This window comes from Mastigoproctus giganteus, chromosome 9 (assembly GCF_048544385.1).
Source record: "Mastigoproctus giganteus isolate SK-2022 chromosome 9, ASM4854438v1, whole genome shotgun sequence".
In the NCBI taxonomy this organism is placed as follows: Eukaryota; Metazoa; Arthropoda; class Arachnida; order Uropygi; family Thelyphonidae; genus Mastigoproctus; species Mastigoproctus giganteus.
Window position 1 is genome coordinate 194,835,209 of NC_143583.1, and position 250,580 is coordinate 195,085,788.

Sequence of the window (250,580 nt, forward strand, 5' to 3'; positions counted from 1 at the left end):
ATGCTCATGTGTGGGCTCACGACAACCCACACGGTATGCGCCCCCATGCGGCACAACATCGCTTCGCAATAAATGTGTGGGCAGGTATGGTCAGTGACCGCTTAGTCGGCCCATACCTGTTACCATCCCGCATGAACTCCGCTAAATATCGGATCTTTCTTGAACAAGTTCTACCAGGGTTACTTTACGATGTTCCAGAAAATGTGAGACGCAACATTTGGTTTCAACATGACGGGTCGTCTGCCCATTATGGAAGGTGTGTTCGTGACCATTTGAACAGGCGTTTTGGGCGTCGATGGATTGGTCGTGGTGGATCCGTTGCCTGGCCCCCACGCTCACTTGATTTATCGAGCCTTGATTTCTTTCTGTGGGGGACCCTCAAATCTATCGTGTATGAATCGCCTGTGGAGACGGAAATGGATCTCGTGGCGAGACTCGTCTACGCTGCTGCTACTGTCAAAGAAACTCCAGGTGTATTCGACCGTGTCCGCCAATCCATGCTGCGTCGGTGTCACGCATGCATCGCGTCTCATGGTGGAACCTTCGAGCATCTGTTGTAACATCATGAAAGGCATCCATCTCGTACTCCATTGTTAATATTATGTCAAATAAATGTTTGCCACTAATTACTGTCTTGTGTCATTTCTGCTTCTTGTGCCTCTGCTACTACTTTCCCGTGACGTTTCCGGTAATGGGTTCCTATGCGATTAACATTCCTTTAGATGTTACCTACCTCCCCTAAACGTTTGTACCAATATTTTTGAGACACCCTATAGATATAGATATATATTTTTTTTTTTTTTTTTTTTTTGTATTGCGTGTGTAAGAAATGTTGATGCTTCCTAGGTAGCAATACACTGAGTGGACACAAATCATGGGATACCTACCTAGTAACGGGTAGGCCTACTTTTCGCCCGGATAATGGAAGTCACACTGGAGGCATTGAGTCCACTAGAAAGCGTTCCACATGTATTTACATCCATGCTTGCTGCACTGCTGTCCATAATTCCGTCGCGTTCCTGGGTGGCGGATCCAAAGCTCAAACGGACCTTTCCGCAGCATCCTAAAGATGCTCCACAGGGTTTATTTCCGGTGAACGGGGAGGCCATTCCATTGTGGTAAAATCTGCGGAATGCTCTTCCAACCGTGGTGACTAGAACATGGTTGGAATGCTCTTCCAACCATGTTCTAGTCACCACGGCTCTGTGGGGAGGCGCATTGTCCTGCTGGAAGAGTCTTTTGCTCTGTGGGTGCACGATGACCATGAAGGGAAGCAATGGGCTGCAAGGATGGACATGTAACCTGGACCGTTCAGAGATGCATCTAGACGTACCAGAGGTTCCAAGGCGTGCCAATTGAACACGCCCAAGACCAGTGGTGTGCAAACTGTGGACCGCGAAGCCCCACAGGGGTCGCGGCAATTTTTAAATAAAATTATTTTTGTGTACATCAACTGGTGTTCAAAAAAAGTGCATCACCTAGGAATTTCACATTTCTAACCCTTTTTCGAGTTAGCATATTACATTAATGACTAGCATCACAAATAGAAATATAAACAAACGATATTTATTAATAGTTAAGGCAATGCTAAGTAATATTTAACAAGTTCTCTCAAAATATTCAAAAATGAGCATTTGCAACCTTTGTACAACAGTTTTGGTAAACACGACAATTATGGCTGAAATATTTTCAATAAAAAAACTAATATTTAGTTGAACTGCCCTGGCCCTAATGACAGCAGCACACCGTCGAGGCATTAACAAGATCAATTTCTGAAGATAATCAACTGATAGTTCGAGGTTCCAAACATGAATTATGAAGTTCATGAAGGGTGTTAAGTTTCTTTCTGGCAACTGCAGATTCCACACGATGCCAACAGTTCTCTATAGGATTCAGGTCCGGTCTGTTTCCTGGACAGCTAAGAGGGCCGTTCTGCCAACCATTATTTCACCTGTAACAAATGTAAACACGTTACTGTCGAACCTCTAATGCAGAAATGAAGCTAAAGTAACTACAGAAGTGCCTACTTTTCACTCCCCTGATGACAAGGTGCAGAGTCGTCCTGAAAGATGCAGTTAATTTGGTGCAAGGAGCATGTCAGGTTGAAATGGTCTCTAATGGTTGGCAGCCATTTGCCTTAAAATATAGCCAGGTATCCATTGGCATTTACGGAACCTTTTATAAACTGCAGGTGACTTTCTAAACTACTCCGCAATACCAAATGCACCCCCATATCATTTGGCTGGTAGGGAATTTCACTGTAGACACCATACAGTCTGAATGGTATTCTTCACCACGTCAACGGCGAATCGTTTGTCTTCCCTCAGAGCCATGCAGGTTGAATTTCTTTTCATCCGAGAAAATAACTAACTTCCACTGCTCGGGGGTCCATTTGACATGCTCCTTGCACCAAATTAATCGGGCCTTTTTTCATTTTTTTGTGTGAGGAGGCGCTTGTTCTTAGGACGACGGGCTACAAGTCCATTTTTAAGAGGCGTCCTCTGACTGTTACTGTACTTGCTACCACTCCTGTATGTTCTTCCCATTCTCTTTGCAGCTAAGACGAAGGAGCTTTACGGTTTTTAAGGCATAAGCACTTCAAAACGCGGTCCTGTTTTGGCGTAGAGACGCGTTTGTGTCCGGTTCCTTTTTTCCTATCAGCAGAACCAGTATTCTTGAGTTTGGAAAGAAATCTACTCGCTGTCGACCGATTACAAGATACTATAAGTGTCTTGTAGAGTGTCTACAATGTGACGGGAGGAACATCCTTCCTCACGTAAAGCAACAATAGCACTCTTTCTTCGTGGCGTCAACTGCACGTAACTCGCCATCGTGACACAAGCAAGGAATGACTGCAACTCTTGCAGAGCGTGCTTATATAGCTGAAAGTAACAGCTGATGCAATATTATGTCATCACCTGCGCGTGCCAATCTTATTTGATGCAATCTGTAAGAAATATTGCCATATACTTACGTTATTCGGACGACAATTACAATTTTAAGGGGTGATGCACCATCTTTGAACACTAGCGTAAAAGCTGAAAAACCCGTTGTTAAAATTGCTTTTTACAATTCTGTAGATGTAGAGACCTTACTACTCGAAGTCTGAGATACGAATGAATTATACAACCACTTTATTTTGTGAGGGTGACGTTCTTTATTATTGTCCCCGTCGTAAATATGCCTTAATTTGTTCTCTGGCTATGGACACACACAGAAAGAAGCTGACTAGTGCGACTTCTCAGTATGTATTAATACTTCTCAGTACACTTGTTGAACGGTAATCCCTTTAGTTCTTAATTCACGATTCCTACAGCACAAATTCTCAAATTGCCTATATTGCCTGTAGGTTCGAATATGCGGCGGTATACTTTATAAAGCAAGTTTGTTGAACACACGCTTCATAATTCGGTGCTTTCAGGTCAAGTGTTTTTCATTCTTCTGCTGCTTTTCTATCTTTTATATTGCTCGTTTCATGTTATTATCGTTGTTTTTAAGAAGAAAAAAAAAATATTTTACCATGAAGAATTGGGTATCCAGGGATTGTCCAGTGGTAATGTGTTTCGATATCTTTTTGATTTCAAACATGAAGTTTTATCGTTTTTGTCGGATGACAATCAGAATCTTGCTCAATTGTTTATAAATCAAAAATGGCTTGGAAAACTTAGTGCCCTGTTGATATACTGTATTTGAAAAACTTGATGATTTAAATTTAAGTCTTCAAGGACAGGGAACAAATATATTAATACTCGATGATAAAATAGGAGCCTTCCAAAAGAAGCTTAATCTTTGGAAAACATTCATTGAGCGTAATAATACTGAAATGTTCCCATTTTTTTCTGATTTTGTTAATAATATTAACATTTTACAATTTAAGGATATCATTGCCACCTATCTAATAATGCTAATTAAGAATTTTTCCAAACGATTTATTGTATCTCCAGAAAAAAAAAAAGTTGTATTGGATTCGTGATCCCTTTGCTTTTGAAATTCTTCATGTCCTGAAATTACCATTCAGCACAAAAGGAAGATCTCGTCAGCGTCAGGTCGATGAGATCTTCCTTTTGTGCTGAATCAGTCGCTGATCAAGCATTAATCAAGCAAAAACTTTGGCTTTCTCTTCGAGACGAGTATTCACAATTATCGAAATTGGCGATACAAACATTGCTACCTTTCGGGTCTACATATTTATGTGAGGTTTGCTTCTCAGAATTAACAGCTATAAAAACAGAATAGCGTTTCAGACTTGACTAGAAGATTACATGAGATTAGCAATTTCAAATATGGATCAAATATTATCGGTAATCCAAGCTCATTCTTCTCATTAATTGTTTTGTTTTATAATCATTCATTTTTTTTTTTTTATTATTATTTTGTAATCTTAATTGAAGAATAAGAATTTGATTTGTTATTTTTACTGTATTCAATTAAAATATTAAACAATTATTTTGATGTGTAAATTAAAATGGAAACAATTTTTTTATTCCTTTCTCAGTAGTTGAATAAAATTTTCTACTAACATAATTTATAAAATGATATTTTTCCTCTCTAAAAATCTGGTCATCCTACTTCGGGTTTTACATTGAGGGGTCACATCAATTTTTTATTTGATGAAGGGGGTCGCGAGAGAAATAAGTTTTCGCGCCACTGCCCCAGCCCATTATCGACCGTACTAACCGCCTGAATAGTTCCTTGTTGACACGACGAGTGACAACTTCGTACGATTTCCACCAGATACGCACCCTCCCGTCCACTCGAAATAACTGGAAACGGGACTCATCGAACCAAGAGATCCGTCTCCAATCATCCAAGGTCCAGTGCAGATGTTCTTTCGCCTAGTTGAGGCATAGAGTCCTCCGTTGTGATGTTAACAATGGGACTCTGGTGGGTCGGTGGCTCCCATAACCTATTCGGCGGCGATTTGTGTCACTGTCTCTCTCCGGTTGGCTGAAACAATGCGAGACAGAAGTTGACGGCCACGTTCATCCATCACCTTTCTCCGCCGACAGCTCTGTCCACAATGAGATGTTATTCCGGTTATGGCGTATTCCCGATACACTCTTGATACTGTCGAACGGGGATAGTGCAATTTCTGTACCACCGCCGCGAGACAGTGACCCATGCGTCGGGCACCCACTATCATCCTTCTTTCAAAGTCGGTTAACTCACGGTTAACGTTTATCCATACTGACATCGAATTACCGTCTACGTGAATGCAGTGTACCTGTATACCTGCCAAGCGGTTGGTTCGCCCACTAGCGAGAGGGGTGACAGCGTCGCGTTGCCAGGAACCAGGTATCCCACGAATTCTGTCCTTTCAGTGTACCTTTTATTTCCAATAACCCTTTTTAAGTATCGCGATGCTCCATGGCATCTTTCGAGACTCCCCAGTTGAGAATATCAATTAATTTCAGTAATGGTTTTAAAATATTAGGTTTTTGAGAAATTTAAAGTTTTATATAGTTAAACGTAGGCGTGTTGAAAAAAATTCAGTAATCAAGATGTTTTCATTGTGTCAGAGTTGTTATGCATGCGTTTCAATTAATGCTGTGGGATTATTTGTTGAGAAAGTGTAATTCGATCCTGCTCCTACCATGTGTAAATATATCCTGCATTTCTGAAAATTCACTTCACCAAGTTTTATCTTGCAAATTTACTTTGGGTAAGGTTACCAGGGGGGCATCCAATCTTTTTTTGGCTCTGGGCCAAAATAGATGAAATGCTGAAAGTCACGACAAGCCGGTTGCGGGCTACAAGACCAGTTCCTTACCATTAATTATGAATTTTTCGAAATAAAATTTAATTATTGTTGTCTATTCTTATCTTTTTAAATGTAATTAAATATAATTTTTTTTTTACATTTAATAATTAAGTATGAAAACCCACTAATTATTATTATTATTATTATTATTATTATTATTATTAGCCATAAGGTGCAAGGAAGCCTTGCACCTTATGGCTAATAAAAAAATTAAAAAAAATTCTGAGGTACCCAGAGAAAGAGAGAGAGAGAAGTAGAAGGGAATCACCAAGAAAGAGTAGAATGATGATATCCAGCTCAGGACCCTGGGTGTGCCAAGCCCATACTCGCCAGATGTGAGCCCCTGTGGCTAATTATTACATAATACTAATAACATTCGTATTATATGATCATATTACTAAATTCTGTGCAAGTTACAAAAAACATGAGAAAGCAATATAGAAAAGTCGAATATTATTAAAAACGGACATTTTCAAAATTCGAACTGTATTTTGTGACACAACTGTTAAACTTCGGGGTCTCATAACACTTGAAGGCATACGTGGCCGCGGGCCACAATGTAAAGGAGTGGGCTGCACGCGGCCCGCGCGCCTACTAGGTGTAAGACTGATGACACGACAAAGCGTTGACTTCACTTTCCAAATTGCATTAATGAATCAACAGAGGTCTTAAAGGATTCACAGCAATCATTGCCCTTTTACTTTTCATATTATGCGAACTCAGTGATGAACACAGATGATTACTTTTATGAGATAGATATTTCTCAATTTTTGTTAAAAGTACATAAATATTCTCGAATCTTCTTTCTTCTCTAACGTACTTCATTTAGATGGCCTCATGGTCAGAGCTCATCTAATTGTCGACTTTCAGGAAGTCGACAATTAGATGACGATAATTGATCTCTATATGATGGGACATGCGACTGACAAATAGTTTTATTGACTTATATTTTCAGTTTCATATATAATCATATGGGCTGTTTTGAACGATCGTATGAAAGACTTCAACTTATCAAAGAATGAACGACTTCTAGACACAAGACTATAGGTGTGTAACTTGTTTGGCGAGAGCGCAAAATTAGCTTTTAAACTTGTCAGAAAAGTTTATTTCCCCTGCTATACATTAATATAAATTCATTTTCCGTACATTAATATAAATACGACTGCTTCCAAGTAAACTTGGAAGCAGTCGTATTTATATTAATGTATGGAAATGTCTGTCTCTCACTTCAGTGCTAATTGAGCGTGCTGTGCACATGAATGTTATAATGACACATATGTATGTACTATATTGCCAAAATTATTTGGTCACTCATGGGATTTGAGGAAAACGAACCGTGCCCACTATTCACGTGTCAGGTCGAAGCATTGAGCTCAGTGACTTTCAACGAGAAATCATTAAAGGATGCCGTAATAACAATCAATGTGTTCGTTCACTGCAGTAAAATTGACACACCATCTACGGTGGTTGACGTAAATTAAGTGGAATCCCGACTGCAGTGTCATAGTGACGCTGCAGACAGGAAACGTTCGGGTAGACCGCAAAAATTACCGAAAGAAGACCCCGGGGCCCTCGGGAGGGATAGTGGTACGCAGATCCCGTCAGTCCTCATCAAACAGTATCAACCAGAAGTTCGAGGCCACAGGAATTCATATTTCAAGAACGATAGGTAGAACTGTACAACGTCGGATTTCACGGAAGAGCTGCAGCACACAATGTACGTCGTCAATTTTCTCTGGTTCAAAACCCGCCATAATTGTTCCCCGGAGTATTGCAGAGCTGTGTTATGGAAGGATGAATCATGGTAAACAGTTTTCCGATTTGACGGCAGTGTTTAGGTTTGGTGGATTCTTGGAAAACATTATTTACAAAACTATCCTCCCGGCTGTGAAGTTTGGCAGCAATGCAGTTGCTGTCTGAGGTTGTTTCTTGTAGTTTGGACTCGGACCATTAGTCGTTGTTCCTGGAATAATGAATGTCATGTGCATGGACAGTTCAGACAATTTCACTCTTCGTACATTGTGGCAGAAGTACGGGGAGGTTCTTTTCTGTTCTAGCATTACAGTGCACAATGTCGTACTGTAGTAACTTGGTTTGAAAATATGGTCCTCATGGGTTGCACATGGAAAAGACCTATATTCGAATCTCGTCAAAGACGCAATAAATTTTTATCGGTCTTTTTTTACAACATAAGTCGGTCTCAAGCAAAGGTAGCATGGTTTTTGATCTCGGAAACTGGTTTATCGTTCAGCAAACAGAAAATTGACTACTGAGCACACACGATTTACAGACATAATATACACAGTGCTGCCACTTTATTAGGTACACCTACCTATTAGCGTGTTGAGCCTCCTTTAGGATTCAAAACAGCCTGAACTCGTCTAGGCATGGATTGAACAAGATGCTGAAAACGTTGTGCAGGTATGGAGTACAGTACCATGCAGACATGAGTGTGTCACGCAGTTCCTTGAGATTCGACGGAGGTGTAGCGAACAGCCTTTTCCAACTCATCCAAAGATGTTCAATAGGATTGAGATCCGCGGACTGAGTGGGCCACTGCAGCAAATAAAATAATTGTCATGTTCCTGGAATCATTCCATAGTGATTCAGGCTTTGTGCACCGGCGCATTATCCTTCTGGAAGTAACCATCTGGCTGAGAATAAACTGTCAACATGAACGGATGCACTTGGTTAGCAACGATGTTTAGGTACGATGTGGCATTCAGACGTGAATCTATGGGTATCAATGGACCCAACTTGTGTCAAGAAAACATTCCCCACACCATAACGCTGCCCCACCACCTTGCACAGTAGTCGTCAGACATGACGGGTCCATGGATTTGTGTTGTTTTCGCCAAATTCTGAGCCGTCCATCAACATGATGCACCAGGAATTTCGACTCGTCAGACCAAGCAACTGTTTTCCAATCCTTGATAGTCCAGTGCTGGTGTTGCTGTGCCCACAGGAGGCGTGCTCTCTTGTTCTTCATTGATAACAAAGGTACGCGATGTGGCCGTCGGTCGGCTGTTGTGGCCCATTCGCGACAAGGTGCGACTAATGGTCCGTTGCGATATTTTGTTCTGCGGATCAAGGTTGTATTCTGACGTGATTTGCGACATTGTGGCCCGTCAGTTTGCTTGCACAATTCTAGACATCGTCCTCTGACCTCTCTCATCAACAAGCGATTTTCTTCCAAAGGAGTGCCGTTGAGAGGATGTTTTCTCTCCGTTGCACCATACTCGATACACCCTTGAAACTGTGGTGCGTGAAAGGTTCAGGAGAACTGCCGTTTGTCCAGAGATGCTTTGTCCAGCACGTCTTGCACCTACTACCGTGCCACGTTCGAAGTCCGTTAGATCACTCCTTTTCCCTATTCTTGCTACGGTTTGTACGCTTAACTGATACTAGAAAGGTTGTCCTGCTGCATTTATATTCACAACTGTGGTCATGTGACTTGCAACGTTGTGGGACAAACCATTTGTGTGCACAGCAGGGGTGTACCTAATAAAGTGGCAGCACAGTGTATATGGCGCAATATTGTCTAAGTCACTGATTCATCTAAAGTTCTACAACAACGTATCAGCCTTGAAGGCGGGCCTACAAAAGCTCCATTCGCTTGCCTAGAGCCCCAACCTTAACTCCACTGCGTATCTTTGAATGAACTTCGTCTTCATGTCAGGCCAACACGTCTGCAATGTTAGTCGAACTGACCTCTGTGCTGAAAGAGGAATGGACTAAAATACTGCATTCCAATTATCAAAAATGGCTCAAGACAAAAGTAGTCTGAAAAGTTGTTAAATTGTTGGTGGTTCTTGTTGGGTTTTAGGAGCATGGTGACTAAGGCCATGTTTGCTAGACGAAAAACCCAAGTTTCCGGGAGAAAAAGCCATGCTACCTTCGCCCGAGACCAACTAACTCAGCCACGTTGTGAAAAAGACCCATAAAAATACCCATCATCGATGGGATTCGAACGCAGATCTTTTCCACTTGGTGTGGGGAGGACGGCGATCCTACCAACTGTGCTACCCACGAGGGCTAAGTTATTAAATGAAAGATTATTTGAAACATGTTATGCTTTTGGTAATATAGTGTATGTGCAATGCAGTTGACATATTTGTGTCGATCTGAAAGTCGCTGGAATACGGTTATCCCTGCAATTCGAATTCACAAAATACTACTGCTTCCCATGTTAGTGAGCCAGTTGAATCTAGTGAGCCATTGCTAGAAAGGGTATAGTCTTTCAGGCAAATAAAGTACCCATAATCAGCTTTCTTTAGATTCGTAGTAAACGTACCTATTACCAATTGATACATGGTGGGCTTGAATCAGTGCTTAACAAAGCACTTCAGGAAAGAATTAAAGGAACGATGAACTGCAGTCTTAGTGAACACAGAATAAACGAGGTTATCTGAAGGCTCACAGATCAAAAAACTCAAAAGAGTGACACTTGAAAGGTTCCTAAACGACAAAGAGTTCCCTCTGAAATGTTTGTCAAGGGCATGACAAAACACTTCCTAAATCATAAAAAGGACCAAAATACCTAAGTGCAGCTAGCTGTAACACTTTAAACTCAATGCACTTTAAATTTTTAGGAAAAATTTTAATTCATAGGTTAAAAAAAAATCCTAGTGCAGTCAATTTATAATGCTATAAATATTTTATAGCTTCTGATATGCCTTTCGTTTTTGTTCTCTGGAGCTGTAATATTGCTTGTAAGAAAAGAAAAAAAGTCATAAGTCATGGCTAAAAGTAAAATTTGTTTAACATTCTTCCTATCCCTTACGATTTGTAAGAAATGTCTGCATAATGACAATATTTTATTGATTATTGATAATTACAGGGCGAGTGTGACCACCTCCTGATACTTTATTTAGCCTAGCAGTTCATTCTTCAAAGCTAAGATTTAATTATTGCTATATATATTCAACCCATTAATAGGTAAGTATTATTTTATTTTATTTATATAGCTTCTCTTGTATATTAATACCACTGATAGCACAGTAATAATAAATCGTTTCGGACTTATTACCAGGACAGTATTGAAGACAAGCAGCGTAGGAATGTGCTCTTCATTGAAACTCGTATATTTCAGAAGTCTTTTGGTAAACAAATCTAGTCTCCACGAAAACTCTTTCTGCATGATTCTTTAGCCTATCACGTTTTCTATTTCTTCTGTCTCTTCTTCTTCAGCATACTCAATGCATAATACTGAAAGTCATATTTTCATGAAAGTAATATACTCCCTAAAAATCAAGGTACTCAACATACAGAATCATACGTAGATTCCGGTTCTTCTTCAAAGTCAGAGGTTACATAGCCATCGTCATCTAGTATTTCCGTACTTATTGAAGACCCCGCATACCTAGTCCACCGAGTACCATTCTTTACTGATTCATAGAGGTGAGTATCGGCAGCAGAAAAAGAATGCGTACTGATACTACGGTTTGTGGCTGATTTGTTGTACTTGGATTCGAACGGCTTGCTTCGATTAAGCTGCCAAAACCTGCGAAAGAAGTTGCTAGAAGTGGAAGAAGCTGACTTTTTGGAGTCGATGGAAGACATAGATTTCACTGTAGCCGAGCGAACAGCCGAATCCTCATCTTCGTAGGCTGGAGAAAGACGGGGCACCGTGTCAATCCTCCGGTGTCGACGAGAACTGGAAGAGATTAGTTTAGAGTCATTTGGAAGAATGTGGTGTGCTACCTTTATTTGCTGACGCCATCTGTCGCCTTCTTTGGTACAGAAGCGTAGCATACGAAGGTACTGCCTGGTCCCTCGAGCTTTCTGCTCGTCTTTCGCTCGGAGGAAAGAGAAAGCTGAGTCCATATCGACTTCTAGTAGTATAGGATCTTTGCCTTGGAGGGTGCAAGCCAGGATCACTTCCCTTTCTTCAACTCCGTCCAGTCTGAGCACTCCGGTGAAAGGACGATTCACTCGAGGAAGGTCGCCAGCGACCACCCGGATGGTCACTGGAAGCTGTCTAATTTCAAGTAAATTAGACAACATATAGATGTGATTGGCGGAATTAGATCTCCTCCTGGCCACTGAGAAAAACTTCCCGGTGCTGCTGTATGGTAAAAATAGTACCTCCCCTTGATGGCTGATGCATTTGGCATACCGAGGCTGACTGGGTATTGTGGTTGCACTGACATCTTCATAGGCACCGAGGAATCGAAGCACCTCACCTGGTTCTATCTGAAAAATACAAAGGAACAAAAATTATTTCTTCAAAATAGAATAACTTGCCTTAAAATTTCTTATAATATTATACATGACTCAATAAAGCATCTTCCCTAGATTTTAAATATCTGATAACAAAGGATTCCAGATGGTCCCGTAATAACTGGTCTTAACTTCCTTTTCAAATTTGCATGCGCGTGCGTGAGTTCAAAGAAGTCAACAAACGAACAAAGCTAATTATTCAAGGAAGCAAACACGGAAGACGCAACAGAAAAATAGAAGCTATCTGATAAGCGAAGAAAATTAACTTAAGGTAACATAACAGAGCGTTTAGTTCCCAATTAAAATTACCAATATAATGAATAGTAAAGTTTACAAATTGCGGCCTTCATTACTCCAGCACCTGCTAAGGAAACGATCGAGCAGGTAAGATTAAAAGTGTTAAAATGACCTTCAATCACGCTTCATCAAGACTCCTTCCGACAACTGAAAGGTTATTGAACTTGTATCAGCCTTCCTGATTTAAGGCTTCTGCGTGCTTAGCGAATCACGTAATTGCTTCCTTCGTAAGAAGTTTCCAGCAAGCAGTAAAAACTCCATTTGACGATGTTTCTTGAAATCGCCTCCCCTCCACTATTCACTAAAGTTCGTTATGTATTAAGTCGTTAGACTTTCATTGCATTTTAAGTCAATGACTTAAAATATAACGAAACTTGTGGAAGGGTTACGAATGTCCAGGCAACTGGATACGCGACATTTTATAATAAAAACAGAATTGAATACTGTAATCTCGACAACCTGTTGATTGAAAGCACTTTCTTAGGCGTATGGTTCGCATCCTTCTGCAATTTTCTGTTTTACGTTTAAGTGGTTAGTCCAGGCAATACGTGTTGCAGTGTTTAGTCGCAGTTCAGTGGTTCCATTCTGCAATTTTGCTTAGATCATAAAGAGCGAATAAAAGATAAGTTATTTCTGTTTCGGTGATTCTGGCTGTCGCGTGCTTTAAAAGTACAGCCTCAGGCTGTAATTCTTGGTTATTATATAATTGTTTACAGCCGCGCAGTCTTAAACTAAACTAATTGGACTAAGAAGGTTGTAATTTGCGTGGTCCGTCGATTAAGTGGGTCAGTGTTCTCATTGAACTAAGACGTGATTAGAGTTAAGCCTAGCACACTGCTGAAATGGCGGCCATTTAAGTAACAAATGAGTCACACTTTTACGAAATGTTAGAACTGTTCTCCTTTCGGTCGCAAACGGTTTTGATGGAAGATACAACAGAATTTATACCATTTGAGCAATCGGTTCAAACTTTGTTTGAAACAATCTATCACGAAATGCACGTTGGAGGAAAAGAAATGAAGATTCAGATCTTATTTTTATTTATATCTGTGCTATATTATTCCATTTTGATGGACCCAAACTAAAAATAAAAATAAACGTGCGAAACTCATAGCCCTGATATCATTTTGCGGATTGGTAGCAAGGTGATGTGGCATCCGAATTCAAAGACTTTTTGTTACTTTAATTTTCCATTCCATTTTATTCATTTGTACTGTTCATAATGGTCCGTTTGTTGTTTTTTAATACTTAATACGTATATATACTGAATATGTTGTATGTTGCAATTTTACATTTGGCTTCTGCAATTTTTTTCTTTCTTACTTTAATCATTTCATTTGCACAGTAGTCAGTCGTGAATGTGAATGGGATTCACACAACCAGAAAGGTGAAGAAATCAATTGCTTTTACAATATTCTTTGAATGGGGAAGAAACGTTTGCGAACTGTGCCTCCCTCAGTATTTAAATGTACATTCCTTACAGCCCCTTAAAGTAAGTTTTCAGCCTTGTTGTTGTTGTTGCAGTAGAGCTTTAGGAGCATCAGCGACTAAGGCAATATTGCGCCGTATATATTGTCTGTAAATTGCGTGTGTTCTGTGGTAGATTTTCTGTATGCTGGACGAAAAATCCAAATTTCTGGGAACAAAAAAGAGACCGTGTTGCGCGTTTGTGTTATTTCTGCAAACTACATGTGTTCTATGGCCATGCGTCCCTTTGTCTGAGACCAACTAACTCAGCTACGTTGTGAAAAAGCCCATAAAAATCCCTGGAATCATTCGCGGGATTCGAACCGAGGCCGTTTCTACCCGGCGTTGGGAGGATGGTCTTATATGCATTGTGCTACTCGCGAGGGACCTTGATGACATGCTTTCCGCTCATACTGTATAAACCGATTGCTTGGATAGTCTAGAGTATAGACCAATGTTCTTTTGAGTAATGCTTATCTGGTAATGTTCACCAATCAAGATAAGCGCAAGATAAACTAATGATCAGTGTGTGTGAACACACTGATCATTAGTTTAATACAAGGATGGAGGTCTTATCCTTGACATCGCCGCCAGACAAATGATTTACCAAGAAGAAGGTTCAGTTTAAAGTAACAATAATTTTAAAACTATCTTTGAAAGGCTTTTTTCAATCGGTTCATAAATAATTCATTAGAACGTTTAAATAAGAGGTGACTGCTTCGCACGCACGCAAAAATTTCATGATCAGCAGTGAATTATTAATTCTTGTAACTTTGAAATTTGTAATCTTTTTATTAGTCATGGTTAGTTTCAGTACATGAAAGCACAAATTTTTGTTTGTTTTTTTTTCTGTTTCGTGCTGTTTGTTCAGTGCTTTTGACCGGTATGTAAGATAAATTGAAAGATTTTATTATCACAAGGCGAAGGTCGTGCTAACTACAATTTATGTGAAGAGTAAGTATAAAGCAGGAATTAATGTAGTGGTTTTCAAACTTTTTTTAATAACGGCACCCCTAAGTAATTTATTTTATTTTGTGGCATCCCTACTCAATTTTCTGCCTGTTAGATCTGATTCTCTCTTTCTGTAGATTATTATTATTATTATTATTATTATTATTCATATGGTGCAAAGAAGCTTGAGGCTTATGCTGTACCAGCCAAAAAAAATTTCTCAGGACCCTGGGTGTGCCAAGCCCATACTCACCAGATGTGAGCCCCTGGGGTTAGATATATATGTTATTAAAAAAATATGTTAGATCACAACAAAATTAAAGATACCGTAGACCTTTTTATAATGAAATAAATATATAAATTAAAAAAATAATAATAAGTTTAAGTAACTTAACCCTAAATTACGTGGCACCCCTGTTGAAAACCACTGAGTTAATGAATGAACCGTATTCTTTGAACATAAATATAGCAAGAGCACGAATAGTTTTCGTTATTTTATTTTTATTAGCATTAGTCCTGTTAAAGAAACAGTTGTTCTTAATTTTTTATTACGATCATAAAGCATTTATTTATGATATTTGATATATTCTAAATACATGTATGTAGTATTTAAATAATACAATACTGTATATATTCCTATACTTATAGTCTAAAATTATACTTGTAGTCTAAAATTGATTATACACCACTCAAATCAACTTGGCTACAAAACAACTACAGGTGATAAATATCCTTGCCCTGCGCTTGACGGCAACCATCAAAATGGTGACTGGAACAACCACTACGCCCAACTTTTGGAAAGAATGCTAACGGGAGAATCCTGCCCAGGAACTTTCTTGAATCAGAAACCCGATGCTGAATGAAATCTTCAAGCAATTCGCATTATTTAATTCACAGAAATACAGCACCACCTTAAACCACTGAAGGTTTGGCAAACTGCCGATATGTAAGGAGAATGTATGTTTAAGAATACACTGACACAGTTGCAAGTTCTGAGATGTTGTCTGGTAGTTTTGGCCTTAAGTTATGTGCTGTAAGTGTGAACCGTTTTTGAACTGAATAAAAGATTTGAAGACTGAACAACGTTTTGTAACTTTTGTTATACGCTATGTTATTTAAAGTGCTATGAGTGCTACGGAGACTGTGAGAGAAATATCAGAGGTTTGGGGAGACAAGTGTTTGAATGAAACTGCAATTTTCAAGTGTCACATTTTCAAGAGGTTCAAGAATCAGCGGCTCTAACAACGACTCCCAAAGACTTATAGAGAAATTGCCTCCCTCCCGGAGTGTTTCTACTAGTGGGTTCATCAAGGGCTCACATCTGGTGAGTACGGGCTTGGCACACCCAGGTCCTGAGCTGAAGTGTACTACGTCGCCGAAGTACACTCAGATTTCGGGGACGTAGATTAAAATTAAGGTGGGCCCATTCCGCGAATTAAATGATCAACCTGTGTTGGTCACTGATAGTCTGAACTATCGGTATTTCAAAGCCAGAAATGCCGATGGAACAACCAAGCACAACAAGACAAACACAGTGCTTTACTGCTTTACTCATTTCTAACCAATATTACAGATTTACGCATCACCACAATATACCATAGCAGAGTTGAACTGACATTCAGGAGTTTCACTACAGTTCAAGAACACCATTACATTGATTGTTCTTCGCTATGAATGGTATCTTCACACTTAACGGAGGGGTTGGCTGATGAGCTGGAACCATCTACATTTTAGAAATAAATAAATGCCTCTATATATTTATTATCATTAATTTTTGTTATTACGTTTTTTATATTTTTAATTTAGTTTTTATTAACAAAATGAAGTAATAGTCTTCTTACTCCAAGGACTAGTTAATTAATATAAATTATTTAAATAGTATTAAATGGCTTGATCGAGTAGCTGGAAACCCTTTTATGGATGCTTTATTCTCACTGTTGGAAACATCCCCATGGAAGAAATTATTGCCTGGAACATAATCATCCCTTGCCTTATTTCTCACTTTATTGCTTTATTCATGCTTTATTCTCACTGTTGGAAACGTTCCCATGGAAGAAGTTATTGCCTGGAACACAGTCACCGCTTGCCAAATTTATAACCGGAAGACTAGATGTACTGGACAACCATAGACTCGTCACGTTTCCTCAAGGCCAACGGAACAATCAGCAAATGGCTGCCCATCGCTTGATCTGTTAGGCTGTCTGGGTAACATGTTCCCATCTAACACAAACAGAATTTTCAATGACGTCGACACTGATCTTCGGAGGATATGCAAAGATAAAGGTTATGATTTTCTATACTAAAATAGATTTTCTATAGGACTATGATTTTCAAAGAATCACTTCTGAAATAAAATTTGCCTTATGAACTATGAATCTACTGAATTTGTATCTTTTATACAGTTTAGAGAATATATTTATAAATGTGCGATTATTAAATTTACGTTAAAATTGTACTGTAAATTTTTGATAACATGCCACTGAAGTAAACAGTGTATGTTTACTTATTTGTGCAATATTATGTTATACAGTATATACTTTGTTATATCATCATCATCAGCCATTTTCAATCCACTGCAGGATGAAGGCCACTCCAGCAACTTTCCAGTTCCTTCTGTTTTGTGCAATGGCCATCCATTTACTACCCACAAACTCATGAATTTCATCTATCTATTGTTGTTGTTGTATACAGGTTTTCTCTTAGCTCCTCTTGGGTACCATCTTGTTATTTTCTTAGTCCATCTGTCATCATGTCTTCGAGTTATGTGTCCTGCCCAAGACCATTTTAGTTCTTTAGTTTTGATAAGAATGTCCTTTACTTGAGTTTGCTGCCTAATCCATGTGTTTCTCTTCTTATCTAACAGTCTGATTCCCAATATAATTCGTTCCATTCTTCGCTGTGTAGTTCTCAGCTTCTCTTCCATTCTTTTGGTGAGTGCCCAAGTTTCACTTCCATAAGTCATGGTGGGGAGTATACATTGGTTCATTATTTTACGTTTCAGACAAATTGGAATATTGCTCCTGAGTATGTGACTATATTTCCTGAATGCTATCCATCCAAAATTTATTCTTCTCTTGACTTCCATCCATTTATCATTATTACAGCTAATGACTTGTCCCAGATAAGTATATGACTCCACCTTTTCAATTACCGCTCCTTCAATCTTTATATCCCTTTCTGTGGCATACTTGTTCATCATTACTTTTGTTTTAGCCATATTCATCTTTAATCCAAAATCCTTATTAACTCTGCATAACTGATTAAGATTTTCCTCTAATTCTTTGGGATTGTGGCTTATGACCACAATGGCATCTGCAAATCGTAAATGGTTTAGGTACTCTCCATTCATATAATTCACATTGACTCCTTTCTGCGACCAGTCTAATCTGCTGAAAGCTTCCTCAAGGGCAGCAGTAAACAACTTCGGAGATATTGTGTCTCCTTGTTGAACTCCTTTCTCAATTTTAAATTTATTACTGCCGTTGTCTAGTCTAATAAAGAAGGTAGCATTCTCATATATTTTCTTCAAAATCATAATATATGGGGTATCTATGCCTTGTCTTTCCAGTGCCTAAAGGTGTCTAAATCTGGGACCTAAAGGTGGTTTCATTTTCCGACTATGAACTTTTTTTTAAATGGCTCTCATTACTATTCTTGGATATAGGAAAACATAGGAAATTTCAAGGTCATTAAATTTTTAAGGAACTATAATCAGTCACTGGAAATTATTAGTGGAATAGTTGTGCTACCTGATAGCTTTGAGGTAGAAGTTTTCAGGATACCAAATTGAATGTAAAAATACTCGTGTTGCTGAGTTATTTATTACTGTTATTTTCAAGGTCACAGTCATTCTACCGAGTCAGCCATTTTCATGAGATAAAAGAACTACAGCAGTGCCACCTGCTTGTTCAGTGGGATTAGAAATTTGGCATAAATTGCGTAAAATTATTAAATTGCGACATCACCATTGTATAAGAGCTACCATTTCTATATAGCTGCGTAAGACTTGGCAGATCGGCAGCTTAAATCCCTAGCCCGGATAAATGGTGAGGGTTGACGTCAGGAAGGGCATCCAGTCGAAAAAACTATGCCCAAAACAAAAGGTGATTAATGGAAAGTAGATGTGTCAGGGCTACCGAACAAAGGACGGGTACGGTTAAAGAAGTTAGTTCAGCTAGAAATGAAGAAGGAGTTGAAAAGCGTTAGAATAGGAACATTGAACATTGGGACGATGAATGGAAAGAGCAGAGAGATTGTGGATTTGATGCAAAGAAGAAGAGTGAAGATCCTATGCCTACAAGAGACTAGGTGGAGAGGAAATAAAGCAAAAGAATTTAATAATGCCGACCCCATATGAACGTGGGAAGAAGGCGAGGGCAAAGAAGAAGAAGAGTGAGTTTTCTGTTCATCTAGAAGACTCTCAATTTCGGTGTGCATTTCTTCAACCTCTTCGTCATCATGGCTCGATGTTGGTGCATAAATCATTATAACCTTTAGCTTATACCTCTTAGAAATCTTGAGTACTAGTCTTGATACCCTTGGTGATGTACTTTTGAATTCCAAAATGTTGTTTTTAAAATCTTTTTATGGACTAGAAACCCAACTCCACCTTCACTCCTTTCACTGTTTCCATTGGTGTACAGCAGATTTCCACTTGATAAACTTATAAGTGATTCATTTTTTCTTCTTGTTTCAGCCAAACCGATGATATTCCAATTTACATTGCCCAATCCTTTTTCCAGCTCTAGTATCCTGCCTTCATCGATGAGCGATCTTACGTTGTAACAGGCCAAGTTCAGTTTCCGTGCATGGCACTTTGTTATATAATTAGCTGTAATGCCCTCCTAGCATATGAATGCTCTGTCAGGGCTAATGAAATTTATTTATTTGCTGAACAAAAAATATTAATAATGATAATTAAATCTAAACAGACTTCTTTCTCTTTTTGTACAGATGGCAGGTATAGAGTGTAGAGGCTACTGCATGGGGCAATGGCTCGATCATCTGTGGGTTAATGGTTCTAGAAAAATGATGGTGAATTCACTCACCCTTTCTTCCGTGTTTACAGATTTCAGCCCCACCGAAAATCAGTGGGACTCACATCAGAACGTGATAGACTACACAGTCCACTACTGCCATCACCGAAGGAAGCAGAATTCCAGCTTAATATAATTCAAACTGCAATTCACATGAAGGTGCTACAAAATACTAACGTTCTGTTTCTAATATTTTGACTGCGCAATGTGTACACACATACACAGTACTTCTAAACTAATGTTACCAGACTATAGTTTAAGCTACGTTAAACATAAATTACCGTTTAAGCAAGGAAAAATCTGAAAAAAAAAATTTAACTCCTAATCCATCATTTATACTTCTCGACAACTAGTGAAGTCAATATTAACTATAGTAAGCAACTGATTTAAACAATTTGCAACTGTATCAATGTGCAGGGACGATCTATTTTCGAGATGAAGGGCAAGTCACGTGCAGTTTTAAAGAACTGAAATTGTATAATTACTGTAATTGCTAATTTTAATGACAGTCAATTAACATTGCCAGACTGACTGGTTAAATGTGAATTATAGAAATTATACTAGACTGTGTTACTTTTGCGTGTAGCATAGTGTTTATAATCACCCTCCTCCTATACCGCGTGAAAAAGACCTGGATTCGAATCCCTTTGGTGATACATTTTGGTGGGCTTTTTTCACAAGGTGACTGAATCAGTCGGTCTCAGGAGAAGGTTGTATGGTTTTTTTTTTTCTCTCGGAAACTCAAATTTTTTTTTGTCCAGCAAACTGACTTGAGAATACACACAGTATACCGAAGCTTCGTGTCCTTAGTTGCTCTGGCGCTTAACGCGCACATTGAACTTTAAACTGGATTTCGTTTCATGAGTTTTATCAGTGATAAAATCATTTACCAGTATTTCACGGTGAATTTCAACTCGTTTAGTAAATATAACTGAAGAGTGCCTTCACTCTTCGGTGATGTGCGACTAACATAAAATGACGTGACTTGGACACAGAGGCTACTGCAAGTGCGATCTGTATATTACTAGCATTACGTCATTACTCACGTAATTATATTTATTAATGTTCAAAATTGATTAAATACAATTATGTTTTGTTATTTTTACTGCTTAAATTTTCTACTTTTTAACAGTAAAAATATAAATATATATATATTTTTTTTTTATCAAAAGAGATTTTTTTTGTACAACCACTTAATAGCCTTTCTTCTATCACAGTAATACAAAGTTAAGTGAAATAATAAAGGCTAAAATTCGAAAAGCGAAAACAGGTATAAATAAATAATCATCATTGCATTCTAAAGTAATTAATGTAAAGCCATTTATGGCACGCTGAAGTCAGCACAGGTGACAATATTATTAGCTGCGTTTAATAAAAAAAAAACAAACTAGTTTTCTCAGTACACGCCCAGATTTAATTAAAAAAGGATGTACGGTTAGCTTTAGTTTGATATTTTTGCTGTTGTCTTCAATAAAGGAGGGGGAATCAAAATTTGCAGAAACTGCATCCTCTTCCTTCTATCAAGTATCCCTAAACTTTTTTGCGATCAAAGGATCCTTTTGTAAAATGAATTTTTAGAATGCACTGAACTTTTAAAATTGTGTCAACGAATAATTTTTCCCCTTTTATTTTATTTATTATTGTTATTTTGTGCTTTTCTCTTTAATAAAACTGTAATAACAACAGATAACAGCACTTAATCAATTTGAGTAATTTGATATTTCATAATATTACAACTGAAGCTTATAATTTAGAAAAAAAAACCAGAAAAACTTTAAATAGGCATTAGAATTCATCTACACGCCATCATTTTCATTTGCGAAAAGCAGTTGAACCTTCTTCGGCATAATTTCTTATGCACAGCAATTCGGCATCTGACCACTTATATCCAAGTCATGTGATTTTATGTTGATCCCATGATATCACGTTAGAATGCTCTCTAGTTTATCTAATTTATGGATGAAATTAATATTACAGTAGTCGTAACATCGACTATAATTTCCTTGGTTACTTAAAAAAAACAAAGAAAAAAAAAAAAGGTTAATTTCCCTTCACGGGTTAAAGGTGTATTTATTAACTCTCCAGTACTTTCAGCTTTAAGTTGGAATAACCTGTTTTGTTTGACACTATAACGCAGTGCCTTTACTGAATGCTTCGAATGACCGTCCACTCACTGAAGTCGCCGTGTTAACATGCGCACAGCTTCTTACCCATTCAAATTCAAACTTATCTGATAATTTTATTCACTTTGGATGAAAAACTTTTAATATTCTTTTCTTCGTGTAAATTACACTATCTCTAAAGGGTACAACCACAAAATCTTTACATAAGGTACTCTTTACTGACGAGAGCAGATTCAGCCTCAGCAGCGATTCTGGACGTCAGCTAATCTGGCGAGAGGTTGGTATACGGGATCACCCCGCAGACATCACTGAAAGGGATCGATATGCCGGTCGAGGTGTCCTCGTCTGGGGAGGCGTTATCTTGGATGGACGTTATCTTCCACGAAGCATATGCTTCGTGGAAGGGGAGAAAACGAAAGATTTGGGGAAAGATGGAGGCCCTTTCTTTCTCTATAGTGCAGTAAACAGTCGAAAATGCATCAGCCACGTGGCATGCGTCCGATGCAAAGGCCCTCCTTCAAAGATTTTAGCGAAAATGGATAGAGTACCCAGGAATATCAGACTAACCAAAATATTTCTCTCACACCCCTCAGAGATGGACTGAGTTTGCGAAACAATGGCAGCTCCCTTGAAAGGGCAACTTTTATTGCCTTCTTCCAGGCTCTACTCTGAAAGAGGTATCAGGGTAGAGCCTGGTTAATATATATCTTGAGAAAAACATATGTCCACCGTTCCATTTGAAACTCAACCTATTTGTAGCCACGAGGATTTTATTTTTCAAGTATTCTTACTGTGGACTAGAATTTATTGCTCCCATTTGGTCCCTTCCTGCATTTTCCTTTACATTTTTGCTGAAATAGCGATCACTTCGTCCCGTGCATTCGTTCAAGAAGCTTCTATGTGTGTTGGTTGTCAACAAGAAAGAAGCGCTCTTTATTGGTTTGTGTTTAGGAGTCTTCATTGAAAACGTCATATATTTTAACCGCTAAGAATCAATATTGACACCTGATAAAGACTTAAGTATTTTGAAATTTATAAATAACAATAAATTACAAGATACGTTGCCAAATTTATGAGTAGCATTGAAAGTTATGCTGACAATTCCACCAACTGTGGCAAGTGGGGAAAGGAGTTTTAGCAAATTAAAGCTAATTAAAACATACTTGCAATCATCAATGTTGCAGGCAAGATTAAATTCATTAGTGACTAAATTAGTGATTAAATTCAAAATTGACGTGACTGCAAATTTGGATTTTACCGATGTCATTAATAAATTTTCTAATATAAAATCAAGGAAAGGAATGCATTAAAGGAATTTCGTTTGGCACTCGATAAAAATATGACATTTGGTGTTAATAACAAAAAATAACATTTTTCTTAAATTTTTGTTTTATATTTTTAAACAGCTTTGATGTAATTTGTTGTAATGTAATGTAAAATCTATATTTATTCTGTAAGCATCTACTATTAAGTATTGTCAAGTCCAGTGGCGGATTACCCATTAAAGGAATGAGGTACGTGCCTAGGGGCCCCAGGCTTTGGGGGGGCCCCCAAGCCAAGACATTTTCCTATAGTGTTCTAAAATAGATTAATGTTTTCAGTAACCATCATAAAAATATTGATTAATTTAAGCAAAAAATTCAAAAGTACAAAATTTCATTTATTTGCCACCTAACTTTTATTTATTTTTTATTATTTTTTTTTTTGGTGGGGGCAAATATAATTTGCCTAGGGGCCCCCAACTATCCTTAATCCGCCACTGGTCAAGTCTCAGTCTGTCTCCAAATCCTTCTACTTCCAGATGGGATACCGATTTGAAAGTTGGTATAAATGGTGATTGGCTACAATCCTATGGTCATCCCATTTCTTTCACATGGGCTGCTGAAATTTAATTATACAAACTATTATTATTATATAAATTAAAGGCAAGCGTAACTGCAACCCGCTACTAGTATTGTGATAAATATCCTTATAAAAAATTGACTCTTTTGTAAAATTTTTATTGTTAATATTTTAATATGACAATTAAAATATTATAAATATTCTGGTTGTCTTTTTTCGTGTTTACATTTGTCTTTTTAACTTTTTTCTAGCAAAAATAAAAACATTAACTCAATGAAAACACCTTAATTTTTTTTCAATCTGGAAGGGGGCACAGGAATGCCTCCTCCGGTACCAATATACCTCGGGCCTGCCCTGATTCCTGTAGTGCTGAACAAAGTAGGGAAGTCTCCAACTCACATTTTAAAATTGCGTCCGTCAAATTAGACAATCCGTCTATGGTGCAGTTAAAAGATAACGCGACGCTCAGAGAATGGATGCCACTATAGAGCTAGTTATCCAAGTAAAGCCAAAAATGTAGAGTTAATTTGCTAACTAATCTTCGTAAGAAAAGTTGACGGTAAGATAAACAGAAATATCGCGTAAAATCATGTCAAGCGTAATTGAGTAAGATTTTTTGTTTGATTTGGAGCCAGAGCAACTAAGGCCGCGAAACATCACTATATTGTTTCTGTATACTGCACATCAAGACAGGTAAGTCTGCTGGTATGGATGAGATAAATGGAGAGATGCTGAAGGCTACAGACGAAGAAGGGACAGCGTGAACATACAGACTGTTCCATAAGATCTGCGATGAGCGATAGGTGCCGAAGGACTGGAAAGAAGGTTTGATCATCCCGTTGTTCAAGAAGGAGAACAGAAAAATTTGTTCCTATTATAGAGGCATCAAATGAAATCACATGTGAGTAAGCTGTATGAGAAAGTGTTCGAGCGAAATATAAGAGGAGCTATTGAAAATAGAATAGCCGAGGAACAGTATAGCTTTAGGCCTGGCAGATCGACGGTGGCTTTAATTTTCTGCATCAGGCAACTGATGGAAAAGTGTTATGAACACAATAAAGAATTATGGATGGCATTTTTGGACATAAAGAAAGCGTTTGATACCCTAGAGAGAGAGAGAGAGAGAGAGAGAGAGAGAGAGAGAGAGAGAGAGAGAGAGAGAGAGAGAGAGAGAGAGAGAGAGAGAGAGAGGTTTGAGAAACTTGGGGATAGAGGAATATCTTGTGGAGAGAATTGAGAATATGTGCACCAATACAGTGAACAAAAAAGAACAGTGATGGGGTTGACGAAGAGCTTCGAAATAACACCAGGTTTGAGGCAAGGAGGCGTCTTATCACCACTACTATTCATAGCTGTCATGAATGATGTGCAATGTAGAGTGGTGGAACAACTTGGACAGGACCAAATGAAGGCCATGCTCTTCACAGATGACCTCTGCATATGGGGAAAAAGCAGGGAACAAGTGCAACAGCAAGTTGATATATGGGCTAGTATGGCCAATGAATTTTGGCTGGTTTTCAGTCAGGAGAAGAGTGAAGTAATGGTTCTAAAGAGGAGTGGCGAGCTTAACGGATACATTACAATGGAAGAGAAACAGCTAAAAATGGTTAGCAACTTCATGTATCTAGGAAGCACCGTTACAAAGACTGGAGTGATAGACGAAGAAATAAGTAGGATACAAGCGGGCGGAAATTTCTATAGGCAGAGATCTGATCTGGAACAGTAACATACCATTGAAGTGTAAGAAGGCTGTATATCAGGCCTATTACATATCAAGTCTGACGTATGCATCTGAAACTTGGACTATGAGGAAAAAGGATGAAAGCAAAATTCAGGAGGCAGAAATGAGATTTGTGAGGAGCATAGCCGGAAAGACAAGACGCGAAAAAATCAGGAATGATGTGATGAGGGAGAAAATTCAGGTTTAAAAACTCCAGAATAGGATTGAAAGGTCCCGTTTGAAATGGTTTGGACATGTCAAGAGGTTGAACGAGAGGTGTTTGCCAAGAAGAATGTTTGATTTACAATTAAGGGACCAAGGGGGAGACCAAGAATGAGATGGCAAGACATGATAAAAATCGATGTCATTAAGAGAGGAGGAAACTGGAGTGAAATCAAACGGAGAGAAGTACACGGACAGGGCATGGTGGCGAGGCTTCATACGTCGACCCGTGGAATAGCGGAACAATGACAGATGATGATGATGATACTGCTTATCAGTTTTCTTATTTTGATAAATAAAAATCTGTAAATATTCGGGAGCAAAAACCATCCAAATTTTCCCGAAGCACCCATTAACTTGGCCAAGGTGAAAAAGGTTAATGAAGATCCGCCCGTCTAGACGCCACTCTAACTCAGGCCTTTTCTGCACTATGGGGAAGGATAACGATCGTAGCTGCAGCGCTAGACGTGAGGACTAATCAGTTTTAGAGATCGGGATTTTCAGTAGGAGAAGAAGGTAGAGGTAAAATCCAGCTCTAATGGAAATCAAGAGGTTGCCATCATAATTGTTACTGCATTAGTTCATGAAAACCAGGCAGAATAATCCTCGTGATAGCAACGGAAGTTCATAATATAAGTGGTTATTTAAACCTTTAATTCGAATTAAACATAACATTTGTATGTTATTATAGGTATTATGATTTAAATTTAAAACTAAAATATATTCATAAAGCTGCTATAATGACATAATTCTGCACTTGTCTAGTTCATGCAAAAGCACAACCAAACATGATGTGTGTTAATAATGCATTCACTTAGCTACTGGGAGTAAACGTTTTATAACGTGACCAAGCTGCATGTCTCTGATGATGTATATTTGGACTCCTGCGTATGTATGGAAATCTCATACGTACGCAAGAGTCTCCAAGAGAAGATAAGTCCTCAGGCTCAGTTGTACAACAGAACGTGAAGACTTATATTCTCTTGGAAATGTAATTCTGCACCCGCTACGCGAAATCGCAGAATTACATTACTGCTTGAGTTATGTCAGCATGGTGTACTTGTGTGGAAGAGTAAATAACATTACTTTACAGCAGTTTATTAGTAGGGTACGGAGTAATTAAGATAATTTAAAATTATTTACCTACTTCATCTGATTAAGAAAAAATAGTGTTAGTTGCGCAAACACGAGTCATTTTGCTTCGTAGACAAAAAAACCTTCACCGAAAATAAATTTCCTTACACATCTCCAGTCAGATTGCTGGAGTCGGGCATAAGGTAGAGAGAGAGAGAGAGAGAGAGAGAGAGAGAGAGAGAGAGAGAGAGAGAGAGAGAGAGAGAGAGAGAGATCCTGTGTCCGTCGGATTTGCGTTTATTCCAAGAACAAATAACACAATTGTCAGAGGTTGCTAATTCGGTTTGATAAATGACAATTCTCGGTTCTGGTTCTGTAGCATTAATTAGATTAACTGTGAAATTATGAGCGTCTACCCGCTTGCTTTAGATTTCAGTCACTTTTTTAAATAAAAAAATAGCCTCAAGTTTGTGTTTTCAAGTAAATTTTTTTCTTCTTCTAGCCCACTTCTCTAGAGATCCGTTTACGGATATGCTATCTATTGTTTTCGTTTTCAAATAGCGATTCAAATAATTTCACAGTTGCTTCGTCCCTATAATCATTTATAACTGTATTATTCAAACACACACAAAAAATAAAATAAAATAAATAATTTGTCAAGGGTGTGGGATGACATTTCAATGCAGGCATTTAAAAAAAATTTTAATTTACGCATTTCTGCTACGTTCAAGTTTTGTCTTTGCGAGACTTGGATAGAAACCAATTTTTGATCATGAAAATTTTGGCATATGTACATATTAGAAATGAAATAGTTACCCACTAGTACACCTAAACTAATAATATCATTTTATACAAATATGGGAGAATGTTATTCACATCATAAACATTCATTTTTAAATAGTATCACTGTTTGGTGATGCTATTTAAAATTTTAAATGGTAATGCTATTTAAAATCGTATCTCTCAACCGCTAATCCAGGAAAAAGTTTTGTCTATTCGCAAGGCTATTATTATTATCATTATTACAATTATTTTACATTCTCGCAGACTGGTGAATTTTGAAAATTCGCCAGTCTGCGATACATTTTGAGTTACATCTTGTAGTGATTCTAAAATTTGAGTTCGTAGTACAAGCCATAGTTTTTTTATTTATTTATTTATTATTTATTTATTTTTTTTTAGATACTCTTCTAAAAAAAAACTATAGTGGCGCTGTTGTTATGAATTAGTATTGGATTCTGTGTGTGTGTTCGTGTGCTGCAGTTAATTAATTTTTGTTCTTTTTATTCAGTGAAAATAATGACAGCAATCGTACCGCAGTAGACAGCAGTAAGTTTTGTTTCCATCTGGCAACAATTTTTGTATTCTTAAAAGGCGTTTTGCCCAGTTTTTAAGTTTCATTAATTTTAATAGGCTTAGTTACTGACAAATCGCGTAGTTATGGCTGACGTTAGGTATCGTTGACGTCTGATATTTGTGACTAGGCTTTATAGTGTATTTAGCCATTAGAATTGTTATAAATTTCAGTTACTGCTTTATATATGTTATTAAAAGCAAATAGTTCTTTTCTAAACCCCGCATAATTTAAGATTCAAAGTCTGTTGTACATCCCAGATACAATATTATTATTTTTTGTTTATTAATCATTATGAGTCACCCTGGAACTACCATAAGGTGGGAGAATGTTAATTACAAGTTACCATATGCACCTTAAGGTTATATTGCGGTATATGTGGGCTATGCCTATAAAATATTTACAACGATCATATTTATATCTAATCGTATTACACAGTAAAACTACAAACAAAGTGAGTAATCATTGGCAAAACAAGAATATGTTTACTCTTCAGTATACTGTCTACTACGAAGACTGATTTGCATAGTAGTCCACGCAGCACTAACATTTTGCAATATCAATACAAAGATTTAGTATACTGTTAGTATATAGCGAAAAAGAGAAATATATAATAAAATAAAACTGATCTCACCATTTCAACTTATATTGTGTAAAAAATCTTTGATTTATAAATAAGTTGATTACGCTACATGCAGCCAGAGTGGGGTTTGCAAACCGTTCCAGTTGACAAATGCAGATCCCGCCTCCCGATTTTTGATAAGTGGGACAGCAAACTTTTCTAATGTTAATTCATTTGATTAAATTAACAGAATTCATTCTGTCAATTCCACATTCTAACGCCATGACTGAGCGAATCTTTAGTTAGGTGATGACCGCGTGGCGAAGTGTAAAAAAAATAATAATAATAAATAAATAGTAATAATAAAATAAAATAGATGGACTTTTAGTACTTTGGAAGGGGAATTAATAGTGAAATAAAATTTTAATTTTACTAGTACACGTGTAGGGAAGAATCAGAATTCAAGGACAGATATGCATATAAACAATAAATATCAAATAGGCATCAAGTGCATTTCAGTATTATAAGAGTTATTTTTGTTGAAATAATTTTTTCTGGCTTTTCTTGAACAGTTATTTTAAGTTTATTGATGAATATATATATATATCTTAAATAAATCGTATTTGTTTATTATAAATATCGCAAAATTAATATATATTTTTTATTCTCTTTGGGTTGGGAATGGATAGAACGGGCTTGTCTCACTTTTTCATTCATTGCCACTTACGATACTCATGTGATATACTTATAATAATACGTTGCATATGACGTCCTTCCTGAAAGTATCCGCTGTTCGACTGTATTTCCGATTTCTATATTGGAAAATATGGCAGCCTTAAACCAGAGCGCTATATAGGTACGCCGAACTGGGAAATCAGTTTGAGCCCATATAACAAGACGGGGTGGGTGGGGGGGGGGGGCAAGCGAAATAATTATATCAAATTGTGAAACCAAATTACATTGTTTCGTGCCTTATGGGTTAAAGTTGGGTTATAGTTATTTATCTCATTATTGTTGCCTTTGATTAAAAGGGTGTAATGATAAACGTTTGCCTGGATTGCTGTTACGGGTGGTGGTTGTGGTTTGTTATTTGGTTTTTAGGAGTATTAGCAACTAAGGCCATATTGCTCCGGGAATATGCGGTGGTCATTCCCTGACCTTTCCGCATCCTCCGTATTTGGTGGTGATGGGTTCGAACCCCGGTCTAATCAAGAAGCATGTACTATGCACTGCTGCCCCTTCCCACCTGGCTACGGAGGCGCCGTGATAGTAGCAGTAGTAATAGAGGCATGTGATGCAAGAAAGCAAGCATTTGAGCTTATGTAGCATCAGCCAAAAAAAAAAAAAAAAAAATTTCACACAACCATTCCTTCTAAAAATTTTTTCAGTTCCTTCATGAATTTATTTAAGCTATTAATTTCCACAACGACAGATGGAAGTTTGTTACAGTAATTAACTACCCGCTGGCTAAAGGCAAATTTCGCACATCCATTATACAACTGTCTTTCCTCAATTTGAATTTATGCCTCCTCATGTTCATTATCTGAGCAAGTGGAAGAATCCATCAGAATTCAGCGTGCTCAACCCATTCAAGACCTTATACATCTCAACCGGATCACCTCGCAGGTACCAACCGGGCTAGCCAGGTGGGTAAAGTGCCTACCTGGCAACGCAAAGGTCGCGGGTTCGAATTCTGCCTCGGGCTTGGATCACAGTAAAATGCAAAAACCTTGGGAGGTGCATTATGGCCACAGAAGCTGATGCGCCAACAACTAACAAAAAAAAAAAAAAAAACCTCGCAGGTGCCTAGTCTCCAGCCCTGCAATTTGCAGAACTTTAGGCTTTCTTGGTAAGAGGACCCCTTCGTTCTCCTCACAAATCTTGTTGCCCTTCTGTGTACATGCCCAAGCAACTCTACATCCTCCCTAAAATGAGGCCTCCAGACCTGTACGCAGTACTCAAGGCGTGGCCTGGTCATTGCCTTATACAAAGGGATAATTATTACCTCCTTTTCCCTGCTAAAGCAAAATTCCTGTATTATTTATAAACAAGTTGATTACACTACATGCAGCCAGAATGGGGTTTGCAAACCATGACCTGCTCTGGCAGCCTGTCTGCATTGCTGAGAAAACTTCATATCTGACTGCACAATCACTCCCAGGTCTTTTTCATTTTCTACCCCCCCCCACTAAGTAGAACCACACAGTTGGTACGTTCCTCTGAGGTTACTTCTACCCATATGCAGTACTTTGCATTTGTCAATGTTAAACTTCAGTTGCTACTTCTTAGCCCAAATTTTCTAGATCCTTTTGCAGTAGCACACTGCCATTACTGTCATTACAACCCTGCCAACCTTTATATTATCTGCAAGTTTCGATACTAAGATTGATATACCTTCATCAGTATCACTGATAAATATACAAAACATGGGCCCAACACCGAACCCTGTGGGACTCCACTAATAACATTAGTCCACGAAGAGCAGCATCCATTGATTTCATTTCCACTTGTGTCTTCTCCTACTCAACCACCCTTTTATCCATTGTAGCAACTTACCCTTAATACCCTACTGCTCCAATTTGTACAGTAATCTTCCATGCGTACAATAATCTTCCAACAATGTCGAAAACTTTCCTGAAATCCAAGTATATGATAAAAAAAATTTTTTTTTGCATCCAGTTCCTTTGTAACCACATCATAGTATCCAATCAAATTTGTCAGACAAGTCTTTCCCTTAACAAATCCATGCTGTTTCTGTGTCTGAATTATGGGGATACATTTTCACATCTCCAGTCAATGGGGACTTCCCCTTAGTCCAAGGATGCTCTCATAATTATGGCTAAAGGTTTGCTTACTTCCTTTGACATAACTGGATAGATCCCATCCACCCCAGGTGCCTTTCTTATGTTTAATTTCAACAATTTCTCCTCCAATTTGCTCTCAGTTATTACAAAATCATTAAGCACCCTTTTACACGGTGCTTAATGTGTGTATGCAACAAGTCCAACAACTTTGGGTGACGTTGTTGATAGTGGCCCTGCTCTCATACATTTCACAAAAAGGCCTGGGTTCGATTCCGCAGCCCGCCAAAGTTGAGAATTTCACACTATAGCACAGATAATCAGTCTCAGGCAGGGTCTGTGCGCATTCCCTCACTCTCAGAACTCGGGTTTTTCATCCAACAAATAGGCACATTTATAATACGCTGAACCGACATTAAAATAGGACCACCTACCGAAACGGCTTGCACAGTGATGTTAAAAGGTGCTTTAACATATCTGAAGATGCTATACAAAAAGTATGTAACGTGCTGATATTTGTATATCATCACATAATTGCACCACATTGGAGGGCGATAGACACATACTTCTGACTGCCGTTCGACCTCATCCCACAGTTATTCAATGGGTTCAAGTCAGGGAGTAACTAGAGGAGGGTGAACTCTTCATGCTAGACGTGTAAACCATTCACACATCTAGCATGGCAGTATATTGCCATATCATTTTATAAGATAAATCGGTATAAAATATCTACAGGGTGACTCCAAATTATTGTCTGGGTTTCCATGGTCTATAATTTTCAAACCGGAAACAACAAAATAAAACTGCTTACGGAATATGAAAGTGTAACTCAAAAAGTTTTATTTGGCAACGCTGTACTCGCCGCATTGATGTCTGGGAGATATTGACGGCATTACTTCAAAATGGCGACTGTTCGAGAGAAGGCAATGTGCGTACTTTGGTTTTTCGAAACAAAGTCCGTTATCACCCCGCAACGTCGTTACAGAACTCAGTATGGAAAAGATCCACCTTCAGATAATGCTATCCCACGTTGGTTAAAGCAATTTCAAGAGACTGGTAGTGTTCTGCACCGAAAAGGAGCGGGAAAACCGAGCACTTCGCAGGAAGATGTTGATCGAATCCACGAAGCGTTTTTTCGAAGCCCACAAAAATCAACTAGACGAGCTTCTTTGCAGTAGGTATACCACAAACGACTGTTCATAACCACCTTCACCTCCATGCCTACAAACTGCAGATTGTGCAGGCTTTAAAGCCGAATGATAAACCCCTCCGTTTCCAATTTTTGCCCAAGACATTTTGTCAAACGCTGAAGCCGATGAAAATTACCTTCGGAGATGGCGATTTAGTGATGAAGCAACGTTTTACGTATTATGGAGGGTAAATCGTCATAACTGCAGAATATGGGGATCAGAAAATCCTCACGCCATTCGAGAATTCGAAAGAGATAGTCCAAAGGTCAATGTCTGGTGTGCTTTGTCATGTTCGGAAGTTTTGGGGCCCTTTTTCTTTGCGGAAAAAGCAGTGACGGCGGTGACCTATCTGGACACGCTACAGCTGTATCTGTTACTCCATTTGGAAAATCATCAGCCAAATGTGGTGTTCCAGGAAGATGGTGCACCGCCACATTGGGCTCTTATTGTCCGTGAATTTCTTGACACGCATTTTCCTGGGCACTGGGATGGGCGTGGTGGACCGATTCCGTGGCCTCCGCGCTCAACCGATCTTACGCCGCTTTATTTCTTCGTGTGGTGGGGATACGTGAGGGACATTGTGTACAAGATCCCTCAATGAACTGAAGCTCAGAATTATTGCTGCGATTATACCACAAATGCTGGAGAACACGTGAGGGAAATTGAATATCGCTTGGACATCTTATGTGCGACGAAAGGCGCGCATGCTGAAGTTGTTTAGCATTTTGCAGTATTGATTCTATAGTTAATAAAACTTTTTGAGTTACACTTTCATATTCCGCAAGCAGTTTTATTTTGCTGTTTCCGGTTTGAAAATTATAGGCCACGAAAACACCGATAATAATTTAGAATCACCCTGTAACTTTGCCGGTAGAACAAGTTACTGAAGTAATTGGTCCTAGTAGTTATACTCCCACATCAGTTGGAAAAGGCCTGAGTTAGATCCATCCCGTTAATTTTTTTTTTTTTTTTGGTAGTTGTTGGCGCATCAGCTTCTGTGGCCATAATGCACCTGCCAAGGTTTTTGCAGTACTTTGATCCAAGCCCGAGGCGGGATTCGAACCCGCGACCTTTGGGGTTGCATCCCGTTAATGACACGAGGGATATTTTTTGGCTTTTAAAGGAGTGTGCGTGAGTTATTGGGGCCCAGACGAGGGTTGCATTTTTCCCCGGACTCGGGTTTTTCGATCGGCAAACTTACCGAAGAATACACGCGATTACAGACACAATATACTGACAACTCGTAGGCTTAATTGCCATCTAACCTAACGCATACATAGCCTAACATAAAAATATACCAAGCCATAGGGTCGTTCACCCTAAGGCTGGGCTCGCGAGCGGCATGCGGCTCTTTAACTTTTAGCCCACATGAAGCACAATTTGAAATGGAGTTAGAGGGTTTACAAATCAAGGATATGTGGAGTGCAAGACTAATGCCTTAAAACTGAAATTGAGGATTTGGAAAGGCAAAAGGCTACTGCCCTTGCAGTTCTACACAAATGGACGGCAATATATGAGTTGAAAAAGCAAGACTAAATTGTGTTCAATGCGTGGAGTAGTTTACCGGACATTTGAAAATATGTTCGTTTGGACCTCTTTCAGTTTTTGGTTCGACGAATTTCTGCGGGAAAATATTTTCGAACATAACTATTTTTAAAGTAAATCAAGAAACCGTCCGAACATTGCGAGCCTCTCAGCATGTTTAAAGATGAAAATTACGGCATACTCGCCTGATGTTGAGAGACTCGCTCAAGAATTTCAGCAGCAAAAGTCACATTAATTCATACCTAATTGGATGTTTGTGACGTTTTTTTTTTCAGTATTAATAAATAATATTTCAAAAAATATATTTTTTTAATAAAACACCTTCCTACTCTATTTCATTTAATAAACCCCACCACTCCTCCTCCCAGCTTGAGCTGAAGTACGGCTCTTCGGATTCTCTTTTTTTAATTTGATCAAAAATGGCTCTTCACTCAAAGGTTGCCGCCGACCCCCTACCCTAAGGCATCTTTTACAATGAATTTAAAATCTTAATACTCGTATGTCCTATTTTCCTCCCGTACCATTCTTTGATTTCTCCAGTCAAATCTCATGACAGTGTTGCTCCTCCCGCCATGGGGAGGGGATCTCTATTATTTGGCGCATTATTTAAACTCTCAACTACACAAAGTGGCCGCTTTATTAGGTTCATCAACCCTTTATATGAAATAGCGCTCCTTCAGTCACAGCACTATGCGTTTGTAACACGCGATATGTAACAGGCGGGCAGATGCATAGGATGGTAATAGGATTTCATAATCCTATTACCAACATTACAATGTTGATATGAATTTTGAATGAAAGAATATTATTAAACAGTGTAGTACTATAAAATAAAAAAAAATTGTCATGCATTTTTTGTATTTTACTTGCACTTATTGTGTGGAATATTTTCTATTTGTTATATTTTACTTATTATGGAACGTTGTGTAGAGCATGAAAATTTTCTGTCGCATAGAAGCAGCGTAAACTGACTAACTTATTAGAGTCCGAAGAGCTCACCGTACCCTCGGGGGTTCACGACGACTTTTAATTGTCTGACGACACGCTCCGCAATTTGCTTTATTGCGAAAATGTTTATACTGAGGGTCAATACAACTGACTGTGACAGTTGTCACCGGGTTCCGTATAGACGAAAAAACTTTGTTCAGTGAACTTTTCCGAAGCCAGTTAAATCGAGAGTTTACTGTATTAACCTATTTTGGTGATAGCAGGTAAAAGCACTTATAGATGTTTCAAAGATATTATTATCCCATTAGAAGATGAACAGATACCCATGGTGCATTACGTGCCGGAATAAGGACCTGAAATATGAGATATGCTATGGGAATCTAAATTAACAATTTAAAATAAATCATTTCTTTTAGGCTACCTTCGGCTTGCTTAGTTCATTACAGAAAAAGGGTGGAAGCTCCACTCATTTATATCAGCTTTTAATTTTCATAGTTGTAGTTTCTTAAAGTAGCTCTTAAAAAATTATAGTTAAAAAAAAGCTGCTTACCACTATCTTGGCGTACATGGGCTTCCTCTCCTTGCCGTGTTCGGCCCTGTAACCGGTCACTTTGTCACGTGTAAGGAAATAGGGTACCTGGGCCAAAGCCACCTCTCCAACTGTCGTGAAGTAGCCGGCTGTACGACCATCATCCGTGATGATTGCCATCCACCCTACACAGAGGAGAAAGGAAGAATGAAATTTAAGACCAACAGCTTAAAAAAGCAGTGTTAAGTCCCAAACCTACCATACAGAGTAGAATTTATAAACATAAGTAATGAACAATATGAAATGAACAATAATTTAATAATATGTATACTGAAATTGAAAATATCGATTTAAAAGAATAATAAAGAATAAGAAAAGAAAGTGTAGAGAGACAAGCATCAGTGGCCGCAGAATATATAAGCACTTGTTGCCACGACATAATGTAAAGTATCATGTAAGTTAAATTAAGAATAGGTTAGCAGAGTGAATAAAACAAGTACAGTATGATAATTTAATAATAGTAGTTTAGAATTTTTAATTATTTGGGAGCATTTCCTTAGACCCTTACTCACATAATGAGTTCTTTTTTTGGAACCCATATTGCTGAAAATATTTTCTTATATTTGTTTTTGCTGTTTATTTTAAAATTACAATGAAAATAGTTATATATCCTTGTTAGACTTAAAGAGTGCCCCGTTCCTTTGGAATAATGAATGAACTGGCATTGTGATAAAGCATTGAACATCACATTTCTAATGTTGCCGAGGGCAGAAACATAAACAGCATGTTTCCGTTTTAACAGAATAATACTTGATACCCAGGGGCGCACACAAAAATTTATTTTCGGAGAGGAGGGGATGCATAATTGATAATATTTTCTTATATTTGTTTTTGCTGTTTATTTTAAAATTACAATGAAAATAGTTATATATCCTTGTTAGACTTAAAGAGTGCCCCGTTCCTTTGGAATAATGAATGAACTGGCATTGTGATAAAGCATTGAACATCACATTTCTAATGTTGCCGAGGGCAGAAACATAAACAGCATGTTTCCGTTTTAACAGAATAATACTTGATACCCAGGGGCGCACACAAAAATTTATTTTCGGAGAGGAGGGGATGCATAATTGATAATATTTTATCAGATTTCTGGAGGGAAATAATTTAATTCAGTATCCCATCTTTTAACATTAGGGAGAGATTGGGATCACTCTTTCGATACAGTTTGTACATGTGATTAACCTTCGCACCCTCATTTCTAACAAGTACACTCACGTAGCTTCTATTTAATCTCCTTGTTTTGTTTTAATTAAATAATTTTTAGCTAATTAAAGGATATTACATTGAATTACTACTAAGTAAGTTGCAGTGGATTGAAAATAGCTGATGATGAAGTTTAGTAAAGACACTTTGCCACGTAAAGTATGTAATTAGTTTATTGGAACTAGAGGACAGTTATTAGTCGACCAAAACAGTCCCAACAACCAAATAAACTGGCTACGGTTCGGATTTCTGTAATAAAATTCATCTTCTGGCCTGAATTTTTTTGTTTAGGATAAGTTTATAACTCTACCATGAAACACCAAACTGCGCTGCAGGGGATACCAAATATCTTTGATGACTTCCCCTGATGTGTTTTATCTGTACAAGTTTGAGCATACGTTTGGAGGTATTAGAGCTAATCGAATCTTTAAGTTTAAAGGATTTTGGAAAACCTGATTATCTCTGCATCCTTGCAGGAAATTTAATCTAGATTTATAGTTACTAATACTAATATATTCTAATAATACTAATATACAGGGTGTCTCAAAAATATTGGTACAAACGTTTAGGTAAGTAACATCTAAAGGAATGTGAATCGCATAGGAACCCATAACCGGAAACGTCACGGGAAAGTAGTAGCAGAGGCACAAGAAGCAGAAATGACACAAGACAGTAATTAGTGGCAAACATTTATTTGACATAATATTAACAATGGAGTACGAGATGGATGCATTTCATGATGTTAGAACAGATGCTCGAAGGTTCCACCATGAGACGCGATGCATGCGTGACACCGACGCAGCATGGATTGGCGGATACAGTCGAACACACCTGGAGTTTCTTTGACAGTAGCAGTAGCGCAGACAAATCTCGCCACGAGATCCATTTCCGTCTCCACAGGCGATTCATACACGATAGATTTGAGGGGGCTCCCCACAGAAAGAAATCAAGGCTCGATAAATCAGATGAGCGTGGGGGCCAGGCAACGGGTCCACCACGGCCAATCCATCGACGCCCAAAACGCCTATTCAAATGGTCACTAACACACCTTCCAAAAAGGCATTCGCCCCGTCATGTTGAAACCAAATGTTGCGTCTCACATTTGCAGGAACATCGTCAAGTAACCCTGGTAGAACTTGTTCAAGAAAGATCCGATATTTAGCGGAGTTCATGCGGGATGGTAACAGGTATGAGCCGACTAAGCAGTCACCGACCATACCTGCCCACACATTTATTGCGAAGCAATGTTGTGCCGCATGAGGGCGCACACCGTGTGGGTTGTCGTGAGCCCACACATGAGCATTATGCTGATTGAATAAGCCTTCCCGAGTGAAATAAGCCTCATCCGTGAACAAAACATAGGCTGGAAAATTCAAGTCTTGAACACTTTCTTGGAGAAACCACTGCGCAAAAGCCACACGTGCAGGATAATCTTGGGGGAGTAGTAACTGAACCCTTTGCAGATGAAAGGGGTGTAAGAAATCGTCGTGCCAGACACTCCTAAGGCAGAGGCAACGGCACGTGTGCTGGTAGTAGGATTATTCTGGACGGCATTCAACACACTTTCTTCCATGGCGGGAGTTCGCTTTGAACGTGGTCTTCCCGCACTACTCCTGTTACCTCTAAATGACCCGTAATTGCACAAATTTTGATGCACACGTGCAAACAAACGGTGGTCCGGTACATGTCTGTCTGGGAAGCGTTCTTCATAAATTCGTTGAGCGGCTTGTCCATTGCCCTCTGCTAATCCATACACTAGGTGCAAGTCTGCCAGCTCACAGTTCGTATATCGATGCATGCTCTTCGTGCGGCGACTACTGCTTTAATAAGTAAACCAGAAATTTTCCCACTCGCGAACTGATGAACAGCGCCGTCTACCGACTTGCGGTGACGTTTCCGGTTATGGGTTCCTATGCGATTCACATTCCTTTAGATGTTACCTACCTCTCCTAAACGTTTGTACCAATATTTTTGAGACACCCTGTATTTATACTACTATATTCTAATTTCTCATTAAACGGAGAGTGTTGTTTTCGTATCCACCCCTAATTTAACTTGAGAAGGATATTTACGTGGATTTACTACTAAGCAGGTTCATTAAAGACATTTTACCATGTGAAATATTTCATTAGTTTATTGGAACGAGAGGACAGCTATTAAAATGTACCCAGACAGTCGCAAAAACCATTTAAATTGGCCACGTTTCATATTTCTGTGTTGAATTCCGTCATAGGATCTGGATAGTAAAGTCATAAACTTATGACTTTACTATGGAAGACAAAGAGAGAAAAAAAAAAAAAAAAACAGGCCCGAAGACGAATTTCACAGAAATCCGAAACGTAGTAGCCAATTTATTTGGTTGTTGAGACTGTTTAGGTCTATTGCAATACTTGTCATCTCGTTCCAATAAATTTATTAAAAACCTCACGTGCTAGTGTCTTTACTAAACCTAATTCATTTTCAGCTTTTTTTACTGAATGGAAAATGACCTTAGTTGGTTTGCTAAATCGGAGTTAGCAAACCAATTAAAGGAATGTGAATCGCATAGGAACCCATAACCGGAAAAGTCACGGGAAAGTAGTAGCATTTGTAAATTTGTTTAGAAATTTCAAGGTCAACCCCAGATTTTAACTCAGACGATCGCGTGGCGTCTTATGGACACCACGCGAACATATGTATTTTTGTCAGTTGTTTGCGTTTAGCCAGCGAAATCAAAGCATAAGCAAGATTAGACGTCTCAGAAAGTACGTGGAATGTTTTATAGAAGTGAGACAATTTTGCTCACCTGGCGTCTGTTAAACGCCAAACAAAAATTTGATGTCTCATAATGATGTCAAAATTAAAACAGGAAATACATTATAATATAACCAGTTCAGAGAATATTGGCGTGTAAAGGTACACGGGAGGAGTTAATTTTATTTCCAGATAAAAAAATTTAAAAGTGGATCTGTCAAAAGCCATGCTGGTAGATAAAGGTTAAAAAAGTAAACAAGAACAGTTACGTAGAAGGGAAATATTATAGCTAGGAGGAGTAAATGTATGGTGATAAAAAAGGGGGGTATTTTAATGTATCCTGTTTTTCACTTCCTCCCTCAGACATAGCGAATCACTCTTTCCTAATCGCGCATGTTTTAAAAGCCTGTAGAACCAGTTGATATGGAAAATATCCTTCCATAATCTTCATGATCTTGTTAGAAAATTCAGAGCACGTCATTGTATAGCGGAAAAGAGATAGATGCATGATCCGATAGCTTTAACTTTACTTGATTTGAATCATGTTGCAAGCGCAGAGAGGAGAGGGGAGGAACGTTGTCTAACTAAGTTTATCATCGCACTGCAGACCCCTAGCCCACCCGAAAGCTCCACGCCTAGGAAATTGTCGCGCGTCTACCAGACTGTGCATTTTTCTCATATTTATTGCACTCATTTCTACTGGGATTGTCGGAGTGTGAAAGGATTATGAAAATGCCTTCATGCAGTTGAACTTCCTTGGCAGAAGTAAAGTTTATGGAATGAATTTATAATTTGTTTTTCTCCTTATTGTATAGACGTACTGTTTATATTAGAAACATACTACATAAATGAGAGCTTACGTATGCTCAATTTTTCCTATGTTCTATTAATATTTTAGAAATAAAGTCATTGTTTATTTCTAAAATATTAGAAACATATAATTTTAAACATTTTATTTAAAATATAAAATCAGGTAAAAACGAAATTGAATTCTTAAATGAAAATAAAACAAAGAAAGATCCCAAAAGCTTCCATATACAGTAATATCGTTTATCTAAAGTAACTTGATTAGAAAAAAAAATTAAGAGACATTAATGGTTGACACATTCGGTAATTCATTCATATTTAATATTTATATAATATTTATTTACTTAAAATATTTATTATATGTTATGTTATCAGAGTGGTTCACAACCTGTGGAACCTTTGGGGGTGTCCGTGAACAATTTTCACTACAGTACGGTTAGTGGATTATTCGCGCATGATCTTTTCTTTTCGTTTTCTCTACTCGACGAAATTCATAGCTTTAATTATAGCGAAAAATGGGAAAACGAGTTATTTATTAATTTGATGGGTAGACAGAATCTTAAAACAAGGATCTTATAAAATAGGTAGAATCTTTAAAAGGTCTTGAAGTATATTTAAAAAAAAAAAAGAGTCCTCAAATTGCGAGAATGACTGGAGGTGTTCCAAATTCATTGTAGCGTTGCTGTCGGGAAGGAAGTGGGAACTCTGGAATTGGAAGTACATATAAAACTTACCCAGAGATTAATATTTTAGAAATAAAGTCCTTGTTTATTTCTAAAATATTAGAAACATATAATTTAAACATTTATTTAAAATATAAAATCAGGTAAAAACGAAATTGAATTATATTTAAAATCCTTGAAGTTTTATTTTTTTAATCCAAAATTTTTTGCGGGAAAAAAAAAAAACAAACAAACCCCGAATGCAAACAGACGGACACGGTGAAAACAATAAGTGCTTTACGCAATTGAGAACGTGCCTGACTGTTAAACGGTTTTTATTTTATGAAAAGCAATCCCTTATGACAAATCATTCGAATAATATAACTGAATTATATCATTCTATTGGTATAATCGAATTATATGATTCGGTTATATTATTCGATCATATCGTGATATCGAATTAGTAGTAGTAATATCTATTCATCATTCTGTTATTTCGATTATTGAAATCTCTCCAATACTATTCATTCTACGTATTATGCCCAACATTAGCATTATCTCTCTATATATTAAAAAAGTTTCCCCACCTAGTGATATTCATTCCAGCCAATGGGAGAAGAGGGCGGGACAATTACGTCCATATTCGAGATAATGGGAGTAAAGGGCGGGGATATTACGTCACTACAAATGCGCAGGCAAATAACTACATAGGCCTTTTTCTGATTAGATTTCGATCAGTGAGTTATAATGTTCGTATATTAGTATAATGTTATTATTATACAAATAATAACATTATACTAATATACGTATTTGTATAATAATGTTATTATTATACAAATAATAACATTATACAATACAAAACTATACAAATATTTACAAAGACTAAACAATTTACAATCATACTCTACTATATCAGGACGATGAGTTCCTTCGTCAGCTGACATTAATATACAAAAAACATTATGATGGGCATGGTCATGTATTATACAGCGAACCACGTGCACTAGGTTGCTGAATGTTAAATGGAAGGAACACAAATGGGTTACTGGGCAGAATCAGACACTTACTGTTGACAATGTAGAGCACATAGGTGGGATGCATGCCAACGTTTGTCACATTGAAAGACAACTGCCTCCATACCGTTTGTATATTTGTCAATAGTTTAGTATTTTGTAAATATTTGTATAGTTCGTAAATATTTCAGTTAAATGTTTTAGTCCTGCTCCTTCGGATGTAACACTTAAAGAAAATGAAAAAGACCTGGGGGTAATTGTGCAGTCAGATATGAAGTTTTCTGAGCAATGCAGACAGGCTGCCAGGGCAGGTCATGGGGTTTTGTCAATGATATATAGGAATTTTGCTAGCAGGGAAAAGGAGGTGATTGTCCCTCTGTATAAGGCAGTGGTCAGCCACGTCTTGAGTACTGCGTACAGGTCTGGAGGCCTAATTTTAGGAAGGATGTAGATTTGCTTGAGCGTATACAGAGAAGGCCAACAACATTGGTGAGGGGAATAAAGGGATCCTTTTACCAAGAGAGGCTTAAGTTCTGCAAATTGCAGTGGCTGGAGACTAGGCACCTGTGCGGTGATCTGATTGAGGTATATAAGGCCTTGAATGGGTTCAGTACGCTGAATTCTAATGGGATCCTTCCACTTGTTCAAATTACGAACTTAAGGGGGCATAAATTCAAATTAAGAAAAGACAGATGTAGAATAGATGTGCGGAAATTTGCCTTTAGCCAGCGGGTGGTTAATTGCTGGAACAAACTTCCATCTGTCGTTGTGGAAGTTGATAGGTTAAATTAATTTAAGGAGGAACTGGACAGGCATTTTGAGGGAATGGTGTGATTTTTTTTTTTTTTTGGCTGATGCTGCATAAGCTCATACACTTGCTTTCTTGCATCACATGCCACTACTACTACAATACTGTATTCCTCATACATTATGGAACCCCAAAGCAAATGGCCTTTTCCTAAGTGACCTATCTAAACCCAGGTAAATAATTACATAGTGATATTTATTCAACATTGAGAATGCCGCATGATGGGGTTCCAGTGGGAGAAGAGGGATGCTGGTCATGTGGTACAAGTGGGCAGGGCAATTGTGTGAATACAAATGCACAGGTAAATAACTGCATAGGTCATTTCCTGATTAGATATCGATCAATGTGTTTCGACAGGTGCGTCTTTTACGTAGAAAATATTTGACTTACCCTGTCATACCTCTACATTTTACGTAGAAAAGCGTGCGGGGGGGTTGGCGAGCAAAGTGAGCAGGGGACAGACCCCCCAGTTATTATTATTATTAACATCTTTTTATTTCCACATTAGTGGGTTGCCCACTGATGTGGAAATGAAATGGGCTGCCCTTGGGCTGGAGTAGCTCTTCTCTGCACTTCTTCCTTTTCTCCTAGTCCTATGCGGGATGAAACACTTTTTTTTTTCCTTCTCTCTCTTGTGTCCTGCTCTGAACTGAGGTTCCCCAGGCCAGGGCAGCTCTTCTCTCTTCGAGAACTAAATAAATAAAATGTTTGTTTTTTTTCCTCCTCCTCTGCCCTATGCTCTGGTTCTAGGGCTGTCCTTGGAGCTGGAGTAGCTCTTCTCTTCACTCCTTCCTTTTCCTCTCCTAATCCCGTGCGGGATGAAAAACTTTTTTTTTCTTGCGTTCTACTCTGAACTCGCACTCTCCAGGCTAGGGCAGCCCCTCTTTCTTCAACCCCCCCCCTCTCATTCATTCTACCCTGGATTGGGACCTCCCTGGGCCAGGGAAGTCCTCCCCTCCTCTCTTACCCCTTCCCCTCTTTGTCTTTAGATAATTTTTCTATTTCCTCCCTGGGAAACTCGTTCCTCAGGGAGGAGCTGGAGAGGCCTGCCTTCCTGCGGCTAGGGACGAGTGCCTGAAAGCAGCCGTCCAGGTGATTGCTGCTCTCTGGTAGCCAAAATTCCAATACACAACACAATATGACAGGACATAGGTCATTTCTTGCAGAACTTATGCATACTGACAGTTTTTATTTTCTTTCCTGGCCTTTTCCTGTGCGGGTGGAAATTTTTTTTTCTACACTACACACACTGGCCTTAGTTTGATAGAGTATTTTGAGTGTATTTTGCAAATTTTTTCAGTCCTTGTGAATCCTAAACATAATTACTGTGGATAGATTATGTGGAAAAATAAACTGTTGACGATAAAAAAATATATATTTTGTATAGCTTTTCAAGTGGAAAATACCCATTTTAATTCGAAAGAAGAACACTATAATCAGAATAAAATTGAATTGTCTAGTTCCCAATATTCACAAATTACAGTTTTTTGAGAATATAACAATCATTGCAGATAAACTAGATAAGACTTCAAGCAAACAAACAGATTTAATTTTTCAGCTTTTCAAGAACAGGTGGAGCTTTGTCAAGCAAAACTTTAAGAATACAGATAATTTTATTTTTAGGTCTCAACAACAACACAAGGAATTTTTATTCTTAAGGGAAAAAAAAAGGTTTTCATCCCTCAAGGTTTTTCATCACACAAACAAAAAGGTGCCCCGTCTGCAACACAGACACGGGGCGACAGGTGGGCTGCGGCTCTCCTCACAGCATAAAGACTCCAAAATAAAACTTACCAGAATACGACCCTCCACATAGACCTTCCCAGAATACGACCCTGCAGACAGCCCTTCCCAATTAAGACCCAGATAATTAGGATTAAAATTATTCACAAAAATTCATTATGACGTCACAACCGATACATTCAAAGACAACATCTAACCCTTCAATAGTGGAAGTACCCATTAGCTGCGAGGAATCGTCGAAGTCTGCTGGACATCAACACGCCCTGAATACTGAAAAGCATTCGGTTCAAAAGATATCGCAATACTACTTAGTAAACTGAACGGCTAACTTTAAACAACATAAAACTATAGTTTTTTTATGTGTTCTCTATTTTTAAAATTATAATCTTAGTAATTAATTGATAAGGAGGTAACTACATTTACTTTTCACTTATATTAATCAGAGAAAATGAAAAAAAGAAAAAAAAACATTTAATTTACGAAAAAAATTCTAAGGCACTCTAAATGTAATGCACTTCGTACATAACTTGTTATCGCTTAGGATGTCGCTCGCAGTTAATAAGAGCATTTAAAACTGTTTTTAAACCTATTTTTTTTACTATGTGCTTGTATTAAGTAAAATTTCAAATAATTTAATTGGAATTTTCAAACAAAGAAACAAAAGAAATCGATTTTCACATTTTTTTATATCAGGTATAAATTACTTCAGTTATTGTTATCGATTATGATTATTAAAAAAACACGATGCACGCTTTCTCCCCTCCCCCCATGATCACTTAAAGAAAAAAACTGTGAAATAAAATAATAAATTTTCTGTTTATACTCTGTGAATTAAAGGAGTTCACAAAATTGAATACATATAAGAAAAGCACCGTATTTAGAAGTTACGTCGGAGCCAGCTGTGTGTGTTCCTATCACGCTGATGAAACTGTCCAGGAAAGTTGTTTTATCAAAATTGTTTGCAGATATCGAAATATCAGCAAAGCCGACGCGAGGTCCAGTGAAACTTTTTTTAGTGGGCCCCTACCTATCTTTACTTTTTTTCGTTTACCAATTGACCTTCCATTATATATGAAGCATATAGTATTAGTTATATATTACTGTAAAAGCCTGAAATACGGTAAATCGTAGGATTTACTAGTTTTACTTGTTAAAAGTCCGAAAAATCCATCATTTAATTTATTAGCCGGTCCGAATATTGTCAGTATGTTAGCGATTGCGGGGATATATATATATATATATATATAATTTCCTGCTTTCCCTTTAAACACCTTTTAAACACCAGAAACACTTTTCAAGCAAGAAAGCAGGAAATTATCATTGATCCCTTTTTTGCACCATCCGATCATCTGTTTTCCGATTTTTAAAACAAGGACATGGGGAAGATATATCCGCTGTCCCGCACAGAGTAACATAATCGCTATATATTCACTGTATTCCGAATCAAGAGAATAAAGTATCCAGTCATTACTGTTTATGCTTTGTTTCTACAATAGAATTTGTGAAGAAAACTACTTATTTTGAAGTATTGGTTTTTTTGACAAATCATATCCGCCATCCTTTTGCTAAAACGAACTTGCAAATGTAAATATTTACCATATCAGTTTTTTAAAAGTCAGAAATAAGTGAAAAGTGTTGATATTTCGCGCTTTTACCGTAGGTAAATCGTAGGAATCATCGGATTTTGGAATTTTACAGTAGCATATATATTACCTCTGTTAACTGCGTATAACTTCACTTTGTATTCGAAATGACCAGAGATAACCAACGAATTTTGAGGTAACTTTTTTTTCAACTGAGATTCGCTTCCCCCATGTCAGGAAGACTGTTAGGGGAAGGTAGAAGTGTGGCTCACGATAAATAATTAACACCTGGCGTGTAAAATTTTCAAAGAATGGAGTTGCCACGGATCTCTCACGCCTTAATCTTTGTCCAAGGTTATCCATTACATGAATTGCATTAGTGTTGACCATTCTCGTACAGCACGTGTCTATTATTTTAGAATCCCACCTCTTTTCTCGTGCTTATCAGAACATCATGCAGCGGAATGTGATGTAGTTAGGAAAGGGACTGTGATTTTGAAATATTTCCTTTACTCGAGAATGAAATTAGTGAAGAAATTGGAGAATGGAAATTTTTACATGATTCACTGCGTCTCACTTCCTAAATACTGTTGAAGGACTCACGAGTCACCAGTTACATACCGATGTTGCATCTGTTTCCTACAGGAGTAATTTACTTGAAGGCCAAAGTCATTTGAACCACTCGAGGCCCACAAAAATGAAAAATCGGCGCATCGTGGCCTCCGCTTATATCATCATAGGTGTTGCACAGTTGTAAGGATCAGAATCATTTAGGCTGTTCTGAATCTGGACATTCATCAACGTATACAGCTTGATCGATACAAATTGGTTTTGCTCATACTGTTAAAATTTTGGTGAACTGACATGTTGGTGATATGTGGCCAGAACCTTCTAATGGTATCCTCGTAATTTATTCTTCCATATTGTGCCACTTGCTAAAATCGGTTATCACACAACAGAAACAAATATTTGGATATTAACTTAAGAAACTAGTAGAATACATAGTATAACAGTTCGTGTTTGGGGATTTGAAAATATAACTCTGTAGTAATCTGCGTATTAGAATCTACACTACGCCACAAAAAATACGTCACTCGTATTAATTGATTCTAGCGTGTTGTTGTCTTAGCAATGAAGTATTGAAACCCCCTTGCCATATAGTTGTCCAGGGAGTGTAAATAGTAGCTTTTCTTTTTTTTTCACTTTTTACGTATGACGCTATATTTATTAGAGAGTGGAGGCAATTATACGCCATTTCTACATAAGTAGCTAGTATCAGTTATATGACTGGCCACTTTTGCTGAATTTTAATAACAGTAAAACTGCTACGAAGATTGTTTTTCTCTTATGGGAAATGAGTTAGTGATTGCAATCATTTGGAAATTTTGTTTCAGTTATACAAGTTTTAGTTTGTCGTAAACAGTAAAGGAAAAAGAGAAAGGCAGAAGGACTTATCTAGCCATTTTCATATGATATCATTTACAATGACCTATAAAATAAGGCAACTCTCAAATTAAAGATACTGTAATACTAATAACTCCATGAGCGAGGAAAGCAACGGTAACTATATTAGTCATACTAATGACTTTAGTATAATTACCAGAGTCATACTAATGTGATACTGCCATCATATTTAAATGAGCGATTAAATGCTATGTAAATATAAATAATAACTACATATTCTATTATATAAATGAACTTTATCATAAATTAGTGTTTTCCACTGTAGCTGACAAGGCCGGCCAGGAGCTTTAGAAATTAAAGATTTTGTGCAAAACATGGGGATGTTTTAATTAAGAATAAAAATAATATAAAATAAAATTGACGTTAATGAAAACAGATAAGCGCATATGCATGTAATGAGTTTATATATAAATTTTTTATTTATATTCCAGAATGGCTACATAAGACACGATAATGATACTCGTTATCGTGTAAACTCCTCTTATCTTATCTAGCTTCCCTACAGAACATCACCGTATTTTGCGGTATCACGTGAATTCGAACACGCGGCATAGTAAACGTGTAGTTTTACTCAGACCACTCGGCTACGATCGTCTCCACCGAATGCTAAGATAAGATAATTATCAGTTCAGTTTTTCTTTTTGCCGTATGGAGTATACAGTTTTGAACAAGTCGGATTCAGTGACATCTGCGGCACTTGTAAGAAGGCATAGCAGTCGAAGTAGTTAGGGCAAGGTTTCGAATCACATTAAGGTCTGTAACAGGTGCCATGGGAGATCAGAGATCTTAGAGTTAACAATTGTCATCCAAACGCAAAAAAGGTGTACAGGAAAGTGAAGATGAGTATTGAAGAAGAATGGAGATTCAATTCAGTAGGTTTTGGAAGAAATTTTATACAAGTCTTTTTCAAGGTTTTGCCATAGATAGGTAATTGAGAGCAATTGTCCAGAAAACGGTCAAAGAGTCATAGGCCATGTCTAATTAAGTGAAGCTTTGATTCTGCCTGAAAGTAGGGGCGAGTGTGCCATTTGCAGATATCCTAGAAATTTGGGGGGGGGGTATAGCCATCCTGACGGTAATTGTAATTCTAAAATTGAAATCATCATGCATTTTGTGAGTATCTTAAATTTTGTGAGTTAATAGATAACATTTTATGTAAATAAGGCGTAAATAAAAATAGTTCTTAAAATGAAAAGATCTTCATTCCTCCCCTGCCCTTAATCTGATTCAGACACAATTATTAGCATTAGCATTAGTAGAGGCATTGGATGCAAGAAAGCAAGCTTATGCAGCATCAGCGAAAAAAAAATAATAATAATAAATAAATAAAAAAATAATTAATTAAATAAATAAAAAAAAAAAATAAATAAAAAATAACCACTTCCACTTCACCCCTCTGTTCGTTCGAAATACCTGTCTAGCTGAGCCTTAAACTTATTTAGGCTATCAACTTCCACGACAAGGCATGGAAGTCTATTCCACCAACCAACCACCCGCTGGCTAAAGGCAAATTTCCTCACGTCTATCCTACATCTGTCTTTTCTCAATTTGAATTTATGCCCTCTCAGGTGATTATTCTGAGCAAGAGGAAGAATCCCATCAGCATTGAGCATGCTCAAACCATTCAAGGCTTTATACACCTCTATCAGATCACCTCGCCGGTGCCTAGTCTCCAGACACTGTAATTTGCAAAACTTAAGCCTTTCTTCGTAAGAGCACAATTGAGAGCAATTGTCCAGAAAACGGTCAAAGAGTCATAGGCCATGTCTAATTAAGTGAAGCTTTGATTCTGCCTGAAAGTAGGGGCGATTATTCACTAATCTTGTTGCCCTTCTCTGTACTCGTTCCAGCATCTCTACATCCTTCTTGAAATGAGGCCTCCAGACCTGTATACAGTACTCTAGGTGTGGCCTGACCATTGCCTTATACAAGGGAATAATCACCTCCTTATCCCTGCTAGAAAAATTCCTATATATCATCGACAATACACCATGAGCTACTCTTGCAGCCCGTCTGCACTGCTCAGAAAACTTCATATCTGCCTGCACAACCATCCCCAGGTCCCTTTCATTCTCTACCACTGTCAGTGTAGTACCACAGAGTTGATACGTTGCTCTGTGGTTGCTGTTTCCCATATGTTGTACTTTACATTTGTCAATGTTAAACTTCCTGATATCCTGATAGGACCATATCTAGACATACAATATATGAAATCCTACTTTCTCTGGCTTAAGATCTAGATGCAAGGAGATTTCTTCCCTTTTTTAATTTATCTCTTAATTTCTAAATTAATTACTTGCTTTGTATTTTTTTAATTGTACCTTCTGGCACTTTTATTAACTTTTTTTTTTTGGCTACTGTTGTTCGAGCAGTGATGCGAAAATATTGATGAGTATTTCTTCTACATGGTTCCAGTGCAACTAAGGAAAACGCAATAATAGATTTAATAATAATACTGCAGAAAAAAAAAATTCAGTTTAATTCTCTGGTAGTTTTTAAACAGTCGGACTTTGAGAATGCCAAGACGACCATTTGATCTCAAGGTCAAAAGTGCCCTCAAATAGTTTTTAAACTAGATTTTTTTCCCTCAATGATTAGTACATTTTCAAGAAAAAGGCTAAAAAGCATTTGTCAAATAAAAAATACATTAAAATTGTATAAAATTTTTTGTGTCCTGTTTTGTTTTCGTGTTTCTTAATTTTTTATATTATAGCTAGTATCCTCAAAAACTGGAAGTGACCGGACCTCTCTGGACCTGTAAGAGGATCTTTTTTGAATAATTCAATTTGGATATGGTATAAGTCATTCTGTGGACACTTCAAGGAGGATGCAGGTATGTTCAAGTTCTTTATCATACTTTAATAATCGTGAAATATTTGGGAATTTTAATCTGTACTTTAATTTCGACTTGTTAATTTAAAACCCTATTTTCAGCTTTACTATAAAAGTTTTGTTTAACTTAAAAATCCCAATTTCAATTTCACTAAAAAAGAATTTTTTATACCACTTTGAAAACAAATCCCTGGTATACTGTTTAGCAGGGTCAGGTTTAATAGAACTACCTTTAATGGAAGTTGGTTTCCCACATGACCCCGTTGCTTGTTGGAGATTTGCATCTGGATGATATATTACGGACGTGTTCAACAGACAACTCTCATCTGCAGAACAGAGCAGAGCATTGTATGCACTGACATACTTCACAGTACTCCAGGATTGATGTTATTGACTTAGTTTTAAACGTTTATGTTGAAAACAAGTTCTAGCATAAAGGTTACCAACAGAAGGCCGCCGTAAATCAATATTTATTGACTGCATGAATGTGTCAGTAGTGTAGATTTATTCCCCATTTTGTTCGTCATAATTCATATCCTTTAATACTTGCCTCCCTGCCACATTTATGTGCTGCTATCTGTTTGCGCCATAATTTTCTTCCGGTGTTTAATGAATAGTGTAATTTTTTACTAGAAGAAAAATCTGTGGGAAAAACGAATTTTTTTTTTTTTTAAATTCGAAATGCAATGCGAAAGAACTGATATGCACAAATGCGGGAAGTTGAAATAAAAAGAATTTATCACCATAAATGCAAATATTCCCCAGTTCGCTAATTTCATTGAGTGTGTTGCTATGGAGAAAAATTCACAAATTGCTAATCGTCTCCCTAAAATTTACCCCCTTAGGGTAGTAATGTGCATTTTTGTTTCTTTGTTATAGCTTCTTTTGTGTACGAGTTTACTGACAAAAGCCTGTTTGTTCTTTGACCTTACCCTTCAGTGACTCACACACAGGTGTTTGAAAACTTTCAAATGAGATTATAATAAGATAAAAAAAAAAAAAAAAACATAAAAATTGGGATACGTCGACAGGTGGTTTGAGATGTGTCTACGTAGAAATGACATGTGTACTCCGCCTCCACAGAAATCACTACCTACATTTAAACCTGATGTCATTATGGCCCACTGACCACTTTTTGCTACTCATAGCAAGCACGTCAGCGGTCATTACACCAGGAGAGAAGGTGTTTTCTGGGGGATCATTGAACTTGTCTTCACTAACAACTGATACTGTGTCTGCTCCTTCTCTACTTAAGATTTAGTAGTAACACGACTGTCATTAGGATGGCTTAAGGCAGTCATTTGTGGGAGATATCGCAGTAGATGGCCTTATCTGACAGAACAGTCAAAATATTTTACATATATTTTCAACGATGCACATCAAGGAGTTTGTGGAAAACTCTAACTCAGAAGAAACTGTCTTTCATGGATCAGTTGTTGAAATGGAAAATGGCAGGTAGCGCTGTGCACTACCCGAAATTGAACGCCAGATTTTAGAATTTAAAGCAGAAAATATGTAATAAAAAATAAAAATAACACTTCACAAAACATTTAAAAAAATGTGTAATCGCCGAAATAATCTTAAACAATTTCATTGCACACGGTATTATGAATCGCATATACTGTCACTCCATTGAATGATGTTACTTTTTTTTCTTTTCTTTTTTGTAATTTCTTAAGCGCACTCGCGATTGGCGTAGTGATATGACCGACTAGTCTTCCTCGTGAAAAAAAAAAAAAAAAGGCTGGGTTCGAATCTCATCGAGAAGAGAAGAATGTTATGCTTTTTATTTTTATTATTTTTTTTTGTTCTCCTCCCTCCACTGTGTGGTTGAGTTAGTAGGCCAAGAGCAACAAGTGCATATTTTTTTTCCGTCAGAAAATCGGCCATTTCATCCGCAGAAAACGGATGAATCGACTATAGAATGTATGCAGTTTACTAACACATATGTTGACACCTCGTACTATTTCAGCGTTTATTCAAACAACTCGGCCCAGCCGTTACATTTAAGCTGAGATTGGTGAATAAAGCCAGTTTTTGCTAACTATAAATTAATGTCATGTGGCGACCATTATTCCTGAAGGATAATTTTCTTCAAAAATGCCGTTTTTTTCCCCTTTATTTTTCTTTTTACCTGTCTTAATAACTAAGAAATGAATTATCCGTCAAAAATTCGGAGAAAGAAATGCGCACTTTCATTATTTAGTTTCATCTGGGCTCGGAATGGATGCCGGAGCACCGTTCGGTTCATCATCGTTTATCATTATATTGCCTATGCGTATGATGAACTGAACGGTTCATCATGCGCATATATTATCTGCACATATCCTGACCAGGGTTTCGTTTCGATAGACTCCTTAAAAAAAACAAAAAAAAAAACCGTATTTTCTTGCGTGTAAGCCGACCGGGCTAGCCGAGTGGGTAAAGTACCTGCCCGGCAACCCAAAGGTCGCGGGTTCGATTCCCGCCTCGGGCTTGGATCAAAGTACTGCAAAAACCTTGGGAGGTGCAATATGGCCACAGAAGCCGATGCGCCAACAACTACCAAATCAAAAAAAAAAAAAAAAAAAAATCTTGCGTGTACTTAATCTTTGTTGGCCTCATGGATTCTTATAAATACAAAAACTAGTTATTGTCATGAGGTCACGAAATAAGCCTACACAGCAGCGATATTACATTTGTTTACTGCAGTAGAAATTTTGTACAATATATAGAATACTACGAGGGGTTTCTGAAAAGTAAGGTAACACATTTTTTTTCTTAATAATGGTGAAAGGGAATGAGATGAAACGGGTGGTCAGACAGACAGACCCGTTAATAACATTCAAAATGACCGCCAGTGCAGTGTTGCAGTATGTCGCCTCACAGCAAATTCCAGTTGCAAAATGGCGGCAACCGTGGGAGTGTGGTCCTAAACAAGTGTTCGTGAAGTTATTCTCTTTTTGCAAGCAAAAGGGTCTTCAAGTGACATTCACCGTGAACCGATTGCTGTGTATGGCGATATATATACAGGGTGTCTCAAAAATACACGGCATAACTTCAGGAATGAGTTCCTCATATGTATACAATAAAAATATTTTATATCAACATAGTTCCGGAAATGCTTGGTTCCCGACTTATTAACCGGAATGTCTTATCTCCCGCAGGTAATTTCCTTCATCACAAGGTACTGACAGAATCTGGTGGTTTTCCGGTCCGACCATGTACTCAAATCAGGAGCAAGCGGATATGCACTTTATGTACGGTTTGGCGGCCGGCAATGCTCTGGAGGCTCGTCGTTTGTACCACGAAAGGTTCCCAGAACGAAGATGTCCAGACAGGAAAACGTTTGAATTTATCCATAGCCGCCTTTGTGAACACGGGACCTTTACACCTCGTGCTGCCGACAGAGGACAACCAAGATCTACGATTCCTGGAGTACAGGAGGAGATTTTGGATGTTGTGCATGTCACTCCTGGAATCAGCACACGCAGAATAGCAATGCAACTGGATGTTCAACGTTCGACTATTTGGAGAGTGTTGCGAGAACACCAACTGTATCCTTACCATCTGCAACGGGTACAGGCCTTGTCACCAGCAGATTACCCTGCGCGGGTAATGTTCTGCCAGTGGTTTTTGCAGCAGTGTGGTACAACTCACTTTCCTGCCTTAGCAATATTCACTGATGAAGCACAGTTCACACGAAACGGAATCCAAAACTTTCACAATCAGCATGTATGGGCTGAGGGAAACCCACATGCAATTCTTCCATCACATCACCAACAGCGGTTCAGCCTCAACATCCATGAAACGTCGATGTGAGGCCTGTATTCAGGCAGAAGGCGGACATGTTGAACAATTACTATAAGGTGATGTGAACAGTTAAGTGTCATAGACAGACCTTCAAAACTCGGAAACCAAGCATTTCCAGAACTATGTTGATATAAACTATTTTTATTGTCTACATATGAGGAACTCATTCCTGAAGTTATGCCGTGTATTTTTGAGACACCCTGTATATATAGAAATAGATACATATTTTCATCAAATCAGCTGCCGTAGCCGAGTGGTCAGGCTTGCTGGTGCATAAGTACACGTGCCTTGAGTGACCGGGGTTCAAGCCCGTGACTGCTAAATACGGTGCTATTTCTTGTATTCCGTCTATCTTGTGAATAGACTCCTCTGACCGTTTGATCGTCCCGGATTTTAAATAGAAAATTTATTTAAATTTAAATTCGTGGTAAGGGTCACAATACCAGTTTGCCCCGATGGTATATGGCCCTCAACAAGTATTTGCACCCTAGATCTCTTATTTCGTAGGACTAGACACGACACTAAGCCAACGTATGTTGTTATTTGGTTTTTAGGAGCATTAGCAACTAAGGCCATATTGCTCCAGGGATATGCGGTGGTTATTCCCTGACTTTTCGGCATCCTCCGTATTTGGTGGTCACTGGCTCGAACCCCGGTCTAATCAAGAAGCGTGTGCTACTCACTGCTGCTCCTGCCCACCTGGCTACGAAAGCGCCACCAACGTATGAAGAGACTGATTTTCTGTGCACTCGGAAATTTTGAGTTGACCCTTAGAGTTTACTTTAAATCAGTTCTTTATATTGAAAGCAATTGATTTGAATAATATGAAATCTGAAAAGCGGTGTTTTTCTCGATCGACCGTCTTGTTGAACGATTGTTGAAATCTCTAGTTAACTACAACCCGGAAGTATTAATGGAAACAATGATAATCGTTTCTGCACAAATGACGGCGAAGCTTTCTACTCATAGCTAGATGAAGACGGTTAGGGAAGTTAGTGCATTGTGCATTTTCCTGTCATCTGCGCTCTCTCAGGCATTCCAATCTTCCTCCCTCAATTTCACTTTCAAATTTAAGCTGTTGTATTCTAGTCTTTTGTTGGTTTTCGAGTCATGCTAGACTGATGGCTTCCAGTATGCAGCGTGGCTCTCTGCTGGATACTATTGAACATTTAAATGCTCTTGCCTAAGCTTCTCAAATTGTTGCTGTCGGAATGTGTGAACTCGATGCAAGACAACTTTTTTGCTTTTCACGGTCGGTCATGCACTGTTGGGTGACAGGCTTTTTCTTTTCTATACAAAATTGCTTTCAATCCCGCAGCGCATGTAATTACACTGGGACCGATTCAGAGCTCTTTTTCGGTTGGTGGTTTGAATATATTACCAGATTCAAGAATATAACATCTTTATTTTCTCTAGAAAGATAAAAGTATTTCAAAAAGAAAAAATTTAAAAAAAAAGACTACTGCACTTTTCACTTCACTGCGCCGATCTCATTCCACATAAAGTTGTATGATGTTTGGTTCAACTCTGGCAAGTTTTATTTCCATTCTGTGTTTCAGAAATTCTTGTGATTTCGAACTTATTCTTTACTTGAATTTTTATCATTATTATAATTTTTTTTTTGGTTTATAGTGTCTAGGTTTTTCCCTATCCCCCAATCGCTTATTACAATATTTTCAGCCTCTGCTGCCATTTATTAGTCTCCATGCCTTACTGATTTCTTTGGGAGTTTGTTTCACGTTTATTCTAAAAAAGGCATATTGAAATTGAATTTTTATAGAGCATATTAATTGAAGATTAGTGGAACCTTGCAGTTGTATTTTTCACAAACGATTATTATATAATTTCATGTTATCGGAGTCTAAATCTGAATCGAGATGGCTACTGCGGACTGATTGTCCAGGTTAGGTTTTGAGGGGTACCTTAATACTTTGAGAAATCGGATTTGAATCCGATTTCTCACGTTTTAGTGTAATGAAATATTTACAATAAATGAGTTGCAGAGAACAGTTTTCTATACTTCGAAAATTATTCAATATCTTTGTTCAGTTGTGCAGACATACTGAACAAGTTTCAAACTGCAGATTTTTTTCCCCCTATGTCTCACTGGTCGATGGTCACTTCAGAATGTTTCATATTCTGTATGGAGGCAGCTTAGACTAGGACACACAGACTCATTCAAGAAGAGCATGGTTGTAGCCCAGTGGTTAGCGAATTATTATAGATTTATGCAGCGCCTTGCAAATATACTTTGAGGGCCCGGATGCAAAAGGGGTTTAAAGAGCCTCATTTATTTATGTTGAGGCTTTGATGGCTCCCTCGATTGGGGACCCTAGATCAGGGGTCCTGGTGCGGCGCATTCAATGCACCCCCATTTGCACTGCCCTGGATTTATGTTTCAGCCCACATGATATCCCTTGAGGTTGTCACAGACATTCTTTCAGATATGCCAGACAAGCCGTACTTGCTACCTGGGAATCTAAAACGCCGATGGAACTTGAATGTCACCTGATATTAGTATTAGTATTAGTAACGGCCGTATGGTGCAAGAAAGCCTATGGCTTATGCTGCACCAGCCAAAAAAAAAAAAAAAAATCCGAACAAAACAATGATAAAAACAAAAATTAAATAAATAAATAATAATAATTAATAAATAAATAAAAATAATAAAATGAAATTAAAAATTAAATAAAAAGGAAATTAATCCTATCATCCTATGCGCTTCCCTTACCCGAAAGTACTATCCAGATGACCTTTGAATTTCCCCAAACTGTCGGCCTCTACCACCCATGAAGGCAACTTATTCCAGTAATTTATAACTCGCTGGCTAAAATAAAACTTCCTGCAGTCCAATCTAAACATTTCCCCGCGTAACTTGAATTTATGTCCCCTAGTTCTAGCATCATTTATAATCTTGAAAATTTTGTCCTCATTCATTTTACTGATGCCTCTCAGAGCCTTAAACACCTCAATCAAATCTCCTCTAAGGTGTCTAGTTTCCAAACTCTGCAACCCACATATTCGAAGTCTTTCTTCATAAGGACGCCCTTTTGCCGATCTCACCAGGCCAGTTACCCTTCTTTGCACCCTTTCAAGAAGCTCGATGTCTTTCTTTAGGTGCGGTCTCCATACTTGAACACAGTATTCCAAGTGTGGTCTAACATAGGCCTTATATAATGGGATTATCACGTCCCTATCTCTACTTGCAAAAGTTCGATAGATCATCGATAGGACACCATGGGCCTTCCTTGCAACCTGTTTACAATGCTCAGAGAATTTCATGTCTGACCGTATCGTAACACCCAAGTCCCTTTCCTCCAGTACTGGGTTTAGTTGAACTCCACCAAGTGAATAAGTTATTTTGGGATTACTGTTTCCCAGGTGTAATACCTTACACTTTGTTGGATTAAAGCACAGCTGCCATTTTTCTGACCATTCTTGAAGTCTATCGAGGTCTCTCTGAAGAAGCTCAGCTTGACAGTGATCATTAACTACTCTACCAATTTTAACATCATCTGCAAATTTAGACATCACGCCCTCTATCCCTTCAACAATGTCGTTTATGAAAATTAAAAACAACAGTGGTCCTAATACTGATCCTTGGGGAACCCCACTTCTTACATCAACCCAATCTGAGGAATAGCCATTTATCACAACCCTCTGCCTCCTGCCCTGAAGCCATCCTTCTATCCATCTAAGGATTTTTCCAGTGATTCCAACCTGTTCCAGCTTATAAAGCAACCGCTCATGTGGGACTGAGTCAAAAGCTTTGCTGAAATCTAAATAAACAATGTCGAAATTATTCCCTAAATCCAGCTCGTGAGTGACCCTTTCGAAATAGCGAACCAGATTTGTTAAACATGATTTTCCCTTTACAAAACCATGCTGAGTATCCTTGAGAATTTCAATTCGATCCAAATGATCCTGAATTCCACCCTTGATCAATGCCTCCATGATTTTCCCTACTACTGAAGTCAGACTGACAGGTCGATAATTTCCCACTTCACTTTTAGAGCCACCCTTATGTATGGGAGATACATTTGCACTTTTTCCAATCCAAGGGAATCTCCCCAGAGTCTAGTGATGCTCGCATAACCAGCCTCAGTGGTTCAATGCACTCGCTTGCCGCCTCTCTCAAGATTATAGGGTATATTCCATCAACTCCAGGAGCCTTACTAGTCTGTAGGCTTGAAAGTTCTTTCATTAAATAATCTTGCGAAATTTCAATATCATTAATTACATATTTTTTAACTTCGCTCCCACAATTTCCCATTGCCACAAAAGGCTTTTCATTTGTAAATATCGATGCAAAATAACTGTTGAGTTCATCTGCAACGGCAGCTGGTGTATTTATTACTATCCCCTTTCCCTTACGTAAAGGTCCGATCTGGTTTGTCCTGCTCTTCTTGGCATTTATATATGTGAAGAATTCTTTATCCCCCCTCTTTGCTCTGTTTGCTAGTGATTTCTCATAAACTGCCTTTGCCTGTCGAACCTTTTCTGTGGCTCTATTACACATCACCTTGTAGCTGTTATAGGCTTCAGTACTTTTTATTGCTCTGTAACGTTTCCATGCCACCTTTTTCTGCTCAAGTAATGTGGCAACTTCACTATTCATCCAACTTGGAACCCTTCTCGTGGAGTATTTTTTTAATGGTATATACGCATTCAAGGCATCTGTGATTAATGTTTTAAAAGCGTACCACAGTTCAATTGTATTCATTCTCTGCGCGATATCTACCCAGTTAATAGAGGCCATGTAGTACCTTAAGGCATCGTAATTTCCTTTTCTGAAATTAAAACCCATTCCTTTGCCTTTTACTTCTGCTACCTCTCTCGTCATCATCCACCGTAGAACTCCGTGATCACTTCCTGCTACTAGTTCCTCTACTGTCAGCCCTGTTATGTCATCTGATTCATGTGTGATGATGAGGTCTAGGATATTCTTTTCTCTAGTACTTTCCCTGACATGTTGATACAAATAACAGTCATCTAGTTGATTTAAAAATTTTGTTCCCCATGTCGAGTTTCCTTCCCATTTACTCCAATCAATTAGAGGCAAATTGAAATCACCCATAATAAGGCATTGACGCTTACTTGCCCATTCCATTTGCATGTAGAGGCTTTTGTCTCTACATGCAAATGGAATATTCGGGTGACATTCAAGTCAAGTGGACCCAATTTCACCGAAGTCCGGAAGGTTTGTGACAGCCTAATCCTCTGCTTGCACCTTCACGATGGTGGGACTGTTAGTAATCCTGGATATATCCTCCATGCACAAGCACACTGTAGGTGACCACCCAGATGCAAAACAACGTAAGCAGGGGTCGAGGTGCGGCGCCCACACCACATGGAGGAATGCCGCCCCTCTGTGTTACCCGGCAATACTAGGTGGTAGATGACCCTCGTCAACCGGTGCAATACCACCACTTTGCTTATCGGAAGCTTGCAGTGGTAGAACCCATGTTAGTCTCCAGAGCTAAGTTCTGCTCACCCCTTCCCCATCTCTTCCATCATGCAGTATGACTGATGATTTTTGAGGTTTTGATGAACATCATGGCGAGATCCAATCTTCCTTACATTTCGAGGGACCAGCTCTAAAACGGTGTTCGCAGGCCGGCTGCTAGTTAGTACACTGGACCGAACCTATTGGTAACTCTTTAGGAATCTTTCGGATCAGCTAGTGTATAATCTTGCTACCTCTACTCTGCCAGATAGTGACTGGAGAAAGTCCGAGTAGTGTGTATGCGGGGAGGCATTGTCGAGGCCACGTTATGTCAAGGATCTGGGTATATTCTTACCATGTGTACGCCATATCCAAAAATTTCATTACTTCATACAGCATGTCCCCCCACTTTTTCTTACTATTGAATACACCATGAATTGTCAAACTAATAGAGTAAGCTTATCTGCGAAAAGATCTAAACCTCCCAAACACTTCTAGTTCATTTCAGAAATGTGTACTCAATTCTAATCTCAACGACGTCCATTTCCACTTGCAGTCTGCCAAACCCCATGTACTTTTTCTGACAGAATCTCAGTTATCGGTTGATTCAACTACTGCACATCTCAGTTGCCCAAATTATTCGCTGTATGAGTCCTTTCGCCTCAAAGATGGTACTTGTGCATATGTCCGATCCGATATTCCCTGTCAGAGACTTGGTAATTTGGAATCTCCTTTTTTCGATCTTCTCTGGCTTAAAATCTCTCTACTTCATTGTTTCAAATTCATCTGTTGTCTCTACCTTTCTCCTAACTCCACTAATCACTTGGAGCTCTTTCACTTCCTCTCTTTGCAACTTGACTTTCTCCAGTCCAACTTTCCTAACAGTGAGGTAATTTTCCTTGGTGATTTTAATGTTCACAACTCCAGCTGGCTTCCGTTTTCTAGTCACACCGACCCAGCTGGTCGAGATGCTGAGGCTTTTGCAATTACTAATGACCTTGCACAGATTGTTCATTTGCCTACAAGGATACCGGAGAGTCCTAACCATACAGCCAACACTCTTGATCTTTTTTAGTACACGGTCGAAGTGAGTGCTCCTTTAGGCACCTCAGATCACAACTTCGTGATTGTCTCGTCTCCAATGGAGCCTTTATCTCATGGCTATTCCTAACCTCGTATTGTTTGGCATTACAAGAATGCAAAACGGGATAACCTGCGAGATTTCCTTTCTTCTTTTCAGTGGTCGGATTACTGTTTCAAAACTTCTGGTGTCAACGTTTGTTCAGATCATGTCAGTGAAATTATTCTTGTAGGAAATTTTTTTTTTTTTCTCTCTCCTCTGGAGTGGGCCCCCAGAGGAATCTGGCCCATCTTTTGCCAACATCAGGTGGGTCAGAGTCTCGAATTGAGACAGTGCGAGCTCCATTGAGACTGGCCCACCTTCCCGTGGTGTGGACGAGTACCCAGAATCATCTGTCCAGGTGACTGATGATTCTGGGTAGCCAAGCGGTCAGACACAACAACAGAACACACACATAATACACACAAACATACACTACTTATTTCTGGCCCTTCTACAGTGGTACTGTTCTTCACAGAGATACGAGGCGGAGATGAACTGACGTTCTAGGTGCCGCCCATTACAAAAACACATGTCCACATGTCCACATATTCTTGTAGGAATGGAATCCTTATCCCACACTCTACTTTAAAATCTCGTCCTTTATCTAAACCTTGGTTTTCCAATAAATGTGCTAAGGCTGTTCAAAAGAAGAACGTTGCATATCGTAATTGGTTTGTTTCCAATTCTTCAGTTTCATTTTCTGCCTATACCAAAGCTCTCAACAATTTTAAAGCAGTTATTAATCAGTCCAAACTAGATTTTGAACAGGCTAAAAGTAGAAAAATTGCTTCTTGCCCTAATGGTAGCCGAGCATTCTGGTCTCTAGCCAAAGCTATTGGCCGCAACATTTGCCCATCTCTGCTCCCACCTCTGTCCAAACCAGATGGTTCTGTTGTCACTTCATCCAAGGATAAAGCTGACCAGCTACCATCCCATTTTTTTTTTCAACTCATGTATTAATGATCTTGGCAAAACACTTCCCACCATTCCCAACACACTCCATTCAATGCCTCCTGTGGTCTTCCTTCAAAAGGATATCAGAAGGATTTATGACGAATCTTGATGCTAAGAAAGCTCCAGGTTCTGATGGTCTCAAAACCTGCGCTCCTGAACCTACTCCTATTCTTTTCCGCCTTTTTTCACTTTCTTATTCCAATGGTGTTTTTCCTTCTGCTTGGAAATTTGTTCATATCCAGCCAGTTCCTAAAAAGGGCGACAAATCCCTCTCATTCAATTATCGCCCCATTGCAATTACTTCTACTCTTTCTAAAGAAATGGAGAAATCAATAAAACGCCAACTCTTAAACTACCTAGAAACCTTCCGTCTGATCAACGATCGCCAGTATGGATTCCGTCAGTGTCGATCCACTGGTGATATTCTGGCTGATGTTACTCATTTATGGACAAATTCATTGGAAAAGTTCGGTGAAACACAAGCAGTTGCTCTTGACATTTCAAAGGCTTTCGATCGTGTTTGGCAAAAAGGTTTTCTAAACAAGCTTCCATCTTATGGTTTGCCAACTTTTTTTTTTGTAATTGGTTATCCAGGTTTCTCTCTGATCGCTCACTGAAGGTGATGGTAGATGGTTCTCTGTCTTCTAACTTCTCCACTAATGCTGGTGTCCACCAAGGTTCAGTTCTTTCCCCCAGCCTTTTCCTCTTGTCAATGGAAGAAATCAATTTGTTGTCCATAGGATTTGAAGTCAATAGGATTTCCAGTCAATAGAAGACGGTCATTAACATAGTTAATAACCTTCTTCCATTGACTGGAAATCCTATCCATAGTTTTGTCCACTTTCCATTTTGAGAAACCTTGTCCTGCTCAATTAGCTTCAACTTGTCGAATATCCGCTACCAATTCCTTAAATGCCGATCTCCAGTGGGGCAAAGACAACTTAGTTGATTTTAATTCTTCTAAAACTCAATCTTGTCTTATGTCTCGCAAAAAGGATTTTTATGCTCCTATGCTTATCTTTCGTGACACTCCGATTTCTAGGCAAAATGATATACTGTATCTCTTTTGGGGATTACCCTGACTTCTAATCTCTCTTGGCACAAGAACATTACAAATATTGCTTCCTCTGCATCTAAAAAACTTGGTTTTCTCTTTCGCGCTCAGCGTTACTTTTCTTTCAAACGGCTGTTCACTCTGTACAAATCGCAAATCCTCCCTACCATGGAATATTGTTCCCACATCTGGGGCGGTGTCCCCAAAACCTCTCTCGGGCTTCTAGATTTTATTCAGAAGACGGCAGTTAGGTTAATTAATGACTCTTCTCTAACAGAGTCTCTCAACTCTCTGTCTCATAGACGTACTGTTTCTGCTGCATGCCTTTTCTACAGATACTTCCATGGGAACTGGTCTTCTGAATTAGCTTCTATAATTTCCACTCTCTCTTTCAAAACAGTCCGAACACATGCCGCCACCAGCCAACATTCATTTACTGTCCAACTTCAAACTCACAGAACCAACTTTTCATCTTCCTCGTTTATTCATTCAACTGCCGTTTTCTGGAACAACCTTCCTTCATACGTATTTCTTGAAAATGACAGTCTACAGAAGTTCAAGTCTAATGTCAACAAATATTTTCTTTTGTCTTCTCAACCTCCAACCCAAGCACCGTACTAAGTACTATAGGTTCTAATACCTCTCGTGTTTGGGGTTTTCATAATAATAATAAAAAAAAAAAAAAATGATATCCCGAAAGATGGTAATATTCTTGTAGTTTCTATCTTGTACCCATCTGTGATCCAACGTGACCATCTCAAGGCGTAAAGAAAGTTTTCATTTTATTTACTAAATACATTTTATGAATTACTCTTTTAATATGGAAAACTTTCCCATGCCTTCGATATTATAGGATGATAGTTTGGCAATCTTACTGTATGATGTGAAGCTTGATTTACGGTCGCTATCAGTAATGTTAGCTACATTGTGAGTGGTTGTCAGTCAAAATCAATAGAAACATCATACAGCGTGATTAACAAGTTGTGGATCTATCACGCAAACCTCACGGGAAAGTACTCTGTATCGTTAAAAAATGTCATTTAATTAACTCTTGCTCAAAGAAGATTAATAATTTCATTGCTATGACATTGTAATTTTTTTAATTTCATTATTATAATTGCTTTTAAAAATACACGATGGGCTTATTAATAGGAGCCATGGTCCATTATAAATCATTAAAAACGGTTAACGACTATATATCGATCCCTTGGATTTTACAACTTTTTAATATTAATTAAGGCTTAAAATAGAAGTTATTGATGATGATCAAATTTTTTAAGTTAAGTTATTGATGATCAAATTTTTTGTTCTTTTATTATTTATGTACGTTATGAAAATTATCATGTGTCCATCATCCCGTAAATTGCAGTGACTTCTTAGGTGGGTTTATTGTTAATAAATGCAACAGCGTTAAGGCAGTTTAAGTTATGAAGCGTTCGAGTATTGTCTTTAATTGCGTTTATATTCTAAAGAAACTCATTACGTTTCTCTTGAAATATTTCAGTAAATGCATTTTGTTTATGACTGGTAGCAAGTGAGAAATCCACTCAGCCACGGAATGCCATCTTGACGAGGCCATATGATGCCGAGAATCTGTTTTTAATGAACAAATGAAGGCCATTCTGTTAACTTTTCACAACGGAAACTTCATGTGGCCTAGAAATATCCGGGAAGAGGGGATGGAATTGATGTTGAATATTCTTTACGGTATTAATATTAACTCTGAACCCAGTGCATAAATTAGTTGATGTGAAATTTTCGCATGAGAAGAGAAATCACTTTATGTACCCTTACTAATGAACATCGTAATTATATATATATCAATTAAATATAGTAAAAAGGAATAGCCATCCCGGTTTCCCACATTCGGATAGCTAGTTCTAAGGACGTCTATAATTGAAGTTCAGTAAGAGTGTTGCAGTCAAGGTTAACCACAGAAGTACAAAGTACCATTGACTTTTTGCTTTTTTTTAAAATTTGTTTTCGGGGAAAAAAAAAAAAAAAAAAACTGGTTTGCAGAACCTGTTAAAAACATGACATTCAATGTTGCATTGCAATTCTTGATATGGGCAGCAAACTGGACCTTTTTTCATTTTTTTGTAACGCAGGCCTTTCGACAAATTGATTAAAAGCCTACATTCCTTCCCCCACATCGCTTCTTGCGTGTCTAAAAATCTGCTAAAACTGTCGGGTTTTAGCAGAGTTTATTATTACTAGGGATGGGCATAATCGAACGATTAGTAACCTGTAAAAAAAAAAAAAATAAATAATTAATTAAAAAAATTGATGCCAACCCTCTTGTGGGCATAATATGTGAATCAGCGAAGTGCAAAATACGTTATCTTTCCTTTTTATACCATGGACTGAGCCCCGCAACGTTTCATGAACTTTAAGGTGAGTTCATATATGTATTCCCCTTGCGATATCATTAAAACTTTAATTGTGAAGTTTAAGTGATCTTGTGATTAAAGCTCAGAGCAATTTCCATTTCAGAAATGCATCTAATAAAATTACATTGGCTGTTGCTGGCTTCTCAGTGCTGTCGTTATAATAAATAAATAAATGCTCTTTATTGTACAACAAGAAAACTGATAAGGGCCTGTACACTACTGTTGTACAGGCCCTTAACAGCCAGTAGGCCAGGGGTTAACAGTGTCGTATGTAGTGTGAGCTTTTAGACACTTTATTAATACAGGCTGTTTCACTTCGTTAATTATTTGTCAATATTTAACCAATTAGGTAATTTACTTATGACCTTTTGGGCTTCAATTCACGAGCTAATAATGCCATTAGTGTGATCATGGGTTATGTCATCGTTGCAGTTATTATATTCCAAGGCCATTTTTTGGTCAGCGACCCGAATGTGCCTTCGAGCGTGCACGAAAACCCCTAAATGTATCCACGTGAGCTCCTAGGAAAACGAGGTTAAATTGGAATTTAATTTTTGAATTATTTGTTTGGATGCAACTGCAGGAAAAACCAATTAGAAGCAACGAACCAAGGGAGGAAAGGGGTAGAAGAACCGGAAATTTTAGAGGCACCCTGCAGCCAGAGTGAATGTGAACAAACTTCCTAGTTAATTGCACATATCTGAAAGTCCGTACTCTCTTCCAACAGAGGTGTGCATATGTAATATACGTCACTGTAGTATGTTCCTACAGGGTGGCAAGGAACAAAAGAATACGCTTCGTTTTTGTACTGATAATTACTGACCATGATAATTTAGAACTATCAATTAAGAATGATAACCAAGTTTAAAAAAAAGTTTTTTTAGTAGTATTTATCCACACCCTAATGAGAATGTTCTGAAATTATCAGAGCTATTAGCTGCGTAACCCACCGAAGTTTGTGTAATTTGGCTTAATACATGAGCAGTTTTAAGCATAGTAGTTGCCTAGGTTTTTTTTTTTTTCTTTTTTTTTTTATAAGTCTCTTTTCGTTTATTTATTTTTTAAAGGCATCTTCTCAAAATGAGTGACTACCGAGGTGGGCTATGAACAAGTTAGTTAACGTATGCGTTGCGTTACATTTCAGGCGTAATCATTCATGATTTATAATCAAGGTCATGAAAATTTGTTACAAAGATTCCTAAAATATTCTAAGTAAGCACTGAATTTTGAAGTGGATCAGAGTTCCTGTTCCAAATTTATAGTAAATTACCGTAGGGGTATCTATATAACTATTTAATATCGGTGTAAATACACCATAGTTTACCCGTAATTTTAACTACCTCAGTAGTGTAACAAGATGAGATAAAATCGTTTGATTTTATCTCATCTGGTGGCTACCTTCACAACGAGATACCAGGCATTGCACTAGTTCGACTAAATAACTCTTCCCTAGTAGAGGAGACTACTGTTATTTATTCTTTGCGGGCACCACCACCCACCGTTTCGGAGCTTGTTGGCTCACCCATCGGTGAGCGAGCAGGTACCCTGATAATGCAAACATGCCATCGCGGTTGTGAAGTCAATTCCACAATAAGAGAGATGCCAAATGGTGAAGATAATGATAATATTTTTAAGACTAAATGCACAAGGCATAATGTGTTATGGGTTGAAATTAACAATTAACTAATTAACTGCCTTGTGCATTTAGTCTTCAAAATATTACTGTAGGAAAACCATGGAGGGAATGATATAAAATCAGAATTGAACTTAGAATCATCCCAGGGACCAACAGAATTATGCGTTTAATTTTTGGTAGCAAGTCGCATTTTTCTTGTCGATTAATGCCAAAACGTACTTTTCATTTATGCCGATTTTTGTTGGGGGGTAAGGGAACGAGGGCTGTGAAATCATAATTAACTGGACCTGAAATTTTCCCAAGGACCAACACAATTTGAAAATTTGGCCTTGATTCGACATTTCGTTCTATAGATATGCGAAATATGCTTTCACTTATACTGTAGAAATAAATTTCTGTGGTCGGATGGGGGGGGGGTGAGGGCAGGGAGGTAATGACTGATCTTAAAAGCTTTCCAGAGACTAACGAAACACGCTGAAAATGTGATATCGATTAAACTTTTTTCGTTAAGTAATGTATAAACATCCGATAACATATTTCTATTACAAGTTAGATGATGTGTTCATTTTTGGCTCATTCTGTTTTTTTTTTGTTTTTTTTTCCTTAAAATTAATTGAATTTTTTATTCTTTTTCTGTGATTAACTGAAGTGAAAAGCAAATATAGTTATCCTATTATCAATTAATTATTAAGATAATAACTTTATAGAACACTTGAAACTCTAGTTTTACATACACGAAACCTAGCCAGTTTAATTACAACTGAACGATATTGACCCCTTCTCCCGCCTACACTTTTAAGTGGCTTTTCTCCCTCTATATACTGTACACTGAGTGGACAGAAACCATGGGATACCTATCTAGGAAAGGCACATTTCGCCCGGATAAGGGCAGTCGCACTGCTAGGCATTGAGTCCACTAGTTCATGAAAGCGTTCCACAGGCATTTTCATCCATGCTTGCTGCACCGCTGCCCATAATTCCGTCGTATTCCTGGGTGGAGGATCCAAAGCTCGAACGGACCTGGCGCCTCCCTAGCCAGGTGGGCAGGAGCAGCAGTGCGTAGCACACGCTTCTTGATTAGACCCGGGTTCAAGCCTGTGACCACCAAATACGGAGGATGCGGAAAGGTCAGGGAATGACCACCGCATATCCCCGGAGCAATATGGCCTTAGTTGTTAATGCTCCTTAAAACCAAATAACAACAACGAACGGACCTTTCCACAGCATCCTAAAGATGCTCCACAGGGTTCATGTCCGTTGAACGGGCAGGCCCATTCCATGGTGGTAAAATCTGCAGGATGCTCTTCGAACAACTTTCTCCAGGGAGTCACATCTGGTGAGTATGGTCTTGGCACACCCAGGGTCCTGAGCTGGATATCATCATTCTTCTCTTTCTTGGCGATTCCCTTCTACTTCTGACTCTCTCTCTCTCTCTCTCTCTCTCTCTCTCTCTCTCTCTCTCTCAGAGATTTTATTTTTGGCTTGTGCAGCATAAGCCTCAGGCTTTCTTGCACCATATGGCTAATAAAAATAATAAAATAGTCACTACGCTCTGAGGGGAGTTGCATTGTCCTGCTGGAAGAGTCCATTGCCCTGTGGGTGCACTATGACCACGAAGGAATGCAGATGGTCTGCAAGGATAGACGACACGTAACCTGGACCGTTCAGAGATGCGTCTAGACGTACCAAAGGTCCCAACCCGTGCCAGTTGAGCACGCCCCAGACCATTACCGACCGTCCACCTGCCTGAACAGTTCCTTGTTGATATGACGGTTGCATAGCTTCGTGCGGTTTCCGCCAGATGCACACCCTCCCGTCCGCTCGAAATAACTGGAAACGGGACTCGTCGGACCAGGAGAATCATCCAGTGTCTATAGTCGGTGCTCTTTCGCCCAGTTGAGGCATAGAGTCCCGTGTTGTGGTGTTAGCAATGGGACGCTGGTAGCTCGGCGGCTCCCATAACCTATTGCGGCTAATGATCGCCTGATGGTCTTGGTGGAGCCCTTTCTGGCACCTGTCTCGTTGAAGCCGGCCGCGATTTATGCCACTGTCGCTCTCCGGTTGGTTGAAACAATGCGAGACAGACATCGACGGCCACGTTCATCCATCACCTTTCTCCACCCACAGCGCTGTCCACGATGAGATGTTATTCCTGAAATGACGTATTCCCGATACTCTTGATACTATCGAACGGGGATAGTGCAATTTCTGTACCACCTTCGCGATAGAGTGACCAATGCGTCGGGCACCCACTATCATCCCTCTTTCAAAGTCAGTTAATTCACAACTTTTATCATACTGACATCGAATTACCGTCTACGTGAATGCAGTGTACCTATATACCTGCCAAGCAGTGAGTTCGTCCACTAGCGAGAGGGTGACAGCATCGCGTTGCCCAGGAACCAGATATCCCATGAATTCTGTCCTTTCAGTGTATATACGTATGTATCTCTTCATGAGTGACATCACGAGTCTTACCTAACTATACACGCGAAGCGCGGACGGACCGTCAAATGCTAACAGTACTGCATCAATCTATGAACTTCCTTTTTCATAGATTAAAAAGGAATCTATGGAAAAAAGAAATAATAATTTTCAGATTTATATTGAAATGGCTCGAAAAATATTTTTAACAACCCAAATATAAAATTTCTGGAAAATTCGTCCGCTGGTAGCCGACTTGTTACATACGGACGGACCTGGTGAAGACGCTTATGCACATATGAAAGTGCTTATGCTAACGCACCTAAAAATGCTGTGCTTGAAAATAACAGTAGAAATAATACCGTTACCTCATTTCTTGTTAATTGCCGCTAAGATGCCCTATTGGTAAATTCCTAAACAATAATTTTATATAGATAATCCCGACCAGTCCATGCCCCAAAAATGCCGGAAGTCATAGAAGACAAACAGCAAAATCAATAATAATAAAGTAATGAAACACAGTAAACCCTCGCTAATCCGGATTAATTTGGGGGGGGGGGGGGTCCTCCGGATTAAGCGATAATCCGAATTAGTGAAGCAAAATATAGCTCTAAAACACGAAAAACTTAGAACACAAATAAACTGAAAATTTAATGATATAAGTAGTGCTGATGAAAATAAATAAAAAAAAATCACTGTAGAGCCTTTATTTAAAAACTATAAAAAGACAATACTGTACATTTATCCATCGATAGATGGATAAATGTATTCTCTTTTTATAACATTTATCAGGTGGCGTCGCACGCCAACGCCACTTGATCGTTGCTGTAAATACCACTTAAATACTGCTTCTTCCAGCAACACTTCTTTTGGCTATGTTAACGACTGCCTATTTGACACACTGCTTCTATCACTCCCCACATCGAATTTTAAAGCAAATACCTTTATAGTCTCTTGGCCAATACCAAATTTTTCAGCAATTTTTTTTTCCAGGAACACCATTTTCAAGTTGTTCTATCACTCTGAGCTTGTTAATGGTAGTTAAAGTAAACGTGTTTTCTTTTTATTCCACTTTTCAATTCTTGAACCTAATTATATAAAATGTTAACTTATGTACCTATATATGTATAAAGAAATACCCAAATGAAGCGATATAAGCAATAACAACCGTCCGACTCAGTCAGCAACGATACAGCACAACATGCAAGACAGTGTAATGTATGATCCGTCTCTCTCTCTCTTTCTCTCTCTCTGCGCAGTCTGTCGCTCATCTGACTTCCTAAATCCCTTGTGTCTTTCAAAGTCTTTCAAATTCAACTGTGAACAGAATTTTTCATATTTTTATCTGGATTATCCGACATGCGGATTAGCGAGGGGTTTCTGTATTTATAAAACAATATGAACCGAAGAAGGAAATAAATTTGGATAAAAAAAAAGTGCATTGTTTTTTGGGATTACTGAAATAAAAACAAGACAGTTAAACGTACGCAGCGCGTCAAGTTTCAGTCGCGTTAGATTTTTATTTCTCTAAGTAATTGAATTTTTAGTTTTTGTGACTGATATAAGTGAAAAGTAAATAACTGATTATCTTTTTGCCAGTTAATGTTACTAATTTACCCCTAAATTACCCCTACCTGTGACTGCCACTGTATAAAAGTAATTCTGTCTGTTGTTGTGGAAGTGTGTAGTTTGAATAAATTCAAGGAAGAACAACTAGACAAACTGTTTGAGGGGATGGACGGGTGGTGTGAGAATTTTTTTTTTTGCCGATTGTGTATAAATCTTCTTGTATCATTTTCCGCTAATACTAATTGTTTTTACTTTTATATATTATTAGTTAATATGTCCAACTTAATATATTAATATTCATTCCATGTTTTGTAATATTGTACATTATTTATGATGAACAGCGCGTGAATTGCAACACGTATATCAGGCTCTGATTTATCTGGTTTAATAAATTGTGCATCAAGCAACAGAGTTAGGTCCCCAGGCGGTAGTTATTGTCGGGGACTCTATTGGCAGGAAATATATTGTGCAAGAAGAATAGATGGAATAGGAGTAAGGGCATGTCTGCCAGTAGCAAAAGTAGATGACATTGTAGAGCAGATATCTTTCAAGTACACAAAAGTGATATTGTTGTACACATTGGCTCTAATGATATTAAGAGTAGGAGACCTTAAGGCTTACTTAATAAATAGAGGGAAATGTTGGGAAAAAGTCGCGAGTTAGGATTGAAATTGAAAGTGTCTACAATTCTGCCCAGATACAATAGGAGGGGATACGTGTCGAGAACCTTGTCAATCACTTCAGCCCTGGAAAAAATGTGCAAGGCTTATGGGATAGAATTTTCTTAGCGTGGTCTGTGTTTGTTAACAGAAGAGACTGCTTCTACAGGAATGGGATACACCTAAATATAAAGGGTGAAAGGATATTTGTTGATGCTATCGAGGCAGTGATAGGTGGGACCGAAAAGATAGCTTGTGGGATACGCAGACTAATAGATTAACCACAGTCTCAGGCAGAGGTGAAAGTGATTCTCGCACTGCTTCTATTGGAACATGCAGCAGCCTGGAAAGCAAGGTGTCTGGAATTTTAAGCTCTGCTGTGGGTTATCATGGAACAAGTAAATATGTAGGCTGTATTAGCGTAACTAAGAGTAAGAACGTGTGCATGTACACTAAGGCAAGGTGATTTGTAAATAAATTTGATTAATTTGAAGTACCGATTACGTCATCAAATGCAGACATTGTAGGGATAGCGGAGACATGGTGTCACTCAAACAGAAAGCAATGCTGAATTTGTGAATGGGAAGTACAATGTATACAGGAAAGACAGATGGGTTATGCTTCTAGTTAAGAAGCATATTAAAACTAAGGCAGTGCATCCAGTTGTGACATGGGTTACTTGCTTCTATGATTACTTCCCTGACTAGGCTTTTCATACCTACTAAGAAATACTGTTCAAGGCTTAGACCTAAATGGATGTCAGATGAACTGATGAGACTTGTCACAGAGAAGAAAAACTCATGGTATGCATATAATTTGTCAGTTAATACAGAAGCCTGTGGTATATATAAGTCTGTAATAAAGTCACAAAGGAGGTTAGGCAAGCTAATGCAAATTATGAGAAGTCTCTGGCAAAGATTGCAAAGAACATCAAAGACTTCTCTGCTTATAATAATAGTAGACGGAAGGGGTTGAATCGCATTGGGCACTTGATGTGAATGTGTTAACCGTTGATGATCCTGTTCAGGTTGCTGACAAAATGAATAGGTATTTTGTATCTATATTCACACATGAAGAATTCTTTAAGGAAGAGGATGCCGGAAGTTTATTAAACTTTAACTGGGAATCAAATGATTTTGTGATGACTAAAAGGAAAGTGGAAGAGAAATTGTTGAAGCTAAACTTAAAAAAAGGCACCTGGTGGTTGGAATCTATCCAGTTATGTTAAGGGAGGCAGCAAAGGAGGTAAGCACACTATTAGCTATAATTATGAGAGCATCCTTGGATTCGGGGGAAGTCCCCACGGACGGTAAATATACGAGCGTATCCCCATTTCACAAAGGGAGATCAAAAGGTGATATGAGTAATTACAGACCCGTTAATTTTAGGTCTTTTTCCAGGGAAATTAATGGCGTCATGGTTAAAGAAGTAATGCAGCCATCTAGACAGGAATGCAATTATAATGCAGTCACAGTATGGATTTGTTAAGGGATGTTGTCTGTACCATCTGATTGGATACTATGATGCAGTAACAAAGGAACTGGATGCAAAAATAATTTTTAATCACATACTTGGATTTCAGGAAGGCTTTTAATAATGTTGCGCATAAAAGACTGCTGTACAAACTGGAACAAGGTGGCCTTAAGGGCAAGTTACTGCTGTGGATAAAGATAGAGCATGGTTATCAATGGGCCCTGGTCTTCATAGAATAATGCTATTAATGGATTTCACAGGGTTCAGTGTGGACCCATTGTTTCAATTTTTATTGATGATATTGATGAAAATATACCAGCTCAATGTCTTAAGTTTGTAGATGATACAAAGGTTGGCAGGATGGTTAATGAAAGCAATCTGGATGAGCTATTGATGACTGTCATTAATTACTGCAATTCACCCTAAGTGGGTAGCAGTAATTCCAGATTAATATACAAACTGTGTGATACCAGGTCTTTTTTCATTGTCCATTCAGGGTAATGGACAATGAAAACGACCTGGGGAGTAATTGTGCAGTCAGATATGGAATTCTCTGATAGTGCAGTGCAGACAGGTTGCTACGATAGCCCATGAAGTTTTGTCAGCGATAATGGAGGTGATTATGTCTTTGTACAAGGCCATGTTTAGGCAGTATCTTGAGTATTATATACAGGTCCGGAGGCCTAACTTTAGGAAGGATGTAGAGCTGCTGGAACGGGTTCAGGGATTGGTGAAGGGAACAAAAGGTGCTCTTACCAAGAAAGGCTTCAGTTCTGCAAATTGGAGAACTGAAGCCTAGGCATCTGCAGGAAGATCTGATTGAGGTGTTTATGGCCTTGAATTGGCTGAATCTAAACATCGATGATATTCTTCCTCTTGCGGAGACTACACATGATGGAGCATAAATTCAAATTGAGGAAAGATGGTTGCAGGATAGATGTGAGTAAGTTTGCCTTCAGCCAACGTGTTTTTTTTTTTTTTTTGCTGATGCTTTATAACTTACTTTCTTGCAAATATTTACCGCTATTAATCATTATATTAAAATTAAGCAATTGTACACTGGTGTGCAAAACTTAAAGACCAACATTATTTCTAAAAGTTACAACCACAAAATCTTTACTTAAGGTACTCTTTACTAATGAGAGTAGATTCATCAGTTATTCAGTCTCAGCAGTGATTCTGGACGGCAAGAGGTTGGCACACGGTATCACCCCACAAACATCACTGAAAGGAATCGATATGGCGGTCGAGGTGTTCTCGTCTGGGGAGGCGTTATCTTGGATGGACGTACAGATACTGGAAAGCGGTACTGTAACCGGTGAATGCTACTGTATTGAGGTAATCCTTCCCCATGTGCGTCTGTTCCGAGTTGCTATTGACCCCAAGTTCGTGTTTATGGATGATAACGCCACTCCCCCATCGCACTGCAGCTGTTGTTATGCTTTTGGAAAGTGAGGACATTGTTCGTATGGATTGGCCTGCCCATTTACCGATCTAAATCCCATCGAACAAATATGGGACGCTCTGGGGAGACGCCTAGCAGCACGTCCACACCCACCAGAAAATGTTCACCAGCTGAAGATGGCGCTGACAGAGGAATGGACGATGCTACCCCAAGAACTTATCAACAACATTGGTCTAAGTATGAACAGGCGGTGCAAAGCCTGCATCGACATTAGGGGTGGCCATATTGCCTACTGAAGACCACCTCTTCCCTTTGTTCCATCTTTGGCAGTGATGCATATGTATCATAGCAGCTAGTGCTATGTTGCCGTTTTTGAATAAAGTCCCCCTGTACTGTTTTGTTTCCGTTGTTGTTTCCTTCATTTTTGTACCTCACGAGGTTCCTTTGGTATGCTTTTCCCATATTCAGGCCACTCCTAAGAGAAGCTACAGGTGAAAACCTGACTGCTTCTTAAATTTTGCACACCAGTGTAGTATAAATAAATAAATAAATAAATTTTCTGTTTATACTCCCTGACGACCAAACGGTCAGAGGAGTTTACAAGATAGACAGAATACAAGAAACAGCGCTGTCAAAGCTTTCGTAATGAGTTTACTTATTTTGTTCCTGGATTTTAATTATAATTGAAATATAATACATATTTAACGTTTCTGTTGCTATTAATATAAATAAGCAAATATTGTAGTAATAATTCATGATTTATGTATTTATTAAACTGATGACAAAAAAGAAACGAACAAAATATTGACTTATGCTAAACTGAGAAGATTTTGTTTCTGCACCTCTAGTATATTGACCGTTCGTCCCACCAGTCAACTACTGATTATGCGAATGTTGGCCCGGCCCATAGTCGATGTCCCAGTTCATTCTGTGATGTTGGTGTTCAGTGGGGTTAAAAATAGAACTTCGGACAGGTCGATGAAACTCCTGAACACATACATCTGTGTAATCAATCACTACAGCCTGGTCAGTATGACGTGGTGCATTATCATGCTGAAACAGAAAATTAACCTCTCCATACTGCTGCTACAGTTTAAGAAAACGGAATTTTCAGAATATAAGTATAGTGTATGGCATTAAAAAAATAAAGTACATGCGATATTTTTATAAGCTATTCCCCTTCAAAATAGCCCTTCCCGATGATATGCAAATACCCCAACATTCCAGGCGCCTCCGTAGCCAGGTGGGAAGGAGCAGCAGTGCGTAGCACACGCTTCTTGATTAGACCGGGGTTCGAGCCCGTCACCACCAAATACGGAGGATGCGGAAAGGTCAGGGAATGACCACCGCATATTCACGGAGCAATATGGCCTTAGTTGCTAATGCTCCTAAAAACCAAATAACAAACAACAACAAACAACCCAACATTCCTCCCACTTTTGGAAACATCGCTAGAATTGTTTAACAGTTTTGAGTTTGGAAAAAAGGAAAATTCACATGGAGCAATGTCAGATAAATGTAGAGGGTGTGGTACTACAAGAATATATATATATATATATATTTATTATTATTATTATTTTTTTTTTTTGGGTGGGAACAAAAATTTGTCAATGGTGTGGATGAGCATTGTTGTGACGGAGAAACCATTCACCATATTTAAACATAGCGTTTTTTTTTTTCCTTACTGAAATCATAATTATATAATGTGTGTGATTATTCTGAACAAATTTATAATGAACGATACCCGGAACTTCGAGAAAAGCAGAAAAACATTGTTTTTCCATTTTACATAACCCGTCGTACTTTTTTCTCGCCAGGGCAAGTTTGATAATCTTCACTGGAATTTCCTTTACGGATCATAGCCATAGGCCCGTATTCCATCACCAATAATACTGCACTTTATGAAATTAGGGTACGGTTCTACCCTTCCAGCTACTCGCAAAATTATCGACGGCGAACCTTTTGGTCATCATTCAATAATTTTGGGAAAAAAATTTGCTGACACTCGATGCATGTCAAGGTTTTTGGTCAAAATCTCTTGTCATGATGCAGAGTCTGCGTGTGTAGCACAGTGGTATCGTCACTGTCCTCCCCACACTGGGTGGAAAAGGCCTGGGTTCGAATCCCATCGATGACATGAGGAACTTTAATGGGCCTTTTTCACTCCGTGACTGAGTTAGTCACTCTCAGGCATAGATAGCAAGGTTCCCTCCCCCCCCCCCAGAAACTGGGGGGTTTTCGTCCAGCAAAACAGGCAAATCGACCATAGAACACACGCAATTTACAGATATAATACACAATGCATAGCAGATGAATTTAAATATTCCGGTGGCCTAATATAATACAGTAGTTTGGTTGTTTTTTTTTTGTCATGATCCAGAGGAGAATTCCGGTTCCTAAGCAATTTCTCAGTTAGTTAATCGCCTATCAGAGGTATATTTTTCACCAATTCAGTAATCGTGTCATCACGGCTTGAAGGTTGACTTTGCAATTGGTCATTTATGATAGACCTTTTTTGGAAACGTTTCAAGCATGGATTCACTAAATGCAGTTTTAACATTTGAAGGATTTCTGCTACGGTTTTTTTCTTCTTCGCACAGAACGTGATGCTTGCCTGTACCACTTTCTATTGTTCCCTTACAATTGCGACAGCGGCTTAAATAACATTTGAACTTCAACACGAGATGTTCGTTATTAGTTAGGTGGGACAGAACGGCTCGTACCAGTAATAAATTTACTGGTAAAGTTACCTATCCCCTACCCTTATTCATCTTTTTGTCCGCTACATCCACCCCATCTTTTGTAATAAATAGCCTTAGAACATTTTGATCAGAACTCGTACGTGAAGGAAGACACCAGTGTGACGCTAGTGGTAAAAATAGTTCCGTAACAATAGTAGTTGCGCTTATCTTTGGATTTGTATAGGTTTTTAGGTTGCATTGTAATTCCGACCAGTTGCTTCGTAGATTGTGATGTTATGCAGTTTCCATTCGTCTCATCCCTCAATGATTCCAGTATTATTTATTTACTAGCTAATTTATTATAGGATCTGAATAACCAGCTCCCACTTTTCCAGATCCAAAACGGAGTAATTTTGCACTGGGAGCAGTTATTTAGATGTTCTCCCTCGTCCTTCGTAAATTAATTGTATACTGTATTTATAAATTTACATCATTAAATCCCTTAACTCTTGCGCCCATTTTAGCTTCAGACGCTACATTGCCGTTTCGGCAGTGCTCTTCTCACCTTTTACAACCGGAAGAAGGGCAAAAAATAAAATAAAATAAATAATAAATAAATAAAATAATAATAATAATTAAAGAGTAATGAAATTTAACGACACTGTTTACAATAGTATATTAAATACATGTTTTTATTGATTTAAATCATTTATAACGAAGATATATTAGCCTAGCATGACAACGGAATTAGTTGTTAATAAGCTTTGTGCGTGAGATTACTCTGTGGGGAACTTTCGATGCTAATTTTCTCACAAAATTTACCTGTGTGTGTGTATGTATGTGTGTGTGTGGTAATTTATCGATGTTAATTTATATATAAGCACATGGTAATTAGTGCTAATGGTTAATGCAATAAATTTACACTATAGACGCAATTTACGTACAAGGCGAAATAGGGTCATTTGACAAAGCAGGACCTATAGTAAGTCAGAGGTTCTAGAAACCTAGAGAGATACCGTCATATTTACAGCCTTTTTTTTTTCTCTCTTCTTCTGGGGTGGGCTTGTTTTTTTGAAGGCAGGGAGGTCCCATTCACCTTTTTCCATCCTTTGTCTCAAGTGAATCTGTTTTTAGTGTGCTAAACTCTTTTATCGAAGAGAAGTTTTTGAGTTATAATAAAGATAAATATCGTCGAATGTGATGTCCGACCAATCTTGAAAGATGTTGATTTTCCACATGCATGCTTGTCGGAATTATCTGGTTCCTGGTATTGCTGTGATTAACACACCCGCAGCTATATAACGCATTTTTAAAGAAACGTGAATGTACTCGCAGAAAGTTCCTGGAACTTGTTCTGAATGGAATGCTAGCGTGATAGTAAACTCTAGTATACAGCAATTATTGTTGCTCAGCTTTTACTTACCAACTCTGAGAGAGAGAGAGAGAGAGAGAGAGAGAGAGAGAGAGAATTCAGATATAGCTACGAGGGTGGTTCAAAATGGATTTGTGTTTACCCAGAAGTAGTTGTGATAGAAGGTTGAAACCAACACCATGTATTACACTTTTTAAACATAGTCACCAGACAAAATGGCACATTTTTTCCCACCTCTCAATACACTTCCGAGGCTAGTTTCGTAGTCAGGTGGGCAGGAGCAGCAGTGTGTAGCACACGCTTCTTGATTAGACCGGGGTTCGAGCCCGTGAGTCACCAAATACGGAGGATGCGGAAAGGTCAGGGAATGACCACCGCATAGCCCCGGAACAATATGGCCTTAGTTGCTAATGCCCCTAAAAACCAAATAACAAACAAACAAACAGTTCTCTTACTGTCCCTCAAACTACGATTCGACAACAGAAATCACCTATCATCAATATCAAAGTGTTTTCCACGAAGAAAGGACTTAAGCAAGAAAGAGGAAGAAATCCGAGAATGCAAGGTGCTGCAATATTTTAGTTTTTCCTGGCACATCGACATTTAATGCATTGAGGCTCTTCCACATTTAAATTGTTTATACCAATGTGCAACAACACTAAAATGGGCAGTCTTCTCCGTAACCAGCGACCATTTCTTCATTGTTTTTGGGTGTTTTTCCTTACAGAAAGAGGAACCGAATCACTGATCTGTATTCCACTTTATCCATTGTGAACTTCACTTAATTCAGCGCAGCAAATAAAAAAAAAAAACATGAATAATCAAATCGAAACCAAAATTTGTGTGGTTACTGTAGAGATTTCATCTATCACAACTACTCTGGGTGAGTACATATTTTATTTGAACCCTTTGAACCCCCTCGTATTTGTAAACTGGCACTATCAGTCAATTTGAAGGATTTCGTTAAAACACGATAGTTGGTAAATTATAATATACAAAATAAATTAACGACATAAAACTGTTTGAAAAATTTAATTACCAACCAATTTAGTTTAATAATAAGAATTTTATTATCAAATATTTTTGACAATGAAATTGTTATATATGTATTCTTTACTTTTATTGATATTCATGAATAAAAGAGTAAATGAGTGGATGGTTGAAGACTACTGTTTGAATCACTTCAAGGATGAGAAAGGACAATTGCAGTTTTCTTCTCACTTGATGGGCATTTTTCTGCTAGCACAGAGATCGGATAATAACTGAAATTTCTCTTTGACTTTCATCTAAAATTGGTGAATAACTCCGCGCCAGTGTGTGTGTTCCTTCTTATTAACCAACCAAGATCTGAAACTACATGAGACGCTATCCAAAAAGTTAACTCAATTGATACGAGTATTTCTGTCTCTTCACAAGGAAGACAGACAACAAGGCAACCTCTTGTTCGGTTCATTCACAGACAGAATACATGACTGCGATGAATATTTACTGAGTGCTTGAACTAGGCTTGGAGACTATTGCCACACCTTTGAGTTTCTCTGAATGTCTTTACCGCTTTTGTTTTTCTTATCGCATGCCGTGCCTACCAGTTTTTCTTTCCTTATCAGCTCAACGACGTACCTACCTTAAAGTCAGAGACCCTGCACTTATCAGTACACGCTTGAATCTGTTTTATTTCTCTTTGTGTAAATATCATCAGGAGTTATTACTTTCAGTAGCTTTTCACTTCATGGGCAGGTTTGAAATTATAAAACAGGGCCATTTGTATATACACATTAACTCAGTCTACCGTTTAAAAATAGCAGAGATCTACTGGGATACGCAAATCACAAAAAATGTTTTACCTTTTTAGCTTTTTTTTTTAATTCCGCCAGACGGCACTTTTCGAAAAATGCCTTTTGCATACTTCACAGAGTGCGTTAAGGTTATCCAACGTCCCTGCAACAAGTTGTACACGCAGATGGGGTGGTGTGAATAAACGTGATCACGCGATTCGAGTGACATTGACCTAAATGACGAGAGTAAACTGGATCACGCCCTTTCATTAGATCTTCCTTTCTCCCATTGTAGGTCTCCAACCCTTATTATTGGCCACTTCTTTGGAATGTAGGCAGTGTGGTCATTGCCAGGTAACCAGGCAGGGCGTTTCCCTTGAAATGTTCTGCTACCCTAATGAGACACCCTGACGAGCATGGGTCCATATTAAGTAGCAAAAGGGTTTCGTGCACCACCTTCGCACAGCTCCAGAAATTAAGTAGAATATGTATATGCCCTCAAAAAAGTGATGCATGACTGATATGTCTTGTTGGACATCGGGGAAAAGGAAACTCCTCGACGCTGGACGACTGGAATAACAAGAAGTGTATATGTTGCTGAGAGGAATTCTGTAACTCAGCAGTCATAATTAGTAATTTTTAAGTAAAGCTTAGCTGTCCTAACTAGCCCTCGTGTGTAGCACAGTTGGCATAATGACCGCGTGGAAAAGAACTGAGGTCGAATACCATCAGTGACGCGAAGTATTTTTATGAGCCTCAGAAGACTCGGTCTCAGGCGAGGCGTGGTTTTTCGACCACAGAACACATGCATTTTACAGATGTAATATGTACGGCGAAAAATGGTCTAAGTCGCTGATGTGCCTAAAACAACAACCTCTAATTATTGTTAAGTAAGACGAAAATGTTTGCTTACAAAATTCGGATATGACTATAGAGCACGGAAAAACTTCACGTAGCCATGAAGACCTTTGCATCTATTACTATCAAATAAAATGTAAAATGCGCAGTGTTGTGTCCTGATTCATTTCATTCACTGAAATTCGGACCATGAAAAAAAAAGAAAAAAAAAAAAAAGAATAAATGGCACTGTTTTATCATTAACAGTCGTACCGACGATTCCACTGATTGTTTTCATATATATATATGGCATGTAGATCATATCTATCAGAGGAATTCCTCTTATATCCCAAAAAATGGTGGTCATGATATTCCCTCGGTTTGGTTGAGTCCTGCATGATAAAACTATAGCTTTTTTATATATAATCTATATAAAAAAGTATTCATAAATTCTTATACATAAATTTCAGTTCATCCTATATGCTAACTGAATTTTAGCTGTTGTAAGTAGTATAAGAATTTTTTAGAATTTATGGATTCTGGAGGGTGACAAGTTGCCGTTTCAGTACAGTGAGATACCAATGCGCCTGCCTCAGTGTAAAGAACCGTGGGGTGAGGTGAGTTGGGAAAAGCCCTATAAGGGCTTTATACAAAGACAAAAGACCGGGTAACACGTGGAACGTTTTGAAAATATGGCGAATACGTAGAACGTATGGAACCCGCGCTCCTACCCGACCATCGCTAAGCATCTGTAGCTGAGAGGGGATAGTAAAATGAAATGCACTTTTAGAGAATAAACAATTTTTAATTAATAAATGGCTTTTTTGTATACAGTTCAGTGAGTTAAGTAAAAATTAATGTAATAATATATGAGGTTAAACTAAGAGCATAGAAAGAATGTAAATAAATAAATAATCAAAAACAGGTACTTACAGTATTATCTTATTGAAGATAAGATAATATGCCACTGCCATTCAGTTTAGATGAACAAAGTTTAAAATAATTTAGTAAAAAAATTTGCCGACCTTGCACTAAACTGTCTGGCTAATCAAAATACTCTTGTGCTTCCATAAATCAAGGTCATGTTGTGGCTTCTTGATAAGATAATATGTACCCTGTTTTATGATTATTAATAGTCTTTCTATTTTTCTTATGCTGTTAGCTGTAGTTCATTTAACATTATATTTTTTCATTAATTTTTGCCTAAATCACTGCGCCGTATGCAAAAAAGCCATTTGTTAACTTTTTTTTTTTGTATAAAAGTAGAGTTAAGAGAAGTAAGTAAAAAGTGTGAAAGAAGAAAGAAAAGAAGGGTAGAGGGAAAAATACATATATAAAGAAATGTCATTATTATTATACACACACACACACACACACACACACACACACACACACAGGGTGTCTCAAAAATACACGGCATAACTTCAGGAATGAGTTCCTCATATGTAGACAATAGAAATATTTTATATCAACATAGTTCCGGAAATGCTTGGTTTCCGAGTTTTGAAGGTCTATCCATGACACTTAACTGTTCACATCGCCTTATAGTAAATGTTCAAAATGTCCACCTTCTGCCTGAATACAGGCCTCACATCGACGTCTCATGGACTCGCGAAGACGATGCCAAATTCCTGGCATGTTTCGTATTATCTCACAACCTTCCACAATTCGATTGTGGAGAGTTTCCACATCATCTACCGGAGTCGAATACACCAATGACTTTAAATAGCCCCACAAGAAGAAATCTAGCGTGTTTAAACCAGTGAGCGTGGAGGCCAGGCAGTTGGTCCACCTCTATCTATCCATCGACCAGGAAACCTTCGATTCAGGTAATTGCGGGCTAGGTGGCTGAAATGTGCGTGAGCGCCGTCGTGCATGCAGTGTGCTTGTTGACGAATGATCAGTGGCGTGTCGTCCAAGAAATCAGGCATGTTGTTTTCCAGAAAGTTTCTGTATGCCTGCCCTGAGAGTTTGTTTTGAAGTACATGGGGCTCAAATAACTTATCACCAAAACCACCCGCCCAGATGTTGAGGCTGAACCGCTGTTGGTTATGTGATGGAAGAATTGCATGTGGGTTTTCCTCAGCCCATACATGCTGATTGTGAAAGTTTTGGATTCCGTCTCGTGTGAACAGTGCTTCATCTATGAATATCACTAAGGCAGGAAAGTGTACCACGCTGCTGCAAGAACCACTGGCAGAACATTACTCGCGCAGGGTAATCTGCTGGTGACAAGGCTTGTACCCGTTGCAGATGGTAAGAATACAGTTGGTGTTCTCGCAACACTCTCCAAATAGTCAACCGTTGAACAGCCAGTTGCATTGCTATTCTGCGTGTGCTGATTCCAGGAGTGGCATGCACAACATCCAAAATCTCCTCCTCTACTTCAGGAGTCGTAGATCTTCGTCGTCCTCTGTCGGCAGCACGAGGTGTAAAGGTCCCGTGTTCACAAAGGCGGCTATGGATACCTTCAAACGTTTTCCTGTCTGGACATCTTCGTTCTGGGAACCTTTCGTGGTATAAACGACGAGCCTCCAGAGCATTGCCGTCCGCCAAACTGTACATAAAGTGCATATCCACTTGCTCCTGATTTGAGTACATGGTCGGACCGGAAAACCACCAGATTCTGTCAGTATCTTGTGTTGAAGGAAATCACCTGCTGGAGATAAGACATTCTGGTTAATAACTCGGGAACCAAGCATTTCGGAACTATGTTGATATAAAATATTTTTAATGTCTACATATGAGGAACTCATTTCTGAAGTTATGCCGTGTATTTTTGAGACACCCTGTATATATCCTGAAATTCGAAATCCCCTCGATGACGAGAGGAATTTTTAACGGTCTTTTTCATAACGTGGCTGAGTTAGTTGGTCTCAGGCGAGGGTAGCATGGTTTTTCTCCCGAAAACTCGAGTAATTTGTCCAGCAAACAGAAAATCGACCTTAGAACACACAATATACACGGAGCAACATGGTCTTAGTAGCCGAGCCGACCGAGCTAGCCGGGTGGGTAAAGTGCCTGCCTGGCAACCCACAGGTCGCGGGTTCGAATTCCGCCTCGGGCTTGGATCAGAGTAGAAAATGCAAAAACTTTGGAAGATGCATTATGGCCACAGAAGCCGATGCGCCAACACCTTAAAAAAAAAAAAAAAAAAAACTTAGTCGCCGATGCTTCTCAACAACAACAAAATTAACAGAACACGTAGAAAATGTGGTGTAATCCGTGCAGCTTGTGATGAAGAGGGGCAAAATTTGGTGTGGTGGTGTACCATAGAATAACGATGAATTGAGAAGACAGCGAGGAACTTCGGATGGATATAAGGGAAATTTATAGGGGTTGTATAAAAATTACCAAAAAGGTCACATTAACAGAAGTCGATACAAGATGCTCGAAAATATGATCACATAATATCAGTACAGCTTATCATCCTCTCCAACTGCAAAACAGGCCTGACATGGGCGAACCATGCCCGATAAGAGGGGTGTCTATAAGATTCTGTGGCAAAACATCCCATTCTTCCACCGGCACAGACCGTCGATGGAAGAATGCGGTGTTCTCACTGAGAAAGGTCATCAGAGAAAGGGCCACCGTAAGTGGCCCTTTCTCTGATGTTGGAGGGATGGTACCTTATTGCTCGTTGACTCCAGATGACATAAGGTCTAGAATCTGTTTGTAGGCTAAAACGGGGCTCATCAGAGAACAACACTGCACCTCATTTGCCAGGTCTCCAGTCACATGTTCAGGTCTCCAAGTCACACATGTTCAGGTACCCAAGTTTCGACGAGCTCTGCGGTGGTTTGGGGTTAATGGGATACAAACTACTGGGTTCCTTGCTTAGAGCCCTCTTGAATTGAGCCTTTTTAACACAGTCCGGTTGGAAATGTTTTCACCTGTGGCCCCAGCAACCTGAAGAGACAGTTGATGACAGGTCATCGTAGAGTTCCGTTTTGTTGTTAGAGCCAGATAGCGGTCTGTTCTGGTTGGCGTAGCCATCGGGCCACCTTGGCCAGTTCGTCTTGTAATGGTTCCTGTCTTTTGACACTGCTTCCATAGCGCCGAGACGACACTGAGTGACACATTAAGCCAACAAGCCACGTGCGACTGCTCGGCTTCAAGTAGTTCAACGGCCCGTCATCTCAAAAAATCAATTAAACGACGATGACTTTGATTTGCCATCCTGAGTTGGAAACGTGATTATCTCACTGAGCAAACCAAAAAGCGGGAATGAAGTGACGTGGTCGCAACCAGTGTTCTTAAAGATTTGAATAATTTGCATAATGCGCGGCTCTGTGAGGGGATAGATCGATTTCTATCGGATACTCGGAATTTGCATACCAGGATGCCTGTTCTATGAAATATTCACTTTCTGCGACACTGTTCACAATAAAATATTTATGAAAAACATTTTGCTCTATCAATTGTGTCGAGCAATGTGTGTGTGTGTGTGTGTATATATATATATATACAAATTTGTATATAAAAAAATAAAGGCAAATGGGCCTGTAGTACTGGATCCCATAATTAAAGAGTAACGATATAGCGCTTATCCAGTGACAAAATTTTAATAACTAAATTGGAGCTTTCAGGGTAAACGAACCCCTTCTTCAGTAAAAGACGTATACAAAATACTAACAAAATATAGACGTTAGAGATAGAATTAAAATGAAATAAATACCAAGTACCTGAAAGCTCTATACTTAGTTATTAAAATTTTGATACGCTGTATTGTTACTCTTTATCTTTTGGATTATGATAATTACTTCAAAGGAATAATAGATTAATCGGATTTACGAATCCAAATTGAATGGTCGAGTCGGTGTCTGGCGAAGGATGCATGCGAGGATCTGCCGATGTATTTATTGGAACACTTTGAATGAGGCGACAGAACCGTTGTGTATTGATAGCCTTCCATTTCTGCACCACTTACAACCGTCGTCTGTTATAGTGATAATACAAGGCATGTGTAGCTTTATGTAGCAGTTCGAAATGGCTTATTCTGAAGAAAAGGTAATAGGTCTGTGCGTTAAGTTTTTTTCTTTAAACTTGGGAATATGGAGCACACCTAATGTTGTAAACAGCGTTCTCCGATGAAGTACGGCAGAAAAAACGTATATAAAAATATATACCGTATTTCCCCATGTATAAGACGCACCTTTTTTCGAAAAATTTGGGGTCTAAAAACTGGGTGCGTCTTATACAGTGGTTGTAGATTTTTTTACTTTCATTTCCCGCTTTTTCGCGCTTGTTGTCGTTGCGCTCATTGTTTCGCACTTGTTACCGGTATATTAGGTTATGTTTTGCCACGTTCTGCCCAGAAATGGCTCAGAAAAGATTTTCGTACAGTGCTGAATTCAAGTAATGAGGAATTGTATGAATTTTATGATGAATAAAACTTGAGTTTAATAACTTTATGTAATACATTTTTTTTTTCAAATTTCGGGCCCCAAAATTAAGTTGCGTCTTATACATGGGAGTGTCTTGTACATGGGGAAATACGGTAGTAGATGCGATCAGATACCAAGCTAATGCTGACATTTTTCAATCGAGATGACACTTCATAATCTGTGCATTCCTGAAAATGAGTCAGACATTCTATTGAGGATATCGCGGGAGGAATCTAGCATGCTTATGTGATTCTGTTAGAAATTCTGTTGGAAAATGGCAGACAGCTTCTTGGTCATGATCGTGCACATCCAACTATACGATGCTCATTGTTGTAGTTGAATAATTAGCGAAACTCAGTATCCTGTGGTATCGCACCTCCGTACTTCCTATTTGGCCCTTTGGGGTTTCTTCCGTTTTCCTAAGCTGAGGGGTCCTCGCGGGCAGCAGACTGGTTACAGTCATCGTCGTCCTATACGGGGTGGAAAACGTCTGAGTTCGAATACCGTCAGTAACACGAGGAATTATGGATTTGCGTCACAACGTAGCTCAGTTGATCTCGGGGTGCGCCTTTCGTGGTTTTTTTTCACGGAAACTGGTGTTTTTCGTCCAGAAAACAGCAACTCGACCACAGAACACACACACACACACACACACACACACACACACACACACACACACACACACACACACACACACACACACACACACACACACACACACACACACACACACAATTTTACAGAAATATTATATACAGCGCAATATGTTCTAGGTCGCTAATGCGCCTAAAACCTCACAACTGCTAGATGAAGGTAATCCGCTTGCAGTCTCTATTAGCATCCAAAAAAAAACTGATGCCATCACCTTGCCAGCAGGAGGAACTGACTTGGCTTTCTTTGGAGTGGAGAACAACTGTTTCCATTGTTTTGACTGCTCCAGGTCATGCACACTGTCAACAGCTTTTGGAGTAATGGATGTTGATCCACAGAGTGGGTCATCTTCTGGGCCCTCCTTTCCTCATTTAAATTTTGCTGCCCACTTCTTAACCGTGGAATAGCATGGGACATTCTCCCTCAGCGTTGTAACCATATCCTCATGAATTTTTTTCGGCGTTAATCCCTTCTTTTTTTCCACAGATATTTGATTACTGCACGGTGACTAATTTTGTTCATCTTTCCTCACTCACACAATTTTGTTGACTTCAGGACCCTTAATAAAAAGGGTATTATTGAAACTGTCATGAAACTTTGTGAGTTACTATTTGAAGTGTTATACATTAAATAGAGACATTTTAACACTGTACCACTACTCTTTGATAGGCCATTAACTTTACAATCTCTCCCCTCGTAAAAGCAATCACAATCATATTTCCAAAAGTTATTTCCACAACTTGGGTTTTCCAGGTTAGTCATCCAACTAAGGAAAGGCTTACTATGCAACAAAGCTGGCGACAAACTCCGCTGATGAATTCTGGAAATAATTGTCAGTTTTAGTAACATAAATTACCTTAAAGTCGAGTTAGACCATTGAACAATCCCCGGCATTGTGGCAGTGATGGTTGTTTGCGACCCCAACTATGTATATACTCTCTTTGGGTTGCAATAAAGAATCTCTCTCTCACGTATCTTGAATTACTTAGGTAGAGGTTTGAACTCCACATTCACTGTTCCATATACCAGAAAAATTTATCTTTTTTTTTTTTTTTTTTTTTTCCTGTTATTTTTATTAGCATGATAAGACTTTCTTCTTTTTCCCCATTTTTCGTTCGATTACTTCTTTCTCTGCGGAATCTCAAAGCACTCCCGAATATGATTCAACACTAACTACACACCATTCAGTAAATATTTGCACGCCGCCTTGAGGGGAATGGCTGTTTACTTAGGAAGATGTAATAATTCTTTGAGCTGTTTTGAGATTTAGCAGTGGTAGGAGTTTCGACTACATCCTGATTTGTATGTGAGCGACAGATAGGGACTCCATTATTATTAGTAACGCTTGATTTCAAGGAAATACCTCTGCAGTCACTGAAAACTAGTCCACTCTTCGGGTTTTAGGCATGCTTGTTCTGGCTTCGAGTTTTGCTGTCATTTTTTTCCGGGTTGTAGAATGGTAGAGAAAAAAAATGAATTTTTTTTTTTCTCTACCATGGATCTCTATTTGGGTACTCCATGAGGGAATGTGGGTCTGGAGTCATGACCCGTAAAAAAATAATAATATAAAATTAAAGAATACTGTACTTGATCTTTCTTAAAATTAAGCCATACATATTTGTTATTGCAATTAGTTATGTAATAAATGAATCTCAAACTCCTATAAAAAAAATTGGCAAAAAAAGTTAGGTTTCTGTTATCCGAGGCAGTCTTGGTCCCATTCGCGTCGGATGATTGAGGTCCCACTGTATTTACACTACCCAAACTTTCATCGGTTGGAGCCACTGAAATAGATACAGTATATCAGTAAACTGACAGAAATTTTGCTTATAACTAACCAGTTGAGGCAGGGTTTTCCTAATTCTGCATCTTCTCTTCAGGAGACAAGAAAATTCGACAAAATGATGTTATTAATGATGGCCCCAAGATAAAATTATAAAAAAATAGTAATTTTAAGGACAAGGGGGAAATCCAGAGGAGTGAATAAATCGAGGTTTTCTTATTTTTAAACAAGGACGTGTGGGGAACATTTTCCTGTTTCTTTAAAATTTGTTGGCTCCATTTTACACGGTTCAATAAATCGCAGAATCAAAAACTCTTGGCTAACAAGGTATCGTGCATATAAATAAATTTTCTGTTTATGCTACCGGATGACTACATGTGGTTTTTAGAACTATTTGATATTTTATATCCTCAACTGGGGCCACCGTCACTAGTACCATCATACCAAAAATTTTTCTCACTTTAGTTCTGCTGTTGTATGACTATATCTAGCCTCTGTGGAATACAGGTGAACCTCCAAGATCCGGCAGTCCATTATCCAGCATTACCGGTTTTCAGGCTGATTTTAGGAAAATGAGTGAATCTAGAAAATTCGAGAATCGTCAGATTTTCGAGTAGGCCAAGTGGCGTGTCGGAACTTCTGATTAGTACTTCCAGTTGGCAGTGTTCGGTCCTGGTGGTGGAGGGGATACAGGTGGAGTAACGCACCTGTTCCCCCGATTGAAGTTGGTTCCAAATTCAAACAAAAAGGAGAGGCTTCTCAGTCCCGGCAGGGGGAAGACTAGGTAGCGCCAACATTAACCAACACATAGCCAACTAGAGGCCGGTTCTAGAGCCGGCCTGTATTTGGCTAGTAGCATCTCCATTTGTTTTACCAGTATATTTAAATATGCTGTCAAAATTACAATCAAAGGTGAAGAAGCCCACCAAAATTATAATTTAAAGTCCAGACAAAGGTCCCAAGAGACCAAAACTTATTAGTCAATACAAAAATAACTCATTTCTGGTGAATTTAAGATTTGTTGAAGATTCCTCGTTTCTTATATGTGTTTGCGACTGAGATTTGTAATTGTTTCGAAGCCCATTTTTGTGACTGCTTTTCCACTGTCTAATTTTTAAATGAAACTTTTAGAATTCGACTGAATATATTAATGGTCCTTTTTTTTTTAAATCTTTCTCCGAAATCTGTAAGTGACCGCCATTTTTTATTAAATCAAGTAGACGTATAGCTATGTTTTTACTTGCTAGTGAGGCATTTCATATACTGTATTTCGTAACCCCGTGTTTTCAATATTTTCACAAACAGATGTTTATCATTCAGTTCATTCAAATAATCGTTGGACATCATCATCATCTTCTCTATTCTGCTTTTATTACATTCCCAGTAATCAATGGATTCAACATTTCCAGTAGGGTCACATTCTCACAAAATGAACATAAGAAATCATGAACTGAATTTTTTGAGGAATATAATGCTATCCACCTTTGCACGGCGTCTTTTCTTTGTGTGATTCCATTGGTGGCTCGTGACTCTGATGTACGCGGGTGCTGCTTCTTAAAGTTACATTAAATTGCCTTGGTTATAAGACATAGATAGTAATAATAAGCAAGTTAAAAATACTACAAAGCATTAACTGGACACTTACCATTAACAGACTTGGGTAATCTTGAAATTTTATTTAAAAATAAAATCTATTTTTTGTTTTTTATTTGTTGAAAATAGATGAATAACTTTTTCATTCAAGTTTGGTGCACTCTTCAAATCGGCACTGTTCGGCCCGCAGTTCCTTTGCCTCGTTTTGTCAACTCTAAAAAATGCGTATTGGCAACCTGCCAACTAGGCATTGACTGAACCACTGGGACCAAAATGTGGAATTGTGTAGCGAACAGTTCCCCCTACGGTTGAACTTCAAAGTTGAAAACGATTTCGTGTTTTTATTTGTTTATTATTGAAATGATTTTTGGAAATAGAGAATGAGTATACTATATGCGGGACCTGCTAATAAAAATATTCATTGCGTTGCATTGTTCTTCACAAAATTTCATATAACTCCGTTGGCTGTAAATTTAGATTTAAAAAGCTGGGAGTGCTGCAGTTCCGCAGTGCCGACCGGGCTAGCCGAGTGGGTAAAGTACCTGCCCGGCAACCCAAAGGTCGCGGGTTCGATTTCCGCCTCGGGCTTGGATCAAAGTACTGCAAAAACCTTGGGAGGTGCAATATGGCCACAGAAGCTGATGCGCCAACAACTACCAAATCAAAAGTTCCGCAGTGCCTGCCAACGAGCCGCCCCTGTGTGATTCCGATTAATCCCTCAGTCACTGATGATCGAATTTGTGTTTTTGAAACGGGTGATCATAAGCAACTGCGTTAAAAAGATCTTTTGTTCCCTCCTTTTATGGATTGTAGTTCTAAGAGCATCGTTTGGATAGTTCATTGAGTGAAAATAAGGCACATTTATTCTCACTGAATAAAGATGCAAATTGAAGACTCTCTCTCTCTCGGCCGTAATAGCGTTTAGAAGTAGCAATTGTTGAAATACTTGTTTTTGTATATTCTGACATAAAATACATGTATACGAGTTTTTCTGTTTCGCACTCATTTCTAATATCCGAGTATATATTTCTCATTGACGATACTCAATCAGCGGGAAATATATCTCGATTTTAGATCACACTAATCTAAAATGAGCGCAGAATACACAAACATTCGCAGACTTACTATATTAGCATTGGTTGATTTAATCAAAAGCTGAAATTCTTTTAAATTTTTTGCAGTAACTTTGGCATTATAGAAATATAGAAATTATAATATAGAAAAATAAATTTTGTATTTTATTGCATTTTACAGCCCTGATATATCCCTTATAGCTGTTTTAAGTACTTTCCCCTCCGTGGTTTCTGATGTGATTAAAATCCATAAAAATAAACCAATATAAAATCTACTGACGTTCTATATATCTACAGAGAATATCACACAATTACGACGCTGCTAAACACTTGCTACTTGTGGAATCCTGATTATGAGTAGCTACACATGTCTGTGATCTGAAATGATCAGAGATCCAGCAAGGCCCCATGTTCATCCCGCCTGTGTACTGCAGATTGAAAACGGATGAATGTTGCATCCATATCAAGAGTGGTAAAATGGATAAAGTATTACTAGGACCTATTCATATAGCGGGGGAGGGAGAATTTTCGTGTTTGCATTAGCTGCTTTCAAGTCCTGGCACGGTCCTAACTGAATCATTGCGTAATCAGTTGAAATCGATTTTTGCGGACCTTATGTAGATCATGAACTTAATATTTGTCTTCTTTGTCGAATGCTACACTCACTGTCAAGATTTTCTGCATTTAAACAACTTTTCCTTTCTGAGTTCATTATATTCTGGCAGGACAGTATGATAGGGAACTATTTAGAAGAGAAAGTAGGGAATTAATCAATTCTCTCCCATTCTCATTATACTTCTTTCTTTGTCACAGATAAGCTTCTGATATAAACAGCGTATTACAAAGTTGTTTAACATCCCCAAGGAATTGAGTTTGGCACGACATGAAATTTGGTGGGACAGAGAGTCTATTCACAGCTGGATAAGAAGGAAAATAGCGCGTAGGATATTGAGGCCAAGGACCATACACAAACATTACTGCATATGAGTAGTAATATAGCGAGATAAAAGATTAAAATCTGGCATTTTTGACCATCGTACCAGGAGCTACTTCGGATAATTATTATTCATTTCGTGGAGTTTTCAGAACGGAGGTACTGGGAGACAAACATTAATTTGCACTGGCAGAGTAAAAGGATTTTAACGAAATTTTATATGGGATCAGCATAGCTGTGTTTGAGCTAATTTAAAACTGTAGAAGTTTAATCTTTTTATGTAATCATACAACTCATTGTTGCTTTTCTCAGCGAACTTATTTTTTACCTAAATTTCATTGAATCGCAGCAGAATGGAAAGCTCTTCAACTGTATATGTATACTCGCCAAGTATTTTATTTTGAAAAAGTTACATCCAGTTATCATCTCCAGTAAGTTTTTTATTTTCAGGGAATCAGTTTACGTAAGTAATCAAATTCTGATGACTATTTGTAGACAGCAAGGGTAAGTATACAAATAATAAATAAATCTTATTATTTGTGTACTTACCCTTTTATATAAATAGTACATTATTGACAGAAGGCAAAGGTATGAGTACTGTAGTGAAAATTTTAATGTTAATTGTAAATTTGGAATGTTTTCAAAAAAAAAATAAAAAAACCCATATTCATTTATTTAAACTTTCACCTAAATGTGTACAATTATCATGATAATGTGATGGAATGTTGAATTGAATGTTTTTTGAGCTATTTTTTCGCTGGATATTGATGAAATTGTATGTGTGTTTTACAGAATTAAGCTTATACGATATCAGAGAGAGAGAGAGAGAGAGAGAGAGAGAATATCTGTAAAATATTGGAGGGGGAATGGATAGGTGAAATGGGAAGGTTTTTCTTTTGTTAGTTGATACCGTATTTGCTTTCTTGCATCATTTGCTGCTACTAATTAAGTATTAAGTATTTAAGTGTAGTTGCTGTGGACCCCAGGGTTTCTCCCATTAGCCGCTTTTATACTTCTTGTGGTGAGGCCTGCGCCATAACCGGTAACGTGCGTGTAAATTTGCGCTCTGTTCTGCTGCTATGTTGTGTGACTGCCGCCTGGCATTTTACCAAAAGTCCCATCCTAGTATCAGGATCAGCAAACAGAGGAAGCTCCTCAAGGACATTCCTGTTTTCTTTGAGGAAAAAGTCCAAATATCATGGACCAATTTTCACCCCATTAATAGGGAAAGATTCATCATTAACAAATATATGTACTATGTACAATCAATAGCAAGTCCAAGTTGGTTTCAACAGTTCACCAAACAATACAGGTCCAGAAAGATAATCCACTGGAGTAGCATTTACAAGGATCAAAAAGAAGAATCTTCAAAGGTAGTAGAAATACAGTAGTTCTACACTGAGCGATCACTGAATTATGACCACCTACCTAATACTTTGTAGGTCCTCCTTTTGCCCTCAGTACAGCAGCTATCCGACTTGGCATTGAATCAACAAGATGTTGGAAGCGTTCGGGAGGTATGGCCAACCAAGCTGTGTGTAATGCGAGCAATGCAGGTATAGAGGTGATCGTATATCCCAGACGCTTCATATGCCTTTCCATAGTGTCTCACAAGTGCTCTGTGGGATTGATATGGGGGGGGGAGGCCAATCGATATGATGGAAGTCAGAATTGTGTTCCTCAAACGATTCCTGTACAACAAGTGCCCGATGGCTCGGCTCATTGTCATCTTTGAAGACACCATCGCCATTAGAGAAAAAGTGTAACATAGCGGGGTGTACACAGTCAGCAAGCAGTTGACGATAGCGGAGACCACTGATACGTTGTTCCACATGCACCACGGGTCCAAGTTCCTGCCAGAAACATGTTCCACACCATACAACCGCCACCATCGGCCTGCACTTTTATTACCATGCATGATGGACAAGAGCCTCATGTTGTCGACGACAAATCTGTACACGACCATCCACGGTGTGGAGTAAATAACGTGACGCATCCGACCAGTCTTCTAACGTCCAACTTGCATGCTCTTTGCACCAGGCGAGTATTTTATGCCGATCAACCTTTGTTAGGAGAGAATGCCGTAGGGGTCGTCTGCTGGTATAGCCCATACGTGCGAGCGTGCGACGCATGGTCATGCCAGATATTGTTCCGGGTTGGCCCATGTTGTATTGGGTAGTCAACTCTTCAACAGTGCTGTGCCTGTACGATTCGTCGGACCCTGCGCTCACCTCTAATATCAACCTTTCGCTGACTGCAGTTTTGCCGTCGGGTCATTGTTTGACCATTTTGACGCCAGTCCTGGTACACTTTAACTACGGCGGCTCTCGAAAACCCCACAAGTTCGGCAGTTCGGGAAATCAAGGCACCAGCTCGTCGAGCACCCACAATCTGGCCTTTATCAAAGTCCGATAAATCCTTCCCTTTACCCATCATGCTCGGAATTTTACTACCTACTGAACCACTGACACCTTGTCAATGCTACGCAGATCGACTATTTCCGCACAGTCGTACCTCACGTGGTCAACAGGTCGCATTCAGTTTTCATAGGGGTGGTCATAATTCAGTGATCACTCAATTTTATTTGTAACAATCATATTGTTACCATCTAATACAGGTAATCACTGTGGGAACTCTTAGAAGTCACTTTTCTATACATCACACCTGAAGTACAAAGAGTCACAAGAACAAGTCTATCTTCAGTTACCTGATCGAAGTTCATCTCTCCTTTTGAAGACACGTATAGCAAATGTATTGAGAGCATTAAATACAGTCTGAGATCGAATAAGTAAAGGTTTATTTTCACTAGTGAAGTGTCCTGCAATAAGTTGAAGTTCTTGTCTATAGTCCAAATAGTAATGACAATCAAATAAGATATGATCCACGTTTTCTTCAGCCCCACACAGACAAAGTGCAGTAGGAGACAGTCCTAGTTTAAACAGTTTACTATTAATGCTGCCCCGAGAGCAGGAATGTGCAGTGCAACCCTGGAGAAAACCTTAAAAATTCTTTCTTCTTAAACTCTCTAACTAATGGTAAAAATTCTCTCTTTACGCTACCAAGATCTGAGGTATTTCAATCTCTTTGCCACTTTTCAATGTAGATGGAATGCAGTCTTTTCCTTTCAGAAGCCAAAGAAGCACTCAAATCAAGCTGCACATCTTCCAAGGAAACTGTGTGCTTTCTTCAGATGATAATTCATGTATCTGTATTGGATCTCATAATGTACTGGTAGTTTCCCAACAGAACCTGTAAAGCCACAGTAGATGTAGTCCTACATGCCCTAGACATCATCAGGAGGGCAGCACGCTGAGCCTGTAAAAACTGTTTAATCACAGCAGAATTAGTAGCCCTATAGCCCCATGCACCGGCACCATAGGTAATAATAGACAAAAAGACACAATTGTAATATAGTCTGAGAGAGTGACCTCTCAAACCCCACTCCTTTCTGGTTTCTAGTCGTAATCTTACTAGAATTGATTTACATCTTTCATTTATGTACCTTACACGGGGCAGAAAACTTAAGGTATCATCAAGATAGATGCATAAATACTTAGTTGTGGAATTATATTTAATAGACTGCCCTCGATACCTGGAGGACCTCCCATCTAGCTTACCCTTCAGCAACATCTGAGGTGTTTTACACGTTGAGACCTGCAGTTTGTGTATTTCAGACCAAGTGGAAAGTTCCTGTAGTACATGATTGGCTGTAACCTCCAAAGATGTCCTTGAGTTTCCCTTCACAAGAATGGTAAGGTCATCAGCATATGCAATCATTGTGATTGCTTTAAATATGCTGTTAAGCCAAAAGTCCAATACAAGATTCCAACACAAGGGTCTTAATATTTACCCCTGTGGACATCCTCGTGAAACATTCCTGGAGACTTGTACAGATCCATCTTCACGTTTTTGGAACGATGTGAGAAATAGCTTCACAAAAGATTATATATATTGCTCTTGACACTTCGGCCTCCCGGAACCTCTCCAGGACATTTTGCCACCAAAGGGTGTCAAAGGCCCCTTTGAAGTCAACAAAGAGGCCAAGCAAATATTTAATTGTAGTGTTGCTAGAAGAGAGGCAGTTGCATCATCCATACCTTTGCCCATGTAAATCCATATTGCACCAGAGACGGAAGTCTTTTATTAGTGTAAGCAATCAAAACACGTCCAGCAATAACCTTCTCAAATGCCTTGCCCAAAACAGGGAGCAAGGCAATAGGCCTGTAAGAGGACGGATCAGATTCGGGCTTCTCTGGATTTTTTTGGAAGATCTTCAAATTAGCAATTTTCCATGCCCTAGGAAAAACGCCCTGGAAAAGAGAAGGGTTAAACAAAGCAAGGATAACAGTAGGAACAATCTTCCCAATCCGTTTAATCACATCAACCTCCAAACCGTCATTACCCCGGCATTTTCCAGAGCGCATTAATTTGATAAATGCGCTCTGGAAACCCCCCCCGTCTCCTCTATTGAGACGGGGGGGGGGGGTTCATCAGGAGAACCAGTATAGGCAGACTTTTATTTTGATTTCTGCTTGCGTGGGATGAACACAATTTTCATTATCCTGATGGATAATGACATCAAGGATCCTATTAATAGTGGATGCCCAAGACAAAGTATCATGATCATCTGCCGCTCTGACCGAAACAAATACCTCTTAAAGTGGAATCGTATTGTTCAACAGCTTATAAATAAGTCACAAGGGATCAATATTTCCCTGAATGCTCACCAAGTTTTCCCAAGAGGCTTTCTTCTGTTTAGAAATATCCTGATTATATTTCCTTCTTGCCTGTTTATACATATTCTGTAACACAGTTATCTCTAGGGAAGAACGAGATCTGTCTCTTTTCGCTTTTTGATATTCTTGCCTTGCTTGTCTGGTCAACGATTTCAACTGAGATAGAACAGGGGACCACCAAAGTACATGATAAGGTTTTTTTTTCTATAATGCATTGACATTTTACAAGCTGTTAGGATTTTTGTTTGTACAAAATCTACCTGATCATCGACGGGTAGAGATTTCATAGAGTTCAGCTGCTCCTGTGTAAAAGACTCCCTGCGGTAGCCATCAAAGATCTACTATTTTGCATTTTTCCTATAAAATCTATGGACACCTATAGAATCCAAGCTTGATCGCATGATATCACCTCCAAGATGAAATGTTATAACATTGGGGTCACTAGTCGACCAGCTTGTATGCAAATTCCAATTGCTGACTCTAGAAGCAACACTTGCAGTTGCCAGAGTCACATCAATATACGAATGACCTAATGGCGTCACACAAGTTGAAGGATGACCTGGTGTGTTCAAGACAATCGATGAGACAGAATAATATCTTCCAGCAATTCACCTTTTTCATTTGTATGAGCACTATTCCAGAGTGTAGATTCAGCATTAGCATCCATCATTATGATGGATACTAATGATTTAATACTAAAATGTTTCATTTCTTTACTTTTGTATTTCAGTAACCGCATTCTTAAGCCCATTAGGTTAAAGTAGGCGAGTAGCAGGCTAAGTTGAACCTGTGGAAATAGAGTTAACTCCTTAAACCTTGCAACTTCGGAAACTGATTCTTGCCGATTTTGGAATTTTTCCGATTTTTGGTAGTCATATCAAAAAAACATAAAAATTAAGGAAGTAAAAAAAATAAAAATAAAATAACGCATTTCCATATGCAATGAATTATCATAGTACTATTAAGAGAGCTGCATCCGTAGCCGAGTGGTCAGAAGCGGGAGTGCAATAGCACACGCCCTTTGAGTAGACCTGGGTGTAAGCCCCTGACTGCAAAATACGGTCGATCTGCCAACCCGCACTAGACCAGCGTGGGAGATTATGGTCCATTTCCCTCAGCATGAATTGTTGAGGAGACTTCCATCCTGCAGTGGGTTCATAATGGCTGCAGTTTACATTTTTTACTATTAAAGTATTTTTTTTAATATGCACTATCCAGAAAACTAACAGTATATGTGCTACAATACTATAAAATTTATTTATTTACGGAATTTATTTAGATACGGAAGGAAAAACGAAAAGTTTTACACAGTCGATTCACCTAAACCCCATTGTCGACCATGTGTGACAGTGCACTCTTTCCTCAATAGATAATGACCTAGGTATGCGTTTTGGAAGGCATGTTTATATTCTGCGGACTATTTAATTTGTTTTTAGATGGCATATGGACAAATACAAATGGACGAAAGTTTCCATTTCAACGTTCTTTATAAACGGTAATCTGAAAAGTCACAAAAACATTCATTAAATATTAAATGTATTTAGCGAATCGTTACTGAGTCTAATGCTTCGCATTACGAATCCTGAAACTGAGTAATCTATCGCTTATTATGAATACGTCGCCAGTCTTGTACATAAACATGACCTGAAATCGTTATCGTTGGAGCGAGATAAAACTATGACCGAGGTGAAATTACTGGAATAAGTTTCCTTCATGGGTAGTTGAAGCTGACAATTTGGAGAAATTCAAAGGTTAGCTGGATAGTTATCTATATGAAGAGAGAAAGCTGTGAAATCAAGAATTCTTGACTTCACAACTTTCAGTGTGGGGAAAGGGTATACAAAACATGTGCGCAAAGGAAATTTGTTTATTTTAAATTTATTTTTTTATAAATTTGTTTATAATTTTTAGTAGTAATTTTCCCTTGCACTGTATGGTTAATACTAATCTCAATCTGAGAACTCAGTTTCCGATTTTCGAGTGTTTTGCCGGATTCGCCCTTTTACCCAAACATAGTCAGATAATGGATTGCCGGATTTGTAAAATTTAACTGTATATAACGCTAGAAGGAACATTCATATTCGCTTATTTTTATTTTTTGCTATGTTTAAAATAAATGTTATTTCCAAGTGATTAATTGGAAATGGCGGGCCAAGAATTCCTGATTTCGACAGCTTTCAATGTGGGAAAGTGTATACAAAACTTGTGCGCAAAGAAAATTTGTGAATTGGGCCATCTGTGAGAAACAAAGAGAGAAACGACTGTTATTGACATTTCCAAAAAAAAAAAAGACTATGTCCAACGGCGTTGGACATAGTCTTTTTTTGAATTAGTGTTGTAAAGGATACAGAAATCCTCTTCAGGCAATAATTTTGTCCGGTAACAAGGAAACTAAGGGGGTGAAGCATTTTATTGTTTGCGTCCAGGCTTTTAAAAGTCTTGGCACACTCAAAACTTTTCGCTTAGTTTCGTTATTACACAAAATATTACGATAAAAATATGATATTATGAGCCCACTTGAAATTTGAGTGGCTGTCCACACAAATTTCAAGCTTGCTTTCAAGTTGTGTTGGAAGCAAGTAACTTGGAGACTGTAGTGTTTATTATTTCTTTTGGCTTTCTCTCAGTGTTCGCGTTCTTAGCTAGCTGGAATTTTGAGTATTACTGTAATCTTATTTAGAAGTTCTATCAGCGAAGGCGTTGTGATCAATCATTTATTCCACGTTTCTACCATTAGAGGCATGGAGCGTCTGGTTTTAATATGCTAATATACTAAGCTCTGTTTCCGTCCCGCCCTGCGGCTGGCAGCACTGGACGAAAGCTTTTCGATCTGTTGATGTAGACTCAATTTGAAATCGGATACTACACCCTTATCTTGACTTTCGGTAGCTTTTGATGCTATCCACATCCTGTCACTAGTTTACCTGTTAATTGATTACTTCGGTATTTATGGTAGCGTACTCTGGTTTCTCAGTACTTGTTTGGTGCGTACAGCGGCTCCTTCTCGTAAGGGAAAGAACCATTGTTGTACACACCAAACAAAGCTGTCTCTTATTTATCACTTCTGCTGGCATTCCCACTTGTATTACTTGAAAGATGCTCGAAAGAACCCCTCCTTAGGGGTTCTTTCGATCATCTTATTTACACCCGCATTAGCTCTCTTCATTATAAAGAGGCACGGCATCATCATATCCTCTGTTGGTGATTTTAAGGGACTGGAATGAAGACGTGGAGAAATTGGGTATTGCCAATTTTAAAATGCAATCAGTCAAAAGCTTGCGATGTGAAAGGGTAGCTTACTTGCTTTAGGTTTCCGAATTAGTCTTGTCAAATTTACCCGGATTGTTTTCTCCTGGAAACAGATATTAAAGTGCCTCAGTCTTAATACCCGTTTTTATAATTCAAGTGTTGAGAAGCGGACCCCAGGGTTTCCCCCATTAGCCGACCCGTTTTTATAATGTGCAATCTGATTGATTTGGAAATATAATTTGATTCTAAGCTCCTGTTCCACCAGCACATTGACATGTGCTGATAACATTTCGCCGGTTTAAATGGATCGCCAAGAACCAACTTCTTCATGTCCGATATCCAGGGCTTATGCGGGATTACATCTGCACAAGATTGTTCGTAGTCATTCCGTTGTGGTGTGAAAATTGGGCGTCTACCGACCAATTATAGTCAGAAGGGTATTTGCAGCATATTACTGGTTTTGAAGTGGGTGACATCAAATTTCATATTCTCACTGAGTTAAGAAATAACTACAGCCACTGACGAAACATTGCTTCTAAGGAGTCTTCCCACCGTAATTGCCGAGAGGAGACTTGTCTTCACAGTTAAAATGTTTTCATGTATTATCTCAAGGGCCAAGGATCTGTGCTCTTGAGATGAAATCAGTATGTGCTCTTGGCTAATCCCACAGTCGGTATGAGTTCACCGCCGAAGTTAATCGCATACAGTAGACACATTATTAGATGGATTCTTGCCTGAGCACAGAGATTTCCAAGGTTTGGCGCACCCCTCTCCTGGGGCGTACTTGGGTTTTTTTTTTTTTTTTTGGGGGGGGGGGGGTGCATGTATTTTTGAAACAGTTTTTTTTAACAAAATTAGGCTGTACAAGTCAGCTAAGGAGGATGACTTGTGCAGCCTAATAGAAAGACTGTAGTTAAGCAAATACCCCATACAACATACAACACTGGTAACCAAAGAAGCATTTCGAAAAGAACGCACAACTCGTACCTTGGCACAGATGAGCTATTGTAACGACCAAACAGGTTCCACTCCTGTCAGTTAAAAACAAGGAGATACGGTTACAGTGGGCTAAGAAACATCGTGCACACACCGGAATTTGTCCCATTTGCTCCAAGCTGTACAGTGGAGTAAATTGGTTCGGGTAACAAGTGGTTGAGTTAGTCGGACTCAGACGACGGTTGCTTGTTTTTTTTTTCCTACCCGAAACTCAGGTTTTTAGTCAAGCAACAGGCAAATCGACCAGAGAACACACACAATTTACACTCATAATATATTGTGCAATATGGTCTAAGTTAATAATGTTCTAAAATCCTATAACAATAACCGGGTTCCTCCTGATCGGAAGACCAGAATATGACGAAAACAGCATAGGTCTATGGACCCATCCTGCCAGGCTCAGCAATGCAGGCCTATGGTGGCAGGGGTGTAATGTTGCAAATTGGGCACCATGATACCAATAGGGCAGCATATAGATGCCACAGGTTATATGGAAATTGTTTCCCACTCGGCACATCCCGAGGACAGTTATTCTCTATGCGACACCCTGGGTGTTCTCCTCCCCCGTGCAGATATTTTGTGATTAAATAGATGTCTAATCTTCAGTCTAAGTTTAAAATTGTTGCACCATGAAGATCTTCAATAGTGGAAACCCATGGTAAGATTCTTTTGATTTTCTACTGGGTTACTATATAGATCTCAGCCTTAATTATCTATTTCCATTGTTGCCAGACCGCACTGGTCACCATATGAGTAGTATTGGGAGAGTATATGAACGAAATGGTTCTCAGTACACGCATTTGACTTGACCATTGTCTGAGTGAGTGGAAAAAAAAATTATATTTTCTGGCATTGGTTTGTTTTTCCTCTCAATAGATGGTGTTAGTTGTAATTTCAGAATTTCTTTTTTACCTTTTGGGTTGGAGGCATGAACTGGGGTTGTTATGTCTGGTGAGCAGTGATAAATCCTCGCGACTGTGCGGGTTCCCCCTTTAGATTTGGGTTAGATGTCATATTTGAATGTATCGGTTGTGATGTCATAGTGAATTTTTTGAATATTTTTAACGTTAATTTTGTGGCAATGCATTCTGGGTTTTAATTGGGAAGGTTATTTTGGGGGTAGTTATGTTTGGGGAGCGTTGTCTTCTGGGTAGTTTATTTTGGAGTGGTTATGGGGAGGGCCGCCGCCTGCCTGACCGCCCACCGCATAGCAGACGCGGCACCTTGTTTGTGTGCGGGATGGAAACCTTGCGGAATGAGAAACTTTTTTTTTTTTTTTTTTTTTTTTTTCCTGAAAGAAAAACATCTTGTTGTTTCCATATGTTGTTGAGACCTGAAAATAAAATCAGTTTGGATTTGGTTCTTGTTAAGAGAACAGGCAGCGATTTCATTTTCTTCTGCCTTCACCGGCGCCTCCTTAGCCAGGTGGGAAGGAGCAGCAGTGCGTAGCAAACGCTTCTTGATTAGACCGGGGTTCGAGCCCGTCACCACCAAATACGGAGAATGCGGAAAGGTCAGGGAATGACCACCGCATATTCCCGGAGCAATATGGCCTTAGTTGCTAATGCTCCTAAAAACCTAACACACACATCTGCCTTCACCCCCCCACCCCATCTCCGCATACTCGTACTCCGAATGAGTACGAGTATGCGGAGGGTTATCTCATTCCAAAAAAATATTGTGTGCTCAATCGAGACAGTATTTGCTTATCCAACTCAGTATTGTAGCAATTTTCTGACGATAATGAGGTAATTTGTCTTTATATACAGTAGCAATAAAATGTTTAATGCATTAGTGTAATATGCAACCTAATTGCATATTTGTAAATTCGGAAACTGTTTCATGAACTGTAAATATTCATTTATAATTAGCAGAGAAAATTGCAGTAATAATTAAAAAACAAAACAAAAAACACAGCTTTGAAAGAAAATGTTTGTTTATAATAACGGAAAAGGTGTATAAGAATATAAATTATTAAGAACAAGCGTTCATAATACAGTAATTATAGCCTTGCAAGTTAATTGAATGGGAATGTAATCGAATAAATAACTGATAGCGACAAAACCCTAGAGCATTTTCCCCCCCTCTACCTGATTTGACCATTTTTACCTTAAAAAGGTCTGAAGTTTAAGGGACTAAAACTTTGTAACACTTTTTGTCGACTAGAGGAGATAAACAACTTCGTATTTATACATATATAGGTATAATCTGTATTTAGATTATAATGCCACATATCAAACAGTTTGTTCTTTTGCGCTTGGAATGACTGGACAGACAAAAAAAAAAAAAAACTTGATTTGTTTATGATAGGCCCTCAAATGAGATTTGTAGGATTATCTATTTGATCACTAAGTTGAAAATATGGTGTGTAGACCTTGGTGCAAATCGGTGTGTTTAGTATTAGTCTTAAACAACGAAGATTTATATTTAATTGTATTAACTTTCTATATAAATGGTTTAGAAGGCTAATAAGTAACAGCTAAGAGCTGTCACTTGCATTACTCCTGTGGCAACAGTATGTTTACATTTAAGCACCCATCAGTTTTGTACTTTAATTAAGATTCGTACAGCAAATAGTATTCTGTTATTAAACTATTCAGTCTAACCCTCTTAATCATTCCGAGAAGGCAAACGCTCCCTTGACTAATATTTCTAATATTCTTACCCTCCAAATATTTCTAATATGGTATATTATAAATATGTCGCCATGTTTTGTCTATTTAACAGGGTGGTAGTTAGACACGAGTCAGTACACTAAGTAGAGCAAGAGAGTTTGGTGTGCGACACTTTGCCTCTAGAAATTTTTTTTTTTTTTTTTTAAATAGGGCATTGTCCAGTGGAAGGAGAATCTCTGAACACCTATCTACATACCAACCACTGGGATGGGAAGGTTACACATCGGGCGTAGACAGTATTTCCCTCAGATCTTAAAGGTCGTGTTTTCCATTCCAAGTGGTATTGCTGCTTAGAATGGAAAACTATGCAACTCATTCATCCCATCTTTTTCATAGGAGGTCAGGAGGTTATAACAGGTACTCCCGTATTCTCTTTACTCTCACTGACAAAGTAACCTTGAAATATTCGTTATCCACCCACTCTGGATAATGAACCACATGTTTTTTACTTCTTGAAATAGAGAAACTTCTAGTTCATCTAGCTTGGAAATACGAAGGGGACAAAAAAGTGGGGGCATCTTTGTAATAAAATCGTGAGCAGTGTGCAGGTTAACAAGCTAAACAAAGTCTGAATCTGTATTGTGGCATTTCATTTTAATACCATTACACATAAAAATAAAATAAAATTTAGGAGGATAGAGCTAAGGGAAGAATATCTTTTTATAATTAAGAAACTGGTCAATAACAGTTGACTAGTTAATTAATTATCCTGGCAATCCTGACTTGTATACTTGGAGAATTAAATGAATGGTGATTACTAATGGAAACAGTTACTACGTTTGCCCATTTCTTTCAGTTGGCTGAACGTATTCAAACTGTTTGAGTCTAGTTTTTGTGGGGTTTTGGTTGTATTCCGAACAGTTGGTTTAAGTATTTCAATATATCTTCTCTCTTCTTCAAGAGGAATGTTTCCATTTACAATGGATTTCCTCAGCCTACAAGTTATTTTTTGGTAAGAATTTTTTCCCGCCATAAAGTGCGGTTGAAAGTGTCTTGGTAGGTTAAGTCTCGGGCTGTCATGTACTCCATCCATCCATGTCCTCCTAGGTCTTCCTCTTCTCCTTCCAGGAGGTATCCATTCCAGGATAGCCTTTGGATCCGTTTTAAATGTCCATACCAGTTAAACGCTTTTCTTTGATATATATTTTCAATATATATTTCAATATATATTTTATATGTATATTTTTAATGTGTGTAATCAATATATATTTCAATAAATAAATTATAAAGGAAAAATTTTCTAATATTGTCTATATATGGATATATAATTTACACGTGAGTCGCGAGAAATTTCTTGAAGTTTAGGTGAGCCACGATATTAAAAAAAGTTAAGGCATGCTGGTATAGAGGCAGTCGTATTTGTTGAGCGATATATCAACTTTTAATTTCAGTACTCATACTGTGTTTTCTTTTAAAATTGCACCTGGCTTTTTTATTTATTTTTAGTTTATTTACTTATTTATTTTTTTGCAAAACACTCTTGGTTTAAAACCAGTATTTAGTTTAAGGCTAGTTGTACGCCTCCCCTCCCTACCCCCGTTTCCTCAGTTTCGTACATTTGCAAACCTTCCTAGCCATCTGATTGCAATTCCGAGAACACTTTCTGGCAACATTCCAAAAGCCATGTGGGCCTATCTCCATTTTCCTGGATGTGCATGCGTGTGGAATCTGTAGCACCGTCCAGGGTAAATAACTTAACACCTGTCTAAGTAGCAATTACCGTAAGGATAGGGTTTACCTTGACCGTGGCCTTCATTCGGGTGTAGCGGTTTAGGTCACAAGACCTGGGAGGAGTGCACGTCTCTAGATAGTCACGCACGGACTGTCCAGCATGCAGGTTTAGGGGAACGCGGTGGTGTTGGTGTGTTGTTGGTTTTACGTAACAGCCTTGTTTTTAAATAATAATAATAAAAAAATATGTGCGCAGTATAATCTCTACTGCAGTCCAATCGAAAGTGAAGTTCCCTGTAATGCGTGCGTGCTAGTGTGATAAATGATGGACAGTGGGGTGAAGAGGTGCCGTCATACGGGCCAGTGCTGGCTGGAGCATCACGCAGGTGCGGTATTGGGCTTGGAACGTTAACAAATGAGGTCATAGATTGTGGCTGTAGTTTTGCCTTGCATCGTTCTGAATACTGGCACGCGTCTGTGGAATCCCGCTAATGAATTAAGAGAAACTATCTCGACATGATAGTTGAAACTAAATAATGAGATTTAGTTTCATATTCGAGAAGTGGCTTTATCTGTTGTTAAGTTTGAGGGTCAAGTTTAATTAGCCAAATTTCTTAGCAACTGCTGTTAATGATTGAAACTTATCCCGTGCTCTTGCTTTTCCCAAACTAGTGCAGTTAATTATGTACTAGGCCAATAATGGGTTGGGGAGGAGAGCATAAAGGCTACTCGACCTGTTCCTCAAACTCAGATTGATGGCCTCTAATAGTGTTTCATATTGACCCCCCCCCCACCCAAATAGTGTATCGGCACATAAAAAAAAAAAAAGAATTTTTCAGATTGTATTTTTTTTTTTTTTTTTTTTTTTTTTTTTTTTTTTTGTTCTTACATCCTGTACAAATAAATGTATTAAATACAAGTTTTATATAGGCATGGGTAGGCTTGACTACAACCAGATGATACACGAGTAGGTGTCTTTCTCTGTGACAGTTAATTTTTTTTTTTTAACTGACGTCGAAATTTTTTGTATAATGTCCAGTTTTTAAAGTATGTAGGCTGTGAATTTCATAAAATAGAAGTCTAGTGTAAATAGAATGCTAATTAATGTACACAATGCGTTACATTTCGGGCAGTTATTTTTTCTTAAGTTAATTAATTTTTCTTTTTCTGCGATTCAACAGAAGTGAAAAAGTAAATATAAGGTTAACCTATAGAATCCGATATACAGTTATATCGGTTTGGCCAAGCGGTGACTTGAGCAGTGATTTGTAAACGTAGCATTTCTACCGATGATGGCCATTGGCTACAGAATAGAGTTTATTTGTGTTAGAATGTGTTCACTTGAATCCGTTTGAATAGTCCTATAAACTAACGTAATCTCTTTTTCTTTAGTATACGATACTAGAAAAGAAAATAGTTAGTTTAGTTTATACGACTATTCGGGACGGATTGCATGAAAAACACATGATTAGTGTTTTTTTTTTTATTATTTTTTTTCCCCGCTTGAATCCGATGACTATCATCGGTAGGAGGGGCCACGTTCAAAAATCAATGCTCAAGTCACGGCTTTGCCAAACCGATATAACTGTTAATTACTAAGATTATTATTACTTTATAGAACACTTAATAAAACTAGTTTTAACGTTCGTAACTAAGCTGCTCAATTTTTAATTACAGCTGTATGATATTTATTACTCTTCTCCCGAGAGTGTGTGTATATGTATACGGTATTCAGGGGTGGGCAGGAGGGGAATATGCCCCCTAACTAAAATTTTGAAATTAAAGAAAAAGAACGCAGGAGACGTTCCAAAAAAAAAAAAAAACTCGAAAGCCTGGTCGCCATGCCCCCCTCCCCCTATGATGTAAGCCACTGTAAGTATTAACAGTAGAGATTTTGTTGTTAAATCTTCTCCCTAGCAAATACCCGATACACTTCAGTTTGTGTCTAATCTTAGAATGAAATAGTTGAAGCCTAAGAAAGTCATTGATTCACTTCTGCAAGTTCATGAGGGGGTGAGGATGAGTGTTAAAACCTAAGTACCTTACCCTTCCCATGAAATATAGTTAGGGAAGTACGTTACGTGGTTGTTTTCCGTTAAGGTTATTATTATATGAAAATACTTATATTCTCTGAGATGATATACAAAACTCAGTACAATGGTCAGAAATTAGTGTAGTGCTACGTTTGCGCAGTGTTTGTGTGTAGTGTTGTTTCTGGCCACTTAGCTACCAGGAAGGCTGCTTCCCATGGCCCAACCATATACTAACTGAACTAAATGTATTAATACCGGCACCCATAGGAAGAAACGCAAGTTGTATGGTTGCAGCAGTCTCCTATCTTTCACCACTCACGGTGGTGAAGATAGGAGACTGCTTCCACTGGAATCCCGCATCCACTGGGAATAGTGCAATACCAGTGGATGCCAGCAGTTCCTGTACCCAGGAAGCCTATATCTGGGTATGAGGTGAAAATCCCGTCTCTGATAAACCTTTTTTTTTATGCTAGCCCTTTCGGGGGCTAGCATTAAAAAAAAAAAAAAAAAAAAAGCTGTCCCCAAAGCGCCTAGCATAATTAACAATTTTAGAATAAAAAATATTTAAATGGACAAAATAATATTTAAGTTTCAAAAAGAAAATTAAAAAAATAATAATAATAAAAATTAAATAGATAAAATGTTAAAATGTTGGATATTATTATTAAAGAAAAATAAATAAAATAATAATCATTATTATTATTTTTACATTTTATCTGTTTAATTTCTCTGGACTTGGAGAAGATAATTCAAGCATGTTTTCGACTTTAACTATCTGTTCTACTCATAAGCAGAAATAGGAGTGCTTTCTGTGAACCTTCCGTTGCAACAAATTCTGGGAATATCAAAACCTTTCGCAAAACCCTCTTGATTTCTCGTTATAAAACTAATTTCTCACTGCTTGTCCTTCGTACTCAACCCTTGGAAGTCCCCTGTTTCGTTTCATTCAAGTATTGAATAACCACAACATTGATTTTACACTTAATCCGTCTATGTACATGTATAAGAATTTGCTCCTTGCTCTGTTTTATTAATCTAAATTTTGTATATATTTTAATTCTAGTTTGTATTGATTTGTACTGTTTTGTACTGATTCTGTAATTCTCTGTGTTCTCACCATTATCTAGGGCCTGTGTGCCCTGTGGGTGAAAAGTCTGTATATAAATAAATAAATGACTTTGTGCCATATTCACTTATGATGTTCATAAAAATCCGAATTACTCAATGGTCTGTAGCTGCTCCATGCTTTTTTTTTTGACCTTAGCCTCGTCTGGCTTCCATTTTTGCATCTTGGTTATGTTTAGTATGAATATGTTTTGTAGCTTTGACGATAAATCCTTTGAATACTTACAATAGCATATTTTTTGTATCCGATAGCACAGAGTAGTCTCTCCAGTTAATCGAGCCCACGATATATCTCATTCCACGAAATATCTCATTCCTAATATGAAATTGAGTTTTTACCAGTTTTGCCTTCAGATGCAGGCCGTCTTTGGATTATGTTCGCTTTGCAGTAACTTTAAACGTTGTCTATAGTACTTAAAATTCTTGTAAATTGAAGTCCTTCCAATGTAAACTTTCATGTTATCATATTAAATCAGATATTGGGGTTTGGTTTGAAAATAGCTCATTCTCCGGGAATATATGAAGGTTTTGTGGAAAAAGAGCATTCTTTTCTATAAATGTTTATTTTCATTATTTGAAATGTTCATTCCTAAAACTGCTTTTAAATGACATTGAAGAAGGGATAGAGGAAGTGATAAGAAAATTTACAATGGTGGGTTTCTAGCAATGCTCGTTCAGCACGACATAAATAGGCTTCAGGAATGATACATAAGTGGTTTCACACTATAATTAATAAGCTATCAAATAAGCGATTGGGATTTTTATTTACCAATTTTTACGCCTTGTAAGTAAAAATTCCAAAATAACTTATACACGATAGAAGTGGTTGAATTAAAAACGGTAAAGGAAGAAAGAAATTTCTGGGTTACGATTCAAGTATATTCTGTATGCATAGAAGATAAATGGCATGGGCCCATGGTATCCAATCGAAAATGGGTATTTTGAACAGTTGCTTGAAGAGATAGGACAGTCATTATTCCACTATATAAGGCAGTTGGGCGAAAGTAAAGAAAGCCTGCACGAGAAGCATGTAAAAGTTCGATGAAATTTACCGGTAAAAGTACTTTGCCGTAACGGCATTTGTATTGTTGCTCGCTCGGTAAACAGACGGTGGGTGTTATCGGTCTGGAGTAGAAGTTGAATCCCGTGGAAGATTGAAACCCTCCCGAAGTGGAGGGGTAACCTGATCTTTTTTCTTTAGAATCACTGGTGGACTAGTGGATAAATTGTTTATTAAGAAACAAAAAAAGGGCAAACGAAGCCCACACGAGGAACACGGCAAACTTCGAAAAAGTTTACCGGTGAAACTACGTTACGAACATTTTTTACGACGCCAGAACTTCCAATATGACTCTGGTAATGATTCAATTAGTGATTCTAAAGAAAAAAGGTCAGGTTACCCCCTCCACTTCGGGAGGGTTTCAAGCACCCGTGAGATTCAACTTCTGCTCCAGACCGATAACACCCACTGTCTGTTTACCGAGCGAGCTACAATACAAATGCCGTTACGGCAAAGTAGTACTTTTACCGGTAAATTTAATCAAACTTTTGCATGCTTCTCGTGCAGGCTTTCTTTACCTTAGCTGGCAGTTGCGAGATTGCACTTGGAATACTGTGACGAAGTATGGAGGCCACACCATAAAAAAAAAAAAGGCACTGAGAGGTCAGAGACTGGCAGTGCATCTGGTAAGATCGGAAAAAAGACACCAACACAGGAGTGATTTCGAATATGTCGATTACAGAGCTTGGTAATAGGTATCATTGAGGTTTATAAGACTGAGAGGATGCAGTAAAATGAACGAAGAGGAAATTTTCACCGCATTAAGTGAGACTAATGCTATAAACGAGAAGGGGGGGGGTTACATAAATTTAAAACTAAGAGGAAGAATTATATAAATGGATTGCGAGTTTTTCTATAGTCAGAGAGTTGTTAATCATTGGGACAAGTTGCGTCCGTGGATAGTTGGGGTAGACGGCTTGGGGAAATTTCAAGACTTGTGGGGAAAACTCATATGGTAGTGTTTTTTTTTTTTTTTTTTTTTCTTCTCTTTGTGCAGAAAAAGCCTCTGGCTCCTTCCATTGTATGACTACTACTAAATGGGGGTTGAAATGTATATATTATCTCCCCCCTATGATTATTTCTAAAAAAAATAATGATTGTCCCTACTAATAACACATGCCTCTTCCCTCAATTACACTTGGTACTATACTAATAACGTTAGACTAGATTATACTGCGCTCACTGAAAGAGAATCTCATTAATGAAATGAGTAAAACATCAAAAGAAAATAAGAAACATGCTTTGCATTCCAGTGCATGTTGCGGAACTCCCTTATAGATCGATGGAGTAGATTCGTAAATGATAGCCTCCTTCCCTCGCGGATTTTCCTTCATTAAGAGATTAGAACTGCGGCTCTGCCCAACGTGTGCAAGGACAGAAATAAGGAAGTATTAATGACAAGTTCGCCTCTCTTCTGTCCCCTCCTCCTGCTTATCATTCTTATAGTTAAGGACTTTTGTAATTCTTGCTCGAGGGTCCACCGGTAACAGGATGAGAAAACGCTAGTTCCCAAGGTGTGATAAGATATCGTTGACAAAGGGGAAACATTTTTACACGTCACGAAAGAATTCGTCTTAACCAACATCTCCAGGCTTCTCTCAGTTTCTCCTTGAATGGTAAACCAACTGGAACTCCCTCCTTCTGCCCCTTGCTGGTGCTGTCATTAGGTCCAGTGAGGGGGCAGACTGTTCAGTGTTGGGCCGTTTTCAGCGTTGGATAAATTAAGACACCGTTTTTTAATTTATTATTATTATTCAGGCTGTCAGAAGATAGCGGTATGTATTGTAACGGCAGGAAGAGTAAATAACTTGGAAAACAAGTAAAAATAGTTGGTGGGATTTCACAAGGCTTTTCTTGAGAAGATGGAGAAACCATCTACTAATAACTACTGGTTCAGAGAGATGACAAAGATTGCTGTGTGTAGAATCCTTTGCACTGGATCCAGTTTAGTGAATTTGTGAAAGAGGCTTTGTGCAGAAAAAGCCTCTGGAAAATGAACTTCCAGATTATGAATTGTATTGAATGTACTATGCGCTGTGGATAGAACAAGTTTTAAAAGTGGAAACATGTTAAAGGAAAGCTCTTCTGAAAATTTCCGTTTTTAATCTTTACAACACCCTATAATTCTTATAGCTTTAATAAATTATTAGTACTGTATTTTCTCATCAGAATAAATAAGTTCCTACAAAACGAAATATTCAGTCCTTTAACTTGACTCTTTTCATGTATAAATAACTAACTTTTTTAAGCAATAATTTTCACAAATATTTTATTTTTAAATCAACTAGTTTATAAACATCTACTAACGACAAATTAGTATTTATTATATAAATTGTAATTATATTTAGGAAGAATGTTTTATTTTTCCTAAAATTCTTAACAAACCATTTCCCCCCCTTTATTTGCCATAATATTCAATTAAATTATAGTTATTTTAATTTTAAGGTTTTATTATTAGCATTTCAGGCATTTTTTGTGGGAATTTGTTTTTTTAAATTCTTGATCGCTCTAAGAAGTTTTATAGAAAAAGTTCTTTAACTCGGAATAAGCCTTTTTCTTGAAACAAACTTGACTGTTATTGACCACTTAAGCACAAGAAATAACGTTTTTTTCTTAAATCATATATTCGGAGATGCCTTTGATTTTTTTTTTCCCTCTCTCTCTCCCGGATTTTGTTTTGAATTCGTGCTTTACTGTAATAAATTACTTCCTGCGTAATGGTGGTGCATTGCTGTACAGTCTGCATTAAGATCACTATGTACTTTTCAGTTCAATTATTTCTGCTCTTTCTATTAAAAGGTTACATAGTGACATTTTATTACATTGGACAGCAAACTGCGAAGAAAACGTTAAGCGTATATAGCACCTTAATGTAGAAGGTGCCGAAACCAAACCTGTAAGCGTACACGACAACGTGCAATCGCCCTTATTGATGCGACGTGTGTTCTTGGCATGCTTTGATTATGTAACCCAGCCATTCCTTGTCGGTTTAGTGCTGTGCTGCAAATTGGTTTCTCTGTAGTCTCAATATGGAAGCGCCTTTGCTGTGAGGAATTGACAATCTCGAAAATTTTCGAGATTACTTTTCGAGAACGCGAAAATAAACCCGAAAATATTACTCTTGACGAATTCTATGAACGGCTTTTGTCTGATGAAGAAGATGAACAAATTCTTGGAGTTTAAAATGAGCGACAACGTATATTTTTTTTGGAAATATATAAGTATAAATTGTAAATATACTGTATTAATCCATGTATTTCTAAGCACACGCCTTTAATTCAGGCTTAGGATTTTATATCCGATATATAAGCGGACCTTAACATTTTGTACGATTTTTTTTAGTTTTTCAGAGGTCGACTTGTATGGAGTATACGGTACTTGTGGGCACGCTTTTTTTTGGAAAAGTGACCATAGTGCCCTTTTGTGGCTATTTTTTACGTTTTTCTACATAAAAATACATATTTTCTAGAATGTTTTGTAGCATTTTTGACTTGTCACTGAGGCAATTTAAATTAAACGTTTAGCTATATTACGACTATAGTTGTCTTTAGACGAGATGAGGCCCTAACACAAACGTGAAAATACTCTAAAATATGCAATTACAGATTTTTATTCTCAAAAGGAAATGGCAAGGTATCCTTTTCGGATAGCGAAGCCCTAAGTATTGGCTTATTCTTACAGCCGGCACTGCTGCTGACTCTTTAGCATTATTGAAATGTGCGAGACCGAATCTTTCAGTTACGGACACTTGAAATATGTTTTTCAATTCCTGAATGAAAAATAACAATACATATTTGAAATTGCTGCATATCAATTTATAGTTACTTAAATATTCAAAATATGTGCTTCTTGTCTGACATGATGTGCATTTCGTGGCTTGAATAAAAATTAAAAATAAAATTTAACTGTTTATTCTTCAGGATGGCCACATAGAGTCAGAGGAGTTGATGTATTCATTAACGGTTTCGCAGATATTTATTTCTTTAAATAGTCCCATTCAGATGTCATTTGAGAGCAGTTGTTCCAGAACAGAAGTGGTGGGCACGCTTTTCAGGCCCCCCACTTCTTTCCAGTATCCGTTTTCACATCATTTGTCCTGCTTCCATTTTATCGGAAGTCGTTAAGCAACCCCATAACTTATCGTATGCACAGCGTTTAAACAAAAAATGTTACGTAGCTTACATAAAATCGTAAATTTTATTATTATTTATTATTTATTTTTTTTCCCCATGCTTCAAAATTTCAGAACTCGATAACTTGGTGAAATAAGGATAAAACAAAACCGTGATTCGTGTCCACACCTTGCTCTGGTAGCCCCTGTACATGGAAGGGAAAAAAATAAAAATAATAAAATAATAATAATTATTATTATTTCCAATTTTCCAAAAAGATGTGAGTTATGGTTACGAAGTATTGATCAGGTGAGAAATCGAGTGATAACTCAAATTTCAGTGTAGTTGTTAGAAGAAACGATTTTATCGGCCTCTTTCGCACTCTCCTTCCATTTCCCTGTCTCAAGGTCTTCCGAATGCTGTCTCCCAGTCATTACGTGTAATTCCGCTCTTCTTGTGCTTCTTCAGGCTCCCCACACCTCTTTGGCCACCCTTTACAGTGACCTTCATGTTTGCCTTCTGGAGCTTTCGGCCTATCCAATAAAAGATGCTCAAGTTTCCATTAACATCTGCGTCCTCTTTGAAGCAGTCTGGCGAGTAATAATAGAGATGGACATACATGCCCCGCAATGGGGTTAAGATGAATGCATTACTTGTTAATGGTACCAAATAACATCACAGGTTGGTTCAGCATAAGACAACACCAACCATTTGCTGAGCTTTGATATCGACAGATAAATTGGGATAACGGGAAGTCTTGTATTCAGGGTAAGGGGCAAAAAAAAAAAAAAAAAGATGTACGGAACTTTAACCACACCTTAAGTCATTACCGATTGTAATCTAGCTTGTTCCGTTGCCGTAATATCAGCCACCTGTGAATTCCGAGAAAACTCTGCGTGTAATCGAATCATCAGTCCCGCTACCCAACATGGCAGTGCTCTTCCAACTCGCACAAGAAACATTTCATGTTAATTTCCTCCTGGACTAGACGTTCCTTGTTCATATTTTTACTTTGTTCCTGGCTGTATATTCTTATCGTATTTAGTATTAGCATTGAAAATGGCTGAACGATGTGTTTACGTAACATCTGCTGTCAAATAAATAAACAAACAAAAATAATGATGCAGTAAAATTAAATTCTTCACCGGTTTTATATTTTATTTATTTATTGTGTATTTTTTAATTAATTTATTCATTTATTGTGTATTTTTTTAATTAATTTAGTTATTTATTGTGTATTTTTTTATCTTGCACCGTTGCTGATTTATAGTATCTGAATATTCTACGCAGTTGTAATGTCCATTCTCGAGAGTAAATGTAATGATTATTGTGTTGGTCCCCTTGCAAAATTAGTAGTCTCCATACAGATTTTTAAACTGAGGAGACATGCCCCGTTTTGTTGGAGAAGACAGGTTTTTTTAGAATTATTGACGTTTCTTCACTAATATGCTAGTAGTTTTAATGGAAAATGATGCAAGAAAGCAAGTTTGTATATCATCAGCAAAAAAAAAAAAAAAAAAAAAAACAGTTCACCCATTCGTACCATCCGAGAATTTGTCTAGTTCTCCCTTGAATTTATTCAACATATCCATTTCCATAACAACAGATGGAAGCCTGTTCAAACAGTCAACCATCCGCTGGCTGAAGGCAAACTTCCGCACGTCTATCCCCACCATCCTTCTTCAACTTGAATGTATGCCCCTCCTCATGTGTGTAGTCTCAGTAAGTGGAATAATACCATTAACATTCAGCTAACTCAATCCATTCAAGGCTTAAACACCTCAGTCAGATCTCCTCCGCAGTGCCTGGTCTCGAGACGCTGAAATTTGCAGAACTGAAGCCTTTCTATATAAGAGCACCAGATTGTTCCCTTCACCAGTCTGGTTGCCCTTCTCTGCACTCGTTTCAGCAGATCAACGTCTTTCCTAAAGTGAGGCCTCCAGACCTGTATACAGTACTCAAGATAAGGCCTAACCTTGGCCCTATACAAAGGGATAATCACTTCCTTATCCATGCTAGCGAAGTTTCTGTATATTGTTGACAAAACACCATGAGCTGCCCGGCAGCGTGCTGTACTGTTCAGAGAATTTCATGTCTGACTACACAGTTACCCCCAGACATTAAGCTAACAGGTCTGTTAGCTTAATGTAGCCTTCTTGATCACCCTTTATGAATTTGGGATATATTCACACTTTTACAGTCCACAGGGATCCCCGAATCCAAGGATGCTCTCATAATTATGGCTAATGGTTTGCTTAACTCCTTTGCTGCGTCCCTTAATATAATTGGATAGATTCCATCCGCTCCAGGTGCCTTTTTTTATGCCCATCCTCAACAGTTTCTCCTCCATTTTCCTTTCAGTTATCACAAAGTAATTTAACTCCTCGTTACAGTTTGATAAACTTCTGGCGTCCCCTTCCCTAAAGATATGTACCTTAAGATAATAAATAAATAAAAACGTAAATGAAAGACAGGTTGTAGGATATGTGCCTGACTACCTGCATTTATGCCGACCGGGCTAGCCGAGTGGGTAAAGTACCTGCCCGGCAACCCAAAGGTCGCGGGTTCGATTCTCGCCTCGGGCTTGGATCAAAGTACTGCAAAAACCTTGGGAGGTGCAATATGGCCACAGAAGCCGATGCGCCAACAACTACCAAATCAAAAAAAAAAAAAAAAACCTGCATTTATGTTGTGCTGTGTTGTGTGGTTGTGGAACGACGTTTTGTGCTGCATGTAGAGAAGAATGTGTAATAGAATTCTCTTTCTTATTTTCATATGTTAAAAACCTATGAAAATTATTGGCAATACAGTCCTACAACCGTAGTATAGATGACGTAGTGCAATAGTTTTTTAAGAGTAAATCAACTTAGTGCGGTGTAGTATAGAGCTATACTATGTTACAACGCAACAAAACGTGTGTGAATTTGCCATTTCTGAAATATGCAAATTAGCTTGTGTATTTGTAATTCCCCAGCAGACTTTGTAGACTTTGACTGTAATAGGTGGTGACACTCACGTTTATCACCATAAAAGTGATATAGAGAAGCCTATCAGAACGAGAACTCAGTGGAGCATGCAAAAAAAAAAAAAAAAAAAGGGAAAAGAATCGTCGTTGTGAGCACGGTTAGTATAATCACTGGCCTCCCCACACCAGGTGAAAAGACCTAAGCTGATATGAGGAACTTTTTTCACAACGTGGCTGAGTCGGTCTCATCGAGGGTTGCATGGTTTCTCCTCCCTAAAACTCCAGTTTTTCGTCCAACAAACATCGACCACAGAGCACACTCAGTTTATAAACATAATATGTGTGGCGTAATGTGGGTTTAATTGCTGATGCGCCTAAAACTTTACAACAATAACAGAAAATAATAAAAATAACTCAATGGGCACAAATATACATGAAAAGTAGTCTACCATTATAACACTACACAATTCAGCCCAGGTGGATGCACCTGGGCGTGTCGTATGTCTAAAGAACTGTTTCACTCAGGTTGTATCGCACCAACAGGGAAGTTCGGTGGTGGTAGTGTGACATTAAGGGCCTGTTTTAACATGGTTTGGACTTTTACTGTTGCCATTGAACCTTGAATGCAGCTGTTGTAATACCTGTTGTAACATCTGAACAATTTTATTATACCACACTGTCGGAGTGCTTTGGAAAAGGACTGTATTTCTATTAGAATGCCAATACTCCCTGTTACAAAGACGTACAATAAGTGGTTTAAGGAGAATAATAAGGCGACCCTTTCATTTCTACCCCAGATTTAAATCCAGTTGGGATGGATGTTTTTGGAATAACAGTTGGAATCTAGAACAAGACTTCCAAGTTCAAGTAGTTTCAGAGTTATGGAGAGCGGAGCAAGGTTGCCGTCTTCACTTACCAAAAACTTATACAATCGGTGATCACTGAATTATGACCACCTATTTAATACCGTGTTGGTCCACAGTTCACACGGATAACAGCCGCTATTCGCCTAGCCATTGACTCCACTAGATGCGTGAAGACATCCGTAGGGATCTGCAGCCATGCTGCCTGTAAGGCTATTCTAGTGTCGGAATAGATGACGGTTGCGTGTCTATACGCCTGACTTCCCGTTCCAAAAACATCCCACAGGTGTTCAGTTGGATCGAGGTCAGGCGAATTTGAAGGCCCATCAAGATGGGTGATATCTTCACTGTGTTCCTCGAACCACTCGTGCACAGTGCGGACCCGATGACACGGCGCATTATCGCCTTGGAAGATCCCGCTTCTGTTCCGGAAAAAAATGCGACATGGCGGAGTGCACATGGTCTCCTAAGAGTTGCCGGTAGACCTCACCAATGAAGCGTTGGTCCATCCGCACCTGGGTTCCTAGTTCTTGTCTGAATAACACTCCATATTAGGCAACTACGGCCAACTACCTGGATAGTAGGTACCATGCACGATGGGTCCATGGACTCGTGTTGCTTACGCCACACACACGAATGCGTCCGTTGGCGCATGTTGCTGCAGGTATTTGGACTCATCCAACCAGCACACTCGTTTCCAGTCTCCCAGTGTCCAACCAGCGTGTTGTTGACACCACAGCATTCGCCGTCGACAATGATCAGCGGCAAGGAGGTGTCTCTTGGATCCTTTAGTATGGAACCCCCCATAAGTCTGATCCGACATATTGGACAATCAGAGGAGCCTCCTTTAACATTTGACAGAGGTAGATAATGCACTCTGGGAAATGTCCAGGTTTTGATAGCCTTGAGGTGGACCTCCTCAAAAGAGCCTGGAAAATTGCTTCTCCTTTTATTCTCAAGCTGTTTAATTCTTGTCTATTTTCAGAAAGCCTGGAAAATTGCAAATCTTAACATGCTCCTTAAACATCCGAAGAAACCTGAGAACGATCCCGCTTCCTACAGGCACATTGCCCTGATTCCAGTTATGGGCAAGACACTGGAAAAAGTTGTCGCTAATCGGCTATTATTTATTCACACCAATAAAGCAATATCGTCTCCGGATCAATTTGGTTTTACTCGTTGCAAGGGGACCGAGGATGCAATTGCCAGACTCCTTACTTTGCAAAAGGAAACTGATACAAAATACCTACTTGGCCTCTTTGTGGACTTCAAAGGGGTCTTTGACACCTTTGGCAGAATGCATTGGAGAGGTTCCAGGAGGTCGGGATTTCCTGACCAATCTTTAAATTACTTAAAAGCTATTTTTCCTAGCGCTCTGTCATAGTTAAGAGTGGTACTAAACAGGTCTCTAGACATGTTACAGAGGCGCATTATAGCCATAGTAGCTTATGCGCCATTAAACGCCCATAACAACAACAACAACAACAACATGTTACAAGGGGTTGCTCACAGGGATCAATTTTTGGCCCCTGTGTTGAAATGTGGTGTTTGATTCATGGCTCGTCAAGAAACTTGAAGGAACGAAGATAGACGATCTTACCGTCCTTGTCCGCTGCAATTCCAGGAAGAATCTGGAAGACATAGCTAATTCTCGTCTTAAAAGAACTTTCAACTTGGTCTGCAATTCACAAACTTCAGGTTCAACAACTAAAACGTCGCAGATGCTTTTAAAAAGAAAATTAGATAGAGAACATCTGTCACTTGTAAAGTATAGAGGACAGACAATTAAATATACCGCCATAACAAAATATTTAGGTATTCAACTTGATGTCTTAAGTTTTCTGCCACATTGCAAGGTATGTGAAAGAAAAGTGTAAGTCTTTCTTATCCCGATTGAGACAGGTAACCAGGCAGGAATGGCGCTTGAGGGGTCATTCACTCTGGTTATACTATAATCGTACTTTTTTACCTATCGTTGCGTATGTAGCTGGAGCGTGGAGACATAGGGTCTGCAGTTATGAAACAGCTCCTGCAGGCCCAGCGTGCTGCCCTCCTGATAATGTCACTGGCGTATAGACCACTTCTACTATGGCTTTGCAGATGTTATTGGGAAAATTACCTCTACACTATGAAATATAATACAGGTATATGATGTATCATCTGTAGAAATCAGTACCTGTTACTTTGGAAAATGTGCAACTTGACCTAGATGCTTCTTTAATATCTGAGAAGAGAAGGCTTCATTCTATTTATGTAGATAAACGGCAAAGACTGGCCAGCTTCGAAACTTGGCGCCGTGACCAGAGAGTTTTTACCATCAGTGAAGGAGTTTAGGAAGAGAGAATCTTTGTGGTTTGCGCCAGGATTTCATGGTACATTTTTACTCAGCGGTCACGGGAATATTAACAGCAAATTATTTAAATTAGGATTGTCTCCTATCCCATTTTGTCTCTGTGGACAGAAAGAGAATATTGACCGCATTATTTTCTATTGTCAATATTATCAAGACTACAGGCATGAACTCCAGCTTCTTACAGATATCTTCACAATGGGAAATAAACCTGTGCTTATCCGATCTCAAGGAGCATTTATAGCACTGAACACGTTTGCATCACGTGCTTTTAAAAGAAGAGGAGGTTAGACTTGCTAATTTGGGATAATTTTATCAGGAGTTGATTATGAGTGGATGTTCATTGTAACCAATCCTGCTGGACATTGATCATATTCTTGTATATAGTGTAAATTTTTGGTGTTCTGAAGACGCAGAACCAGTTTATAGTGTGATTGGGGAAATTTAAAAAAAAATTACCTGTTTCTCCGGGGAAGTGCCTGGAGCAGTATCTACAAGAGATTAGACATAATTATATCTCAAGAAATCTTGCTGATCCTAGCTTCTAGGATGGGATCCTCCATGGGGTTATTTCCCATGACATGAGAAGAGTTAGTCCACTTCACCTCTATTTTCTTTAGTTTTGTTTTATTTCTTCTAACTTCTACACTGGTGTGCAAAATTTAAGGACCAGTCAGGTTTTCACCTGTAGCTCCTCATAGGACTGGCCTGGATATGGGAAAAGCATACCAAAGGAATCTCCTGGGGTACAGAAATGATGAAGGAAACAACACCGACACAACAACGGAAACAAAACGGTACAGAGGGACTTTATTCAAAAATGGCAGCGTAGCACTGGCTGCCATGATACAGATGCATCACTGCCAAAGATGGAACAAAGGGAAGGGGTGGTCCTCAGATATGGTCACCCCTAATGTCGATGCATGCTTTGCACCGTCTGTTCATACTTAGAACAACGTTGTTGATAAGTTCTTGCGGTAACATCATCCATTCCTCTGTCAGCGCCATCTTCAGCTGGTAAACATTTTCTGGTGGGTGTGGACGTGCTGCTAGGCGTCTCCCCAGAGCGTCCCATATGTGTTCGATGGGATTTAGATTGGTTGAATGGGCAGGCTAATCCATACGAACAATGCCCTCACTTTCCAAAGGCATATCAACAGCTGCAGTTCGATGAGGGGTGTGGTGTTATAATCCATAAACACGAACTCGGGGTCAATGGCACCTCGGAACAGATGCACATGTGGAAGCATTACCTCAGTACAGTAGCGTGCACCGGTTATAGTACCGTCTTCCAGTATCTGGAGTTGTGTACGTCCATCTAAGATAACGCCGCCCCAGACGAGGACACTTCGACCTGTTTGCGGAGTGATACTGTGTGCCAACTTCTTGCCAGAATCGCTGCTGAGACTGAATGTACTCTCATCAGTAAAGACTACCTTACCCCATTACGCTGCTGTCCAGTCCTTGTGTTCGATGGACATGTGTGTCTCTCCCACTCCTTAGCCTGGTGGGTTCACCACTGCCAGCTAACATGTCCCATACCCAGAGCGGGATGGGTAGTTTGACCTTCCTACCGGATTCGACACTACATGGAGATGACAACCATCACCGACGGAGACATATGCGGCTTTGCTGCTGACACACCATTTGGCGATCTGAACTGGGTACTCTAACCCGGTTCCTTTTAAAACCCCATCCCAGGGCAGGGGAGGGAGGAGACAGGTCTCCTGCCTCCCCTATACAGAATATATATCTTTATAGACTTCGAAGGAGCATTTGATTCGGTATGGTGGGAAAGTGCCCTTCGATCTCTAGTGCTTGCAGAGTGTAATAGTTACATATTTAACACTATAAGGTCATACTTTCAGGACAGATTTATTACTGTGCGTGCACGTCATCTGTCATATAGTGCCAGTGTCTCGAGAGGCTGTCCTCAAGGTTCGGTTTTGGGACCTCTCTTTTGGAATGCAGTTTTAGATCAGTGGCTTGTTAAGGAGAGTACAGAGGTTGCTAAGATAGCTTATGCTGATGACCTTGTGATTGGAGTTTCTGGGCGCTCCAGACTTATATTGGAAAGAAAAATACAGTCAGTTTTAGATGATTTAATGGAGTGGGCCAATTTGAACAAATTGAAGATCTCTGCAAGTAAGACCTGTTTTATGGTTTTTAAGAAACAATTTGATTACGGCAGGCCTCCAAGAGTTCTTTTAGGTGGTGTTCAAATTCCTTATGTTGCTAAAACTAAGTATTTGGGATTAATCATAGATGACAAACTTTCCTTTTTCCCACATGTTTCACACCTAAATGTAAAAGTAAGACACTTTACAGGCTCCATTGCTAGGATTTCTCGTAAGGAGTGGGGATTGAATAAGAGAGTGTTGTCATTGTATTATAAGACTATTTTTCTCCAGATAGTGGCATATGCGGCTGTTGTTTGGTTTTCTGTGGTAACTAAAATTAGGATTCGATCGAAACTTTTATCGCTTCAGCGCTCTATGTTATTAACTTTATTGAAAGTACCTAGAACAGCGTCTACAAACGCCCTACAGGTAATTGCTGGTACCATGCCATTGGATTTATTTATTGTCTACAGAGGGTTTTTGTACAAATTGAAAAAGGGTACATCAGTAACGTTTTTGGATATTACAATTGATTTGGAGAATAATATTAAAGAAGAAAAACAACGAATATGGAACAAATTAATGGATTTATGGCAGACCAGATGGGAAAGTGGTGATGTTGGAGCTGTGACGAGGAAATATATTCCCCAGGTGAACTATGCATTGGCAAAAACCGTGGCATCTTGGTTTACGCCTTCTATGTACACTTCTTATTTGTTAACAGGACACGGCTCACTTAGGGCCAAATTATATGAGAGAGGGTTGGAGACAGATCCTTTCTGTACATGTGGCGAGCAGGAGACTTGGATGCATGTAATTTTTTTATGTCGGGAGTATGAAGACCAAAGGCGGATTTTGATGGCGCATATTCCTGACTTATCATTTGATACAGTGCATTTGCTTATTGCAAATCGTGACTGTTTTAATTTATTTCAGGAGTTTTCAGCTGCTGTTTTTGCAAGAAGAACTGTTCTCAGAGCCTTTCTTCAGAGGCAAACCTAGTGTCTTAATTGTCTTCATGGAGTTTCACTATTGGTTTCTGCATCTGGCTGGCGGCTGGGGTGCTGGACCTGATTCATGGTGTTGGGTCTGGTGCTCTGGTTGGTTGTCTTTTGTGCTGCAATCATGAATACTCCATTCTGGATTCTGCCGTGCTGGATCAGATTCACTGCGTCGGGTCTGGTGGTCTAAAGCGTTTATTATCCATGGCGTACAGTTGGAGATTGCTGGATAGTACCGTTATTGGTTTTGGAGGTTCCAGTGCATGTGAAACAGCAGCTGAGGAAATATTCAGTTGAACTGTGATTTTTGAAGTTTATAGTTGTGCCATCCAGACTATTGAATATTATTGTTGTTTTATTATATATATATATATATATATATTTTTTTTTTTTTATTATTATTATTATTATTTTTTTCCCTGCTGGCTCCCTGGTATGGGCAACCCGGGGCGCGGGATTGCTGGCACTCACTGGTATTGCACTACCCCCAGTGGGTGCGGGATTTCAAGTGCGAATAGCGCTACAGTAAAATCAGACTCAAGTAATTTAACATACTTTTTAAGGACTGCTTTGTAAAGACTATATATTCCCAAGTTCTCAAGGTAGATTTGGGCTTATGCCTGGGAGCTACCCTGAATAAGAACACACTTGCACACACACATGAGAGTTTAATGTTTGTCAGAGCATATAATTATATGTAAATATATCTTGTATATAAATCATGTATATACTTTTATGTACATAATGTTGAGACTATATTGTGTGTAATTAATAAATGAATGAATGAAAGAAATATACAGAATATATAGGTGGAGATGGACATTAGTCTGGGTGCCACCCTTGACATGTATACATACAATACAGTACAATACTTCCCTGTACTTCGCCTGGTGGGGCTCGTGTCCACTGACATCTTTGGAGATGCCTACTCTATCATTCCCATTCTTCTACCTTTTTCACCCCCAGTCTTCAGTCTCCCCTCCCCCTCTCACTAAACCGACCGAGTACACTTCTAACAATGCCGTGACAAATTCTAATCAACGTCTAAAGTTTACTGATTTCTTGTAAATCTCTTTCGGCCAAATTCTGGTGTTCATTCCCCCCCCCTCTTTTTTTTTAGGCCTTGCCACTGAAATCTCCGAAAATTAGGTGGTGGAGCCTACTAGAGTACTTAAATAATCTACTGGATGTCTGACCTGTCTCCTCATGGCAAAGTGTGGGCAACGGTGAGTCCCAATAGGGACCCAACGGCTATATGGTCAAAGAAACAATAGAACATAATGCTACACAACCGACCACTCCCCTCACACTTTTAAATCTCTGGCCTCCACAGAATTCTGTGTCACTTGCAAAGAATACAACGCGGAGATGGGAGGAACTCCTGGTCCCGACAGACAACTAACACACTTTACACTGTTCGATGCACCACTGTAAACGGTGTCTCCGATGGGCAGGTGTTAAAGGGACACAGCGTACTGGCCGTCAGACAAACGGTCCACCTTTGTGGAGTCGCCTGGCCACGTTTATCCTGATATCCTGCGTCCTGTACAGCTGGTTTGCAATGGATCCCGCTGTATGGTGTCGGTCCCTCTTGGCTTGAAGGAGTATATAGCGGTCATCATTGGGCGTTATTTTTCGTGGACGACACCACTGGTCCTTCGAAGAGCTGAACTTGTCGTTCTGAAAGCCGACCACGCACGTGAGACGATGCTATGGGCGATACCGACCTCTGCAGCCACACTCCTCGCACTTCACCTTCCTCGAGCTTCCCAATTATTCGACCCCGGGTAAAGTCATCCAGTTGTTATCTATTGGCCATTTCGTTGTCTGTAGCACTGTATGAAACCAATGGAACGTCTGTAACAATCGTGCTCACTATTCTGTAATTTGCACATAACTGCTGCTTTTATCTGTTTACGTGAGCCCTCTCATCACGATTCAAATTTTCACATGTGCACCAGCTTTCTACTGAACAGCCACAGTTATGCAAATCGCCACAGGTTGTTTCGTTTGATTTTGTGGTTGTAACCTTTAGAAATCCTGCGTCCTGGTCCTTAAGTTTTGCACACCAGTGTAACTATTGGAGAGTTCCTCTGTTTTATTCTCCTCTCTTCTATTATTTCTTACCTCTCCAGCTCCCAAACTTCTTCAATAGCCGTTTCATTTCATCCTTATTTGGGCTCTACTTGTCTTTTGCCCTTGGTTAGTCCAGCAGGTGATAGTAGATCCTGGACGCCTCCACGTGGCGTGGGTGGGACGTGGTGACCAGGTGTTGCTACTTCCCATCTGCTAAGAGCTGGATACTGGCCGACAACATTACAACACACCATATCAATACACTTACACATCCAACACACTACATACAAATGGCCGGTTTTGGCGTAAGCTTCTACACAAGATGTACAGCGGTGGCTACTGGGAGAAATCCTGGGATCCGCCACACCCATACATGAATATCCCCTGAATATACAGGGTGATTCACTACCACTGCGACAAACTTGCAGGAGGTGTAGGGGCCACAATAACGAATCGGAATCACATAGCATTGCAGGGTCCGAAATGCCTTCGTCATGCGGTAGAGGACGTTGAACGGGAGGTCGCGTGAACAGCGATCCCGCTGGAAGTCAGCATTTGCGAACCGTTTCTGTTGAAGAAACCAAGTAGCAAAAGTCCTCCGGAGTGGATAATCCGCAGGCTCCAATGATTGGACGCGTTGCAGATGGTATGAACTCATTTGGTTTGTTGACAGTATCCTCCATACAGTGGATTGGGAAATACCCAATCGTTGGCCTATCGCTCGAGTACTCGTACTCGGATTGTCTTCTGCAAGACGTAGGACATTCTCCTCATTGTCTGTCGTCCTCGGCGTTCGCTCTGGATTCATGGTACCTCTCGTGAAACAACCAGTCTCACGTGACCTTCTGTGCACACGTGCCAAAATCGTATGATGAGGAGCACGCCTGTGCGGGACACGTTCCTGGTACAAGCGCAGAGCGGCGCGCCCGTTACAGTCCGCAGCTCCATACGCGAGGTGCATGTCGGCCAGTTCAACGTTTGAATACTCGTCCATCCTATTGCCTCGGGAACCGGTTCGCAAATGCTGACTTCCAGCGGGATCGCTGTTCACGCGACCTCCCGTTCAACGTCCTCTACCGTATGACGAAGGCATTTCGGACCCTGCAATGCTATGTGATTCCGATTCGTCTTTGTACCCCCTACACCTCCTGCAAGTTTGTCGCACTGGTAGTGAATCACCCTGTATATGTCCCTGAATACGCCTGAGTGTGTGATGCATCGTCATTTGGAATATTGTCCTTGTATTGATTCGATGTATTGTTTTGCGATGTCAGCTGTCACACAGTGACCTGCAGTTGAGCTCAAACAATGCGTTGCATCCTTCGCTCACCACGAACATCCACCTTCCTAATCCTTTACAGTTCTGTAGGCGGGAGGGGTTTGACTTGTTCGACACAATTCTTTGTACAAATTAATCACAGTGGGCCGTGAGCAACCGAAAATAATAATAATAATTTATTTATCCCTATTTTATGTTACTTTTTTGGGAGGTAACAGCAAAAAGGGAGGGAGAACACATAAGCCAATGGCTTTTTAGGGGGTGTTCCCTTAAAAAAAATGATGAATATACAAATATACAATTGAAAAATATACAGTTCTGAAATTGTACAGGTAATGTTCAACAGAAAAGACAAATATATTGGAGTTTATTGTTCATTTCTTTACAGAAGACTTCGAAAAGCATCACTACTTTATAATATCATTGTGAACATTTTTACAATTAAATGAGGAGAGAAAAGAAAAATGATGAGATACATGCACAGAAATTTACAAACATTTGCTAACTGCTTCCTTTAACCTTTGTACATTATTTCCATGTTGGTGTTTTTAAAATCCCGGAGTTGAGTGGAAGGTAATTTGAATCAGACATCCCTGGTGATGTGTTCAATTAGTAGTTTCTTGAATTGATTTAGTGAAGTGACATTTTTGATTTTTGCAGGAAGTTTGTTCCAGGTTTTAGCACCTCTGTATTTTATACTTTTCCGATCTATGGCTTTTCTGAAAAGCGGAATCTTCAGGTTGGCTTTATTTCTTAGATTGTATGATATTTCTTCTTCTTCTATGGTTATGAAAAATGATTCGAAGAGAGGGGGAAACTCTGGTGTCTTCAATACATTGTAAACAAAGACCGCCTGTGCTTTCTGTAGCAATTTGTAGATGCTGAGGAGTCTCACTTCCTTGTATCTCGAACTAACCGATGCGTTCCAGGGAAGGCCCAAAATTGAACGAACGCATCGATTGAGAATGGAGTAGATTGTCGCAAGGTTTTCTTGGTTGGTGGTACCCCATGAGATCGGCGCCTCCGTAGCCAGGTGGGAAGGAGCAGCAGTGCATAGCACACGCTTCTTGATTAGACCGGGGTTCGAGCCCGTCACCACCAAATACGGAGGATGCGGAAAGGTCAGGTAATGACCACCGCATATCCCGGAGCAATATGGCCTTAGTTGCTAATGCTCCTAAAAACCAAAATAACTAACTAACTAACCCCATGAGATGATTCCATAGGTGAGGTGCGGCTGAATTAAAGAAAGGAATACTAGTCTGAGGAGGAGGAGACACCCAGGCAGAGTATTCCCGCTAGTGACGAAGTTTTCTTTCGTAGGGTTATCATTTGTTTTGCCCAACTTAGCTTGTTATCTAGCCAGATTTCGAGAAACTTGGTTTCATTCACCCTTTAAAGTTGTTTTTCTTTGTATGTTATGTCTAAATCAATATTTGGTGGTTTGTTTTTCGTTCTAAACACCATGTACTTTGATTTTTCTGCATTCAGTATAAGCTGATTCTTTTGAAGCCAACTATGAATCACAGAGAGCAAGGCAGAGATTTTGAGTTGAAGCTGATTAGGGTCTTTATCTGTGATCAGGATGGAGAAATATCATCGGCATACGCTACTAGGTGACAAGATGTAAGAAGAGAGAAATTCATCGATGTAAAGAACAAATAGGATAGGTCCAAAAAGTGAGCCTTGAGGTACTCCCCTGGAGAAATAACAGATGTCGGAGTATGATTGATTTGTTCTTACGACAAACGGCCGATCAGTAAAGTAGTCTTCAAGGAGAAGGTTAATTTTAACTCTCAAGCTAAGATTATTGAGTTTGTTAAGTAGAATATTATGGTTTATGCAATCAAAAGCTTTAGATAAGTCAAGAATCAGTGCTATAGCATAGTGATCCTTTTCAAGACTATCAATGATCCTTGAACAGAAGTCAACAGTTGCAAGATCAGTGGATCTTTTAGAGCGATAAGCATACTGTTGTTGATGGATGAGTTGATTTTCTTCAAGAAAGCCCATGAGTCTGTCATGAAGAATTTTTTCGAATAATTTTGCAAAAACTGAGAGTAGAGCTATTGGGCGAAAGTTGTTGATTGAATTACAACGGTTTCCCTTTGGAACAGGGATGGTTATTGCTTTTTTGAATTGAGAAGGGAATTTACCAGATTGAATATATACTTCAGTGGCGTAAGAATTCAGCTAAGAACCTTTTTCAGCAGAGAAGGAGATATTTCATCAAAGCCAGGTACTCCCTTTTCTTTCAGTTGATTCCCTGCCTGTAAAATCTCTTGATCGGAGAGAGGAGCAAGAAAAAAAAGAGTTTCTGATTGAGTACTTGGCATATTCTCTCATTTCATTGTCTCTGAAGTCGAGTTCGTCTTGAAAGATGTTATTCACGCTTGATATAAAGTGGTTACAGAAGGCAGGAGCTTTTAGCTCGTCATCTGAAATGAGTACCTCGTTTTCAACTACATCTCCAATGTAGCTCCGTGATTCCGTGATCAGAACTGTCCATTTTTCCTTGCTTGTTATGATACCTGTAAGTTGAGAACCATAGTATTTTCTTTTCTCTGAACGAATGCAGTCAGTGACTTTGTTTCTGAAAAGGCGTTCCGTTTCCGATAAGGAAGCACCCGACCCACGAGCTCCCACAATCATACCCTTTTGAAACACCGTGATTTATTTACTACGTTCAATAACTGCTACTTTATCATTTTGACTTGCACAGCCAGATGCAAATTACCACTGCTCTAGCATACAAAGCTTTTTATACTGCAGGCTATGTGACACAGTCCATTACGGATGGGGTGATCATAATTCAGTGATCACTGAGTGTGGCTGTTCCTTAGATTTATTAATGTCAGTAAAGCCCACGATGATCATGTTGAATATCAAAATTTCTTTTTATAACTATTTTTTTTTTTTTTTTTTTTTATGTTTATTTAGAACAATAACTATTTATCGTTCCGGTAGATGTTCGAGGATATTGTAAATCGCTAATTAGGCACGCAACTTGGCCCAGGAGACCCTTATGTTATAACTGCTAATATAATAAAGCCTTCCTTGGTAAACGATATGTTTGGTTAGTTCCACCTCTTTACATACAAGGTAAACGAACCTGTGCGCGCTTTGATTTCCACTCCGAATTTAAGAGCATTTTTGTGTATGTTGCGTCTCTGCAGTTCGCACAATCCGAGAAATAAAGAATTAATTCTCTGACCAGGTGACGATGATATAGGCCAGCTTGTCCCATAGTGCGGTCCACGGCCCGGTTCTGGTAAAAACAATCCTAAAAAATATATACAAATAATCGCATGATCCTCCATTATTGCGCAGAGTTCATGAACGAGGCAAGTCACAACATACAAGTATGAAACTAGTTTTTTCTCATCTCTGGTTTTCTCAAAAGCAAATATAGATGGAATGGAATGTCGAAGCAGATTTGTGGATAAAACGTCTTCTTTTGCTCATAACATAAAATTTACTAATTTAAAATACTGTTTTAAATTAGTTCCCTTAGGTTTTTAAAAGTTATAGTGTACACTTAATAAATAACTTATTGTAATTACGGTAAATAAAGAACGTATTATATTAAATCAAGTAAAGGAAAAAAAAAAACATGCGTAGTATTATTACCAAAATCATTAAATTAAAATTAAACTTTTTTTTCCCTTTTTTTTTTCTTTTTTTTTTTTGCCACTTGGAACGTATTGCTTGTAGTTTCAACTACAAGTAAGAATTTTTGTTTGTAAGGAACTAGTTATTCGTATGCAAGCCGAAGTAATAAGTAGAAGTCATAATTGATTAATGACTGGAAATTAAAAAGAAATACAAATACATTAAAACAAATAAAATTTTTTTACACTCTATATTTCTTTAATTTAATTTTAATTTTCAGTCGTTAATTAATTTTTTTTTTTTTTTTACCTTTTTATTTTTACTTGCCTACAGGTACCAGTAGTTCCATGCAAACAAAGATTCTTGCTGTAGTTTCAGTAATATGTTCACCTGGTAAAAGTGTTTAATTTTCATTTAATCTTAATGAAAATTTATTCGTTTTTTTATTTTGAGAAATACAGCTATACAGTGTTTGAGGAATCCTTATGTTAGGCTGTTGTGCACCACTGAGATCTGTTCTGCTAAGAGTCAGGAGCTTAACGGTTGTGGAATTTATACAAACCAAAAACTGCCCGACCTCCAATATCTTCTATTCTCTGCCAAATAAACTATCTGTAGAATTTTTCTCGTAAACCTTTTAATGCTAAATTCTTTGTTATTAATTTAGTGACAGGCGGGTGGGAAGATTCAGACCCATTTTTATTTTTATCGATATGCAATGGCGATTTATTTAATGCTTGAATATTTTTAAGTTTCAGATGATCCCAGCTGTCACTGCAGTAGAGCTAGGAAGCAAATAGACACTCACGTGAATACAGTAGAGGAAAATAAAGCAGGACAAAAATACTGCTACTGCGTGTTTATTACGCTGAACGAATTGGTGATACATTCTTTACGGTTGAATTAGTGGCGTGTGGTTCGGGCAGACTAACTTTTCTCCGGTCGGTTACTAGAGCAAGAATCCTTCCTTTATTTTGACATCTTGATTAGGGAAAAATACCTGTAATGGGTCTAATAGGAAATGTCTACGCCCCTGTGAGAATAGTCTTTTCATTGGCGTATCATTCTATGGTGTAGGTAGTGCAAATGAATCAGGATCCAGAGCTCATGGGGCCCCAAATGGAAAAGAGAACTTTGTGGGCTAATAAAGAAATGTTGCAACAGAGCCCAAGCTCGTGTTATTACAGCAGTGTGCCTTTTGTTTGTTATTTATTTTTAACGGAACTTTAGCGCCATTTTGTTACCAGATCACACTAGTTCAGAGAAGCGTGTTTTTCTCATGTAGAAAACACACTTCCTTAATTTGGTATTTTTGATAAATAGTCCCTTAACCATTTCAGTAGAATAGATAAATTAATGAGAATTTTTACGTGTTGGAGGACAACAAAAGAAATAAAATATATATATATATATTATTATTATTATTATTATTATTTTAGTGTGAAATCTTACAAATTACATGCTTCTGTTGTACGAAAATGGTTGTTTGTAACAATTTCGTTTTAATTTAGTTTATCTAAATTCGTTTACAAAATATTCCAGCGCAATCGACTTTTAAAGGTTCAGAAATTACCTCTAAAACCATATGTTGACGTATATTTCATTTATCTGTAAGAATACCAGATAAACCTAACCATACAGCCAACACGCTTGATCTTTTTCTCACAAACAACCCTTCTAAGTACACGGTCGAAGTGAGTAGCCCTTTAGGCACTTCAGATCACAAAACTTGGTGATTGTCTCTTCTCCAATGGAGCCTTTATCTCATGGCTATTCCCAACCTCGTGTTGTTTGGCATTACAAAAATGCAAAATGGGATGCCCTGCGAGATTTTTCTTCTTCTTTTCCTTGGTTGGATTACTGTTTCAAAATTTCTGATGTCAACATTTGTTCAGATCGTGTCAGTGAAATTATTCTTGTAGGAATGGAATCCTTTATCCCACACTCCACTTTAAAATCTCGTCCTCTATCTAAACCTTGGTTTTCCAATAAATGTGCTAAGGCTGTTCAATAGAAGAATGTTGCATATTGTAATTGGCTTGTTTGCAATTCTTCAGTTTCATTTTCTGCCTACACCAAAGCTCGTAACAATTGTAAAGCAGTTATTAATCAGTCCAAACTAGATTTTAAACAGGCTAAGAGTAGAAAACTTGCTTCTTGGCCCTAATGATAGCCGAGCATTCTGGTCGCTTGCCAAATCTATTGGCCGCAACTTTTGCCCATCTTTGCTCCCAACTCTGTCAAAAACAGATGGTTCTGTTGTCACTTCATCCAAGGATAAAACTGACCTGCTAGCATCCCATTTTTCTTCCAACTCTTGTATTAATCATCTTGGTAAAACACCTCCCACCATTCCCAAAACGCTCCATTCAGTGCCTCCTGTGGTCTTCCGTCAAAAGGATATCAGAAGGATTTTGACGAATCTTGATGCTAAGAAAGCCCCAGGTCCTGATGGTATTTCTCCACTTGTTCTCAAAACCTGTGCTCCTGAACTTACTCCTGTTCTTTGCCGCATTTATTCACTTTCTTATTCCAAAGGTGTTTTTCCTTCTGCTTGGAAATTTGCTCCTATCCAGCCAGTTCCTAAAAAGGGTGTCAAATCCCTCCCATCCAATTATCGTCCCATTGCAATTACTTCTACTCTTTCTAAAGTAATGGAGAAATCAATTAACCGCCAACTCTTAAACTACCTAGTAACCTTCGATCTGATCAACGATCGCCAGTATGGATTCCGTCAGTGTCGATCCACTGGTGATATTCTGGCTTATGTTACCCATTTATGGACAAATTCAATGGAAAAGTTCGGTGAATGAAAAGTTTGGAAAACACAAGCAGTTGCTCTTGACATCTCAAAGGCTTTCGATCGTGGTCGGCATAAAGGTCTTCTAAACAAGCTTCCATCTTATTGTTTTCCAACTGTTTTTTGTAATTGGTTATCCAGTTTTCTCTCTGATCGCTCACTGAGGGTGATGGTAGATGGCTCTCTGTCTTCTAACTTCTCCACTAGTGCTGGTAACCCCCAAAGTTCAGTTCTTCCTCCACTCTTTTCCTCTTATATATTAATGACCTTCTTCCATTGACTGGAAATGTTCAGTTCTTTCCCCCACTCTTTTCCTCTTATATATTAATGACCTTCTTCCATTGACTGGAAATGTTCAGTTCTTTCCCCCACTCTTTTCCTCTTATATATTAATGACCTTCTTCCATTGACTGGAAATGCTATCCATAGTTTTGCCGATGATAGCATATTGCACTCCACTTTCCATATTGAGAAACCTTGCCCTGCTCAATCAGCTTCAACTTCTCGAATATCCGCTACCAATTCCTTAAATGCCGATCTCCAGGTAATTCTCCAGTGGGGCAAAGACTCCTTCTAAAACTAAGTCTTGTCTTATATCTCGCAAAAAGGATTCTTCTGTTCCTCTGCTTATGTTTGGTGACACTGATTTCTAAGCAAGATGATATTCTCTTTTGGGGATTACCCTGACTTCTAATCTGTCTTGGAATATATGCACATTACAAATATTGTTTCCTCTGCATCGAAAAAAACTTGGTTTTCTCTTTCGCTCTCGTCGTTACTTTTCTTCCAAACGGCTGTTCACTCTGTACAAATCGCAAATCCGCCCTACCATGGAATATTGTTCCTACATCTGGGGCGGTGTCCCCAAAACCTCTCTCAGGCTTCTAGATTCCATTCGAAGAGGGCAGTTAAGTTAATTAATGATTCATCTCTAACAGAGTCTCTCCACTCGCTTTCTCATAGACGCACTGTTTCCGCTGCATGCCTTTTCTACAGATACTTCCATGGGCGCTGTTCTTCTGAATTGGCTTCTATAATTCCCGCTCTCTCTTTCAAAACAGTCCGAATACGGACCGCCAACATCCATTTACTGTCCAACTTCAAACTCACAGAGCCAACTTTTCATCTTCCTTGTTTATTCATTCAGCTGCCGTTTTCTGGAACAACCTTCCTTCATACGTATTTGCTGAAAAGACAGTCTACAGAAGTTCAAGTCTAATGTCAACAAATAGATTCTTTCAGTCTTCTCAACCTCCAACGCAAGCACGGTATTAAGGGCTATAGGTTCTAATACCTCTCGTGTTTGGGGTTTTCATCTTAAAAAAAAAAAAAAATGCCCGGTACAAAACTAACACCTTAAATTTATGTGTTTACATACGTTATATTCTGGACGTATAAGTTCACCTTTTAAGTGCTAAAATATCGTATGAAATTTTAAAGTCGATATTTCGTTCCTTCCACCCTTTCTGTGAACCTGAACAAAAAAAAAATCTTGCCGGAAGCTTTGTGCAGTTTTTTACTTCTGGAAAAAAAAAAAAAAAAACCGGAAGAAGTTAATAGAGTAATATAAAACTGTTAATTTAATACAAACATATTAAAGTTATACATTTTTTTACAATTTGTTTCTATTCTAGCACTAAATTTTCCCGCAACCTTTGAAAATATTTTGTGAGCCACAGATGGGTAGGTAAATTTTATGAACGTTAATGTTTGCAGCATTACTGAATACACATGAATTCAATAAAACGCCATGAAAATTTGTTGAAATGAAATTGGCAGAAAATTTCTATTAACCATCCATTAAAAATTGCTAAGGTTTCTCCTTCCCCCTTCCTCTAGTATAATGCATAAATCTGTGTCATATAGCCTTCTGCCAGTTTAAACTTGCACGAAGAAATAATAATATAAGAGATAGTAGTAATAATAGAGGAATAAAAGGGTTAATTTATTTTAGATCGATGAACTATATGCATCAAAGGGATCTATAAGTCCCTTCAAGAAGAGAGAGACTGACTGATTTCTAGTAGAAGTAACTCATTTTTGATGCGTTCATAGCAACTTTCGCGGCAACGTATTTTGTACGAAACGTGAAACGTTTGTATACAGTACCTCAAGGAAATTAGCTATGTTTACTTAAGAGCCACAATGACGTGGTTAGAATTTTTGGGCCGCTACTCGATGTGTTTGTCTTCCTTAAAAAATACAGATTTTGAATGAACTGAACAAAAAAATCGTTATGAAGGTAATTTTATTTGGAAAATAAAATTATGATTCAATATAACTATTCGGGGAACCATTAATTACACTTGAATAATAAAAAAAACGAGTTAACACTGATATTTCTATGTATGCTACTTTTAATAAGATAGATTTATTCTTATATGTAGGATTGCGGAGGATTTAACGCAAAAGTTAAATAAATAACCATAAGGAGATGTTTAGCCCATTACTGCATTAGTCCGATCCCGGGCATGTTCTTCCCATTCCGACCGAAGATTGATTAAGCTTGGTCTTATGTCCAGACAAATACTGTTATCCACAGTTCAGCCTAAGTTGCCAACATTTTTTTAAAATTGCATACGTAACTTCTGATTGCCTGATTCCTTGGACACCACCGTCTCCAAGGGTGGTGCCCTTGGAGACGGTGGTAAAAAAAAAAAAAGGGAAAAGAAACCAGTATTTTTATCCTAACGGTGGGTTCTAAAGGGACTTGTAGGCCTTTTAGCCCCTTCCTGGGAGCCTACATTAGTAATATTTATCTAAGACTTACATTAGTCAGTTTCTGGCTGAAAATTGATGTCTGTTATTTCTTTTGTATCTAAAAAGAGCGAACGTTTATAGAGGGAAAAAAAGAAAAGAAAAGAAAGAAAGAAAAAAAAAAAAAAAGGAATATTAAGCTATGCGTGAAGTAGACTATATTAATGTTATAGATAATCCTAGATGCCGATTTAGGTTTCTAATCTTTTTATTGCGTGAAGTAGAGTAAATTTGAAGCGACTTAACTGATCAAGTGAACGTGCGTTCTCGCCAAAATAGCCTATATGGTTGTTCAGGGTAGGATCAAATGTATAAATAATAAATAAAACAATTTCTTGTTCGGGCAGGCTAAATCTGCAGATCTAAGGGGCTGAATGTGGTTGAAAACGTGGAGGTTTTCAACCTATAACTACTGTATTGGAAAACTATAATCGCGTTGCTTTCGAGGTTTATGCTGTCCATGTCACACCTATACACACGTGTATGGAACATGGCCATAATGTCAAGCTAATGTATTTTTATTTTATTTATTTATTTATTTTATTTTATTTTTTTTTGTTAGCGCATCGGCTTCTGTGGCCATAATGCACCTCCCAAGGTTTTTACACAACTCTGATCCAAGCCCGAGGCAGGATTCGAACCCGCGACCTTTGGGTTGCCAGGCAGGCACTTTACCACCCGGCTGGCTAAACTAATGTATGCACAAATAATAGCATGCGAAAGTGATCCGAATCGCTTTCCATCAAGCACAGTAATTCTTCATTCAATGTAAACTTAGGTTGTTTAGCCATACATCCGGTTTTTGAAACACGTTGTCAGATACGATGGGAGTTGGCGACGTATCTGATTTCTTCAGAACCCTTGGGCTGCGAGAGATCACCAGAGAGAGGGCTGACATGAGCTCTCCCCCACACCTCTCCCTCTCTGGTTCGAGCTCGTTGTCCCACAATCTGACAATGGTTGCCGGACGTTCTATATGTCGGGGATTATCTCTTGTTTTACTATTTTTTTTTAACTCTGCAAAAAAGTTCAACTAGGAAGCATAATTATTCTTTATTTGAGAAGATCAGTTGCCGAGCATAAAATTCCACGTTATAACAAATTAACAGTGGACGAATTTGATTAGCTCTCGTAATACCAAATAATACGTTTAAAGCAATTAATTTTATATTGAAAATTAATATTTCGTTCCAGGCGCGCACCATTCTTGGGGAGGAGGGGCTACTGACAATCGTATCAGATTCACCTAAAGAAACTAAAATTAGTTTTCTTGTTTTTTTCATTTTAATCGGATGTACTTGGGGAGTGTAGGCTGAAAGAGGTGTGCATCTCTCCGAATGCGCCCCTCTTTTGATCAACACTTTATACATTGTGAAACTGAAATCTGGCTACTCTTAGATATGTGTAAGAGCGCATTCACGAGCAGCGCTTAGATATACTCTGAAGAATGGATAATGTACAAAATGGGCCATTTGTCAGTTTACAGAGAGATAATTTGAATTAAAAATTCTTTAATTCTTGAAGTCAATTTGGTGCCCATGTTACTTTATTAATATTCATTTATATTATACAAGTACGATTTATGATATTTAAGCGAATCATTAAAAATGGTTTTGGCCATTTACTTCTTGGGTCCACATGCCAGTATATCTCTTTTCGATATACTGGCATGTGGACCACTACAGATTCAAACCTTCCTGACAATTTATAGTTTTTTCATTAATGATGAAGTTGTGATTGTGCACTATGGCCATAGATGCCAATGCGCCAAAAATCCAAGTTTACAATTGCTTTGTGTATTAAAAATATACGAGTGTGTCATAATATAACTAAGTTAAGCAGATTTTTAATATGAAAAATTACAAAAGTAACAGCTGATATATTATAATATAGTCATCATTTATTATTTTTGTAATTATACTAACCTTTATTATTTTTTGTATAAATACAATATCTGCATACTGTGCTTCATATTATCTTTTTCTGTAGTAACTAATTTTGAACTTAACTAAGAATGATAATTAAAAAATTAACGTTCACTTAGCATACTGTATATTGCCTAAAATCCAAAGGAAGGACAACCTTTCCCCCATCCCATCGATATGCTTTGCAGATGACACAGTTCGGATAGATTCACGTCTTCGTGTTTTTTTTTTTTTTTTTTTTGGGGGGGGGGCGGTTTCTGTCACATTACAGAAACAAAGATCCCTGCTCAGTGGCGTATCTATGCAAAGACCACCGAAGGGATCATCCTCTCTGTTTTTATTAATGTGAATGGCAATCGCTTACTTATAAAATTATTATTTATAATATGCATTTTAAGTATATATTTTTATAATTTTTATTAAAAAGTTATTGGGACAGACCCGTGGAACCTTCATGGACCCTTACGCTTTGCTAATTCTTGCATCATAGTAGCTACGCCTTTGCCTCTACTGTAATACAATACAATACTTAATATAATACAGTATAATATAGTACTTATTTTATAATTCGTAAGCTGTATCAAATTTCAGCTAATTTAAGAAAGTCTTTTTTTTTTTTCAAAAGGCATTGTTATAACTATATAAAGTAGGGGAAAAACAAACGGCGATTCACCTCATTTATCTTCCCACTCCGTGCTATCGAAGAGAAGGCCTAGTGCAGTGGTCTTCGACCTTATTTTTAATAACGGCACCCCTAAGTAATTTATTTTATTTTGTGGTACCCATACTTAATTTTCTGCCTGTTAGATCAGATCCTCTCTCTCTTTCTCTCCACACACACACACACACACGTACGTACGTGTGTTCAAAGAAAGTGCATCACCCCTTAAAATTGTAATTGTCATCCGAATACGTAAGTATATGGCGATATTCTTGCAGATTGCATCATATAAGATTTACACGCGTAGGTGATGACGTAATATTGCATCAGCTGTTACTTTCAGATATACAAGCACGCTCTGCAAGAATTGCAGCCATTCCTTGCTTGTGTCAGGATGGCGAGTTACGTGCAGTTGACGCCACGAAGAAAGAGTGCTATTGTTGTTTTACGTGAGGAAGGATGTTCTTCCCGCCATATTGCTTACAGAGTGTCTTGTAAACAGTTGACAGTGAGTAGATTTCTTTCCAAACTCAAGAATACTTGTTCTGTTGATAGAAAAAAAGGAACCGGACGCAAACGAGTGTCTACGCCAAAACAGGACCGCGTTTTGAACTTATGCCTTAAAAACCGCAAAGCTTCTTCGTCTGAGCTGAAAAGAGAAAGGAAAGAACGTACAGGAGTGGTAGCAAGTGTAGTAACAGTCAGAAGACGCCTCTTCAAAAATGAACTTGTAGCACGTCGTCCTAAGAAGCCCCTCCTCACACAAAAAATGAAAAAAGGCCCGATTAATTTGGTGTAAGGAGCATGTCAAATGGACTCCCGAGCAGTGGAAGTCAGTAATTTTCTCGGATGAGAAGGAATTCAACCTGCATGGCTCTGATGGGAGACAAACAATTCGCCGTAGACGTGATGAAGAATACCGTCCAGGCTGCATGGTGACTACAGTGAAATTCCCCACTACCCAAATGATATGGGGGGGGGGTGCATTTGGTAGTGGATATGCCAATGGATATCTAGCTATATTGGAAGGCAAATTGCCGTCAACCATTAGAGACCATTTCAACCTGCCAAGTAACTGCATCTTTCAGAACGACTATGCTCCTTGTCATCGGGCGAAAAGTGTAAGTAGGCACTTCTGTAATTACTTCAGCTTCATTTCTGCATTAGAGGTTCGACAGTAATGTGTTTACATTTGTTACAGGTGAAAAAATGGTTGGAAGAACGGTCCATTACAACTCTTAGCTGGCCAGGAAACAACCCGGACCTGAATCCTATAGAGAACTGTTGGCATCGTGTGAAATCTGGAGTTGCCGGAAAGAAACCAAAGACCCTTCGTGAACTTCATAATTCGTGTTTGAAACCACGAACTATCAGTTGATTATCTTCAGAAATTGATCTTGTCAATGCTTCGACGGTGTGCTGCTGTCATCAGGGCCAGAGGCGGTTCAACTAAATATTAGTTTGCACCTGGTGAACTTTTCATTTTGTTTTCCATTTGAAATGATAAACTGAAGCAAATTGAGGGCTTCTGATAACATTTCAGCCATAATTGTCGTGTTTACCAAAATCGTTGTATAAAGTTTGCAAATGCTCATTTTGGAATATTTTGAGAGCATATATATATATAATATTAAAAAAATGTTATATGATAGGTTATTACAATAATGTAGCTATAAACAAAATTACAATTCATAATACAAATTATATATATATATATATATATAATTTTATTCTTTATATAGAGGTACTAAATAAACATCAATTATAGATCACCACAAAATTAAAAAGATACTGTACACCTTTTTATAATGAAATAAATATATAAATTAAAAAAAAAAAAAAAAGTTTAAGTAACTTAAACCCAAATTACGTGGCACTCTTGGAATGTTGTTGCGGCACCCCGGTTGAAAACTACTGGCCTAGTGAATAAGTAATCCTGAGCTGCCTGTTGTTTTTCTCTCTGATGTGGTTGCAATGTGTTATTTTTGATAGTCACCGTGATCATGGGGCATCAACGAACTGACTCTGTCCGAGTAGAAATTTAGCACTTTTTTTTTTCTTTTTTATTTTGCGAAAAAAAATAATAAAATAAAAATAAATCACTTGATCAGTGTTGTACTGTAGAAAGGATTATTAAAGTAATGCAGAAGGATAGTGTGTGTATCTGCCAGCGGTTCCAGTGGTCCACCATAAGGGGGGGGGGGAGGATAAGTAAATAATTATTCGTTTAAAATATATTAATAGAAGACTTTTTTTTTTTTTTTTTTTGTCACTCAAATACGACGTCGGGAATAGCTGATGACGCCATTAGCTATTAACGACAGCTATGATATCTAATGGTACCATTATAAATTCTGTCGCTTATCAAATTAATGAGAAATTTTTTTATAATGTGAATCCCGCAGTCCATTACTAATCAGATTTATGAATACACAATACTGCATTTAGGATGGATACCGTATCATTGTACATTACCTTCGCGGTTTCCGTGAAGAACCCAACTTGAAAAAGACGTCAGTTTTACGCACGATGTGCTAATAAAGTGTCCTTGAACGAAGACCTATTCCCGCTCGTAGGTCCTGATACTTGAGTGGGAACAGAGAGGGACACGTTGGGAGCTTAATATTATGCGACGTTCCTAGTTGTGTGGCTGTACATCTAGTGATGTCCATGGATAAACGATTCTATTGTTAATATCCCGCACAGACTCTAATAACGGATGTAAACCCTGATTAATCATAATTCTCTATAACGATGCTTTCAGAAAATATTGACAGACAAAACTGCCACATTTTAATCACAGTAGTAAATTGCACTTCTTTTCAAATTACGTCAAACAGAATTTCTTTGCCGTTTAAGAATGTACAAATAAAAAGACTGTTTGGTCTTCTGAGGTAAATTGTGATCAAACCTGCTGTTGATATTAATAAAACAAATCGACGTTGTTCTTGATTTTAATTTTACATGCGTGCTTCCTTGACGTTCCAGGATTGAGAAGTTTCATTTTAAGACCCGATTTTCAGGGCTGTTTGCGACCGCTGGATACGCACAATGCAGGAATGAATGAATGAACTGATAGAAGTACGCTGCCACAAAAACTGCAGCCCGTTGTTGTTAAACTTTCTCGTGGGGAAGAGAGATGCCAATCTGATTAAATTTGAGGGTAAACTGGATCCGTACGTTCTAGAGGCGAGAAGAATGGAAAAGTGAAACCTCTTTTAACGGACATTGAAGGCAATGGTCAGCCTCCACCGAGCTAAGCATTTCGTCCATATGGAATTCCGCGTTATTGCCTGAGTATGTTGTTATTTACTGTCACTTAAAATATTTTAACCTAGCCGTGCTTATAGTTCTTATTGTTACGAAGAAATTGTAAACAAGCTCAAATCGATTAATGTATTTATAACGTGGGAGTACCCAGTGTAAGTGAAACTACACGAAACAAGAAATTTTTCTCTCGTTGTATACTTGTTTTGTAGTACTGTAATCCATTCAGTATTGTTAACGGGAATGCGGAAACTCGGGTTTTTTTGTCCAGCAAACAGGCAAATCGAACCACAGAACATGCAATTTACCGACATTATATATGGCGTAAGTCGCTGATGCTCCTAAATCCCTACACCCAACAAACTAGAACAAACATTACAGTACTGTATTGTAGTCTGAACCCTCGGGCTGCGTTTTTCTTATTTAGAATGGCATTTTATGGAGGGTGATGAAAGAGAGCGTATGTAAATCTGATTGTTTCTGATAAATTGAAATTAGTGGGGAAGTTGGAGTTCATAAAAGTTAACGTTTCGGAGCTTAGCGTGTGAGGAATATGGGATGGGGTTAAAAAAAAGCCGTCTGTGTGCCCTGTACGCAAAAAGATATTTTATTTTATGTGAAAACGTCTTTGATGAAAATCAAAACCGTTTAAAATCGAACAGCTAAAACCAAAGTTATGAACGATGTAACGTTTTATGCTTACGCCCGCTACTTACTCTACCGAATCAACGTTAGTGACGGAGTTTAAAAAACTATTTATTAGGGTCACCCAGAATGTTAATTCAATTACCCTTGTTTATTGTGTCTGTAAAGTGTGTGTGTTTTCTGGTTAATTTGCTTGTTTTGCTGGACGAAGAACCTCAGTTTCTGGGGAATAAACCTTGCTATCTACGCCTGAAACCGACTAACTCAGCCACGGAGTGAAAAAAGCCCATTCAAGTTCCTCGTGTCATCGACGGGATTCGAACCCGGGACTTTTCCACCCGGTGTGGGGAGAACGGTGACGATACCACTGTGCTACCGGGAAGACAGTGACTGAGTTTAGCGTGTGACGTCATTTCCGTCTCGCATTTTTGTTACCAATCGGTTTTACTTCAGTTCGAAAAATTTAGCAGGCGCCGCCAAAGCTGTTTTCATAAAAAAAAAAAAAAAAAAAAAACTAACACTTCTTGATTACTCTCTCAGGAACGGGTTTCGGCGCTGCCAATCCTGTAATGGTACTGAATCGTGTTTAATAATCAGGGCCACAATATTATTGCACCAACTGCTTTCCCTAAAATGCTGATAACTTGTAGATAACAGCCATCTAGTCGATTATAAAATGTTGTTTCCCGTGGCGAATTTCCCTCCAAATTACTTCGGTCACTAAGGGGCAGATTGAAATCTCCCATAACAAGGTATGTGCACTTTCTCACCTCTATAAATAAATTATGAGAGAAAATAATTAGTGAATTATTATAAATTTAATTATTATAGAAAATCATGCAGATTTTAAGATTAATTATTTAGACAATGACCGACGCCTTTGGGTAGGACTACATTCGCCAAACCCTGGTTATGCTTCAGGGCTCTAGTAATAGTTACTATTATTATTTTTCTATATATCAAAAACAGTGGCCATTTTAGGGTTGAAAGAAATAGTGCTTCAAGGATTGTAAGATATGTTTTATCTACTAAGGAAGTCCTAAACCTTAGTCATCTTGTTTACTTATCTGTGCTTTCCCTTCATGATAGTAAAAAATTAATCAAAACTTGTATTTAGGGTGAAGATATCAGTTTTCAAAACGCTCTACTAATACACTGCTCGACAAAATTAACATAGCACGTAGAAACTGGTGTAACTCCGGACAGGTATAAGGGACATTATTATTATTATTATTAATATCAATTTATTTCCGAAGAAATGTCCCTTTACAGCTATGCAGCTAGAGGACATGAGTTACATACAGAGATAAATCTTGCATCGACTTCTGTAATGTGACCAAAAAGGGGTTACCTTACAGAAATCGATACAAGATGCTCGAAAATATGGTCCCAGAACAGCAATATGGCGTATACCAGAACGGCGTATAATCTCCCCTCCAATGGCTAAACAGGCCTGACAGCGGTGAACCATGCGCAGTCAGATATGAAGTTTTTTGAGCAGCGCACGCAGGCTGCCAGAGCAGGTCATGGAGTTTTGTCAATGATATATAGGAATTTCGCTAGCAGGGATAAGGACGTGATTGTTCCCTTGTATAAGGCAATGGTCAGGCCACGCCTTGAGTACTGCGTACAGGTCTGGAGGCCTCATTTTAGGAAGGATGTAGAGTTGCTAGAACGAGTACGGAAAGGGCAACAAGATTGGTGAGGGAAACGATGTGGTCTTCTTACCAAGAAAGGCTTAAGTTTTGCAAATTGCAGCGTCTGGAGACTAGGAACCTGCGAGGTGATCTGATTGAGTTGTATAAGGCCTTGAATGGGTTGAACAGGCTCAATGCTGATGGGATTCTTCCTCAGATTACGGACCTGAAGGGGCATAAATTCAAATTGAGGAAAGACAGTTGCAGAATAGATGTGCGGAAAGTGGCCTTTGGCTAGCAGGTAGTTGATTGCCAGAACAAACTTCCATTTGTCGTTGTAGAAGCTAGCTTAAATAAATTCAAGGAAGAACTGGACAAATTTTTAGAGCGATTGGATGTGTGAAATGGGATTTTTTTTTTTTTTTTTTGGCTGATGCTGTATAAGCTTGCTTTCTTGCATCATATGCCTCTACTAATGCTAATGTTCTAAATTTAAAATATACTTGATATAAAGGTGTCTATAAGATTATGTGGTAACAAATCCCACCCTTCCACCAGGACAGAACTTAGCTCAGAAAGTGATCAAGGAGTTGACGTGCAGTACGACGCCCAAGGGCGTCTCACACATGTTTGATCGGATTTAAGTTTAATGATCGTTCTGGCGACTCGTTGGATATCTTCAGTTTCAAGATATTCCTCCTCCACTTTAACTCTATATGAATTAGCGTTGTCATGCATGAAAAGAAAATCCGGGCCAACCGCACCCCTATGTAGTCGCACATAGTAGTCGAGGATATTTTCTCTGTGCCTCTTCACTATTACGGTATCCCTATCAGAAACATGAAGAGGAGTGCGGCCGTTGATCATTATTCCGCCCAACACGAGAACACCTCCTCCACCCTAAGTGTCGCTTTCTCTGATGTTGGAGGAATGGTACCGCATTACTCGTTGTCTCCAGATGAAATAACGTGTAAGATCTGTTTGTAGGCTAAAACGGGACTCAGAGAACAGAAATGCACCCCATTTGTTAGTCCTCAAGTTACATGTTCACGCCACCAGTTTCGACGAGTTCTGCGGTGGTTTGGGGTTAATGGGATTTTAAGGTATGCTTGTTTTTGAGGTGGTCTCCAGGGTTTCCTCTATGTGGCGAGAAAGGTTAGTGAGATACGAACCACTGGCTTCCTTGCGTAGAGTACGCTTGAATTGAACCTTCTTAACAGTCTGGTTGGAAATGTTTTCACCTGTGACCGCAGCAACCTCATGAGACCGTTGATGACAGGACATCGTAGGGTTCTGTCTTACTGTTAGAGCCAGATAGCTGTCTGTTCTGGTTGACGTAGCCCCCAGGCGACCCTGGCCAGTTCTTGTAATGGTTCCGTCTTCTGAAGCTGCTTCCATTGTGCCGAGTTGAGACTGCATGACACATTAAGCCAATGTGCCACCTCCGCATGCGACTGCCCAACTTCAAGTCATTCAACGGCCCGCAATCTCAAAGAATCATCTAAACGACGATGACTTGCCATCTTGAGTACTGGAGATGTGGCTATCTCACTGAGCAAGTAAAAAAATAAATAAATAAATAAACAAACTGGAATGAAGTGATGTGGTCGCAACCCGTGTTTTTATAGGCATGGATAATTTGCATAATGTGTGACTCTGTAAAGTGGTAGATCCACATCTATTGGATACTCGGAATTTGCATTCCAAGATGCCTATTTTATCAAATATTCGCCTTTGGCGATACCGTTCACAATAAAATATTCTTAAAAAATGTTTGTTCTATTAATTTTGTCGAACAGTGTAGTTGCTATTTTGCGTTATCAACCAAACAAGAGTCATTTTAGGGTTGCAAGAAACAATGCGTAAAGGATTGTAAGGTAGTTGTTTTACGTACTTATCTAGCCTTTCTTACCTCATGTACTATTCATCGTAACCCCTTTTGTAACTAAGGAAGGGGTCAGCGTGTCGCTTATTACATAACAATCTACATAGCTTCCTCGCATCAATCGAGAAAAGTCGGGAAATGACAAACATAAAATGCATCTTGTTTAAATCAAAGAAAGTGGGTCTCCATGGGGAGGAAGTTTAAAAGGAGGTAGTTGTAACCGTGACCTTTCTTCGTCCCGCGTAGAACCGCGGGTGAGCACTGGTGCAATGAAAGGGATGTGTTGCTTGCATCACTTTTACGGCGTCTTGTTTGGGTTTATCCTGTTATTGCCGCCGGAAACGAGTGGGTTGTGGATATTTCACGATGTCGGCAGGCGGCTGCTTGTAGCATATTATGATGCGAGAGAAGTAATCACATCTGCCCTTAAACGTATGAAGAATGATTGAACACTTGGGCGGAAACTAAAAGCGCCTTATCAAGTATCGTATTATTATCTTGTTCTTTTATAAAAGAAACCAAGATTTAAATCCGTGTAACTGGTCTTATTTGTTCAAGTTGCGATATGCGTAAGTTACGAAATTATCTCCATTATTACGTTGGGTATTTCAGTGAATGTACACACACTCCTAATTTTAGGGGTCACCAGAAGCTTGGGATAAACTTCATTATCTTATCCTATAATACATCAGAGAAGTGTTACTGGACTTTTTAAACTGTAAATTCTATTACATCATTCTTCTTAAAGACATTATCTATATCAAGAATAATAGGAGAAATCGGGATAGAAGACCCAGTTTCTTCTGTGTGCCGAAAGCATAAATAAAAACTGTAGGCATTTTTATAATTGAATTTTCATAAAATTAAAAGTTAACTTACTTTTTTTGCATTTAGTGAGGCAGTTAAGAGTTGTGATTAAAAGGGGAGGGGGGGACTGGCGACTCCAGCGTTTATGTGTTTTACTAGTAGCTATAAATGAAACTCGAGCAGTTAATTATAGCTGCAAGAATGAAGTTTATTTTTCTTAATGCTACGAGGTGCTACTGAACTACTTTTTCCTGAAGTCAATATCGAGTTTTATCCTTTCATAACCTTCAGTATCGAGTTTGTTGGGGAATACGAAACTTTTATGAAACATAACACAGAATTAAACAGTAATTTTCTGAACATACACACTGCGCATTGTGTATACTTGTGACACATTGTGACACTACTTAACATAAAGGTAGTTTCACAGCTAGTGATTGTGTGACTTTTACAAATTTCTAACAAAAAAATTCTCCCCTCCCCCTTTTATATTTGTCTTATTAGACCTTCAGAGCGATAAAGTGCATTTCCAAAGATATGAAAGTCACTGCCTTTAAATGTTTGATACTCGCATAGCAGAAGATTAGATTGAAATCTCTGACCATAATTTCACCAATTAGTTGAGTCTAAATATGAGAATCAGATAACGATGAAGGCTCGAGAAAGAGAATTTCACAGAACTGGTAGTATCATTTTACGTAAAAAGTGACAAAATATTTTAAAATATATAGATTTCAATTTTTATGATTAATACAAACGCCAAAAGCCGATTGCATCTAGCACTGTGAATGAGTTGAGGATTGAGAAGCCATAATGAATTTAACTTCGGACTTCAGTATCGATAGGTTGTCATTATCAAGAATGCTAGTAGAAGCAAAAAGTTTGCCTCGAAGAATGAACAAAGAAGTGGATATTGTGAATTTAGAGTTAAACGTGACTGGATAATGACAAATTTCCAAATTTGTTTACTAATAGATTTGAAGGGGGGGGGGGGTTAGAGAGAGAAACTTGTTTTCGACTACCCGTGTTTAGAAAAGATATTTAGCATTCTCCGTACATATAAGTGTAAAAGAGTTATGTTTGAACTTTGTTTAGGATTTAATAATAATGCCGTTTTTATTTATGAAAATAAATTAGATTTATAATAAAGCCAGTTTTCTGTCTTTTGTTCAATGTTTAAACCACCTGTTGAGGGCTCGCTTAGTTAAGAAATATTGCTCTTAAACAGCCCAACAACACAAAATTGGGATGAAGAATCGACTTCAGGCTACATTCTGATGCAGCATGACAAAGAGTTCAGCAAAGATCAATTTCGTTACACAAAAAGTGAGATTTGGTAATGTGCTTCATTGAAATTAGGATTGAGGTCATATATTGATTTTTGTCTGTAGATTAACTCTCTAATAGTTCGTTTTTTCATGATTCGTCAAAATGAGGAAAAGAGGGAAGATGAAGTCATTATATATATATATATATATATATATATATATATATATATATATATATATATATATATATATATAGCTTCTGTTTTTGTATATAGCTTCTCTACAAAGCGGAGGAGGTGGGTATATTTTGGGAGGCTCCCCCGCCCTCCGCTGCACATATCATTGTTCATACTACTGTATTTCAATGCATCCGTAGCCGAGTGGTCAGAAGCGGGAGTGCTGTAGCACACGCCCTTTGAATAGACCGGGGTTCAAGCCCTTGACTGCTAAATACGGTCGATCTGCCAACCGGCACTGGACCAGCTTGGCAGATTGTGGTCCATTTTTCTCAGCATGAATTGTTGAGGAGGCGTCCATCCTGCAGTGGGTTGGATAATGGCTGCAATTTACCTTTTTTTTTTTACTTTTTACTTCAATACATAATCTGGTAAAGCAGTGGTTGCAAAGTTAATCGCTGGCTGACCCGAAAGCTTTTTAAGAGTGTTACATTTTATTTCTACCATCGAAAACTTTGCTAGAATGCAAGCTTCTATAACATATATTCAGAATTTGTGCAGTTTTAACTGCATACTTTTATTCATTCTAATAGATGTGAATTTCGTTTATGTCCCTCACTTGATAAAACGATTTGATAAGCTTTAATAGAGTGTTTCTCAAACTGTAGTCTGAGGACTTTGGGATGGATGGTGCGCTGTTTTAGTGGGATTTAAATTGTTGTTAAAGCTTTGTGCTGAATGCTGAGAAAAGAAAGAGGAGGAAAGTGTTCCGTAATCGTTGTTTGCACACATCGATGACTAACCTATGACGTACACAGCAGAGCGTATCTGTTGATCTTCCAACAGAGGATTGCTCACTGTGGAGTAGTGTCCGGTACTTGCAGGCACCAAAAGAAGGGTTAATGTATAGCTGGGAAGTGTCCATGACCCACAAAAATACGATTGCAGACCCTTAATACACGAAGGAAGGTCATATGAAAGGAAGGAAAAATAGTCATGTCTAAGTATAGTCGTCATCGCGTTCACCGAGCAGTAATATGCGATGCTGACAGCTCACAGTTGGTACTTATTTCATTTTTTAGGGCCTCGAGACCTTTGTCTTTAGTTCCGCTCCTTCGTGATGTGTTCTTTTCTGCCAAGCGCAAACTGAAATATGCTTCACTTAGAACTGGCAGGTTTTTCCATTTCATCAACAAAATAATTATATTAAAAGAGAAACTACTAAAAATTCCATATAAACCAAGTTTACTCGTATTTTTAATCCCCTACAGGTATGAGTTAGCTTTGAATATATATATTTTTTTCTCTCCCCATCTTACAAAGAAATAGGGTGTTTCGTCTCCTTTTGCCATAACGTAAGCCGTGGAAAGTGGCTGTCATCCTTTATGTGATCTATTCACAGTATCTTACGACAGAGTGCAACTTGCAGCTCGTCACTACCTTCAGTGTTTGTGAGAAAACGCTGTAAATTCTTTACTTTTATGTTAATTTATATGAATTAAAAAAAATCTATATTGTTGGTTGGCAAACTTCGATATTTTGTTTTATTATACTGTATACACCTATATTATTATAATGGCATAAATGCTTACAGTTTTTGTTTTAGCTTCCAATATACCTTGTAATTTCATAGTTGGCCTATACAGGTTATGTGCGCATGTATCACCAAAAGGGAATTAAATTGTGTGTATTTCTGGTAATTTTCTTGATTTAATTAGATTTTAACTTTCCTTTAATCGGTCGACATGGCGAATACAATGATGTGATTTTGCGATCTCGCGTACTGTGCATCTTCAGCATAGAGACCTGTGCTCAATAATATTTCCATGCGCGCGTAACAGTCCAGGAATGACGTGTCATCAGAGTCATATAGTTGGCGTGGAGCAAGAACATCTGCAAATTTAATAGCTCAGTTGAAGATCTGTCCGGCACGTGTTTGACCTTAGCAAGTTAGCATGGATGCAACAAGTGCAAAAATGTGTGATTATAACAGTTATGAAATTTGTATTTTTTTTAACTATTTACGTTTAATAAGAATTATAGGTAATGCTTTTCAAAACTAGAAAGTTTCAAAGATTAAAACACAAGTTGCAACCATTACATTACTTGCTTATGCCACTGCTTTATCTAGAAGATAAGGGTTAATAAGGCCGGATCCTGTGCTTGATCCTTCAGAAATTACAACAAAAAAAAAAAAAAAAAAAAAAAAAAAATTTTGCTTTTGTTAACTGTGTAAAACCAACACAGGTTGCATTGTGGGGAGCTGTTTTGAGGAGAGTTGTTGGTAATTTAAATCCAGTTTACTCAAATCAGAACACTTTTACGGCACCAATGAATAAATAAAAATGCACTGCCTCGTGTTCTGGAATAGTTAATTCTTTTCTTTGTTTGTAGTAGGTGTCGATGCAAAATAATTACCTTTCTTTGTTTGTGTATGGGGAGGCTGTAACTTTGATAGATTGTGCCATCAAATATAAATACAGCTTTTTATTTTCAATCCGAGGGAGATAAATTTATCAGATGGCGTTATAAAGGTCAGGAGGATGAGGAAAAAGTGTTTTCTATATTTCTCTCTCTCTCTCTCTCTCTCTCTCTCTCTCTCTCTCTCTCTCTCTCTCTCTCTCTCTCTCTCTCTCTCTCTCTCTCTCACACACACACACACACACACACACACACACACACTTGATGTACCAGTGCCCATTATATGAGGACCTTCGGTGCATTCTGATATCAAAAATTCAATTCATCCCGAGACTCCGGGAACAATATCTCCTGGAATCAGAGGACACCTGTGCTGCATTTTTCAAATTCGCCCAAGACCTCTTCGGAAGGCGTAGGACTCTCCCATCACCACAGAGCCTACCTGATTTGCGTAGATTGCACCTGTTCTAGGATCTGTGATACCTCAGGACAAGAGCTTATGACCTTCAGCTCTGCTGCCAATGTCACCTGGTGGTCTGAATAGGATGCTTTTACCCGATTAACTTTAACTCCCTATCTCTCGGCGGGGGAGGAGACAATTCCCTGTTTCTCCCCCTGCCACCCCTTCTTTTCCCTCTGGTGGGGCATGCCCCACTGACTCCTGGGGTTGTTGTCTCTATTGGCCCCAGCCTTCAGTCTCCCCTCCCTCTCTATCTTTACTACTAGCGTCAAACGCATGTCAAAATTTACCGAGCCCAACACCCAAAGCTTTAATGTTTATACAGCCGTTTTGTTCTAACATTTATCAAAGTGGTGCAAAGCTTGCATCGACATTAGGGGTGGCCATATCTCCTACTGAGAACCACCTCTTCCCTTGTTCCATCTTTGGCAAGGATGCATCTGTATCATGGCAGTGCTATGTTGCCATTTTTGAATAAAGTCCCTCTACCGTTGTTCTGTCAGTGTTGGTTCCTTTGGTATTCTTTTCCCATATCCAGGCCACTCCTATGAGAAGTTACATGTGAAAACTTGACTGGTTCTTAAATTTTGCTGTATTCCTTTTGGCCAAACCCAATCCTAGTGTGTTTTTTTTTTTTTTGGTCTTAGCCACTGAAATCTCAGGAAACTAGGTGGCAGGACCTGCCAGAGTAAATATCTGATACTGGTGTATGTGATCTGCCACCCAGGGGCATAGTGTGGAAACCGTTGGCCCCATCAGGGGCCCAACGGCCGAAAGGTCAGATGAACAACGGTACAAAGCACAACACTCCACAGTCTACAACATCTATATACTTTTAAATCTCTGACCTCTACAGTTTTCTGTATCACATGACAATATATGCTACGCGGAGATGGGGGGAACCTGGTGCCGTTAGACCCAAAACACACACACACACACACACACACACACACACACACACACACACACACACACACACACACACTGATAAAACAGACTTAAATAGCAGTTGTTTTTCTTAAATAGAATGCGAGAGGATATTGGACCAACTTATTAGGGAGTAACATGTGTCTAGAAGGCATTATTAATTCCTAGCTTTCTAATTCTAAGCGCGTGCCTTTAATTCGGCCTTATAAATATATATTCGGTGTATAAGTTGACATTAAATAGATTGAAAACATCTGTTTTCAAATTACATTTTTTAGCGTTTCGGAGATTGACTTATAACTTTAAATATACAGTAACCATCAGCTCTTTGATCATAGTGAGAATTATGACATAACAGGCTGCATTGTGCACTGTAGTGTTTTGAGGAGAGCTTTGCCACACCGATATAGCTCAAGAAAAGGAATATAAAAGAAAGAATATATAGTACAAAAAAGTAACAAATAAAAATATAATAAATATATAAAGGTATATTAAAGTTTTCTTGAAATTATACCCCTCCCTCAAAATGCCTAAACGTTTGTTTTTTACATAGTGAGCCCACTTCAGTTGATCTCGTAACTACCATTTTCGCGAAATTCACTTTTAAATAGCAGTATTTTTTAATGTATAGGATGGAAGGAAAAAATGTATTATAATTACTTTAAATGTGAATACTGTATTTGAAAACATCTGTTTTTATGGCTTTATATCATTCAAAATACAAGAATGCAAAATTTTATAATAATAAAAAAAGTAGATTTACAAAATTTAAATTAGTAATATTTAAATAAATATCCTTTCCTAACCACCAGGTTAGACAGAGCAGGTCAGGAATTTGAGCCGTAACAGATAAAGGGTAATTGTGAATTTTAAATAAAATAAATAAAATTTCTGTTTATACTGTGCAAACTAAATAAGGACAGAGGGGTTCATAAAATAGAGAATATAATAATATTGTCGTATTTAGTAGTCATGGTATATGCGTTTGTAACCCAAATCATTCAAACGCATGTACCTTTGTATTTGACCACTCAGCCATGGTTTGTGAATGATTAATGACTATCTCTAGTGGCATATTATTGGCTGCTTCGACAGCAGTTATTAGAAATTGTCGAAATAAACGTTTTCCATTTTCCAGTTCAACTTTTTATGTATAGCTAAAATTAATCAGAAGAGTTCATTGTTTGAAGAATGAAACCTTGCTGGCTGTTGGTTGAACCGTTCATCATTATTTCTGTATATATTATCCATAGTCGTATTGTACAATTACCCCAACGATTTGTGCTATACTGCACTAGTAATAAGTAATACATCTTTAAAATGGGAAATACTGTATAATTTTACTTATTAGTAATATGGGGCAACCCTCAAGACGGCAGTTTTTTGCGCTTGTTGACACCTCATCAGTACAGCATCTGACAACCAAGTTGATGATTTAATTCATAAGATGTCAATATATGAGAGAGAAGAGTAGTAGTGGTTGGCCACTTGTCACTCATTTAGAGAGGTCTGGGTACAAATCCTGTTAGACTGGAGGAGTTTCTAAATACCTCTTCGTGGGGGGATTAAAGCAATTTTTTAATCGTTCATATGATTGTCTCTTTTTTTTTTAGGAGCGTTCAAATTTGCATAAGGTGCCTATTGTCTCCACCATGTCCGTCTGTTCCTTGTTTAAAGACTCGATCTTAGTAGGAGATCGAGTTTTTATATAAGGATTTTCGTGAAATTCATATTTAGCTATTTTAGAAAGATTTGTCGACAATCCCAAATATCATTAAAAAGGAGAAATGGAATTCAGCAGTTATTATTGTTTTATACATATCACATAGATTATCTATGTACAGTATTGTATATTGTTTTGTGGCCGTGCGCTGATTGGAGGAAGCAACGGACAATATGGCGGATGCCGAGAAAAGAAACGTTCTCGGTTCGCGAAAATGAAACTTGTTGCGTTTTGAGGAGTTATTTTTATTATCAGCTCACTAAATACGTAAATTATTACTTTTTTATTATGTTAAACATCAGAAACGCGACATGCTGTATTTCGATTGTTATTAAAATCCAAGAAGAAAAAAGTAAACGACATTACAAAAAAAAGGAGTGAATATAATTTTGAGGTATGTGAAGTGAAAACAGTTATAAATTCCTTGTTAATTAATTAGATTACTAAAATAATTTACGCTATCTTTTTACTGATTAGCAAAAAAGATGATTAGTTATTTACTTTCACTCAATCACAGAAAACGAAAAAAAAAAAAAAAAAAAAAAAGTCAATCAATTTAATAAAAATCAACGCGCCTGAATTTTAACCTACTATTGGTGTATTATCTATTTTGTTTTTCTCTTTATTGCTGTTGTAATAGAGAATAAATGTGGAATTATTCTTTGTTGTTACTCTCATATGTTTACTGTGGGTCTGCTTGGATAATTTTCTAAAAAAAACATTAAAATGAGAACTTGGTTTATTGCCGAAAGCGCCCTCTGGTTAGGTGTGCTTTGTATAGCATAGTACGGTATTTACGAAAACTAGCACAGTCGGCATCACTATGAATCGCAGCCCAAGTCAGAGGTGGATGAGGCTTACCAATTATAATGAAATAGCCTTTCAAAGTACTGAAGTAGTTTTTTGTTGGGGGGATGGATTAAGGAAACCTTGGTGAACTCAACACGTGATTATAACTTTGATTTTTTTTTGTCAGCATAAGGGGACCGCAACTAGCTGAACCTCCCTTTAAGATAAATGTATGACGTCACCGACTAGTGAACCGTTAATATTCTCTACCTACTTTTAAAACGAGGAATGTACCCTTCTGGAGGTACAGAAAAGAGGAAAGGGTCCATCACGCTTTCATTACTCACCCCTCATTCCTGGAACTCTCCATTGTTGCACACTTATCGCGCCTTAAAGGTAATTATTACTGCGACGCCACGATTGTAGAGAGAGAGATCCGCAACGGGACTTAAAATTACCATCCACCTCCTTCTCCGAAAAAATACCCCCCCCCCCGAAAAAGGAAAAAAATAAGAAAAACAGCACTGTAACGGTCAACATCACGAAGCAAATAATACTCGGTGCGAAAAGGACACGCTTTCATTTTGCTTTTCAGTCATGCATTGTGAAACTTAAGGGAAAAAGTTTCGTGATTCCCGTCGTTAGGAAATTTAAGTTTAATGCAATTGAACATGTTGAAAACTTTTGGTTTCTACAGATTATATGAGGGAGTAGTTAAAAAAAAAAGAAAAAAAAAGTGTCATTAAAAGCATAAGGGAAGAGAATATTTTAGTAAATTATGACTTTAATTCTGGCAATACTTGATCTGATTAATTCAACTGAATGGAGCTCGTGAAATAAAAATAAAGTATCTGCATCTAGATAGGGATCTGAAAGTTGTGCGCCAACAACATCCTACTCCCGGCACCATCTGACTTCGTGTCTCCAACTTATTAAAAGCGAGAGCACATGCGTTTCTAACTGAAATAATAAATAAATATCGATCGTTTTTTGTTTGCTGGGAAAAACTATTAAATTATTAAAAAATTGTACAACTTGGACCTACTCAGAACAGAACAAGAAATTCAGTGGAAATTTTCTTTCAAAGTAGTAACGGAATTGAATAATTGTCTCCATGTAAGAAAGTTCCGTTTCTACTCCAGCACTACATCGAGGTCATAGAGGTTTACAGTTAATCATTTCGACAATGAATATAATCGTTAACCGTATTTAGTAGTCATGCGGACTTGAATCACGATCCTCAAACGCGTACACCAATGCACTCTGGTGCTTGTTATCTTTGTTCCGAGCTGCTCGTATTAACTTCAGAAGTCACAACTTGGTGTTTTTCGAATCCCGTCGATGATGCGAAGAATTTAGACATTTAAAGCCTGCTAAATTACGGTGATTATTCTCGGTTAAGGAAGTTGTAGATTTTCCTAGTTTTCATCCGGCATGCAACACAACACATTGATCCTTAAGGCCCGAACTGCTCTTGGCACAAATTTAAAACAATTATAATCTCCTATAGGCGAAACAATTACTGTACGTGTTAAGTTACCGCATATTCAAGAGGTACGGAACACCCCGTTCATGCTGATCCACTTACACTGCTGTCTTCCTGAACTTAATTAACACGCTGGAGAAACTGGGTAGGGAACATCATTTGCACTTAATATTTTTGAGGGTCACGTAATGAAGCTGTTTCTCTTTTCAGTGAAAGGCCGCCCGTGGAGGCTAGTTTGACTAGTTTGTACCAGCATAATTGAAATGCTGCACTTTTCATTCCTGCAATGAACGACCGTTTTGTTATTCGCATGTCCATTTAGCAAGGTTTTCAAGGATGCTGAAGGACTAAGCTTTGTGTAACACTGCAGCAAACGTGCGTAGTATACCAATAACGTAGTAACGAGAATAGGCGATTGAAATACATACTATCCAAAGCATTCAAGCAATTAGCAGCGAGCTTCACTCATATGTGCTCTGCATACATCAATTTATTTTTCATCAGTTAAAATGGTTTAATAATAACGCACATTTAATATTATAGATAATATGAAGACTGGACTTGTATGCACTTAGCAATATTACGTGGTAAAAGCTCAGTGTTTAGGAGCGTTAGCGTGCATAATGCTCCTATTGTCTTTACCTTGTCGTCCGTCTGTCCGTCGGTCACGCATATTACAACTCGCCTTCCAGTGGACGTATTTTCATTAAATAATTTTATACTTGAGCATTTTATAAGATTTGTAAAGGCATTTCAAATTTCATTAAACTCGGTCCAACAGATATCCAACAATAACTATTTCTTTGTCGTCCGTATAACTGGACTCTCGAATGGAGTTGCATGAAATTTAATGTCTAACTCGTTTGGAGCGATTTATTGAGCCTTTCCAAATTTCATTAAAATCAGACCAATAGAAATCTGGCAACTATTATTTTTTTTATGTGAAACCGAGTAAATCTGATCGGTCCCGAAAAATGCGACGCGGAAGTGGCGTCATCTGCAGCTTCCTCCAGAGGCGAATTATTTTAACTTGTATTGTTGCAATCATACAAGTATGATTGAAACAGTACAAGTATTTGTAATCAAACATTGCAGCAGTACAAGTATTTGTAATCAAACATTGCAACAATACAAGTATTTGTAATCAAACCTTGCAACAATACAAGTATTTGATTACAAATACTCTTATTGTTGCAATCATACTTCCTGCAGTTACTACTGCAGGAAGTATGATCGTGACGTCACATCATACTTTCTGCATTTGCCATTTGATTATAGATGTTGCTATTTGAAAGATGATGCCATTTTATTGTAGCCATTCAAATGACCACAATCAAATCGGTAATTAGGCTATTGGCTTGATATTTATTATTGATATGAATTGTGAAACATCAATAATAAATACCAAGGTAGTGTGCACATCGCAGATGGACGCAGATTTCGCCAAGGATTTTATGTTTTCACATAAAACATAAAATCCCGTGTTCGGCACACGCGCTATTTTATTATTATTATATATATATATATTTTCATACCTATCATGTAGGCTACACAGTGGGCGTCGTGTCCCAAAGGGTGTCACCAAATTTTGACATCATATCAGCATTGTTTAAACTCCAATTATCTTTCGAAAACTGCTGTATTACTATTAATGTAATCTCTCTCTCTCTCTCTCTCTGTGTTTTGTTTATATGATTTTTTTTCTATTTCTAAAATAATAGAAGTTTACCTCGATATTGTACGTAGAACACTTCCGTATGATTCTCTCCATAAATTAAAACGAAAAAAAAAAAAAAATAGAAAATCTTACATTAGAGTTAAATTTAGTTTTATTGTGTAAAATCAATTTAACACAATAAAACTAAATTTAACACAAAAATCAATTTTTTCGTTAAATTCTTTTAATTAATTTTCTTATCTTTAATTGCGTTAAATTGATTTTTAATTATTTGTTACTCTAATATAAGATTTTCGATTTTTTCATTTTAATTTCTGGAGAGTATCATACGGAAGTGTTCTACGTACAATATTGTCTAATTATTTTACAAATATTGATATCAACGTAGAACGTATTGAGCATTACAGCTCTGGTTCATACTATCTAATGATTTTTTTTTTTAAACAAAGGAAGTTCTGTACGTTGCATTTATTATTAGCTTAAAAATAAAAAAAATATAAAGGATCTGATGTTGAATAATTTTTGGGACGTGCATAATATGTTGGCCTTTAAAAAGTTTGGAAAGCTCTGTCCCAGGAATGGAAGAAATCCGTACACAGTACACAGATACGAACATCATTGCAACCACTTTGGAAGTTAGAGAACAATCTGTTATATTGCTTAAGGAAGATGTCTAAGACAATTGCAACTTAGTCTTGTCAGGGTTACTCAACTTTTAATTAGCTGTTTAGTTACACCTTGTGTTCGCGCACATACTCGAACGACACGAGGTGTTGTTCGAGTATGTGCGCAAAACTGCTGGTCTGTTGTCCCACTACTGATCTGCTAAGTGGTTGTGTGCAACGTTCAACGGTTAGGTTGCTGACAGCTGGCCGCGAGAGCCCTCAGGGTCGTCAGCGTTGCAGCATGATCTGATTTGTATAAAAGATAGTGTCGTACACTGAATGAGAAGATGAAACTTTGGGGATGTTTGTGTGGGTAGATAGTTGTGGACAAATTGCATTATCTCCACATAGAAATGGTTGTTTCGTAATTATATAGCTTGCAAACATCACAGTGATCCGGGAGAGGGGACTCTAATAACTCCTTTCTTTTTTCGGGATGTGCACGTGCGCGCACAAAGGTTGTTTATAGCTTGGTATACGCTTGTTAGGCGCGTTCGCGCGCGCACACACACACACACACACACACATATGCATATACTTATTGTATTGATGTCCGTCCGTTCTTCCTTCCGTCCGCATGTAACAGAGGGATTCCCAGTGGACGGATTTTCATGAAATTTTACATTTAAGCTTTTTAAAAATATCTGTTGAGCCATCCCAAATTTCATTAAAATTGGGCAGATATAAATCCGGCAGTTATTATTTCTTTTTTCCATACGGAATGTATGGCAAAAAAGAGATTCATAGATTAATTGTAGTTTTAATGCAGTATTGTTAGCTTTATTTAGCCAGTCAGTCCGTGAACGCTTTGCGTTTATTCTTATGCAAGACTCATGAGAACGTGGTGTCACTGGTGAACAGATATGTTTATTATTTATTCAGTTGATTGCAAGTTGCAATCCCCTCTTGTACGGCGTGCAGGCCAGAGGGGCATATTTACAATGCAGAGTATAAATTTACAAAAATATTTACAGTTTAGTAATAAAGGAAATATATACATGTATATTAATATAAAAAATTTATTCTTCATTGCTGGTTGTCTTCGTAGAGGAGCATTCGCAACACTAAAATTTATTAACTTCGTACCCGAATGCTGTGATGACAGCATAACTCTGAGTAACTAAAAGACGATGGGTTCCGGCTAGTAGTGTTGCCACTTAGTTGTTTGTTGGTAGATAGTCTTATTGTAGGCTTTATTGGAGCATAGTTTTTCACAGTTAACCTGAAACCGGTTTAAGCTTTCTATAGTATTTAGTGGGAACATCCTGTTTAAACTTTTCAAGGAGTTTAGATTAGAGCGAAGTGATGCGTATATATAAAGAGAAAAGACACTTAAAAATTGTATGCGGGAGAAGAGGTCAATATCGTACAGTTGTAATTAAACTTACCTGCTAAATTTATAGAACTGTAGAGTTTTATTAAGTGTTCTTAATAAAGTTTTATTAAGAACTTTAATTAAAGTTTTATTACTTATTAAGAAATAGATAAGAGGATAACTATAGTTACTTTTCACTTCAGTTAATCACAGAAAAAGAATTTAAACATTCAATTAATTTTAAGGAAAAATAGAATGAGCCTGAAATGTAACATACTGTGTACATTAACTGACTTGTATATTTTAGATACGACTGGTACGTAGCAACAACCAAAATGCACAATTCAGTCTCTTTTTTAAGGTGAGAAGTTTGTTAGCTGAAGACTGTCTTGTTCAGTTTTTCCTTCTCCTTACAACTTTCATTAGTTTTTCAGTTTAAAAAAAAAGCTGACTAAATCTGTAACTATGTGCTATCAGTATGTTCAGAGTACAGTATTCATCTTTACCCATATTTACTCCTAAATATGTCGGCATTTTTTTTTTTTTTTTTGATAAGGGTTTAAAATTATTCGATAATTTTTCTGATATCGAAAGAATTTCTTTTATTTAAAAACTTGGACCATGCTAACTTACTTGCTGTAAGCTTATATTTATTTCCTCCGTTCTTATAGGTATAATTGATATATTTTTGAACTTGGCGTGCTTTGGGATAAAACCATTCCCTTTACTCAAATCGCAGGTATCGTCTTCCTTGTTATTATTTAACTATTGATCAGAAAGTTGCAACTAGTAATAGTTTTACTCGTGGAACGAAAAATTTTGATTTAGTTTTCTCTAACAAATCTGTCTTCCCTGATAAATAAATATTAAATAAACGAAATATGTTTATTGTATTACAGGGTACACACAAATACTATACGAAGTCCCTTCATTGCACTGGCTAGAAGTTAAAATTTTTTTTGTTTGTTTCTTTTCTGAAAGGGGAAAAAAATCTTCCAATTACCATTTTGATTTATAAATTAGTTTTCATTCGCCAAACATTGCTGACAATATCATTAGTTACAATGATTTTGCCATAGGTGGCGTGTGTTTGGTTGATGGCAAAGCGAATTTTTTCCTGGTGAAAGTTCAACATTGTCCGAGCCCACAAAGATAATGAAAGGAAAGGGCCAATGACGATTCATCTTTTTCAAAAGGATAGGGGAGACTTCAGTAATACTTCAAGAATTGAATTATCGAAGATAACATTCAAGTCCGAGTAGGAAAGAATACGCTAACAGAGCATTAAGGGAAGTTTCCAAGAAATCAAGGAAATATGTTTTTATCTATTGTAAATTTGTTCAGATCAGCGTTCAAGGATTGCACTGGAGGATGGGGGGGGGGGGGTTTGGAAAGAAACGATCGGTTAACGAAAGCCGGAACTGTTTGGGAAAAGCTTCGGACCAGGACGAAGGGCAGGTTTTAGATATTCACTCTCATGTTCCACAGGGCACATTATTCTGCTGGAAGAACCTATTTGCAGGTGGATACACTGCAGCCACGAAGGGACAAGCCTGGGGTAATACACTATGTGTTATTCCCTTTCCAACTTATGAGCTCCTAATACCTTCGAAATGTTACGAGAAATGGGATGGATAATGGTGTCGACCAACCGTCCGCCGATCTGTCCTGGTCACTCCAAGAGGCTCAGCTGCAACTGAGCGCAGAATTTACATTATAACTTGGTAGGTATTGTAAACTGCCAGTTATGGTGATTTAAAAAGTAATGGGAAGTCTCAACATTATCTTTTAAGTCATCATCCTGAAACTTTTGTGTTAGTTACGTAAAATACACTGTTACCAAAAGTATTGGGTTACTAATGAATAATACGCTTTATTCAAAATATTAATAGAGCGTAGGCGTAGCACGGAAATATAAAGGAAGCTATAAAACACAGAAGTATCATTTGTAATCGACTTGACATGCTGAGACAAGCTCAGAAAGGATTGCATTTTTATTTCATTGGGCTGTTGAGATTTGCGGGTTCTGTCGCAACCGTTCCCGTTGTCCGGCCTTGCTGACAGGTACTGTCATTCAAACTGTATGTCACATAGCCGTTCAGCCCCCCCCCCGTTCCTTTTTTTTTTAATGTTTTAGAATGTGGTCTACATCATTGTGCTTTCATTTTTCTATTGCAGGCTTCTCTTTCGATGATAATTCACTAAAGCAGAGGTTCTCAAACTGTGGGTCGCGACCCCGCATGGGGGTTGTGAGCTGAAAGAGGGCTCGCAAATTTTTTTTTTTCTTTTTAAATTTTGCTTCAGGTTTTAAATGTGATCGTTTTTTTATTTATTTCCAATGCAATAGTTTTATTTTATAAAGTTGTAAGGCTCTGTCATTGTTTTCTTTGATATATAAATTAAAATTTAATTATTAAAAGGGCTATATTTATTATTGCCAAACTCTAACCGATATGAAATCATTAGTTTTAGTTATGAGGGATCGCAGATATTCATTTACCATTTTAGAGAGTTGCGATATAGCAAAGTTTAATAAGAATTCCTGCACTAAATTATTACCGTGGCTTATGATAAGATAACGTTTCTATTTCGATTTTTCGGTTAAAAGAAGACCCTCGCTCTCAGCATCTCGGAAAGAGCAGCAGACTTTTAGGTATATAGAGTAATCAATAACACTTAAATTTCTTATGGAATATGCACCCGATTGAAGAAGTCACTGCTGGTGAGAGCAGTATCTTCTTTTAACTGCAAATTGGAAGTCAAATTTTTTATCTTGCTGCTCTCCCCGTAATATTTTAGTTATTTACCCTAATCTAACCATATGCGACTATTTTATTTTATTTTGTTTGATTATGGAAATTTGGAAGCGAGAAGTCTGCGATCGAGAAAAGAACTTATTGCCAAACAGCGAAACTACTTTAAAAAAAAAGAAGAAAAAAAAGAGCTCGATTGATACAATTATATTGCATATATTGATTGACTTCAACACGGAGATTATTAACGAATTCTCCAGTAACATGGGAGCCTGAATTTGATTAATATCGGAAAACATGCTGCTTTGGGTACCAAAAACTTAACGTCTGTAGGTTACTTAACGACCGGTCGTACTTTGTACCTGCATTTACGGTGATGTGTATGCACACAACAACGCGTCTGATGCCAGCAAGAAGACGGTGTTGCCGCACCCTAACTTGATTCATGATCACAGTTTCCTTACCAAATTCATCCAATAATTTCACTGTTCTCTTGACGAGAAATTTCTCTTTCCTTCAAAATGCCCTCCTTATCCTTTGTAGCAAGGAAACCTATGCAAATAAAGTCATTTTTCTTGTTTATTATTCTCTCCTTGAACGGTAGTTAAGTTCTCCACCCGTCATGGGTCATCGGTCGCCCAGTGTGCGAACCGAAACAATGTCTTTGCAAAGCAGGCGTATCCTTTGAAGGATGTGCTTCTAGGTAACGAGGCCATTGGAAGAAATAAAAACAAAGTCCCTTTCGCACACCTCTTTGCCGCAGGTGGATTAGTGTAGGAATGTTAAAAAACTACTACATTGGTTGTGCATGTGTTTTATATCGCCATCTTCACGTGTCAACACCAATTAGCAAAACAATATTGGTGTGTTATCCACGTAGCTTTTTAACTAATCGCCGGTTTCCGTGTAATAAATCTTGCTGTTTCCTTAGTGAGTTCAACCGACAGGATGAAGGCTACATTTGAAACAACAACAACAAAAAAAAGTAATTTGCTTTCAAAAATATCGGCGCATATTCTAAACTATCGTTCTTTTAGAATATGCACCGAAGCAACTAAGGACACGAGGCTACAACGCTACCGTCACCTGACTAACTCGATCATGGCACAAAATTAGAGAAGAAAATAATGTAAATATCTTCTGCCCTCTATGCTGCTCATGCCATCTAGCTGAGTTCAAGTTTTTCTTTCTCACTTTTTTTCTTCTTCTTTTTTCCGGTTTTTTTTTTTTTATATCAAACTGCAATATCCTTTAGTGCGCAATCTTGAATAAATGATGATGATTATGAGTTTGTCTACGCCATATAAGTTTGGGGTGGAAGAAGCACTGATTCTTACTTCCTGAAGAAAGACAAACAATGCCTTATTTGCCAAATTACACAGTAGCATATTATTTAGGAAAAATCCTTTCCCTCCTGACCCCAAAATACCTGTCTTCTTCTAAGCCAACGCGATTTTCGGTACCCGCCTTTACGTGGGCCTCTGCAAGGACGGTATCACTCAGTCATGCAGAAAAATGCTCTTTGCCGAGATCGTTGACCTATTTCATTTAGCAGCTCGAGACCTGGCTGCGTGGGCCTGCCAACTGGATAATAAGCCGTCTGAACGTGTGCGTGTGTTGGCGAGTGGGTGATTGTTAGTGTAATTGTAATAAAGCATTGGAAGCCAGCTTCCTTTGCAGGTCTTTCACCCTTAGAATTAATACAAACCACACGACACTCTCCTTTCCCTAAAGCCTTTCTAGGTTATAGACGCATACATTTAGGGAAACAACTGCATCATGTAGTCACAATGGATCAATTAATTAGTGTTATTTAGATGGAGAATCAGTCACGTAGAAGAAAATCAAACTCCTCACAGAAAACATTAGAATGCCTCCCGTAAAACTGATCGAAACCCCCTCCATAGAGGGGGGGGATTTTGCAAAATCTACTGAAAACTGAGATCGTCTGCCTTAGAGACATGTTCCCAGCGACATTATTGAACATTTCAACAATCTGCAAATTGATCCCAACAAACTATATCGGATGATAAGGAATACAGGAAGAATATCCTGGAAGACTTGCACAGATGCACCGACCTCCAGTGAATCCTCACTGACACGATCAAGTCAGTTCATCTACCAGTTCATCCTTCACATGCCATCTACAGACGCATAGAATTAGGAACTTCTTTATTCGAAGACTTTGTCAGTTTTAAAGTTTATCAGTTTATTAAGTAGTATGTCGAATTGTATAGTGAGAAATTGCAGAACCATTAGTAACTGAATAAAAAAAAAAAAAAAAAAACACTTGGCATAAGTAGGCAATTGATTAACTTGCTTGTTTCATAGCTATCTGTTAGTTTTTCCACCTGGTACCCATTTCATTTATTTATTTTATCTACTTATTACAGATGGATAAATGAATCGTGCTTTGACCGCACAGTTTGCAGTTCAAAAGAAAATAATAAAATAAATAATAAATAAATAAATAATAATAATAAAATAAATAATAAATAAATAAAAAATAATAAAAATAAATGAATAAAATGAAATACTCAAAACTGTAGCAATTTTTAATTTTCTGCATTTATTTTTGTGAAAGTTCCAACATCCGCATATCCTAGGGCACTATTCCGGCAGTTGCCGGAACGATTTCTAGTACAGGTAATGTTTCGAGTCCCAAATTTTCCCACCTCATGATTCTTGTGTAGCCTGAAAGTTGTCAATGATGACGATGAACTATATTCTTTTGCTGCTTTTTTTTCTCTCTTAGGGGCATGTTTTCTTCCTCTGTATAAACACTATCTCAATATGGCCAGCGGTGTGGCCTATATAAATCAAGATGGCATCTCTCTCTTTCTTCCTCACACTCCCTGCTGCTTTCACTTTTCCTCATTCATCGGCTTCTAGTCAAGGTCGATGACTCATAGCAATGATAGGTAAGCAGTTTATTCCCTTGCAGAACCTATAATATAGCCAGCAATTAATCTTTCCCTCTCTTTTCATAGGTAAACTGGTTCTTCTGTTTCCGGTGATCCAACACCTTTTGTGTTGAGATAATTCTGCTGTAGTCTAGTGTAGTCTGTATCATGCCGAACCACATCAGGGAACGGGTTATCCTTTAACCTTTTTATTACTTTATTTTTGATGCTTATGTCCCAGAATTCCAAAAGCAACCTTTCTACTTGCCTTCCGTAAATCCATGCAATCAGTATGCACATGACTCTCATCTGAGTTCCGGAGCTCATCTTTGCCTCTCCGTACAAATTAAGATTTCATCTCTTCCTCATCTTACTTCCCTCTTCGCCTCTGTTTGTCTCCGTAAATGCCGTCCGTGGCATTCCATCGCATTCAGGGTTAGTCTCCCTGTCCAAGGTCGATGACTGATGCGAAGATGACCAGTTCTACCATTCTGGCTAGGCTGGATGTCTGCAAATCTCCACAGACAGTGGGAAGTGTCGTGTCAATGGCCTCCTCGCTTGTACCCGTATGTTACGTGACCAAAGGGGAAGAGGGGAGAATTTCTGCTTTCACTTCCTTACTTTCATCACGCGCTCAGCATGCTGAAAGAATATTCGCATGTAGACATATCGGAGACAACTCAAAAAATGACACATTTTCATCTCTGTGAGGATCACCACGTCCATATTTTTTAACAACCCCCAATTAAAGATCTGACTGTGCAGGTTTTGCACCACACAGATGCTGAACTCGAGTTGACTTTTACCCTTGCCATGTAGCTGTCTTAGTTACAGGAATGAGATGGGCAAGTGCCCATCTCTAAAACCTTCAGCTGCATACAGATATCCTATTTGAAGCGCTGCCTTATTTATGCATCTTAAGCGTCCTCCTTCTTATTATTTTTTATTTACCAGAGTGCATGCACCTTCAAAAGACATTTTTCTTTGCTTTGTAGTATGTATGGCTTCCTTGTATGAATCCTGACTCCTTGAGATCAGTAAGTGCCACTGTAGTCACTGAGCGGTGCTTACGATAAGCTTGTTTACGTAGGGAAAGAGGCTGTTAACCTCTATGACGCATTAAACAGTTTAATTAGCATTTATAATAGGGAAAGAGGTAATTAATTTTTCCTAATATCCAGTTAAATGTGTAGAATACTAGAACTGTAACGTTACTAGATTGATTGTTTTATAAAGTAGGATAAGGCGAACACCTCAGGGTATGCACACTGTTATCAAGACGGCACATTAAAACAGGAGTCGACGATCGTCAAATGGAAATAACATAATGAAACAAGTCGGATTTAATCTTGGAAACAGGTGTTGCAACAATTGAAGCATCTCTCGGTATTAAATCGCCGGGAAGTATAATGCCAACGCTTTTAAATCTTGAAGGTTTTTGTTTCCATTTCTGAAATTTAACACATTGGCTCATATGCTAATTCTTCTAGGTCTCTATGTGAGAAAATAGGTTATATTTTTATTGATACAGAATTCGAAATATTTGATGGTATTGCACATATTTCTTCCTGATTTCCCAAGAAGTCTGGCTTTAATTGTAGGCGGTCAAAAAGCTAATTCTAAATGCTAGTTCATTTCGGATGATTGCAGCCTTATTGCACAATTTTACTTTTTGGGATTACTCTGAAATCATGTAATTTGCATGTACAGTTGATACAGTCTAGACAAATGCAGTAAACATTCCTAATTCATGCTGATTTAGTAATATGTGTAAAGGTAACAGTATATTCCAATTTTTTTAAAAATCTGTTGCATGAATTTATTTATTTGAGGATTTATTTATATGATTTCCACAATCGATTGATTGTGGAAATCAAATAACTAAATCGTCTTTACTGATGAGCGATCTGTCTGCTTTAGGGCCCAAAAAAGCTTGTTTGTTATTTGGTTTTTAGGAGCATTAGCAACTAAGGCCATATTGCTCCGGGGATATGCGGTGGTCATTCCCGGACCTTTCCGCATCCTCCGTATATGGTGGTCACGGGCTCGAACCCAGGTCTAATCAAGAAGCGTGTGCAACCACTGCTGCTCCTGCCCACCTGGCTACGGAGGCGCCGTATATAAAAGCATGCACCTTTGAAGGTGCATGCTTTTATATACCTTTACTTTATTGATTGGTACTACATAATTAGTAGAAGATAATTTACCGTGACCGTATAGCGGTACTCTGTTCCAGTCAATTTTTTTTTTCGTCTGTTAAATCAAGGTCCGTAAAATTTGGATTTATTGTAGAGTACATGGTCATCCATTTATCCAATGGTGTGCACCGCGGCAACTGTAGCAACAGAACACATGAAATCATCGGATACAGAGCGAGATATTTTTAGACGACAGGTGTCAGAAGCATTTTCATTGTGATAATAGTATGTTTAGGAGCTGTGCAGAAATTTTTTTATTGCGATGCATAAAATGGATTTTTAAGAAGGTCAAACACGGTTTTTGCTCCTTAAAAACCGATGTGCTCTGGAGAAACATAATCAAAACACAAAATACTGAGAGCGTTTTTCCCATTGCTGGACATCCGTAACAGTACACATTCTGTAGCACTTTTAAATTTTGTATTCGTATTTTTTTTTTTTTTTTTTTTTTAACTGGAAACTAGGTAGCATTTTAATCAGATAATCCTGTAAATGCTCTCCCCCTCCCCCCAATCAGTTCTTAGCATTTTGACATGTAAAACGTACAGTATTTTTCCAGCCTTCTGGGTTTTGGACTGGACAAACTCAAAAGTGAGAGGAAATTTGCTCACTAATAGTACAATGAAAGCAGTTGGTATTATCATTCACAGACATGTCAATTTTTGATCACCTAACTATATGTACTATAAGTTCTTATTATCCTCTCTGAAGTAGTAAAAATTAATCTTAATTTTTATTTGAAATAATTCAACTGTATACTTTATGCAGTAAGCACATTTTCCATAAATTCTATTCACCGACAATTTACACGTAAAAGTGCTTCTTGACTTTCGTGTTTTTTTTTTTTTTTGTTCAGAAAATAACAAAAATATTTCAAATAAAAAGTTAAGAACTTAAAAAAAACTGTCGAATTAAGTCTATTATTTTTATTTAATTTTTTCTCAGATTTAAACTAGGATGCACGCTCAGGCCTTGAAATCATAACAGAAAGCTACAGTCAGTTAAAATAACATCCAGTAAAAGAGAGGTAACGAAAGAAAATTTGTGTGTAGCAAGATTTGAATGCCATGGGTTACCTGGAAATTGTTTCTGACTTGGTAAATCCCTTTTTCGGTAATTCAATTTATTATAAATTGCTTACGGGACCCCATCAGCTGGTGAGTGCGTTTTACAAAATACATTAACACTCCCGCCTAAAAGTTTCGTTAATTTTTTTGAAATTAGCTATGACGATATAAGGTTTAATCTTAAAAAAAAAAAAAAAAAAAAAAAAAAAAAACAGTACAAATTTTTTTACAGCAAAAAATATTTTAAAAATGATTAATATTAACAACTACATAGATTTTTCATCAAAATATCCTCCACGAGATTTTATCACTGCATTTACACAGACGTGGAATTCTGGCGATTAATTTATAGTGTCTATAACAGTCTAATCTTGACTAACATTATTCCAGGCGATCTACAAGGGTTACTATAAATTTTGTGAAGATGTACAGACTTCATATTTGACAGTTTAGAACTCTAGATGATCCCATAAAAGTTCTATTGGGTTTAAGTCTGGCAATTGTGGTGGCTACACCATAATTTGCAATACCCCATCCTGTTGTGTAGTTGCTAGAAAGTCCTTGCACAGCTTAGAGCTGTGCTTCGGGTTATTTTTTTGTTGCAATATAAAATTTCTTCCAAAAATTCGAAGTCCAGAGGATACAGCATTATGTTCAAGAATGTTTTTATAGCCTTCTGTTCATAAAATTCCTTCAATTCTGACGATGTTACCCACTCCAGAAAAACAGAAGCAAACCCCAGATCATGGTGGAAGCATCATCGTGCTTGACTGTAGACACTAAACAGTGTGGCACCATTTTTTTCCTTCAGTTGATCGTCTCACATAAACTCTACGCTTGGATCCAATAATTTAAATTTTGAATTCATCCATCCACAAAACATTTTTCCACTCCTCAGTTGCCCAATGCTAATGGCTCTTAGCCCAAGCCAACCGTTTCTTTTGGTTTTCTGCTTTTAATAAGGGTTTTCCGATCACTATACGACCATGAATTCCTGCTTGTTTAAGAAGAAGTTTTACAGTGGATGTAGAGCACGGGAGTTTCTCTGTTACTAATAAATTCCTAATGAGCAGCAGTCTGGAAAACAAGGTGCAGAGGATTTCAGAGACTGCTGGGAGGTATTGCGGAACAAGTAAATACATGGGCTGTGTTAGGGTAGCTAAGAATAGGAACAGGTGCATGTACACTTGCGTGTACACCAACTAGGAGTTTGGTAAATAAATTCGATGAATTTGAGGTGTTGGTCAAAACATCAAAGTCAGATATTGTTAGGATATCAGAGACGTGGTGTCACACAAATATAAGGAATGCAGAATGGAATTTGGGGAGTACAATGTATATAGGATGGATAGTTTGTTTGTTTAAATAAATAAATTTTCTGTTTATACTCCGGGACGATCAAATGATCAGAGGAGTTTATTTGGTTTTTAGGAGCATTAGCAACTAAGGCCATATTGCTCCGGGGATATGGGGTGGTCATTCTCTGATCTTTCCGCATCCTCCGTATTTGGTGGTCACAGGCTCGAACCCCGGTCTAATCAAGAAGCGTGTGCTACTCACTGCTGCTCCTGGCTACGGAGGCGCCAGGAAGGATAGGAAGGGTTATGCTATTAGTTAAGAAGCACATAAAATCCAAGGAAGTACAGCCAGTCAACATGGCTGGCCAGTGCAGTGGCGAGTCAGTTTGGTGTGACCTAAGCACTGGGAAAGCAAAATTGAGAGTAGGAGTGCGTTATAGGCCTGATTACTCTGATGAGTACAATAAACAACTGTACAGAGAAATAGAGTGGGCCAATAAATCAGAGTGCCTTATAATGGGGGATTTTAATTTCCCAGATATTCATCAGAATTTGTAGGTTGGTCACTCATACACTGGCAAGGCTTTTGTGGATTAATTGTATGATTATTTTCTACAGCAGGATGTTCGAAAGGTAACTAGAGGAAGTAATACTCTTGATCTGATTATGAGTAGGGATTCTGCATGCATTAAGAATCTGCAGATAAAGGAACCACTAGGTGGCAGTGATCACAGTGCGCTGAAGTGGGATTTACTCAGAAGTAACTACCATCAGGCGTAAACGGAAGGGGGTTTTGCTTTCGTAAACGTGACTACGGTGGTCTGAGACAGTATTTAAATTCTATACGGTGGGACCAACTAATGATGTTACCAACAGCAAATTGAAATTGGGAAGCATTCAAAGAATTAATCTTGGAATCTACCAGGCTTTTCATACCAACTAAGAAATATTGTTCAAGGTTTAGGCCTAAATGGATGTCAGATGAACTAATGAGACATGTGGCAGAGAAGAAAAACGCATGGGATACATATAAATTAACAGGTGACACCGAAGTCTATGATAGATATAAGCTGGTCTGTAACCAAGTCACAAAGGAGGTTAGGCAGGCAAAGGCAGATTACGAGAAATCTTTGACAAAGGATGCAAAGAAAAACAGGAAAGAGTTCTTTACTTATGTAATCTCTAGAAGAAAGGGGATGAATCAGATTCGTCCTCTTGATATCGATGGTTCAACTGTTGATGATCCTGCTCAGGTAGCTAACAAACTAAATGAGTATTTTGAATCTACATTCACACATGAGGAGTTATTCAGGGAGGGGAATGCCAGAGGTGAATTAAACTCTGGCAGTGAGCTAGATGATTTTGTAATAATTAAAAACTGCGAGCAAAGTGGAGGAAAAATTGTTGAAGATAAACATAAGAAAGGCACCTGGGCTAATGGGATCTATCCAGTTATATTAAAGGAGGCAGCAAAAGAAGTAAGCAAACCCTTAGCCATAATTATGAGAGCTTCCTTGGAATCAGGGGAGGTACCCATGGACTGAAGATGTGCAAATGTGATTCCAATTCACAAAGGAGGATGAAAGGGCGACACAAGTAACTACAGACCTGTTAGTTTAACTTCTGTTCCATGGAAAATAATGGTGGCACTGGTTAAAGAAGCACTGCAGGATCATCTAGACAAGACTTCAGTTATAGCTCGGACACAGCATGGGTTTGTTAAGGGGACGTCTTGTTTGACGAATTTAATTGGATATTATGGTGTGGTCACAAAGGAACTGGATGCAAAGAATAATTTTGATATCATATATTTGGATGTTAGAAAGGCTTTTGATACTGTTACACATGGAAAACTGCTGCACAAATTGGAGCAGTGTGGCATTGGAGGCAAACTGCTGCTATGGATAAAGGAACGGTTGAGTGGCAGAAGACAAGAGTGGTAATCAATGGACACTGCTCTTCATGGACTAATGTTATTAGTGAAGTGCCCCAGGGTTCAGTGTTGGGTCCATTGTTTTCTGTATTTATTAATGAAGGTATATCAGGCTTAATGTCCAAGTTGTCAGATGATACGAAGTCGGCAGGGTTGTTAATGATAGTGCAATGCCGCAACAGGATCTAGAAGAGTTGAGCATGTGGGCTGAGAGGTGGCAACTGAAGTTTAACATTGACAAATGTAAAGTGCTGCATATGGGAAGCAGTAACCTCAGAGTAACGTACTATACTGACAGTGGTAGAAACTGAAAAGGACCTGCGGGTAATTGTGCAGACAGATATGAAGTTTTCTGAGCAGTGCAGACGGTCTGGAAGAGTAGCTCATGGTGTCTTCTCATGTGTAAGGGGATAATCACCTCCTTATCCCTACTATAAAAATAATGGATAATCATTGGTCAGGCCACACCTTGAGTACTTTATACAGGTCTTGAGGCCTCATTTGAAGAAGGATTTAGAGTTGCTGGAACGAGTACAGAGAAGGGCAACATGATTATTTAATGGAACAAAGGGTTGCTCTTACGAAGAAAGGCTTAAGTTTCGAAAATTACAGTGTCTGGAGACTAGGCACCTGCGATGTGATCTGATTGAGGTGTATAAAGCGTTGAATGGTTTAAGCATGCTCAATGCTGATGAGATCCTTATTCTTGTCAGAATAAACGCCTGAGAGGGCATAAATTCAGATTGAGGAAAGACAGTTGTAGGAGACATGTGTGGAAGTTTGCCTTTAGCTAGCGGGCGGTTGATTGCTGCAACAAACTTCCATCTGTCGTTGTAGAAGTTGATATCTTAAATAGATTCAAGTCAGAACTAGACAAACATTTGGAGTGAGTGGATTGGTGAAATGAGGAGGGTTTTTTTTGGCTGATGTATAAGTTTGCTTTCTTGCATCATGGGCTAACTCAGCTCGGATTTTAGGTGCAGTCAGTCCAATGCATTTAGAAATCAGTGTCATTGTCTTATCTTGTGCTTCCTTTGTTATGCGCTGATTGTGTTTTGTCCTTTAAACTGCGAGGCTCCTTGAATTGTAATTTGTACTCCTTTAAATACAACACCTAGTTTTTTTCCAATACTTCTCATGGGATAACTTTCCTAATACATAGTTATAATAGCGCTTCTTTTTTCAGTACTCATATCCTTATTTATTGCCACGTTCATCACGAAACATGCAAAACTTACACCACGCACTCTTTTTGAATGATGTGTTCGATTTTATAAGTTACAGCTCTTACTCCTCAATTTATATTATTTCAAAACACTCTAGAATCATCTACAACGTTTTTTTCAGGATCTTCTACAATGTTCTACCACATTCCGGAGTCTTCTACACCTTCCAGAATATTCTTGAACATTCTAGAAATTTCTTAAATGTTATTTAAGTTTTTTGATTTTTGTACAGAATAGAAAATATATTAATCAAAATCGGTAAATAATATTTTAAAAATACGGTTTACCAATATCTTTAAAATAGTGTATAGGTATTAGTTAAATTATAAAAATGCTGAGAGTATTGGATGATCATAGTTCTTACGAATCCCACCGAATTTCTGAGGACAAGTGAAGCAGCACCCATTCATCTGGTATGTCTGGGTTGACAAATGATATTCAGATGAAGGTGAAGTTATTCTCTATAAGTATTTGAGTCCATAGATGATTTCAAGGTTGGATCAGAGACTCGATCTGGATATAGTAAGGGGTGGTGGCCATTGACTGGATTGAGCCATCTCTTGGTTCAATATTCCATGTTCAAATGTTTCTTGATTTTGGCGAAGATGACCATATTGACCATATTTTATGGATATAGACACAAATATATTTGGAAGTATTTGAACAGCGTGTGCCTGCGAAATCCTATCCTGAAGGGTTAGCATGAAGTTGAGGTTCGGCGCATGATAGTCAAAAGAGCAGGGTTTAAGAAAAGTTCAGAAGGTGGTCTAGTCTGGAGCCGGTGGGACTGTAGCAGCGGACAGATTTCTTCTACGCTTGAAGAGAGCTGTACAAAATTGTATGAAGGCATTGGAAACTTCCTTTCTGTCAGTTAGGGAATGAAGTGGATGGAGCTTTGGTCTGCAGGAGGAGCTGCTGTCTGAGGTCAGTATATATCACGCAATTTGCAGGAGGTGCGTCTAGTATTCCCTCTCACCACACAGTCAGATGCCGTCTTCATTGTGGTTGAGGCTATTGTAGATTTCCGGTGAGCAATCCGTTTGTCTGACCCGTCTGATGACACTAGGCCACCAGATCGAGTCGAACTGTCTTGAAATCAGCGAAGATTGCTAGAACCTATTTGAATTGAGATTTTTCTCTTTCTTGCTAAGCTGTAGTAGGGCATCTCTTGGGTGGAGTCGAAGATTTCCCGGTTGGAGGATTTGATTTTGAATCTAACGGAGTCGTTAAGCAGCAGAGTGCGGGTCGATTATCCATATGTTATGTTAAAAGTGACGGCCCAGTGATCGCTCGTGGTGAGGAACTCATTTACTTTCCAGTTTAAGATGTATCTGGCACTAGTAGGAGAGGCAATAGTGATATCGATGTTTTAATTGACCTGTTGAAGCGAAAAATGTGGAAGGCTGGTTAGGCGAGTTGAGGATGACTAGATCATGGGAGACCAAGAAGTCTTCAACGTGATTGCCCCTGGCTTCCGTAGACCGTTCCATGATGATGTTTTCTAGATGGGCAAGGGCATGATCCAGTTCTGCCAGGTGCGGCCGGATGTCCAGCGAATACTGGAAATACGCTGTAAGAGGAAGCCAGTGGTGGCAACGGCGAGGTGAGAAGTGCAGAAAGAGTGAATCCTGGTGACCACGAGGCACGGGTTCCTAAATATGATGGATGTACAGCAGCCGCTGGCAGAAACCTGTATTGAACGTATTCAAACAAAAAAAAAAAAAAAAAAACCTCTATAATATTAGAGGTCATACCCATGTGTATTGCGTGTGTTTTCTGGTCGATTTACTTGTTTGTTTCTGGGGAATAAACCTTGCTATCTACGCCTGACACCGACTAACTCAGCCATAGAGTGAAAAATAGCTTTCTTTAGATGGGGCCCCCAAATTCCATTTTGCCTTGGATCCCATGAAGGTATAACGCACCACTGGGCGCACCAAACAGAAGAGAAAAACTGTTGTCTTAAGGCAGTGGTTTTCAACTTTTTTTTAATAACGGTACCACTACTCAATTTTCTGCCAGTTAGATCCAATTCTCTCTCTCTGCATATATATATATATATATATATAGTTATTACAATAATATAATTATAAAAATTACATTTATACAAATTATATGTATACAGTATATAATAATTTTATTCTTTATATAGAGGTACTCAGTAGACATCAATTATAGATCACCACAAAATCAAAAAGATACTGTACACCTTTTTATAATGAAATAAACATATACATTTTAAAAATAATAATAAGTTTAGTAACTTAAACCCAAATTACGTGGCACCTCTGGAATGTTGTTGCGAGACCCCAGTTGAAAACCACTGTCTTAAGGTATTCCTCGCCGACCGGGCTAGCCAGGTGGGTAAAGTGCCTGCCTGGCAACCCAAAGGTTGCGGGTTCGATTCCCGCCTCGGGCTTGGATCAAAGTACTGCAAAAACCTTGGGAGGTCCATTATGGCCACAGAAGCCTATGCGCCAACAACTACCAAAAAAAAAAAAAAAAAAAGGTATTCCTCATGAGCGAGTTCTTGCTGGAGCATGGAGTTTTTAATAAGGAGAATTCTTTGATTCTAGAACTGTATGACAGTCAGAATATTTTCTGTAACGTTGAATTACTGTATAAAGTATTATGACTAATGCATTAACTGAAAAATTGTATGTTGGTTTTGACGTCTTCATTTGAATATCCCTTTGTGAACTTCCGTTTATTCTCTATACGGCTGAAGCCAAAGGAGTTGACATATTCTTTGGGACTACATACATGAAACATATTGCGTTAAGGATAGATAGATTTTCTGGCAATGCAGTTTATAGATGGACCATGGATTTGTCGTGGCAGCGCACATACTCGAACCCCACACCTTTCTTACTGTAAAGAAGGGTTCGGGTTACAGTGAACTTTCACGAAAACTACAAATTGACACTGTTGCGCATGGAAGACTATTGTACAAATTGGAGCAGAATGGTATTAAGGGTAAGTTGCTACAATGGATAAAAGGATGGTTAAGTAGGAGAAGACAGAGGGTGGTAATCAGTGGGTGCTGCTCTTCGTGGACTAACGTTATTAGGGGAGTCCCACAGGGTTCGGTGTTGGGTCCACTTTTGTTTTGTTTTGTATATTTATCAATGATATTGATGTGAAGGTATATCAGGCTTAATGTCGAAGTTTGCAGATGATACAAAGGTTGGCAGGGTTGTTAATGACAGCAATGGCAGTGTGATACTGCAACAGGATCTAGATAATTTGGGCAGATGGGCTAAGAAGTGGCAACTGAAGTTTAACCTTGACAAATGCAAAGTACTGCATATGGGTAGAAATAACCCCAGAGAAACGTACCAACTGTGTGGTACTACACTTAAGTTGGTAGAAAATGAAAAAGACCGGAGTAATTGTGCAGTCAGATATGAAGTTTTCTGAGCAATGCAGACAGGTTGTCAGGGCAGGTCATAGGGTTTTGTCAATGATATATATGAATTTTGCTAGCAGGGAAAAGGAGGTTATTGTCCCTCTGTATAAGGCAATGGTCAGGCCACGCCTTGAGTACTGCGTACAGGTCTGGAGGCCTCATTTTAGGAAGGATGTAGATTTGCTTGAGCGTATACAGAGAAGGGCAACAAGATTGGTGAGGGGAATGAAGGGATCCTCTTACCAAGAGAAGCTTGAGTTCTGCAAATTGCAGTGCCTGGAGACTAGGCACCTGCGCGGTGATCTGATTGAGGTGTATAAGGGCCTTGAATGGGTTGAGCACGCTGAATTCAGATGGGATCCTTCCACTTGTTCAGATTATGAACCTGAGGGGGCAATAAATTCAAATTAAGTAAGGACAGATGTAGAATAGATGTGCGGAAATTTGCCTTTAGCCAGCGGGTGGTTAATTGCTGGAACAAACTTCCATCTGTCGTTGTGGAAGTTGATAGGTTGAATAAATTTAAGGAGAAACTGGACAGGCGTTTGGAGGGAATGGTGTGATTTTTTTTTTTTTTTTTTTTTTTTTTTTGCTGATGCTGCATAAGCTCATACACTTGCTTTCTTGCATCACATGCCACTACTACTACTACTGGACCATTGTCAGCCGAGCCAGTTTCAAAGTCCGCTTCGCATCAAAAAAGAGTAAAATTCCTTGAATCTACAGATTTCGATCTTGGACCTTTCTGGATAGCAAGTAGTATAGCCATTATCTCAACCCCAGAGGCTGAAATGATTTACAATTCATTTATCCCCAGAAGACTTAAATGTCTTAAAAGAAGAGTCTTAAATGAATTGTACAATTCATCTCTCACTCTCCTTGGATGCGATTGCTTGAGTGGAGAAAGGACGCTGTGGTCCTGATGTAACATACATATCCACCAATACGCTGCAACAAAAAAAAAAAAAAAAAAAAAAAAAAAGAAAACCCAGTGCATCTTTAATCAAAGGACAATCCTCAGTCACATTGGATTGTATCTGAATTTAAAAGAATTGTTATTTTTAGATTTTATGTAATCTGAATAACAATATCGCTGCTAGACATCTGTAACTGTTTCTCTCCTGCATTCTGATCAGTAACAGCGAAAAATTATAATCATACACTCTCTATGTAACAGAAAAGTTCCATTCATATTTGTAATTTGACAACAGAGTTCGAAGCCAGGTCAAATAGTGGAATCGATTATGATGTTTTTATGGTTTTGCACATCGAAAATCATATTTTATTGTACTAACACGCTTTATACTATACAGTTTATTGGACTAATAAATGTATGCAGGAGTGAGTGAGTGACCTTACCATCATTTTGCATGTGAATACAAGAATTATAAGGGGGAGATAAGGTACATCTATTTGCGTTTCGTTGAACTCCACGATTTTTCAGACTGCTTCATCCAGTGTAGTATATGTAAATTGCGATTATCTCCTAACTAGGGAAAGGTGGGGAGGGTAAAAATAAACCTCGACGCATTACGATGATTTTAGACTTTGCAAGAGATAAGAGAAATGAAACCAGTTTCTCTTATCTCTTAAAAACAGATGAGGGACTACGAAATGCGATTGCCGACATTTTCAGCAGGCTGCAGATTGGCATTCCTTTAACCTTCTGTCAATAAAAAAAGTATTTTCCGTATGAAAGAATCCTAATATAAACTTTTTCCTTGATTTTATTACCCCCCCACCTCACAGGTAGAAGTCTCCTCAGAGTAATCCATTCACATAAACCATCTGTCGCCATTGGACACGTGGTCACAATTACGTGCATACGAGCGGTTCAATTGCGTCTTAAGTAGGCGAAACGAAATTCCATCGCGCTTAGTCAGCTGCGCCGTGTGGGTGCTACCAACGAAACCATAATTAACTCGTACGTTACAGAACGAAAATTCCAATTACAGTGCGCAAATTTCCTACCTGATAAAACAATAATAATTTATCCCTTTCATTATCAATAAGAACATGAAACATAATAAAAAATCTTGACTACGTCCGTTACAAAACATTTCAATATGAATTACCAGAGATTAGAACTTTAATGAGGTCATAATTGCACCTTTTATGAACGTAGATTTAAGAAGCTGAAATCACTAAAAGCTGATTAAGTAGAAAATCAACAAACGGATCCACATCATAGATTAAAATTGTTAAAAAATGTTCAAAATGAACATAAAATAAGTTAGCACGTAAATCATTCATCGGCACATGAAGGGAGATATAAACGGTTTATATAAAGGTATATAAACAGCATTTCATTTGTGCTCAAGTGGGGATTTGTGTTAGTGTATCATTCGCCCTTGTCCGCTTTGCATCGCGGTCTATCTTCTGTATTGTCGGTTTTTTAACGAAACATCTAAGGATGTTAAGTAAAACCACACGCGCTAGGTGTGGATGAGTGCTTTTTTTTGATATTTTTTTCATTAATCTCAGGATACTTGCCATGGACTGTGTGAAGCTCTGTATTACCGTTAACAGAGAATTGACATTTTGCATGAATATTATCAGAGAACATCGTGTTGACTCGCTACAAACATGCGAAGGTTAGCCAGTGGGCAAGAATCTAGGCGTTGGCAGTCAAGTCAGTCTATCTTCAATGGACGATGTAGTCTAAACAAAAGTACGGAAAACGAATATGAAGGATATTGTTGAAATAAATATCTGTATTTTGCAATACGCCTCACTCTAAGTTAAAAAATCTTTGTAACAAAAACCATCACTTATTTTGTACTTGTGATTGTAACCCATCATTATCATTTAATAATATTATGCTACTTAGCACCTTATTAATTTTGTAACACACTTCTAATTTTTTATTTCCTGTTGCTTCTTAATTTATAACTCCTAGCATATACTGCTGATCAAGGGTGGAGTTTGTAGCTTCAAATAAATAAATAATGTTAAAGGTGGAGGTAGGCGAAAATTTTGCCGAGCTAAAAGGGGAGGGGGACCTTGTCTTACTAAACTTTGAGAACTGCTGAAGTAGAGCAATGAAAGAACTTTTAGTTTCATTGAACTGTATAAAAGCCGCAGTACTCCATATTTTAACCAGTACTTACAAACAACTGATGGATCACGAGCTTGTACTCCGTTCTTTCGAATCTTCGCGGTGTTGAAAAAAGTTTTTACTGATCCTCGTAATATAACATGAATGAACTGTTCGTTACAGCTGAATGCATAGTTTTATCTAAAGGGGAAAACTAGTTTGATCAATACTCATCGTAATATTTGAAAGGGAAGCGCAAAGTTTTGTTGTGCAGCATGTTTTTTTTTTTTTTTTTTTTACCGAACGAAACCATGACATGTGGAGAAATTTTTACCTCGCAAGTAACCTAATGAAGTATTAAGACAGTGTGACTCGTGCACTTTTTGGATGCACAATGAGTTAGACGAAGGAAATAATTTGACGTTGTTTATTTGGACTTAAGGGAAGCGAGTCGATCCCTTACGACAGATTGCTGTAAAAGCTGGAACATACTGGAATCACAGATGAAGATCCTCAGATGGATTTCGCGATGGCTGTATGGCAGAAGGTAAAGTGTTAAGCCTGATTTTTCTTTTAAAATATTTATGAAGGTGGGGAGGATATTGGGCATGATGTTAAAATGTGCAGATAATGGGTAGGGTGATTAGTGACCATGGTCAAACAATGCTGCTTCAGGACAACTTAAATAGAGATGGTAAAGCAAGTGGCAAATGTGTTTTAATGCCGCAAAATGCAAGTTTTTACGCTTTGGAAACCAAACACCAAATAAATTATAGAATGGGTGAGATTGAGTTAAAAACGGCAGAGGAAGAAAGAGCTTTGGGAGGAGGGGTCACGATACGGCGAGACATTGAATTGGCATTGTAGACAAATGGTGAGGAGAGCCCATAGCATTTTGAATGATTTGTTGAACAGTTGCTTGTACAGATGAGTTTATAATTATGGCTTTGAGGGGGAGAGGTAAAACGAATGATAATTTTTACTGTACTGAATTACGCTATAACCAGCGGGCATAAATTAAATATTAGGGGGGGGGGTCGATCATTCCAGGAAGTGTTCCTTTAGTCAGCGAGTTATTAATCATTGGAATACTTCCACAGATAGTTGCGGTAGACAGTTCGGAATTCAAAGGCCTTTTACATCAGTACCTACGAGGGAAACACTAAGATAATATATATATTTTTAATTACTGTAATTTATTTATTTCTGTGCTAAAGCAGCTGGCTTCCTTGCACTATATGACAACTAGTAATACTGAAAATTTTAAAAAGGGAAGGGAATAAATTATATCCGTTAGTAAAAAGGTGACTTTGTCCTTTTATTTATTTATTCACTCTAATTTTTGCCTAACTCAAGCAAGTTTAATTCATTTTTCCATAACAAAGAATTGTTGGAAGAAAACTCTGATAGAAAAGGAAAGTAAAATAACTGAATCAAAATAAATATTAGGGCATAAAAAAAAATGCAGAGTTAATGAAAGATTTCCAAGGTTTCCAAGACTTGAATATATTTAGAAAATAAGTTATGATGAATTAACTAACGGTGTTAGTCCATTCAGTATTTCAGTTGTGCCGGTTGGTGTTTAAATTATTTTGTTACGGATAGTCAATATGATCCTGTATATTATTAAGCAGGTAGGACCCAGAAAATTATTCCAGCTTAGGGTTTGAAAATGCTAAATCTACCACAGGGCCTCGTTAAGTATTCGGTAAGGAGCTAAAGGACTCTAAAGAAAACAATTCAACTGACAGCAGTTATAAACGAAACTAGTATAACTGAAAATTGAGTCAAACACAATTATCTAGTTATTTTGTCACCCAGCTTAGGAAAAGGTTTTTAAAGAATGGTGGTGGGAGTTAAAGATATTCAGAGGAATGTTGAGAGCTCAAGTTGAAAATTATTTCTTGAAGCTCTTCTGTTGAATTATAGTTGAAGAGTTGTGGAGATGTTTGGCACTAGCCAAACCTTTTCACTACGAACTATTTACAGAAGTTGAACGAACCAAATTGCCATGCGTTCACTCAAGTATTTGAACGAACAGGGGGGTGAAGTGGAAGTGGTTTTTTTTTTTTTTTTTTTTTTGGCTGATGCTGCATAAGCTTGCTTTCTTGCATCAAATGCCTCTACTAATGCTATTCACCACTTGGATGGTAAAATACCTCTGAAAGTATTTCTTTTGACACGAATCGTCGCGGTAGAAAGTGATGATTTTTAAAGTAAACGAAAACTAACAGAAGAAAACGTTCCTTACCAAAAAATCGTCATTATAAGGAAAAATCAATTTCATTATAGTGAGGCGAAAAGTGTTCTTAACGAGGCTCATCAGGCTCGACAGAGAAGGCGTTATCAATAGCCTCCTTTCGACAAATAAAGCTGCAAGCTTCGGGGCGAGAATACCTCTTTCTTTTGGAACGAGCGAAGGATAAGAAGAGCGCTTCATAATTTGCTGATTATGAGGTCGACCACCAACCCGCCTACTTCAAGAAGCATACTATTAACTGCAGTAACAAGTCCACATATGTCTATGTGGACTTACTCCTCCTCTGGTAGTACTCCTCCAGATACCACTGGGATTTGCACCACGCATGAGATTGCCCTACCTGCATATTTCTGAAGTCGATTTGTTCAACGGGGCCTGACGGCTTCTCGCTAATCAGGTCCTATCTGTAGTCTAGAGGGCTGTCTAGTGCTGAAGGCAGTAAATTTTCCTGACCTCAGGAAACCCGGTTTCCTTGATTGACGGCATCGTTCTCGCCCATCGGTGGTTCAAGGACACTCAAACCATCTGGTCAAAAATGGAATCAGGTGGTAACGTGATTTCCTATTACTTTCACCACCTTAGCCTATTATCAGCGTTTCATTTACATTGTTTTGCCTTCCGAAAAATAAATAATAAATAAAATAAAGGTTTTCTCGGGACATAAATAAAACTTTTAACAGAAAGATGTAACTAGAAAGAGAAGCAAAAGCAAGCGAATTAAAAATGAGAATAAACGAATTATAATAGAATAAACAAAAGAAAAAAAAATCATTTCCTAAGAAGAAATGAAATCCTTATTATGTTTTGAAGTGGGTGCGGTATGATGCGAGCACTACTGAACTTGAACATTTCGGTAATAAAATTATCGGCAGAATTTTCATCTTGTGAAAACTGTCTAAATTTTAGATATCTTGTTTTATTTACTTTATCTAAACCTGAAACCAGGTTCGTGGCGTGCATACTTCGAGGATCGTGTTTATTTTTATCTCTGAGAAATTGCTCTTCACGTAGGTGAAGCTGTAGATTTTTAGCGAATAGAATCGGTCATCTCAGTCGCAGTTGATGGAAGTGGGCGAACAAATACCTACTAGTGATGATTGACTACTTGAAAGCTTAAAACAAAGGGGGACTTTTCCGGTTATGTTTTATTTGGCTCTGGAAAGTTATTTGGCCAGTAGGCCGATTCTCCACTTGGATGGATACTGCTCGGTAGCTCTAACTTTCTCCATTTCCTGTTTAAACACTGCGGTTGTTTGGTTTTATTTAAATTGGGACTTCCTTTCCGTTTGCGGGAAAAAAATCAAAAGATATGAGTAAAGGAAAAACAAGAAGGAAAGCGGAAAATGTCGCAACAAAAGAAATTCAATAAGGATACGGTAAGATTGGATAACAACTGGGATTTGAAAACAGATTTAAAGAAGGAGAGGTATGAAGTGTATAAAGGACGGGAAAGGGGCATAAAACAGGAAATCGTTAAATTATTAGTCAGATTATTACAGTAGAAGAAATATGGGATACATAGACTACGAAAATGAATACTAGCAGGATAACACAAAGCCACAAACTGTTTTTACAGTAACGCTGCAAACATAAATCTTTTATTAATAATAGAAGCTTGCCTGTATTATTAATAAAGAACTTTCTAGTCTTACGTCACCGCTAGTATTGAAAAATATAAAAATTGAGGTGAACTGTATTGGGATTTATCTTTTGTGATAGAAGAACCGGAATAAATAAATAAAATAAAATAAACTAGTAATCTACAACTAGTCATCTACACCTGAAGAATTTAATAAAAAAAAAAAAAAAAAAAGAAAAGAAGAAGAAAATAAAATGATGACTAACAAGAAACTAGTCATCTACACCTAATTCGAAGTAGTTACCTCCGAAGTATTTGGGATTCCTCCTGCTAACTTTTAATGATTGCGCGAGAACTACTGTATTCGAGTTATTATGTTAGCTGATTGCCGCTGAAGTTGAAGGGAGTTTTATTCAAGTATGATGGCTTTTATTTCTCTTAGATTCAAATCCCTTCACTTTTTGTAAAACTTGAAAGGAGTAGGCAAAATTGCCGTAAAGAACCGGTTTTTTTAGCGGTTCTTTACGGCTTCTTTACGATTCTTTTGTCTTCTGTTGAATTGGGAGTAATTTCAGAGAATGACACAACTGATGATTAGACACCAACGGATATGTATATGTATCGTAGGTATGAAGTACCAGTAGATTTCTAATTTTTGTTTATTGATAATCAGTTATCGCATCATATTCAAATGCATATACCTGGAGGGGGGGGGAATATATATATATATATATATATAAACAACGAGAGGTGGTTGCTTCCATGTAATAGCAAACCTGTAGATTAAATTCTATAAGCAAATAGCTTTAAAAATAGACAGAAGAATATTTCACTTAAGATCCAGATATGTAGAGAAAGAAGAGTCGCCGTGATGGGAAGAATTCTTTGCCTTTCGTGGCTTGTGAGTAAATTCACAACGACATCTGCTTCTTGTTTTTTTCTTTTTATTATTGTTATATTATTTCTCCCAGATAGGGCGTAGGGTCCACCTCGTGACAGGCACTGGTACCAAGTGCATGTGGTGGTTGTTATATTTGTTGGTCGAGGAACCCTTTGACTAACCTACAGGTGTTCAGGGTTGCGACTTTCTGGAGTTCCTTGTATGTATTCTCTGGGAGACCTGTTGCTGCTAGGCTGTTATATAGATTGTTTGGTACCATACCGGTGGTTGACACGATGATCGGGATGGTTGTTACTTGTTGCATATGCCACATCTCTTTGATCGCTTGTCTGTATACTGTACTTCCTGATCTTTTCCTTGTCGGTTTTCTGGAGGTTGTCAGTGTTGGGCACAGCTATGTCAATCATATAGGTAGCCTCTTCCCTTCTTGTCGACAAGAGTTATGTCCGTTCTCGTGCGGGATCATCTTGTTCGTTATTATGACGCGGTTTCAGTACACCTTGTGAGTTGAGGTCTCTAGGACGTCCTGGGATTCGTACTTGTAATACGCGCTTTCTTTGATCAACTGGTATTTCCTCTCTAGCTTCTGATGTATTATCCTGGCTACCTGGTCATGTCTACGAGTATACGTCTTGGTAATCACCTTGCATTCTGCGGTGATCTGTTGGATCGTTTCTGAGGCCAAGATGGCTTGGATTTTGTTGGGTTTGAGAGGCATCGGCAACTAAGGCCATGTTGCTCCTTGTATAGTGTCTGTAAATTGCGTGTGTTCTGAGGTCGATTTTCTGTTTGCTCGACGAAAGGCCTCTTCCCTGTTTTCGGGAGAGGCCTGGTAGCTGTTGTTGCTGTGTAGTAGAGTTTTAGGAGCATCAGCGACTAAGGTCATATTGATCCTTATATACTGTCTATAAATTGCATGTGTTCTGTGGTCGATTTTGTTTGTTGGATGAAAAACCCAAGTTTCAGGGGAAAAAACTATACTAATCTCTTATGAGACCTATTAACTCAGCCACGTTGTGAAAAAGACCCATTAAAATCGGCGGAACTCGAACTCAGGTCTTTTCCACCCGGTGTAGGGAGGATGGCGATTCTACCAGCTGTGCTACTCACTAGGGCAGACAAGGTGGCATCGCCGACATGGGTCATCTGACACTCCGAGCTCCTTGGCGATGTATTTTCTATAGTTTCTGGTGTTGATTACTTGATCTTGGATGGCGAGCATGAATTCTTCAATCTGGAAGAGCTTTCCACTCATGAGCTATGCATTGGAAGTCATTTTATCTATTTTGTCTTGATGGTCATTGTAGTGTCTACTATGGAGTGTCTTCTTTGCCATCTTTCGAACTTCATTTATTCCGTCTGGGCGGGAGGGGACTCCTCGATTAGGTTGAATTAGATATGCCGCTTGTCTGTCTACCTTATGGTAGACAGACAAGCGACATACCCCTGGAAGTAATCCTTTAGGTTAGCTATCTCTGTCTTCTGTTGCTCGATGAGGTCTATCAAGTCCCTTCCTCCTTTCTGAGATATTGTCAGTTTCTCCACGGCTGATTTCCGGTAGTGTTGGTGGCACTTGGTCATCATTGTCCTTGTCTTTCTCATGATATCCTCCAGCTCGGTCTTAGTCCAATCCATGATCCCGAAGGCGTGCGCTAGCATTGGGACTGCATAAGTGTTTATGGCTTTAACTGTGTTCCCTCTGTTCGGCTTTGCTTTGAGCAGACTTCTGAGTCTCGGATGGCATTTTTCGGTCAGGCAGGCAGGCCTTGATCTCCTTGTGCTATAATTGCTGAGCCTGCATCATCCCCAGGTATTTGTAGGTCTCTTCACATGTCATGGGTTTCGATCTCCTTTACCAGTCTGCAGCTGGTAGTTTCTGCCAACTAATTTCTCTTGATACAGTCGTGGGTTTTACATTTGTCTAGACCAAATTCCATCCTGATATCATTGTTGAATTCTTTGGTGATCTGGTGTAGTTGTGGAGTTGTTTCTCGGTTGTCGTATAGAGTTTAATGCCATCCATGTACATCAGGTGGGAGAGGGTGTATAAGGTTTTTCCTTCCTTCTTTGAGGTTATATCCATACTTTCTGTTGTTGAGCATGGTGGATAGCGGGTTGAGTGCTAGAGAGAACCACACTGGGCTTAAGGCATCTCCCTGAAATATTCTTCTCCAAATCGGGATCGGTCTGGTTGTGATGTACTCGACCTTGATGGTGGTACTCCATTTCACCATGGTTGTTTCTAGGAAGTTTGTCACTGTCGGATTGACTTTCTAGATCTTCAGCGCTCTGTTAGCCAGTTATGAGGCACGGAGCCTTGTGGTAATCGATGTAGTTCGTGTTTAGGTTGTGGCGCTTCTAGGCTTGCTCTATAACTGTGGTATCAATGGTTAATTACTCCTTGCATTCTTTCTGCTCTTCGGCCGTGACGTTCTGGCTCTCCGAGTGGTGTGATTTTTTTTGGTTATGTAAGTGGTCAGGATCTTGTACATAGTTGGGAGACAGGTGATCGGCCTATATTTCGTCGGGTTTCTTGTATCTTTGTCTTTAACCTTCAGATATGTGATTCCTTGAGTAAGAAACCCTGGGATTGTTTCTGGGTGCCTTATCATTCGGATGAAGTGCTCTGCTTGTGTGTGTGTGTGCAAGTAAGCTTATTGTACCAGTAGTTGTGGATGTTATCTATTCCTGAGGCTCGCTAGTTGTGAGCCTTCCTGATCGACTGTTGTACTTCTTCCTCTCGAATCTCCCATTCTCTCATCTCCTCTACGTCCTTATTTTATTTTTTGTTCTAGTTCTATCCAGGTGCTCGGCTGTTGTCTTACTTCACTGCTCCATATGTTGCTCCAGAACTCCTCGATCGTCTTCTGCTCTTGTGGGCCTTTTCTGTCTTTTCCGATGCTCATGTAGAAGGCTCTTTGAGTTTCATCGATTTGGTTGTTTATTTTCCTCTGGGTGGGAACTCTCTTTGTATCGGCGGAGTCAGTGTATCTAAGTATTCTCTTGTTCTCTAATTTTTGGGCTCGTGTTTGCTGTGGACGTTCTCTTTTGGGGATTCTCTTCTTTTTTCCAATCAATTTTTTACTCCTATTACGCCATTGGTATTAGGTCAATTGGTCTACCCTGACTCCTAATTCTTCTTTCTGCTGAAGTTTTCTTTTCCAAGCTGACGGTTCATGGCTGTGTGGATGGCCTCTAGTGTTGCGCCGTTGTTGTCGAGGTAACGTAGCATTATTTGCCGATTGAGGTGGTCTGTGACTCTCCACACGATTCTATTGGGTCTCTGCTTCGGTATAACTTGGGTCTTTTTGGGGTCCGTTCTCTTGAATTCTGTTAGGGCCTTCCACTCGTCTTCTGTTCAGAATATCACGACCTTTTCTCTTTCCATTTTAACTCAGCGCTCTGAGTTGTATATCTTTTTTGCACTTCCTCCTGGTTCTGCGTTGTCCATATTCTTTGTGGTCGCTCACATCCTGCTTGATATTTTCCAAGACTGCAGGAGCTATCAGGTTGTTCTTCGTGACGATGGTTCTTATGTGGTCCGCTATTAGCTGCTCGGTGACCGAATATACGGGAATCGTTCTCAACCACTTGATATGTAGTCTCCGCCTGTACATTGTCATATCGATCTCTAGCTTGGTTATTTCGTATTATTATTATTATTATCATCATCAGTTTATTAACAAGGTTCACCCCCTGTACAGCTAGTGGGCTAGGAGGGTGTACAGAAATTTTGAAATATACATTATACACTTTTTGTACAAACTTTCAGATCTCTACAATATAATTATTATAGTAATGATTATAAAATAGATATATACGTTTACTTAATTGTATTCACTTTGAAATAACATAGATCTTAATAACTTAAGAGTTAAATACACAGGTTGACTTATTTATCAGCAACCAACATAACAGATTTATTTGTTTTCATTATATTATTGCATTTAATTGTTCATATCTTATAAATTTCTGATAAAAACTGCTCAATTTTCACAGCAATCCTGGTGATTTAGTCCAGATTTGGTCTATAATTTGGCTTCTGTAGGTTTTATTGACTTCAAACTTTTCCGGATCAATGGAGAAGGTGTTGAAGGGTTCAATGGGAACATTCCTTTTAGGGAGTCCAAGTTTGATAGCTTCATCCTAAGTGGGTGATGGCTTCTATTTCTTCCTCTTGTTAGTGCAATGATATCTTCTATTGATGGGGCATCAATCTGGCGTGTTAGCAGCTTGGTGAGTGTTGACAGATTTTTTTCTAAGGACAGTGAGCTTCCAGGAGGTCATGCCTAGGTTGACTAGGAGAATGGATTTCGAGATGGTGAACGGGTTCGCTCCCAGACGGTTCAGCCACCGCAGAACCCAATATTCCATTGTCAGAAATTTGTTACATCGAGAGGTAGATGCAGAGGACCAGATTTCTGAGGCATATAGTGGTACAGGTGTGAGACATCTATTAATCTATTGTCCGATCAGTTTGGTGTTGTGACAGCCTGCGAGCTTCCCTGGCGGATAACCCAGAAGGCAGCATAGGTCTTCTTTGCCTTTAGGAAGTGTTCCTTGAAATTATAAGTCTTCATCCCACGCTAGTCCCAGGTCAGTATGAGATGAAACTTTGGGGGACTGTCTCGCCATTAACTATAACTCGAAGGTCATTCTTGACTTTCCTCTTCGTGATTGTCATATGGGCTGACTTGGCATTGTTGAGTTTGAGTCCAGCTCGCTGTAAAAAGTCAGTTAACTGTTGAATTTGCTTGGAGGTTTCATTATTAATTTCTTATATCTGTTTGGGGTCTTTTGAATTGATAAAGAATTTTAGATCATCAGCGAAGGAGCTAAAATTTGGATTTTTTGCGAGGAATGGTTCAAGTAGGATTGCAAAGAGGGCTGTCGACATCACCCCACCTTGAGGTACACCCCTCGTTGCATAGATTATTTTCTGGTGAGTTCCATTGGCTATAATTGTCTCCGCTGTAGTTAGGACTTCAGAATGCTGACAATTTGGTTAGATACTTAGAAATATTCTATTTCTATAAGAGTAGGAATGGAGACAGTACCGAAGGCAGATTTGATATCGAAGAAGATTATGTCCAGTTGGGCTCTGTCATTCAAGGCTTTTTGTCCTCTGAAAGTATCGAGGAGATTAGAGGTCGTGGACTTATGGTGCAGGACTGTGTGGAGGTAGGGTGGTTGGTGAGCAAAACAGTGTTGAATAATCACTGGGTGTATGATTTTTTTCAAATATATTTAATAATGTGCATCCTGTGGAGATTGGACGGAAGTCCTTAGGAGTCTTGGGGTTTTCAATTTTAGAGACTAGTTTCACATAATAAGATTTCCGGTATGGTTCATGTCTTTAGAATCTTCTTGAAGATATTTAAGAGAATATCCATAATGTACACAGAGCAAACCTTAACTATGGTTCGCATGATGAACGTATTCATTTCGATACTCCACTTCATGCGTTGGCTTCCTTACTGGGTGGTCACTGGCGCAGTTGCACAGGAAGCACTTCCTGTTTGTTGAGCTCAATGAGATGGATGGTATTGCCCTCTGGTCATACAGGGACTGGCACCACTTGCTCCACACTGTATTCCTCTGGAAACTGCCTACGACCCTCTGACTAAGGCCTGAACGCCAATGACTTTATCATGCGCCACACTCGATGCACTATGATTATTACTTCTCTTCGACATCATCATCCATCTGTGAAGGTGTGGATCTGTTTAGCTTTGACTTACGTTCAGTGGTAGTGTTAGTTCTAGGTGGCAGCACCAGATGGCACCACTGTTATTAGTATTAGTAGTGGCATATGATGCCAGAAAGCAAGCTTATACAGCATCAGCAAAAAAAAGAAAAAATCTCCCACATCAACTGTCCATCCCATCCAAGATTTTCTCTAGTCCTTGAATTTATTCAAACTGCCTATTACTACAACAACATATGAAAGTTTGCTCCAATAATCTACCACCCGCTGACTAAAGGAAAACCTCCACACATCTATCATGCAACCATCCATCCTCAGTTTGAATTTATGCCCCTCAGCCTCGTGTATAGTCTGAGCAACAGGAAAGAACGCTGTCAGCATTGACTTCCTCAATCACATCACCTCGCAGGTGCCTAGTCTTCAGACGCCGCAATTTGCAAAACTGAAGCCTGTCTTGGTAAGACCACCCATTCGTTACTTGCACCCATCTCGTTTCCTTTTCTGCACCGTTACAGCAGCTCTACATCCTTTCTAAAATGAGGCCTCCAGACCTGTATGCAGTACTCAAGATGCGGCCTAAACATTGCCTTATACAATAGGATAACTTCTTAATCCTTGCTAGCAAAGTTCCTGTATATCGCAAACAGAAACACCATGAGCTGGCCTGGCAGCCTGTCTGCACTGCTCAGAAAACTTCTTATCTGACTGCACAATTACTTCCAGGTCTTTTTCATTTTCTGCTACCGTGAGTGTAGCACCTCTGTTCTGCATATGGGTATTACTGTTACCCATGTGCAGAACCTTGCTTTTGTCAATGTTAAACTTCAACTGCCGTTTCTCAGCCGATCTGCCAATTTTTTTTGGATATTTTGCAGTAGCTGGACGCGGTAAGCAATATTTAGATGTTAATATTCTTTTGGACAACTTTCAGTTGGAAGTTATCGTGGCCTAAGTGACTTTGAACTTTGAGAGTGCAAGTACCATGGAGACTGATATGTTGCTGTGATATTCACAGGAGATCTAGAAAGATATAGAAAGGATCTAAAACTTTGGACTAGTTTGCACGGTACATTACTTGAAATAGGTCCCAGTAATATTACATTTACACAACATTCGAAACTAAAGGTGTAGTTCTTCTTAAAACGCTTGTTCTTCAACTACTGTAAGATTGAAGATTGTGTCATCTGGAGAGATGGAAATAATATTTTACATCTCTTTGTGCTGTTCTACCAGAAGAAACGAACACAGCCTGCGGTTAGGATGAGGGAGAGGAGTAATTTTTTATTTTTATTTTTTTAAATAGCATTAATTCTTAATTCCAAAATAGAAAATATACACATCAGAATCTTAAAACTACATTATTACTGTACTGTACATCGAGGCAGTGCTTGTCACTTCAGTAGTAACCATTGTTAATCATATTTAGCTAAATACAATGTAAAACCACTTTCAAAACGTAGAGAAATATAAAACTCAATTTATAGAATATTCAATAGTCAATGCAATAATTTTACCATCTTACGAGACATGAACTTCAGAGTACCAAACAAAAAGATAAATGCGATCGTTAATATTCCCATGTCAACGATCTCCTTTTTTATTTATTAAACGTAACTTATCACGAAATGCTCTTGCAAATTACAGCTACGAGACGAGGTATACAGTGTTTGCCTGATCCGGTGACCAGTATGATGTCACTTTAGAACAGGTGAGAGCGAAGAGAGATAGAAAATGCCCAGTGATAGTTATTTCCCAGCTGTGAAAATGTCCCCTAGATTAAATTTGTGGTTAATGTTTTCCATACGCAGCGACTTACTGATGTGCACTAAGAGTAGATTTAATTCCACACAACTGAGGTGTTTTGCCGTAATTATAACCAGTCATACTGCTCGACAGGAATATGACGTCATAATGGCGAAAAAAACGAAACTTAGCGATGTTTGCGAAATTTTGTGTAAATTGATAAACATTGCACATGCATCGTTATAATTATTCCTTACCGTAATTAAAGGTATGCATTTAAAGCCTTTTAGCCATTAAATGTTTACAGACTGCTCATTCAGTAGGTATCTAAAATCTGGCACCTCTCAATCAAGGGTGTCAGATTTTGAAGCGTTTACTACATGCATTTCAAATATAAAGCATGAATTTCTGTCCAAATTGTAGTCTCAATGTGTTTAAGCAATTTTAATGAGACTCATCATTAAAATTAATAGACTTAAGATATTTCTTTTAAATCATGTTGGGACGTCGACGTCCATCCTTAATGCATGGTTAGCAAACTAACGTAGACTTTAGACAATAACACAACTGGTGACCGCACTAAAGCTTAGTGGGTATTTCTGTATATTCATACACCTTATTTATGTGTTTTTAGTGTCCAGTCGTTTATTTTATGTGAATAACAACCAATAAATGGAGTGAGTGTGTTGTCCGATCACGCTTTCGAGGTCTCCTCTCTGGCTAGGTCATGGGAAGTCGTCAAACCTTTTAACAGTCGAGAAAGTGATGATTCCATTTTTCTTCCTTCAAACCTTCTGACCCTGTCCTTCATCTTGCTTGACGTGTTTACGACTGTACGGCGTTGTTTGTGTGGGCGAGGAGCATCCTCTATCGATCTTTATGAGCACATTATCTGTCAGATCTGTTAATAGCCCTACTCTAATCAAGGCGACGTTTTTTACTCCCTTTTTCATCGTTCGCTTGCTTCCACTAATTAACTCTTTTTATTTTGTTATTGTAGGCATCAAACATGGCGTTATTCTAGCCAACTTTGTCATCGTAGAAAATGCCTCACGTTTTAATTGCTAACAAGATTATTTTGGCGTATAATTGCCAAAATAATCGTCTTGGTCATATAGTGGCATGTAATTTTTCTCTTCAAAACTGAAGAGAAAAATTATATGTCATTTTTGAGGATGTCAGGAAGCGACTGTGACTTCGAAAGCCGTTTTCAGGAACAATACAATCGACTGCCTCCAGTCACTACTGAACCCTTTCGGATGTGAAGGTTTTTAGGGACACACGTACAAACTGTCACTTGCTAACCAATGCCATTTGTTTCTATATGAAAGGAGATTCAGTTCCTTGACTAAATAGTTTTAAACATCATCGTGTTCGCTTGATTGCACATAAATTATCAAGTTAACTAAATACATTATAGGCTGATTAAAAGACAACAGAAATAAAATAAATAATAACTTACGCAGAGCAAGCCTTATCAAGAGTTTTATCTTATCCACTTGTACAATATAAATTGCCAATTTAACTAAACGCACATAGGCTGTTTAAAAAGCAACAGAAATAAAACAAATAATACCTTACTCAGAGCAGGCTTTATCAAGGGATTTATCGAATCCACTTGGTACAATATATACAGCATATCAATACGAGATCATTAAGCACTCTTTGCTTGTTATTTATCAGTGGTGACGGACATGCGCAAATATTTTGTGTGGTAAGCAGTGAAACTGAAATATTGTACACCATTTATATTAAATTCTTTACATCATCAGTCATCGTTCCACGAGTCGACGCAAGAAGCCTCGTAATTGAGGCTTCTTTTTCTGCTGAAGGTAATACATTTAAGTTGTCGATCTGCCAAACCTATTGCAGTCATATAGGTGTGGTAATTAAATTCTTTATACTGCTTAGAATATCATTGGTTGTTATATATTTTTATATAAAATCAGTTGCAAAATATAATTGCTGAATGTATATTGTCCTTTGCTCCCTTTCTGTGTGCTGTCCTAATTGTGCTTTCAAAGCTGATGCTATGTGGGAGTTTTGAAAATAGACCAAAAGTTACGTGTGAAACGGTTTTAGATTAAAAAAAAAAAAAAAAAGTTTACTTTTGCTACCTTGTGCTGTAATATTGGCCAGATATTTTATAGCTATCTATATATTAATACGGAAGGCTCAATTTTGTGGTATTAATTTGTATCCCTCACTGGTAGCAGGTGGATCGTATTAATTTGTAGCCCTCACTGGTAGCAGGAGGATAGTATTAATTTGTAGCCCTCACTGGTAGCAGGTGGATAGCGTCGCTGCTTTTTCGCATGGCCACCTTTTAAATCGTCTTTGCGAGAATTCTAAACAACTCGCCTATTTATCGAGCCTAACATGATTAAATTTGTTTTTGAAAGTTTTGAAAGGAAGCATTAATCACGTAAATTACGCAAAAAATTAGTCGTAAAAACTTCAGTCAGAATGAGTAATAATGAACTTTTCAACTAGATAGTTAATGTACATTGCGTTACATTTCAGGCCCTTTAGCAAATAGAAATAATTCTTAATTTATAACAAAAAAAAAAAAAAAAAAATCACAAGGACGACTTTCATGCGCAAACCGAGAACATTTCGTTTCTGTGCATTTGTCATATTGCCCATTCATTCCCCTAACTAGCTCATGACAACAAATATAATATCCAGTGCTTCAGCTAAATATATTGTATATTATTATTATTATTATTATTATTATTGGCCATATGGTGCAAGGAAGCCTGAGGCTTGTGTTGCACCAGCCAAAAAAAATTCCCGAGTTACCCTAAGAGAGAGTGAAAGTAGAAAGGAATCACCAAAAAAGAGAAAATTGATGATATCCAGCTCAGGACTCTGGATGTGCCAAGCCCATACTCACCAGTGTGAGCCCCTGGATAGCCTACGTGATATTTATGGAAAATAATACTTTTCGGATTTCTATTAGCCTGATTTTAGTGAAATTTGGGAGGAATCAATAAATATTTCTAGAAAAGCCAAATATAAAATTTCATGAAAGTTTGTTTACTGGGAGTCGAGTTATTATATGCAGACGGAAGGACAAAGAAATAATAATTGCCGGATTTCTATTAGTTCGATTTCAATTAAATTTATGACTCTACAAATGTTTTTAAAAAGCCTAAATATAAAATTTCATGAAAATGCATCAACTGGGGAGTCGAGTAATTATATCAGGACACCGGAAAAAAAATAAAGAAAGAAAAAAAATTGCTGATTATTGGTCCGATTTGCTCGAAAAATCTTTTCAGAACACCCAAATATAAAATTTCATGAAAATACACCCACTGGAAGTAGAGTTGTTACATGCGTATGGACGGACATGGTGATGACAATAAGCGTATTATACATATATGATAATGCCTCTAAAAAGGCAGTTAAACCACAAGTAACCAGCTTAGAATAATTTCTCCCATATGGTTGGGTTTCTCAGTGAATAACATACACCTTGGCTATATTTTGGCATATGGTTTAAAACCATTAATTATATAAATGTTCATTTATATAATTATTATCTGATGTTTCAGTAATGTTCTTTAAGTTAATTCCTTCTCTAGTTAAAAAAAAAAAAACCCTCTAAAATAATCACCAAAAGTAGTTATTTCGACAGAAGGGAAACTGTAAGTTCTGCTCCCCCTTCCCCCGATTGCTGAACAGTCCCATCTTATCTTTAACAAACGTTGAGCCATTGGATTCAGCTGTGGCCGACTTGGCAGCGTGTAGTACAGTTTCGCTACTGTATTTCAAAAGTAATGCTACTTGAAGATCGTATGAGAATACCGTATATCAGCATCGAGTAATATTGTTCGTCTGTTGGAGAGTCGAAACTACAGTACTACTTTTCTTATTATTAAAACTGTTCATTATATAATTCTTCATTGGTGAAATGGCACGAGAAGAAGGGTTCAGAATGAGACCGTATATCACAGTAATGATTTTAAAAAAAAAGTTTCAAAAGATTTCAAGTTTTTCTCCTCCAGAAATAAGTAGTCAAACCACATATTTCCGGAGACCTATAAACTTATAATTCAAATTACGCAACAGATTTGTTTTTTTCTCTCTTCTGGCTGGAGAAATTTGTTCCAGCTGTAATAATGAAAAGTCTGAGAGGTTGACCTAGACGACAGACAGCTTAAAGAACCTTTGCTGAACAGGTCAGGGCTCGTTCACGTTTCAAGAGCATGAACCCTCTAGGGGTGTCAATATTTCCACCACCGCCCTCCCATTTCCCAGTTTAGAGGGCAATGATCCTTTCAGGGACATGATGAAATAGGTTCCCCCTCGCTCCTCCTCAACACCCACTTCATGTCTTGGGGAAAGGCGTTGTAGATGCTGAAGAAAAAGTAGATAAAAATTCTCAGTTATCTCCTTTTATTGCTCTGAATGTTATAGAATTTGCTCATGAAAGTGACAGAGGAATGCAAAGTCCCTTCCCCAATTTTAATGGGCGACATTTAATTTCCTATCAAACTGTTTAAACAGCAACCTTTTTATATTTATTACATTCATCTCTGTAGACAGAAAAACTACGTACTCTGTTCACCTCGGTTTACATTGCTATATCGATTTTGGACAAAGTTAAGACGAAGGAGTGGCGAAAAATTAACTTGTAATGTTAAGAATACTAAACAATACAAACAAAAATACAATGGAAATTATAGGAACATATATATATATTATATATATACAGTATATATAACAATTTAAATAACGTGATTTGTGAAATGTTCAGCATGATTATAATATATTAACATCGATTTGTTGTTGAGTATACTTATTTTTGTGGAGTACAAAATCCGTGCAAAATTCAAAAAAATGATAATAAAATTTGTCCCTCAAATGAATGAATTTTTCCTTCGATAAGTTTCTTTAAAGGCCTGCTCCACTTCTCAAGGCTGTAATAATTATGTAATTATTATTAATTTTAAACATTAAAATAGTTATTTTATCGTTGCGAAACGTAAAAGTACTATTTGGATGTGGAGATGGGCGGACTGACAAACAAATAAATAACAAAAAACCTCTTCAGGATTCTTAACATTTTTTTTTTTTACAGAAGGAAATGTCCAGTGAGAAATTTCATTAACTTGTTCTCCTGTCGTTGTTTTAATCTTAAAGCTTTAGATCATTTGCATAAATTAAAATTGGTATCAGCATCCTGATACCAATCAGTATATCTGTATATAATCAAATAGGTATATTGATTAATTTCCTCGTGTCTCAACTTTGATCATTACCAAGTTTGCAAAAGAAGCCACGAACAGATCTGTCGTTCATTGAATGGATTGTGGCCTACCGACATGTGAACGGTTTGGTAATGTGCGAGTTGTCTTTGGTCTTCAAATGAATAATTGATGAATTTTTCCCTGGATAAGGTGCTTTAAAGGCGGACACCAATTCTAAAGGATCTAATTTTGTCAGTTCTCGGTAAATTAATAATATTTTTGTCTCATTAAATTATTCTCATTAAACTTGTTAAATCTCATTAAACTTGCCAAATACTATTCTGTTGCTAATTGAATTATGAAAATGTTATAAATCATAATTGAGTATTCTCAGTTTATAATGTGATGCCAATCACAAGGCGTCTCTTTTAGTCGAAACCAGCACATACTGCTAAAAAAAATAAAAAATAAATTAATGTTTGCGCTCTGCTGCTGCTGCTGGCTTCTACTAAGTTAATGCTCCCTACCATTCAGATGTGTAGTAACCCAATAATATGTATATGCTTTTATGAAACTCTTGACAGTCATTGCCGTGACCGGTGTGTTTGTATACAAATAAAAATTATTTATTTTATTTACAATATAAATAAAATAAATAGCCTTTTTTGATCAATAAATAACCCCAGCACTGCACTTTTTAACCTCATTATCATGCTACCAGAATAACATTCCTGGAACTCATCGCGCTGATATCTGAAAAGTTCTTAACCTGTACGATTGCTTATTAAGTCTACATACGTAATTAAACTCTTTTGGAACTCTTGGAAGAGATTGTTAGAGCCATATTTAATAGTAGACTGCAGCGTAATTGTTGGATTCAACAACTCTTTTATAACCTTTTATTATGTAAACTCGAGTTGAATTCATTGCTAGTAGAGCAGTGTAATACGTTTGCATAATCCAGCTAATACTGTTGGAGCAGAGTTTATATGACAAAGGGTTCGTGAAAAAGTGGTTGAGTAGACTGGTTAAAGACATCTTGCAGTTTCGATTGCGTATTTCACATTAAAACTTAGATTCAAAGTTAGGAAATGTGTTTCTGTGTCAGTAATGCAGAGGTTACTCTGTGGTATGTATGTTTTTCCAATTGCGCTACTGGCTATTTCGACATATTCGCTATCATTTATAGAAACTAAGCCGTTTCTTTGTTACAGCGGAATCGTGGTATATTTAAATATTTAGAAATACTTCCAAAAGAACACAAGCAACCAACTGACGAAATGCTGTTGTATGCTTCGAGATATATCCTAGCAAAAGGTGGATCCTAACAGAAATGTTTAAATTATAAAGACCGACAATTTTTTAAGACGTCATAGAATTTTAACTAAAAATTCTATTCTATGACAAAATACTTCAAGCACATTACTTGGATTGTTTTTGAACTTTTGTAATTCAGTGAACTTTATTAATTGGTCCTTTCTCTTTTTAAAGCATTTTTCTCATGATTATGATTTTATTAGAATTTTATTGATTCGATTATTGTCTTTAAGGAGTTATTAAGGACTTGAATCTTTAATTTCTCAGGAGGGGATCGACATGATTGTTCATTAACCTACCACATGATATATATATATATATATATATTACAGGGTATAGAAAAACACTACTTATAACTCCATAATTGTTAAATTTTTATAGTTAAAAATAATCACTTTCTTTACCAAAAGTAACTTTGAAATATTTTATGCTGTCATTTGTACTTACATATTTTTTAGTACTTAAATTTTTATTTGTACTTAATTACGTAGTTTATAGTTTGTAATTAGGTATTGTGTGAAATTGCTCATTTTTACTGGGCATGTGCCGATGAGATAAATATTTCATGTTTTCTATATATGTACTATTCAGAATCACGTGTCCTAAAAAAAAAAAAAAAAGTCTTTGTAAGGCTTCTTATTACCAGGGATACCGAATTTTTTCCGTCTCCTGTTTTTCTCCCCACACATTCTCAAAGGTATCGGAAAGAGAGAGAGAGAGAGAGAGACGACACTTTTTATTATTATCATCAGCTCAGAAAGCAGTTTATATCGATTCATAAGTTACACTTACCTGTGTATGAATCAGGGATCACTAAAGGTGGGCCAACAGTCTTCATACCTCCGTCGCGGTCTCGATCCACGCTCCAGGCGTGCACCTTACGACAGGTGTAAGTTTCATAGAGCAGCAGGGGTTGGCGGAGGTCCACTTTCGTTGGCGTCTGCATTCGATGCGTGTTCCCCTCGTAGATGCGGACAATCTGAGGCAGACTGAAACGTCTTACGAACTCTCTCGGAGGAACGGGTTCAGTACTCCAGGACTTGATACCTGACAAGGACGACATCGTTAAGGGTAGGTAAAAGTCACCGGTTCCAAAAAAGTCACTAAACGATTAACAGAAAGTCACTCAATAACGCCTGGAAGTAAAAAATCCACATTTGGGGTGAAGGGGTTCCAGCAAATTTGCTTGATACTTTCAGTCTATCCGCTAAATTTATTCCGGAAGTGGGCTGTAAATAAACTATCTGTGTTAAGAAAAAGGAGTACTAAGATGTTGTAAAGTTCAGCTATACACTATCCGAGCACATGCGATTTTTGTATCCCAAGAGAAACCAGAACTCTGGACAACAATAATCGCACATTAACTTCCTCACATGTTAAGATCGTTTTAAGCGTCAGGCGCGAGACGCCAGCTTCTGTTGTGTGCCGAGACACGCCGGTAACCTTTATCCTGACTTAGGGGTTGACGACTAATAGCAGCTGAATGACGTCATTGAATATAGCCGCGAACAAACGCCGTATAACAGCGGAAAGACAATCAAAGGAAACCTTGAAGACTTTCACTAGCTGCTGGCCTTCTCTACCAGCTTACGTTTACTCACTTGGAGAGACGCCACGGTAAACCAACAGGTAAAGCCGCGTACTGAGCATGCGCAAGTGAACGTGATAGTAACCCTAGAGAAAGAGCGCACATAATATTACGTCTGCGACTTCAGAAGGAGAAACGCGTGCGGTTTCAACACACACACAGTCAAAGGTGGGGCCACGCTACGACCAGATCTGAAAGAAATTCTGGAGTGAGTTGGTTAATGCCTGATGTATGAAATATTATTTTGCCCACAGCCTTAGAGTTTCGACAGTAGTTGGTAACTTTTTTTGTCATGTGATAATTCCAGAAAATATTCACTTCAAGGACGGAAACTGTACTACAATATTGCAAAGTGAAACTTTCTGCAGTGTGCGAATTTAAGTACTGTATACCGTCTAACAGGCTTTCACACTTCCATCCACTCTGGAGTAATAGGAAACAAATGCTTACAGTGGCGACACTCACCGTGGACTGTCTCAAAGGGGCCCATTGTTTAGCCCTTTAATATGATCGACTCCCTAATTGGCCCGTAGGAAATGAAGGGGCTGTAAATGTTGCCATCTCTATTTTTACACACAAAAGGTGATATTTTAAACACACAAGGGAAGATACACTAAATTTCATAAAATTACAAAATATATATATATATATATATATATATATATATAAAACAGTGGTTTTCAACGGGGTGCCGCAACAACATTTCAGGGGTGCCACGTAATTTGGGTTTAAGTTACTTAAACTTATTACTATTTTTTTAATTTATATGTTTATTTCATTATAAAAAGGTGTACAGTATCTTTTTAATGTTGTAGTGATCTATAATTGATGTTTACTTAGTACCTCTATATAAAGAATAAAATTATTATATACTGTATATATATATAATTTGTATTATGAAATGTAATTTTTATAATTATATTATTGTAATAAATATCATATAACATATATATATATATATATATATATATATATATATATATATATATATATATATACACACACACACACACACACACATGTATATATACAGAGAGAGAATCGGATCTAACAGGCAGAAAATTGAGTAGGGGTGCCGATAAATTAAATTAATTACTTAGGGGTGCCGTTATTAAAAAAAAGGTTGAAAACCACTGCACTGAAACATTTAGGAATGCACGTATTGGTGACGTCGCTTCTCACTAGTATTGATCACAGGTGCTGTAGATGCAGTCCTTTTGAGTTTAACTTTACTAGTCTAGCTGGGATCCGCGCATGGAAAACACGAAACCTAGACAGAGAATTATACACTGAAACGTTATTTTTTTGCTAAATAAAGGAATATGTTTACAATTACGTGAAAAGTGTTTAATTGCATACGCTGACACTGGTGTTATCGGGCTAATAGACATGGTGCCATCTCGAAATAAGGAAGGAAGAGAACATTTTAATGAATACAGGAAGGATAGGGAGAGGGGGAAGGTGGGTATCAAAGATGCTTATCAAAAGCTTCGTGAAAACGATTAAATCCTTCCCAGGGTCTGATCAAGCCCAGGTAGACGTTGAGTTTGTGTGATATGAGAGATTACTAGTGATAAAGGAAAGATGTTAGTAGAAGAGTATGATTATAAAACTTTCTTTAGACAACATGAATAGGCAGTAGAGAACGATTGCCCCATTAATAAGTGACTAAGTGGCGCCTCCGTAGCCAGGTGGGCAGGAACAGCAGTTCGTAGCACACGCTTCTTGATTAGACCGGGGTTCGAGCCCGTGACTACCAAATACGGAGGATGCGGAAAGGTCAGGGAATAACCACCGCATATCCCCTGAGCAATATGGTCTTAGTTGCTAATGCTCCTAAAAACCAAATAACAACAAGTGACTAAGTTACTATTATTGAATATAAATCATAGGTCGGCAGTGCACCGAGCGAGATCTTTTTTTATTTTCAAACCAATTGGATAACTGATTTATTTCAGCAAACCTCAGAAAGTGCAAGGGGCACAAATATCCTTCATCTGGTCCTCGTAAGGATCCAAACAACATCAAAAATATGACGATGCAGGAGCCACCCGTGCGGGTAGATAGTGGTTGATATCACTATCTTCTTTTACACCATGTGGAAAAGGCCTGGCTTGTAATCTCATAAAGATGAGTGGAATTTGTATGGGCTTTTTTCACACACCATGGCCAAGTTAGTCGGTCTCAGGTGAGAGCAATCCTCACCCTCGGAAACTTTTTCTCCCCTTTTCCTCCGTTGACCAAAAATAGGCAAACCGAACATAAGTATTTTAATTTTATGCAGTGTACTGAAATTTGTGGATAAATAATTGCATTAGTGGTTATTAGTTTGTGATTATAAAAGGTGAGTTTCTTTCATATGGCTGCTGATACATTTTAGGAAACTTGAAGTTGTTCATTTGGGTAACAACTTGCGATTTTGTGTTGGAGATGTAGTAGAGAGAGTTTCCCTAGGCGGGGCAAGGTCATTTACTAGTTATTCCGCGACGCATTCACTTCCACTCCTTCGCATAAACAAACTGTTGGTCTAGAAACGCGATACTTACGTATGCAGCCGGTACCACGAATTGGTGAAAAGGATACAGAATGAGAAAGAGAAAAGGGCAGCGAACGAATGACCTTCAACTAACCATGCAATCTTTCTCCCTTATAATTGATTAGATAAACAATACGAAGATAAAGTTTGCTGTTATTAAGTGAAATATTATAAGTATTGATAATTTTATAATCTCCTATTACTATTCAATAAGAGGTAGTAAGTAGTTACCGAGAGCAAGAATTAAGCTATAAATAAGATAAATTTAATATGCCGAAACGTGAGGTTTCAATATTCACGCTTTTTTTTTTATTTTTTATTATCAAAAATATGAAACAACTGCAGAAAAGTTACTACCATGGCAGCCATCGTTTACATAAATACAAAAAAAGAAGAAAGTAAATCGAATAGACTGGTATGAAAGATCGAAGCGATAAAATCGTAAACAATCCAACCGAAATTCCAGATGAGCTGATAGATGCTTTTGCCTCGATCTTTACAACTGAAAGCACTTTCAAATCAAACGCAAACAAGTGATGACGAGTGAAATCAGTGATTTAATGCTTCCTGTAGTGTCTATTAGGAAATCCCGCGGGGAGTATGGTGTATACAATTAACCTACCAAAAAAAAAAAAAAAAAAAACAATGCGAGTGCATCACACCGTTAGAAATTAATGTGATCATTAGATTCTGCAATGAACCTCTTTAACTGAAGTGGTGTGTTGATGTCGCCTCACTTCACAAAGAAGGTAATGAGCTAAAGAAGTGGTGAGCATCTGCACATCAGTGAGTTTAACTTCTTTGCATTCCAATACAGGTCTGATTACATAAGGAGTGTTGCTCGACCAGTCTCGTTAATTGCTATAAGAAGATCAAAAAACAGTTGCATGCAAGAATCAATTTTGATACTGTATACCTAGATTTAGTAAACTCACCTAAATTATATAAACCAGAGTAAGGGTTCTTAGGTGTATGAGAGTTTGGCTGAAGAACGGGAGACGGTAGTCGTGAATGGGCATACTTCATACTGGACCAGTGTAAAGAGTGGTGTCCGTCAGGAATCTATGTTAGGGCGTCGTCTTATTTCTGATTTTTCGACACTGGCGAGGATGTACAGAAAAAAAAAAAAAAAAAAAAAACTGCCAAAGTCTGCTAACGATTGGATTGTTGGAAGGATGGAAAATGATCAGGCCCAGGCTGTATTTCTTCAAAATATCAACCTGAACTAGCATCCCTGTGGGACGCCTTGGACACCTCGTTGAGTCCATACCACAGCGAATTGAGGCTGTTCTGAGAACTAAAGGTGGAAATCTACTCGAGTGGCCACTGATTGGGTGGGTTATTACTGTACCTAATGAAGTGGTCACTCAGTGTATTTTCCTAAGCGTGACACTTGTTCGCCATTTCTTTTGTGTACTTTATGTAGCTGAAACGCTAAACATTCTATTTGTGGCAACACACTGAGTGGAGGAATAATTTTAATCGATCAGTATAATTTTAATTGATAAGATGTCAACATCCAAACCTAGGCTCAACATAGATAAAAAACAAAGGTAAAAATAAAGTAAAAAAGATACTGGCTTACCTGTTAGCAGCACCCCTTGACTGAACGAAGGAGACTTTAGCCCAGTGGTTCCCAATCTTTTGTCACTCAAGTCACACTTTAAGTTAAAAGACGAATATTAACGGCACACCGAAATAAATTTTCTGTTTATACTCCGGCGCGACAACCAAGTCAGTAGAGTTTACAATAAATCGTCAATACAATTATTTATCGTATTTAGTAGTCACGGGCTTGAACCCCGGTCCACTCAAGGAACGCGTGCCATGCACTCTCGCTCCTGACCATTGCCATCGAACTAAATGGAATTTTTCCTAATTTCGCGGCACACTGGAGCAGTGGTTTGGGAACCACTGCTCTATGTAGCATTCCTCAAGACAGGAGGATGTTAACAGGTAGACCAGTACCTTTTTTACTTTGTTTTTTACCTTTATTTGTATAAACTTACAAATTATAGATAATTGGATGCTTGTAGTAATGCATAAACTAGATTGATTGTAACTATTTATTTTTCTGTCCTCCATTACAGCCAAGTATGTGTGATGATAGGTTTTGGCAAGGTTCCCGAAATGTTACTTATTTGCATAATACATGTAGTTATTAACGCTATATAAACTAACTTAAAAAAAAAAAAAAAAAAAAAAAAAAAAAACGTGGTGTTAGAGTGGTTACTTAGAGAATAACTTCAAAAAATCTTGGTTTAAGGTATGTTGTGCCGGTGGTTAATTATTCAGAGCAAATGCCATATTGCAATATGTGTATTATGTGTGTGTGTGTGTCCTCGTGCCGATTTTCACATTGCCCGGGATGAAAAACCCGAATAACTCATTAGGTGGAAACTAACTCCGTCCGCATGTGATCGGATAATTGCACTGCAGTTAAAGAGGCCTCTTAAGAATTTCTCCAGTCTCTCGGTTGTTTAAGCACTGGCATTTTGATGTGCTGAAGAGTTCAGTTGTTTGTTGTGAGTTTACTAATTCTATAATTAAGTATTTGTTTATTCTGTAAATCACTGACGATCCTCGAAATGCTTTTTTTTTTTTTTTTTCATTTGAAGTTTTATTAAAATTCAGGAGGAAATAAATAAAATACATTATAGACTGTGTATTATTTTTCAAGGTGCTGTGTATTGTAGCGAAATCAAAAAAATTATTTTGTATAAGATATGATTAGTTATTGGTAAAAAGTAATTAGTTATTTAATTTTCATTTCTGTTAATCGCAGAATGTGGAAAAATTCAATTAATTGAAAAGAAAAAATCGAACATATTATAACTGGTTCAACCGCAGCTTAGTTAGTCGGCCTTAGGCGAGAATTTTATGGATTTACATTCAGGAAACTTGTGTTTTTCATCCAGCAAACAGGCATACCCTCAACCTCATAGCCTTGGATGTCTTAGCACTTAGATACACACCACACACGCGCGCAAGACTCGGACCGTTGATTGCAGTGTTAAAAGTCATCTGCCGAGTCGTACACTGACATCTTAGACAAAGTGGTGTTTAAAAAAAACCTGGTCTGGAGGAAAACGAAATCTAGCAGCTCGCCTGGCTGACCCTGAGTCTAGACGTGAATCAGATCACCATTGGGATGAACTCGAACGATGGGTCAGGGCGCGGGCATATTACATACCTCTTCTCCAGGTCGACTGGTGACTTGTTATACACAATTTGTGCGATATTACGGAGGTAACGAACTATTATTATGTACTATTATTATAATTTAAAATGCACAAATTACAATTTTCAAAAAAAAAAAAAAAAAAATTAGCCCCTGAACTCTATTAAATAAGATTAGATTAGCACTTGGACTCTATTAAATAAAGTTTGAACTCTGAATTGAAAACTGTGCTAACTGTTCGTTTCAGTTGTGCCATAGCCTTTAAACGGGAACGTCTGAAATCGCTGGTATTGTTATTGTGGAAAATAGATGGAAACCGTGATGAATTTTAATACTAACCAACGGAAGTGTTTTTCTCTCGAATTCAACTGACGACTACAATGGAGGAGGACTGCATGCAAATTCCTGATGCCTGCCACCATGAACTGGTTAAAAGTATTTCACGACGAACTGATGCTGCCACTGGGGGTAAAGGTGAGCCTACACTTTATTAATTTGTTCAGTAAAATTCGTGTTTTTCCTTACCTAAATTAGTGTATGTAATTGCGAGAGCTACACTAAGACTAATATAATGTTACTGTATGGAAGGCTTATAAGTTTGCTGTTACTGTATGGAAGACTTATAAGTTTGCTGATTCAGCTTTTTTTTCCCCGCACCACCTAAAAATATTTTGCATCCACACTGCACTAAAAATGTTCAGCCAATCCATAAGCAGTTACCATGCTTTGAAAGCATTTTGAATACTACATCTTGAAGAGTCTTGATTTTTGTGTTCAGTCTTGACTTGATTTTGTCTTCAATTAAACAAAGAACTTTCTCATAGCTATCTTTTTTATGTGTAGGAACGAAAACGTAACTTTGGGCTTAAAGTGAATAAATGTATAACAAATACTTGACTTGGGAGGTGGAGGGGGGATGGGCTTTCTACTGTACAGAAATTGAAACCAAAGTACCTACACAAACGAAAGCTCTGGAAATACCTGAGAATCTAGTGACCAACTGATTTGTGTTACAAGATTCTTTGGTATTTCCAGACCGTTATTTTCCTTTTCTGGAGAGTATTCAATAATCCCGTGGGACCAAGCATTCAAATCAAATATTTTCTAGAATGATAGAATGCTGTAAAGAATGACAGAGTCCATATGCACTCAATTGCATTTTTCCCTTTGCCAGTTCTGAGGCTCGCCGATATATATATATATATATAATTATTATTTATTTATTTTTTTTTTTTTGTGGGACCAAGCTCAAGGGACAACAGAACATCTTTACACAATATACAGTTAGGTTGGGGGGGCAAGAAGTGTAACTAGGAACAAGTGGACAGGCGCAGCAGTGTGTAGCACACGCTTCTTGATTAGACCGAGGTTCGAACCCGTGACCACCAAATACGGAGGATGCGGAAAGGTCAGGGAATGACCACCGCATATACGCGGAGCAGTATGACCTTAGTTGCTAATGCTCCTAATAACAAACAAGTGGACACTGCCATAAAATCAAAAAATAGGCCTTATGAGGTGAATTACAAGGCTAAAGGTTGAAAATGGAAAAAATAAATTAGTTAATGTTAATACACCAATCGAGAACATTTCATTTCTGCGCATCTGCTATATTGCTCATTCATTCCTTCAAGCAGAGAATGGCAAAATCATAATATTGTGGGGGGGGGAAGAATGATTTTTAACTTTATATATTTTTATATTGTTTGTCCCTTTACAAGATATTTACACATGCCTTGATTAATTATTATATTATTGATATCAAACTTCCTTACAACTCTATTTTATATATTTTATATTATATATTCTATCCCTCTTGCTATTTTATTCTTATTTATATTCCTAGCTTATTTCTTTCCCCCTTTACATTGGAGGGCGCCTCCGTAGCCAGGTGGGAAGGAGCAGTAGTGAGTAGCACACGCTTCTTGATTAGACCGGGGTTCGAGCCCGTCACCACCAAATACGGACGATGCGGAAAGGTCAGGGAATGACCACCGCATATCCCGGAGCAGTATGGCCTTAGTTGCTAATGCTCCTAAAAACCAAAACAACAACAACTGTTACCTTGGAACCACAAAGGCTGTTGCTTTAATTTCTTTCCCTTTAGAAACGGGAGGGGGGGGGTTCCTCACTTCCCTTCCAAGGCCCACTTGCTATCTGCTGCATAATATATTATTTCCATTAATTTTATCTTGTTTGTTCATCAGAAAATCCAAGTACTGAGGACTATTTTATTATTTTTCTCTTTATTCTAGCTTCCCTAGCTTGGATAGTTCATACTACTAATTATAGCTCTGAGGTGTCAGTCTATTAAGACGAAACAAGGTATATTAACATTACAAGAATTTATTTACCATTTGTACAACAATTATTTACACATTCTAAATTATTCATATCAACATTTTTTTTCCAACACAGTAATTATTATTATACATGAAATGGTGTCCTCCCTTAATCGCTCTTCTTAAACAATTTTTAATTTTTCACTCTCTCTTACATACTCTATGGAGGAAATTTCTACTGAATTGCAATTCACTCCGTTAATAGCAATTAGACAATTCATAAAATCAATTCTTACTTTTAACACGTTTCTTTAAGTTTCTTATCAATATCTCTAATCACAGATGAGTAACATTCACTCACTCTCTCTATTTCTATTATATCTTATTCCTATCCTTACAATATAGTAGTCATCACGTTACAATACTTCTCAAATTGTCTTGTCCAATTTTCTCCCATGGATTTCTTTACAACACCGTTCTCGTTAGTAAAATTCCCTAAACTGACTTACTTGTTATCTTTTTTCTACCACCTGGGTGAGTTTCCGATCCTTCATGTCTTCCTCCGATTTCTTTCCTGATCTGCTAGGCTTGCGGCTCTTTTCTGCCCCCACGTCGATCTTCCCACACTCAGGACTTTGTCCAGGTCATTCTGCCTTTCGCTATTATCTTTACCCACTAAACTATCATGATCGGACTTTCCGTACGCGTTTCCCGCACTCCCAAAATATCTTTCCGCCACTCTCTCGCGCCTGTCCCCTGGATTCTCCTCCGGATCCTTTCCTTTCAGGTTTCGGGACTCTGACTCTTGGGCTTTCGTCTTCTCTCTGCATCACCTTCTTGTTTCAAACTCTCCCTTATTTTTCGTCCAATCATTTGGTAGTCCTCCATCACTCTCTTCTTTTTCATTCGCTCATTTCTTATTCCTTTGTTTTTAACCAGATTCTGGTAGGCCAAACTGCCTTCTTTGTGATGAGAGCATCCGGGCGCTACATCATCACTAGAATTTTATCTGGGATGCCCCCTACCACTTACCTCTTCTGTCACGCTTCCTTTCAAGTTACCGCCCTTGAAATTATTGAGTGCCTTCCGTGTCGGCCTGTTTGTACTTGTTTACCGCTCGAACATGGTGTGCTATCTGATCTGGAGTCTTCCTTTTCTGATGGAGTCCGAAACCGTTCTAGGGTGTGGGCCTTCTTTTGTCCCCTGCTGCTGTAAGTTGGCCACAGCCCTTTTTCTGTAAACAAGAGCCGCATCAAAAGTGACCTACCCATTGTATTACAGTTCGGTCAGCGCCCGTCTTGCTGCGCCGCTAATCCGGTCCCTTTTGAACGTACACAGCGCAAGCAAATCTGCTGAGTGCTTGTCTGTTTTTAAACATTAGATATTTTTTTAAAAAAATGATAAATTTTAAAATCCTAATATATATGTAAGAATAGTTCTTACAATATTCAGTGCTTCAGTTACAATGCACGGTATATGGATAGCCTGTGTATGAAAAGATGGCGCCTCCGTAGCCAGGTGGGTAGGAGCAGCAGTGCGTAGCACACGCTTCTTGATTAGACCGGGGTTCGAGCCCGTCACCACCAAATACGGAGGATGCGGAAAGGTCAAGGGAATGACCACCGCATATTCCCGGAGCAATATGGCCTTAGTTGCTAATGCTCCTAAAAACCAAAAAACAACAACAACAGTATGAAAAGATAAATAATAATTGCCGGATTTCTATTGGTCTGATTTTAATGAAATTTCGGAAGGCTCGGCAACTATTTCTGAGATCTAAATATAAAATTTCATGAAAATGCATCATCCACCGGGAACCGACATGTTACACGCGGACGGAGACATGATGAAGAAAATAGGCGTATCATGCATATTGCTAATGCGCCTAAAAATGAAATTGGCTTATGTTATGGAGATTGTGCTTCCAGGATAAAGCACCAAATATAATTCAGTATTTCAATATTATTTGTCATATTAATAATAAATTTCTATTATTACGTAGTAGGTTAAGTTTACCAAAATGTACTACATACATTTAAGAGTGATGGCTAACTTAATTAATTTACTAAATATATTATTATCAAATTAAAAAAAAAAGCTACAGGTGTTATCTAAAGACAAAACCGTGAAGTCTTACTGTGCTGGAATTTTTCCGTATGCTTATACTATATTTAGTTACTGACCTGATCAAGATGAAGAGAAATATTACTCAGACATCGGAATCTAATTCAGTGGACTTCGTAAAAAAAAAAAAAAAAAAAAAAAATCACTCAAATTGAGAGAGATTTAACATTAAGAAGAAAATAATAAACAAAAAATCTTTTCTTTTGTTGATCGTAACAGTGAGCCGCACTCCACTTTTACACTTAATTTTTATTCTGATGAAAAATGGTGATACTTCTGGAAATTTATATTTTTCACTTCTGAAACAATTCTTTGTCGCAGGAAGCATTTTTTAAAGGGCGACGTTTTTTAAATTTAAAAAAAAGAAAGATTTTTGAAAGTGAAAGAAAGATTTCGTGGAACAACGATTTTTGAAAGTAACTTATAGTTGGAGACTACATAATACAATTAAATTTGAGTCTAATTAGTTCCGTACAATTAGGAATTTTTTTTTCCTTTCACATGATCGTTTTCAACCAGCACTGTGGCTATAATCGATGTTTCTCGTCAGAACAAGAGCAACTTTATAAAACTGAAGATACTACGGCATCGGAATTTCCGGGATTGAATTTAGAAATTGATCTGATTAAATTGTTAGCTTGAAATTTCAAGTTAAAAATTGTTCTCGAAATCGGATCACTTTTGCCGCAAGACTGAACACAACTTATTATTCCATGTTATTCCCTGTGAAAATGACAGGAAAAGAAGTAATAGACGTTTCAAATTGACCAGGAGGAGTGATTTTACGCCCTCATATAGAATTATTCCCAGCAGTTTATTTTTGCATACAGTTCTTAGATTTATTTTTATAAAGGCAAAAATAAACCTGAGAATGATAAAGATCGGAATAGAGATAGATTTGCAATTACTGGAGCCATCGAAGCAGAGACCAAAGTTTGTGAATTGCTGCGTTGAAAAGGGGAAACCAGCAAAATCCTTCCTAGTGCTTTTATCAAAATTGTTAGAGCATAGTAAAAGAATTTGAAGTAATGTATTAAAATTATTATGTGGTAATAATTCTGCTTGGATGAAAGAAATGGAATTCAGAATCTTCACTTACTGGCTGTATATTTCATCTAGATGAGATAGACATACGAGATGTGTGTACTGTATATGTAAAACCGCATTTTATTTATAGTCATAATTTATGGCCATTAAATGCATTCTTTTTATTTAATTTTAATAAACATATGATAATAGTGTTGTTAGTCAGTTTTAAATTGGCCTCATTTGGGGTTAGTAGTTTATTTCTAAAGATGGCGGCGTCTCTCTAAAAAACTTGCATCATGATCGACCAACGCTCATCAATTCTTTTTTTTTTTTTAAATGCTGAGGAGTAAAACTCGAAAAAACTACAGGGAGATTGATAAGCAGCAATATGGTGTATTCTTGAAAAAACAGCTTGCGAATTGGTATAAATTCGCAAGCTGTTAGGTTTGCGAAAATAAAAAGTTAAGTTGTATATAAATTTAAATGCAGGCAATCCCCGTTTTAAGCAAGGGATGTGTTCCAAGAAATCCGCATAAAGCGAATTTTCGTGTTAAACGGGGATACCGTTTCTTTTTCACGTCTTTTGACTGTTATTATTATTGATTTTTTTTTCTCATATTAATGCAGTGTACAAATATTTTGAAACAACTCATTTTTATTCAAAATACAAAGAAATAATACGAAACTTTTATTTAAAGTGCACATAAATATAAACTTTAATTACATACATATTGCAGTTTTCAAACTGCCTTAGAACAAAGATCACATAGAACTCATTCATGTCGCAGCAGATTTATTTTATTTTTTTCCAAAATACGAATCCAACGTGGTCTGCCTCGCTTGCCTACGTTTTGTTCTTAAAATTTTCTTATAGCAGTCCATGTGATCGCAACCTCGTCTAACTGCATCTACCCTTACAAATCAGTCATGCTCCTCTAACAAATTCATGCATTGATCATGCAGCGATGGAGCTTTTCTAGAATTTGAATTGCCAATGATTTTTCCGATGTCGATTCAGATTCTTTTTCTACGCATGCCGCATTAAATTCTAGGTCTGACATCTCTTCATTTGTCAAAAGTTGACTCTGGGCATTTAGTAATTCATTCAGATCATCCGTTGTTACACCGTGGATTTCTGCTTCAGTTCCCATGTTACTGATCTCTTAAAAAATTCCAGGACTTGTATCTGAGGGCGAGCTCTCTTCATTTTCTGGGAATAATTTTTTCCATACTCCTTTTAAGCGAGATGTTGAAACTTCTTTCCATGACTCATCTATGTTACGGATTGTCTGTGTAGGATGCTAAATTTTTTCCACCACTTTCTCATACTCTCCATGTCTTGACCATCAGTGTCTGCAAGTAACTGTTGAAATGTTCGCTTTAAATAGTACGCCTTGAACGTGGCTTTACTCCTTGATCCATAGGCTGCAAAATTGATGTTGTGTTGGGAGGTAGGAATTCAATTTGAGTTGGAAAATCACTAAGTGATTCCAAATTAAGAGGATGACAAGTTGCGTTATCTAATAACAGTAAAGCTCGAGGTTCAACACCAATTTTAGAGCAATAATCCCTAACTGATGGACAAAAATAATTTTTGAACCAGTTTTCAAAAATTGTTTGTGTCACCCAGTTGCTCTTCCAAATAAACCGCGTAAAAGCGAATCCACGTAAATCGGGAGGCTTTAAAAAAAATTTAAAGGACGTCGATTTCATAACAGTAATCAAGTGATGCGATTGGACTAGCGTAACTAGGCAATGCAGTTCGTGTTTCTTGCAGGAAAGTAAAAGTACTTGTACAGCTTTGGCATTCGTATATAAAGGAAGGAACATTTCCCTGAAATTTAATCGAAAATGTTTTTCCTATCTAATTAATATTTTTTAATAGTAATTTTTTTTTATCTGTCCTTGTATTAATCACCCTGGGCTCCAACAAGTCCACCTAATTCCAATCTATAAAGGCACACCTTGTAGTAATTCTAAAAAAAAATAGACCCTTGGCATCTTCGATGTGATGGCTAAAGACTTGAAATCATTAGTTAGAGAACTCTGTGGATGAAAAAACTTATGTAAGAGGGTTGCCTAAATGCAACCCGGTTTGAAGTAAATCAGAATGTTGTTAAAAGGAATACAGAATTTAATTAAAATAGTTACAAAATGTGCTGAAGGTGTCCTACTTGCTCGTGTAGATACACCCACTCTATTTAGATGCCACTCGAATTTGCATCTAAACAGAGAACGAAGAACATGGCTGAGTAGGAAGTGTATAAATGTAATCCAGGAAGAACTGTTCTAAACCTTTTCCTCCGTAACTTGAATTTATGGTGCCTAGTTCTGGGATCATGTACAATTGAAATTTTCACATTCATTTATTTTACTTATATACATCTATCAGAGCCGCATATATTTGAAGTCTTTTCTCGTAGGAGCAACCTTTTGCCGATCTCACGAGACTCGTTGCCCAGATATCGACAAACTCCAAATCAGCCATCTTCATTCGCGACACTGTGCTTACTTAACCGGACCTAGGTGAAGTGGATGGTAAATTCAGTTATTGTTTTTGCACCAAAGCAGCTAAGGCTGTGAGGTGCCAGAGTATCACCTCAGTAAATTGCATGTATTATGTTATCGATTTTTCCGTTTTGTTGTTTTTGGGTGAAAAATTCGGTTCCTTTCACTTAAACCTTTGTCCGAGACAGACTAACTCAACTATGGTGTGGGGGGATAAATAAAAATTCTTACTTTCTTCACAGGTTTCGAACCTAGCCTTTTTTAAACAGGGAAAGATAGCGATTCAGTAAAGTAATCAATGCTGCCATTCTAGATTGATTTTATTAATAATTATTGATCATTATTCAATAAATAAATGCGAATAACACTAATTAAACCTGATTTTTTTAATAATAAATTATTAATAATAATTTAGTAACTAAATTAGATTTAACAACTAGATTTAGTTATTATTATTGTTCTAAATAAGTTAAATAGTTGTATTGTGTGAGAGTTTAATTTTTTTAAACTTTTTTATGTAATACTTTTTACACAGTAAAATTCACTTAAATAAACAACGTGGTTTAATTAGTGCAATTAGCATTTACAACCACAATCGCTCCTTTCAACACAATAATGTAATTATACTTTAATTATATTATAATCGTATTTTAATTTTCTATTAAATGGTTATCTATTAATTTTCAATTAAATGGCATAATTTGTTTATTTAATAAAAAAAAAAACAAATTTCATTTTGCAAAAAAATCATGAAAAGCAAAAGCGCAGTTTTGATATTTAGCTGTAGTCACCAAAAGTCGTATTTACGTTACATTGGTAACCAAAATGTTTCCAGAATTATCAGAAGAGAACAATTCAGATCAAAGTTGTCAAATCCTTTTTGCTTTTGAGATCATATTTTCTTTCACCGGCAGAACTACTCATATTTCGCCATTGTTTTAGTGTACGCCAGATCAGCATTTCTTGGTCCTCTCGGTAGCACAGTTTTTAGAATCTCCGTCCTTCCCACACCGAGAGGAAAAGACCTAAGTTCGATAACCATCGATGACTTACGGAGTTTATATGGGCCTTTTTCACAACGTATCTGAGTTAGTCGGTTTCAGGCGAGAGTAGCATGGGTTTTCTCCCGGGAACTCGGATTTTTCGTCCAGCAAACAGCAAATCAACCACAGAACACATGCAATTTACAGGTAGTATATATGGTGTTAGTCGCTTGCGTTCCTAAAACCCTACTACAACAAAAACAACAACCAGCGTTCCTTATCTTTTTTCGTAAGGCGACTCACCTAAAATGGGGAAGGGGGAAATAATAAACTTCGACTCATTTTAAATGAGAACCCACAAAAATGGGAATAATTTCGAGTAAAAGAGGACTAGGGACATGAAATTTATAAGTAACGCTCTATTTTGTGCATAGTGTAACCATTGTCGACAGTCTGAAAAAAAGCTACAGGGCTAGTAGTCATGAATATGGTGTTCAGCGTAGAATTGCCTGTGTTCATGATGAAACTACCTCAAAACAGAATTTTTTTTAAAACTGCTTAACGTGATTTTTAAAGCACTATCAAAATCTGCGAGTTGAAACTTGTTGAAATGTTTAGAATGATGAGAACGTAAATGTTTTTAGCTGTGTTTTCAAATATGCTTAGTCTTGCTCAGTTGTGTTTTGATTACGGTGGTGATAATTTTCAACGTTTCTGTAACAAATTAAGGAACATCAGCAAATAGACTGTTACTAGTAAGTTTCACTTATTTTTAAGGGATATTATTTTAATGATAATCTTGTATATATGATATGCACAGACAAAACGATGTATCGTTTTGCCTTATTACTTTTTTCATATCCAAAGCGTAAATGTAATTAACAAAAAAAGTACATATCCATTAATATACATCATATTTTGTTTAACTATTCAGTTTTATAATTCAAAAAAGTAGTGCTATCTGTTACAATTATATTATATTTTTAATGTGATCCTTGTAATTTATCAGTAATTTTGCAACTCACCAAGATTTTACCGCTGGCCACAGGTTGAGGAACGCTGCCAATCGATGATAATTTCGTGGTCACTTTTTTTTTCTGTTTACGGTGTCGAACTCTATTATCAGCTTTGCATCTGTTGAAAAATGCCTTTTACTACACCTCACCAGAATTCTCACCATAAAGTTTGCTTCTCACTGCCTGCCCCTCGTACTCATCACTTACTTGCTAGCTGTGTGTTCTGTTTCTTTCAGGGCATAAATAAATAACACCAAATTAAGAAGTTACCTTCTTAAGCGATGTGTGCATAAAAAAATTACTCTCCACTCTGTGTACGCTGAAGCACTGCTTTATCAGGTACACCAGCGCACAAGTGTTCTCTGTAGGTTCCTTTTCAGGTTCGCAGTTTCGAATGTTATAGTATAAAAAATTCCTGCTCAATGATAATAATCCCTATAATTCTGCTCAATAATAAAGCGAGCAATAATTTTCCACTTTGTAAACGAAATTTTCCTGATGAGGCTGTTAAGCCAGTAGTTTTTTTTTTTTTTTTTTTTTTTTTTTTAATTTGTCGTATTTACTTTAGCAACAGATGGAGGCACTACGTTTGTTGCAAAAATAAAGTGAATGTGGAAAAAAAAAAAAAAAAATCGACAGAGAACTGGTTTGAGAACTTCACCAGAAGTATTTCTGGTAGACTGATGTAACTGAGCGATTCGAAGTTTACGTAATGACAAATAAGAGAACCACCGACAGATATGAGAATAATAAGATTGAGTAGTTGACGAAGGATACCCAGGGCTCACTATTTATTTATTTATGGAAAATAGTTGGCAACATTTTTCGATAATTCACCATGGACAATTTTTTTATCATCACAATTTTATGAAAAATTTGTTACTTATAAAATTGAATAACATTTACTTTGTAATCTATTCTGATAGAAGTCCATCCAAAAATTCTCTGTTTATTCTCTAAAGAGAATAAACAGAGAAATAGAATAAAAGGTTTTGTGTTTATTCTCTAAAGAGAATAAACACAAAACTTTTTATTCTATTTATTTTATTCTTTTTATTTTATTCTTTTATTCTTTTTATTCTAAAGAGAAATTCTCTAAAGAGAATAAACACAGAACTTTTGGATGGAGAAATTTATTTCGTTCCATCGTACGATATACCATTGGTATCCTTATCTTCCGAGGACATTCTGTTTGCTGTTTTACTTCTGCTTAATCAGTTATGCACCTGAGAGAAACAAGTTAATGTCACAGCCGTCATCTCTATTTCAAGGGTATATCTCTAACATCATCTACGTCTTCCGGACATCCTCCTCTTTCCCCCTTCATCTTGTCTAAGAGTTATTCCGTACTGCGGGGTGTCGTTATAAAGAAGTCCCTGTTGCAGCTAGTTTCTGAATTTTGGCGTGCATTGTTACACAGACCCCGAGGGTTCTCTTTGTGTATGCTAATTTTAAACAACTGTTCACGTGTCATGAAGGCGTTTTATTTTCTCACGTGCATGATTGATGTCCTCTATTGTCCAGAGTTTAGTGTTCTTTCTTAGAGGTCCGTGCAAGTGGCGTGTACTGCGGTCTACCATGGAGATAATTCATTCTGATAGACTTTGTGGCATCTGTCTTGCCGATAATCGAACTGGGACCCCCTCCTGGATAAGAATTAAAACTTAGAGCCAGTTGGAAACATTTGACTGATTTTTCAATGTAAAAAATGAGTTCTTTTGTTTGCTTAGATGTGGTTGCCATGACACTTAGTTCTACCAAATACATGTACAAGATTTCTTTGTTAACTCAGCGTTACAATGAAATGTCCGAAATGATATTTTTTCTGTTGTTGACAGGGCATAGCATGGTTGCTAGAGATTTTTATTCCACGCGTCTAGCGTTGTATATTTAGAGTTTGCTTTAATAAAGAGTTAATGATTATCTACTCGTAATTATCACTGAAGCGTGATAAATGGATCATTATCAACTTTAATTCAGTTTCTGAAATTGATCACTTGAGTTGGGGAAGGAATTCCTTTAAGCAAGCGGCCTTTACGTAGACTGAATAATTTTCTGAGATGGCAAGATCAGCGCCATTCGAACCTTTCAGTGGAACGGATATACAATATCCTATGACGCCGCCCTTAGTGGTTCAATAATGATAAAAATAACCAGGAATTACAACGGTCAGAATTTTAATGTCGAAACCTAATTTTTTTTATTATAATTTTTTCACGTATTTTTATAGGGGGCCTGTTGAAAAATACGTGCAAAAAGTTATTACAAAAAAAATTAGGTTTCGTTAAACGTATTTTTAGATAAACTAAATAAACGTATTTTTAGAGGGTCTGTTGAAAAATGTTGGACGAAACTCCCCCCCCCCCCCCAATTTCTGAGTTCGGCATTGGGTAAGATTGTCAAAGGAATTTACCACACAACGTACACAGAACGATTTGTGTTTGAAATTACTTTATCTATGATTACTGAATCTGATATGAAGACAACTGGAAACTTCCTGGTAAGATGTATCAGTAACTCTACAAGTATCTTTACCTCGAAGAAGTGCATCACGTAAAGAATACATCTGTACTTGTTGCATTTTTCCCATTTCTGTTGAATATTTGCAGACGATGACATTAATCATCTGTCATTAACAGATACGAATTGTGTTAACTTTGGTGCCTAGATATAACTGATAATAATCCCATTGATAATTGTGGTTGTGCGAAAACTGGAGTTGGTCAACAAAGGCTTAATATCTGCTCCAAATTATGTTATTAAATGATCGGCATTTATCATGCTGGAAATCCAGTATGCCCAAGTCTCACAATTCATGACTAGGATCCTTGAGTAATATACGAGGACACGAATAACAAGAAGTTTGAGAACTACTCTTTGAGGGCTACAAGAAAAGGAAGCGTTCGTTTAACATACCTTTGAGTGTTCTTACGTGCTTTAGCTCGGAAAACAAGCAAGGCTTTCTGCTTGAAACTACTGCAGCATTTGAACCGAGCAAAAGGATGTCTGTCCTTTCCGTCCTCCGTGAAAGTATAGTTTTGTTCACTTGTTACGCGTTTGGAGAGGTCTGGGTTCGATTCCCGTCTATGACTGGAGAAATTCTTGAAGTATTCCTCAGTTGAGGCTGTAGTAAGTTGTCACAACATGTAAATCGGCCGGTGAACACACTTGTACAGACATACAGTGGTATATACCATTAAAAAAATACTCCACGAGAAGGGTTCCAAGTTGGATGAATAGTGAAGTTGCCGCATTACTTGAGCAGAAAAAGGTGGCATGGAAAGGTTACAGAGCAATAAAAAGTACTGAAGCCTATAACAGCTACAAGGTGATGTGTAATAGAGCCACAGAAAAGGTTCGACAGGCAAAGGCAGTTTATGAGAAATCACTAGCAAACAGAGCAAAGAGGGGGGGATAAAGAATTCTTCACATATATAAATGCCAAGAAGAGCAGGACAAACCAGATCGGACCTTTACGTAAGGGAAAGGGGATAGTATTAAATACACCAGCTGCCGTTGCAGATGAACTCAACAGTTATTTTGCATCGATATTTACAAATGAAAAGCCTTTTGTGGCAATGGGAAATTGTGGGAGCGAAGTTAAAAAAGATGTAATTAATGATATTGAAATTTCGCAAGATTATTTAATGAAAAAACTTTCGAGCATACAGACCAGTAAAGCTCCTGGAGTTGATGGAATATACCCTATAATCTTAAGAGAGGCGGCAAGCGAGTGCATTGAACCATTGAGGCTAATTATGCGAGCATCACTAGACTCTGGGGAGATTCCCTTGGATTGGAAAAGTGCAAATGTATCTCCCATACATAAGGGTGGCTCTAAAAGTGAAGTTGGAAATTATCGACCTGTCAGTCTGACTTCAGTAGTAGGAAAAATCATGGAGGCAATGATCAAGGGTGAAATTCAGGATCATTTGGATCGAATTGAAATTCTCAAGGATACTCAGCATGGTTTCGTAAAGGGAAAATCATTTTTAACAAATCTGGTTCGCTATTTCGAAAGGGTCACTCACGAGCTGGATTTAGGGAATAATTTCGACATTGTTTATTTAGATTTCAGCAAAGCTTTTGACTCAGTCCCAGTGGTTGCTTTATAAGCTGGAACAGGTTGGAATCACTGGGAAAATCCTTAGATGGATAGAAGGATGGCTTCAGGGCAGGAGGCAGAGGGTTGTGATAAATGGCTATTCCTCAGATTGGGTTGATGTAAGAAGTGGGGTTCCCCAAGGATCAGTATTAGGACCACTGTTGTTTTTAATTTTCATAAACGACATTGATGAAGGGATAGAGGGCGTGATGTCTAAATTTGCAGATGATGTTAAAATTGGTAGAGTAGTTAATGATCACTGTCAAGCTGAGCTTCTTCAGAGAGACCTAGATAGACTTCAGGAATGGTCAGAAAATTGGCAGCTGTGCTTTAATCCAACAAAGTGTAAGGTATTAAACCTGGGAAACAGTAATCCCAAAAAAACTTATTCACTTGGTGGAGTTCAACTAAACCCAGTACTGGAGGAAAGGGACTGGAGTGTTACGATACGGTCAGACATGAAATTCTCTGAGCATTGTAAACAGGTTGCAAGGAAGGCCCATGGTGTCCTATCGATGATCTATCGAACTTTTGCAAGTAGAGATAGGGACGTGATAATCCCATTATATAAGGCTTATGTTAGACCACACTTGGAATACTGTGTTCAAGTATGGAGACCGCACCTAAAGAAAGACATCGAGCTTCTTGAAAGGGTGCAAAGAAGGGTAACTGGCCTGGTGAGATCGGCAAAAGGGCGTCCTTATGAAGAAAGACTTCGAATATGTGGGTTGCAGAGTGTGGAAACTAGACACCTTAGAGGAGATTTGATTGAGGTGTTTAAGGCTCTGAGAGGCATCAGTAAAATGAATGAGGACAAAATTTTCAAGATTATAAATGATGCTAGAACTAGGGGACATAAATTCAAGTTACCGGGGGGAAATGTTTAGATTGGACTGCAGGAAGTTCTATTTTAGCCAGCGAGTTATAAATTACTGGAATAAGTTGCCTTCATGGGTGGTAGAGGCCGACAGTTTGAGGAAATTCAAAGGTCATCTGGATAGTACCTTTCGGGTAAGGGAAGCGCATAGGATGATAGGTTTAATTTCCTTTTTATTTATTTTTTATTTTATTTTTTTATTTATTAATTATTATTATTTAGTTATTTATTTATTTATATTTTTTTTGTTTTTATCATTGTTTTGTTCGGATTTTTTTTTTTTTTTTTGGCTGGTGCAGCATAAGCCATAGGCTTTCTTGCACCATTCGGCCGTTACTAATACTAAAATACTAAATAATAGTCTAAATCGCTGACGCGCCTAAAATCATACAACTGGGTTTTCCTGGATTCAAAATCAGTGCCAGGCATTGATTTTTCTTCTTGTTGTCAGGTCTTGAACGCATCTGTATCCAAACAAGCTCAGTCTTATTAACATTGAAGATGTTTCTGGAATTATAGGCCCTCTTAAATTCTTTCTGCCAGTCTGGGGAAATTTTTCGGCTGCTTGTTTATCAGCACTTTTGCATCCGACGTTGTACAAGCCAAATCTATCTTTGAAACGCGTGAACTGTTCCTTGCCTGCACTGAAATTTCGTCCTTATACATGTATGTCTCTTTCTTTGCTGATCTTTTGAGTTTTCGCCGACTCAAAAGTACTCTTAACCATAGCCTGAATGGTGGCAAGGTTTAGACGCACAGAGTTTTGTTTGGCCTTGAATCAAAAAAAAAAAAAAAAATCAAGCCTTTTCATCTCAGCTGAAAGTACTGTACGTTTTTCTTTTAACTGGTGATTGCAGTGGAGCTACACTTTTAATTTCAGCACTGATTCTGGTCTTTTCTTTAACAGTTTGCATAGTTTTACGAGCAAGGTTCATTTGCCTTCCGATTTCAGATTTCGAGTGTACATATGCTAAGTCGCTAACTGCTATATCTTTAGTCTTCATTTCTAATGTGATGACTTTCCCTCTGCAACAGTATCGCTTGAGCACTGATCTTTCATGTAATCCGACATTTTTCTCTTTATACTGCAGGACGGCCACATATGGTCAGAGGAGTTCATTAGACAGAAGCACAAGAAAGTTACTATGTTTAGGAGTTGCATGGGGCTCGAACCACGATTTTAATTCCCCCCCCCCTGGAGTCATGCATTGCCAAGATGATATTTATCTATGGCATGGAATACAGAAGCGTGGTCTACCATACTTCTGTATTCCTGGGTGAAACTAGCTTCGCATTTATTTCCGAAGAGATGGATTTACAAATATGGACCAACGGAGGGTCCCCAAAAAGCCGTGACTGAAGTGTTTAAGGCTTTAAAAGGATTGAGTAAACTAAATGCTCTTTCTCGAGGGCATAAATTGAAAAAAGATAATTTCAGGATAAAATTTTCTTGAGATGTGTGGAAATTTGCTTTTAGTCATGGAGTAATTGATTGTTGGAACAAACTTTCATCTGGTGTTCTGGAGGTAGGTGGAATAAATTTAAAGGTAGATTAGAAATTTTAGAGAGGGGATGGGCAGACAAGGAGGGTAGTTTTTTTTTTTTTTTTTTTTTTTCCTGATGCTTCTAAGCTTGCTTCCTTGCATCAATTTACACTAATACCGTACAGTACGTCGTACATATGAATGCATTATCTATGTGCAAGTGGAACAAATTTTCTGATTATCAGTGTTATACTTTCTCATGTTTACGGTGGAAAACGGCTTGCTGTATGGTATTTTAGAAACATAAGGCCACTGGTTTTATTCATCCAAATGCCGTTTCACATTTGTATTTTTCATCTACAGCGCGTAGAAAAAAAAAAAAAATAATAATAATAAAATTACTTTTCACCGGATATTATTCAGTGAATGCCGACTTTTTCATCCATCGAAACATAACAAATTACTTTTAAGAAATTAAAAAAAAAAAAAAAAAAAGTGCAGGTCACCGCCTTAAGTAATGACATAGGTGCCAATTCGCTAGTGACTTAACTGCAGATTGATGCTGGTCTAGGACCGTGTGTATTTCATTGAAATAATAATAGAAGTGCAAAAATACTTTTCAAAAAAAAAGGGGGGGGGAGATACAAAAAAAAAAAAAAAAAAGAAAGAAAAGTAAAATCAATGATATTACTTTTAACGAACAAATTCGTGTGATTGACATACTCTTTAGCTTCGAAAGATCTAATTGTGTGGAGACTGATTTCCAATTTGTCCATGTCTTCCATGAGCATTTCATAATTAAGTAATATGAATTCCAGACAGTTGGCTGCACGTTAGCATCCCACTGGAAAATCAGCATCCCGTCAATTCCTGTTTTAAAAGCCTGAAGATATGAATATCGCAGGGGGGGAGGGCTTCGAGCTTCTGGAGGTTAACATTACTGCCTGTACTGGTACACTTTTTTCGAAAACTGAATTGCTATACATTGTCCGCGTCTTATACCGAATCTCTTCTAGATTATAGATCGTTGCACGCAACAACTGTATACCAGCACGCTGGTCTTGTTTGGACACGCGGTTAAATCTGATAAACTACAATTTATAACTTCCCACAGGTCACGCATCTGATCACCTGCTTTGAAGCATGTCACACGACTAACTGACGTTAGTCTATCACAGTGATACAGATTTTTGTCGTTCGCGGTCACATACTTTATGGTCCTATTTTTCGCGATCCCAACCCGTCTTCCGTCTTCATGGTATATTTATTTTAATGAGCTAAAATGTTACATCGGATCTATAACGTTTACCTAACACCAGTATTGGACACCACTGAAGGATGATGAACGTATGGCATGGGATGATGCAATATTCCAGAACGCCCTTGCGGACGAGTTTCTGTTGAACCTATATAATTGAAATTAAAACCAAGAAAAAGACGGCCGCCGTAGCCGAGTGGTCAAGCGCGCGGGTGCATAAGTACACGCGCCTTGATTGACCGGGGTTCAAGCCAGTGACTGCTAAATACGGTGTTGTTTCTTGTATTCTGTCTATCTTGTGAACTCCTCTGACCATGTAAACAGAAAATTTATTTATTTATATACCTTATAATTAAAACCAAGAAAATAAACTTTCATTTTATTGCACTGGTCTGCAAATTTGAGAAAGATGTTTTCATTTCAGTGCTTTACTTTGAAGACAGTACTGAAAAATTACAGAGTATTTTCCCTATCTTATGAAGTTGTTAGTAATGGCAAACGATGTTAAGCTTATACACCATCAGCTAAATAAATAAAAAATAAATAAATAAAAAACCTCATCCTAAAACTTCGCTCCTCTAACAATTTGTATTATGTTACGGTTCTGTTTTAAATGGTTATAACAATAAAAAAGCGTATTTTTAAAATAAGCTCGAGGAGGACATTACTTGGAAATACTACTAAAGAATATTTAATAAAATAAATTTCTTCGTGAAATATTTAAGTATGCAAGGATAAATTGGTAGATGTTTGAGTCTAATTGTATCAATTTTTCTTTGAATACCAATGTACTAATCAAATATTTCATGTGGAAACGTGTGTTTTATTAAATATTCTTACTTCGGTGTGCATTAATTAATTCATGTGGAAAATGAAGGGAAGGAATAAAGCTGTTACAGGTATTTAGATGAACATTTTTATAATTTTATGAGTTATAATATTTTTGGTTATTGGCATCACCATGCCGTGATGAGAGTAATTGTGTACTATTCTGCTGCAATTAAAGATTCTGTTATGTATTAAATGTATGCATTTTTGGCTTTTGAGTTTTCCAGAGGTTTTCTTTTCAGTGACCAGCAGTAATTTGCTGTCAAGTTCATTTCACCACGAAGGTTTTCGGTAAAATAGTGAAAATGAGTATGTAATGAACCTTCTAATAACCCAAAATTATAACCCAACTTTTGAATTTTAGACAGTGTTTTCAGCAGTTATTCCCAGTAATTGCTGAAAACAGTTTATTCTGAGTAACAGTTTTGCAACCAACCTTCTTTCAACTTATTGTACCCTCAAACTATGGTCGATTAATCCGCGTGATATTATATATATATATAATCTTTATTGTATACAAACATGGTATATACAATAGACCCTTCACAGCAGCAATGCCAGGAGTTTTACATTGGTTGGTGGACAATAGCCTTGGGGGAACGGGGCCCACATCGAAGTTCGAGCTCATCCCCCAGAGCCAACAATAAAATGGAATCAGTGTCAGATTATTTACAGGATATATGCTTTTGACAGTATTTACAATGAAATAATAAACATATTCATATTTACATTATGTTATATTAATATTTATATTCATAAAGATATTGTTGACTTTATTTACAACACATTCATAAAGACATCGTGCTTTCAACATTATTTACAATATATTGGGCATTATTATGCTGCCCTTATCAATGTGTACTTTGCCTGGCCAAGGTCAGGCTCTGTCTTCGGTACCTCCGATCCTTCACAAACCTACAGAGGTCGCCGTCAATTGAAACGATTGTGGGGAGCATCTCCCTGGGGAGAAAGCGGTCACTGAGCGATAGTCTGTTATAGTGAGCTGTGAGCGTGGGAGCTGACCTGGAGGATCCCTCAGGTAGAGGGATCCTCCAGCCACACAGTTCCCAGATGCTTGGCTCCGAGACCATTCCGGTTGTCATCTTGACAGTGAGAACAAGGCGTTTTTCAAATACAACGCACGCGTTGTATTTGAACTCACTTCAGCGCGTGCGCGTATAGTGTGTGGCAGCATGCGAATCAGCTCCGATTAAAGTTACTAATTTGTGCGGTTATACTGTTTTGATTTTCGAGAAAGATGTTCTAAAGAATTCCTCTGGTGATGATCTGTCCGGTAATGATGCCAAATCGCTTACATCTTCCTCAGGTAATGTTTTTTTAATATATTATTTCTTGACTGATTGTATCAATACGATACAGTACTTCCATTGTCCAACTGTAGAACAAAAGCAGTTGGCTATTGACAACCAGTGTTCGACGACTGTGAGTGCTCCCACCTCTTGGTATCTAGGTCATTGCCTCCGGCTGTTTTAAAGACTTCGCCTGAAATAAACTAGGGAGTTGTGCTACCACAAACACCGCCTAATCCCTTTAGAGCAATTGTCAAAAGTGTTCTGCTTCGCCTTCGTTTTTCCGCCCTGGTAGGGTAACTACTAAAATCATTACTGTCGCTTTCCGTCATACTGCAATGCCGACCAGGAACACCAAAAATCAACTAAAGACGACTACTGTCGTTTGCAGCCGCTGCAACAAAGAAGTCAGTGAAGTGGTCTCGTGTAAATTATGTTTCGCCCTGCTTTGCGAATCATGTTCGGGCCTAAAATCCCTACATAAATTAAATGCCCCGCGTCGCAAGAATTTCACGTGCGTTCCTTGCAAGAACAACCAGCCGAAAAAATTTAGGTCCTGCGAGCAGTTTACCAGTTGCACAGATAATCAAGTTGGTGAAGCGATCGCAGTTCCATTAGCAGATGATAATGATACATCACCCACTTCCAGCACCTCAGCTGCTGATACATTTCATCCAACGAACTGCTTCCCAGATATAAGGGCCGGATCCGTGGAACGGCTTATTTCCCATTGTGATATCACTAACGCCGCAACCTGTTCGGTTGACCCTGATGATGAAGACTCTAGCTTCTCTAACTTAACAGACGCAAAGGATAAGTCCCACCATCGCAGTGTCGCCACTGTAGCAACTCAAACAGAAGACTTCGCCAATATCCCGCATGCACAGCCAACAATGCATGCAGATCCCCAAAGAAGGAACTCCCCACCCTCTATCATGTTTACTAATGTGTCTACACAAACTGACTTTTCGCTTGCTGAATCTTTGTTTCCTAGCCACTCCACATGCCTCTTCAAGAACCGTAAATCACTTGAAATTATTATAACATCAATACTTGAAGATATCAAACACCGTATGCTCTGCACTACTAATAACTACGTATCCGCCATAGCTGATAACTTTTCTCAAGATCCAAGTTTGTGTACATGTAATGATGGTGGTCCAGCTATTAAATGTGCTACGACTCAGACCTGCGCTATTAATCAGGATCACAATAACTTATCCTACAGCACTAATGCACTGAATTCTGGCCAAACACTAAATTGCCCCGAGATCCAGATAGCCAAAGAACTTCCTTGCCAGGAAAACCAGACCAGAAACCCTGCCAATCCTACGGAAGAATCAGCTAATCCAGATAAACCACTTAGTGTCCCACTCCACAAATCACAGAAGCCATCTACTACATTGCAATGGAAACCCAATCCTGAAACTATCGTCGAGCCTTACTCGTACTCAAGCCGAGTGTATCAACCTACAATGCCGAAGAAACCTGAAATCCACAATTGCGGCCCCCCACTGCTAACATTACAACCATCCCGGGCGGAAGTTGTAGCTGCACCTCCTACACTTGTGGCCCAGAGTTACTGCAGTAAGCCTCGCCATCCTGAAGAAGGTAAAATGGGAACCCCAAATGTACTAAAGAGAAGGCGATCGTTTAAAATGGGCACCTCGGCCACCTCCAGGCTGCAGGCGATGAATCCACCAACTGTCCGTCTTCGACGAAGTCTATTCGTTTCCCGACTGGCCCCAAATACAACTCCAGATGATATCGCGTCATACATAATGCATGAGCTGCACTTTACTGTGTCCGTCACACTTCTTAAGAAAACACCCCTGCATACATCGTTCAAAGTTGAGTGCGATGCACAGAATTTCAGCTCCATATCAGCGACTGCTCTCTGGCCGTCTGGATCACTACTCAGGCCATACTATGAACCTAAATCCAATATCACCCCATGCCTAGCCATGGCTAATGCGCTATCCCACCAAGACTGCTCCCAAGCGTGACGGTTTGATAGGCATTCCTATTCTCAGAAGCCCCAAAACCAGGAATCAGGGTCACACGATGATGAGCCCTATACATACCCCGATGACAAAACCTCTGATCAATCTCTGCAATACCACAGCTACAATGAAATCCACCCTCAGCTCATACCAACTATTGTAACTAACCGTGCTAAAAAGCCAACAAAGAAAATAAATAATGTCCTCGAATCAGCACTCGTGAAGGTCTCTTGTCACCTTACACTCAAGATTTTTTATCAAAATGTTCGTAGTATTCGGAATAAGCTCGAGACACTTGAGCAGATGCTTCTGTCCCAAATGGCTGATGTCATCTGCATGTCTGAAACCTGGCTGGAACCACAACAAGAATCAATTGCCTCCGCCCAAGCTGCTGGTTACAAATCTTTCTTCACCTCCCGCTCTCATACCTGTGGTGGGGGCGTTGCTGTTTTCATAAATGCCAGTAGACTTGAGTTCGTACATGTAGTCTCCAGCAAATCCAATCTATTCGAAGCATTGATAGTAACGGTCAAGATCAACTCTTGCTTATTAGATCTCGGTGCAATATATACACCCCCAACCCCCGATGCTCAGACAATCAATGATATTGCATCCTGGCTAATAAATACGCTTCACACATCTGCTATCCACCTCATCTGTGGGGATTTTAACTTACCACCAAATCTCCAACATCTTCATGAGTCACTTATGGCTAAGATTGCACCTAGTGGCCTCAGGATCATAAACGAAGGCCCAACTAGAGGTCTTCATCGCCTGGATCTCATATTATCGTCTGGTTCCTGTAGCGTCGACATTAAACCCGAAACTCACTTTGAATCCGATCATGAACCCATCGTAGTCCTATTGCAGCTCCCAACGCCCAACTTTAATGTCTCCCACTACGTCAAAAGGAAGATCATCATCTCTCCCACCTTCCTACAACCGAACAGATGCCTTTATGCAACAAGATTAATTCCCTGGGAAGTTCTCGAATCAGGAGATCCGGAACTGGCTCTAGACATATTAACTAGATGGTTGCACACTGTTACTATGTTCTCAGCAGCTAAACAGGTCAGTATCTCCGCTAGAACTAATGCTTGGTGGTCTTCGGAGCTAAATCACAGTTTCAAGTGCAAACAGTCCCTCCATAAACAATGGAAACAGTCTGGTACAGCATATGACCGAACTCAGTACTCCAAAGCTAGAGCACTGTTTAATAGACTGAAATCGCAAGCCATTAAAGAATACACTGACAAGACCTTATCCAAAGGCAAAGTGCCATATACCCATAACTCTGAACCAGATTCCAATTTCAATCCAGTTGAATGGATCAACTATGTAGCCAGATTCCAAGACAACATCACACAACCATATGATTACCAACCAGACCCCATTTCAAGTCCAGATGATGAGCTGTTTTCTATTCAAATCGATCGACAGCAGCTTCGTCAAGCCATCAACTCGCTGCGTCCGTCATGCACCGCTGGCATCGATAATGTCCCACATTTCATCGTAAAGTGCCTCAGTCCATATATCCTTGATCCTCTGCTCTACTTGTTCAACTCCATCCTCTCCCATAGAGTGTTTCCGGCATCCTGGAGCAAATACAGTCTTGCCCCACTACCTAAAGTTCAACTACCAAGCCAGCCGAAGCACTATAGACCGATCTCCACTGCATCCACGCTCCTAAAGCTACTGGAAAAAGTTCTTCTTCCGCATATAACACGCCATCTTCTTCCACAATCATCAAAACAACTCCATTATGTTCTCCCTAATAGATCAACTGTCTCCAACCTTCTGGCAGTCCAAACGGAAATTTTAAATGCATTTGAGGCCAAATCAGAAATGGCGGTTGTTTATGCCGATATTGAAGCTGCTTTTGATAGCCTCAACATCTCAGCCCTTCTGAATCTCCTAACCAATTTCTTTCGGATCAAAGGTGACGTTTTCGCTTTTCTGCACTCGCTCCTCCGGAACAGAACAGTGTACCTCACTCATCGTAACCTCTGCTATACCCGATCCATCAATGCTGGTGTGCCGCAAGGTGGCGTTTTATCGGGGTTACTTTTTACAGCCCTCCTTATTCCGTTTGTGTGTAACAGAGATGATGTCATTACCTACGCCGACGATATAAAGTTCCTAACGGAAATACCACCATCAGCCGACAGGGGAGTGATCACATCGGAAATCTGTAATAAGATCACAGCTTTCTCTAGCCATCTCAACCATTTCGGTCTCAAACTGAACCCCCAAAAATCCGTTATTATGGTTTTTTCTCTGAAGAAGTGTCCCACATTCATACAACCCTCACTGGAGGGCGCAATTATTCCAAGTGTTACTAAACACAAAGATCTCGGTGTAACCTTCGACCCAAACCTTAGGTTCAACTGTCACATCGAATGTGTTCTACGCAAGATCAACCGAATGCGCTGGATTGCCCGTCAACATCTTCTTCATAACACAGACGCAAGAACCACAATCAGATATCTGGAAACCATTGTGTATCCTACCTTTCTGTATGCCTCTGAAATATGGGCATCCGCAGTACCTTCTCTCATGAAGCCCATCTTCGCCAGTGAATACTCGATATTGAAGTGGGCAACCCACAAACGTCGACTCCCCCCTCAGCAGAGGACCACCAGCATGGCCGACCAACTCCAAATCCCACGGCTGCCTCAAATGATCAGCATGAGGAGAACTGTGACCACAGTCAAAATGCTGGTTGGCAAAATCAACTCCCCTGACTTCTGGGATATATGCCAGTGGCATGTTCCACTTCCTTCCTTACGAGCCACCCCTCTACTTCAGCTACAACGGAACAGGCTGAAGATCAGTGACAGATTCCTACCTGGACAAGTACTTCCTACAGTACAAGCCCTGCTAATGATCGGAGTTGACCTGCAGAAATTCGCTTCTGATCGCAATTACAGGCGCTCGTTGGCCGAACTTGTTCCCCTTTTGTTTGGCCCCTAATGTCGACTAATACTGATATCTCAATCTGCTATCTCCTATGAGGTGCATAACGGCACGTCGCAGGCAAATCGACGAACTGTCTTCACAAGAAAATGCAATACCGAACAATAATGTGGCACTGTGAAATTTTCTGACTTGTGTGAATATGCTTAAATATGTGCTTTGTACATATGAACGTGTACATACCTTGGTGTACTGTCTGCCTCAGAACTATGTACATACTCATATCTATTGAATGGCTAATGCTACGTTTTTAATTGTTATGTAATATTTTATACTGCACAAATTTTTATACTGTACATATTTTTATATTTCTATATCATTGTCAAGCCCCTGGCCTCCTGGCTGTGGCGGGCACATTATTGTATCTTTACTGTACAATAAAGATTTTCTTCTTCTTCTTCTTCTTCTACAAGATCTGGAAGTCGGGCAAAATGAAGTGACATCTCCATCGTAGTTGTTCTTTGCTGGGGTGGACGACGATGTTTTTGCGTGATCCAACGAAGGAGCCAGTATTCGGCGGAGTACACGCGCTTGATGTTGGTAGGGGCCGCGGACCCCCAAATTTCCGAGGCATACAGTACGACGGAGTATACTGAGGTGTATACGTATCGACGAGTAACATCCAGATCCCTAACGTGCAGCAGTTGTTGTTTTGTGGTCCAGCGCATTTGACAGAATTTTGCTGTGAACTTGTCAATGTGGGGGTTGAAGCTCAGTTTATAGTCGAAGACGAATCCCAAGTCTGTATGCATCTTGACCACTGGGAAGGGAATGCCGTCTAGAGAGGCTTGGATTTCAGTGGGTTGGCGCTTCAGAGAAAAGACAATTTGTGCTGATTTGGCAGGGTTAATGAGGAGGCCAAATTGATGGAGATAGGAGATATTACTTTTTGGATCCAAGCTCGAGTTCTAGTAGGTTTGATAAATTCAGATCCGATGTGCACGGATAACTGATTAAGTGCTAAAGGCTATTATCTGTATATATATCACCGAAGACTGATTTTAATCTAATTAGTTTTTAATATATATTTATTTAGTGAATTTACTCATAATATGAAAGAAAATGTTTAGCGCCTGGCCAGACGGACGTTGCATGAAGCCTGCTGTATATATATGTATATATATATCTCATTTATACTGCAACAATGATCCAACAGTTTCTCTTTTAATCTTCTCGTAGTCGAAAGATAGAAAGTTGTTGCAAATGTAAAAATAAAATGAATAAATAAATAAACTTGAATCAAGCACCATTCTTATCTAGTGTCTTCACAAATTGCATCTTTCACGCCCATTTTTATGTCAATTGGAGATAACAGCACTTTGGTTGAGTCAAAAAATTTTCAGGAATGATTCCTCCCCCCCTTTCCCAGTTCAAACCATGGCTTTTACCACTGTTAATTTCTTTCTCCTTACTGTTGTCTCATTCACGCATCATTTTCCTGTAACGAAATTGCTGATCATGTAGCTTGCGCAGGGCACAACTGCTGCATACAAAGAAAAATTATGTTGAATTACTTCGGCACCACTCTCTTGTTGCTGCACTAGCGAAGGTCTGAAACAGAGTTGTCAGAAAGGTTACACATGAAGTTGCACGATATCATGAGAAACGTAGCAAATTACGAACTCCATTATCCCATTTTTTTTTTTTTTTTTTTTTTTTTTTGTGTATACGCTATTCTATCAAAAAGCATTGCGGGACCACAAAATAATTACTAGTTTGGAGAAGTATTGATTCAAACTCCGATGCAAACTGGCAGAATTCTTGAAGGGCTCTTCAACCGGGACTGTAATTAGCCTATCTCAAGCGGTAGGAGCATGGTTTTTCCGTGAGTCATTCCGAGTGTTTTAACCTGCACAACGTACAAATTAGTTTAATTTATTATGATACTCACCTTTTTATAATCTGCATTGATGTTGGAATAAATTGGATGATAATTTTGAATTAGCATGAATAAGTTAGGATTTAAAAACAGAATTAAAATGTGCGCAAGGAAGTAGAAGTGCACGCCTTCGTCCTTGGTTTCAATGTTGAAATTTGAAACGATTTTAGTTGTACGGTTGGAAACAGAAGGCCAATAGCCATAACAAGTGGCTCTGGTTTTCCACGTCTTCACTTGGCAATGGTAGAACGAGAGTAAACGCGTGTATTTAAGAAGACTAAGTTCCCGTGATGCTCCTGGATAAACGTGGGAATCTCAGGTACATGAGATTCCAGACCGGTGCTATGTTATAGGGTAGTTTGGAATTTAATACTTGAAGAGTGGAATGGCGGCGAAACCATGCTATAATTAGGGATTCATATTGGAAAATTTTAAAACTGGATTTTAATTTGATAATAGGAATGGCTGAATCTACTAAGGGGGTGTGGTTGTGGGATTGAACATGTGTTGCTAATTCGGTATTGGACTGTCCCGTCCTAAAGCTATTGTAGTGGTAGTACGCACGTGTGTTTGATGTTTTGGTAGAACTGTATTTTGTGGTGGTGCTACCAATGTAGCAAGCGTTACAGTTATCTTGACATTTTATTAAGTAGATGATATTATTCATGTCACTAATGTGGTAATTTTGTGTATCTTTATATGAGTTGAATAATGAACCTAGTTTATTGTAAGATGAGAATGTAAGGGTGATATCAGTACTTTTGAATAAACGGCGGAATTGGTTGGCAAAATTATTATGGTAAGGGAGGATAATACGTGGATTATTATTGGACATGCGTTTGGGTGGGTTGTTGATATTATTTTGGATGTAATAATAGTTTGTTTGATTAATTGAATAGGATATTTCCTAGATATGAATTTACTTGTAAGATATTGTAGTTCATTATTAAGGTCATAATGTGTGGAACTGTATTTTATAGCATTGTAAATTTGATTATAAAGGACTGCTTTTTTTTGTGTTGAGGGGGTGATGTGATTCAAAGTGTAAGTATTTGCCCGTGTGAGTATTTTTTCTGAAAATTCTTGTTCCCAGTTTTGTATCGCTTCTGTATATAGTGAGGTTTAGGAAATTAATTTGTCCCTTTTCTTCCAATTCCAGGGTATATTTTAATCTATTATGCATGGAATTAAATTTAATGAAAAGATCATTTATTGTGGATTTGTGTCCTATTAAGAGGATATCGTCAGCGTATCGTATAAATAATTTAATATCTGGGGGGTATGGTTGTAATATATGATTTTCTACGGAGGCTAGGTAAATTTCAGATGGGGGGGCTTAGATCCTTAATCCCATAGGTAGGCCGTAGGTTTGCTGGTAAATCTGATTAAGAAATCGGAAGTATCTGGCATCTAGTATGCTATTAATTGTGAGCTCTAGTATGCTATTAATTGAAAGGGAAGTGCGATTGGATAAGGTTTTGTCGTCTGTTAAGAAATTACGTAATTTTTGTAATGTTGATGGCAAATGTACATTAGTGTACAATGAGACTACATCAAAAGATTCTAGGATGTCATCATTGGTTATTGTGATAGAATTTATTTTTTCAAAGGTTTGGGAGGTATTGTTTACTTTAAATGTCGAAAATCTGGTGAGGGGGGGGGGAGATAATTTTGACCAGGAAGGAAGATAAATTAGTGAAAGCTGATTTGCTAAAGGATATTATGGGTCTTAGTGGGTGATTGGGTTTATGGAGTTTGGTAATACCAAACATATGCGGTAGAATATTGTTACGGATACCAATCTGTTGAAGGGTGTATAAATTAATTTCATTGTTGGATCTTAATTTCCTTAAAATAATGTCAAGCTTATTTTTATGTTTGGAAATAGTATATGTGTTATCCAGTTTGTATGTATCTGAATCAAAGAGTATAGATTCCATTTTTTCTATATATGTGCTTTTGTTTATAATTACTATGGAATCACCTCTGTCAGCTTTCTGGACTATAATATTTGGATTGTTACGTATTTTTTGTAAGTTCATTAACTGTTGTTTGTTTATATTGGGTTGGGGTTTGAATCTGGAGTTAAGAATTGAATTACTTTGGTGTATAATTCGCCATTTATCTGGATGATTTGGTTCTAATTTGGCTTGTAGTTCTATTATACATTCTTTGTAGGGATATTTATTATCTTTAATAGCAAAGTTAAAACCGTAATCGAGGCTAGCGAGTTCAGTGGAAGAAAAAGGGTATGAAAAAATGTTTATAGTGGAAGATTTTGTGGCGGTGTGAGGTTTCTGTGTAAGGATCCCCCATTTTCTGTTGTGTCTGAGTTCGATGTCGTTAATGGCAGCTGCTATACGTATTTCATTATATGTCGTAAGGTCCGCCCAAGATTGCGGTGTCATATTTCTTTTTAGGCTGAATCTTAATCGGTGTATTTGGGATAGTAGGTTATATTTTTTTTTGTACAATTTTAATACAGGTTTGATGGATAATATATGGATATTTTTTACATGTATTTCTAGGAAATATGTGGGCAAATTTCGGGATAATATTATGAAAGAGGCATTTTTTTTTAAAAAAAGAAATATGAATTTTATTGGAAAAATATTTAATTAAAATTTTTGATAGTTGTGTTTCGGAATTTGACATGTTCAGGAGCATCAAGGAACGTAGGTTAAAAGGCGGAGTAGCTGAAGGTGCGTTTAAAATAGTTAAAAGTATTTTGTATTATGACAATTCGAAAATTGTAGATCTCTTAAAGTACCATTTATAACTGACACAATATAATACCGTAGCTTAATTTAATTTATTATGATACTCACCTTTTTCTAATCTGCATTGATGTTGGAATAAATTGGATGATAATTTTAAATTTAAGTTAGCATGAATAAGTTAGGATTTAAAAACAGAATTAAAATGTGCGCATGGAAGTAGAAGTCCACGTCTTCGTCCTTTAGTTGTCAATGTTGAAATTTGAAACGATTTTAGTTATACGGTTGGAAACAGAAGGCCAATAGCCATAACAAGTGGCTTTCGTTTTACACGTCTTCAGTTGGCAATGGTAGAATGAGAGTAAACCCGGGTATTTAAGAAGACTAGATGACACATTTTAATTTTGTTTTTAATCAAATTTACAATTCCTTAAAATACAGTTCCACACATTATGACCTTAATAATGAACTACAATATCTTACAAGTAAATTCATATCTAGGAAATATCCTATTCAATTAATCAAACAAACTATTATTACAGTCAAAAATATCAACAACCCACCCAAACGCATGTCCAATAATCCACGTATTATTCTCCCTTACCATAGTAATTTTGCCAATCAATTCCGCCGTTTATTCAAAAGTACTGATATCACCCTTACATTCTCATCTTACAATAAACTAGGTTCATTATTCAACTCATATAAAGATAATAAATAAATAAATTTTTTCTGTTTATACTCCTGGACGACCAAACGGTCAGAGGAGTTCACAAGATATACAGAATACAAGAAACAGCACCGTATTCAGCAGTCACGGGCTTGAACCCCGGTCACTCAAGGCACGTGTGCTTATGCACCCGCGCGCCTGACCACTAGGCTACGGCGGCCTATTACACAAAATTACCACATTAGTGACATGAATAATATCATCTACTTAATAAAATGTCAAGAAAACCGTAACGCTTGCTACATTGGTAGCACCACCACAAAATACGGTTCTACCAAAACATCAAACACACGTGCGTACTTTAGGACGGGACAGTCCAATACCGAATTAGCAACACAAGTTAATCCCACAACCACACCCCCTTAGTAGATTCAGCCATTCCTATTATCAAATTAAAATCCAGTTTTAAAATTTTCCAATATGAAGCCCTAGTTATAGAATGGTTTCACTGCCATTCCACTCTTCAAGTATTAAATTCCAAACTACCCTATAACATAGCACCGGTCTGGAATTTCATGCACCTGAGATTCCCACGTGCATCCAGGAGCATCACGGGGACCTAGTCTTCTTAAATACACGCGTTTACTCTCATTCTACCATTGCCAACTGAAGACGTGTAAAACGAAAGTCACTTGTTATGGCTATTGTTTCTGTTTCCAACCGTATAACTAAAATCGTTTCAAATTTCAACATTGACAACCAAGGACGAAGACATGCACTTCTACTTCCTTGCGCACATTTTAATTCTGTTTTTTAATCCTAACTTATTCATGCTAATTTAAAATTATAATCCAATTTATTCCAACATCAGTGCAGATTATAAAAAGGTGAGTATCATAATAAATTAAATTAAGCTACGCTATTATATTGTGTCAGTTATAAATGGTACTTTAAGAGATCTACAATTTTCTAATCGTACAAATTAGTTTGTGAATACGCGCTTGAATAGAGATAATATAAAACAAATGGTATTGGCTGGATTACCTGGCCATGGTACGCCAGTACCATGGCCTGAGTAATCAATGCACCAAACTTTCCAAGAACAAGCATCTTCGCGTTGAATTCGAGAGACTTTGTGCAAAGTCAACGATGGAGGTCGACTTTTTAAGCTGCATAAAAAAGATTTTCTGTGTGAGGAATGCGAAATGTTTCCATTGAAACTTCCAAAAAAACTGCTGAAAAGTTTTAGCCTGTGGTGGCAATATGAATGGAATTGTATTCCAACGAAGTTGAAAGGGATCCAATGTCAAAAGTTGTTAGTACATAACAGGATTGTTGATCAATACGTTATTTAGAATATTCACAGGTGCAGAGAGATTTCTTACTTAATTTCCACATAACTTCTTCAGCAGGTAATCTCTAACCGCTTCCACCAGAAATTGGCATGAATTGAAGATTTACAGACGTGATCCATGCCAACTGCATATGACTATGGCGTATTTCTTGATGTCCTATACTTTTGCTAACATAGTGTATCACGTTATTCTTCTTTAAAAAAAGAAAGAAAAAAAAAGACACTGATATTAATAATTGCGTGATGACTTGGTGCTGCCATTGGAATAATCGGCTCACATATCTTAATATAAAATTAGTCTATAATACATGTGAATTTAAAATAAACGACGTATGTATGCCTTTGTACTGTGATGGATTATTTATATACAGTACATATACTTTATTTTCAACGGCAGAAATGGCGTCTCCGTAGCCAGGTGGGAAGGAGCAGCAGTGCGGAGCACACGCTTCTTGATTAGACCGGGGTTCGAGCCCGTCACCACCAAATACGGAGGAGGCGGAAAGTTCAGGAAATGACCACCGCATATTCCCGGAGTAATATGGCCTTAGTTGCTAATGCTCCTAAAAACCAAACAAACAACAAACGGCAGAAATCTCACAGTAGTGTAAAATTTCATAAAACTGAATTAAACTCGCCTAAAAAGTCGCATATAATTGATTTCTTCGAATAGTTTTATCTGTGATAAATTAAATGATCAGTACATATAAATCAATAAAAATCAATCATTACATATATTTGCGAATTTTTTGCCCATTACAGCATTTACCCTGGTAAATTGATAAAAAGTTCGCATTAGATATCACAATAAGGGAAAATGGTACAAAAGTGTATAAAAATATACAGGGTGTCCGAAAAGTCTGAAACCAATGGTAAAAATATGCTTTTCTTTACAGGTGAAAAATGGCATTAACACTGGATGAAAGGGTGGAGATAGTCCTTCTTAGTAGTCTTGATTACCACTAAGAAGGACTTTGCATTTTGGGGATTTCTGAATGCACAGTTGTATGATGTAAAAATCCGAGATTTTCTTCATCTTAGGGGGAGAATTACCAAGGTTTGTGCTGCTGTCGATTCCAATATGCTGAAAACAAGCCAAACAAACATGGTACACCGGCTGAGAAAATGCATGGAGAGTCAGGGTGGACACGTTGAACACACATTGTGAATGAGAGTATGCATACGTAGTGTAAAACCCATTGGTTCCAGCTTTTCGGACACCTGTATATTATATAATGTACTTAGGACCTATACTAGTTTAATAATAGTTACAAGCTTTCTGCCAAAACACCTATGAGAATGTAATGGCCGAAAAGGAATATAATTTTTGGATTCAGTATATAACAAAGCACTTAATGAAAAAACACCAGAACCATTTCAGACCAATTTTATTTATAACTTTTATTTATAACTCAAACTCTCATTTTAATAAAAATCATCACAACAGCGAAATGTGCACAGTATTTACTGGTGATACAGGGTTAAAACTGGACGCTAGAAAATTCGTAATAACAACTTATCATTTTGGACTTTCTGTCAGCGAAATCTCTCCCCTTTCAGGAATAAATATACGGAATTAAAAAAAAAAAAAAGTAGGAATTTACAACTTTTTCCCCAAAATGAAACCATTCCATACGTCTACAAAAAGTGTGTGGGGAGGGGGGGGATAAATAAATAAGATATTTGTTATTCTAAGGACCCATTTTGCTCCCCTTATATTTTCATGAGAATTCACTGCATCTGTACTCCTTAGTATTGTCTGTCCTGTTTTAATTGCACCTACAACTAATTAGCGTACTGGTGTATGACCCAGACAACAGCTCTTCCGGAATAGCCTTAATTCCACAGATGAACTTCTCACAGGTGAACTATCTCCAGTCTGTGTGTTCGGGCCCATAACTCCAGATGTGGCCTCACGCGACAACTAAGGAAGCATCAGAGGGGGTGCGGTTATCACAAGATTTCCTTATCTTATTGACATATAGACATTTACGGAGATTGGTGCCAGCCTTAATTAGAATCTTTTAGCACGAAAACAAATGGTGACAGGGATAGATGATATGGTTAGGATCATTAAATTGAGAGATGGGTGTATCCCTTTATTAAGCTGTAACAGTTTCAAATGCTCCATTCGGAACTTGTTTTGTCGATGAAATTATGCTAGTTAGAATATAGTTTATTATTTGACGCTAACTACAGGAAGAAACATTTTAATGGAAGATGCAAAATTGGCTTTGTTTAATTGAGAGAGGTTATAGATAACCGCAGTTATCAGAAATCTACCTCGGAGATTGATGCTTGTATTGAACTAGAACTTATGGGACAGAAGAAGAGACTGGTCAACCAAGAAATATCTGTTTGCTCATGCAAATCGTGAAATGCTTGCGTTGATTAGCAGCTTGTAATCCGAAAATTGCAAAATCATAATTTTGATAATTTAACTTAAGCTAGATTGGTTGTGTCATTTGAGGTCGAGGTATGAAAACAGTTATTGTGTGTGTGTGTGTGTGTGTGCGCGCGCGGCCCTGCCTGCATATTAGTGGATTTAGCTTATTCTGGACCCGAGAGGGGAAAGAATACTTATTGGGGGAAAGCATATGATAGTAAAATACCGTTATATACACTTGCGCAAAACAAGGGAAATGTATTTATGAAATTAATTAAGAAAATTTGCCTTAAAATACATTGGAAGCGAATGTCTCGATGTCGAGACCTTTAGCTCCTGACTTGTGCCTGATATAGTAATTTCGGGGTCCCTTAAACTCTGCGGATTAAATCTGCTACTGAGATGTGCTATCCCTGAAACCTCTGCCCAACCACTTAGCACCTAACGTAAGCGTGCTAACGTTTACAGCAAGTTTTCGTGGGTAATGAAACAATAGCATTATTAGTAAGTAAATACGTTTTCTGTTTGTACCCCGGTATGGTCACATAGGGTCAGAAGAGTGTATAGGGTGGAGACACAATACAAAAACATTACTGTATTTTATGGTAAGTGAATTTGAAGAACGGTCAGCTAACACGCGAGTACTACGGTACCAGAATTGGCTACTGGCCTACGAATAGGAGATATAACTTCTAACTGCTCATAGTAAACCACAGTGTATTTTATGACAAAGAAGACATCGAATTAATCGCTGAAACTTTATAGGCCAAAATTGAAATCTGACATTTTCATATTTAAGAATACGAACAACAGAGACATTTCTTCCAAGCCTTACTATTTGTAGAGATGAAATAATACGACATCCTCATTAAACAAAACAGAAGCTCGTAATCCATCAGTAATTGTTCCGTAGGACAAAATAGGATGATTGAACACATCATGCCGCAGGACTTGACGTGGTCAGACAAGCGCTTGTAATAGGCCTAGTCGCCTGTAATAAGCTAGCGCTGTAACGACCATTTGTTCAAGGATCCTTGATACGCTTCAAATCAAAATCGCTTAGAGACACGAGATCTACGGACGGTTGTGCTATGTGGAAATTGCCAGTGGGATGGCGTTAATGCTGTTCGTTAGAAATTCTGATTGAATTAGGGCAAGGATATCAAAAACAGCTTTGTTTAAGGAAAGTGGAGTAAGATAGCATTTCAGTTGAGAATCTACTGATATATATGTAGATTCTTAGCTGGGGAGTCTCGGACGTAAATAAATGTGTACTAATATTGTTCCTTAAAAACTATATTTATGAAGGAGGTACATAGAGGTCATGCAGCCCTGCAGTATGACAAATTGAATAGAAAATTTAAACAAAAATAGTACATAATGAACTGATAATTAGCGATAAAATTGATTGACAAAGCCCAGAGGGTATTTAAATATCTAAATAGAAGTTAGCATAGAGGGTATTTAAATAACTAAATTTAGTTATTTAAATCTTTCTTTTTGGCAATGCAACAACCGCTTTGATAATTATTATCTGGTTCAGCATCAGCACAATCTTAATGGGCCCATCAAATGAGACTGACACAGAAGTCTCATTTGCTGTATGTATAAATGTCAGCCTAAGTTAAACTTCGAGCTAAAGCAATACACAGTATATTTCCCTGATAATAGAGTTATTGACAGCAGCTATTTCCACTAGGACCAATGCTTTCTACCGTTGTGGATTGTTGTGCTGTCTGATGCACGAATGTATTAACCACCTGCATCAACCCTTTTCTTTCAGTTCTTATATTTGCATATTAGAACGCTGATTGTGCACATACTGTTCTATTTGCATTGAAATCTTAATCTTCTGTTTGCATCGAAAACAGATGATAGCATCCCCTTGGGCCATATTATGGCCCTGCAATCATTCAGCATTAGCGTGCACGTTATAATCTTCTGGCATGGGAGTGGAGTGGAAAGGGTGATGGAGCGGAAAGGGTGATGGAGCTGGGAACGTTGATGAAGATGGTAGTTCTGCTGATAATTCCTATGACTCTGATTATTTTGATGTTAAAGTTGGTGATCAAAATAAATCATGGGCACCACATTATGTTTCCCAGAAAATTAGTGGAAAAAAGTACTAATCTTATACCTGGAATCAAAAATATCATCAACGAGCCACTTGTCTCTCCAAGCAAAGAGCTTCCGCCACCGTGGCTGAGGTAAACTTATAGATTAAGTGGAAGGCTGTTTCAAAATTTCCTGAGGTTAGTGACATCGTTTCAGAATTATTTGTGATAAGTGATACTAAACTCCACACTAGTTTCAACTAACCACGAGTCAGAGAGCTTAATTTCATAACACTTGTCTCAGAAAGAAGTGGTTTGTTTAACATTCAAGAGCGTTGTGAGAAATATTTTAGGTATTTATAACTGGAAGGAATACAAGATGGTCAACAATATGCTTACTAGTTTAAAAAAACTGGATTCAGCATGAATGTTCATATTTCGCACAGCCACACTGAATACTTTCCACAGAAGATTAGTACATGAGTGAAAGAGAACAGTGTCAAAATATGAACTCTGGAAAAATAATTTCAGAGTAATTGGAATGAGGTAAATGATGGCAGGCTACGTTTGAAAGCTACATGTGATGAGCAGAAGAGTTTTAAAAAACCCCAAGGGGGGGGGATGTCGAACTGCAAAATAAAATGTTGATTTAGTGAGATGACTGGGTGGCTGTGTACTTTACCATCTGTTCTTGATACTCTTTTCCGAAAATTGTCTGCTGAACGTTCTAAATGCAGTCGTAGTTTGTCAGAGGGACAATACAGTTATTTTTTATTTTGTGCAAAATATTTACACGATTGAGCAAATCACGTCACAGCACCTAAAATTGTAGAAACTTTCATTTAAAAAATGCATAACAGTATTATCATTAATTATTATTACCACTGTAATAATAAAATAAATAATAAAATAAACATTCGACCATGAAGTCGAATGTTTATTTTATTATTTATCGCTTAAGATGTGTTCTGTGGTCACTATAAAGTAACGAATATTATGTTCCCATGTGCTGCAGTTCCTTGTAATGAAACTGATGAAAATGAAGTTGCTGATGATTCCAGTTTACAAAATGATAACTCCGGTATGAGAGAGAGCGCGAGCGCACACGGTGATGATAGTTCCTATGATTCCAGTTGTGAAAATTACCGATTTTGACCCTTAAGCTACCAACAAACATAACCTAGTTCTATCTGCTCATACAATACCTAGGAACAGAATTGCATAAAAATATGTCATTTTGAAGTGGGCCTACAGCGATATCAGATTAAAATGCTAAACCATTCGTGCGACCGTTTTCAAAGTAAACAGATTTGAAATCTCTGCAGCTATATGAAAAATAGCCAAACATCTTAAAATATCCAAAAGCTATTTTGAATGATGTGTAAGAGTTTTCGTGTAATTTATGCGCATTTTTAAATGGTCTTGCCAAGTTTCACCCACTGGGGTTCATTTATTTTTTATACTTTCACTCTTATTAGTATGAAAGCTTTGTTTTGTCCGTGGTTTTTCCCTTTCTCTAATTTCTTTTATCTTTTTTCAGTTGATCACTATTATGCGAAGTATTACAAATTCTGAGGTAGATACTATAAGAAATTGCTGAAATTTTCTTTCCTTTACACATTAACACATTATATAGAATCTTATTATATATATACAGGATGTTTCAAAATTATGTATACACACTTTAAAAATTTATATTTAATGAACAAATGTAAAATTTTTTTTGATACTTTGAAGAAAAAAAATTAATTTTTTACAATAAAACTTTAATTCAAAATGCTCTTTGCAATTCTTATAGCTTCAACGATTATATTACTTCTTGATGGCCTTTTCCTGCCGCATGCTAAGTTATTGATTAACAGTTGTGAATGCCTATTTGGGACAGAAACTGCCGTTCACTGGTGACCTTAATATTGATCTGGACCTGATGTAATTGATATTGTGTTTTGCCAGATGTTTCCCATTGAAAAGGTCTAACTAATATGCATTCATTCTAGTAGGAGATGGAGACAATTTTTGATACTGTCCTTTTAGCTACAGTATTCACTCTGTTAATAACTATTACTGGGCGAATTTGCAGTTAAGTGCAGTTACACAGATAATATATTACTTATTATTGAATAAATATTTTCTGATTGGCACAGTCTATAACAGCATCTGCAGACACTCTAATTTAAGTACTGTTAATTACAGAGGAATTGAAAATTGATAGATTCACCCATTGTCTGCGCAGTGCCAGTGTTTATTTTTGCTGTAAATTGCTGTTTAGTTCACCTCGATAAACTTATTTTTTAAAACCAATGTCAAATAATGAATTGAAACGATGTGAAACTAACCACCTCCCAACCAGTACAGCAGTAACTAGGCTTGAGTGAACTCCTTGGAGCCCTAACCAACTTCTTGCCTTATGTGAAGCAGAGCATTCACTTTCTCTCATTTTCTCTTGGCTTTTATTCATTTGATCACTATTACGCGAACTGTTACGAATTCTGAGGCAAATGAGGTTAGAAATTACTGCTGGTAATAGTCTTAATGAATGGCTATTTGGGACAGGAACTATCATATCACGTGAAAAGAGACACTTATTTGCCCTGTATTCATCCTACCATGTAATTTACAAGCATAATCGTTATATGGGTAACCCTTTTTATGGTCTCTTGGCCATCTTTTGTGTTAATGCATTTTTATATTTGCATTCTGTTAGTGTCCTAATCTTGACGATGCCGTTAATGCATCTAGTCCTCCTGCTAGTCCAGTGATGCATAACCTTTGTTTATTAACGGGCCGCATTAAGAAAAATTGTAGGCAATACAAAAATTACTTCATAATACTATTGATCTGATATGTTAACATCGTAAATAAATTTAATTTGTGCATTTGAATTTGTTATCACATTAGTACGTACATACAGTAACTGAGAACACGACATTATATTTTTAATTATATTTGACAACAAACGCATGTTTTTCATTATTTCAATGCAAAAAGAAAGAAAAAAAAATTGGTAGACAAACTGAGCATATGTTTTAGTTCTCCATTCATGCTAGTGGGATCTTTGAGTCTGCATTGCCTTTGTTAAACGTTTCCTGTCTGGTGTGATGTTGGTAGTGTTCATCCTTAATATTGAATTTTCATCCACCGGCTGATTTCTATACTTCGATTTAATCATCTATTCCTATTCGCAAATATAACTACTTCCAAACAAACAAGCATAATAAATAAGCTGCTTTCTGGAGAGAGAGAGAGAGAGAGAGAGAGAGAGAGAGAGAGAGAGAGAGAGAGAGAGAGAGTGTGTTTAGGAAAGACTTCTTTTGAAATACATTTATAGAAGTTTGATCTGTTCTCCTCTTTGAACTTGTAGAGCAACTCATTACATTGAAGTTCGATGAGTTTCAGCTGTAAATTTGAATCGGCATCTTTATAGGAGCTTCGAAAGGGTTTGCAAAGATTTTCAATGTTTTTATCACGCTCCATGTTTGCAAACTTTTCCGCCAAAGAAAAGTTTGCAAACATAGAACATGACGCCGGCTTCACTTTTGCGCTTCTCATAGATCACAATTGGAAGGGGTGATGAGTCATGACTCTGCCCGACTTTCTGGACACAGATGGTCCCGACATTGTAATAAAACTATAATACTAAATGATAAACTACGGCCTAAAATTTAAATAATTAAACAAAAAAATGGAATATAAAATGCAACGAGAAAATAGATTTCCTCACAAGGTTTTGCTTCTGCTGGACAATGTCCCTGGTCACCTTCTAGATTTGAGTGATTTGAATACCAGTGGCCTAGAGATCAAGAATGCCTTCCTTCTACTAAACACAACCTCACTTTTACAACCCATGGATAAAGGAGCAATATCCACCTTCAAGGATTATTACTTACGGACAACACTCACGGGGAATTTCTGAGGTTATTTAAGTGTCCGATAATGCCATGTTGAAAGACTACTGGAAGTCATACGACATCATGAAAGGGATCTCCAACGTTTCAGCGGCATGGAGTGAAGTGTCAAAATCATGTATGAATGCCGTCTGGCGTAAGCTCTGGCCTGACTGCATTCCTGATTCGCAAGAGCACGACACTGCCCTTGCGTCAATAACAGAGAATGTGACAGAGAAGAGATAGCAAAGGAAATAGGACTAGATGATGTAGAAGTTGGTGACATAAATGAGCTTCTTGAGAGTCATGTTGAAGAGCTTTCAACGGAAGATTTAGAACAGTTAGCTGAACAAATGTCCAAAGAAGACGCAGAGGAAAGAGGCTGACTCTGCAATTCCGGTTATGACACTAACAGTGAAATCAATGCAAGAGGCTATTGCTCTTATGAATAAGGGATGTGAGATCTGTAGCAACGACCCCAACTGGAAGCAGAGCTCAACCGTTAAGAGAGGAATTGAGACAGTTCTACAGCCATACTATAACTTATTATCAGAAAAAAAAAGGAAAGAAAACCAAACAGACATCTATTCTATCGTTTTTAAATCAGTAAATTTTCTTTATTTTTCTTAAACATTATACAATTTTCAATACGTAAATTTCATAAAATGAAACATTTTTCAAGTATTTTGTGTTGATTACTGAAAATATTTGAACGGCACCTAATGTATTTACATATGTTCCCGTTATATTTTTGCTTCAATTTATGCTTCATTTTACGCCGGAAATCTCAGGAACCTAACCTCGGCGTAAACTGAGCCCTACCTTGTACTTCAAATTCTGAATTCCACGTGTAAATATACACATTTGTGAATTTGATGAAACATCAGTCGACTCATCTACTGCCAATGAATAAACACATTTTCTGAAGGTTTCGGAAAATTTATTTCTATATCGTGTGAAATTCTGCCCAGCGACGTTCTACAATCATCCGATTTAAACTGATTGAGTCAATTTTCCATACAATTTGCACACATTTTCTATGAAGCCACATGTAAACATTTTTTAATGACATCTCCATCAGTAAAGGGTCTTGATGATTTCACAATAAAATAAGATACAGTATATCAAAGCTAACTTCCAAGGCTTGTTCTAAAGTATCTGAACGTCTTATAAATACGCCTTGTTGTGCTCCAAGGGATTGAATCATCTTTGAAATTTTTTGTTTCCTTAACTGTTCAGAAAATTTCAGTTGAGACTCGAATGTTAAGTTTCATGGTGACGTTTTAAATTATACTCCTTCTAAATGTTTATAATCTGATTTCAAATTAAACAGATAATGTAGTTTTTTTTTTGTTGTTGTATTAAATATGTATGCAATAAAGAGTTCTTCTAATATTTTTCTGTCCATCGTTCTTGAAATACTCGTCTTTCATCTGTGGTCCGTTTCTTTGTTGGTCTGCTGTTAGTCGACAATTTATAAGGGTACTAAAATAATTTGATATACCGAATTTCCCCATGTATAAGACGTACCTTTTTTCGAAAAATTTGGGGTCAAAAAACTGGGTGCGTCTTATACAGTGGTTGTAGATTTTTTAACTTGCATTTCCCGCTTTTTCGCGCTTGTTGTGGTTTCGCACTTGTTACCGGTATATTAGGTTATTTTTTGCCACGTTCTGCCCAGAAATGGCTCAGAAAAGATATTTTCGTACAGTGCTGAATTCAAGTTATGAGGAGTTGTATGAATTTTATGATGAATAAAACTTGAGTTCAATAACTTTATGTAATACATTTTTTTTTCAAATTTCGGGCCCCAAAATTAAGGTGCGTCTTATACATGGGGAAATACGGTATATGTTACTATTCAGACTGCACGGAAACAGTCTAAATCTTAGGCGAAGGGAGTAGGCCTTTCTCCCTTGAGTTATTCTGAGTTTATCATCCCACACAACATGCAAATCTGCTCGAGAACATATATACTTACTACTTATCTATCCAACTAGTGGCGTAGCTACCATGTAGGAAGGCAAGGCAATTGCCTCCGGGCCTGGGCCCTTTAGGGCAAAAACAGGAGAGAGCCTAAGACGCCCGGGGCCCGGCGTCTTTGGCTGGCTCCTGTTTTTGCAATTTTCATTAATTAAGTAGGGGCCCGAAAAAGGGTAGCTACGCTACTGTATTCAACACATATCAAATCAATTACCATTTTCATCCCCTTACATCAGTGGTACTTAGTATAAATCACTTATTTCTATCAAATCATCTATCAATCAATTACTATTTTCAATACATTACATCAGTAGTATTTAGTGCAAATCACTTATTTCTGTCTTAGTTACTCCTTTAGTTAGCATCTTAGTTACTTCAATTTCTAATACGGCGCAGGGTTACTCTTTTCTCTCAGGGTCTCTGAATAAAATAAAAGTTTCTTTCCTTTACACATTAACACATAGAATCTGATTATATATATACTGTACAGGATATTTCAAAATTGTGTATACACACTTTAAAATTTATATTTAATAACAATATATGCAAATGTAAAAGTTTTTTGATACTTTGAAGAAAAAAACATTAATTTTTTTTACAATAAAACTTTAATTCAAAATACCCTTCGTTGCATTTCTTACAGCTTCAACGTTTACATTGCTTCTTGATGGCCTTTTCCTGCCACATGCTAAGTTATTGATATTTTGAATGGTTCCAAGCTCATATTTAACCCCCAACCGAGTAATTGTTAAACGTGTGGACGCTTTTTTTCCATATCGTGATTTCCAAGCACGCTGAACTTCATTGATATTTTCATATTTCCAGTACCATTTTATAATTGCCTTTCTTCCTTCAAAACTTAATTGGGTACTCTCCATCGTTTTAGAGGTATTTATAAAATAAAACAAAAAGTAAATTATTGTAAAAAAATTGCCTTTTTTAAAGCTACAAAACGAGTTTAAGAAAATTAAATTGGTGCATATTGTTCATAAATATAAATTTTTAAAGTGTATATACATAACTTTGAAATACCCTGTATATATATTTTTATTTTATTTTTTACTGTTACTTAATTTTATTCAATTTTATTCTTTTTATTTTTTTAAATTATTGATTTATTTTTTTTTTTTTTTTGCCTCTTCCTCGCGTTCTGTATGGAGTAGCCACTCTAGTGCAGCAATTTTTTTCCCTTCTGAAATGGGGTCTCCAGAAGATCCTGGCCCACCTTCTTGTAAAACCAGGTGGGCCAGAGTCTCTTTTGAGACAGTAAGTGTTTTACTGGGACTGGCCCACCTTCCCGCGGTGTGGACGAGTACCCAGAATCATCTCTCCAGGTTACTGATGCTTCTGGGTAGCCAAGCGGCCAGCAACAATAGAACATGCACGCTTTTCACACAACTTACACCAGTTACCTTTCTGGCCCTGTTGAATGGTATCAGATCGTCTTCAGTGATGAATCACATCTCTGTTTGAGACCGAGTGACGATTGAAAGCAGTACATCTGGAGACAAAGGTAATACAGGCTGCATCACACAGCGATATACCGGGACAATACCCGGAATAATGATATGGGGATTTATTCACCTGTAAACGTTGATAGCACATTGAGAGCAAGACGTTATGTTGTAACCATTCTAAGAACATGCTTCTGCGCTTTCTACGCCGCCTCATTCCTTCTTTGCCGTTTTCCCCCATTTGCCGTTTTCGGCTCTCAATAACCTGAAAGTGACTACATGTCCCAGTTCATCTTCGCCGTGTTATTCCGTAGAGGAAACAGATCATTGTAAAGCCGTCGTGAATATAACGAGTTTGTGAAGTGTATGTAGAGCTTATTGAGGTGTTGTTAGACTGGACAAATAGCTATCAGGAAGCAGTGATCAAGAAGAAAGGTGCTTCCTTGTACCTGCCACGAGGAGGTGGGCCTCTACTAGGATGTACTGATCCCATCCAAACACAAACCTGGATGAAGAGGATCGAGTGTCTACGCGAGATGGATACTCCCTTCACACCTGCACGTTCAGTAGATATGTCACCTTATGTTGCTTCAGAATGATTTGGGCTGGTTACAGATATGGTCTGAGAGATGTCAACTAAGGTTTTACACTACTAAATTTTAACGCTTTTAGACTTGGAGCGGGAAAAGTTAAAGATGGTTCAGGAGGAAATATTTAGGGGTTACGATTTATCAAACAAAATTTATCATGCAGTGGGAACAGGCGGTCAGGAAGGCACATGGGTATTCCATGAATGATTTTTCTGACCTCTGCAAGTAAGGAAAATGATGGCATTATTCCATTTTATGACGATGGTAAGACCACACTTGAGAATATCGTATTCAAGTTTGGAGGCTGTACCTAAAGAAATGACATAGAACTTTTAGAAAGGGTTCAAAGAAAAGCGATTAGATTGATGAAGAGCACTAATCGTTGTCCCTGTTTAATACACTAACAGTTTATAAGATGTGGACTTCGAAAGCTTAGCAACTGGACATCATAGAGGGAACTTGATTGAAATGTATAAGACTTTGAAGTTTATCAGTAGTTTCTAGTAAAATAAATGAGGGGAGGTATATTCTAAAATTTAGGAGGGGGGGAAGATAAAATCTTAGGGAGCGATGTAGGCGAGTGGTTAATAGCAGATACGTTTGAGTTTACCGTGATTCGAGTTCATAGACTCTTATATCTATTAGATAGTTAATGATTGTATTCATATCAGATAATTAGTTGCAAACCCCTCCGATTTATATAGTCATACAGAATTACCTTAAAAAACAAACAAACAAAGAGAAGACTGAATCTCATGAAATTGAACTTTGCACAGCACGTTGTATATATGATCTGAGAGATGGCCACCAAGGTTTTACATTACTAAATTTTAAGGCTTTTAGACATGCGGCGGGGAAAGTTAAAGATGATCCAGGACGAAAGAAACTCATGGGTTACGATTCATCAAACATAAAATTGGAAATAAATTATCTTCCAGTCTGATCCGAGGTGAAGAGTTTCTTGAAGGTCAAGACGGATTTAAAATTTTCTGTTTATACTCCGGCACGACAACCAAGTCAGTAGAGTTTACAATAAATCGTCAATACAAATATTTATCCTATTTAGTATAGTCACGGGCTTGAACCTCAGTCCACTCAAGGAACGCGTGCTATGCGCTCTCTCCTATGCGCTCTCCCCCCCCCCCCTACCCACCCGGCTACGTCAGACCTTAGATTTTTTTCATCACTTTTTTGGTGATGGAAAAAGTATGAAT

General features: G+C 38.0%; 1 protein-coding gene across 1 annotated transcript; it reads right to left on the reverse strand.

The window, feature by feature from the left end:
• Positions 1 to 10,793: 10,793 nt before the first annotated feature.
• Positions 10,794 to 199,889, reverse strand: LOC150080998 (uncharacterized). The gene is made up of 3 exons (XM_090382162.1): positions 199,100 to 199,889; positions 35,666 to 35,829; positions 10,794 to 11,956 (listed from the first exon to the last, which is right to left on the reverse strand). Exons 1-3 carry the CDS (start codon positions 199,368 to 199,370, stop codon positions 11,021 to 11,023), a joined length of 1,371 nt encoding a protein of 456 aa, XP_090238288.1. The 5' UTR covers positions 199,371 to 199,889; the 3' UTR covers positions 10,794 to 11,020.
• Between the last annotated feature and the right edge of the window lie 50,691 nt (positions 199,890 to 250,580).

Coding starts and splice junctions, on each gene's coding strand:
- LOC150080998 (XM_090382162.1), bottom strand. CDS start 199,370: ATGTCGTCCTTGTCAGGTATCAAGTCCTGGAGTACTGAACCCGTTCCT. Junction 35,830..199,099: donor GATCCCTGATTCATACACAG/GTAAGTGTAACT, acceptor TCCTCTGTGTAG/GGTGGATGGCAATCATCACG. Junction 11,957..35,665: donor CCATGTACGCCAAGATAGTG/GTAAGCAGCTTT, acceptor TGTATTTTTCAG/ATAGAACCAGGTGAGGTGCT.